General features: G+C 44.4%; 9 protein-coding genes across 13 annotated transcripts; 2 read left to right on the top strand and 7 right to left on the bottom strand.

The window, feature by feature from the left end:
• Nucleotides 1-5,773: 5,773 nt before the first annotated feature.
• On the bottom strand, nt 5,774-15,213 carry CLRN1 (clarin 1). Of its 2 annotated transcripts, none has more exons than XM_050902837.1 (3): nt 14,961-15,213; nt 7,130-7,309; nt 5,774-6,066 (listed from the first exon to the last, which is right to left on the bottom strand). In XM_050902837.1, the coding sequence occupies exons 1-3, from the start codon at nt 15,211-15,213 to the stop codon at nt 5,774-5,776; spliced, it is 726 nt and encodes a 241-aa protein (XP_050758794.1). The 2 variants fall into 2 exon arrangements, with proteins under 2 accessions (XP_050758794.1, XP_050758795.1); XM_050902838.1 differs by having other exon boundaries at nt 5,774-6,039.
• Nucleotides 15,214-22,553: 7,340 nt separating this feature from the next.
• On the top strand, nt 22,554-176,531 carry MED12L (mediator complex subunit 12L). Of its 2 annotated transcripts, XM_050902186.1 has the most exons (44): nt 22,554-22,652; nt 29,372-29,476; nt 31,270-31,461; nt 33,383-33,542; nt 36,806-36,975; nt 37,641-37,751; nt 38,172-38,441; nt 40,696-40,845; nt 41,375-41,474; nt 41,652-41,788; nt 53,909-54,040; nt 55,456-55,582; nt 57,660-57,874; nt 59,029-59,133; nt 60,134-60,310; nt 130,320-130,467; nt 131,061-131,179; nt 132,351-132,494; nt 133,046-133,209; nt 133,681-133,812; nt 136,711-136,938; nt 139,501-139,642; nt 140,500-140,620; nt 141,339-141,440; nt 142,944-143,057; nt 144,029-144,228; nt 144,783-144,971; nt 145,960-146,034; nt 146,156-146,346; nt 146,673-146,834; nt 149,501-149,612; nt 150,816-150,905; nt 153,238-153,347; nt 153,853-153,988; nt 154,496-154,657; nt 156,147-156,509; nt 157,542-157,698; nt 158,869-159,086; nt 166,113-166,202; nt 166,858-167,078; nt 170,036-170,201; nt 171,071-171,148; nt 175,216-175,297; nt 175,757-176,531. In XM_050902186.1, exons 1-44 carry the CDS (start codon nt 22,554-22,556, stop codon nt 175,807-175,809), a joined length of 6,519 nt encoding a protein of 2,172 aa, XP_050758143.1. In that variant the 3' UTR covers nt 175,810-176,531. The 2 variants fall into 2 exon arrangements, with proteins under 2 accessions (XP_050758143.1, XP_050758144.1); XM_050902187.1 differs by lacking the exon at nt 59,029-59,133.
• On the bottom strand, nt 62,102-63,079 carry GPR171 (G protein-coupled receptor 171). Its single transcript, XM_050902191.1, has one exon. The coding sequence runs from the start codon at nt 63,077-63,079 to the stop codon at nt 62,102-62,104; it is 978 nt and encodes a 325-aa protein (XP_050758148.1).
• Nucleotides 72,696-81,802, bottom strand: P2RY14 (purinergic receptor P2Y14). Its single transcript, XM_050902190.1, has 3 exons — nt 81,680-81,802; nt 75,783-75,873; nt 72,696-73,943 (listed from the first exon to the last, which is right to left on the bottom strand). Exon 3 carries the CDS (start codon nt 73,923-73,925, stop codon nt 72,912-72,914), a length of 1,014 nt encoding a protein of 337 aa, XP_050758147.1. The 5' UTR covers nt 73,926-73,943; nt 75,783-75,873; nt 81,680-81,802; the 3' UTR covers nt 72,696-72,911.
• Nucleotides 97,198-99,694, bottom strand: GPR87 (G protein-coupled receptor 87). Its single transcript, XM_050902189.1, has 2 exons — nt 99,661-99,694; nt 97,198-98,234 (listed from the first exon to the last, which is right to left on the bottom strand). The coding sequence occupies exons 1-2, from the start codon at nt 99,692-99,694 to the stop codon at nt 97,198-97,200; spliced, it is 1,071 nt and encodes a 356-aa protein (XP_050758146.1).
• On the bottom strand, nt 121,810-122,841 carry P2RY13 (purinergic receptor P2Y13). The gene has a single exon (XM_050902610.1). The coding sequence runs from the start codon at nt 122,839-122,841 to the stop codon at nt 121,810-121,812; it is 1,032 nt and encodes a 343-aa protein (XP_050758567.1).
• P2RY12 (purinergic receptor P2Y12) lies at nt 126,216-129,308 on the bottom strand. Its single transcript, XM_050902206.1, is given in 3 exon segments — nt 126,216-127,260; nt 128,700-128,846; nt 129,181-129,308. Coding segments are annotated over 3 exon segments (1,320 nt in total).
• Nucleotides 176,532-178,401: 1,870 nt separating the features above from the next.
• Nucleotides 178,402-193,021, bottom strand: IGSF10 (immunoglobulin superfamily member 10). Its single transcript, XM_050902587.1, has 8 exons — nt 192,828-193,021; nt 190,754-190,883; nt 188,437-188,827; nt 184,977-187,703; nt 184,287-184,469; nt 183,312-184,229; nt 181,741-182,641; nt 178,402-180,777 (listed from the first exon to the last, which is right to left on the bottom strand). The coding sequence occupies exons 1-8, from the start codon at nt 193,019-193,021 to the stop codon at nt 178,869-178,871; spliced, it is 7,353 nt and encodes a 2,450-aa protein (XP_050758544.1). The 3' UTR covers nt 178,402-178,868.
• Nucleotides 193,022-207,640: 14,619 nt separating this feature from the next.
• On the top strand, nt 207,641-256,288 carry AADAC (arylacetamide deacetylase). 3 transcript variants are annotated; one of them, XM_050902511.1, is made up of 6 exons: nt 207,641-207,827; nt 230,671-230,802; nt 252,154-252,376; nt 252,622-252,691; nt 253,034-253,205; nt 254,371-256,288. In XM_050902511.1, exons 3-6 carry the CDS (start codon nt 252,181-252,183, stop codon nt 254,977-254,979), a joined length of 1,047 nt encoding a protein of 348 aa, XP_050758468.1. In that variant the 5' UTR covers nt 207,641-207,827; nt 230,671-230,802; nt 252,154-252,180; the 3' UTR covers nt 254,980-256,288. The 3 variants fall into 3 exon arrangements, with proteins under 3 accessions (XP_050758468.1, XP_050758467.1, XP_050758466.1); XM_050902510.1 differs by lacking the exon at nt 230,671-230,802; XM_050902509.1 differs by lacking the exons at nt 207,641-207,827; nt 230,671-230,802 and adding an exon at nt 244,655-244,792.
• Nucleotides 256,289-256,553: the final 265 nt, after the last annotated feature.

The raw sequence follows: 256,553 nt of genomic DNA, 5'->3' as shown, positions 1-256,553 counted from the left end.
GGCTGCAGCTCCCTCTGCGCGGGCTGACAGCAAGTGGGACGGAGTCTGGGCTGCGAGGGCTGAGTGGGATGCATGTAGCTCAAGTTAAAAAAACTGCAGACTTAGCAGAAATCTGTAAAGTCGAGTAAGTTCACGGGGGAGGCGAGCCGGAGAAAGGCAGAATCCGTGCAGTGACGTTCCCTTGACTTCTGCCGCTTGCTGCAGCGAGGCTGGCGTTCAGGGGCACGGGTCAGGCGCTGCATAGGTGAGCGGGGGGAAACCCACTGGTTTCGTGCTGCTGGGGCCATGGAAATCTCACGTTTTCTTTTCTTCTCTTTCGGTCTGTGAGAACGCACCGACCGGGGGTATCTGTCTGAGTTTCGGTGGAAAAAATGTGAGGTCGAGCTGATGTTAATGAGCTGAGCCTGGCTTCCCGGCGCAGAGCGGGGAGCTGCTCTGGGTTTCCCCAGGTGTGTCTAAGCTGGGTCTGGCCGGGGCAGCCGTGCGGTCCTGCTCTGGCGGCTTCGCCTTCTCTGCAGGGTCGTTTGGAGCAGCTTGGCTCAAAGCGTGGTTTATGAAAACGGAAACTATGCGGGCCAGCCTGCACGCAAGACATCAAATGCCCATTTTTTTTCTTCCAGCCGAAGGAGCCGTGGCTTTACTTGGTAAAAAACGCTGCTCTCCTTTTTGGTGCTACCCCAGCTCCAGTCTTTCAACTTCCTAAAAACTGATGTAAAATCCCCCGTCCCCTTTGCCTCTGTTGGCGTAGCACTTCCTTATAGAAAGGGTAGAGTATCCGCTAGGTTCCCAACAAATTGAGTGTAAAACACATACTTCTGCTTGGGAGAAGGCTGGGGAAGAGCCGGGCAGGAGTGTTGTGCCGCGGGTGCCGGGGTGAGCACCACCGTGCGCTCGCAGGGCAAGAGCTCTCGCACAGAAGCTCCCCCGTGCGCAGGGGTGGCTTTGTGGCAGCAGCTCCACGCCACTGTGCAGCCCTAAGAACTGAATTTGGCTCAAAAGAAAGGTGCCCCTTAGGAGCTGGGCTGTGACGGCAAAGCGTACTCTACCGAGAGCATCCCTGCCTAATTTAATTGCCTCCCCAGGGTGCATGCGGGCACAAAAGGAGTTTGACCTGGAAAATCAGGCAGTCAGCCCTTCCCTCTCTGATAAACACTAGCTTATCTCATGAGTTGATTCGTTATTAGCTCTTGTCATTTCTTCAAATTTTTGACACAAGGAGAATAGATTTACCTATGGATCTGTAAACAGAATAAAATAGATCAACTCTACTCCACATTTGTAAGTAAACTGGGATGGAGCAGGCTGATGCAAACCCATCTCTTTCCAGGGGTTAGAAATCAGGGTGTGGGACAAGCTGCCTTTCCAGATTTGGAGAGTTCACCAAATTTGGGTATTTTATGGCAGAGGAGAATGAACCTGGCTCTGCAGAACTGGCCATCGCTGGGACCAGGCACCAGCTCCTGAGGAATGAATGGGTGGAAGTGTCATTACCCGGCTCTCCCGCGCCGTGCAGGCCGCTTCCCAGTGAGCCGTGCCCTTTTGGAGACGTCAGGTGAAACGTCAGAGCTGTTGCTGTGGTGGGGAACAGTGTCCTGCACCCCGCTCTTGGGTTTTCCATCAGGAATGGCATCATCCTGTCAATAACGTGCTTGACATTGTGTCTTCCCGCAGAATGCCGGACTGAAGTGTGGTTTTGCCCATCAAGTCCACGTAACTTTCAGTGCCGGTGGTGGTGACAAATTCAGGCACCAGGACAGTCTGGAAAACCGGAGGGAGGACATGGCACAGGACACCCCATCCCTTGGCCGCGTGCAGCGTCCACACCACCCCGTCCCGTCCCCCCCAAGGGGCTGGTTCCCCTCGCCCCCTTTCCCACCTCCATCCAGGCTGGGCCGTTGGCGTGCCTGCCCCGTGCCCCCCGGGGAGGATGAAGTCCAACCTCGGGGCGATGGCAGCGGAGCGGCACCCCCGTGCGTGTGCCACCGCCGGGCCGGAGGGGACACAGACCCGCACCTCTCCGACGGGAACGGCGGCTGGTGGTGAAAACAAGGCAGTTAAGAAGTTAGTGAAACTTTGCATTTCCACGGCAGCTTCTGTCTCTGGATGTCAAAGCCCTTTCCCTAGAGACACAAGTGAATATTGGCCCAAGGGGAGAAACCCCCACTCGCGTCAACAGGGCTTTGGCACAGACCTCTCCCGACTTCTCCATGAGGTAGGTAAACGCTCTAAGATGTCGGAGGGGAAGCTGTGAAGCTTAATTAACTTTTTCCCTAGCACAATCTCAGCTCTGCAATAACTCAGAGAGGAAAGGCTCCTCGCTGGGGCAGCGGCGCTGGCATTTCCGCAGCCGTGGCCGGCGCTGAGCATCCCTTCTGTGTCGGGCAGCGGGGGGGCATCCCTCGGCCCACCGCTCCCCGGGCCCAGGCTGTAGGGCGTCCGGCCACTGGTGTCGTTGCTAGCACTGCTCCCGCCGCACTAATGCCTGAACTGCTGCATGCGGCGGGGTCTGGCTGAGGTGGGTCAGTTCTTGGCTGCGCTTTATGGAAGTACGCCCGCAGATTTCAGTGTGGGCGTATCGCTCGTGCCGTTGCAGGGAAGTCGACTAAGTCTGTTGTTCACGCTGTTTCCAAGTAATAAATGATCTCTGCTTGGGGTAGTAACTTTGACAAGAAAACCCGTTAAGGTGGATATCCCAAGTAACAAGTGATAGGATAAGAGGAAACGGCCTCAAGTTGTGCCAGGGGCGGTTTAGATTGGATATTAGGGAAAATTCCTTCCCCGAAAGGGTTGTCAAGCACTGAACAGGCTGCCCAGGGAAGGGGCTGAGTCACCATCCCCGGAGGGATTTAAAAGACGTGTAGATGTGGCTCTTAGGGACATGGTGTAGCGGTGGACTTGGCAGTGTGAGGTTTACCTTTGGACTCGATGATCTTAAAGCTCTTTTCCAACCTAAATGATTCTGTGATTCTATGATTCTATGCTTTAGAAGGGTCTGCTATGGGAGCCAGCAGCATGACCTCCAGGATCCCCTGCTCAGTCACAGCAGTGGGGTGCAATACGGGTCCAGAGAGCATGGTGAGCTCCACATCTGCAACATGATGCTCCTCTGTTCACCCCTTCATCAGCATCATGGGCCAGTGGTCTAAGCCTGGTACGCACCCTTGTATATATATATTTGTATTTATATGTATGCATACTGCATGCACACGCACATACAGACACTCATGCATACTAACTTTTTATTGGGATACGAAAAAATCTGATTTTTCAAGAACCTTCAAAATATATTTATATATTTCTCCTCACTATACAATTTTTGTTGTTTTTTAAATCATGAAATATGCTAGTCTAGAAATGAAACAGGGCAAAACTTCTTGAGCTAATGCTCATGGATTACAAGTGAGCCACAGGGTACGTGCTGGTGCCCATCCAGGAGTGCAAGCTGAGCAGGTCACGCTTGCTCCAACTGATACTTTCAGCTGGTCGAACGCACAAATGTTGTCTCAATTTTATTTTGCTAGTAAGAAGTTGTTATGTTTGCCTGAGGAACTGGATATGAATGCAAATAACAGCTGGCCTCATGCTCGTGAGTGGGGTGGGATGCCAGGCTCTTTGTGAGGTGATCCCCCCCGTGAAAACGCCTGGACCCCGAGTCAGGGGCTGCCCTCTCCTGCACAGCAAAGGGGACGAGAATGGGTTTATCTTCTGTGCTGAGGCAGGTCTGGGCAACTCTGTATTATTTTACACATACGGGCCAGCTCCTTCTTCAGGGCTGGCAAGGATCGCTCAGAAAGACACATGCATGTGAGCAGTCTGTACGTCCGATCCTGTGCGCTGCCGATTGCCAAAGCTGCTACAGAGCTGCAAAGCTGAGCAGCTTCACGAAACACCAGGAACAAGAAGGATGAAACATTACTCGTCGTTATTTGCTGTATAGCAAACAATACCTTGAGCTGTAATACAAATCATGTGTTAAGAAGATACATTAACATTAAGAAGAATATGCATATTAATTGAGAAGAAAATAATAGAAGAAAGTTGGGGGTTGTGGCAACTTGCAGTAGCCCTTACACGTTGTTAAAATCTAGGGAGATACGGTGCAGTGTGGGGAGGCAGAGCTGCTTTGTGAAAGGCTTTGCGGAGTAGGGGTATAGTTGACAAACCTTTTACAAAAAAACCCAGCAATGTTTTGCCATTCATAGTAAAAGTATAAAAAAAAGGCATAGAAGTCAGTGAGGTCGTCTCGCAGGTTGCTAGAGCTTGAAGCACCCGGTTTCCAGAGGCGAGTGCTAGCAGGGACCGGGGCTGATGTGCACCGCAGGTGACTGGAGGGGTGCTGGGTGGGATCGCTCCTCGCCGGCAGCGGTGCGGAGCCAGGCTGCAGCCCGGCAGGTAAAGGGGCGGCTGGGGCAGTGGCTGTCCCCCCGTGCTCCTCCTCTTGTGTTTGCTCTGGATGTTGTTTCTGTGTCCCGCAAGGAGCGCCTCAGCTCCGAGGCACCCACGTAATCCCACGGAGGCAGCGTTTGGGGGCATAATGCTCTTCTGATCTGTCTGTCCATAACTGGGCTGGCTTGGCTGTGCCGGGGGTGAGCGGTCTGGCTGCTTTACCTGACTTGCAGAAGTTTAAGGGTGCAAGGGCTGATGTGTTTGTCCGTTCTGGCTTCCTGCACGCCTTGAGGCAGAGAACCTCAAGTATTTCTTCATCAGTTTCTGCTGAGCTGCAGCATGCCTTGTAAGCCTGTCTGTTGTGTTATTCCATTGTTGCCCTTTGCCAAAGGTTTTGACTTTGTTTATTTGTATTGTTTGATAAGAGAGAGTTTGCAGGGCTGTTTTCTGGTGACCGTGAGGCTTTGGGAGGCTGCAGTGCAATGGGAGGGGTGTCTGGTCTCATTCCTGTCACTTTGCTCTGGGAAATGCTCTTTGCCTTGGTGTGTTGCAGCGGGGTTGTTCAGCAGCACGAAGCCAGGCTGCCTCCCTCAGGCAACCACCCCAGGCTGCATCTCCTCTATGTCCTGCTCTGCTTTGTGCAGCTTTTTAACCAAGATCACGAAGCCCCCAGCTACGGTGATCGCATGGGGAAACAAGGGCTTTTGGGACGTCAGGGTCAAAGAGTTACAGTTCGGTTAGTTAAAACTAAAAAACCCAAAAGAGAGCTTTACGGACAGAAATGACGACGTTGCCGTGCATGTGATGCTAGGTTAAAGCGTTAGTGGTGAGTTCAGGTGTTTGGGTTTTGTCCTGCAAGCGCTTGCTATAGCATTGTGTCCCTTCTGAGCGTTGTGCTTTTGAGACGGAGCCTGATGTGTGTTACGAGCAAAGCCCGTACCTTCTCTTTTCTCTTGTTCGATGTCTGTAGATTTGCTGGGCATCCTTGCTGCGTCCTCTGCTTCACAAGGGCTAAAGGGCAAAACTGCTGCTGGTGACAGAGTGTGCCTCTATTGCAACCCATTTATTTTACTTTCCAGATCCAGTTCAATGCTACTGATATTCCTAGTTTTCTCCGCACCAGCTACTTTTCAAATAACTTACTGGAAAAAAAAGGCAAATGTCTTCATAAGGTCTTACCCCAGGAAAGAGAGGGTATTTTGGTCTAGACGTTACCAAATAGCACGTCTTCTTTTGTTTACTGCATGTGCTGTATTGACGTTTACTTGAAACCTTCACTCTTTTAAACTTCTTTAGAGCTAACCATTTACAAGTTAGTACATCTGGTGGGTGTTGAACGTAGTAGTGATGAACCTCTTTGCTTAAAATGTTCTTGAATTATGTAATTCTAATACATCAGGTCAACCGCTCCAGTGATTGTCCCTGAATCTTTTGATTTTGAAAAGGGAAATTCAAATCCAGCAAATCGTATTAGCAAGGCGTTCAGGAAGTGCACCAGGGAGCAAACCAGGATGATCCAGAATGAATTTGCAAACTGCTCACTGTGAGTCTTGAATGTAAAACTTCCCTCTTTGAAATTCACAATTTTCTCTGAAAGGTGGTGGATTTTCACTTCTGAAGAGAAGAGAATCATGATGAGGCAACCACAGGAACCTGAAATGGAGGGGAGATGCTCGTCATCTCGGCAATCCCTGCAGCAAGGCCACGTGATGTACATCACAACCAAATGCCATGTTGATAGTGTTATTAGGGCTGCTGTAATTTAGCTTTAACAGGAATTATTTTTAGAATCCAAGCCAATGGCTATTGAAAGTGGTAAGCTTTTTTTAATTGTATTTGGCTTAGGACCAGCAATATTTAGCATGGCTGCTTTAGTGCCCTGATCCAGCAAAGTATCTGTGCTCTTTCTCAGCTTTAAGCTGCTCATTGTCCCATTGAACATAACTGAACTGTCTGCATGTTTAAAGATAAATATGTACTTAAGTCCTTTATTAAATTATGATTGTAATGTGTAATACCTCGTAAAGTAATGGTAAATCTTCTTGTCAGCCAAGCCAGCAACACAGAGAATGGGTTTTACCTTCTCTAAGTGGCAGAGGGACAGGGATGGTCCGTTATCCCTCTTGACAGTGTTTTTTCAGAGACCACTTTTACAGCGAGCTGCTGTCAGTCTCTCCCTCTCTGCTTCTCAGTTCCTTCCTTCCGTGAGAAATTTTTGCTGGTGTAAGTGGTGATCTTGCTTACGTGGCTGGAAACCTCCCATCGTGGTGCATATGCGAGCAGTTGCATCACTGACTTTTTTTCATTGTTTTTTCTTCCCCCTCCTTCCCCCCTCTGGTGTGATTCCCGGTTCTGACCGTGTGCTGTGCGCCCGTGATGTGGCCCCAGCACCGGGTCCCTGGGGCTCGTGGGCACCGTCCCCTTTTTCTGCCAGCTTACGCCGAAGGGCCGGAGGTGCCGGGGCTGCCCGCCACGGCTTCCTGCGGCCGCTCACCCGTACCCATCCCACCGCCCGCCCGCCCTCGCGGAGGATTTCGGCATTTTATCTCTTAACTCCAATTTGGAAAAAACACGTTTTGATCCAGCGAAATCATCCGCTTTTCTGCCTAGCTTTACTTTGCCAGTTTAGAGTCAATGCAGCCACGGTCCTTAATACGGTCTCCTACGCTGGTAAATCCGTCATCGCAAGTAGCAAACGCGGGCAGGCGTTAGCCTGGTCGGGCAAGGGTGGGGTGGCACTTACACGCGATGAAGCTCCAGAGGTACAACCCGACGGGGCCGTGCAGAGTTTCGTAAGGGCTGCCAAAAGCATTGAACATGAAGAAACCTGCTCCCACCAGAGCAAAGACGATCAGTACTGTACAGAAGAGAATGACACTAACATGGATACTGGCAGGGATAATTTTGAGCAAATCTGGAAAGACTGAAAACAAAACAAACAAAACATTATTATACACATCAGGCAAAGTTGTTTCAGAAGTCAGGCCAGGGATTTCGTGCTGGTTTGTGATAATTGTTTTAAATCTTGCTCTTCCAAATGCAGCCAAAGATGAAAATGAAGTTATTAACTAGAAACAGGTTTTCATGGATATTTGGAGGCAGAAGCATTCTGTGACACTCGGAAGTGTAGACTGGCCAGGAGAGAAAGACCAGCTCCAGGGAAAGCCTCTCCTCCCCTTCCCGAGGGTATTTCCCTACGTGCGTTATTCCCCCTGCCCCGGCCATACCCCGTGCGGGATGCGGAACGGCACCTCCGCTGTCCCGGCACCCTGCCCACGGCCGTCCCCGCCTGGCTCTCCAGGGTGCGACTCCCAGCACCTCCAGCTCTTTAAACACTGGGGACCTGATCCGGAGCAGCATCCTCAGCGGCCGCTCCCTCACCTGGGTGTGTTGGCAGGCAGAACAAACTCCTCTCCACCTGTAGGCACTACTCCGGGCAGTGCGAGGTTTCTGGGGTTATTTGTTCCTCAGAAACCAGATCGTGCAGATGCAAGGTGGAGGGTAACGTGCCTACCATCTGCCAAGGTGGTATTTGGTCCTTGAGGTGAACAGCATATTCTTAGGAAAAAAATCGGAAGCTGTATTTGAGGAAGCAGGTCCGCCTTGCACCAGTCTGCAGGATGGCGTGAAGGGCTGCTCACAGCACCCGTGTTACAGGTCTGATCTCACATCCCTCAGCTGGAGGCTTGGCCATCTACTCCTCTTTTGGAGGCAGGGACAGTACATCCAGAAACAGACTGTCTGCACTTGTGCTCGTGAGGTCCCACTGAGGGACATGAGATTGGAAATGAAATTGTACCTGCTTGGCTGATTCACTGAACGGAGGGCAATTGATATTTATTTGCTTGCCTGGATCTTTATCAGCTTGTGGGCTTGGATACAATTAACGTGTGTGTCACTCTTGCACCTGACCCTGCCTGGAGTGCTCAGCAATTCATACCAAACACATTTCTCGGACCGCATTGTTCTGGTCAGTAGAGTCTTGTACTTATCTTATTTTCCAAAATACAGGTGCAGGGAGGGTCAGGAGAGGATGAGAAGTTCCCGACCCTGTGTCAGTATCCATACCATGTATGTTGTGTGTCTTGTGGTACCCAGGACAGGGTGGGGTAGCTCCCCTTCCCAAGGGATGCTTCTTCTGGCTCCCCCTCCCGGGGTGGGTGCGTGGGCAGGGAGGAGGCCGGGCAGCCCCTCTGGGCGTGGGGGTCCCTCGGGGGTCCCTCTCTTCACACCGGCCTCTTGGTCCAGAGCACATCACGGGCAGTGCGTGACGGACAAAGTCCTTGGGAGTATTCAAGTCCTGGCTGTACGGCCAAGCGAGGAGGTCACTGGGCAGGTGACACGGAAGGCGCGCTCAGCGCCGGTGGGTGCTCGTTCGGTTTGCAGGGGCGTGTGCGACCGTTTATTTAGGTCTGATATGTCTAAAGTGCACAAACGTTAGGGTTTGGCCGCTTCCTCTGCTAGGGGAGCCAGAACCCTGCTGCTGGCTGGGATGCTGATTTGCATTCTATTTCAGAGCAGTGATTCCACCACTTTGATTAATACAAGTATACAGTGCTGTTTGGGTAAGTTTATACCCAAAGGATTTTGGCTAAAAATATGTGGGGTTTTTTTCTGAAAACCTTAAGCAATAAATCTATAAGCTAAAAGGTCCACATTTTATTATGAAGAAGCAGGAAATCATTAGTGAAGCCGCGGTGCTGACGTGCTGGCAGGTTAAACGCGTGGTGCACTGCGCGTTGCTGGGAGACATTCAAGGCTCTGGGAACGTATGATATCTGGGGAAGAGAACGTGTGAAGTTGTTTATAGTACAGAGACTCCCTGTGAAAATCCACCAACGGTTATTGCCAAAGAGACGTGTAGACACCTAAAAGGATCGGAGGTTTCTTACCTCCTATCCTTTGGCATTTTTCTATTTTTAGGAAATAGAAAAAATTGGTGTTTTGATAAAAATCCTTAAAAATAGGAGAGATATATTTCTGTACATACATTGATCTCTTAAATTATTTTTAAAATGAAATATGATACTAAAGAGGGAGAAATTCATAAAGGTTACATCAGAGTTATTTGCAACAAACTCTCCAAATGAAATTTTGAAAGAATAAGCAAATTTTATATGATCAAAATTTTCTCCCCTGTATTTCCCCAAGTAAAACACTTGTGGAACGTTTTGTGTCTGGAAGCCCAAGGCCAAAAAGGGAAGACGGTAAATCAAAGAGAGGAAATGGAGAAATCTTACAATAAAGAAGTGGGGTACCAAGCTAAAATAAGACAGAACAAATAAAATGAGCGTGCAGCTGCGAAGGCTGGCGCTCGCTGTGCCCTGCCAGCTCTCCTCCTGCCGGCGGGTGAAATGCCGGTGGTCTGCAGCGGAGCGTTGCTCCGTGGAGTTGAGAGTAAAAGAAGGGTGTTGCTTGGTGGGTGCGAGTACTGCGTGTGTTACTGTTGCGGTTAATGCAACGCTTTCACCACATGCTATATAATTTTAAGTTTCCAAAAGCTGGAAACTTTTGCATCAGCTGCCTCTGCCACTATATTGCTCACCCCAGTCGCTGCCCCACGAGAGCCCACGGAGCAGGTCGGGACTGCAGGAGCGGGCAGCGGCAGCCAAACGGCGAGTGCGGTTTTGCACTTAGAGTGAACGCCTGCTGCCTGGCGCAGCTCTGCCGGACGGCCCGCGGGCTGTGCTCGCTTCCAGCCGTGTCACCGCCCCTGTGGCTACGCACGCAAAAGTTCAGGCATGCTTTATTTTAAATATTTTTATGCAGCTTTTTAGCTACTATTTCGAATTGTGATCCTGCTTAGCTAGGGCACAAGGGGATAGTCAATCAGACTCGGTAGAGAGAATAATTTTTAATCATTCATGTTTGTTTGGCAACAACGGGTATTTTAGAAGGAATCATCAAATACACTTAACAGCTCCTGATCCACAGGGGCACGATTAAAGCGGGGGTAATAACGCCTCTGCGCTGCCTCACTGCAGCTGTAACGTGCAGAGAGTAAAAAAGCCTCACATAAATTACTCTACCTTATAAAATGTTTACCAGCAAACAGTTCTGCAGCTTGCCATGCAGTAAACACAGAGAAGCAGGTAATGTGTTGTCAAGTCAATTTATCCCCCTGACTAAATGAAAGGGAAATTAATGAAGCAAATGTTTGCAAACTATTCTTGAAGCTGTGTTAAATGAATACCACCCTTTTGCATTGTTGATGGCTGGCTGGGAGCAGAGAGGGGCACCCGGGGACCACGGGGGACCACGGCCCGGGGACCCTCGCCAGGCACAGGGGCGCGAGGGGGCACGCGGAGCCCTGCGCCCACCGTCGGCGATGCCGCACGAGCGCTCACACCTTCCTTGGGGAACGCAGGAGCTGCCTGCTCCTGGGGACGGCACCGGCCCAGGGCTCTGCTCTGCCGGACCCCCTTCCCTGGGGCATCCCCACCGGCCCGGCTCCTGCGCGCAGGGAGCTCGTGGCTGCCAGGTCCAGGCCAGGAACACAACTGCTCACTGTCTTTGCACGCGCAAGTGCCGCACACAGCAAAACTACCTGTTTGCTAAATTTACCTATTTACCTAAAGGCAGAATTTGCCTGCATAAAAGGTTACTTCTGCCGATGGCTACTTATCGTCCAGTTTGTCCACTGGTGCTTAAATTCCTTGTATCATCCTAGTAAAACACAAAGCATGTTTTAGAAACTAGACCTTGTGTTTATTGGACTTGATATTGCATATTTCATGTACTTACAAGCATAAGAAGCGGTTGTACTGTTAGTGTGGTATAAGGTACAATTTTACTGTTGTACCATTCAGGCCAGCCCACGAGAAGGCTGAAGAGTCCCTCCCTGTGCAGAATTTCTACAGGGAATAGCATTAGTTCTTGCAACGCTACCTGATGTTTTGGGAGAACATCCAAAACTGGGTGTTTAATAATACCATTTTGTATTGTTTATTTTAAGAAAACACGTTACTGCATTGTATTGAATCTTTCCCTTGGCACCTGCATTTATAGTTGTTTATGTCATTAAAATTTTATATGTGACATATCAGGAAAAATTAATTCCAGCAGCTATGTTGTCTTGAAAGAAAAACATTCCTTCATTGTAATGAATGAAATTGTGTGTTAGGTATGCATGCCAGTGACCTTTAGAAAATGAACTGCTGACCCAGAAACTGATGAGAATCAGCAAGAGCAAATGAAGCAGAAGGCTTTCCCCAGCGGAACTGGGTTTGCTGGCAGAGCAAATTCATTTTACAATTAAGAGAGATATAGTGGTCAGAGGGGAGCATTTAACGGGAACAAACATAGAACTAAATCATTTAGCCTATTTTCTGTGCCTTTTCTTCTCAGACATGCTAAAGTGCACTTCAGCGCATTAAACTATGGATGCGTATATTGTATAAGGTTATCCTGCTTTCCGGGACGCTCCCAGTGAGTTTCCGAGAGCACTGACTCGGATGGGATGGGTCTGCTGCAGCCCCAGAGAACGTGAACCAGCCTCCTTCATTAAGTGGTCTCTGAAGTGAACGCTTCTAGTGGAGGCATGTTTTGCTAAGCCACCCCATCATTGTTTCTAAATATAAATCCTATTAAAGTAAGTGTTGCGTTTGCTTTTTAATCTAAATAAAAGATGACCTGAGAACAATTTGGGAGGAGGACAGCAATGCTTCCACCCTTAGCTGTCAGTGAAAGCTCACAGAGGCAAAGCCTACCCTGCGGAGTGCCATGATCGGTACAACTGGGCTTGTGAAATTATTTAGGCTGTAACTGGGCTATATTTCAGGGACACACAGTGCCAGAGATCACCTCGTAGCATTACCTTTCCAGAGTGCTATATAAAGGATGCCAGTGCAGGCACATAAGACTGACAAGACGGGCTTGTAATATTGTGAGTAAGACCTAGTGAAATATTTCACTATTAATGCTTGGCTTGTACAGAAGGAGAATAAAAGGTAAAAGAACGCTCTAATAAGCAAGCGTGGGTTCAGTTTTAGGTTGCTCAAGGCTCTCGAGTTGTGTTTCTGACCCCAGTGCTTCAGCCCTGCTAGCTCTGCTGCTGCAGGTGATGATCTGCTGGGACTGGTGCCCGATGGGCTGGGACACTGGGATACTGGAAACAAGGCTGCCCTCCCTAGGGAAGGATGCTGCTCCGTCACGGGCATGTCAGCAGCTTCACTTCTGACTTGAGGAGTCTCGGGCATAAGATTAAATCCAGCCTTGTTTTCAGATCCTGGGAACAGGCATTAAAGCTCATGCTTCAAACCTCATTTCCTCTGTCTGAAAATGAGAACAGTGATATTTACTGATGTTGAGTGAATTACTTTTTCAATCTTTTCTTCTTTATGCAATTCCTGAAAGCCTTGGGGTTCTTTGAATATGTACATTAGGCACTCATATTAAAGAAATTAATTTTAATATTGTCCTGTGCAGTAGGATTCTGCAGCTCCGTATGAACACTCAGGTTTTGTGGGTTTTTCTACCATTCCAAAGTGGGTTGCTTAGCTGTGACTAATTAAAAACTTCACATTGTATTGTTTCTGTTCTTTGGTTACATTTGTGTTTATGTGCTCCGTTGAAATTATACGTATGAATGCAAGTTTGGTAAACATTTGGATAGGAAAGCTTGGTTACATGAGATTTCTGTGAGCGTGGATAGAAAGTGTATGGCCATAGTGAGAGCAAACTCTGTAACCCTGGAGTACTTTTGGTTGAAAATGCTCTGCAGTACTTGCACAGATCTGGAGCCTACCTGTATGTAGCATTGTGAGATATTTAAAAATACGTGATGGTTGATATTATTAAATCATCACAAGCAAGCTGCGCGTTTGTATTCTCTCTTGTACCTGTAATATTAATTCACACCGCCCACAAAACTAAAATTCTTTTGAAGCTATTGCTACAATCACACTAGCAGTATATTTTAATATTTCAGCCATAACACGACAAAATGGGAGCCTGAATGCAAGGCACATCAATGAGATGGTTTAAAAGTATCTAAGTAACAAATAAGTGGAAAGAAAATGATTAGAAAGAGAGGGCAATGGGCTGTCTCGACTGCAGCTTCTCTGGCATGGGGGCGGCCTGTCGTCGCGGGGTTTAGTCCTGCCTCGTGCACTGAGCCGACAGGGACTAGAGAGGGATGCCCCGCTTCTTGGCACACACCAAGGTTGCTCTGGGCGACCTTTCCATAACTTCACTTGCACCAAATTGGCCACTGATTCATTCCGCTGCTGCTCCCTGCCTGGGGAGCTCCCGCCGGGGCCGGTGCGAGCCCCGGGGCTGCTCAGCGGGGCTCCGTCCCGCGGCCGGGAGCTGCGGGAATTGGGGTGCGCACCCGGCCGGAGCCCGCGCCAGGCTGCCGGCGGGGAACGGCTCCGGCCTCGGGCTGCAGCTGCGTCTTGTCCTCCTTTTACAGCAGTTCAGCTGTGCCTCACAGCTCTGTCGCTGTAATGAACCCGGACAAATGTCCGTCACGGGGCTGCCGATCGCTGGCGGCTCTGTCGGCTGTGGTTCGTATCCACTTCACCTACAGCAGACTAATTCCTTGGGATTTGGTAGACCCCTCTGAAAATTCACCCCAGCCTATAACCGGCAGGGTGGAATATCTGCACGCTGTGATGGCAGACAAAGCGATCGGGAGGAGAACTTCGGCTGTATAAATAGACCAGTGATGGAATTTAATTAGAGATGGCAAATCTTAATATTATATTAAATTAATTTGGTCTACTGCTTTGGAAAAATATGATATAGTAAATAATTTCTGACACCTAATCTGGTAACCTTACCTTGCCTTAAATGACTCATGTAAGCAATTTACCAGTGCCGTTTTAGCAGAATGCTTCTAAACTGTGCTTTGTAATAACTTCAGGTGGCGTATTGTACATATAACAAATGGCTGTTTGTTATTATCTGTTTAATGTGCCGCTATATACAAACTGTGTGTTCACTTGATCATTTTATTGATCTTCTTATCCTTGAAGATAAATAGGTTATGAATATTACATGTAAAGCAAAACCATTGCTAACAGTCTTTGATAAAATTCTGGATGTCAGCTACCGAGTTCGACTCGCAGATCAACCGACCGAACGTCAGCTAGCATCAACCAGCCGTTCTTCCAATTAATGCAGCAGGTTGCTAACTTTTTGGCTGCTTTGTTTCTCAACAGCAGCCAAACGTATCTACGCCCCTGCTCTTTCATGAGATTTCTGCTAGTTTAGTTCATTCTTTCATGATGGCACAGACGTAACGTTGACACACACACAGAGGAAGATGACAGAGATTAATTGAAAAACAAAAATATTCTTTTTTTAAAGTAATAGTATAAGTCTTTTGAAATGTAGATATCTGTGTAACTGAAATACAGATTGTTTAAAATGTTAGTGTGGCTTTACTAGTATCAGAAAATGAGTTATTTGAACCTGAAGATCAGAACACCGTAATGGCAGCATTTGCTTTAGAATATTTCATGCTTGTTAGGCTCTGTGTATGAGCAAGGGGACACTGGGGCAGCTATCTCCCGGCTCCCCTCGCCGTCAGCAGCGTGGCGTTAAATAATTCAAATGCCATTGTTACTCACATGAAAACTGGACAGGTCTCCCCCCGAGCCCACACTGTCTCACGCGCTCGCCATAGAAAAGCCCATACTGGATTTCGCCGATAAACTTCTCCAGCTCCTGGCCGGTGGCGTTGACGAGCAGGGCTCCCGTCTTGCAGAGTGTCGTCCCCTTAACCCACAGCTGCGTGCCGATGGCTGCCGCGGCCCCCAGCGCACACGCGAAGCTCAGCACCCCGGCTATGCAAAAGATAATCTTCTTCTGCTGGGCTGGCATGGTGGCGTGCGAAGTCCTCGGAGGGACGCAGCTCTCAGCAAGGCAGCGACAAGGTCGTCATCAGCACGGCAAATAGCCGAGCTCCCAGACAGAGCCCCGGGCGCCCAGCCAGCCCCGCTCGCGCCGGGAGCCCTCTCCTTAGAGAGCTTCAGCGGCAAACCTCCATGAGGCACACGTTTCCTGAAAGATGCTGTAAAGGTTTTTCTTCCCCGTCCCCTTCTGCATAGCTCCCGCTCGCACTCTAAGCTGGAAAACAGAGCTGTTTGTAGAGTGTTCCAGTGCCTCCTCTGTGTCACTTGATAACAAGGGTTTAAGGTGACAGAAGGAGCCTCTCTGTAACGTGATGAGTGCTCTGCTCTTCCCAGCCCCCTGTCTGACTGGGCGAGCGGGGGATTTCAGAGACAGGCTTGGCTGCCGCATCTGATTATCTGGTCTCCAAAAAGGAAGTTTTCAGAGGGTTTTATTTTTCCAGGTTTTCCTCTAAAGCTAGCGATGCTGAGCTGCTCTGTTATTTTTTTTTTTTTTGGGGGGGGGGCGTGCGTTTTTTCTTGCTGTTGTTCCTAATGCAATGGCACAGGTAACGCGCAGTACCCCTGCTAAGCCAGGAGGCCCCCCCTGCAGCATTTGGTTGCATTTGGGCACTTGTTTTTCCTTGTCAAGGCATTCCCTGCGAAGGGCAGCGTGCCTGTTAGATATTGTATTGTTTTGGCTGCAGTGTGTAGGATGCTCAGACAAACATTTCAGTTCAGGTTTCAAATATACACAAATACATTTTCTCTTCTTTACAGGAGACCCAGTCTGCCCCAAGGCTCGGCGGCATGCCGGCTCCCTGTGGCTGGTGCAGGAGAGGCACCGCTCGGCTCCCGCTGCTGCCAGGGACCTGCCTTGCTCTTCACGCCAGCCAAAGTCACGGGCACGAAATAACCCATCCCCTGGAGCGTGGCTAACTCGGGGCCTCAGCTAGGACCAGAAGCACGGCCGTCTGCATCGAGCTACTGACTGCCAGGGACTTCAGCAAACGCAGGGTTTGGGTTTTTTTTCCTAACCAGATCAACTTAGAAAGTGGTTTGTTAACTGGATGCATATCCATTGCAGGCGTACTCTTCAGGTGGTTTAAGAGTATCGTATCAGTTAGGCTTAAAGACTGAGTCTGGTTTAACGACATAGGTTTTAAGACAACCCTGGAATTAAAATGAAGCAAGGCTGTGTACAGACAAATGATTTTTATTTTTTTGAAGCTAAAACGCTTAAGTAAAGCTGTGGTTCGTGCTGTGATCATCATATGTAACCAAAAGATGGCACACTGCTGTATCACTGGGGTCCGTTACCACTGAGCTTGCATTGCACACAGTGCTGAACACATACAGGTGGGGGAAAATGCTTATTTTCAGAGATGGTTTTGAATACTTTACTTGAGCAGAATGCATTTATTGTTCCCTGAGGAGGGACTGTAATATCTTAGTATGATTATCGCCAGCACAATAGCAGCCAAAGGAACAGACTTGAACATATGCATATAAAAGTGACTATGTCCTAGGAAGAATTTGATGGGGAAAAAAAATCTAATTGCATTTATCTGTTTTGGTGACTACTTTTTTCAAGAGTCAGCTTTCTGATAGTCTTTTCGTATGGAGCAATAGTTTATGCCATGGAAAATTACGTAGTTTTCTGAATGAGCCAAGATGTTTCAGAATGCCTCAGGAAAGCGGAGGTGGTGATACAGGAGCAGCCAGCACCGAGGGGGCTTTGCCCCGGTTCGGCTGTATCTTGCAGTAGGCTAGGCAGTGGCCGGTGGCGTGAAGATAGCGGAGATGGGATTGGGCTGGAGATAACGCTGTGCATGGACAAGCTAGAAATTAAAGAAGTGTCCTGGAGTTTGCCCTGGAGTAACTTCTTCTTGGAACATTCATTGTCAGCTATGGATCCTGACTGCATTTGTTTGAAAACAATTCAGTTAATAAGTGCCTTGGCAGACAGTGCAAGTCCCTTCCATAACTCCGGCTGTGAATTCTGCAGCGAACACTAAGGAGGCATCTGACAGGGTCTCTTTGTTTGTGTTTGCACAGTAACACAATGTTGCTTTCTGGGTGGTTAAAATAGTATTTCCTGGTATCTGGGGTACCGTGCTTATCAAACAAGTATAGGAAAAAACCTCACGCTCTCTGATGTTAAAGACTGGCAGTTTTAGAAAAGGTGGTCTCCTTCAATGAACTTTTGACAGGTTTTTGTAACATCTTCCCTCTTCTAAAGCGTGTGAAGGGTTATTTACTGAATGTATAATTATTGGGTTATTTACTAATGGATAATTAACTGAAAAAGTGAAGCTGAGGTATCTGATGATCACAGAAAATATTTTATTGCAAATGCTGTGTGCTCCACCACAACAAATACTGCTTTGAATGTATGACAAGAGCAAAGAAGATGCACCAAATCACAAGATAAAAAGGGGAAACAGAAACGTGTTTCTTCCCTCAGAAGCATTAGATTCCCCACTTTCTGATAATATCACACTAGAAGCAAGAGTTAGGTGAGTCGCTGTTCAAGGACAAGCTTAAAAACCGAACAGAAGTAGCCAAGGAATATTGTAAAGTCGCTGCTGTGACTGGGATGATAGTTAATTCCTGGCCCGAGCGTTGGGACGCTCCTTTCGTGAGCAGTGCATCACGCAGCATCGTGAGCCGTTTCACAGTCTGCGTCGCAGTCTCAGGTCTTGCCTGGTAGTCCCATCCCATTCACTGCAAAAGAGCCGCCTTCTTCAGCTTACTCGTCTTGCTCAAGTCCTTTCTCCCATCCCATATGTCCAAGATGTCACTCAATCTGTTACTGTTTTTCCCTGCAATATTGGAAATGACTGCCCTTCTCCCCACTGGCTCAGACAGGCTCTGGAGGCCCCGGTCGTCCCCGTCGCTGCCGTAGCCCCTCTCCCGCACGCCGGCTGCTTTGGGGCTTTGCCCCTGGTGAGGAGGCACGCTGCTCCTCCCTGCCCTCCGCCCTGCATCACGTTTCAGCTCCTTTGTCCCGTGTCCCTGCGGAGCAACGCTGCACCCTGGGACCTCTCCCCGAGTCCTGGCCGGTTGCTGCTCCCTCTTTGTCCTGCTCTTTGCTCCCAGCTTTTCTGCGAGCGGCTTGCTGATGGAACGTTTTCGTTCCTGTCCCCCTAAATGCCCATTTCTCCCTTCAGGCCTGCATACAATAAAAAAGATAAAGGAAAGACTGTTGTCATTGTTTAGCTTATTAAAAAAAAAATTAGGGCGAGGCTATATTATCAGACAATCTTGACTGTTTGGCTACTGAGCTATACAGGGGTCTTGTCTCTTACGCCGTACTTGTACAGTGGCACGATGACAGTCTCAGGAGGCTTTTCTACCCGTGCCATTACCTTGTAGAGGGCTCGGTACTCTTCCTCCCTGTTTAACATGGTGTCATCTGCTCCTGTGTAGCTGTTCCTGAAAAGGGCTGATTTTAAATTGCCATTGATGCGCTTTCTCCTCAGTTTTTCTCTCAACCACTAAGTTTTTTAAAAACCCCTAAATTTAAAGAAATAGACTATAAGACTTCTCAACCCAAGTCACAGGAGTGTTGTATAATGATTAACTAATTAATTTCACTTTTCATTGTAAGTATAACACGACGTGGTGTGAGTACTAGTGGTGATGTATAAAATGCTGCCATCCATGCAACTTCGGTCGCAACTGCGGATGCTTGGCTCCTCCTTCAGTCGGTCCCCAGCCTGAGCAGCACTACGTACCATTCCAGTTCACTGACTCTGCATTTAGCAACCCATGCAGGTCAACAGTGCATGAGGTGAACAAACACTGTGAAAAATGCACTGAACTAGATATTTTTGATGAGAGCAAATGCCCATTAAGTGAGGAGTGGAAAAGAACCACCTCCTTTTTTCTCCCACAGATGCCTAAACCCCAGTTTACAATACTTAAAGGTCAATATGCAATGTGAGGTATAGATAGATGAAGAACAGTGGCTTGCATACATGAATATGGAAAGCAGTAATAGCATACCATTTCTTATGGAGACTGAAATGTCCTGCACTAACTTGATCTTTGGCAATCATTGCAGTCAAACGGACACTTTATTTTTAATTTTATCAATTAAATTTATCCTATGGTAAGGACAGAGTAGAAAAAAATTTTAGGACCTCCAAAACTGCCACCAAGTTTTGTGAGAGATTTGGATTTTGTAACTTTTATGGATGAAAACTTCTGTATATCCATAGTCATGTAACGACTCGTGATATATGTAGAACTGATGCTGATTAAGTTCTGCTCTTTTCCACCATGTCACAACTGCTGTAGAGTTGATATCAATTTACCAGAAAGGCTTCGTTGGCTGTAGACATGTTCAGGATGAAAACACCGGGAGTGATAAGGACCTATAGCAACATGCATTTTAGCGGAAACACCCGTGGGAAGTTTGCATGTTGGCTGGAGTCAGCCGCAGTCCAGGCAAGGGGTGCCATTTGTCCCTCACTACCATGAGAACTGAATAGACCTGCAAATGTTAAAAATGAGAGATGTCCTTGAAGAAAGCATATAACCAACAATTAACGCAATATTTTCAGAAGTTACCCTCTATTTTAACCAGTATCAGCAAAGTCACAGCAAATGACAAGAATTTAGTCATGATGGTAGAAAAAACATACTGTGAACTGGTATTTGCCATTCTTCCTTATTCAGAGCTTATTCCTCAAATTCCTGTACTAAAGTGGTGGCTTCAGGCACTACTCACTTGACTAAAGGTGGCATGAAATACTTATTACTCTCTGAACAGAGACAGCTCAACCAAACCTGGCTCCCCTGGCAGTGTTTCTGGAGAAAAACAAACTAAAACTCCAGATCAGAATGTCTGCAGACTTGAGGTTCAAAAAAACTGGACTTGAACCCAGACTTCCCAACCATCAGTGACTGAACCGAGGACTGGAGCAGTGGACAGTGCAAGTCTATAGCCAGATCTGTAACCCTGATCTATGAACTTCATGGGGCCACTCTCAGCTGGGGCACTTGCACTACAGAGGTGCTGTAAAATGCAAGCAAATCAACACAGAACAGCGAGCGCCATTATGAGATTGACAGACCATGCTGCATGACAAGAAACACCGAAAGACTGGGATCTGTGTGTTTAAATACATCAAGATGTGTTTGACAAAGTCTCGGGAATAAAATGTAATGATACTATCTTAAAATATGCATGATATTAATCTTCCCAAAGCCAGGGATCACAACACTGACCTAGCGTGCCAGTGTAACTTATGAAAAGCTCTGAAGCATTTTTATCCACTGGTGGAGTGAAGGAACAGAGCTGACAAACACTGCTGGTCTTTGGAGCATGCCCTTGGATGACATATGAAGCCTGATAAACCTGTCAAGGAGGGCATCTCGGAGCTAGATTTTAAAGTTTGAAGATCTCAGACTTGTTGATCCTTGCCTTTGATGAACACCACAGCTGGATGCATGAAAAGTAATTCAGTAACCAGAAGTGACAAAGATTTAAACAGAAGATGTATTAACAAATATGACACAGTGTAGGGCATTACTGTCCGACTTTATTGCTATTGCCTAGTTCAGCCTCAGCTTTTAAATTATCTGCGGTTTGATTAGAGACTTGCTTAGAGACAAAAGAAATGTGGTTTGCCTGTATTTCCTGTTCTTGTCCATACTAAATTCGAACATAAGCTCATTTGTAGAGTGCTGTCGTTAATTTTATTTAGACTTATTTGCAAGCGACTGTCTAATCTTGTATTTCCAAAGTACCTCGTGTTTGTACTGTCCCGGAGATGTAGCACACAGAGAGGATCTGGCACAAATAATGGGTAGAAAGGGGAAAAAAAAAGTTTTCATGCTTGCTTACTGTAATGCTAATACAGGAACGCACCTACCAGTCCAACGCCTAAGGAGATGGCACCTATACTGAGAGAGGGGAATGTGTTCTGCATAGCAGGATGCTAACTGCGGGCTGTGATTGGGACTGCGGCCCTCTTTCAGGAAGGCAGGCAAGGACAGGACATCCACCTGCACGCTGGAAAAGGGAGGAGCCCTAAAGCTTCAATGTTGTATGACTTTTGACGATTCATTAATCGGAAACCGTACCTCTGTTGACATCACGTTTCCTGTCCCGCCTGGCTGATCCACTGGGATCAGCGGATCCGCTTGGGTGGTACAGACTGGAGCATCCTTCGGGAATGGCGGAGCAGCATGCCCCCGTTGCCCTGTGCCGGGAGCGGCAGCTGAAAGGAGATGGACGGAGCGACTCGCCCAAGGGCCACCCAAGGCTGCAGCCCCAGAGGGGACACGGTCATTGCTGACGGAGCAGCACAGTGCCTCTCCATAGTCATTTGGCACCTGTGGGAGCGGGATCAGGATCCCTCACGGACCCCAGGCAGCAGAGCAAGAGGGAATGGGTGCCCTTCGCTCCTCTGCTTGGTCTCACGCCGCTGGAGCCGCCAGACGGCTGGAGCAGAGTGAGGGGCTGCGCCTCGGGAGAGGGGTGGGTGGAAAATGGGGGGAGGCTTTGCTGCACCCTCCTCCTCAGCTGCTGGCTACGCAGGGCAGCTAGTGCCCGGGGACTGAAAACTCCTCCTGGGAAGGCGAGGGGCGGCTTGTGCCCGCGGAGCGGCTGGAGCCGGAGGGGAGGGCCCGCCTGCAGCGGGGCTGTGCTGGCGCGCTGCCGGCAGCGGCTCCGCGGGCTGACGGACTCCTCCGCGCCAGAGGACGGGCGGGCGGGCGGGCGGGGGGACCGGCCTTCGCCCGCAGCGGGCGGTTATTTTCCCGAGTGAACTATTTATCCGCTAAAATGAACGATCCCAACAATGGGAGCAGACGATAGGGTGAACGCGCGGGTTCTGCGTCCCTGCGGCTGGAAGGGGCCCGGAAGGAGCACCGCCGACCGCTCCGCTCCCCACCCCCGCAGGGCTGCCCCACCGCCTCTCCCCCGCCAGGCCGGGCCGGGCGGGCAGCGCTGCCTTCCCCGCGCCCCAGCCTCTCCTCGCCGTCCCCCGGGGGCAGCTCGGGGGTCCCCAGCGCCCGTGCACCGGCGCGGCGTTCGGGGCCCCGCCACCGCCCCGCCGCGGTGGGCAGCGCAGGGGGTCCGCCGGCCGTGCCCGCGGCGGGGTAGGGCTCGGGGCGGCCCCGGCCGGCACCTGCCGCGGGAAGGAGCGGGGCGGGGTGGGCCGGGCCGCGCCGCCCCCGCGCCCGTCCGCCGCCGCGACGCGCAGCCCGCCCCCGGCGCGGCGGGGGTGAGGCGGGGGGCGAGCCGCCGAGTGCTGCTCCCTGGCGCTCGGAGCCCGCTCCAGCGCCCGCCCGCCGCGCCGGCGAACATGAGCGATCATGGCCGCCTTCGGGCTCCTCAGCTATGAGCACAGACCGCTCAAGCGGCCGCGCCTGGGGCCGCCCGACGTCTACCCGCAGGACCCGCGCCAGAAGGAGGTGAGACCGGCCGCGCCGCGCCCGCGCCGCCGGGGCCGGGGCCCGGCCGCCAGCCCCGCGCCCGCCCCCCCGCCCGCGGCGGGCCGCCGCCCTCGCCTCCCGGCCCGGCGCCTCCCCCGAAACTTTTGAGCGGCGCCGGGCGGGCCGCGGAGCCGCCCGCTGACTTGCATTTTCTGCGGCGAGGCGGGGGCGGCGGTCCCGCTCACCGCCACCTCGGCCTCGGCGCCTTCTCCGCGGCCCGGCCGGCACCCGGGCTGGCCCTGCGGGGCGGCGGTGAGGGCAGAGGGGCCGGGCCACCTGCCGTGAGGGGCACCCCCGGCCCCTGAGGGGAATGGGCCCGTGAGGGGTACAGCCACCTGCCGTGAGGGGCACCCCCGGCTTGTGAGGGGCGGCACGGGCTGCCCGGAGGGGGAGAGGTGCCACCGGCTGAGGTGAGCGTGGGCCTGCTGAGCTGCCCACCCGTGTTTCTGACCTGAGAGTAGGGACCCGTGGTTGGAGGAATAAAAAAAGGGCTGGAGGGTTTTGGAGGGTGGGAAATGTATCTGAAAATGCAGGGTGGAGGTGAGCGGGGCTGCAGCTTGTACTCTTGCGTCAGGCTGTGGCTGTCCTACTACTGGGTACCACAACCAAACCCACGGAGACCCATTGTCAGTCGGTGCGGGGGGTGAGTGTGTAGTTCGGGTGGGCACTGTGACATGGCTGGCACGTCCAGCAAAGCCGCGGGGTCGGTTGTAGGCTCTTCCCAGTCTCGCTTCTGGGCTGCCGGCCCTCCAGAGGTGGGTGGGAGAAGCCTCTGGTTGGGTTTTGTGACTGGGATGTCTCCCAGCAAAGTCAACGGGTCTCTCCAAGATTTGCCTCGTGTGCTGGGTTGTGACTCGTACACGAAGCCGTGTGCGCCAGAGACACCTGCCTCTCGCATGGTTGGTCTGGGATGTCTTCTTCTGGTGCTCCTGCCCGTCTTCCATCCCAGTGAATTCGGCACCCGTAGAAGTCGTCAGTCTGATGTGTCTAGACGATGAACTCCAGTTACCTTGAGCGACTACAGCAGGGCAGCCATGCAGTGTTCTTTGTGCTTTGCTCTCTTCCTGGTCTGTTATCTTCTTGTGAGGCTTCCAGAAAGGAGACTAATTAAGGGTAATTTGTTAGCTGTGTATGAGCATTATCATGTGGTTCATGTAGGCTGGCAAGCACTTGTCAGAGAGTGACTATTGGTCAGTGCTGGTTGAGAGGGGCTTGGACAACATGCAATGAAAGATGCGTATTCAAGTCCGTTACTAATCCTTTGAGACGTATCTCAATTTTTTGACCTCTAGCATCGTTCTGTCTTTTTGCCCTTATGCCGTTGCTCATCATACTTACAAACCTGAGGATTACGGCAACTAGAAATATTTCTCTAATGTGTATTTTTTATGTGTGATCATGACCAGGCTTGCAGAACTGCATCTGAACTCAGCTATGACAGTGTATGGAGATGAATTTTTAGCTCTGGACTGTTGCATATTTTTAGTCAGGTGGTGGATTGATTCTTGCAGACACATTTATAAATAGGCGGCCAGTTACAATAAGAATGGAAGTGGCAAGTGCCCAGATGGTTAATATTTAAAATGTTACATGGCTGCATTAGTAAGTAGAAAATAACTGCAACAGGCTCATTGTTATTTGCCATAATGTAATTGAAATGTGGCTTGGGGAAAGTCTTCATTCCATGTGCGTACGGGCGGTCTTAGCGTCTTGTTGCACGGGGCATTTACAGGACGCAGTCCTGTGTCATTCCAGCCTTTGGGTTGGTGAAGTCTGTCTGTCATTTGAAAAAGGAGACAAATGCGGAGTTTACAGGTCCTAGTAGAGGTGGGAATGGGCTGCTGGTGACGTTGGTGTTGCCGACTGTCGCCCTGTGCCGTTCTGAATTCCCTCTCTGCTAGGAGCTAGCACCTCCAGGGACCCTGGGCTCTCATGCTCCAGAGCCCGTTCGCCTGAGCGCCAGGTGGAAATCCGCATCCTTAGGGAGGTCCCCTCGTGAAAAACTTGGGGTAAGGCTCAGCCCCTGAGCATTGGCCTGTGCCCTGTGTGCAGAATGCTCCCTGCAGAAATCAGGGGGTGGCGGAAGGGAAGTCTTCAAATTGCGTAGGGCATAGCTTCTGCTTGAAGGCAGTCACCTGCTGGGGCTGCTCTTCACACCTGATACTGCTCTAGAAGAGAAAGATTAGGAGGAATTAGCTTTCCTTGTCTTTCTGTCATGTGTTCTCTTTGAACATTGGGCAGGGCTTTGCACATGTTTTCTCTGTAAAATCGGCAATCACTGCTGCTGATTGTGGAGCAAAAGATAGGTTTGAAAATCCTGCCCTGGCAGGAGCAGCTGAAGGCAGGTGTTAGAATCAACTTTTTTCTGAACACTTGCTGTGCTCTAAATTGTTGCAGTCTCCCTAAGATGGATAAAATGTAATGCAAATTGTGTTTATTACAAGCCAAAGATATAACCACTGAATGTACAATATCATCAGGGCCAGATCCCGGTGATGTTACTCATGAGTAATGCTTTTAACTTCAGTTGAATTCAGTTTCAAAGCACAAAAAAGCACAATCGGCATCATTTTATGCTGAGAAATAGCCTTCAGACAGAAGGAATTTCATTGCCTTCTCCACACATAGTGCACAGGGTTTGACCCTTCCAAGGCTCAGTTCTCCAACGTCTACAATCACCAGTAGCCCAGACCACCTTCTCACTGGTAGGATGGGTAAAGCAGTTGAAATTTCTGTCAGCAAGGCCCCTCCAGTATTGTCCCCTTTATGCCAGTTGGGAGTCTTTCTGGGCCCTCTCGGTATCTGTTTATAACGGTATGTTGTCTTCCTAGTCGCCGGCGAAACTTGCTTTTGCCTGTGGTTGACTGTTGGGTATGGCTAATCCTTGCTTGTGACTTCTGAGCCGTTGGAGTGGATAATGCTCCTCTAAATACTGTTATTCCTCTCTTCATCATGAAATATAGCTTGTTTAGTAATCTGTAACTGGCACAGTATTTTATACTGTCTCTTTTAGGGAGCTTTTTTTTGATCTCGTTGTTCAAACCAAGCCCAACATTTGGTAGCATAAGCTGAGAGTGAGTGGAAGGTTTATGCTGCAGCAGCTACACCACAGGTTGAAATCCTGGACCTTCCTGCAGAGGGTTTGGGTCTCCAAGCTAACGCTGTGGTTGCTCCAAGCTGCTGAAAGTAGGTGCCTTGTAATAAAGAGACACGAAGCAAAAGATGGAGCACATGAGAGGATCTAAAAGTAATGACTAGTTAAAAAGATCTGTTTTGTTGCTTTCGTGAGTTTAAAATGGACTTCTTTTAAAATTCTCTTCTGAGGGAAATTTTTGAGGTCAGGGAGAAAAAGCAAGTCTTTCACAAATTCCTTGTTTTTGACTGTCAAATAGTGCCAGTATAGCTCTATACATTGTCTGTTTGCTCAGCTCAGATGTCAGAATAAGCTGGCCAGTTCCTAGTTTTTCAAAGCCTTTATAGATCATTAGCTTTCTGCTTTTCTCTTACTGGCTTGGTGCTGCAGTAAGCCAGTGTTACTGCAGTAATAAGGAAGCAGGAGAATGCTTAAGTTGAAAGAGCTCATTCCTATTAATTAAAAGCAAATTAATATGGAATTATGCAGTCCAGAACACCCAACAGTAACCCCTCAATGCGTGATCCTAACAGTTGGTTCATTCATTCTTGGTCTAGTTTGAGTGCCCTGACTGCACCCGGCTGGGTAAGTGCTACAGGTGGCCTGCTCTGAACAGGCTTTGCAGGAGTCTCAGCTGCAATGGGGTGAAGTAACGCACGCAGGCTGAAGTTGGGGTCTGACTTCTCGCAGAGCTGACGCCGCTCAGCTCCTGTGAACATTGGCCTGGACTTGTTGGGCTTTCTTTCTGTAAAGATAGCCATCTGTAGCCGTTGTGTTCACAAATGGAGTGCTGGAGATGCATCGGTGGGTCTTGAATATCCCACACAAAACAATTAAAATTCTCTCTGAAACAAATTAATGCAATTTGGGCCTGAATGTTCATTTGGCTATTTAAAATTGCAAAAGGGTTTTACGCCTTGATTGGGCTCGCTTGGGGCCCTGCTTGACATTTTGAAAGGAAGCTTGACATCCCTGCAGGAGCCCAGAGGATCCCGCGTGTTGTGGCGCAGAGCGCGTCACTTAGTGACAGCAGCGTGCGGTGCTCCTGTGCCTCTCGTTAGGAGAGGGCTTGCAAATCAAGCCAAGTGAAAGCAGGCTTAACCCTGGTACATTCAGTGTTGTAGAATTTAGCCGTGCTGGTGTTCCTGCCTGTTTGTCCAGGAAACTTTCCCCTCTGCTAGGGGACAGCTGTGTTCTTAGAAAATGACCCTGAGCTGTTAATGGAGCTGGCGTAAGTGAGATGTAATGAGAGCTCCTGTGAACATCCATTTTACTGGTAATTTGTTTGTAAAGGTAGCTCTGTGCATTGTGTTCACAGATGACATGTGTCTCATGGTTTAACCCTAGCCAGCAGCTAAGCACCACACAGCCGCTCGCTCACTGCCCCTGGCTGGGGTGAGGGAGAGAGCCGAAGAGTAAAAGTGAGAAAACTCGTGGGCTGAGATAAAGACAGTTTAATAGGGAAAGCAAAAGCCGCACACACAAGCAAAGCAAAACACGGAATTCATTCGCCGCTTCCCATCAGCAGGCAGGTGTTCAGCCATCTCCAGGAAAGCAGGGCTCCATCACACGTAACCCTGACTTGGGAAGACAAACGCCATGACTCATTTCTAGTTGGTGTTTGGTTATGCAACTGTGCTATGTTCTGTGTTTAAAATTTCTGAGCTACTGCTGAAGGCAGGGAGAAATCTGAGCTAATAATCTGAGCCAGACAAAACGAAAACACTGATGTGTTTGTGTTGTCAGTCCATCCGCAGCTTGTTCCTACAGTAGTGGTAGATATAGCAGTACAACATACGGTTCTTAGTTATTTTCAGCATAATGGTATCTAGACAGCTTTTTTTCAAAGGAGGAGAAGTTTAAAGATAACAGAACTGGGGTCATCTGTGGAAATGGCACTAATAGTAACATAGATCTCCATCTGTTTGCCATTTACCTTTTATTTATTTGCTTATAATCTCTTTGATCACTTTCATCTCTGCCTTTATTTGTGTTTTCAAGGCTGTCTTGGGGATAATGTGGGTGGAGGAGTGTTCCAGCACTTCTTGTTGATTTCATTTAAAATTCAGATGAGGCTTGTTAACTTCATAAACCCTAGAGAGTTTAGATTTCTTCTAAATACATTACTGTCTTCTGTATTACTCCCAAACTTTGCGAAAATACTGGAAAGCAAAATGCGTTGCAAAGCATAAGAGAATAAACCGAATGGAAGCTTCTGGGTCACTGTTTCTGGGGAGACACGTTGCCCAAAACTAGTAATAAAATATTCCAGTAAAATTATGACATTCTTAGCTTTATTTTCTCCTATTTTATTTGCTTGGTTGCATGGCGGTCGTTCTTTATTTTCATAGGTTATTTCACAGTCATCTTGGGGATTGTTCCAATATCTCACCCACTACCAGTGGGCCGTGGACCACTTGAGCTTGTGTAGAGTACCTTTGGTGGCAAGTCACTGATTCATTGGGGGAGATCTGTGCCTCCTCTTCAGAGGGAGATTAAGAAAAACAAACAAGCCAATTTCCCATTCGTCTGGTGTAGGTAAACCTCAGTCTGACAGGCATGTGATCCTGAATAAGTGAATAAACTGCACAGCCTCCGTGGAAGAATATTAACTTTAGTGAAGATACGGAGTGAAGACAGGGAAGGATGGGGCTCACTTAGGAAGCTATATTCTGCATTTGTGAAGACTCGGGTGTGTGTTTACACCTAATGCTACTGACCCCGCTTCTGTCTGTTCTGTGTTCTTGCTGCGAATATGATCCAGCTAAGCCTGCTTAAATACCGATAAGCAGCAAAATGAAGGTGTGTTGATAGTGTAGTAGGAGACTAGTAATACTTCCACTGCGAAAGTAACTCCAGAAGAAGTGGGTTTAGTTGCAACAGGGACAGATGTTCGCTTGAAAGTGTTTCTGCAAGAGGTGGTCTGTTTCTTATTTCAGTAGATATTCTCAAACGGTGGTTATGGGGCCACAAACTGAAATAGTAGCATTTTAAACTTCAACAAAACAACGATGCAAAAATGTTTTCATGCTGGGGGAAGGGACGCGTGGGGGTCCGGGGGTCACGAGGGGTGTGCAGCAGCGTTCTGTTGTGGAGCGATGCAGGTGGCTCCAGCGATCCCAGTGTATCTGGAGGAGAGGAGGATGCGCTGCTCTCCCTCCGCTGGCCAGGATGGCTGGTGACTGGCACTGCTTTCATGAGGAAGATTTAGGGCTGGGTGCTGGGGAGCGCTCCGGGTTTTACGAAGGCTGCCAAGGCCTTGTTTCCTGCTACCCTTCTCATGGGAAGCGATCCTCTTTCAGCAAAACAAGTGGCATCCTTATCAAGTTATGGGCTTGAAGCCTGTAGTAAGGCGAACACTTAATGGGGACTGGAGGCTAGGAGTGGCATCGTGTCCCCTTCACTGAAATCCCATGAATGTGCAAAGTGCTTTGAGGGTTCAGGTGAATGCAGAGTGTGACATACTAGCAAATACATAAATTTTCTTTATAAAAACATGCTTCTCAGAATGATGTGACTTCTTAAATTGTTGTTTCATTTTTTGCCCTTAAAACACTCTTTGCAGGATGAACTTACTGCAGTGAATGTAAAGCAAGGCTTCAGTAATCAACCTGCCTTCTCTGGAGATGAGCATGGATCTGCTAGAAATATTGTCATTAATGCCTCAAAGGTAAGATGGAGCTTGCTTTGCTTTCTCGTAGGAAGTCTTCGTATTGAAGTTAATTACAGAACTAATATAAGAACACTGAGCTGTGTTTCTGCTACCTACTGTTGTCAGTCTTCAGAGCAAAACATGGATGCCAAGAACAAAATGTAACTAACACACTTCATTGTAGAAGAGACATTAATTTTTGCTCCTGTCCTTTTATTTGCTTCACTTACAAAGACAGTAGTGACTCCTTCCCTGGAAGTCCCTAGTGTTTACACATCTTTAGCTTGCTTTGGTCTTGTATCTGTTTCAGCAGGCTGTTTTCTGCCAGGAGAAACTGGTCACTGTGGTCCAGGTCTCTTGGAAATATATTCTTGGATTGTTTAGTAAAATTTAGCTTGGCTCTCGTGTGTTTTTTTTTTGAGAGTCAAAGAAGTGTGAGAAGCAAAAGAGCAATAAAAATCACTAAAATATTAGTTACTATCCTCCAAATTGAAAATGATAGCTGTTTAGAAAAAAAAAAAAATTCCCATATTTCTTTGAGGGATCTGTCCAGATTCATGTACTCTCTTTTTTTTTTTTTTTTCCCTCTGTTGGGAAAGCAGGAAGAAATGGTTTTGGAGGAGGATGTTATCAAGAAGCTTATAAAAATGTTTTCAGACAAAGTAATTTTCTGCTGTTTGACTTTTAAAATACATAACTTTTTACAGCTTATTGGAAAGTGTGAATTTACTTATACAGTGATGCTCTTATTTTAGCAGCAGAAGAGATACAAGTAAATGACAGGGTTGCTACTGTTGAAATGTTAAAGGTTTTCCTGTTACATTCTTCTGACTTTGTTTTCTAGAATTGTTACCTGCAGGCACTTTCTGTCTTATATTTTAATTATTTGTGTTTTGACTAATGAACATAACTGTTTGAAAAGTAAAACAGAAGTTCACAAGGAAGTGCTTATAGTTATTTGGAAGATTTAAATGCAGAATTACCAAAATAAGTTCAGTATCTCCTAAAAGCTTTTCATATATTTTAAAATTACGCAGCTATGAATATATTTATTAGAAAATGTTATATCTATTAGAAAAACATTTTATTCTGACAGGCCTAAAAATTAATTTCTATTACAGTAATTTTGAAAATTAAATAAGGTTACATTGGAAGTAAAACCTCTATTGGGTTTTTTTCTGCTGTTTTGGGATTGAAAGTACTGGGGAAACAAATCTTGTGAAGCTTTTCATTCTGGAGGTATCGAGTGGAAGCGGAGGTGTTTTGAATAGAAGTCAGAACACTTTCTTGCTTACCTGAATCTTTGAAGTTTTGCCTGCTGTAACTGATGACGGAAGGACAATGAATGCGGTTCTTGTGACAGTGTAGTTTGTTCTAAATAGAAGTGAAAAGCATGTATTTCCACACTTTATGCTATGGTAAAGTGTAGAAGGGGAGGAATGTTCTGAGACGCTCTTAGAATACACTGAATCGGGACCTAAATCTGAGACACTCATCTGCTGGAGGGACGTGGCTCTGGGCATTCACAGTGACCTGTCGCATCTCTGGTATCTCTGAGGCCTGGTCGCCTTTGGCTTGGTTTTGCTGACCTGCAGCTTCTACAATGATAATGCAGAAGTGTTGCACAGGTGCTTAATGTCATGAATCCCCATCTCCTAGCTGCAGGGAATTGAAGAGTAATCTTATTAGATTGATAGCCTGGACTAGAGTGATGACTACATCTATTCAGATGGAAATCCTTCGTGCATTAATGTACGATAGATGCTTACTTACTGGGTTGTCATACATGTTTTGCTTTTTTTCCCCACCAGATTGGCGCTTACTTTAGCAGCATACTAGCAGAAAAGCTAAAACTTAACACTTTCCAGGACACAGGAAAGAAGAAACCACAAGTAAATGCCAAAGACAACTACTGGCTGGTTACTGCTCGCTCTCAGAGTGCAATTCACAACTGGTTCACAGATCTAGCGGGAAGTAAACCACTGACTCTCTTAGCAAAAAAGGTATCAAAATAATCCTTCCTCTATTTCTTGGATATTGGATTGTACTGAATTGGGCTGTAGGAATAGGGCAGTATTTCTGAACGTGCTGGAGGTGGAGCGGTGCTGGAGGCAGAGCGGTGCTGGAGGCAGCTGCTGCTGTGCAGTGTGTTGCCTCTCTGCAAGGAGGGTACCTGGGCAAAGGGGAACTTCTGATCTATCAGGTAAAAAGTTCCTTTGAGTGACTACATTTCAGCTCAGGCATGTTTATCTTCTCGACAGCCAGATTCTTTGCCTGTACGCTTCACTTCAAGGGTCTCTTTCTCAAGCAAAGGAACAGTTTACAGAAATTGTCGTGTCTGGTGAGGAGATAATCTGCTAGGAAGCTGATGCATTCTTGAAAGAACCTGCCTGCTAACTTCAACCCCTTTGCATGCACTTCACATTTAAATTTGTATTAACGATCTTTGTTAAATGGTCTTTATTAGTTGCATTCTTGTTTAACTTTCCAGTTAAGGAGAAGAATTCTTGCTGCTTTGTAGCAGTCTTTGTATAACTGGAAAAGGCAATTCTGAGCTATCTTTTTGGATACTGCATGCTGTTAAGAACAGCAGTACAAGATAAATTTGAAGTGGTCATTAAAACTCATCCAAGGTGGCATCTAGAACACAGTAACAAAGGTGCTGTTATTCATGCCTTTCTTTCCTGAAGCTCTGTGTACAAGCAGCTAGTCTTACAGTATCTGGGACTTACTCTGAGTATAAATTAAACTGAAATAGGGAACTCTTATTCCGAGACTATTGAGCATAAATGGATCAAAATAACAGAAGGTACAAGTTTCACCAGTTTTCGGTCTGTTGCTATGCAGTTGGTGAAGAATGTGTGCTGCTTTGCCACCGATAGAGCCACCAGAAAAACAAGAGCTTTGCTGTGGCAAGCATGCCATCGCCTTAAGTTTCCCCCTAACTTTGTGAGAGGTTAACTTTGTGACTAGAAGCGCTAGAGAGATTTCTTTCATTATTTAAGAGGTTTTTTTAATAACCAGATTTATAAACCTGCTGATAACAGTAAATAAGCATGTTAAGAACACTGCAGCCGATTCTGTAGAGTCCCTAGACTGACCACTGAAGAGCATTACAGGAAAGAGTCAGTCCTTTGTTTGCTGCTTTCTTCAGCGTTGATGCACCTCTGCTCTCCAGGCACTCTGTTAGAAAGGTTGAGTATGCCTGAAGGAGTAATGAGGATATTTTGGGAGGGGATAGTAAGTGTAGCATTTGTGCCTCCACTCCCTTCTGTCTCCACTGGGTATAAAATGTCTTGTTCTCATATATGTTGCTTTAAAAATGCATTTTAAAATTATTCTGCCTTTATGCAGAAAGGTGTAAGGATTGCTGTGACCGACTAGGGTGACTCTTTACCTGGAAGTCTTGTGGGACCAGCCCTGTTGTGTGCGTGGCCAGTGCAGGCAGTATTAGCTGGCCAGGCTGTGTTTCCCTGGTGTGCTCTGGTTATTACGGACTCCTCTGAACCAAGGGCACCCATGAAACTGGCAGTGTCTGTGTAATTGAACCCTTACCCAAAACCTTGATATATCTCCATTTTCCAGAGGTTCTGAGGATCAGCTTGCAGGACTGTTTCTGCGCTTTGGATGCCTTTGGCTGTGTTGAGAGGTTTGCTAGTGACCCTGTAGGCATCTCTGAGCGGGGGAAGGATGCTCCTGATGAAACCTGTGGGAAGTGTGGGGCAGTATCTCTTTTTAGTCAAGTCTCTTAGTTTCTATGTGTCTAGACCATAGGTGTTGTCAGCGTAGGGGGTTCCTAGGTTGGTGAAGAGGTCTGCCGCTCTCCAGGTACTGCGGGGTTGAGCAGAGGAGGCCTGGGCTAACCCGCAGGTGCCAGCTGCTGTTTGGACTGTGTGCTATAACGTGCTGCCTGTTTCATTTCAGGTTCCTATTCTCAGTAAAAAAGAAGATGTTTTTGCTTACTTAGCAAAATACTCTGTGCCACTGCTGCGAGCGGCATGGCTGATCAAGATGACATGTGCCTACTACGCTGCTATTTCTGAAGCTAAAATCAAGAAACGCCAGGCCACTGACCCAAATATTGGTAAATAAACATCTATAATGTCTAAATGCATAATAATAGCTGAAGGGGCCTGCTCTTGTTCATGGCTTTGGTGTTACTAGGCATCCAGAGAGGAATCTTTGTAGTGGGAAGGGGAATAAAAATTCTTTTAAATCAGTTTCGCTTAGAAATGTGTGTCAAAGAGTACAAAGAGCCATGCGGCGTAAATACTGCCCTGTTGGCTTCTCCTCCTCCCAGCTGATTCCTCCCTAAATCTCCAGGCGCAGCATCTGAGGAGATGACTGTGCTGCGTCTTCACCACCGACACCGGTCTCTGTGGGATTGGCAGGAGTGGCAAAGGCTGTGCTAAGATAAATGTTACTGGGGAATGAACAGAACTGCTAATTTAGAAAGCCTGGAATGAAATGTGAATTTCAAAGGTTATTTGTTAGAACATAGGTGGCAATGTATTTATTTTAAGTACTAACCTTAAATGACACTGTCTGGCAGCAAGCCAGTGGGCCAAGCAGTGAACACCTTTAAGGTGTTCAAAGGTACTTTAACTATTACCAAAGTTGTAGTTTTACTCTCACAATTTACATACGCTACCTACAGATCTTCTACTGTCTGGAATGAACACTTTCCTCCTTTGTCCTCAAAATAACTATGCTCAGAACAGACAATTTCACTGCTGTTTAGCAGCATCTCTGGACTGCTGTGAGAAATGTCTACTTCCTGCCAACTCGTTCTGTTGTTTCTTTCAAACTTGCTTTGTCTTTTTTTTTTTTTTAATTTGTAGACTCGTAACACGCATTTTCACTCTGAGTTCCTAGTTAGAGCCCCAAAAGTATATTTTCTATTTTCTAGCAGACATCCTGTGTTTGTTCTTTGGTGATAGCTTTAAAAATATTTTTAAAAACCAGTGTGATTTTTAGAGACAGAGAGCAAGGGGGAGGCAACGCGTGTGGCTGGCAAGAAGGAAAAGAGACACCTGCCCAGATATCAAGTCAGGTTGGTGCCTCCATTGGTGTATGAACTCTGGGAGGCTGTCGTGCTGTAGTTAGCTTTGCTGCAGTGAGGTCAGTGCTGTTTGGGTGGGAGATTAGCACGGCTCCCCACTCCTCCTTCCGACACGGGATGGATTCGGGCTCCTTTGAGCTGTTTTGGCACTACCGAGTGGGGCTGGGTGACTCGCTCTTTCCTCCTCTCAGCTTCCTCTTCTGTCCTTCACACCAAGGGATGCTGAAACAGCCCCTCTCTCCAACCTCTCAGGTTGTCTTCCCTTTTCTCTTGAATGATGTAAGCGTTTTTGGGGGTAGACCCTAGCAGGAGGCTCGGAGCAGGCAGCAAGAGCAGGCTGATTGCTTCCCTAATCTGTCCTGAGTAGCTCTACTAGTGATAAGGGAGCATCTGTGGCTCTCCTGGGGGACTGAAATGGTGATGCTGTGCACCAGGACTGGGGCTGTTCCTTTGCTTGGGACGCATACGTGTTAGGGTGTAGTTAAAACAAACACCCTCTTTCTTGGTTGTCTGGGAGTGGGGGAGAAAGGGGAGTAAGGAGGAAGCGGGGAAAGCCTAAGGCTGTCCACTCTGTTGCGATAAATTGATCTAGACCTAGTTTGCTCTGGCTGGGAGTAGTAGCTCTTTAAAATAAAAGGAGTCTATGCTTACTGGGAAGGTGCAAGGTGGTGGTGTGCGTTGGGGGGTAGGCAGGTACTCCTGCTCTGGCTCCTGCTTCAGGCTGGCGCCGTGGTGGCACCCGCTTCACCACGAGGGTGAATGAAGCCAGTAAGAGTGTCTGTGGGCTGAGGTGCCTGTGACTTTTGTCAGGGAGTATTCTGAGGTAAGTTACTGAAGATTACGTCCTCTGTCCAAATTCCCTGTTTTGCAAAGGTTGTTGAGAGCTTTTTGGGAAGTAGGTTGCTGCGTGTTACTGAGCAGCCTTTGACAGTTCCCAACATGTTTGATATCTGTGCCTCAGGTAACAGAAAGGTGGTTGCATTGTTTCTAACTCAGTGGCACAGAGATATTGGTAATTGCTTTGGGAAAATTATTCTTTCATACTGTCACATGAAATAAGTTTGAGGTAGTGGATTTGGAATTGTTTTTCCAAAAGTGAGCGAATGTTTGAAGTAAATGTAGTTAAATTGCTCTATGAAAACACTAAAACCCACTAGCTTCATGCAGAAATTTCAGTGGGTTTGGATAGAAAAGCATTCAACATATAGTCTGTATATGTTGACACAACTGCCAACTACAAATGCAAAGGGGAAAAAAAAGAATGAACGCGCTAGCTGAAGTCTGAGGTGGGTAGTAAACAGCGAAAATGGTTGTGTTTGAGAGTGGTAGTTCCTGTCACTCTGACAGTAAACAGGCTTAGGTTGTCAAAGCAACTGCATTATGTATTCATAAAAGAGTGTGCTCTTCTAAAATATGTTGCATGCTGATTAGATACAGCTCTGTCAGATGTTTGTCTCTGAGATATTAACAAATATCCTTGGTTGTTCCAGTTACTGTTAAGAGAATGCCTTCCTTACTATTCCTTTTTTCCCAAAGCTTTACGTATATGACCACGCAAGTTTACTTTTGTTCACTAATTTCTCCAAGTTATACTAAATACAGAATCACTGCTGAAGCAGAGAGAAAAGCTGATAATTTTTAGTCGGTTTGTGCATTTGCTAAACAGCACCTACTGACTTATCTAGGACAAAGGAATGATAATCAGTCTTACTTGCAGACCTCTGCACTGTGCTGGTCACTCTGACCTAAGAAACTGCTCCTCAGCTTTTGCATTCTCATCAGAGTAAAAATGTGGAGGAGTTGTCTGTTTCAGAGTGGTTATAGAAAGAACAGTTTTATATCCCGTTGCTTATGCAAAGTCCTGTTGAGTTTTATGTTGGCCATATTTGGAGGGGGAAGGAAGAGGAGAATAAAGGTCCAGGTGGAAGGAAGTAATGAAGTATATTTATTTTATCTATTTCAAGGCTGTTTTGTGGCTGAATGCTGAAATCTGATGAAAGAGACAGGTGATTCCCTAAAGGCATACCTTGTGTCAGTGCTTTTTACCTCACGCTAAGCTAGCAGGCTACTTGCACACTTGACAGTATCTGTGCTTTGAGACCACTGCACAGGAGAGGCACGTAAGAAGCCCATTAATTCACGATAGGTGCTGCGTTATGCAACTGTGGGTTAATGTTTTGGAGGAATATTTTTGATGACAAAGGCAGTATAAGTTTGTTTCAATTCTCACTGTGAAAGAAACCTTTTATCATCTGAAGTGTTCCAATTGTAAACTTATTTTGTAGAATGGACTCAAATTATAACCAGATACCTTCGAGAGCAGCTGGCAAAGGTTGCGGAGTTTTATCATGTGACTTCCAGCCAAGGCAACAGCTCTGTAGTGATGCCTCAGGAGATGGAACAGGCCCTGAAGCAGTGGGAATATAATGAAAAATTGTCTTTTTATATGTTTCAGGTAACACGTTAAGAAGTGCATGGATATTTTTTTTTTTTTTGAAGTTACTGTTCTTGGAAAGTTCAATTTTAGAACTTAGTGGTAGCTTTTGTCATGAGATTTGCATAAATTGTAAATGCTAATTCATTTTAAAGATTTGCTAGCTGAAAAAGCTTTGATTTGCTTAGTGTGCTTCATTGCGATTGCAGCAGTGTACTCAATTATTCTCTTTTCTATATTATCCCATCTTTTAAGGGTGTTTTTAATGAATGTGGATCAGGCTGAGGCCACTGTGGCACATGAAGCCTTGGGTGTTGGAGTGGTGGCCTGGCTGTTCAGTTCTGCACGGTTCTAGCCCAGAATAACTCTCTGGTTGTTTCTGCCCAAGGAAATAAATAGCAGAAGGGTTGCCGGGAGGGAGTCTGTCTGTCAGCAGTAGGTCAGGCAGCCTGCTGAATTGGAACTGCAGAGCTCATGGGTGCTGTACGCAATTGCTTCCCCATCCACAGGGCTGCCATGATGGTGGCTGGTTCCTGCATGTGTAGTGGTGGTTGGGGGTCTTGGTAGCTCTGTGCTGACATGGGTAATGAGAGCTAAACCAGAAATGAAATAAAACTTGTAAATATGCACCTGCTTGTTTAGTGCTCCCAGTTAATATGCGATGTGTTTATTTTAAATCCTTTAAGGAAGGAATGCTCGAGAGACACGAGTATTTGACATGGATACTGGACGTTTTGGAAAAAATCAGACCCACTGATGATGATCTTCTTAAGCTGTTGTTGCCGCTAATGTTGCAGGTACATGCATGTTTTAAAGCCAAAAATCAATATGAGCGTGAGTCATACATGGTAGATGATTTTAATATTTGTGGTGGTGAAATCTATATAAACATTTTTGCATAGGACATTTAGGGAAATATATTGCATGGTGCATGTTTGGAATTTATAAACACCTTTAAAATGTTCATGCTTTATAATCCTTAACTTGAATTGGTAGAAGGATTCTGTTACTGTAACTGGTCCTGGAGGGCAGATGAAATTTTTAAGAGACAGAAGTATAGATTTGCATTTGAGCTGCTCTTTTCTCTTTTAACTTCTGGACTCTTAAATATTAGAGGTAATCCCTTCTAGTTTATGCATGTTCAATGTTAGATTGTTAAAGAAAATGAATACATGGGGTAGACTCTGTAGTAAACTATGCATTTTTTTAAATTTCAGTATTCGGAAGAGTTTGTTCAGTCAGCTTACCTATCCCGTCGCCTTGCTTATTTTTGTGCCAGACGCCTATCTTTATTGCTAAGCGATGGTCCTAACCTTGTAGCTGCACACTCTCCTCATATGATCATTGGACCAAGTAACCCTCCTCTGGCAGCCCCAAGTCCGACTGCCCCTGGTCCCGTGGTGAGCCCAGTACAGCTGGCCTGCTCAGATTTCCTCTCCTGCCCTCAACACCGTCCACTGGTGTATGGACTTAGTTGTATGCTGCAGGTAGGCCAATGTTCTGTTCTCTTTGTTTTCAAGGCTATAACCATCCAGTTTATTGGAAAACAGAGTGTTTTTTGGGTGTGACAAGGTGTGCTGGTTGAAATGCACCTGCATCCGTTAAAGGGTGAGGACTGAGTGGATTGGGGGGGAGCGGGAGGGTGGATTCTCCACACCAGCTGAGGCGCGATGGTGGAACCACCTGGAGAAGCTTGTGCTGTCTGTGTGTCTGTCTGTACCTCTGCTGCGGGAAGGAGCGCCTCTGCTGCCAGGGATGGCCAAGCCTTTCCTCTGTGATGGAGTGTTTCTGGTTGCAGTAATGTTCTGCGCATCTCATCGCATTCTCATCACCAGTGAACCTGCGAGGTTCTGCCAGACCCCGTCTGTCTGCTGAGTGCAGCTGGACAGAAGGCAGCACCATACTGACTCTTGCAAGCTCTAACCTTTGAGGATTTCCTTGCTTCTTCCAGCTTGTTACCGATGCTTGGTGCCACTGCAGGCCGCTTCATTTTGGTTTTGTCAGAATTACGAGCGGTTTATATTGCCTTATCGACTTCCATGGTTTTTAAAACTGTGGAACAGAAGAGACTGTTCACTTGCGCTTGTTGCTCGGCAATAGCAGAATTGTCAAGAGAGTAATTATTTTCTAAAAAAGGACTTGTATGATGAGCTGCAGTTGTTTGCCTTCCTGAGTGCTGACCTGATGAGACTTCCTCAAGCCCTCCTGCTGTTGTCTGTTCAATTGTCTGTCTCTGGGGGTTGCACAGGGATGTCCTGGTGGTGGTACCAGGAGTATGCTGATGCTCGCGGGATCACAAAATCACAGAACGGGTGAGGCTAGCAGGGACCTCTTCAGATGATGTCGTCCACCCCCCTACCCCACTCAGGCAGGGTCAGCTAGAGCAGGTTCCCCAGGACCATGTCCAGCTGGATTTTTAACACCTCCACCACCTCTCTGGGCAACCTGTTTCAGTGCTGGACCACCCCTGCAGTAAAAGAGCACTTTCTTGTGGTATGCAGCTCCCTCTCCGAGGGCTGCTGCTTTCTCATAGTCATCGCAGTGCAGGAAGTCCAGAGCCTGGAGGCAGGCCGGGTTGTACGCAGGGAAGGCTCAGTCAGTGCTATCTGAGGAAAGAAAGTGGGAGAGTATCCACATCCCTCTCTCTGCTGAGGGTGTGTGAATTGGGAAGTTAGATCCTGTCTTGCTCTTAGTGTGCTGTGACTTTTTTCCTCTTGAACATGGATCTGTCCTGGGAGTGTCAGTGTTTGTCTCCATCCTGGGCTGCTAGGGTATGCTTGTGTACTGTGACAGGTTTACAGCTTTTCTCTGTGTGCTGGTTTTAGCAACACAGCTGGTCATCTTTCTGCTCTTCCTGTACTGTTTGGGTTTGAGTATGTGTGTGTGTTTTCTCTGCTCTTTTTTCTACCCCTTTTTCTTGTGCTGCCAAGCGGGTCCAGAGGACAGCCTGGATTCAGACAAGCTCTTGGTCTTTTCTGAGGAGCATTTATCTAGGCAATGTTTTTGCTAAGGTGCTGCTTTGTAATCTGGATCTGGACTGGGGGAGCTTCCCAAGAAGTAATTCTGCAGTCTCAAAAATAAACATCTATAAGATGAATCAACTTCCATCGTTTTAGATGATATTTAAGGTCTGACCCCAGAACACCAAAGCATTCTGCTTTTGCTCTGTACAATACCAAATGCTACAGGGTAATAGGTACCTGCTCCAAGCCGTTGTAAAATGACTGTTTTGAAGCCTGTCAATGCAAAATCTTTCTTTTGAAGTAAATCTTGAGTTCATGGTGCATTTCAGTGACTCTTTTGTGCTTTAAAATCTTGACAGAAGAGTTGATTTTAATTAATTTTTTAAATTTTAATTTTTCACATGTAGCTTCTTTTCTGTAAGCTGAACACCAAAATGACTTTTTTTTCCTAAAGCCCATTCACGTTTCACAGAAAGAATCTGACTGAAATTAACCCATGGTGATGTTCTTTGACGGCGTTATGAAAGCAATACAAATGGGAATTGAACATGTATATATTTAAATAATTGTTTTAATAATGAAGAAGGAAAATAATATAGTAGTTGAATTTCCTCAAATGGATGTTTTAAAGTAATTGTGCCTAGGCCTGTCTTTTTGTTTCTTTCACTGTAGTAGTTAGACCAAAAGTGATTCTAGTCTCATGGACTCTCTTATTGTTGTTGTCTATCACATGTGTTTAGAAAAAGAAATTACTTCTGTTTTGTACTATTGCTTGCAGACTGTAACTCTTTGTTGTCCAAGTGCCTTGGTGTGGAATTATTCCACAAATGAAAATAAGAACGTTAATCCAGGCTCACCTCTGGATTTACTTCAAGTTGCTCCATCTAGTTTACCTATGCCAGGTGGAAATTCAGCATTTAATCAGCAGGTAAGCTTTTTTCATTGTCAGATTATTAAGGTCTGTTTTATATCCCAAATAATGATTTGTGATCATTAGGACTACAGCTGAAATTAGATATTTCTGTAGGTCTAGTTTCAAGACTAGTCTTGTGCTAGTTTTTGATGACCTTACTTTGTACTTCATTCAGGTACTGATTTTATGAAAGTATCAGGAATTTTATTTATATTCAGATGTTTTCTGTTATTAAACTGAAAGTACTTTAAGATGTAAAATGGCAAATAAGAGGAAGCTTGGTATATTGTATTGTATATTTCAGACACACTGAAAGTTAACTTTTGCTGGGTTGGATGTAAGGAAAAGATATTTTATTGCACAAGATGATTCGTAACAGACAAAAACATTTGAATGGAACGTGCTTCAGTTTGTTGTTCCCAAATGTAGGGAGTGTTGCGGAACACCATTGGGTGCCTTGCTCCTGCTGAGAAAGCTGTCACAAGCTTGAAGTGAAAATTGAGACTTCCCACCACTAGCTAATTAGCAACTATCTTTTTTACAGGTTCGGGCAAAGATTTATGAAGTAGAACAGCAGATAAAACAAAGAGGTCATGCTGTGGAGGTGCGGTGGTCTTTTGACAAGTGCCAAGAATCAACTGCAGGTAAGACAACTCAAAATGAAACGAACGTTGGGAGCGTTAGGGTTTATGTCTGTTCTTCTTTGAGTATAATCTTGCACTGTGATTAATTCTAGTAATGGATTTGACAGATGGATGTAATGCAATGTCTTCCTTTGTAAACCTTTTTTTTCCCCCCTCCTTTCTAACTCTCATCTCTAGGGGTGACCATCAGCCGAGTTTTGCACACCTTAGAAGTGTTGGATCGGCATTGTTTTGACAGATCAGATTCCAGCAATTCAATGGAGACACTTTATCATAAGATTTTCTGGGCAAATCAGAATAAAGATAACCAGGAGGTAATGGCTATATTCTCTTCTCACTTCATAATCTGTAGACAACAGATTTTATTTTTACTTACGAGAATTGTGTGTATGTGTCCTGGTTTCGGCTGGGACAGAGTTAACTCTCTTCTTAGTAGCTGGTACAGTGCTGTGTTTTGGATTTACTGTGAGAATGATGTTGATAACATGCTGATGTTTTAGTTGTTGCTAAGTAGCACTTATCTTAAGCCAAGGACTTTTCAGTTTCCCATGCTCGGCCAGCAAGCAGGTGTGCAAGGAGCTGGGAGGGAGCATGGCCAGGAGAGCTGACCCGAACTAGCCAAAGGGGTATTCCATACCACGGAACGTCATGCCCAGTATATAAACTGGGGGGAGTTGGCCGGGAGGCGCGGATCGCGGCTCGGGAACTAACTGGGCATTGGTCAGCGGGTGGTGAGCAATTGCATTGTGCATCACTGTTTTTTTTCTCCCCCCCCTTTCCTTTTTTTGTTATATTCCTTTTCATTATTATTATATTTCATTATTACTATTGTTAGTATTATATTTTACTTTAGTTATTAAACTGTTCTTATCTCAACCCACGAGTTTTACTTTTTTTTCCCCTTTCCTCCTCCTCACCCCACTGGGAGCGGGGAGGGGTAAGCGGCTGCGTGGTGCTGAGTTGCTGGCTGGGGTTAAACCACGACAGTATGTTATGTATTTGATACGAAAGCTTTGTGTTTTCTTGGTGTATTTTTTCTTTACTACTTGACATTTGGTTTATTAGGAGAAAACAGCTCTTTGCTGTTGTAGTTGAATTCTTCAGTTCTACGTACTGTAAACCTCATTCAGAAGAAATTATCTATCAAGGTTTTGTGGTTTGTTTTTTGGGTGCTGCCAAGTAAAATTGCAGATTATTGTTTGCTAACAACTTTTACATCTATCGTAGAAAGTAGTAAATTAATAGGTTATTAAGTATAGTAAAATATTGTAAAACTACATACTCCTATGTTTTGATATTTTTACCTGTGCTCCTAGAACCATTTTCAGAGATTGTGAAAAACTTATCAGAAATCTTTAACATTTTATTCTTCCCCCCCTTTTTGTGCAGTGCAGATGATAATGTCACTGAGCCAATGTATAATGTCAAACTCTTGAGTTTCCTTGGAAAGTGTTTGGGGAAAATAAGAAATAGCCAGCTTTAATAATACACTGTTGAAGTAAAATTTTAAAGTGGAAAATATTAGTGAATCTGTCATAGCTGCCCATGTTAATGTTTTAAAAACTTCTGTGCGAAATGGCTTGGTTTTTGAATACACCTGTTCTCTTTTCATGACTATGTGTTCTCAGCGATCACAACATAGTGTTGGGGGGATAACATCTCTGGAAGTATTTCCAGAGAGGTATACCTGCCAACAAACTCTGTATGTGAAGCTCAGAACCGGTAGGTAGGAGTGAAATGCTTGCCAGAGTTGTCTTTGTATTTCAAATACACTATTCTGGTAATGAGAGAGAAATAGAGGAAGGAGAGCTGTTATAGCAGGCAGATGAAGTTGTTGAAAGTTCTTAACCCTAGTGTTTGGATGAAATCAGGAGTTCAACACACAAGTATTTTTGTATTTTTAAAATGGGTAGGGTGTGATACGCTTTGTCGTTTGAGTGCTGGCCTTTTGCTTTCACCTGCTTTTGGGGTCAGATGATGTGGTTCTGTGCTGTTGCCCTTCTGCATTTGTATTTGTATCTTTTTTTTTTTCCTTCTCCCTCTCTGTATTCCAAAAGGTTTTTCTGACTTCCAGCTACAATTGTACTAACAAACCGTTTCTTTGTGTTTCAAAAGGCAGTGTTGGTAGGGAGACTTCTGAAAGTAAGGTAATTACTCTGTTCTTATTGTAGGTTGTCTGCTATTATTGCCTTTGTTTTATGGTACTTTATGACTTGAGGTTGGGTTGTCTTGAAAACATGCCTGTTTTGCCCCCTAAATAGCTCTCTTAAAGATGTGCTCCCCAGTTCTGGGTACCAAACATTTTTATGAAGGTCTGTCTAGTTAATTTGCAGGGCTACCTGTCTTCTAATGGCATAGCATTTTACTCTGAGATGAAGAATGCTGAGTAGGAATAAAGCATTATCATAGGTAAGTGATGATGTGCCTGTGTTTGCACAGCGGTCACAGGAGACCGTAGGGAGAGCAGAAGCAAAGCAGATGCTGACTTCTTTCTGAGAGAAGAAAACTTAACTTTGAAAGTTTCAGTCTTACCTTGCTGGGTCTGGAGCTGATACGAAATTAAACTTTTAAATTATCTGCAGCTTCTTAACCACCTCTGGAGTTTTCAAGACTGTTAGTTGTTGCTTGGCTTGAGCTTAACTTTTAGCAGCTAGACAAGAGCTTGCCTTGCGGTGCTGAATGCCCGATGGATGGTACTTGTGCGTTTTGACGTTTGAACTTCCAAAGTTGCATTCGAGTTCCCAGTGTAGCGTTCAGCTGATGAGATCCTGGGCAGGCTGGTGGCGAGTGCCGGTGGCAGGCGAAGCCCTGCCCCGCGCGCCGGAGAAGGGCTGCGGAGCCGCTAGACAGCCGCTGGATGTCGGCGCCTGCCTGCACCGACCGCGCATCGGCTCCGGCGCTGCAAGGTTAAGCGCACAAGGATGTTGCCACATGTAACGCTGTTTGTCTTTTTTTGGTCTCTGTTTCCTTCCCCCTTGATAAACTTAGGCTGGTTTTTGGTGGCAGAAAAGGCCATAAGTTACAAGGTCGTGTACGCTCTGTTTTCGGCTGGCAACTCACCTAAGCCTGTAAGGACTTTTATTTTGTAAAGATGTCCATCACTAGGATGTCTGCCTACTGACATAGTTACTTAAAGCAAAATGGGCTTTGAAGGACAGCTATCTACTACCCCTGTTTTGACGTGAGCCCAACTGGAACATGTTTGGAACCTATTTCCTGTCCATTTTTCCTGCTGGATTGCAAAACGTTGTCGTGAAGACTGCAAATGAAGCCAGTGCAAGTATATATGAGAGTGGTGCTCCGCAGCCCTGGGCATGTGCTGGAATGGAAGGAGGGTGGCTCCTGCTACAAAGTACTTGGGTTCTGAGAGAGACTGAAAACAGACAAATGTGCTTGGGATGCTGCTTTTATACACACTATTGATTTCTTCAGAATTGTTGTAATATATGTCATGTGTCACAGCAAAAGTAAGACTTGGGGGAAGGGGCTGGAATGAGGGAGGGTAGGCGGGTGTAGACAGATTACCTGAAAGGCCAAGTGTCCTGGGCCCTGCAGGGGGAAGAGTCGCTTTTCATCCCACAGGGAGATGCAGAGGAATGGTGCTGAAGGCTGGGGTCTGGTGACATTGGTGACAGAACATGAGAGAGCAAAATGGAGAAAAATGTGGAGTGAGGGGCTGAGCTGCAGCCGTGTGTTGAGTTTGAGTAGGACAAATAGGGCAGATGGACGGCAGGCATTGAACGGAGCTCAGATTTTGAGTGTCGTGTTGCATATGACAGAGGTGGCACACTGAAGCTGTGTGAGAAAATGTGATGTTAATCCACATTTTGACCAGACCCAGAACAAACCCTCCATCCTTGACCGCGAGAGAGGCCACAGAAGTGGGAGGAGAATCCAGCGCTTCTCCAGTGACTTGGAGAAGACTTAGCATGGAGGACCACTGATTGCATTATTATATGTTGCATTATTCAGCGGACTTTAAATAGGAGATAAGAATTGCGTTGCAGTTTTTCACTGACTGTCCCTGTGTCTTAAGAGTGATGGTCCCTGTGTAATCCCGTAGGAATAGCTTCATCTGAGCCTTAATCACGGATCACAGCCTGGATGCCCTTGTGTGGTAGGTTTCCTTACGGGCACGGGGCTTCCATCAGGCTCTGTGTGCAACCCAAAAAGTAGGACTTATTACATCTGTCAGACGCTCAGCTTTTTATCCATGAAGTTCCAAATGATAATAACAGTTGAGTTCTTTTGGTGTGAAGGTCTGACAGCCAATAAAAATGTAATATCACAATTAATATGGTAAGAATGATGCTACCTTGTGAGTGTGACCATGTACACAGTGAGTAATACAAAGGACCTTTCATTCCTAATTCTGCTTCACTGACTTGTATAGAGTTTCTCAGTAGATTTGGCTGAGTAGGAAGAGTTGAAATCTAGAAATCTATGACGTGGTATAAAGCAGTAAATTCCCTTTCATTTGAGATGGTATTGCTGATAAAACTACTGGTCTTATTTATAGCTGCAGGTATTTTCCATCTGACGCTTCCTTCACTCAAAACATCTCTTGTGCACAGCTCCAGAATGATTACCACTGTGGTGGTTATTGTGGAGGTATCTTTAAAAAAATAAATCCAGTAAACAGTTTGTATTGCTACCATACAGTTTTAAATTAGAGTAAAATTGTGTTGCACTCATCCAGATTTGGGACACCTTTGATTCCTCTCCACCCCCTTTTAAAGATCATTCCCTCTGAAGGCTTGAGTCAATTTGTGCAAAAATAGAGTCCTCAGAAGAGTGAGCTAGAGAATGCGATAGCGACTTTTTCATAATGTCTGTGAAAACTCCTCTTTGAGTTCACCTCGCATCTTCCTGTGGCTTAAACCCACTCAACTCTCGCCTAACTTTTGGTCTACGTGTATTTTATTATCTGTCATAGTCTTTCACAGGTACAGCTAAGGAAGGGAATTGAGAAAGGATTCCCCCCCCCCCCCCCCCCCCCCCCCCTTAATTTATTTTGTTTTAGAATGGTTAGCTAGACTTTTTAACTTGTCAGTCTCATGTGTAGAAAAACACAATTTGGTTAAGTATAGCTTGAAATACACCTAAGCAGTGGGAGGGATACCTAGTAAATGAAACGATATACCAGTATTTTCTAGCTAGTATGCAGTAGTAAATGGATGAAAGGAGAGAGTGCTTGCTTTTTAAGGACTGATACTGAATTTCTTGAAATCATTATGTAGAATCCTGAAACTTCATCGATATTTGTGCACTCAGATTGCTTTTAAAATTTAGGTCTCTGAACTTGTATTTAGGTCTTGCTTCTCATGTTGTCTTTGAAGTCCAACAGAATTCTTATGATGCCAAGAGATGTTTTTCATTTTAGAGTGAAAAAGTCCTGTTTTGAACTTGGTTCTCACGAATAGGGCTTGTTACAAATGCAGAGAGTTAATATTTGTCTTTCTGAGATCACTTCGCTGGAAATGAAACAAACAAAAAAAAAAAAAACCCCAACCCGGCTGTGTCTGTGGGAAAGGAGGTCTAAGGATGCCTTTTTAGTTAGTAAGCTACAATTTAACAGTTTGTTACTATGTAAGGGACCTGAATCTGAGTATGTTGGGATGCATGAGGAGTAAGGGAGACAAGATGAGCAAAATAAAATGGATTGAAATACCTGCAGAATCAGAGTCCATTTCCACAAGCACTGAGAAAACAGAGCATGTTCTGAGCATTCTTGTAATATTTTTAATAATGCAGTTAGCGTTAGTTCAGTTGCTCGAATTGCTTAGTTATCTGAAGCTTGTTGTGTGGGTATTTTCACCCTTTATTATTTCAGTAAATCCAACATCAGATTCCTGCTCACCTAAGTGTCTAAGGGAGTTAAAGTACAAAATCTCTCTGGAAGGGAAAAATGTATTCTGTGACTTAAATAACTGATGGGGCCCTTAAAAGAACACACAACTTGTTTTTTCTTTTTATGTTAGACAACTTCAAAGCAGTGGTTAATATTTTGTTGAACATGGTCTCATAATTTAAAGCAAATATGCAAATTGTACTCCAATAAAAAGGTTTGTCTTTGAGCTGTTGTTAGTGCTGCGGTGTGTATGTAGAGCTTGCCTACCATCCTGTAATGACTTTGTCCCTCTTGGGCTGCAGTCAGAGGCATTTCTTCGTATTCCATATTTTAGTCTGCACTGCTAGTGTCAGTGCATTTAGTTGATTTAAAAAAATCCAAACTTTTGAGGACAATGCCTCCATAGAGAGTAGTACACCTTGAGAGCTCCTTTGTTACAGATATGCAGATGTGTTTTCAAACGGAATGAGCTGTCCTGACTGTTTCTGTGAGTGGGGCTAATTTGCTTGAATTTGGGATTTTGAGCCAGGCCTTTGTGCGTGGCACAGGCCCATTTTTTTTCCTACAAAAATCTGATAGTGCTCTTGTTCCCGGCTCGTCTTCTTTCATCACCTGTTCTCTTTAGAAAGGTGGGTTGTACTAATAAACGTTGCTGTATTGTACCCCTTCTTTGTCTCTCTTAATAAAAAATATGGCTTCTGAAAACCCTTTCTTGTCTTCTTAGAAAGCAGGTTTGGAGTTTAATGTTAAAATGTTAATTTTATTTCACCGAGGAGCTAATTTGAAAATGCTAACTGGAATTGTGATTACAAATTTATTTAGATAGTCTACCTTTAAAAAAAAAAAAAGCTTAGTATTTAAAGGGAACATTCTTAAATGATAAAATTCTATATTAGAAATAAAGCAGCTCTGTGTTTTGAGACTGAACTCTGTCGTACTGGGAAGCAATCGGATTTTTCGTTGTTTTTTTGTCAACCTTCATGATTTAAAGACAGACTGGCTTCCTGTGACACAGACTTGACTTGCAGTAAGCGCCTGCTCAGATGTGTTGAATGATTTGATTGAACACATTTTCAATACCTTCCTGTTTTGAAAGGAACAGGAATAGCCATATGAATATGTATATACATATAAATACACACACACATATCTGTGTATATCCTCCGCAGGCATCTATGACTGGCGAAAGAGCACACCTGCTACAAACTTTTTTTTTTTTCTTTCCCTCCCTTTTGACCCAAGAAGCAGCAGTGTGTCTTGGGGTAGGAGGAAAGGTTTTTCAGGTGCCGTTCATCATCTCTCTCTCCCTTGATACGCGTCGAGGCCTGCAGGCGCGGTGGCCTGAGAGGCGGCGTGCCCGGCCGCCCGCAGCGAGTTCCCGTAAGCGGCTCCGAGCGCAGGGAGGATGCTCCGCTGGGCTGGGCGGCAGCTCCCCGGTGTGCATGGCAGCCCGGGGAGCAGTGGTGACGAACGGCACGGGCATTCCCCGGCGGCGCTGGGTGGTCACACGCCTGGCTGCTTTCTAGAGAGGTGAGGTGAGAGGAGGTTGGGGTTTCCTTTTGCTTAGTGATTTCAGCTCCTGGGCATTACGCCCTGCTCTTCCTGCCTCCGCCACGAAAAGATGACTTCTGCAGTCCAGGTGCCTCAACGGTGGCCTTAGCTAGCACAAAGTCAAACTAGTTCCTTAGTAGCAAATTTTAATTAAATAATAAAAGCAAGGACTAGTGGGAAAAGGGCTCAGAGTTACTGAAAGCAGAGATTTAATAGTACTTTTGGCTTCCCGTCTGCAAACCTATCAGGATCAGTAATGTTTAATACTTTCCTGTGTTACTAATTGTGGTGCTTTTCTTAAGTAAAAACAAACCAGCTCTTTTCTTTTCTTCACCCACCTTCTGCTCCAGTTATAAATTGGTGGAAATGAGGCCTTTGGTTTTCTCTGAAAGGGTCTGACTGGTGGCTTTCAGAAGGTTACAGCTATTTTGGGTCATGGCTAAATGACAAATGTTGTGAGTTGTCTAAACTTGAAATCTTGCTTCAAAGGTGTGTGCTCGCTGGTGTAGATAATCTCTCCCATTTGATGCCACCTTGAAGAGTCTGTCTTTCATTAGGACTTGTGGAAGGTTTGGGAATCTCGAGGAAGGGTCTTGTCTGTGGGAGAGCTTCCCCCGGCCCCAGGGAGTTGCAGTTCCTGCCTACCCATGCCTGTTCTCTGCTCCAGCACCTTATGTCTTTTCTTCCCTACAAAACGTAGTCATTAAGTAACATGTGAAGTGATCTTTTTGTGTTCCTGCCCCTCAAATTTTAAGGGTACAAATGTGATCTTACAGCTACTTTTCAAGGCAGTAGTTTGAGCCCCTCCGAAGTCTGGTCTGTGCTTTTCCAGGCCAGACCATCTGCAGATACGAGATCCCCAATCAGACCAATCCAGAACCTGATTATTCTGAGAGGTGTTACTTAATGGCATTCTTAGCATGTTTAAGTAAACACGGTGTCGGAAGGGAGGAAACCATGAGGTACAGCTATCGTGAGACAGCATCGGGAGGAAGGAAGTCCTGCAGCGTGCAGCAGGCCGCCGCGGCTGCGCAGCGGGGCAGGGAGCCGCAGCTCTCCCGTGTGCCTTACCAGCGTCACGGGCTGCTGCCGCCCCGGCTCCCAGGAGCAGCACACCCCGTCCGCGCTCAGCAAAACAGCGAGCACTCGGCGCTGGAGTTTCCAGGGTTGGACTAACTCGTTTTCCAGTTTGTGGCTCTACAGATGAGCGGTGGGTTGGTTAGCATAGTCTTCCACTGCCCACGTACTGCTGTAGAGGCGTACTCACTGTAGGGGTTTTGGGTAATTATTTATGTTGCAGGGACTTGATACAGCTTTCAGTTGTATTTGTTATTTTCAGTCAAAAGCAAAATAAGGTATTTGATGGTTAGACACTTCAACTTTACTTTTCTCAGCTGCTGCAGGGCCCCGTGTTCCAAGAGCCTAATGTATGGGAATGGCTCTGGTGATGCCAACTTGCCCAACAAAAGTCTGCATCAGAGGGTTCAAATAATTACCTGCACTCAGATAACTTTTTTTAGTTGCTGCACACGTCAGTTCCTGAGAACCAAACTCACTGTTTTTAGGCTCTTAAATGTGGTGGTGTTGAAATTCTTAGTTGGATAAACACCTTGATGTTTCAAGTATTTATGGTGGGCTTTTTTCCCTTCGTAATAATTTCTAAGTGTTTGATTTGTGGTGATGTTGGATTCTACATCTCTGAAAATGTAGTTCTGCTTTTTATAGGCATAGAATTGGGGAGTTATTTTTATATTTTTGTGCTAATAAATATCACAGTGTTAGCAGATGACTCGTTTAGAAACAGAAGTAACTGTCTGCATTTTCTTAACTGTAGAGCTGTCTCTTTCTAGTTGTTTAATTTTAAGTTTAACACCACCTTCACCACCCCCACCCAAAAAAACCAGATTGTCCCTTGAAAATAAGCTGCTTGAAGCAGATCAGTTGTTCTGTGAAATCTCCTGAAGTTCAGGTAGAACAGACAAGGAATTAATCTGTAGTTAATTTATGTAGACCTCAGTGCGGTCCTGACCAGGATAATTTCATGTTACTTTCTTGTGAGTTGCACAAACGGCTGTCCTTTATTTATCCCTTTTGTTAAGAGAATTTTAATACAGAGCTACACATGGAAGTAATGTTCAAAAGTAAGAATTCACAGCATTTCTTGAAATAACTGAAATAACATCCAGCTTTGACAGAAAAAGATCAGCTTGCCCTGGATTTTCTCTTTTCTTTGGGCTATCAAATAAGTAATTTATGCAATCTTTAGTTTAAAAAAAAAAAAAAAAGACGACAGTGACTGTTGCTGGCTTAATACCTAAAACTCTAAATGTGCAATTTGCTGTTGATCACAATGTTATTTAGTTTCAACTGCTCTCATTGTCAATGAGCTTCATGAAAGATTGTAAAACAAACAACCAAACATGAAGGAAATGTGCTTGGGTAAATAAGCCTTAGCCCTTGATTGTAGACAGTTGGGTGTGCAATTCAAATGAGCTATCCTGTTAATTACAACCTGTAAGTACAGACAGCGTGTCTGATAACAAATGCTTGTGGCCTTCTGGCACCTGGCTTTGTAACCTGGGGGTGCACAGGCTCTGGCGGACGTGGGAGCCCACCCTGAGGTAGGTTGGTCTCCTATGACCTGCCTCCCCGATGCACCGGTTCCGTGGACTTGCTTGCTGGGGCACAGTGCTCCCATTTCACTAAAGAGAGCGATGGCTGTCGGGGACTGGAGGGCTCAGCAGCGGAGGCAAGCCGAGCCCTGCTGAGTCTTGTGTTCGTAGTGGTCAGAGGTAAGCGGCACAGGCACGAAGTTGCAAGTAATACTCACTAGGACTCCAAAAACACAGGCACGTGAAATTTGGTTTGAGTTTTGTTTGTGTGTGTTTGTGTATATGGTGACCGGAGTTTTACTTTGGGCTGTTTTCACATTTGTCATAAGGCTTAAATGTCTGTTCCGTTGAGCAGTGGGAGCAGCAGCAGTGGAAGTGGTTAGCTCACCGACTGCAGGCTTCGGTGGCTTTGCTTTGCAGTGCTGAGTATAGTTGAGCGTAGCTCTGAGGACAGTTGAGTAACAGGCTGATTTTGGCTTAGTATCTCAGGCAGCGTCTGAAGGAAATACTTGTACGTGTGCACATGCATACGTATACGTCAGTGTCTGTCTGCGTGCTGGCACTGTTTGTACAGTGTGCGTATTCCCTGGAGGAAAAGCACCCTCGTTTCTCTCAAGTGGAAAATAATTGAAAGCCAAAAAAATGGCTTTCTTCTACGATTTGACATTTCCCAAAACAACCTAAGCCCTTTTCTTTAGGCCAGAACAAAAGCATAGAGTGTAGAAACACTTTTGTAACCATTTTTTCCTTCCGAAGTACCCCATGTAAGTCTTCCTTTAAACATCTCTTTCCAGGATTTCCCTCTCTGTGTTTGCCCCAGCACAGTGAGCTCTGACCTTCGGCGTTAGTGCCCCACGGCCTCACCTCTTCAAGGCTTTCCTTTACTTTTCTGAAGGGGTTCAGCTGTAGGAGCATCGCCTGCCCTGTGCTTGAGAAGATAAGCTGCTCGGCCATTCTGCGCGAGGTGCCGTTCCCTGTAAGAAAGAGGGCGAGGGAGGTCCTGTGCTGCTGTCCCTGGGATGCTGCAGGATGCGATGCAGCATGGGCGCAGCTTCAGGGAACGGGTGACCTGACGCGCTTCACCTGAGGTCCGAGTTGGTGTCTCCTGCTTGAGATACAGAAGCACTTGGTTTTTTTGTTGGCATGGTTTCTCTTGTTAGCAGAAAGGGAAGGAAGTCCATGTGAAGATCGGACTTTTTCAGGTGTTCTGCATTGCCTTCAAAAGTATATAGTATCCATACTTCTCTTGTTAGCTGACTGCATCTAACCACAACAGTGGTGACGTTACCGTGTCACTCAATTCGGGTAAGAGAAAAGCATTTCCCCTCTTCCCTCCACTCCTCCCACCCCTAGTCATTTAGTCTGTCTTGCTCGCCCGTTGAAGCGTATTTACAGGAAACGTCTCTGTGTGATGTGTGTGCATGTACACACCAGCCTTGTTTAGCATGCTGTTGGTTTTTTGTATTTTTTGAGGAGGACGATTGGGATAGCTTTGAAGCAGTAACTTTTGTGCTTGTGGGTCTGTAATTCCTAATCACTCTGAAAAAAAGTATTTGCTTTCTGAGGGTGCCGTGCTTGACTCTAGCCCTTCTAATGTTTACTTGTAAGCGTAGTTTCCACTAATCTTGGGGAAAGAAGAAGAATCATATCTGCTTAATTTGCAGGTCGGTCTGATGTTTAATTGTTCAGAGATGGTAGCCAGCTTGGGCAGGAGCGAGGATGTTCAGCGGATCCAGTTCAGTAGCACACAAGAAAAAAATACTTCCAAAATGTGGGTGGTTAGTGGAAACAGAGATTGGATGAACACTCAATAGATATAAGCATACTATATCCCATTGCTATTCTGTAAATATGGATTTTCTAAAGACATGTACTGTTTCTTAAAAACATCTGTGTTAGATCAGAAATAAATTGAGCTTTTTGGGAGCTTTTTGACCTTGGTTATCTGATAGATACACCTTTAGAGGTTAGGGTTTTTTTGTTTTGTTTTTTTAATGCGTCAGTGGGATGCAAGTAATGGTCTGGAAACAGACGAAGGAGGTTTGGAAGAATTAATGTAAGAAAAGCGTAAATTTCTGTGTGGTTAATTGGGTTGAGAGGCTCTGTGTGGTATGCTTTTCCTGTTTCTCGTACTCATAAAGCAGATCACCCTTCTCTGTTTTTGTGAAGCAACATTATGATAAAGGAAAATTTTGATTTGAGTATCAGCAGTGTGAGAACTGAGATTTCCCTGTTTGGCTTCCAAACATTGAAAACACTACGAATAAAGCAAATGTGTGCATCTGTCAGTACTAAAGAACAAAAACCAGCTTTTGTCTTCATCCCCCAGAACGTTGGTTGCTGCAAGCTGTTTGCTCAGAAATAAGCCTGTTGGCTGTGCGGGTGAAATGTTTTTCTGTCTTTGTTCTTGCACTGAACAGGTAGCCCCAAACGACGAAGCTGTGGTAACGCTGCTTTGTGAATGGGCTGTGAGCTGTAAAAGGTCTGGTAAGCACAGGGCCATGGCTGTAGCCAAACTCCTGGAGAAGAGGCAAGCAGAAATTGAAGCAGAAGTAAGTTATTTCTACTTCTAGAATAGTATGAACAGTGTGCTTAAAAAGTGAGATATTTCTAAGGAAACATCACTTTAATCTCTACTCATTACAAAACAACTAAGTTTGATGGCATTTGGAGTGCTGGGGATTTTTGTCATCAGTTTACAGTTTTTTAAATTCTAGATAAATTTAAAATTAAAAAGCCTTCTCTTTAAAATAAGAAGAAATTGCAACCTAACTCAGAATGGTCTATATTAGCTGATTTATGTATTTTTGTTTGAAGTGTTTTACTTCTGTGAACTCCTTGTCCTGATAAAGGGGTGCCACAGTAACTGGAGTCCCTTAAAAAGAGGGGTGTGGGTCTGGCTGGTGGGGCAGGGCTGTTCAGCTGGTGGGGGACTCTTGGAAGGTTCCCAAACTAAGATCCGTTTTGAGGCAAAATTCGAGTGTAACTTTAAATCTTGCGTTCTGTAGAACTCCGTTGTTTTCAGGGGGAATGAAACGTTTCACTGGAGAAGCAGGACGCTGTAGGGACATCCTGGATGTAAACTCCTGTCTGCTGTGGCAAATGATCCCACTCCAGCTGGCATAAGCTGACACTTCTCCTTGAAACTTCAGTAATACTAAATCTGCTCTGTAGTGGGGATTAAACAGAGGCAGTTGTGTTCGCTGCAGCCCTGCTGCAGCTTTCTGGACCAGTGGTACTCCTCGTAGCCCGTAGCACCGCTGCCTTGGCCTCGCCTGCATCCGTGCAGTGCCGGCAGGCAGTTTTTACTGGATGGGTGTTCTGTTTAGTGTGGGTTTTTCTTTTTTTCTTCTCCCTAGAAAAAAGGGTCCCCAGGAAAGTGATGTATGATGTCTGTTCAGCCTGGGTGTGGGGACAGACAGGTGAGAGCACTCTCAGAAGTGCTCCTGTGCAGACAGACGTACAGACAGCGTGAGGTGCAAAAAGACTTTCACTTTCCAAAGCCTCTCTGCTTTGTCCGCTCCTCACCACAAACCATTAATTAGGGGGAAGGGAGCTTACTGTATTGTTTCTGCCTCACTCGCACCGAAATCCACTCAAAGCAGAGATGTTTGCCCTGGTTATTATTATGTTTAATTTACACAAACAAGAGGAGTTACCTTTTGTATTCACATTGGTCCTGGAAGTTCTGTATCTTAAATTTTTGCTTTTATATGAAACAGTGTCATTGCAGATGATGGTACATCTCAGGCATTCCTTTTCAATAAGTAATCCAAAGTGATTAAATAAAACACCTTAGAAATAACCAAACTAGGTAATGGGAAAAACCTGTCGTTCTAGAGCAAGTCTGGATTTTATGAAGAGGTAGGAAACAATCACATGTATAGTTGCCTCAGATGCAAATTGTGGGAATATTATATGCATTTCTGTGTAGATACATGCTTTTTTTATTTATTTAACTGTGCAGAGATGTGGTGAATCTGAAGTCATAGATGAGAAGGAATCTCTGTCTTCAGCCTCCTTGACAGGTTCCAGTCTTCCTGTTTTTCAGAATGTCCTGCTAAGGTTTCTAGATACACAAGCTCCCTCATTATGTGAGTATTAACTCATTTATATTCCAAAGTAGGTCAGAAGCAACTGGTCTGCTGTCTGGCTGTTGAAGTTACTGTTTTGCTGTAGCACGTGTTTCACAGTTTCTGTGATTACCTGCCCTGTTTTCATATGCACATTTTTTTGTAAATCTCCTGCCTTGTTACAGGATCTTTCTGTGATTTTTATTTCTTTCTTTTCACAGAAGGAAAATCAGCAGAAACTATGTTTATTTCTGTTTAAGCTCTAAGAGATTTGGGGAAATTACTTGCACTCTATGCATATTTAACATCAAACACTTGGCTCTTTTTGACACATCCACATTCGAAGTGACTGACTTGGAAATTACACACAAGTGTTAAAGTCGAAAGCTGTTAGCTGACAAATAGGTGGATTGAAAAAAGGATCTTTTTTTCATCATAGGTTGCTCTAGGAAATGTCTTGATCTAATAAAACTGCCTGATATTGTAGCTCGTGCTTCTGGTATCTTAAGTACTGCTAGTTAGTGCCCCCCCCCCCCCCTTTCTGATGCCCTTAAAGTAAAGGGGATTTTAAGTGGTTTGAAACATCATACTGAAAACTCTCAACATCTGAAAAAGGAGAAACTTCTTAAAAATTTGTTACAGACTCTGAGGTATTGGCAGTGCTGTGTTTTCGTGCCAGTGGTGACCCTGGTTTTAATAAACCATCCAAACTATTTGTGTTATTTGGACTTGTGTTTCTGATGTGCTTGTTTCAAATGCGGTATCGTTGTTCTTCACCCGGGTAGCTCTGTGAGGCAGGGTAGGGAGAGCAGCTGGGGAATGTTTTCCTTGCTTGAAATATTCTTTGGTATTTTCGAGCCTTGGACAAATTCTGTGGTATTGTATTGTTTTTACGGTGGTTGAGCTTCTGTGTGTCCAAAAATGAAAAGCATGTGACCGCTATATTTTGAAGGAGGGCGGATCGCCTGGTCTGCAGGCATGTGTTTTACGATGCTCCTCCACACAGCATCCAGTCCGCACGCCTTGCTTTTGAGGGGTGGGTCACGGCAGGCAGCTCCGCGTGAGCGGGACCTGGGGGCTGCAGAGAGGAGTTCTGACCCTGAACTGGTGTGCTCTTGGGCTTAACTGTTACAGCTTCTGTGCTGCAGTGCAATGAGAATTTCTAAATAGAAATAGTGTTATATATTGAACTAATTTGAACTTGTAAAGCATAATTTGCTTTTGAATAAATGTTGATGATTTGGATTTGGTAGTTCTGTAGCTGGAGGTTTTGTTGCCCAATAGAGTTGGCATGGTATAAAGCTATTTTCCATTAACTGCAATGTTGCAAACCTTTCTGTGGTACAGAACAAGTCAAATTAAATATAGCTGTGACAAACGAAAACTTAATAACAAAATTTTACATGTTATATTTCTCTAGGCTTTGCTTTGGCACTGGCAAAATAAAATGCATTTATTTTAATAAACTTTTTCCTGATGTGCAGGAGCACGTTTAATTGATAAAATATACTACACTATCAAGCTTTAATAAAATATTGCTTTTCCATCTTGGAGGCCTGCCACGCAGAGATCTTGGGTTCTTTGAAAATATTTTAAAAGGTTCTCTGTTATGAATACAAAAGTACTATAGACAGTAACATTTACTGTAGTAATATAATTTGGGAGGAAAGGACAACTGTTGGGTGGTCTGTTATAGCCCAAAGCTTCAGCTTTAATTTTTCTTCACACAAGGAATGTCCTTGCCCTCTTCCCCCCTTTTTTTCAATTTTTAGCAGTATTTGAACATTGTACTTAACTGCTGACACACACATACCCAACTGGGGCAGGTGTGTATGGGGTAGGATGCTCTGGAAGCCGCTGCTGTCTGAAGTCTGTCCCGTGTCTGGAGCTGACAGCAAAGTGAAAACATGCAAATTAGATGGGAAATGGTTTGTTCTGTAGAGACACAGAAACCTGTGCAGGATGCCTGAGACAGTTTTAGTAGGCCTTTAAAATTAATTTTCTGGGGTTTGCAAATTGCATAGTTGAAACCCAAATATTTGTAAGTTGAAACTACAGTCTAACTATTTTTTTTTTTTTTTTTTCTTTTTTGGGGTAGCTGACCCAAATAGTGACCATGAGAAGACAGAGTTTGTGAATTTGGTGCTGCTTTTTTCTGAATTCACTCGGCATGATGTTTTCTCCCATGATGCGTACATGTGCACTTTAATATCACGCGGAGACTTGTCAATCAGTGCAACTACTAGACCACGTTCACCTAATGGGGAAACTGTGGATGAACACTATTCTAAGGATCATGATGTGAAACTGGAGGTAACACTGCATGCTATTTCTCCCATGTTTGGTACTGTTTCATTAAACGTAGATTTTCATCAAAGCATTAGCATTTCAGATATGAGATACTAAGTTTTTTAATCTGTGTCTCCTTGTCTCTTTCTCTCTTTTTGAGAAGACCGAAAGTGATCCATTAGCTTCATTCTTGTATACAGGTGTAAATATTGCCATTTTGGTGCAAATATACTGAACTGACAGTTGTCTGGTGATCTGAATATCTTGGGACAAACAAAAAGGCACAATATAGGCTTCTAAATGTACCAGTGGAAAAATTTTTTTGCAGATGTACTTCAATGAAGAGAAGGGAGAGCTTTAAGCAGGAGGAGTTAGTGGGGAGCCTGGAGTAAGCCCCACGTCCTCTGTGTAGCGTGGGGCATGCTGGCACAGTGTAGGCGTGAGCGATGCACAGCCTGGTAACCTGCTCGCAGACGATGAGGAGCTTACTGTGTGCTACACAGCCACTGATTGAAGACTGTGAAGCCAAACCTCATGACTCGTACATGCACAGTCCGGGTGCAATCCCGAGTCTTCCATCAGATGAGCAGTTCATAACCTTTTCTAAAACTAGTGCAAGAGGAAGGCAATTTTAAACTCAAGACTGCGGACCATGTTTGTACTCGGGTGATCAGATGTAGCCTGTTGTTCTGCTGCACAGTCCATGTGGAGCCTGTGGGCAGCTAAAGCATCCTCTTATATTTCTTTTTAGTTTCTTTTGTATATCTCTTATGTTGGTCTCATGGCCAAATTTGCCCTGAAATATAAGGGGTTTCTACAAGTTGCCTTTTGTGGTACAACGAAGTAGGAAATAAATCTTGGGAAGGTACAACAGTCAGCTTCCTGTTCTGTAGGTGTCCCTGGAGCAGAATTGCTCACGGGGATATACTGTGAAGTTTTGTTTCCCCCTTTGACTCCTGCCCTTTTCTATGCTTTTGTGGCTTTAAGCTTGAGAAATACTTCTGTGAATTAAGGCTTATTATAAAGATTTAAAAGTCAGTATCTGAAAACTTCTTACCATCAATACTTTTTTTTCATAATTCTTAAATAAGTGGAGTGCTTGGGTTTACCTGTGATCAGTTAAATGGGTCTTCAGTAACATGTGACTGATATTTGTTTTTCTCTCTGGCAATTATTAGGATCATAGTATTATGGAACATATGGGCATTGACTCAGGAACCGCTAGTATTTTTGATGATGTAGACAAGAGTGACTTTAAGGCCGATTTTGGCTCGGAATTTCCAGTAGGTTTAACTTTCGATTTTCTGCATGCCTTTGATGCCTGTGTCTGCTGCTTGCTGTTGGCACTGAATGTCTCTCCACGCCCATAGCACCACCTCGCTTCTTCCGTCGACAGCCGATGTCCTTTGGCATCCAGTCCCTGTCGTCTTCTGTGTCAGTGCATCGCCTCCTTTCTCTGCATCTCTGCTGTATGACAACTTACTGCTCTCCTGTGCTTCCCCTAGTTGTCCACCTGCACACATGCACGCACCCTTCCTCCCCCTTGCCCCCAGCATATTCAGAGTGCTGTGTATTACAGTTAAGCATGAATAAATATGCAGAGCTACCCACTTCTTCGACATCGAGGAACCCCGTTGATACCATTTGCTTTTCAAGTGACTGTTCTATGGTTCGGCTCTGTCTTCCAAATCTGTTTCCCCCTCTCTTTTTCCTTGCTGTTAGCCTGATTCTGAATTACTCTTGAATCTCCTAGTTTCGTCCTTTGGACTGGTCCTCGTTCTGCACCCACATGGACTCCCGGGCCCAGACCTATCCGTGCAGATCCACTTGCAGGATATTGGGACCCCAGTTTCTGCCTGACATCTGTCATATTGGTGGTTTCAAGCATATCCATGCCTGCCTACAATGTCTCTTGTCACCTCCCACTTCACCCTTTTCGTTATTTTCCCTCAATCACTGGAATATCTCATCGTGGTTTCTGTGTTACAGCAGCATAAGAAGTGTGGAGATTGCTCTGAATCGTAATGCTTTTTTTCCTGACTGAATACCGCTAGTTTAAAACTTGTTTAATAACAATGGAGATATGCATAGAGATATAATGTGTATATGTATCTTAAATTTCAGGCTTGATTACGATTGCCCTTGCTTTGTCTATCTTTGAAAAACCTCAGATGTTTAAAAAGTAACTGTAAGCAAGAATGAAATTGTATCTCTGAATGCAATTGCTGAATTTTGAAAGCTAGAGGTTACACTTACCTTAAACTTTTGTTTTACATGACTTAGATTTTTTCTCCGATGCCTGGGGAGTCTTGTGAGAATGTGAACTCTTCTTTAGACAGAAGAATTTCAGTTACCAGTGAGAAGTCAGTCAAGAGGGAAAGACTGAGAGAACTGATTTTTCCATCCAATTATGACCTCCTTCGCCATTTGCAATACGCAACGCATTTCCCTATACCTCTGGTGAGTGACCTCTGTACTTGTGTGCGTAACGGTACTGCCTGATGTGACAGTAAAGCGTTTAGAAGAAGAAAAGTTCACTGTCTGAAGAGAGCTGGGCTGTGTGACCTCTGCCCGAGGGCTCCTGGCTGGTTTGCGTGATGCTGTTGCTGCTAGCGTGCACACGCTGTGCGCTGCGGGGTGGCTTGAGTGCAGCACACGGGCATCTCTGTTTTATTGAAAGGGGGTTAGCTGGAAGAATGCATAAGAGGTATAACAATGTGTGATGACTTACTCAGGTTAAGGAGACAGGCACCACAATAAAACCACCACGTTCCAGGGTCTAATCAAAGTTTGCTAAATAGAAGATTTGATATTGTAGTTGGTCAGATGGATGAATACCAAAATATCTGAAAGAAATAGTTCTGAAATGTAAGGGACAGAATGGTGTTATTTCCTCCCACCCACTCCTCGCTGTTTCTAGTGTGGATTTTTGGCTGCTGCTGCTGTTGTGTTTGTAGGCTCATGGGAACTGAAGAAAGCCCCGTGAATAACATTCCAGACCCCAAACCCTCGTTCAGATGACTTCTCATGTTTTCTACTGTGCTGGAAAAAGGGCCCAAATACTGAACAAGCCTTGAACTGGAATGTGGCTACTCGAGAATTATTATTATTATTATTATTTTTTAAAACAACAGTGATAACTTTTTAACGATATTAAATCCTGTCAGTACAGGAAGTGTCATGTGAGAGTATGACATGATAACCACAGTTTTCTTTGCTTTAAATTTCTTACTCTACAAAGTTTGGGTTCTGATTTATTGCAAGTGAATTGTTATGAGAATACTGAAAGAGCTATTTCTGTTCAGGACAGTTTTGAATGCTTGCTTGAAGTTTGGTTCGTGTTTTGCCCATTTTAAGGATTAGTTAAAATTTAACTTGATTTGGTTTTGTTTCTGAAATTTTTTTGATTTACAGGTGGAGCTAATCCAGGTAGCCAGATGTTGCCTATGCAAACTGATTTTTAAAATTTTGATTATTGATTATTCTACATATGCATTATTTTTTGGAAGTAATTGTAAATTAGTAATAAACTTAGTTGCTGTTTTATAAATTTTTATTAAAAAAACAAGCAAAGAGAACACACTAGCTGTTTATACTTATTCTTTATCTTAATTTTAAAATTTCCTTCAATTTTCTGTAATAACATGTTGTTAGCTTTTTTCATATTCATTGAAGCAGCAGCAAGGAAAGGCAATGGAACTTGGCAAGAACAAGAAATTTATTTATAAAAACTGCAGGTGTGATGTAAGCAGATACAATAACTTTTAGTCAGTGCAGCTTAAAATCACTTTCTGGAGTAAATAATGCCTTCTAAAATGCTTTTGGGTTAATTGTATATGTGAAAACTTTGCAGCTGAAGAACTGCTATTAAATAATCTCGTCACTTGATTGCACCAAGTTATTTAATATAGTAAGTATACAATATTTAACTTAGAAAAGGTGAGTTCAGGTGTTTACCATAAATAATTACAATGTACGTTTGAGTCTGTCTGAACATGTATTCTTAAGTGTTGCTGATCCCTGGTAGGTCATCACTGGTACGTTGAACTGTTTCTGGAAGGCTTTGTCGGACATTCTGCTAGTTCAGACCTACTATGTGAACGTATAACAAAACAATCGGTATTGTTCAAGTTTTTTCCTTCTGCTTGGGCTTATTCAGCAGGAATGTTGTTGACTGTGGTAGCCATGCTTGCAATTGCACAACAGCTGTTTATACTGCGGATTTGCATCCTCTTCTGATGTATTTTAGAATCAGTACTTTTGCATCTGCTGTTCACTTCTGTGTTGTACCTCTTTGTCTGTGAAAACCTTTGCCTCTTTGGGTGCTGCAAAAGTCTCAGTAAATTTCAATCTGAATGATTTGGAAAGATGGTAATACAGAATAGGGTCAAAACAGAGGTTGGATACTGCAAACAGCAACGTAGATTCTTTAGCTTTAAAGAGAGCTTGTTTCAGAGAGCAGCTGGTTATGGTATCGCTTTGGCTCAAAGTGTAGGGGATACGAACAATGTGGTATGGAACAAAACACAGCAGGTAGCCTGTAGTTACGAGCAGTATGTTGATGAGGGCTTTCTTCACATTTGCGTAACTCTCGCTGTATTTGTTTCGGTAGAGTTGTCTAACAACAAGGAAATTGGAAATCAGTATCACAGCTGAAAAATTCAGGAATATTGCTGTGCATATGAAATTAGTAAACACGTGCCAGTCTCTTCCAAATTTTGTTTTGAAATCGATGCATCCTGCACCAGGTCTTTCTTCAATGGTTTTTATTGGAATAGCCATGTTAGGCACTGTTATAAGGAGAACCATTGTCCATACGACTGCAGACAACATCTTGGCAAATCCAGGCTCTTGAATGCGGTAGATCTTAGAACTGTGCATTAGCTGAAGGCAACGATCCATGCTTACAAATCCCAAGAATATAATTGATAAATACATGTTCAGGTAGATGAAACAGGCTGTAACTTGACAGTGGAATATTCTCAGTTTCCAGGACGCAACTCCTAGGTCAACAATAATCTTTACTGGCAAGGCCAAAGTCAACAAAAAGTCCGCTGTTAAGAGGTTAAGTAAGTAGATGCTCATACACTTCTGTTTCTGATCTTTTTGTGTGAATGCCCATAGTGCAAAACAACTTCCAATAAATCCCATAAGAAAAATCAAGTAGTAAAAATAGGTAAAAGGTTCCATTTCTTTACCGACGTGGCATTGTGAAACATTGTTTGACATTGTAAACGTCTTGTGCAAGTTGGTTTTGCTGCTAGGAGATATCAAGAACCTACAAAAAGAACCAAGACGACATCAATGACATCAGCTTTTCCTGAGCAACAGTAGTTATTCTCTGAGAATTTTGTTTGATTAATTTCATGGAAAAAATGCAATTGGGAAGAAATATTTTTCTCCATGCTGCTTCACAGATATTCAAGAGGGCTTTGTTCTCGTGTCGGAAAAGTTTGGAAATGTATTGGGATTTGTTCTTGAAAGCATATAGACGTCTGAGAAACTTTTCTGCTAGACCAGTCTTTCTGAGCGTTTGGTTCAGCCCCTGCTCCCCCCCAACCAACAAAAACACCAAAGGAGCAGGTTTGAATCTGTTTAAGATTAAGCATCTGGTTAATAATGGTCATGCTAAAACTTCATAACTTTTGAGCAACTGAAACTATGCCTAAAAAAAGGGTAATATTTGTAGCAGTCTTGTTCTATAAAAATGTGTTAGGAGTTTTGAAGTTAATGAACTGTCAAACCAATACGCAGATAGGTCAGATAGATGAGCAAATAGTTCCAATCAGTCCTGAGTTTTTGCAAACTGCTCTTTCTTCCTACTTGAACAGACAATAAATTAATTGCATATTTTTATGAAGCCTTTAGAAAAAACACGTTTTGAAAGAAGCAGCTATTAAATAATTTTGCTCGCTTCCTTTTTAGGCTTCACTAGAAGTTATAGGGAAGAAAAGTAGAAAATTTTGGTCTTATTTTAACTAAATGTACTGCTCCATGACCGAGGGGCTGTTTTGTTTGTTTGTTTGCTACACTGTCAGAATGCCGCATAGAATGTCTGTGGGAAAGGAGGCACGTTCATTAGAATTTCTTGGAATGAAAAACAATACATTTATGTCTTGAATAGCATCAGACTGCAACACTTTTTTATTTCATTATGTTGTTCCTAATTTTAGTATACAATATAAGAGAACTACTGCATATTTGCACATTTATTTTCTGCTGTAAAATATGGATCCAGATGTGCATAATTTGTAAACCAAAATGATTGCAGATACTCCAGTGATTTAAAATGGGGGGGAGAGCAGTTTGTTTCTTGCAGTTGGCTTTCTGCGGGTGGTCTCTCTTGTCCTGAAAACATGTAACTGAGTTGAATTAAGTTTGGGTACGTGCAGTGTCGGTGAGGAGCAAGCAGCGCTGTCGGAGCTGCTGGGCTTGCTGCCGCGGTGCCGAGGCAGTGGGAGTTGCCCGCGCTGCGGCACGGTGCAGCCCCGCTTGTCCTCTGCGGGGCGAAGAGGCAGCCCGGCAAACTGAACCCTGAAATACTGCTGGAACTGGAGCCTCCAAGGATACAGCGTGACTGCAGCCAAGTAACACTGCCCACAGGCAAAGCAAAGGCTGTTTTGCTAAATACTTGAGCCTGACTTTCTATGCGTTTGACACAGGTAATACTTCAGGCTGTATATTTACGTAGATCTAGATAGGCTGGAACAGACAAAGGCTAAAAGCACGTACCTGTCTTAGTGGTCTCTGGGGTCTTCTGAGCATTAGTCTGCGAAGGTCCGATGTCTCTCAGCGACTGCTCGCAGTCCGATAGTGTGTTAATCTTTTCCTCTGGCTGTGTCTGCTGGTTTTTTTAAAACGTGTCTGTGGTTTTTAAATGTGCTGATTGACGCAGTTAAAACCAGCATTCAAATAACTAAACCACGTGGAAGTTACCAAAAGAGAGGTGACAGAAAAATGTAAGTGTTCACGGAACAGCCCAGAGAGACCTCTTTTTCCTGCCTGTCATGCAGGAGGTGGTGGCTGGGCGGGAGGCCCGCCGAGGGCAGTGTCCTTCTGCACGCTCTGCCCCGTGCAGTGCTGCGGTGAGCTGCTGCTCAGACACTCGGCGCGGTGCAGGACGAAATAGAGAGCGATGGGGAGAAAAATGGCTGCGAGAGCGCCGAGTTAGGCGTGTTGATGTGGCCGGTAGCATGGATTATTACAGTTATTGCAATGCAGAATACATTTTTGTGGAGGAAAGATGGTCAGAGTTGCTTGACCTGTCCACTTCAGAGAGCCGGCAGGGGTGGTGAATAGTGCTGTAAACTGGCTGATACCTAGTGGACCTGAAGGCAGTGCAATTCTCACTCTCTCCTCCTAACTTCAAGCCTGAAGATTTAAGTTTAAATGTTTATCATGTGTTCACATATGTAAGGGTGATGAGACATGTATGGTTTGGTCAGCCCCAGCATGTGGACTTTTTCATGTAGTTCCTAAAACTTTATCAGGTCAGTCCCAGATTCTTGTCCTGGGGCTGTAGATGTGTGATGTCAATGGCCTTTTCTTTGCTTTTGTTTTTAAAAATCTGAAACTCTCTTCCCCACCCCCGCCATATGTCTTACATCTAAAATCTATCTGGAGTCAGGGTTTTGCAATGTAGTTGGCCCTCATTCATTATAATATTCCTGCATGAAATTCCAGTTTTTTTTCTAGAGTTGCAACCTAATTTGCAGATTTAAAGGCACACAGGGATTCTGCTGATAGCAATTACAATTCAAAACGTTTGGACCTTTGCTTTTTTTTTTTTTTTTTTTTTTTTTTTTTTTTAAACCAGGAGAGAATGTCTAACACCAGGCTAGGAGGCTGAGGTACTGACAATGATACTGAAACCCCAAAATGTTAGCACTTTGTTGCAGTTGAGAATTCACAGGAATTTACAAATCATGTACCAGAGCTTTGTGAAGAAACAAATTAATGTCTGGTTTTAAGTTCAGTCATAAGCTTAAAGTTCAGACCATATTTGTCGAAATGTTTGCAAAGCTTCATAATCTGGAATGATCCTATGTTTGATTTTGAGCAAACATGGACTAGTTTTATGGTGTTACGCTCATCGTGCAAAACTGATCTTGCCATACTTGTATTTTTCTTTTGTTTTTGTAAACTTGAAATGTAGCATTCAGTCAGTTTTTTCTGTGTGTGTGTGTTTCTGTCTCCCCTTTTCTGTAGAGTCAGTTTACAGCTCAGAAAACTTTCCCAGGTCTAAAAAGACAAGGTGATGGTTAGGTAAACCTTTATTGAAAAATGGTCTACACTTCCTACAGAAGTGTTTCGGGAGGAGAAGAAACATGAGAACGTGAGTCTACTAAGTCGTGATTCTGTTTTTATTGTGGTTCAGTGTCATCCTCTTCCCTCTATATGTCTAATTTAAAAGGCCATTTTAGTTCCTAAATTACAGATGCAGATGGTAGATTTTGCTGTAATTAAAGTTGCTGAGCACTTCTCATCATAATATGCCATTTTTGGTGGTTTAAACTTTGCTGAATATTTGACTCTTGATTTGAAATTTTCCATGATGCATGCTTGCTTAGGCTGACTCCTGGGATTGGGGAGTGGTGCAAGGAAGGGAAGGGGTGCTGGTGTGGGTGGGAATTCAGCCAAAATGATTAAGTCATTTCTGAGAACAAAGCTAGGAAAGGTAACATCTAAATCTTAAAAAATACCCTAAATCTGATGACCTTTAAAAGAGCATCAGGATGTTTTTAAAAGAGCCTTGTGTTTTGAATGGCACACACCAAAGATTTATGTGGGTGGTCCTTGTGTCAGGATCACTTCTGATACCTCTCCACACTTTGCACATTCATTTGGAGAAAGGTTTCACGTCCAGAAAGTTTCCGGAGGCTTTCTGGAGCTCTCCTGTTAGTAGGCTTTAACCTTTTTTTTTTTTTTTTTTTTTTTTTTTTTTGTTCCGGGCACCTTCCACTGCAGGTGTGGTCGAGCCGAGCACCCGCCGCTGGCTCCGAGCAGGGAGCGGACCCCCTGGGAAGGGGGAGCCCAGGGCTCTGGCATCGCAGAGGAGAGAGAGCTAGGACTCGCTCCTGAAGGCTGCAGCCTGGGTTACCTGCAGGGCATGCAGAGGAGCTGGGAGAAGGGGAAGGGTGTGAGAGGAGTGTGGATGGGGAGTGAGTTTGGATGTACCTCGGAGTCCTTGTGGGTTCTTCTCGCCTGGGGTTTGAGTCTTTGAAGCTGTGAAATGTTACCTCGCGGCATCATGCGTGGGGAGCGTTGGGGCTGCGCTGCCCGGGGTGCGGGAGAGCGGACGTCTGCCCGGCCAGGCTCTGCTCGTTGGGGATGAATGCTCTGTGTCATGATCGCGTGACATCCCCGGCACGTGCTCGGGGTGTGCTGGTGCTCAGGTTGGCTGACGATTCCCCCAGGAGATGCCACCTTGTACTTTCTCCTCCCCCTTCAGCAGGTTGCCTCGGGGGTTATTTACTTAAGGCTCATCAGATATGGGACTTATTCAGGATTAAAGTTAATTAAAGATGCACTGTAAGGGGTGAAATTAAGTTTAAAAGGACAACTTGCTTTAATTTTGTATTGGAGGAGCACAGGCAGGATTGCATGCAAGTGCATTTACAGTATGTTTGTCCTTATTTCTGCGGCTGCCAGGCGGGTGCAGCTTATGGTAAGGGGATGTCTCTGAGCCCCTCGTTTTCGTTGTGTGTTCCTTGTCTTCAGTGCTGGAGAACATTAAATGTTAACAAGCACTGGCCAGGCACAGATGTTCAAGGCTCTCTGTGATCTTCTCTCTTTAAATGAGGAAAATATATAACAACCTGTTAATCCATCTGTTAGGAAGCTAATGTTCGAATCTATATCATTCATACCCCTGTATCTTTTAAATCAGGAAGGTTGTCAAGCATAGAGTTACATGATTCCTTTATATAAGGTTTTTGAGCTTACTTTCTATGCAGTTACAAAAGTAAGGCTTATTCGCACATTGTGCCCACATGGACTCTCTCTGTCAGATTTCCCAGCGTCGGGTGCAGTGGGAGAAAACTGGGAGAAATTTTGCCCACGCTTAGGTGGGGGACGGTAACTGTAACTTCCTGCGGCGTGGGACGGTGCTGGGGGAGCAGGAGACCTTCCCTCTCCCAGGAGAAGCATCCTTGCTGCCGTGTCCTTCCCCCGCTGGCACAAAGCAGCCTGAGAGCAGGATCCGGCTGCCTGTGGGAGGGGGTTGAGCCCTGCAGCCCCCGGCGGGAGCGGTGTGAGCACGGGCAGAGCCCTCGGCCGTTTCTCCTCCCGGTCCGGGCAGCGACACTGTCTCCCGTGGGCAGATCTCCAGAGGCATATTCAGGAGCCGGCTGCGACGGCTGCGTTGGAGAATGATTTGGGCTGGATTACTTGTAGGAGGGATGTGGCTCTCCCAGGCTTCACTCTGTATAAATGTGCTGTGTCCTGGGATACATTTTGGCTGGGATAGAGTTAACCACGACATGCTGTTAAAGGCACTGAAAGCTTGAGATTTAATTTTGAGTTTGAGTTTTTATTTCTTCAGTGTGTGTTTATGTGCCGGACGGATGTGCATGGGTTGAAATTCTGCATTTGACGTATGATAGAGAACTGATGGGAAACCCTGGTTTTATCATGATTGTGTCATTTACGTGATGGTAGACAGGAAAAAAAACAAAACCCACTTGCAAACAGTTGATTTTCTTTCAGCTTATCCTCAATTGTGAGAGAAGCATTTAAAATCAACGTCAGAGGCACAGTAATGAGCAGATGGTACAAATTAGTCCTGAGAGTTTTCCTCTCTTTCTGTGCGCGGCTGTCACAGTCATTGTTTCGGTATTGAGGTATGTCTTTGAGGAGCAACCGTTGAGTGGTGTCTTTGTCATCCTTTAATCATGTAGCCAGGAAGTTTTTTTCGTGTACGAACTAGCAAGTTTAGTATTTTCTCTTACAGCTTCTCATGACTTTCATTGACAGATTAAAATTTTTTATCCCATTGTAACGTCTGCATTGTAAATGAAAAATAGGAGTGATCTTGGCACAGGGTAGTTATGAATTCTGAGCAGAAATAGCTATTTTTGATGAAGAAAAAACTGATTCATATATTTATTTCAGAGCATAAGGAGGTAAGATGTGTTCAGTGTAGCCTGTGTCACTGAGCCTGTCGGAGAGGGGGGGGAATCTGCTCTGCCTGGCACACAGCACTGTGTGAACTCCAGGTACTACGGGAAGGTAACCACGTCCTGGGGATCAGCGTCATCGGCAGCCAGCAGAGCACACCCGCCTACTGTCGAGTAGCGAGGAGCTCCTTAGCCTGCCCTGTCGCCTTCCGTCAATTATCAATATTTAGTTTTAATTGTTTGAACAGTGTTTTACAGATACGCAGTGCCCTGAAGTGATGATTATTAGATGTGCTGATGAAGATTTCTCATAAAAATTATAGAGGACATATATTGGGGTGAGATGGGAGAATGTGTGTGAGGGTGTTGGCAGAGGGAAACTAGCCCTTTCCTCCTGTCCCTTCTGTGTTAAAGTCAGCAAATACAAGGGCTGCTCCCTCGTTACATCTGCTGGTTGTGACTGTGTGGCCTTGTTAGGTAGATTAAAGTGGCATCCACTTCCTCTTTGGTGAGTTGTTTTTGTTGGTTTTTTACAACAGAGATAATTTTTTGAGATGACATCCTGCAAAATTAAACTCCTTGAGAGTCTTATTGCTGATTTCTGCACAACTAGTTTTTTTTATATGTTGAGGCAGTTGTGGAGTGAGCTTTCTGTCCTGAAATAGTGTTTGGAGGAAGGATTTCCATTTACTAGGTTTAGCTCTTTTCCTGAAAAATTACTATGCTCTGTCAGCGGCAGAGAAAATGGTCCGTTTTGAAGCCTCACACCACGATATTAGCGTAAATAACCCATTGCACAGTAACTGCAGCGTTATCATTTGTCCAGTGTAATGTTCAGTTGGCATCTGGGTAGATAGCTGCGTGGTATCGCTAAAGGCTAGGGCAGGGTTATGAGGTGGTGCGTACTTCAAAATGTGAGATGTTTATGGGCTTTTTGAAGCAGATTTATGCCACCCTACCTGGGTGCTGTCTCAAGGTTTTGAACAGCAGAACAATGTCTCCTTGCAAAGGGATGACCGGGAACTCCACCAGGCTTGGGGGAGAGAGGCTGAAATGTGTGAGCACAACAACTTTTCTGTGCACATGTGTGTGTGTGATGTCTCTCGGCAGCCTGCGATGCAGGCTTGTTCTTCCCAGGGGCACCACGCCTTTGGAAGAGATTCCAGGTCCAGCTGAATAACTTAGCTCTCCAAAGAATAAACAGACCAAACCCAGCTGCTTCTTCCTGCAGTGCAATGGAGGGAGTCACGAGTAAGTCAGGAGGATGAGCTGCAGCTGGGGACTGGGTCGCCGTTGAAAGGGAACCTTGTTTAGCTCTGGGTTACCCATAACTTTCACTGCAAGAATTTTAGGGACGTTCCTCCAGGTGGTAGGTTGACAAGGCATGAGCTGGTATTTAGTGCGACCACAAGGCTTCTGGGTGTCTGAGGAGCTGCCTAGGTTTATCTGAGGCTTGATGTGCTGGGAAAGGTGTGAAAGAGTTAACTTACCCAGTGCAGAAAAAAATTGGCCCTATACCTTTCCATCCCAGTTCATACAGCAAAGTAAAGAGCAAGGTTGGGGAAATGGTAGCAGAAGCTTGGTTTAATAATGGTGTTACTTGGGACTTGTCACACACAGGGTGGCAGATTGCAGTAGGATGGGGGGGTCACAGAAGCATTTTCTGACTAGTGAAGCTATTGGAGGAAGATTTTTTTCAAAGCGAACCAAAAGCTAGAAATTTAGCGCCACTTTTTCAAAACTGTGTTGGTCAGCATCCTTCCCCCTGGGTGTGTAGATTTTTGCCATTCCCCTGGGTATGCAGATTTTTGTCATTCTAATACCAGTAATCTGGTGGGGTGAGGAAACAATTTTACAATATAAATAATTTTTTCAAAGCTTGCAAAGTAATTAAAAAGTTATACAAATATATCTTGTGGAAGTGTTTTTATCTCTGTATGCCAGTGTGCTTTCACAGCCGCAATTATTTAGATTTACGTAGGCAAATACCAAGCCATGCCATGTAAGGAACTAAGTGTTTTTTCCATAAATGACAAAAAATCTCCCACAAAGCAACAGATTCCCTTCCCCAACAGGCTATTTCCCTTGCTTGGAGGGAAGAGCCTGCAAAGTCTCAGTTTGACAAGAGTCAGGGAGCTCTGAAAGAACCACATAAATAATCTTTTATGTATTTGCTTTAAAAAACACAACCAAAACGCAGCCTTCTCCTGTAGTCCTGAAGGGCTGGTTCGGGCTGAGGATCCCCCCAGCCCCTGCTGTCAGGTGAACATCCAGGCTCCCCTGGGTGTCGGGTGCTGGCTGCTCTGTGGGTTTGGGGTGGGACTGTTCTTCAGGCAAGTGGGAAATAAATGGAAGTAAATACGCCCCACAAAGGTGTGTTTAAACTCAGCAGAGTTGTCCGGTCCTTTAGTTGAAAAATAATCCTGTGCGATGGTAGAATACTGTTACTGTACGTGGGTGGTCTCAGACCAACAGAAGTTACCCACTGCCTTGGAGAAGGTTCAAAGACCGTATGTTTAAAAATCTTTCACCCTGAGAGATTATCTGTGAGGACTAAAATAAAACACAGTGGCAGAAAGGTGAAGCACATGTTATTTCTGTTTTCTGTTCCTGTATCTTCTTTGTTAAGTAAAAGGAAAGCATTCAGCTTCCAGAGCCACTGCCTGAAAGCTTTTGTGGGTACTTTATGCACTGGTGTCTTTTCCCTGTACAATGATAAAATCAATTAAAAAAAAAAAAGCTACACTGAAAAATACAGTTAAAAAAGATTATATTTATATATAGAAGGTTGGTGGCTTTCAGCTATTACCTTTGTACAGAGAGAAATGCTTTATCGTTGTGCCAAAAGCATGGGAAAACCAACAAATCATTCTTTCTGGATTTAAATATACCCCAGAGTTTCTAGATGGCTGTACGTGTGTGTTTCCAAACGGCTCCTTGAGTGTTCTTACCTCCTCCTGCAACAACAGCAAGGGAGTTACTGAAATCTTAGTCAGTTTGGTATGAACATTTTTGGTGTACACCATGTTATTTCAGAAAAGTCCAGAGGAATATGGTACAGTGTAACTGTGCTATTTAGTTCATCGAAGGATCCTCTTTAAACACTTGCTTATATTGAGCATCACATTTTATAGAAATATTCTGACATTTGGTGCCCAAGGGTGACACAGAGTCATGTTTAATTCTTAATTTTATAGAATGTTTCCCTTAACCTATATATATCTATATCTATTTTAATTTTACCAAGGGTTTTTCAGGCTCTGTGCAGATCTTTGAGGATTTGATGTATATTTTTTTCCTTTTTTTCCTTTTTTTTTCCCTTATCTGTTCCCCCCCCAGTTGTTGGAATAGAGTCTGTCCTTAAGCTGCACATTGCCTTCAAAGCTTTGCTTTGTGACCTGGTAGATACACGAGAGAGCTTCCCCTCAGGGTCTCAGTCCTCTTTTATGGGCTGGTGGAGGCCAAGGCAGAGAGACTTGTGCTGAACTTCCTTGTGTTGCTTCTGAGGGGTCTGCTCCAGCCGAGGTGGAGCGATCAGTTGTCCCAGGCCCTTCAGGCTGCTTTGTTGATCGTCATGTGTGTCGTGCCTGGCTTCGCGAGAAACAGCAGCAGATCAGTTTGATTATTGGGTCTGTTGGATAATCCTTTCAGAGAACCATGGCCGGGAGCTCCAGAATGTGTTGTTCCAGTTATTCCTCTCTCTTTTTTTTGAGATCCAGATAGGTCGTATTACACCATAATGCAATCATAGCATCAGCTGAAACAGCACATAGTAAATATATTGGCAACATGCAATAATGTTTTTATACAGAGAAATGCCATTTGGTATTTTATGCTGAAACCTTTTTTCTGTTTTAGTGCTGGTTCTCATCTGTTGGGTTTCTTTGAGACATTTGCATTCTTGAATAACTTTCTGAAATGTGCGTTATTTTACAGACCTGAACCTACACTATGTTTATACTTTCCCGAAGTGTATTTGATCTTCTGGATTTGGAACTTTCAACCTCACTTGAAGTTTTGAGCTTGAGATGCAGTTTTTGATACAGCTTTTCTTTAAAGGGTAGGCAGAGATAAAAATAAATAATGGGGTCTAGGCACACATTAGCAGCAGACAGTACAAGAGTAAACTCCTTTGCATAGAACAGAGTTTTTTTTGACTGGCAGTTGAATTGTGAGCTAGTTTGACTTAGAGTGTATGGTATTCTGCAGAGGTGATAGGGTACAAAGCAAATGACAAATACAAGCATGATACTGAATATATTACGGCTGGTTTTTCTCTTGGTCACATCTGAATTCCTTCTGAATTTTTTATAAGAGCTATATATTTTTTTTGATATAGAAGTGTAAAAAACGATTAGCAGAAGAAAAACAACCCAAAAAATCCCTGTGCAAATGTAACTTGACGCCTTGTGCCACTGTCTGCCAAGCTCACTTTTAAGACCTATACATTTTCTGGAATAATTTTCTTTAGTGATTTCATTAGTTAAAATCATATTTGGAAATGATATAATCATTAACAATAACCATATGATTATAGAGATCACCTTACTGTAGTTAACCGTGTGAACAAAGGAGGTGAATAAAGGCTTTACAATTTTGTAGTATCTGTCAAAACCTATGAGGCCAAAAAATGTTATCCCGATATACATGTTTGTATAAAAAACAACAGCAGAGTATCTGCACACAAACGTGTTGAGCTGTGGAGGTGCAATTTCTGAATCGGCAAGAATTTTGAAAGGAAATGTCAAGCTCATTAGGAGATCGGCAACAACGATGTTTTTGAGATAGACAATAAAACTCTTTTTGCTAGAAACATAGAGAAAGATCCATGCTGCCACACCATTCAGCAAGAGTCCTACTATGAAAATTAAACAGTAGACCAGGGGAATGACTGTCTTAGTTATTACTGTGCTGTGACTGCAGTTGTTTCCTGAGGAGTTTGTGCTGGAGTTGGACATCTTACAATATCTTTGTTCCTAGAAGCAGAGAAAGATTATCTCAGTAAGACAAAATGGTGCTATGCTTTCCATTAATTAGTATAAGATTTCTACTCTTACTTCAAAATGAACTTGGCATACTTCTCAGAAATGACCACATTTCCACACCATATCATTTCCAGCAGGGATGCATAGTTAGTATTTTCCAAGTGGTGCCATCTCGCTTTTTGATGATGTTCAAGGGCATACTGCTGTTTCGAACAGAGAATCCATTTGCTTCTCCGCTTGGCTTTAATCCATTGTGCCCTGTGCTGCCCATTTTCTGCGGGTATAAGCCTGTGCGCTGCGAACTAGGAGGGGGACTGAGCCACAGTGATTTTGTGACTCTAAATACGTGGCATTAACCCTTAAGGACTGGTATGTATTTTTAGCACTGTTTTACCAGGAAGCATGTGAGGGATATGAATATTCTTTGTACAAGTGTTCTGTTTTGTATACAGGCATAAAACCACTCTTCTGTTAGTCAAGCATGGAAATACCTAGTGTATGGCAATATTTTCTAATGTTCACTTGAAAGAAACCCGAATGCGCAGCTAGCACAGTTTGCTTTAAACTTTTACTTTTAGTAGCACGACACACAGGAGTGTGTCTGTGTGTTAGCATAATGTAGAAGCTAGAGCTGTCCTCTGAAGTCATTCAGATTTAAATTTTAGAGGATCTCCAAGGAGAAATCACATCTGCTGCCTGCTTTTCTTTGACAGAATGTTTACGGGGGTGAATTGTCCTCTGTAGGGAGGGCAGAACAGATATAGATATAATGCTGCTGTATTTGGCAAATGAAAACCTAGGCAACTGGAAAACACATGCCATGGAGCTGGGAAAAAAACCCACCCCGTCTTTTAGAAAAGAAACAATTTCCTTATTGCCACAATTCAGAGTCAGTGGCTGATGCCTCCGTGTAGCAGACTGGAACCTGAATGCAGCCTTGCAATAACTAGAAATGGAAATTTTCTTTCAAATAGGTAAAATTGTTTCCTTTGGTGTATTGTTTTGTGTATCTCTTGCAGACACTGTAAAGGCTGACGAGCTTAGGTGCTGTTCTGGAACTTGCATGGTGAAGTGGAGCAGGTGCTACCCGTGTTCACACCCAAAGCCTGCAGTTAATCTCTTCCTGGTAGTTCTCCAATACGAGGACCTGCCATCCTATCTTTATGTTTACGCTCTAGTCATCAAGGCATTTGTTTTTGTTTGGTTGGGTTTTTAAAGGAAAAAGATGGTGTGGAGAGCAGGTGTTGTAATAGAACTACCATGTGAATAGGTGCGTTAGGATTAGGAGGTAATAATGGGTAAGGTTGGGGGTGATATTGCCAAAACTAGAAGGATCTCCTGGAAAAGCACCAATAGCGAATGGCATCTTTATTTAAGATGGTAACACACTGTATTTAAAAACTGTTCTCTTCCCATTGCTGTCTGCGGTGTACATGTTCTCTTCCTCCTGTCAGGCTGTCTAAGCAGGACCCTCTCTCTGCATGTGATGTGTTCAGAACTTGTTCCTGCTCTGTAGGGTTTCCTAAAGCAAAGTACCTGGAGGTGGGTCTTTCTGCACTTGGACTTAGCAGCAGATACTAAATGGCTTAGGAAGTTCATGAAGTATTTCTTGTACCGAGGCATCTTACAACAAAGGATTATTTCAGAAGTGTGTGATTAGAGATGTGGACATTAACACTTTGTACAGTATATTGTGTCTGTGCAGCGTGGAAGACACCCTAGACAAATTTTACATTTGATACCAGCAGATTTATCAACTGTCTGTGGTTAAGGAGGCCAAAGTCCAAGCTAGGCTCTGTAAATCTTTCAGTATCAATGGCATGTCCTTACCTTTCTTGATTTGACGGCTGTGGTGCTCTTTGTTAAGGGTCTGGAGCACCTTCCATTCTCAGGCACAGAGCCTCTTCTCTTGCTGGGAGACCTATGTGAGAGACAGGAAAATGCAGTTGTTAGAGTTGTGTATCAGAACACAGGACAGTGTAATTCTGCGGTGCTGAGGGGTTCCCGCAGTGCAAGGCCTGTTTAGACCGTCTAATGATCAGTACTGCAGGCAAGTCTTCAGATCTTTCAGGAGGACTTCGAAAGTGGTTAGGGACAGAGTCATAGAGCAGTCATGTTCAACCTAAAGCCCATCGCTGCATGGGTAAGGCTAGAGGCTTTTGTGTACCCCCGTGCCGTGCATCACGTCATTAGTGTTCATGATGAATTTTATCTGCTCTTTTTGTCACCTAGTCACACACTCAGCTCTTTCTGGAAGGCCTTGTCCCTACTGCTCTGAATAATTCAGCATTGATAGCGAACGCTGTCACCTCGCTAGCCTGTTCCCTCCATCAGTCGCGGGCCCCAGTGTGGATCCTGTAGGAGCTATGGCGATGTAGTACCACGAGGTCTAACTCCTGCGCTCTGGTAAAGAATCAGTCTAGCAGAGTGGCCTTCATGCAGCTGCTTGGTGCTTCTGGGTCCTCATAACTGCGGCTGCCATGGTGGCTGCACTCCTCTGCTGATTTGTGGATCGCAGAGGTGGGTTGCACGTAGCTGGCAGAAGGCATGCTTCCGCTTCATAGAGGAGCTGCCCTTTCGTGCTTCTTCTGGTTGCTTTCTTGTTCAAGCTGCCCTTAAACCTTCATAATGAGAACATCCTCTTCTCTCTTGAGAATGTGAGAACTTGCGGTGGCTCCACCAAGTGACATGCAGCTTGAAATGAGCATAGGTATTCGCCCCTCATTCCACACTGGGGTTCACCTGGAAACTGTGAATACTCCTCATTTGATGTTAATTGGTGGGTCAATGTAGGACCTTTTTGTCCAAATGCTACTTGAGGTGATGACTAAGCTTAAGGGCTTAAGGATTCTTTATTTTTCCCCTTTTCCCCAATTCTTAAAACATTGCTGGTTTTTTGCTGCTGCGTAACTGCTGCTGTTTGCTGGCGTGTGTTCGAGGGTATGTATGAGCACCCAGCAATTTGTGATTTGTATGAGAGAAGAGCCTTTCATACTTGAGCAGCATTTCATGTTCAAATGCTTGGTTCAGCATAAAGCATATTTATTCTATGTAAATAATATCAACTAGTTGTGCAAAACCAGCAAACTTGATTCACCAAATTAACAAGATTTTTTTTTTTTAATATATGGAAGTTTTGAACTTTCTCAGTTTGCTAATCGTGTTGTCTTGGCAAAATACACAAAAGGAAAGTCGCATAAACCATTAAAAATGCTTAGTTCTTTCTGTATTCAAACTCTTATGCTGTCATTTGTAACCTTTCCACTATCATAAGGGCACTTTTTCTTGACTTCTGTAACTTGGCTGTCAGACTTCAAAGTTCATGGCTGCTTTGCTGAACATAAGAGTAATATTTACAAGTTTTTTGGTTTTGCGTTTTTTTTTTAACACAATATAATGAAGGTTCTGTAGAACTGACTGCACATTTTAGCTATTTATGGAAATTAATGCAGCTGCTTGATAAGTAAATATGCAACGCGATTACTGGGTCAGGAATTGTTGACAGTGGTCACTGTCCCCAGAAAACTTTTTTGAACTGCAAAATGGACTTTATCAGGGGAGAAGATCATGCCAAATGTTATCTCTGATGTTATGAGAAATCTAGAGAAAGAGGAAGTGCAATACACAAAACACAGTGATTGCAAATTGTGCTGAGTTGTGCCAGAAGAAGAATCTTTTTTTAAGATTTTTCTTTCTAGTGTGGTAGGAATATCGGTAGTGGTCTGAACTTGCAGTCCCAGCCACTCTGATGTAATCGAGTCAGAAAGCAGCCCCTGGTTTGGACATGCATCCCCGGCCACTGCGGTGCGAGCTGCCTGCCCCGCTCTCTGGAGCTGCCACTCTGAGCAGAGCGTGTGGGCAGCCGCTGGCTGGAAACCATCAGGGCAGGCTGCTGTGGGTCTCCGTGGGGGGGCTTAAAAGGGTGGATGTGCTCATGTGTTCGTTAGGAGCCGGACCAGGGGAGGGAAATAAAAGCAGGGCCTGCTGGCTGAGATTTGCAGGCGGTGGGATCCTGTCTCTCCGTTCTCCAGGTTGCTCTCTGAAGGCGCTCAGCTGGGTGTTCTGGGGGGACAGAGCGGGCAGGGGCGGGCAGGGGCTGGCCAGGGGAAAGCCCCCTCCTCCGGTTGCCTGGGCATTTCTCAGCCGGTGCGTGCTCAGGGCTGGTCTGCTCCCTTTCCGCATCTCCACAAAGGAGCCCGACCTGGCAGCCGGTGGGGTAGGTGCCAGGGTAGAGACATTCAGGGTCCATGGTTGTAATTGCTGGTCTCCTTTGGAAGGCATTTTTTTGCAGTGACTGTGGAGATATGTTGGTACGTTTGACTTCTTGCAAGTTTGCCAAGAGACTAAGATTTCGTTATTTTTCTGTTCTTATTATAACATTTGTCATAAGGCAATGTCTGGATTTTAATACTTAAGAGAATAAAAGTATGCAAAATACACTATGTACTATTTCAGCCCTTTAAAATGGCGTCTTGGGTGGTAGTTGTTCTTGTTTGTCATAGATGCATAGAATGTAGTGGAGGAAAATGCGATGGATAGTCAAATTAGGATGACAGAAAAAATAAAATAGCATTCCTGTCGCAGGAAGTAATAAGCGAGTAACTGTCAGATAGCATCGTACGTGGTGGTGCTCAGTGCACACTTCCTCTGGCATGGCTCAGAGAAAAGGGGGGTCGATAAGTGTGGCAGTAACTTCTAGAGGGTGTCGGTTCCTTGCTGCCGTGCCTTCCAGCTCTCGCTTTCAAGACCACTCCTGCCTGGCGTGAGAAGACAGAGGACTGCGTGAGCCATATTTCTGCTCGGGCTGCTCCTCGGGGTGCCGGTGAGAGTAGCATCCCCTGTGAAAGTGGCTGAGAGGCTGTGTGTCCCGTGAAGGTGTCCCACTGCTGAAGCAGTGTCCCACTGCTGCTGCATCCCCATGAGTAGCAGTGGTATTTTTTCATGCTATGATATTTTATTTACAAACTCCTGACTTCCCAAATTTGGGATGAATCGAACAAAAAGCTGGACTCGGACCTGTTCCGATTCGGAATGCCGTCCTTTGGGGCTTTCTTAAGATCGTGTGCCAGTCCCTATAGTGCTGTCAGGCCTTGTGAACTGTCTGCCTTGTATACTGTCTTTTTCCTCCTGTGTGCATCTCATCCCCAAGCCCTACACGGTCACCCCTTCTGCCAGTGTCCCCACTTTGCATCACTAATGCCTGTGCAGGGACTGCAGCCCTTCGAATGACCTGGTAGGCAGGGACCCCATGTCACCTAGTGGGGTGGCAGCACCCTGACCACCATTGCATCTGTCTGCAGCCCTTTGCTTTGCACTGGGCAGCAGCAGGTCCTAGCCTGGATTGTCTTTTCTTCCTCATCTCTTAACCGAAGGGAGCAGTTGACTTGCTCAGTTTGGAAGAAATTGGCTATATCATCTAACCTTTCAAATGTTATTTTAACAAAAAACATGGAATAAAGCCGTGACATCTTTTGTGACATCTCTTTGTTGGGACTGTGTTTGCCCCTGGCTGCCTGTATTCTTTTGGTTGGTTGTATAATTTTTCTTTTTTTTTTTTTTGGGGGGGGGGGGGCGGGCGGTGTGAGGATTTGAACTTCTTTGTATAACACAGCCAATATTCATGAATCCTTATGAATTAATAATTGTATCTGTATTTCTTATTCCTTGTATCTGCAAAAACAATTCCCAAGCTTGTAAGTTCAGTGCATTACAATCATTTCCTGCCAGTGATTGGGCTGAGAAGAGTCCTATCAACACCTTTCAGAAGTACGCAGTATTGCAGTAGAAAGTCTTGACTTTTTTTACAGTTGTGAATGAATTCTCATTTCCACTGGATCCAAAACATCTGTTTCTAAAACTGAAGCAGATCTGAGTACTGAGCTTTTGTTCTGCTTGCTCCCCTCCTTCCTCCCTCTCCTCCCCATCTGCTCACCCTTTAAAAAAAAAAAAAAGTTGCAAGCTGATGTCTTCAGGTAACCCAGCAATGGGGAAAATAAACGTTTCTGTCCCCAGGTTAGATCAAAGCAAGGTAGTGTGCCGGGGTGCGGGGGAGCGAGGGGCCGTGGGGAGGTGCGGAGCCCCGTCAGCCCCACGCCTTCCAGCGGGGCTTGCCGGAGCGGGGTCCGGCTGCGTCAACAGCCACGCACTTAGCGTGTCACCCTCCCGCACGTCCCTTCTGCCGAGTTCACGAACAAAGCTTGAGTGAAAGACAGACTGCTGTTAACTTGGCCAGGGCACTGGTCAGTGCAGACAGCGTTTAGCATTGACAGCACTTCGTAACAGATTTTCCTGACCAAAGTTATTAATCAGTTAGATGATACGTGATGTTTTCTTGGCACGTACGATTAATTTCTGGTGTTCTGAGGGACAAAGTGAGCGAGGAGAGCCAACAGGTATAAAGAGCAGCTGTAGATAAGATTGTTTATTTCTTGTTAAAATAGCAGGCTCTTTGAAGGGCAGCGCAAGCTCGTTTGGTTGCAGCGTGAGGACGCCTCAAGGGTAGAATTTTATTTCTGTCTTGCAAAACCCACCAGTAATTGTTTAATTTCTTCTTATTGCCCAGGAGTCCCTATGCTACTTTTGAAATCTGAAATTTAACAGCCTAATTTTCCTGATAAGTTAAATTTTTCATTCTGTTTTTGTTTCTGATTTTTAGACAAGGGTCTAAATTATTCTAAACCCACAACCTTTTAGCATTAAAAGATTAGAGCCTATGAAGTATCTGTGCAAACCTTGATATTCACACTGAAACTTGGGCAATGCTTTGAGCTGTCTGCATGTAGGATCATTTTCAGATCTAACCCAAATATTCTGTTTTTTTAATTAAGCCTCAAAAAACCTCCCACCGAGATTCTTCCTATCTCCCATTAGTTATAGTATCTGAATTAGGGAGCGGTGGATGTAAGAGGAAAAGTTAGGACCAGGGTATTAGGAATGGTCAGTTTATGATTTCATATTAGAGGACTAAACAGACCAGCTTTTAGAAGCAATTGTCCTATCAAATTTGGAATTATTCTAGTATGAGTATGTCAATAAAACATTTTAATGATTAGTAGTTTTATTGTCCTAAACTGGGTATTTAAAAGAAGTAAAATGTGGCTCAAGTAAAGAAATTGTTCCCTTTAATACTCTATTTTAATAGTAACATTTGTCATTTAAATATTTGTTTTTTAATTCAATTTTCTGATGTTTTAAACTATGAGTCTTATATAGTTATGTTTCCTCAGTCATAAATTAAAACAAAAGTAGTTGCTTAAGAAAAATATCTTCTGTGAAGATACACTATACAGAGCAATCCTTACCTGTGGATCAGCAGTCTTTGGTGGCGAAGCTTGACATGTTCGATGTCAGCCTGATAGGTGTAGGAGTTTGTCTGCCTTGGTTTTTTGTATTTATTTACAGTTATGACTGCTCATTTGCGTTCTAAGTAATTTGTTTGTGGTTTGCATAACGCATGGATGATTTCCTGTTCACCTTATTTGTCAATTTAAAAAAAAAAAATTATAGTGGTAGTTATTTAAAAATTAAAAGAGAATGTTTGAGAGCATTGGTAATGTACAGAAACATGTAATGAAAAGGCAGAGTCTGTCACCTGGAAAGAAGTATAAAATTGCATGCATGGTCCCTCTTCAGCTATGAAACAGATTTACAGAATAAGTCCGTTACAACTGCCTTCAACGTAAAACACCGTGAAAAGTGTGTAAACTGCAGCAGATTCTGATACTTACTGGCTGGAGCGCAGTCTTCTGTCTGCTCTGCTTTACCCATTGGCTGCTCCTTTGCAGCTGGAGAGGCTTTAGTTCTTTAAGCAAATGCTTTGCAATATTATCTTCATCATCTGCTTCGGTAGTGACAGTGGTTCGGAGTGTGCTGTATCTTTGAAAGCAGAAAGTTGAAGAGCTGGTGAGTTGTGCCTTGCTGCTTGGCCAAATGTGGTCGAGATCTCAAGTGCTGCAGATGGCCAGTGCTATTTTCGTGTACTTACTCATACTTCCATGAAGATCAGCGTTGAACTGGTTTCAAGAAAGACACATTTGTGCAGCTGGCAAAGCAGCAAGCAATCTTAAGTTAAGGGCTGGTGTTTTCTTTTCTTAAACTGTTCCCAGGCCTGGCTGCGACCTTTTCCGTAAAGCTTCCTAGCCTGATAGTTTCTGCTTTTGTTAATGGGAGTGTTCTGGACTGGAGCACACGGGCTTACGTTGTAATTGCTCAGGGCGTGCTCAAAGGCTGAGAGGTGTATTCTTGGGATAAGTGATGAATCTTTGGTGTATGGCTTTTTTCTTTTTCTTCTTCTTTTTCTTTTTCTTTTAACCTTAATCGCCTGTCTGTCTTCCTCCCTTCCTGTTCTTCCCATGTGTTTACTGGGAGGCTTTGAAATCAAGTACAAAATTAGTGGAAGTGTATGGTAATGGAAAAGCTAATATCTTTTCTATGAATGTGGGAAAGTAGTATATTCTGAGAGAGATCTGAGGTTCGGGGAGAGAAATTGAGGTTTATATGTTTATTTTTAAAAAGTGAAATACGCAAGTTGCGTACGTTAGTGTTAAACATTTAGTACATTACTCGAGCTCTGCTTGACAGTGCATAACCCAAACCCTCCATTAAACACACAATTTCCTCATGGACTTTCCTTCTATGAGTGTTTATCACCTTACAAGAAGGGGCCCGAAGGCACGGACAAATGAATGTACCTTCTGCTAATGCATTGCTGCCATGTACACGTCCTTTACGCAGAGCCAGTGTGTGTTAACCTGAAGTCCCTTCCTTCCCCCAAATGTCATTGAATCTTTCTCAGTGAAATAAGGGGGTATCTTCACAGACAAAATTGTCTTTACATTATTGTGAGTACTCTTGCCTCTCTTTTATTTCTGAGACGCCCAGATCAAAGCCATAATGGTCAATTATTCATTGCTTTTGGGTGATGAGTTTGGGTGTTCCTTTCATTGACAGTTTTTATAGCTGCCTTGTATTCCGTTTCCGTGGCAGTGTCAGCATTCAGCCTTTCTGGGATCTGGATTTGAGCTCTTCGGGTCTGGTAGGCAGGTGCTCTGACGTAAAAAGTTTGGTTTCAGTTACTTTCTTGGGTGTCAGAGGCAGGGGCATGCTCTGGTCCCCTCTCAGCTGCCTGGCACTGGGCTCCTTCCTCTTCGGGCAGTCTCCTCGAGCTGCGGCAGCTCCTGTGGGGATCCTGATAAGAGCCTGCTTCGATAACAGCCTGCTTCCCTGGCACTGCTTCTGCGGGCCCCGTTGCACTACACCTTCCCTGTGATCTGGTGGGCTGTAGCTTTAGGATTCACGTCCCATGGGCTTTGTGTGTCACACCTCGTACCGTCAGGCCTCAGTTTCAAGCAAATAGAAGGAAATCCATCTGCCCTAAAGAGTCATAGCTCTTCATGTGCCTCAGGAGAAGAGAGGGTTAAACTTGTAACTTAGGAAGAAGTGGTGAGTGCCAGAGGCTGCAGGTTTTAACCCTCCTTGTGATGGATGAGCACCCAGTGTCCTGGGAAGGCTTAGAGGAGCGCTTGCATGTCCCTTTACTCTTTTCCCCCTGCCCTCACGAGCGTAACCTTTTCAGCACACCCGCACAGTGTGACCTGCCCCGCTTCATTCCCGGTGCCAGCTGCTCCCCTGCGTGTGTGTACGTCCAGCATCCTCGTGTCCCTACAAGCCACTTGGGCCCTTTCCCCTCTCTCCTGGGGGAGGCTTGATGGAGACCATCCTCCTGCTTTGCGCCGGTGCCCAGCACCGCAGGCATGGGCTGGGAGCAGCCGGGAGGAGCCGTGTTGCTTTGAGCACTTTGCCAGACTGGGACGGTTTTGCCGGGGATGGTGGGGAGCTGTTGAACTGGTGTTGCTGGGACGTGCTCCCTTACTGAGGCTCAACGCATCAGTGAGGGTTTCAGGCAGGGCAGGAGGCCCCGGAGAAGCCTGTTCCTTCTCCTGTTCATCGTGGGGTATTATTTTAACTGAAGCACGTTTTGGAAAAATACAGATTCTGTTTCCGTTCTCATTCTCATTCCAAATGTGGAAATCAGCTAGAGAGGAATCACACCTGTGAGCTGGGAGCCCGGTTTCACACTGAGACACATGAGTTGGTGGCAGCACAAGCTCTCTTCTTTACAGCTGAGCTGCAGTCCCGTGGTGGTGGACCTGCGCTTTGTGCAGGCTTGGAGGTAGCCCAGGCTCTCGGCTCCGCAGGGGGAAGCGCTGCCGTTCCCAGCCTGTGCTCAGGCGGGCGTCCAGCTCCGCTCCCGCTGGGGCACGGCTGCTGCCGTCTCCTCGAGAGAGTCTGCTGCCAGAAGCTGGTGTTGGGAGCTGCCTGTGTCAGCTCATCTCCTGGCTGCTCCGAGCCACGAAGCCTGTTCCCTGGGAAGCCCTGCTGGAGCCGGCTGCTCTGGGCTGCGCTGCAGAGCGAGGAGGCTTGTGCAAGGGCAAGCCTGCCCTGTTTGCCTCTCCTCTGGCTGACCTTCTGCAGCCGGAGGAGGATCAGGGAGGACGATGCACAAGGCTTTTCAGGTGCTCCCCAGAAGGCACTCAGTCAGCCAAACTTTTCATCTCTTTCCATCCACCGTATTGTCATTTTTTTGAAGCAAGAACGAGAAGAATGGGTCAGATAAGGCTTTGGCTGATCACAAGTGCTTTAAAAACCTCTGGCCCTCTGAGGTGGAGTTTGTAATTAATTCTAAAAAAAACCCCCGTGCTTTGGGGTTTTTTTTTGTTTTTGTTTTTCCTCTCCCCAGAAGCAGCAGCAGAAGCCTCAATATCCCTTTTGGGACCAAGGTCAGCTTTCAGAGTATGACCCACAACAAACTTTTTCCAATAGCTTCCTCATCTAAGCCTAAAATTAAAATAAGCAATGTTCCGTTTGTGTCCAGATGAAATCCTTGCAGAAGAGGAAGAAAAGTGCAGTCTGCCAAGACAAGTGAGTTTGAAAGAGAAACATAAAGTAAAGGATAAGAGAACTTGTTGGCAAAGCAAGGTTGTCCACCAACCTCAGTTAAATCTCTCTCTTCCAAGGGCAGTTCTCACTTTATGTGCAGGACCCCAAACTTTCTGTTGAAGGAGGCCATCGTTCAAGGACCTAACAAAAGGGAAAATTTGAGCAGTGAGACAATAGCTTAAACATTCAAAAGTTATTCCCATTGTTTTAAGCGATTAAGTATTTAGCAAAGAGCTGGATAACCTTTTTTGCTGATTCATCAGAAAATCAGGACTTGAGCCTGCAGCCAACAATTTGGATCGGACTGCCAACCTTTGTGTGACAGAAATAATCTTTCCTGTGGGCTAATATGGCAAACTTGTCACTGAAGGACTGGGCTCTGGTAGAGTAAAATGCCACAAAACTAAGATTCTTGTTTGAAGACTGAGCGCCTCAAAGCAGACTGGCAGTGAAGTCCAGAGCACAGCCCAGGCTGGTAGCCAGCTTCTTCAGGTTTCTTTCAGCTTTAATTACCGATGCAGAATGTGTAGCTTTTTTCTACTTTCTTCTCCACACCCTCCTGCCCGGCTATTTTCCAAAGGCACCAGCACACAGGCTGCCTTCCCCAGTCTCCTGTGAACTGCACTGACAGAAGCAGGGCTTTTACCCTCTCTTTCTGCTTGAAAAGAAGCTGAGGAGGTGGTTACAAAGCAGATCTAAGACGACATCAGGATTTCCAAGGGAGACTGCGAGTCTGTTACTGCAACCCACTTGTTGCAAAGGGGTCGAAGGTGTTACACTGCAGCATTCCCTGCTGCTGCAGTTACGCCGCAGGGGCCTTTTGTTTCGTAGGCAAAGCGGGGAGGAAGCACTGTTGTTTAGTACGTTATTTCTACCCCCACATTTTTTATTTTCCAGTTTCCCCAAAGTGGCCCAAAACCATGTATGTGCTTTCCATCGGCAGCAGAGGTGACTGTGCACTGTGTTGGACCTGAAGGTAGTGATGTGGTGTGGCAGTGGGACTCCTGCCAGAAGAATTGCTTGGTTTTCTGGAGATGGCTCTTACACTTCAGCACGTCCAGGGCTCATTAATGTTGCTTGTATATGTGTGAGAACAGAAGTCTCTTCTGCCACATCTGCATTACCAGTGTTGGAGCGTCCCAGGCTTACTGCAGGTGTGCTCAGTTCATGCCAGGAGGTGTAGATACGCAGAGCCGTGCCCTGCTCCTGGGTACAGAAAGCTTGAGCTAGACCTAGCTCCTCTCTACAGTGCAGAGCGATTTCTCTTTTATGTTTTTCTGAAGCATAATGTTCCTTCTTGGGCTGGTTAGCTGATTTACAGTCCAATCATAGGCCTCCATCCCTGAATGACTCAGTAATTTGATATTTTTAGATCTATAAAGTAGACCTCTCCTAGCTAACTAAGGTGGATGTGAGCACAGGCAAGTGATCTGGTGTGCTTACGGTGACCTTGCAGTACTCCTGCCTTGGGGAAGGCAGGGCTCAGACCCGACCGTCCCGTCCTGCCGCAGATGAGCTCCCTGGTTCTGCAGAGCAGGAACTGCCCTTTTCCTCTGCAGGGTCCCGTCCAGGACTGGTTTTCTGCAGTCTCAGTGCTCTGGTTAGAGGGAGAAATGCGTCATGCTTACATCTTCATCTGAGTATGAAAGAGAGAAGATCTCCGTTTTCTCTGGGATGCCATCAGTGAATAAGCACTCCTCAAGGTAATAACCAAGTGGCCATTAGGAAACAGACACATTTGAGTTCTGTACATAGTTGTGTATTGTCTTTCCTTTTCGATGGAAACAGCTATGGAAACTTTCAGTCATGGGATTCGGTTGTCCTTTTATTATAAATAAGAACAGTAAACTTCCTCCATGCTTTGCCTGCAAATTTCCTTTTTTGGAGTCATAAAATCCACAGACCCAGACTCTGTGCTCTGCAGCGTCTTAATTGGGAAGTCCACGTGTCCTGGTTTCAGCTGGGACAGTTAACTCTCTTCTTAGTAGCTGGTACAGTGCTTTGTCTGTTGGCACTCAGAGCTGTTGTGCATTAAATTTCTTGCGCCATCAGGGAATTTGCCTGTTACGGTTATACTTCAATTTTCTTTACTAACCAGAGGTTTCCTGGAAGTGGCACATCTGGCAATCATCTCAGCAGTGCAGCGTCATTTTCCGCGCCATCTGCCCTAACATGTTGATTAACAGATCCTGTAAGCCTGTGAGTCTGCACAGAATTGAAATGACCAGTGCTGTGGGGGTGTGTCTTCCTCTTCCGAGAAAGATGTTTCTTCATGGAGAAGCCTTGTGATTTTTATGGGTGGTAGACTGTTAGTCTCTGGCTTTGCGGCGGGTAGGAGCATAGGCACATGTGAAGTCCCTGCAGTCATATCAAGACCAGGCTCTGGGACTGCAAGGCTGTAAAAGGGAACTGCTTAAAAGATTTGCCAGTTCTGCTTGTGCTAAAGCAGTAAGTCTTATGCAGTTGTCATCTCCGGTTGTGAATGTTGTCATCAGTCATGAGGTGTCCATTTGTCAGTGGGACAGAACTTGTGTTTTAGATAATTTTGGCTCTTAATGAAAGCACGTGGACAGAGTGTGACCATGGTACACACCGATGCCAGGGCAGGCAGAGCTGAAGCAGAGAGCTGGAGTTGATCTCAAGTATGAGGCAAATTGTAGGACAGTTTTGATTGCATGCTTGTTGCATGTTTGGGGTTTGATTGCATGTTTATTATTCCCTATTTGAAAGGCTCAATTTGAATTGAGAGTCTGACTTGAAAAATTCTAGCTTGCTTAAAAGGGGTTCGCAGTGCTTTCTAACACTCGGTTCCTTTCCTGGGGTCTCGTATCAGATCATGAGTTGCTCTCATGCAGCCTAGAAATGGGGCTTTGATGTTGTACAGCAGATATATCACTTAGTTTGGATCGTAGTTATTTGGATATCCTTTGCCATCCCTCCCCCTGCTGCTGTGCCCCCCCCCTCCCCCAAGAAAAACCAGAGAATGCTTTGAAACAGAAGATGAAGCATCTTGTTCTTGTCAACCCTGATAACGTTAAAAGAAAGCTGTCTGGTGTAATGTGCATATGGCAGGGCTGGCTGTTACTTCTCAGCTGTGTGTAAAGATACATTGAACAACACGTGCGTTGCAAATTACTGCTGCCTGTCCTTATTTTTCAACTTTGCGTAATGGAGTCCTGGAAGTCAGCACTTGTGGGTTTGATGTTGAGTGAGTGGATGTTTAACAAACCGTAGTTTTGTACTGACTTCATTTCTCTTAAGAAAACAATACTAGCACCATATTTATGACTACTGTAGAATATTATGTAAATAATTTATACTAACTCAGAATAACAATGTAAGCAGATTGATGCCACAGTTGATTTCCACCGGTTGCATTAGTGGGGGTCCAGGTTTGCTTTAGGAAGGCTGATTGGCTTTTCAGTGACATAGTGACAAGCAGAGCTCGATTCTCCAAGGAACATCGCACGCCTCTTCTGTGCACGGACAGGCTTCATGTTACTCCCTAGTCGCTGTTCCTAGTCCCATGACTTTTCAGAGCAATACCCACTGAAACTTCATGAGATGTTTTTAGAACAATTTTTGTTTGGCTCTATGTATGTAATGTGATTGCATCCCCAGAATGAGAGTACGGAAAAGTTGTTAAACACAGCCTGCCTTTGCACGGAATCCTAAATTCACTCTTTCTAGACGGGAGATTTCTTTAGGTTGAAGTCAAAAGTTGCCATTTAGTTCTTGCAAAGTCAAGGGTTATTTTCTGTGCTTTGCAAAATATTTCTGGGGAGTTGAACCCGAAGTATTTTAAAATAAATTGAGTGGGATCTTTGGATGGGCAGTGTGACCCTGCTGCTCAGGCTTGAAGTTTAATGCTGTAACTCACTAACTTTATTGTCCAGAAGGAAATAAAGATAATTGTGTTTGCCTTTAATAGTGAGTGAAGAACACAATTTTGTATGTGTGTTTAATGTATTGAGGTAAAGGAGGAAAAGCTTAAAAACAACCCTCAAAATGCACCTTTTCACGTTAAACGTTCAGAGCTGTTCCAGTGGCTTTAAATAGCCATCCTGTGTTCAGTCTGGTCAGTGACGTCTTCTTTCTCCCTCTCACTTCACTTTTATCTGTTGTATTATTTTTCCATTTTGTTTATTGTTGGGGGCTTCTGATGACTGTCATTGTACTTGAAACACAATACAGACTAAACAAAACACTTCACATTTTATGAGGTTTGTTACTGAATTTGAACAGTGTTTCCACTGTATAGTTCTAGCAGACTATTGGCAGTGGGGTTTATCAAAAGGCTATGTGTGTGAGTAGTTTTATGTACACGTAGTGGTAAAACAGACATATATGTTTAATACGCTCACATGCTCTTTTTGTCCAAAATCTAGTCTCTTGATTATTTAAAACTTGATCATATTCTGATAGAAACATAAAATTGCTGAACTAACTCAAAGCAATATACTAATTAACTCAGAAATCGGTTTTTATGGTGCTCAGGAGTCATTGCTTAGGAAGAAAATAATAAAAAGGAAGGCAGGTAGAGTGGTGCCCACTCTGGTGGTGCTCTCACTGTGAAGCACTCACTGGTTTATAGACATCCAGAGCTCTAGGCTGCGCATGGAACCAGGATGTTTTATTGCTCTGATATATCCAGGATCTTGTTTACATATATATTTTTTGCAGAGCTTGTTACCTTCTTCAACAGGAAAGGGGAAGACACAAAATGAAACATGTAAGCCCCTGTGAACAAGCCAGCGCTAATATGTATACCTTAAAAATGGCTTGTAATGGAAATAGTTACCAAGACTTCAGTTGGGGGTAGAATTTTAATTTAAAGCAATACACGATGCAGATATAAGCCCAAGTTAAGAGGATGCTCTTTCCCGTTTAGCTGACCCTAGGGAAGGACATACCTGGTGTGCTCGGAGCAGCTGCTTCTCTCTCGCGGAGCGGGCTGGAGGGCTGTGCCGGCAGTGCTCCTCGGTGCTGCTCCCGTGCAGAGAAGCTGCAGCGAGCTCTGGCCGACGCAGAGTTTTTGAGCAATAGAAGCAGAACACCCCTTGCCGGGGGAGCAGAAGTGAAGTGTCACTGGTCGTCTTCTCTGAAGATCACGAGTAGCCAGTGTACATTGGAAAAGGAAGTCAATTCTAAGCAGGCAAAGTCATCTTGAGCACCAGTTGAAGTGCTAAAATGCGTGGGTGCTGTGTGATTTCTCTCTGAAAAGTTGTGCAGGTCTCATGATGCAGTGGACAGTTCAAGCTTCATAGCCATCGGTATGAAATTATTTTAAAAATGGTAATATGCTGAAAGGTAACAGAATCCAAGTGTGAGCAACTTTGGGGATGACTTTTTCATACTTTATATTTTGCAATTATGTCATTGTAGGATTGCCAAATGGCATGGCTGTACTTTTTGGTTTGAAATGTCATTCTTGGTTCAAACTTGTTTAGAATTGTTAAACTAGAACTAAGTACGTCAGTCACAATGCTGCCTCCAGTAAAAGATTGAAGTGTGCAGCTCTCCGTGAGTATGTGAAGTCCCAAAAGAAGGAAGAAATGCAATGTTTTCAAGTGTAAGCTGCTGTTCTGTGATGGATTAAACATTGCAGCACAGATAACTTTTTGCATGCTTCAGAGAGAAGCAAGCAGTTTTCCGGGGCAGAGGATTAAGAGCTTAAAGGGCGGGTAGGACATCTCAGCTCTGTGTACAGTTTCACCCCATTGGAATGACTCTAGACAGCAGGGCGAACTGAAGGATCGCTTTGTTAGGCAAACATGGATATTTTTCCAAAATGCCAGCCAAATTTAATATTTAAGGATCTAAAGATATGGCTGCTATTTCCAAAGGGTTAGAAAGCAAGCAGTGAGCATGATTGCTAGAAGACCCCTGCTGTATATCATATGCTTTTGGTGGCTTAAGAACAAACTGATAATGTGTTTTACCTTTAGCCATGCAAGTCTTTTTTCTTCCCCCAAAATCCAAAATTCACTTCTGCTGGTCTAGCTGTCGTTTTATTAAGAAAATAATTTGAACTTTTTGTCTGAGCTCAGTGCCTATGAAAGGAAACCTTTTTTGTGGTCCTGCTGATGGACTTCTGTATCAGAACTGGAGAATACAAGTTCATAGACAGAGATGGGAGAAAACTGACGACATATCAGAGCCTCTCTGGTGACTGAAAGGGCGGGTGGTGGTGGTGGGGACTTGGTTCTTCATGTGTCTGATGACAGAAGTGCACGTTGGGGTGGCAGCTCTGAAGCCTTTGCTAACAGGAATGGGGCTGATGGGTTCAGACTTGTTTTTTTCTAAATGAAGGATCTTATGCAACCAAACCATTGCCATAGATCAGTAGTCGGAGATATTGCTTATCTTCTTACAGATCTGTGCCCTGTTATCAAAACCTTCTAACAAAGTAGTCAGTGCTTCCAACCCTACTAAATGTGAAAACACAGAGATTGTATTATATCTGTGGCCAAGCTCTATGAATTGGTAAAAGCAGGATGAACAAGATAAATATTTTTATAGAATAATCCTACTGGAAGGCATGCTAATTACAAAAGTATTGCAGGACTTCGGGGTTTTGTTCTTTACCCTATCAAAGCTGCTGGCAAATACTTTCTGCCTAGTTTTGTTTTGCTGATGGGTAGATGTCTGTGCATCATTGTTGAATAGCCTTCTGAGGCCTTACAAGGATCTGTCTGAAACTTAGACATCAGGTCTTTGGCTGCATTCAAATGGCACCGCTGTCCCTCACAATGCCAATGTTTTGCCTTACAGGGTGGCACGGGGCCCCGTGGGGAGAGCTGAGGAATGGGGCTGACACACATTTGAGTAAGCCCGGTCATGGTTGCACTGGTTAAGCAATTACGATTGCTTAATTCATGAGAGTCTGGTGTGTGTCAATACAAAGATACATTTTTAGAACTTTTGGGGTTTTAGTTTCCTTTTTTAAGATGCCTAGGAAGCTGCACTGGTGGCAAGCCACTGTAAAGGTTATTGCTAGAGAAACCTCGAAAGTAAAGGGCATAATATACTTAGTGACAAAAATCTTGCACAGGCAGCAGTCTGGAGCTGTCTCTAAGTACTTGTTCAAATAACATTTCTTCCACAATAACCCCATGGCATGGAGAGTTCTGGCTGGGCTACTCGTTTACAATGTAATGCAGAGCTTCCTAAATGAAAAAAAATCACAAATATTCACGAATTGTGTGCTCCTTGCATTCTTGGGTCTGATCTGCTGTTGTGCCTCCACCTGGAAAACCATGTTTCACATGTAGCGTCCTATAAAAAATGGGAGTCTCAGACTGTACAACCAAAATCTACATATGCTTCTGTCCTGATGTGGTTCTCTGAAATGACAGCAATAGATCAGGGCCTGAGACTTTTCTTACAAACTTTCTTGTACCTTTTTCTTTCAAGAAGAACTTTTAAGGACCAAAATTCCATGTCAAATCCAGACAAATTAAATATAGTTATCTGGTATTTGGGGACTAGGATATCGTTTCATAATTCATTTTTAGCCCTGGGAAAATATTTCACAAACAGCTTCTTCAAAGAACTGTTGTATATGCAAGTGCGTGTATAAACCAGTGATAAAGGATTATCACTGATACATCCTGTCAAGATAAAGTAAACTTATTTTGAGGGTGATTTTACAGTGAAGTGTTGTATGCATCCAAGTCATCAGGCTTCAGAGCAGAGACTTGTCCTGGCTGGCCTGTGTGCTGGGAGTGCGTGGCTGCATCTTCCCTTCCCAGTGCGGGATTTCATATGGATGCCCCACTGCTCCCTTGTGGGGCCATGCTTTCCAGAAACTACTGGTTGCTTTATCTCTTTGGTCCCCTGGAAAGGGTATCTTTAGGCCGTTCTTTGAAGGGCATCACCCCGGGTGCGATTGCTTTGGGTAATAGATTTTTTTCATATAAAATTCTTACTAGGGAACAGTAGTACTGTTTCTCCTAGGAGGAAATCCTATGTAAATGCAGCCTTTAGTTAAAAAATAAGTGGGTAGTGAGAAGGTGTAGTGTGTGTGCATGTGCATCCTGTAAGGAGAGTATGAAGCATGCTGGAAGAGGTGTGGGTGGCCATCTGGTCATGTTTTCAGCCATCACTGAGCTTCACCGTGTGGTGTGCAGGTCCACCGTTGTGCGAGGGGAGAATCCCAAATCCTGTACGGCTGGTCTGCAGTCTCCTCACCTGTCCTTTGTGTGCCTGGTTAGGGACAAACAGGGATGTTTCCACTGAGGTAGCTCTTTGGGCTTTGCTGGAGTTGGGTAGGAAGTCCGCCATCCACCTGGAAAAAGGTTACGATTCTAAGTGGCGTTCAGGCTTTCTTGCTCTGCATATATATGATGAATCCTATAGAGTGTGTGTATGTGTAGATACATTATGTGTAGAAATACTCTGCTATACTATATATTTCAAATATTGTCTAGTAGTCAGGATATTTGAATTTAATCTTAGCAGGTGTGTGCTTGTTCTGTGATCTGCTTCTGATAGGAGTTAGCTCAGCGAAGCATGCGGGGCAGAGAGTCAGCTGTCCGTTGTTCACGGTAAGGAGGAGCTGGAGCACTGCTGAGAATGGAAGAACCTGGATGAAACCAGGCATCAGGGAGACCGGTGGAAACGCATAGCCTGGCTGTGGTTGAGCAGCCTTAAGTCTAGCATGCTCCTGAGCTTTGGTTCCAAACAGTGCAAGTGGTGACGGTTTCTGAGCAGCAGTGGGCAACAAAGACGGGAAGAGCCATCTTCATCTGTAGCACAGTTATTCTGCAAATAGCCTATCCACTAGTAATGGGCTTGACTGTAGTTCCATCTGGTAAGGGATGTAATCGTTCACAGTTTGGCTGCAGAGTCTAGCATCTCTCTCCAAGCAGATGTAAAACCTGTTGTAATGGGTCTGCATGCCTTCTTGCAAGACAAAAGACGTTTTTGCGTAAATCAAGACAGGCTTTATAGTACACAGAAAAATTCAGCTCGAAAGATTAATACTGGAAAAGGCTATAAGAAAGTAAAAATATGATGATACCCATCTATCTTGCATGCTGAGCCCATGGAACACAGCAGGGAACGTGCAGTAGTATGAGCCACCTGCCTTAGCCTTGCCGTGGGGTAACGTGCACGTGGAGGGAAGGGCACAAAGTGGGGTGGGGAAAAAGTTGCAGCCTCATAAATAAATCATCTTGATATTGGAAGATTTTGGGTAGCAATCTCCCTCAGTGGAAAAGACAAGCTGTGTGTACCTGCCTGTCCCTGTGGGTGTTGCAAAGGTGTTAAAAGGGGAATAGCTGCAAAGCAGAGATTGTGTGTGTGTATGAATTTAACACAGTAATTATCGAGCACAATTTCACAAGCCATAAACCCGTCTGTGATTTACTATTACTTGCATCATAAAAGGGAGACCAGAAGCACTCGGTCTTGGTTTTCTTTAACCATATAAGACCTAATAAGAGAGTCTTTGGTTATTAGTGTCTGTGTGTACATAACTGATCTTCCAGTCCTAAATATTACCATTTCAGAAAACCAACCCAGTATGCTGTTCCATTTAATTTGGTGCTTATGAGAATTTAAACTATGCAGCCCAGTCCCCAAAATGGTCCTCTTAATATGGTTTTGTACGTGCGTAGACCCCTAAGAGTACAAAATAGCAAATTTGATCCCAGAACTAGTCTTTGAGGTTGTGTGTGAACAGTTTTCTACAGAGCTGACTGGAAAACAGGGTTTATTCTGTGGTATTTTAGCCATTTAAAATATTTTTATCAAAAGTAGGATAAATATCCAAAATATCCTGTCTTCCTTTCCAGAAATGATCTCCCCTAAACAATATAAGTAGTTTCATAATACTTGCATTAATCCAAATATATAATCCAAATATTAGAATACTTACACTTCAACTTTTTCATTATGCGTAAAACAGAATCTAAAACTAAACTAACAGTGTTAAAAAAGAAAAAAGAAACCCTTGTTTCAGTAGGAAACTTCATCCAAGGTGTTCTCATGCAGTATTTTATCTTGTTATGTGAATGCTGTGTTTTCAGGATTTTCTTCTCAAACCATTTTTTTTCTATATTAAAAGGAAGGTCCTTATAGGAATAAGGCACTTGATGATGGACTATTGCCATCTTCTGTTTGTTCAATTGCACTACATTGCATAAGATGCATATAAAAATTGATTGCTCAAAACACGCGTCAGCTCCTTACAATCTGCATTTTTTAAGTTGGCTGTTTATTTTTTGTATGAGCAGCTTTTACTCTAAACAAATCTGATTTAATCCCCAGTGAAGTACAGGACAAAACGATTCGCATAAACATTGTTCCATTTACAGGTTTAAATACAAACACGTCCTTGTAGCCTTGAGTGGCCAAATATATCCTCCCTGCTGATTTCTCCGGTGATGCTGAGGATGTCTGGGGAGGTTGCAGAGCGAGGGTTGGAGGTGTCGGGGCTGTGCCTGGAGTGCCGCGTGTGTGCCTGGAGCTGCCCGTGCTCTGCTCGGGGGGTGAACCGCGTGCCCAGGCTTTTCTTGAAATGCTGTGAATTCAGGGGGATCTCTGCTGGCTAAAGGCAACTGAATTCACGCTCCTCAGGGACAGTTCCCTGACCCTCTGCAAATCCTTCTCCCAGCCCCTGGGGAGCTCCTCCCTGGGGAGCCTGCGCTCGCCCTGTCCCTGCCTTCTCGCCTGGAGCCCCTGGCCGAGCCGCTCTGAGCTCCCCGGGGAGCGCGGGAGGCACCCGGGTCACGCGCCTGTGCCATATGGTGGGAGATGGCCTCCTTTGTAGAGTGCAGCCGTCAAAGGAGGAGGAACTTGTCTTTCTGCCTCTGCCTTACCCTGAGTCCCCACACCGCATCCTGGGGTGGAGGAGCTGCTGGAGCAGCCTTGGACCCTGTTGTGGCTCTCGCCGCCCCATTGGCGTGGGTGCCCCGGCCAGCTTGGCTGCCTGCCCCGCACCGCCACAACAGGCTGGTGCAAAACCAGCTTGGGAGTGTTTGCGCAAGTGGTTGACAAGCAGTTTTGGTTTCTTCTGCCCTTGTTATAAACAAATCTGGAGTGCTGTCAACTGCTCGCGTGGTGCAAAGCCTGCCAGAATCTCACTGAAACAACTTGAGGTGTCCCAGTCAATATTAGCTCTGGTGGGTACTCTCCAGGACTTGGTTTCTTTCAAATAATGTAGTTGTTAGTCAACAATTTCTCATGCAGCAGCTGCTGTGTTGGTCTTTTATTATTCCTTTCTTCTTGCCTTGATTTTGGATGCTCTCCTTTAATATTTCCTCTGCTCTGGTTGCCTGTACTACAGTGTAAAATAATACCCTGAAGGTGTTGCCTGAACTGCTCTCCAAAAATGAATTTCACCCGCTTATGCACACAATTATTGTTTCCAAGAGTTGAAAGCAGCCAAAGTTATAAATAATTTTGAACAAAAAATTCCTAGTGCTTTAAGTCTTATTCCTGTTGTATTAAGCAGGCATAGAAAGTGCTGAGAAACTGAATTTTCAGCTTGATGTTGATTGCTCAGTCTTGTCACATGCAAGTCTGTCAAGGGGCATTTTTTCTTGTGTCCTCACTTGGAATGAGATCAATGGGAATTAAAAGCCGTTTTAACAGTTTTGTGGGTTTTTTTTTTTTTTTCCCTTCCTTTGAGAAGAGACTTAAACTAGGGTTGTGTTTGAATTTTTTATGTTTGATATGTTGAAAGGGGTGAGGAGCGCTGTGGTAGGTTTGATCTGTGGACGAGACGGTGCTGCCAGCACCACAAATGCCCGAGAGGAAAAGCTGAGAAGCTGTCGGCCGGCGGCAAAGCGCCGTTTCCACAGACTGAGCCCTGCGGCTTCCCTGTGCCGGCAGCCGCCCTGCCCACGGGCACACCGAGGGGTCTCCGCAGGAGTGTGTGCCACCTCCTCCGCTCTCCTTCCCCGGCCGCAAGCCCCTCAGCAGCCGTCCGCCGGACCCTGGGGATGTTGACTCGTCTCGTTGGATCCCGCTCTGAGGCCAGAGCTTGTCCATCTCTGCTGGAGCCTCCTGGAGCTCCGGGTTGCTTTCTGAGCTGAGGCATCCTTAGCTTCTGCTGGCCTTTAAAAAAAACAACCAACCAACCAACACGACCCCCAAAACCCCTCTGAAGCGAACCTGATCTCTGTGTGGATTTAAGCTTTTGAATTTTGAGATGCGTGTTAGTAAGCTGAAATGGAAAAGCCGTACATGTCTGCACATTCCTTAATGAACTTCCATGGTGAGATACTCAAAGATACGTTTTATTTACATGATATACAAATATTCTCACAAATTAGCAAAAGTCTCTGTGTGGGTGACTTCAGACATCAGTGTATTCATGGTATATGCGCACTTCTGATCTTCTTACGCTCTGAAGTGATCTAATACTCTCACTCCTGGTTCGCATATTTGATTTTCTGAACAGCCTTCGTGAGAATGATCTACACATGAAAAAGTAAATTATTGGATCCAGACAGACATTACATGCAGATAGGAACAGTGTCATTTCCTTACAATAATATAAGATTTTATGTGCAGAGTCATCTAAAATTTTATCTAGATGGCTAAAAGTAAAGGGTATTCTGCACAAATGATATGGCAGAAAGCAAGTGAAAAATACAGCCACAACAACCCTTATACTTTGATTATGCTTTCGCTTTCTGCTTGATGAGCTAATAAACTGTTTGCTCGACTTATAAATGTACCTGGATATCGCAATATAACATCCTATCAGTACTATCAGCACCACTACGAACATGCAGGTGTTGATGTAAATGACAGCTGTGTGCCACTTGACTCCCAAGGGAGACTTCAGCTTTATGCAGTCATCTATGTTTTTCTTTGTCGGGTAGCCATTTGTAAGAATCAGGTTTGGTAAAGCTAGGAAAGCCATTACAACCCAAACGCAGGCAGATAAGATCTTGGTGAAGGTGATGCTGTACATCCTGGAGTCTCCAAAAGGCTTCACTACTTTCAGGTAGCGGTCGATGCTGATGAGTCCGAGGAACACAATCGTGGTGTACATGTTTGCGTAAAACAGAACCGTGGTGTATCGGCACAGGAAAGAGTTGAAGTGCCACGGTCCCAGCTGCGAGTCCTGGATTATCTTGAATGGGAACGTCAGTGTCATGAGAAGGTCTGCAACCACGATGTTTTTGAGGTAAAATATAAAACTCGTTTTATTTCTGATGTGGAAAAAAATCCACACTGCTAGGCCATTCAGCAAGATGCTTGCCAGGAAGATGATGAGGTAAAGCACGGGCAAGACGATGGTGGTGAATTCGTTGTGTGTGGCGTTCCCCAGTAAGCCTGCTGTGGAGTTGGGTGAGGTACTGTTGTCTTGGCTCAGACGGTCATCTGTGGGAATGAAGGAAAACAACAAGGTTAAAGTATGTTACTAGTGTTTAACAAATGGGGCCGTCTTAGAAATGTCCTCTAGAAAATATCCTATCTCTGGGCAATTCCGGAGGCTGCTCGGATTAACCAGCCTGGAAAACCCGAGTTCAAAACAGTGCTCCTAAGTATTGCACGTGTCAAAATAAATGTGCTTGTGGCTTGCTAGCCTCTGAGCACAATGTCTGTGCTTCCTGCTGAAATATAAAGGTGCTTCTGCAAATAGTTTGACAGGAAAAAAACACAGGATGTGAGTGCGTGTGTATTGCCGAGGTTCCCGTGCTACTGACGGGCTCCCTGCCTGCCCTTGCTGCCGCCCGGCAGGTGAGGAGACCGGAAAGCCCAGCTTGGGGTGAATGCGGCGTGGCGATGGGCAGCAGCGCAGCCCTTGCGTCACTGCAGACGCTTTGGGTTTGGGCTGTTGGAAGGACTTGTTAGGTGGGGCCGGGGTCAGGCGCTGTGCGGCGTGTGCGGGGCCGGTCCCTGCCGCCCGGTCTCGCGGCCGCGCCGGTGGCGTCCTCCCTCTCTGTGGCATGGGGCAGGGCCTGCCAGGACCCGCTCCGCAGACGTGGCGGTTACGCCTGTTTTCGGGGGGCTCTGGTTGGCGCTGGCTGCCGGAGCAGTGGTGAGGCAGGGCAAGGCGGGAGTGGGCTGGAGCAGTGCTGGGGCCGCGGGGCAGCAGGGCCTGGCCAGCCTTGCGGCAGGGTGGGTTTGTGCGAGGAAATGTTTTTGCAGTATTTGAAGAAGATAAATAGCCTGGAAATTCTCTGTAGAGAGAACCAGTGAATCCGGTTAGTGAAATGCGGGAAGGATTTGAGTTCCCTTAGTCCGCCCGCCATCCAAGTGGAGCTGGGCGGTCCCCATGTTGCGGGCCGAGGTCTGCACTGCCTGTCGCTGGTCTTGTGTCGGGGTGTGGGCAAATGCAGCTGCATGCCAGCATGTCGGGAACAAGCTATTAATCAAAATTACAGGGTGTCAGCTCTTGGCTGCCTTGACAGAACGCAACCTGTGAGCTGAGATGATCTATTTATCAAGAGATGGGACTCTGGAGAGACTCTTTGGGCATATTAAAACACAAATTTAAAATTTAGCTTACTTAAATGTATTTAAAAATCACAGTCTCTGGGGATTTTAAGATTTCATGTGTAAATGTTTGTGAAAAAACTTCAGACTTATAAATTGTCTCTAAAGCTATAGCACATTTTATTTCATATTGTTTATACTCTGAACTTGGCTGGTGTGGTAAACCAGGACTGACACCACGGGGGCAGCACTTGGCAGTATTTAGACAGCCTTTTCTGAAACGACTTATTTCTTTAAAATGTTGGTAGGAACTAACAGTAATACAATAAACGCTTCTCAGTCACTTAAATTTCCAACATTGTTTTACCTGGCAGTTTTCCATAAGACAAATTGTACCCCATCATTTGCGTTGCTGTAGGTTTTCAGCTGAAATGCCTTTCAGGAGTCCCACTGGCAGCCGTAGATCCAGGATGCGGCATGGGCTGTGCCAGCATTACGTTCTGGGGAAAATAAATTGGAATTAAAATCAAAGCAGAACGGAAGACCCCACCTTCCTCTCCCCAGCATGGAGAGGAGCTTTGTGAAATGAGCATCCTCCAGAATTCCCAATGAAAGGGCTGAGGCGTGCTGATGGCTGATCTCTGGGTACTGCACAGCTGTCCTGCTATCGAGGTCTTCATTGCCACATCTTTGCTTACAGCTGGGCATCCGCTGCGTTGTTGCAGGCAATCCTGTCATGTTAGTTTTTGTAAGCCTATCAATTTCACAGTTAAAACTATTTCCCTTTCTCCACCTCCCTAACAAAGCTGTGCTGGAGCCTGATTGCTATAATATTTAGCAATGTTACTCTGTTTCCAGCCTGAATGTCTCTGTGGCCACTTTCTGTCTCGTATATTCTTGTACCAATGCCTTTCATTTAAAGGACCCGTCTCCATCACTGATACTTAGCCCTCTGTGCATGTTTCTTACTCTGCTGAGACTTCACCTGCTGTGATGAAGCAAGCCCAAACCCTTCTCATACTTCTGTAAGACGTGAAGATGCCAGCCCTTCTCTGTGTCTGCTCCAGTTAAGATAATCTTCCTTGAATCCCATTGGCAAACATTGTGTGCTGTTTTACAAATGAGGTTTAAGAAAAGCTTGTTTCGTGGTGGTTGGGTTCCTTGTCACCACTGAAACACCTCATCTAACGTTTTCTGGAATCTCACTTCCTCAGTTCCTCCTTACATCTGCACCAGGTAGGTGGCACACGGCTGTGCCTGGATCAGCTCTGACACGCTTTCTGTCCCCTTGGTGCTTCACGGGGATCGGTGCCAGTGTGTAGCTGGCTTTTTTATTGTCCTTAGCTGCATGATCTTGCGTTTTTTTGTCCCAGGAAACTTCAGTTCAAGTTTGTTAACTTCTGTAAAAATATGTTGGATTTCAACTTTTTAAAACTCGTCTTCCTTGTTTTGATTTCTTTCAAAAAATTTGGACTAAACCTTTGCAAAAACCTGGACTGTGACTAGTGAGCCTCTAACAGCCTGGCCGAGAATGTTCGTTTCTTAAGTTGGTACTGGATTTGATAGTCTCCAGGCGGGTATTTCTACACCACTCTTCTCGGCTTTAAAAATAGGTTAGTGTACAAGTATTTGCAAACATACCATCCCAGTTACTGCAGCAGGTGAAGTTTGTCTCCTAACTGCCAGAACATGCTGGTTTAATGGCTTCATGCCTTTGTTACTATCTGCTGCTAGAGCTGGTTTCTTACTCCTTGGTAAAGGCCCTTGACCTTATTCCCAACATGTCTTACTTGGATGTCGTCTTTGTTTATTTTCGATCTTGGATATTACAGTGACGGATGCCTGAGAGTGGAATTTTTTTAAGAGTTTATCATCTCTCACTTCTTGAAGTAAAGTTTCATATGTAATTATGAGACATGTGTGTATAACTTTATAATGTATCCAGCAAATTGGGGTGGAAATTCTAAGTTCCTGTTCCTTTCTCATGGTTTTGAATGAAGTGCTTCAGAAGGCAGCCTACAGGGAATACTGAAAAACTGCAGAATCTAATTTATGCCATGATGGCATTATAATGTTTTGACATCGTTCAAAGAAATTTTGACAATACCGATTCATAAGACTACATTCCAGATTATTGCTTTACTCTTGCAGCATGCAAATGCACTAATTTTTCCATGCTTCACTTCCTATTTACAAGTTTTGATAGGAAAACTAGCAAAATAGTTCAGATCTCATCAATTACACTAGACCTGACTGCCTCTCATATGGGAATGAATAGATGATAAAATCACTGAAGCCCTTTTGCAGATCTAAACTTGTTTTGTGCGATTATCACTGTGTTATGAACCGCGTTGAATTGTCGCTAGATGGCAGTAAAGCAAATCGTTACATTTTAAAGCATCAGTAAAAATTTCAATTCTGATATTTTAAGCTTTTTATCGGTTTGGCTTCTTGTCTGGCATTGTTTGCTCTGATAATAACTGGGGTCCATAATGAGATTGTCAGGGGTATTTTAGATATTTTGTTTTCTCTTGGTCTGAGAAGCAGTAACCTATTGCTTTTTTGCTGTTGTTTATAATTTGCAGCTATCCTTTTTTGCCCAGGAGGCACTGAGATCAAAAGAATATGTGATTTTATGAAAAGATGCATATCTATCTTCTTAAGCAAATAAGATGCTTATTTCCCTGCTTTTCAGAGTCCCTTTTAAGTCTGCGTAATTCCTGGTCCTGGTCCCTGGAAAGCTCCCTGCTCTCAGGCTCTTCAGGCAAGTGCTCTCCCAGATCCTCACTCCAGAGAAGTTAGTGAAGCATCGGTTGTGTTGCTTGAGATTGGAGGCAGTGCGACTGCTGACTCCCGTGTTCCCATGCTGTAACCCTGGGAGACGCTGCAGGGTTTGATGGAGCTGGGGATCAGATCTGTGCTAAATGGACTTCTCCTGTACTGTCAGTTACTCTAGGTCCCAAAGCGATTTAACTCTAAATCCTGTCAAAAAAGGCTCCTTCCTTTTTCCACCTCTGAATTCGTCCTTTTAGGTGGATGTTGTCACTAAGAGACCGTAAAAATCTAACACCAGGTAGTGTCTGTGAATGCCTCTTCATGTACAAACAGCCCCTGCACTCTCCAAAGGTTCTGTCTCTTGTTTTACATCAGAAAACTGATGGATGTTTTCCGACACTGGTGAGAAAGCTCCCTTGCTGCAGGGGATCTCTGCCTAGCTGTCCTCTGGCCTCTCCCTCTACCTTGCACTGTTCGTGTTCCCGTCTGCATCCTGCGCTTTACTGTCAGCAGAGACGGGCCATCCACAACATCCACAACTTAAGACTCTCAGTGTGGATCAAAATCCAGTTTCCTTCCTCCTTGTGGGTGGTGTTTTGTTTCTTGGGTACTGTTACTTGAATCCACTGGGCTGTTAGTCTGAGTCTTGGGATTTAGCCTGTTGTTTTATAGCTGAAAACTACTGCAGAGGATGGGCTGCAATCACTTGGACCAGAAATGGCTTAATCACTGTCACAGAAGGCTCTGTCTGGACAGGCAGGTTTCTTGCGACCCCAGGAATGTGTTAGAGTCCCCAGCCTGTGGTGGGCTCACCTGTGCCTCTTGGGGTTTGATGGTATCCGCACTGCTCCCCTGCTTGCCCTGCAACTCCTCTGCTCAGGTGCGGGCTGCTTATCTCCCCAGTCTATGCAAAACCTGGGCTTGCTGAAGCAGCCCTGCTGCTCGGTTGTTGGGCACTGTTGTCCCTTCCAGATGCAGGGCGGGAAGGTGCTGCATGGGTGACAGGAGCAGCAGCATCCTGTCTCTTATGCTTTTCAAGTCAGCGCTGCTTACTTTTAGCGAATCCCACACGGGCTTGCTGATTCCTGCTCGGAGTACTGACCATGGGGGATCCCTGCCACATGCATCTTCCTGGCCAGTGAAGATGTGACCACACTCTAATTGCCCAGGGAAATCCAGGTCACCTGGAAGCCATACTGGGAGCTTTCTCGTTGTTCCTGCAGAGCAATTAGGGTCAGGCCTCTGAATGGATATCTCCATGTCATCTTGTTCCTGATGGTTTTAATGTTAAAACATGTTCCAGAAATATCCCAACAAAGTATAGGTTGGAAAAAGAAAGCAGCAAACTCTTCACAAATGTAAACCGTGACAGCTAAACTACATTACCGGTATGCTGTATCCTGCCTTGCTGGCACAGCTGAGCTCAGCAGAGAGGCTTTGGTGCATGCATGGGGTGGAGGTTAGAGACAACACCTACTGACGGCTGCCCTAATTATGTGCTAAAGACTTTCCCTTATGCTGCTGTAGTTTGAAGTTTTAAAGTCTTAAACAGGTTTGTGCAGAGCAGCAGAGAAGTGCAGGCACGATGGCCCTGCTGCACAGAGCTGGTCGTGTGACAGAATTTTGGGATACACAGAGATGATCCTGCTTAGACTCACCAGTCCAAAGGCGTTCCCATAGTTTCCTACCTAAGTCTATCAGGCTAAGGGGTACTGTGGTAGACAGAGCACTTGGAGTAGTGTGGCTTCCTTTTTTACATGCTAGGGCGGGTGAGCAAGGCTCACTTGAGTCAAATCTGGTGTATCCCTGTACTCCAGAAGCTTCATTTTTTCTGGTAAAGATGACTATATTGCAGACTCCAGGAACAGGAAGAAAGTTACCACATATGGATAATTCACCCTTTTCTGTGTGTTCTCTTGGAATGGGAGATGAAGACTGCCTTCTCTTTAAAGAGTATTTTAACATATTTTGTAATTGTTCACTGACTATGCACTCTGATAGTGGCTTTTTTACTTACTTGAATAGGGTATTTGTGTGCTGGGCAAGGTTGGTTTCCCACTCCTTGTCCAGTTCTCCGGACACTTTTCTTCTGACCCGTTTCATCCTAACCAGCTGTCTCATTCTTCCATGTAAATGTATTCTGCTTGGATGGTTTTGACGATGCACTAGAAGCTGCTCCTTTATTCAGGTGGCTTTTTAAACCAGGATACTTTTTATTTCTTGTAGTTTATTATGCACTTGGTTGGTGGTTGTTTTGTTTTTTTTTTTTCCTATCATTCCCCTAAAGGCTGTCAACTGCATTAAATATAAGTTAAGTACATACTGTTTCACAGATGAGGTAATCTTTTACTGCTGATGTTGATAGACTGGTTTATATGCATGACTGATACAACCTCAGATGAGAGATTAAATAATAGGCTGCATGGCAGACTTCAGTGTCATATGGGTAGGGAATGACTGTATAGTTTTTCTAGTGACTAAGGCTTTAAGTTGCCTCACTGTTTAAAGAAATTCTATATCCTCAAATCTAATTGCTCTTTTTTCATCTAATTTACAACTTTTTTAAAATTAGAAAGTTCTCTTTGTGAACTAGACTAGATATTCTAGGTCATAGGGCTGCAGAGTTTTAAGTGATATTTTTTTATTTAAGCACATAACTTTTTGATATGTGGCTTCTTGCTGGTCAGTCTGCATTCATCACCATAAAGTTTGGTAAATGACACAGTCAATGTAAACAATAGAAATGAGGCAGGTTATTAAATTTGCTATTGGCTGGCTGCAGTTATGTTCTTTTCTGTTGACCATCAGAACCAAATCACTGAGTTAATTGTGAAGGTTTAGGGGAAAAAAGCGTTGGTGAAGGCTGCAGGGTAAGTGTATGTGCTCATAAAGCTTCTGCAAGCAGACAAGTGGAGCCTGCGTCCCTGCTCTCTTCTTTATTTCAGTCCACTCCTGTACTGCATCACCTGAGCAAGCCTTGGTGTTCCGTTTTTCCCTGCTTGCATCTATCTATCTTCCTTAGTGCTTTTCCTTGTTCACTAAGAGAGAGCCCAATCCCAATAACTAGGACACTACCACCTTTTCCTTCCTCGGAGGCCTCTGTTAAAAATTGTCCATCTCCCTTTTGGTAAAAGTGTATGTTAATGCATAGTGGAATAACTTGATATTCCTGTTGGAATTTGTACCTACAGCGAGTGAGTATGCACCTCTTACTCTCTTGTGCTTTGCACACTTTCTTATCTTTTGCGTTTTTCTAGCTGTCACATCCCTGTCCTTGGAACTGTGCTTCTGTGCCAGTTGTGCCAAGAGATGCGATGCTGTTGGCAGCAGCGCAAGCGGTGACAAGAACTAGCGTAACGCCAGGGTTTGTGTTGGTCAGAGACTCCTGTGCACTGCAGGACCACAGCCACTTGGGCTCAGATGTAGTCATATACCAAGTATAGCGTCTTTCATCTGCAGAGGGGCTGGGAGAGCTGAGGTGGTTCAGCCTGGGCCAGAGAGGGCTCAGGGGGCTCCTACAGTCTGCACGGCTGCCTGGCGGGAGGGAGCCTGGCTCTTTCCACTCAGTGGCACCCACTGACTGGACAGGAGGCACTGGGCACAAACTGAGACTCAGGAAACTACATCTGAGCACAAGAAAATGCCTTTTTTTTTTTTTTTTTTTTTTTTTACTGTGTGGGTGGTCAAACACAGGTGCAGGTTGCTCATGGAGGCTGTGGATCTCCATCCTGGGAGAGACCTCCCAACTGGGCACGGTCCCACAGCCTAGTGTCACTGGCCCTGCCTGGGGTTGGGAGCTCCTGGGGTGCCCCCAGCTCAGCCACGCTCTGCTTCAGTGGTAGAGTCCCCGAGTGCCCACTCCTGCATGCGTGCCAAAGGCTGGCTGAGCTAAATGGTGGTGTCCACCACCCGCACGTCTGACTCAGCCAGCTGGCACGTGTTGGCTGCTTCAAACTGGGAACTGCTTCAATGTGGGGTGGCTGGGGAGAGGGCAAAAATAGCCCTCCGTGGGACTTTGTGCCCTCGGCTCCCGGTGCCCGCCTTCCTAGGAGTGTGGTGGCGGAAGGATGTGCAGACACTATGTGCTAGTTCACTGTAACACAGTAATGCTTCCACACTTAACCAACTGAATTGCGGAGAGGCTGAAAAATAAGAACTGGGGTATAACTGTCTTCAGCTGTGGCTTACAGTGCTTGTCTGCTTAGTCATATCCAGAAACAGGAACCACTGCCTCTGCTCAGAGGGCTTCTCGTCTGCTTCAGTATCTAGTACAAAACCCCCTTCTTGGTTTTCGGGTTCCTCCTTGAACTTCCCCCTCAATTCCAGCCTAACTTTTCTCTCACGCATCTCTGAACAGCACAGCATCCTGGCCCCGGGCAAGCTGCGGTGCAACTTGCTTCCATCTGCCTTCAGCTGGTGGAGCAGCTTCTTTTGTCTCCAGGATCCTATCCTGTCCCTGCCCTATCCCATCCATTTGTCTTCAACAGAAGACACGTGACGCCAGTGGTTAGGGAGCATACCTCCCCGTGGAAGCCTCTGCCGAACACTGAGCTGACATCTGTCGGTACGCACGTGGGAGAAGCAGTCCTTCCACATCCGCATTGAGACACGCTGCTAACGGAGACTTCCTTCCTCACGGTCATTTTGCCCAAGAGGTGTCTCCGAGAAAAATTATCTGTATGCCATTCCTGTAACGTGTAGAGCTTCCCGCATGCAGTTGCTTACTGAAATTTGGGGTTTAGGCTTTCTTAGTCCTTTGTATATGACAGCTAAAAGTACCATGCATATTTCCAGTGCCTGTGCTAGATTTACCTTGCATCTGAGTAACCAGCTAAATGTGCTCATTTACGCTTTGTACATCAGTCTCTACCCATGCTTTACTGTAGGTATTGCCTGAAATCTCACATTCAGTTTGCAGCTGTAACTCAGTTCTTTTACAGTTGCAGGAGAGCGTGAACTGAGTGTAGCAGAATGCTGCAGTAAGCATTAAATAATAGTTTAATATGCAAAATTCTCAATTTTGGGGGAATATGCCCCCAGGATAACATGATATCCTCACTTAAAAAAACCCCCCAAATTATTTGGACATATCTAATTTTCTCAAAGTCACTTTTGGAATATTTTGTCCAAATGTAACCATTAATTTTTTTCTTGTTTCAAGTGAATGATTATGAACCCTTATGTTACCCTGTGTGGGATAGCTCTGACATGAGACCTTTTTGGGATGCTGCCTGAACTATCAAGTTCTTTTTTTTTTTTTCTGTCTTTTGAACTGTTCCTTGTTAAAAGTTCATGGATTAATATTACTTTGAATCACATTTTCTATGCAGATGTTACAAAATCTAGGATATGTTGTTAATCATTACTGTAAGACTGTTTATTTTTTAAACTTATTTGGAGAACCTAAAGATGCATGAATTCTCTTTCCTCTTGAATATGCATCATAGTTCCTAAGCGATGTTGAAGAAATGCTTTCCAGTCCTTTGTTGCATTAATGACAAGCACCTGCATTTTTCATGATGAAAAAGCAGAAACTACTGTCGCGTTTATTGTGGGTCCTGGTCTTGTGTATTGTGCTTTGCTGTTTGCAGGCTGACTGCAGCAATTGGCTGTATGCAGGCTGGTCTTTGCTGTAGAAGAGGCCAGCGCTTTGACTGCCATTTCTAAAGCAGTGTAGTATGAAGCGTAGTGCTAAAGTACATCTCCTTTAGGCTGCAGTTGCTTTTACGTGAAGAGTTACGAGAGAACTGCCGACAGAAATGGTATCCCGTTGGGCAGCAGGTAAATGGCCGTTGTTGGTGGAAGAGGAGCTGTGTGTTGCAATTGCTTGCCTTTTTTTTTTTTTTTTTTCTTTAGAGGAAAAAAAAACAACAGAGCAGTAGTTGGCAGAGTTGGGATAATTAATGTTTTCTCAGTATGACAGCCTCTAATTAGACAGGAGGAAAGGATTAACTGTGGAATGCTTCCTTTGCTTCTTTCTAGAAGATGCTGCTGATGGTTGTTTCTGGTTGCACAAAACCTCCTGATAGTGGAAGCTGTACTGTAACCCTATAGAGGTGCTTTCTTTGAACCCCCATTAAGAATATGCCATGCAAGATGCAGCTTCCATGCATGGTGCTCTCAGCAGGGCTAGGTGTAGGTCGCAGTCCTGACATTCTGAGCAGTGCGGTCCTGGCCTCTCCCCCGGCACCACCGCCTGCTCACTGCTGTCCAGTTGGCCTCCACCTGCAGTCGTTTCAGCTCCTTCCTGACATTGTCTTTGGCAGTTGCTCATCAGCTCCAGCTCCCTGCTCAGAGCAGCATCAGCTGCAGCTGGCTGACCAGGACCATGTCTGGTCAGGTGATGAGTATCTCCAAGTATGGAGACTCTACAACCTCTCTGGGAAACCTGTTCCAGGGCTTGACCACCCTCACAGTAATTAAAAAAAAACAAAACCAACAACCAACCAACCAAAACACCACCACCACCAAAAAAAACCTATGTTCGGATGGAGCCTCCTGTGTGTGTCAGTTTGTGCCCACTGCCTCCTGTCCTGGCACTGGGCAGCACTGGCAGGAGCCTGGCTCCGTCCTCTTTCCACCTTCCCTTCAGGTTTTTTTACACTTTGGTAAGATCCTCCTGAGCCACCTCTTTTCCAGGCTGAACAGTCCCAGATCTCTCAGCCCCCCAGTACATCAGATGCTCCAGTACGTTAGTCGTCTTTGTGGCCCTGTGCTGGGCTCCAGCGTGTCCACGTCTCTCTTGTGCTGGGTCCAGCTCTGGGCTCCCCAGTACTGCAGGTGTGGCCTTGCAGTGCTGAGCTGGGAGGAAGGATCACCTCCCTCGACCTGCTGGCCATGTTTTGCCTGATGCAGCCTGGGAGGCTCTTGGCCTGCTTTGCTGCAAGGGCAGGCTGCTGGCTCGCGTTCAACTTGTCCACCAGATCTTTCCCTGCGGAGCTGCTTTCCAGCTGGCGTCCCGGCATGTCCTGGTGCAGGGGGCTGTTCCTCCCCAGGGGCAGGACTTTGCATGTCTCCTTGCTGAAGTGCGTGAGGTTCCTGTCGAGGTTCCGTTTCTCCAGCCTGTTCAGGTCCCTCTGGACGGCAGCACGACCCCCTGGGGTATCAGCTGCTCCTCCCGGTTTGGTGTCGTTTGCAAACTTTGTCTCCTGTCCATCCCACTGGATTACAGTTCTTTTGCTGCTTGGAACACACAGTTTTAGTCTCTCACCAGGTCATATTTCTAGTCTTCCCTTCCAAGGGGGAGGCCAGAAGCAGGTTCACATTTACATGTATTTCTCCAGAATAAATTCAACTTTTCCCTCTTAATCTCTTCTCTCCCAGCCTTTGCATTCCGGTTCTGCTTGTGTTTTTGTGGGCTCTGTTCGTGGCACAACGGGCAGCAAATAATCACTTTCAGTTCTATAGGCTGTTCCTTACTTACTCAGTGTGCTTTATTATCCTGAAGTCATAGTCTTTTAAATTTAAAATTTTATAAACACAATAGTTTGGGCAAAAACTGGTTGTTAAGTTTCAGCATGTGGTGCCTGGGTGGTCTTGAGCTCTTTCCAGAGGAGCTGGCTTCTGTACAGGCGAGCAGGCAGCCGGCTGCTCCGCTCAGTGCTGCCGCAGAGCGCGGTGCCACGCAGCCGCTCCCCGGTTTGCTCTGCGGCACAGAGACCTCCTGAGAGGCCTCCGCTCTGCAGCGCGCCTGCAGGGCAAAGACTCCCTTGGGTGTCAGGCTAGATTCGTTGGAGCTTTTTGCTGAAAATATTAGCTTTTAGGTTTGATTGTTGGTGTTATGCAATGAAAAACGTTAAATTGAAAAGCTCATAATGAAACTTTAAAAAGCAGTCAAGATGTTGCCTGGTCACAAAGAAAAAAAAAATGAAGGTATGTGACTGATCGCATTACACCTTCATCTATTGTAGTTCTGGCTGTTGTGTGTCTGTCACATCTCTCAGATGCTACAGGGGATACTGTGAAAAAATGTCTCGTGGGGAAAAAAATTATTATTGGTACATGCATGTAGACAGTGCCATTTAAACTTCTAAGTAATTCCAGTCTCGCTTTCAGGTGTTTTACTTTGAAGCAATTTCTATTGACTTTTTTATATGCAATTCTAATTCACATTGCAAAAGGACAAAAAAATCCTCATTGCTGTTGTCAGCTGGGTTTTTCTGTGCTTCGGTATATACTGCTGTGGCACAATTGACCATGTTAGCTACTTGTGGCATCACCACTATTTCAAAGAGGAAGGAGAAGGACACGGGGATTTTGGGGTGTGATTGGGAGAAGTTCAGCCTGGTGCAACCCTGATTTTTCATGGGCAGCCTGGAGAGTTCCCACGCTGTCTGCTGTTCTCAGAAATGGACAGACTGCAAATCCTGCGCAGGGTTTCGGGGTGCCGGCTGCGGAGAGCTGCTGCTCTTCCTCTGACCCAACTGCTTTGCCAGGTCTTGGCTCTTCCTTGTATAGTGGCAGAAGCTGCTGATGCAGTGAAGGTGATATAAGCCAGATTTATACTGCTCTTCATCAGTTGTCACTTTGATATGTCACTGACATTTTCCCGAGGAGAAACAAGAAGTAGTGGTTATTGTAGTGTCTCATGTGAGGTTCAGTGTTGGTCAGATGTGGAAACATACTTCTGATAATTGAGGGTGCGATTTATTTATTTATTTGTTTGTTTGTTTTAAGACGGTATGGTAATTTTTTATGTTGGGAAGGGTTAAGACCACTGAAATGTAGGAATTAATATCGCTGACTTCCTCTAGTGCTTTCTTGGCGGCACTTGGGTTAGTGTCTCTTGCATCCTGGTTTCGCACGGAGCCCTGATAGCTGACAGCAGCGTGGTGGATCTGTAGCTCTTGGTTTATGTCAGGTGCATTTTCACTTAGTTCCAAACTTTTAATAAATATTGCACACTTCAAGTTTAATGCTACAGTCTTACTGCAGATGTTTTGGCTGGCTTTTCCTAGCGCTCACTTGGTCAAAGAGGAGGTCTTTCTGAACTTTGCTGTGCGAAGGTGAGCAAGGGACTTGTCATAAAAAGAGGAGAAGGAGCTTCCCCCTTCAGTTGTTCCTGGATGTATCTCATCTAGGGCTACGTGCAGCGAGTGGAGTAGGCTTCCCGGGTGAGAAGGAGCATCTAGCCTCCGAAGGGCTGCTTCAGTGTCAGACAAACTCCGGACTGTGACTTGCTGCCTCCCTCCCAGTGCTTGTGCCTTGTCTGGCCGCCCTGCCCGGGTGTCTTCCCGGCTCAGCCGTGCTCCCAGGATCTGCGTGGCCAGGTGGCTCCCGACGCCCCAGCGCCCCGGGAGCTCTGGTGCTCCAGCACCCGGCACGGGTGCGTGCTAGCGCACGACGGGCTGTGGGGTGCAGGTGCTGGGTGAGCTGGTCTCCCCGCTCCCTCCCTGCCCCGGGGGGGGCCTGGCAGGTAGGGAGGGAGCTGAGGGTGAGACAGCAGGGCTGAGCTGGGAAAGGCAACCCTCTGCGGGGAGGGAGGGAGGGAGGAGGAACCGCCGGTTGGTGCTGCTGAAAATTTGCTTCTTTTTTCTCACACACCCCTAATGCAAGCAGATGCTTTCTGTTTCTGAGGTCCCTGCACAGCCTTCGGCCTCGCTCCCCTCCTCTGCTCCCCTGCTCTCCTCTCCCTCCTGCAAGAGCTGACCCACGTCCTCCACGCCAGAGGGTGGTCCCCAGGCGCTGCCAGCTTCCCCTCCCTGTAGAGTGGGGAGGGAGGAGAAGGTCTGGCTGGTGCCCGAGAGCTGGCTGCCTACCCAAAGAGTAAGGTGCCCGCCAGAGTGGGCTCATAACCGTAGAAATGCTGGCGGCTTTCATGTGATCCGGGGCCTGTACTTCTGGGAGTGAATCAGTGACATCAGCTGAATGCTTGCCTCAGTTTCCTGGTTTCCCTTTTTAAAAGAAGATTGCAGAATCTTCTTTAAAAAGATGGAAAAAAGTGTGAAACTCCACCAGAGTTTCCAGACCAAGCATACATAATGAGAAGGCAGATGTCTACAGTCCCTATAATGCACAAATGGCAAGTCATTTTTCAACATACAAAAACTTTAATCGCACTGCTACTTTCAGTTCTTCGTAACTAAGAATAACCTTTTCAATCTAAAATACTCCTTAAATGACACGGGTTTTTGAACGCGCCTTATATATTTCCCAAACTTTGAGACTAATCAGACATATAGTTTGTAAGTTGCTTGTTCAGAGTTATGTGGTTTTTCCAGTGAACCTGACAAGTTTTAACATGATCTGAGTGAAGTATGAAGGAAGAGAACCTTTATTCTGTATAATATAATTAAGAGAATTCAAGCATGCTTTCCTTTACCGAAGGAGGTGAAAAGGAATACAGTACAAACCTTTTATACAAAATTCAGACATTATAGTTACTGAACCTTACTTGGTATGAATTAAGCTCTGTCAGGAAGTAAGTTATTGAAACCATGAACCCTCCTCCACTTCGATTCATATCTTAGAAGGAACGACTAGTAGAAAACTATTTTTTTGCCATTGGGAAAAAATAATGAGTAACATTTAATGAATGAATAAAAGGTTAGTAAAGTCGTGCTATTTTGAGAACTTTTCACACTTTTAATTGATCTGATATTCAGTTTATGGTTCCAAGTCTGGTTTTCAGCAACTGTATCTTAATTCCTGTTTTCTTTTTGCTTGAGGGTGATTAAGAGCAAGAAGATTCACAGAACAACTTATCAAACGCCTTTCAGATGGTCAAAGATCACTTACCTGTCACCATTGTCGCCTTCTGCTTGTCTCTGAGCTGCATCTCGAAAGTGCCTTAGACTCCTCCAGAATGCATCTTGAAACTACAGTAGGCATGAGCGTATTTCTTGCGATAAGGTAGTTAAATAAACCATATCTGGAAGTAAGCTTTTTTGCTTCCGATGGCTTTTTTTTTGCGATACCTGATCGGAGAGTCAGAATTCCCCTGGCCAGGAGCAACTGGAGCAACTGGCTTTCTCATTCCTGGGAATGACTCACATGCCAGGGTAGGTGAGCGGCGTGCTCCCGCTCACTTCCTGGCTCCGGAGCAGCTCGGGCGCCCAGGACGCAGACAGTGATTCACCTGAGAGGTGGGTTAGTGCCTGTGAAAGGCAGCAGCCTTCGTGCAGGGAGACGCTGCAGTCTGAAGTCGTGTTTTACAGCAACCGGTGCAACTGTGCCTGTGCCTTTTGGTTAATACAGTTTTGTCTGCAGGGTGAATGCGAATTTAGTGTGATACTGAAAAATCTTGTGCTGGATAGATGCAAATATCTGCTAATCAAGATTATCATGTCAATTATTAATTTGACTATATTTAGACATCTTTAATGTTGTGCTTTGAACAGACCCTCTCTTCTAAATAGCGTGTAGGATGAAAGCAAAATGTTAGGTCTGTAACTAAATATTTCAGCTAAAATGACTAGACTGTCTGTTTACTACATACTTTTTGCTGTCGTGGTGTTCTTTAAGACCCTGACTGTGAGCCCACCAACTCTTGCAGTCCTGCTGTCAGTGGTCCTGGGTGTACACACAGTTAGAGTAAGATAATTTAGGGCCTTAAGAGCATTGAAATAATCATGGCAGTACTAATATTGGGAATAAATTTTGCTTCATGTCAGTAGAGGATGAAGTGGTTAATTTCCCATTTCTGCCGCCTTCTTAAAAAGAAAGCAAATATATTATCTCCCTCATTAAATCTTCAGGAGAAAAGAAAAAATAATGCTACGAGAGCAATAGCTGCCAAGTCACTTTTCTCGGACTGCTCTGTCTGTTCTGCCTGGACTTCTCCATACACATTTTTTTCTTTTTTCCTCAAAGATCTGAGGGACTCAATCCCCAGCCCCCCTCTTCTGAGACTGGATAGCCTTCTGCATAGGTGCCCTTGACAGCTGCGTGGAGCCCTGTGAGGAGCTGGAGCAGGACCTACGAGCTGCCTGCCCGTGGTGGTGAACAGCTTCCTCTGGCCGCGTCTCCAGGGGGCCCTGTGCTAATTTCCCCATTTGTGCTAGTGGGCAGACTGTAAAATTCCCACTTGCCTCAGGACCTCTGCCTTGAATCAGGTACAGTCCCTGATCGTAGGAGACTTCTGACACGGCTCATCTTTGAAGGCCAGCTTTTGCAAGGCAAAACAGATAATGCAAATGAAGCCAGCAGGAACACGTGTTATGCTTCTGTCATGTTTTCAGCTTTATTACTACAAGCTGCCAAACTGATCTCAGGAGCTGGATATCCTGACATTAAGTGATGGTCCCTGTTGCATGCACATGCTGGAGTGCACACATCGCATCACGCGAGGATGGAGAAGGCTTTTTCTGCAGTTAGGGAGAGGAGACTTGACGAAGTCTCTGCCTCTCTCAGACCTTGCACATGGCTACATAGGGCAGCATGTGCCAGCCGCCATTTCACCTTCTTTCAGCTGTCCCTTGTGCTCCAGTGTTGAGCAACTGCTTGTGTTTTGTTCCCCTCCCAACTGCTTGTCCTGTTTCTAGACTGATGGTGCCTTCTGTTTTTCCTTCCAATCTTTGCTTCACCTCCTCAGTAGCTTTCAGTCATTTTCTACCCTAACGTTACTTGTGGTGATCCAGTTCTCTGTTCTGAGTGGAGCCTGTGTAAGACAGGAGTATGTGCCTGACTGATGGTCTTGTAGGCTGCTCCTTCGAGCTGAGAAGTTATCCCGTGGAGAGGGCAGTGAGAGCCACCCTGGGATACGGTGGTAAGTGCTGTCATCAGTTAGCGCAGCTCAGGTACGGTACAGCTCACTGCATAGCCACACAACAGCTTGATTTCTCAGCATTAAATCTCTTTTAAGGTGTTTCTCTCCTATCGCTGTAAATCACAGTCTTTGCTCTCCGTTAAGTGGAGACCTCATTCTTGCTCCGGGGAGCGTACAAGGCTGTTTGTCTTGCCCTTTCTCCTGTGGCTGTGCGGTAGCTGGGAGGCTCCAGAGCCATGAGAATGTCTGCGCTCTGGATGGGCCTTGTACTGTTAGCTCTTTGGTTGACTTTCAGCATGATCTGGTTTACCTGAGGACAGGGTGCTGTGCAAATTCTGTGCTGATTTTGGGGTTGGCCTCATCTCCTTCCTTTTGAGAATTTGGGGGATTTCATTTAAATCTCTTTGTTTCTTTGCCCTTTTGGGGATTCCTCAGATCTCTTCCCCAATACCAGATCTTTGATGCTGGAGTCAGACCTGTTTATACTCAGCTTTGCCTCTTAGCACCGCTTTTTCACTACTGTAGTCTCTTCTCCAGTTATCACTGGTAAAACAACCATTGTCCAAAGGGTCTGTTCTTTGGCTTTGTTGCAACTTAGACCTGTCAGTACTTGTGTTAGAGCTCTGTGACTTTAAGCTCTGACAAGGTGACTGCTTCTTGGTCTTTCCCGCGGTGGTTTTCTGTCTGTATCTTGTGGAGCCTGATTGTGCAGAGGACTCCTGTACTAGGTGTAGATGAGTAGCGTCGTGGTCTGTGACTGCTGTTCTGCGCATGGATTATCTTCACCGCATGGATTATCTTCACCACATGTCTCAGGCCAATTTCCCATTTGATGCCCGTCGGTTCACCTCTCAGATACTGCATCCTTTCAAAGAGCCGCTTGGAGATCAGGCTAGCTTGTAAGTGACTTGCTGCCAGCAGGCACGTGGGCCCTGGAGATGAGTGATGTGAGCAGGGCTCGCAGTCCTGGTGCTGTCAAGCTGTGTCCTGTCTCTGGATGTCTCTTCACGGGGGAGAGTTGTGTGAAGACAGGTTCTCGTGCTGGCTTCTTGAAAATTGGCTGGGATTAGACTCTTCAAAATTCCATCTTTCAGAAACCTGGCTCTCAAGAGCGATGTCTGAACACTCATCCAGATGTGACGGTGGACACCCACTTGTTGGAGGCCACATAGGTGGTCCTTCAGGTTTCCTGAAGAGAAGCCCTCTGTTTCACATTTCTGGGTAAACATTGCAGAAGTTGCAGGAGAAGTCAACCTCTCTCTTCCATTGAGATATCTTGTAATAGATGGTCCTTCTCTGGGATGTTTGGACAGCCCAAAATTCCAGTGTCAGAGGTCCTTAGAGGAGCAGAGACTTCACAGCTTGGGCACTGAACAAAGCAATCATGCTGTGTTCGTCTTGCTTCCAGTGTTTCTGTGCACAGGCTGCCTGACAGCATGCCCCTCAGCTGGGAACAGCAGACCCCTGGGACCAGCGACTTGGGAACCTGGAAGTCTGAGTGCCGTGGCTGAGGGCTGGAAGCAGATTTGCAGATAGGTCATAAAAAGCAGTTTTAGTGCTTAAATCTGAAAGTTACGTGCTTGACTTGTGTTTTGCACAAGACCATGCGCTCCCAAGCTGGGTGCTGTACTGTGTCCCTGGTGCAGGGCACGGTTCCGACCCTGGGGTGGTGCTGGCAGATGTGTCCGCTCCTCTGGTCTCAGTCCTGCGGGCTTCAGTCAAGACATGGCACGATGGTGCGTTATGGTTTGATGTGCGCTGTTGTTCTTCAGGCACTTCTAATGCTGCTGTTGTCTGAGGCTGAGGTCTAAGAAATGGTGCTGCAGGACATGTCGTGGGGAAGAAGGGAAGAAATTAGAAAACTGAAATGTTTAAAAAATACAATTTAATTTCTTACAGCGACCCAAGTGTTTAATAGTTGGTACTCTGTGAATGGAGTACACACACCAAAGTTTGTGTGTTAACAGTGGTCAGATAATAAATAGATTCATAAAATCTACATGAGAATGGGGTTGGTTTGTTTGTTTTTTGAATGTGGTGCAATGGCATGAGAACTTTTCTTTAAAATCTCTGTATTTTGGTGTATTGGTAAAACTTAATGGGTTAGAAACCACTGTCATAGCATCCCCTAGCAGGCTTTCAACTCAGACATGTTGTTTGGCTGTTCTCAGGCTGGAGCAAGTCAGGACTAGCCGGCACATGAATAGGAAATGCTGTGGAGCTTGTCGTAAAAACAGCGCAAAAGAAATGTGAAGCTCTAATGTAAAGAAAAGCTGAAAGCTAACCTATAACTTTACTATTGTTCACATTATTTAAAGGTTGGATGTCCCTTTTTGTATTCTGGTGATTAGAGAGCAATTCTCAGATTTCATAAGAGCCTGAACAACGTTATTACAACAATTATTGCGTTGCTTCATTCTAAAACTCCTTTACTATCATATTTAGCAATATGAACTACAGGGTTATTTTTAAAGCAGATTAGCCACCTGGCTAATATGAGACTGGCTTTTTCTTTTTAAACATAGAAAAGTGGTAGCAAGATCAGAGCTTGCAACACTGGGAGGATTCCTCCAGCATTATACCTTCAGATGTGCAAGATGGAGGTGCTTTTGTCAGTGGAAGTGTCTTGGAAGAGTTTGACGCTTCCCCTTTCCTTAGGTGGTTTACTTCAATCACTGTTTTGATGGCTGTCACTAAATGGGAAAGAGGGAGGCAAGGAGCTAGTTAAGAACTGACTTTTAGAAAGCTCATTTCTTTTTTTCCTCTATCCTCGAGTTCCTCGCGTTATGTTGATAAGTAACCTGAAGTTACACACCTTGGCTGGCTGATCCTGTCTATAGACTCAGGTTTTTTCTAGTGTCTTTAGTTTTCACATGCGACCTGCTGGCTCTGTGCGTGTTTGTGTCGTTGTATGGGTAATATCTTGGTTGCTTGACTTGGCTTCCCAGCTCTTGTTCATGATGCAAATTGTTGTTTTGCATTTCTAATTAATTGAAGTACTGCTGTATGTTATGAGAGTTTTCTCAGTACTCAGAGTTGTAGGAGCCTTGATGGAAGGAGGTGTATCGCTGTGCTGGAGAGTTGAGACATGTATGAAGTGCAGAATTTGTCTTTGGGCATTCAGCAATTAACTTGCTGTCCCTCTGAGGAGACGCAGTCCGATACAAAATCTGGAAGGCTAGATGGTGCATGTATTAGGCAAAGGTATAATATATTTCCTTCTTCTGAAATGCAAGTAAAATAAAAAATAAAAAGAAATGTATGTAAGCCTTTTTGTACCAAAACAAGATTGATTTCATACAAAACTCGACTGCCTAGTGCCCTGTAGTTCCCCTTTTGGGAACCCAACAACCTGTGAAACTGTTCAGAATAAGTGTCAACAGTTTTTGTGTGAATCCTGGACCATAGGAGCCTGGAATAAGGTTCATTTGTCTGAACAAGTCTAAGGCCTGGTGCCAGTTTTCCAGTTTCTAGGTTGTCTGTTGCTTCTAGTCTGGAGTGTAGACAAGCCAAGAAAATGAACATTTGGATGCAGAAAGGAAAAGCCCTGCTGCTGCCTCATGGTGGTGATGGACTGGAGTAAGCACACGTAAGGTGGAAATGTCACATGCGTTTGCTCTGTCTTGTACAAAAGCAAAGGTTTCTCTCAGCAGCTCCTGAGTGTCAGTACCAGCCTTTTCAAGTTAAGCTGGGAGAAAAATCAGACTTGGAAAAATGGTGACTGTTGTATTGAATACGCTGGTAAACTTTACTGAATTACATAATTCCTTGGCTGCACTAAAGAAATCCGGAGAGCCTGGAAGAGCAGCTTTCTATGGCATGCTGCAGGTACTCTCTACCTGTGGTCTAGGCTGATGGCTTCCTCGTCTGTGAGGGAAGTCTGTTCTCGAAACACATCTCCATTTTGGTCAAGTGTAAAATATAAAATGTTGCTCTGGTGGTTTTTTTGAGCCGTAAAAAGCATAGACCTAAACTTTGAGGCATTTTAACTGTTACGATTCTTACTTCCATCTGGAGGCAGGGATCTAAAAACTTGCAGAAAAAAGTGCAAAATCCCAAATGTTAGAATTTAGGGGACTTTTTTCTGTAAGTGGATCAACCAGATGTCCTATCCTTGCAGGCACCTTGCATTTCTCTGCTGCAGAGTTTGGTAACTCTGGCTCCCTTTTACCTACCTAAGAAGCAGCAGCTGAAAAACAGATGATTAAGACTCCTCTGAAACCTTTGGCACACCCCTTATTTAAGGAGCAACTCGGCCCATTTTGTGGTTACACCCACCCTTACATGCAGGCTCTTACTACTTAACTGTGTGTACTGCCAGTATGTGTTTGTGCTCAGCATTAAATGAGCCTTGTATCACAAGGAGTAGAAATGAGAAAATAAAAAAACCTTCCACAGCGGAATGAGTTTTCTGTTCTTCAGCATTTTCGTAGTTTATCGCTGCCATGTTGCTCATTCTATGTTACTGTCTTTCTCTGTAATAGCCACAAAAATGGGCTAGAGTTCCACTTTTAAATCCAGAGCAAGTCTGCGCTGAGAGTCCTGGGGACTTCCGTATTAGCTGTGCTGGTGTGATTGGTTTGGAAGAGGGAGGACCGAGCTGCAAAGTTTCATGCTGAATCCTTCCCTAATATACCCAAAGTTCAGGAACACAGATTTCCATGGGCACCTGCCTGGTGGAAGATTGTAGCTGATTTACAAACCGTCTTCTCCCGATGTTTAGCTCTGGTCACTACGTTAATTGCTGTGCTATGTCAGCTGGCTTAGAGAAACACTTTCAGACTCCTTGTAGGTTTCTTTAAACAGTTGCTAAAGTGGTGACTATTTTAGCAGCTAAGAATTTAATATATTTACTTTTACTAAAGTAGCTGAGTTAATCCTGTTAAACACTGTATGTGTGTGGGGAGAGAGGAATTAATTCCTGAACAGCATTTAATCCTGAGAGGAAGACACTGTTTGAAATAACGTTGATTTATAGGGAAGTTAGTTCAGAACCGACTGGAAGCTGATTGGGGATTAGTTCAGTTTCCAGTTGTAAAAGCGTGTTACAGTTATGGAAAGTATGTAACATGCCTAGTGAAGAAGATAGAGTGAGTAGAAATTCCTAAATGAGACATACATCTACCTGTGTGGCAGAGGCTGGGGAATCCCAAAGGCAGATGTAATTAATGCCCAGTAATCTAAAAACAGCTTTAAAAACATCAGGCTGTATGGAGCAACGTGCGTGACTGTATTAGGCTGCTGTAAATATTTAATTTTTAAAAATAGCAGTCAAGTGGTGATCAAAGCATCTGGCACGTGTGAGAAGGCATAAAGCTAGCAGGAGAGCTTGAGAAGAAGTGAAGTTTGTTAATAAGGGAGGTGACTGTTTTCTCAGCAAGGTGCTGGGGACTCTCACACTTCAGCTCCACAGTGTCACAAAGCAGCAGGAGATGAGGGTCCGGGTATGGGGCGAGGGCAGGAGGGGTGATGGGTGTTACAACAAGCAATAGGGCTGACGGAAGAGAGCAAGGTGTGATGCTTTCCCTGAGGCCCCTTCTGCAATGCCGTGTCACCTGAGCAGCGTGTGATGCAGAGGTAGTCCCCTGGGGTGGCGGGTACGTCGGGGGACAAGTAGCAATAGGAGTGTGTTGTTTGAGAAGCAAGGAAGCATTGCTGAGGGCTAAGGTAAGTTTAACAGTTTTTTAATATACTTTGTAGAGCTGGAGTCAGTAAATGGTTGGTATCTCTTTCATGTCTTAAAATAGTGAAATAAATTCCAGGATTTTGGATGAGAAAGCAGTTTCTCTTTAGGCACAGTCCATTTGGACTTCCCCTGTGGGATAGCTAAGGGAGAGCTCTGCCAGTGGCGCGGTGACCAGGTGGAGAGGGATTTTCTGGACAGGGAGGGTTAGGCAGTGTTGCTTGCTGCCTTCTCTTTGCCCGTTGTTGGGACTGGGAAGGGTGAACGTGCCACCAAGGGGGACGTTTCTGGGTGTTCCCCTCTGGCGAGTGGTAGGGTAGGGCTGAATGCTGCGCGGCTCTGGGGTGCCCTTTGCAGGGGAAGCAGTCGTGGGTCCTCTCCTGGCCCGGACGAGGAGTGTGCTCTGGGGGAACTCGGGGGTATTGCCGACTGCGTGCTCCACCAAAGTCCCTCCTGGGAGCGGAGAGGAAGGATGGTGAAACAGTGTAGGCGGTAGGAAAGTAATTACATGTGTGAGAGAGGTGGGGAGGGACAGGGAGGGACCGTGTCCTCCTTCCCTCTGTCAAGTATGGTTCCTCCTCTTCCCTGCCCTGCGACGTGCCAGCCAAGCTGACACCCAGTGTAAGAATTACTGACATACAAAGTGAACAGCTCTGGGTTTTAATCCCAAATAAAGCTAAATTGTCCTTAGAAGCAGCCATAGCCAGTAAGCTGCTTAAGTGTTAACAAGCAAGTTTTTTTTGTTTGAAGTGGATAGAATTATTCTGTAGACTGTCTTAAGTTACATGAAGGTATTTTAATTCATAGGCTACGGTTTGTCTGTATTCTGTGAGGTGGACAGGATTTAGTGACCAAATCAGAAAAACCTCTGTTCTCATTCGCTTTGCAGAGCTAGCAGAGCAGCGCAAGACTACAAACTGATCATTGTTAGTTTTATGCATCTTCGATGCTATTTTTCTATTCAGACGGGTGTGGTTATGGCTCTGAGGTCGCATGAGTGACTCCGAGGTAATCCAGATCTCTGTGGTGCGAGTGCAGCAGCACTGTGGCGGGGCAGGCACAGCCAAGGCGCGGCTGGGCTTCCACAGCCTTGATTAATAGTGGTGGTGTCAATGAGAGAACGCAGCTCGGGGGGAAGAGCGGTGTTAGATCAGGGCCGGCAGTTTGAGTGACAGCTTTTTGCCTATTAAAGCTAAGCACCAAACATAAATAGGGAAATCCATTGTGCCATTTTTATTAAGTATTAATATTACAGTACAACCACCCTTTCATTTTCTACAGCAGAAGTAAAACAAATTCTTTTTTAACTTCTCTATGAATATGCGGAGACTGTAGAGCATGAAACTGCAGAATCAAGATTCGGTAGCAGACATTGGTGTGTCCAGTTCGGTTTTTGGGTTTGTATGAACCGTTTTCCGAAGTGTCTTTACTCTCCTGCATAACACCTTTTCTACAAATGGTTTGCACAAGAACATGTATATCAGGGGGTCCATGCAGACGTTTGTGGCAGCCAGCCAGAGTGTGCTTTCTTTCGCAACGAAGAGCTGGTTCTGCAGACGGCAGTCCATTCGGGTGGTTGTTTGACTCAGAGTATAGGGAACCCTGCTAAAGTGAAAGGGGGCAAAGCATAAGAAAAACACAGTAAAAATGATGAATACTTTCCCCTTGATCCTTTGTTCGCTTTTGTTGTCCTTCTTCTGTGTTTTTATGTAAGATTCATACACCTTTTTGGCAATAATTATATAAAATAGAAGCATGAGGATGAGAACAGTCCAGAAGACGAACTGACAGATATAATTGACAGCTTCGTGCCATTTGAGTCCAAAGTAATTCTTCAATGAGGCACACTTCTTCACGGATTGGGGCGTTGCTTTCTTGTTCGATAAGATCATGTTAGGCAGAGAGAGGACAAAGAAGAAGAGCCAGACCAGACCCGCAAGGATCTTCGCTGAGGTCAGGTTTTGCACCCAGAACTTCCCAAAAGGTCTCACAATCTTGAGAAATCTGTCAAAAGCGATGAGACCGAGTAGCACTATGCTAATATACATGGTGTCATAAAATACTACGGCTGAGAAGCGACAGACAAAGGCTTTGAGTTGCCATGGTCCCAGGCCAGAGTCTGTCAGGATTTTCAGAGGAAGCATCAGAGTCATTATAAAATCAGAAACTAAGATATTTTTCAGGTAGATGATGAAAGTTGATGTACTTGGAATATGGAAGAAAGCCCAAAAAGCCAGGCTGTTCAGTACAAGTCCCAGAAGGAAGACGAGTGTATACAGTACTGGGAAGACCACGTGGGTGACTGTGGTGTCTCGGTGGCACGGTGCGGAGGAGGGTGCTCCACTGGAGTTACTGCCAATACTCGCGTTTGCAAAGTCTCCCATTGTTCGAAATAGACTTGGGTGAAGAGGAGAGAGAAAACATATAACAGTCTGTATTTAAAATTACATGTTCCTTACAGTGACTGGCGGGTTTACACAAACAAACACGAAACCTGAACGTGCCTTAAATAGACCGACCGATTTCTCTTCTAGTTCATAGAAAATCTAAATCTTTGCCTAAGTTTAAGTTGTTCACAAACTAATGTCTAATGAAAAGTTAAAATGGTATCTATTCATTATGGAGGCCTAAGATAATACAATAGCAAGGTATAACAGCAGATTGCCTAGAGCACCATTTGTCTTTACATGGAAATGTATTTTAACATTGAATAGAAATTTTACAGTTGTGGCCCAAAAGCAGGGTGCTTCTGGGGAAGCAACTTCTGGTGTTTCTTACCAAGGGCACACCAGTTTTCCTTTCTCAGCACAGATTTAAATAACATTTTCAAGATAAGATGCACACTGCTGGTTATCAGCCTCTTACACCTGAAAGCCAGATGACCGACTGCCCCATCACACCACGTGAACGCTCCGATCGTGCAAGTACCTGAGCAAACCTGGCAGCAACTGTTTCAGAGAGGGGTCTTTGGCTATCTCCAGTTCATCTGCTGTTCCTCTGCTGACAGAAGCCTTGAGCAAAGTACTAAGAATGGGGAAATGTGTAGAAAGATGAGACTTTTTCTGTTGGTGTGGTGTGTTGTTTCCTTCCTCATTTTCATGTATCACCCGAGTTAGTTAATCATGTTTGCAGTTGCTTTTCTCTTTTCCTTTTGTTCTCTGTCGGAAAGTATACTACCTTCTCCTATACTAATAAAGAGAAAAATGACCATATCCATCAAGACAGGCACATTTTCTGGCTTTTTGTTTGTGTGGGGCAGACCTGATGGCACCTACACTGTGCCATTACGATTTGGCTCCTTTAGAGACGTGGGATGAACGAGCGCAGAGTGTTTCCTGACAGTTTTTCAGGATGATCCTCAAATGTAGCTTAGAGTTCTTGTTTGTGTGTGTGAATTCCCCTGTTCTGCACAGCACTAGTTGTCGTCAAATGCGTGACCAGAAAGTCTACTCAGAGCCACCCTTACAATGGGTTACTCGGCTACAAAATCATGTGCACCGGCATATTCAGAAACTGTACCCTCCCTCTGTAGCCTGTTAATATGGACACATGAACCTGAGCTTGACTTTTGGTCTCCAGAATGGGATTTCTGGTTTATTTTGGCGTCAGTGTAGCCAGGTGATACAGCGTGCTGGTTACAGGCACTTTCTGGTTCTGGCAGAAGCTGCTGCTGCTGCATGGTATGCTTGGTGTTTATTATGTGTTTAGTATGTATAATATTGGAATCTAGTGCGTTTTTCTGTAAACAGAACTTTTTGTATGAGTTTAACTGAGTCATGTGATTTGTCTTGTATTTTCCTGTCAACTGATGCGACTTGGGGTTCTGGCTCCTTGCTTGCTGCCGTGTGGGAAGTGGCTCACGTTCAAGCCATGCCTTTGTGGGCAGACATGGATTGCTTTTTGAGGTTCTCAGGCTGCAGCTGTATTGACAGTAAGTTTGTGCATTAGTATCTACATTTTGGCTAATGTAGGTGTGCATGCTGATGTCGGTGTTAAGTGGCTGGCAGAGAGCAAAGAGCCTTGAGGATGACTGGGATGAAGGTCACCCTCGCCATTGTCATCAGCGTGACGTGTCCCTAGCTGCCTGACCCGACTTCTGTCCATTCATCAAGGACTATATAAAGCTGAGACGGTCCATTGCAATACCCCAGGACTGATGTCTGAGGCAGCATCTTCCACGTTTTCTTCCAAACTGACCTCTTGACGCTGTTCCCAACTGTAAGAGGCAGGTACTAAGTGCCTCCGCGTATCCTGTCAGTGACTGCCGTATGGTACGCAGATAGCTGCAGTATCTGTTGTCTGAACAGCTCATCTGATCAGGACAGCAGCTGCCAGATAGTTGCCACTCTCTCTCCATGTGCAGGTACAAAAAACGTGGGGAATGAGTGTTGGGTGGAAGTGGGGCATCTCGGGCTTCCCTTCTGGGCATCAGCTGGAGCTGATCAGTCCTGGGCCCCGTGGGGCCGGTTGTGGAGAGCGTGCTCTGGAGTGACCGGCAGCGCTGGTGCCGGGGAAATAATGGTGCCCTGTTTTCTGCAGTGTAACCCACTTACTGATTATAGTCAGCGTTGGTGCATATACCAGCATAAGCAGTGCACGAAACACTTTGGAAAATATTTAATTCATCCAGGCAGGTTATGAGAGATGCATAAACTCTAAGGCTGAGTGCTAAAGTAAGTGAACTGTCTTTTAACTTTTTAGGAAATGGGATATCAGTCGTAAAAACACCCGGTGCCCTGCCAGGCACAGATAAGTACCAGAGAAGGGTAGACAGGCAATGGCTTTTGGCAGGACTGAGCTCTTGCATGATGGTGAAACCTATTTCTGAATTGGAGCTGTTTTGCAGTGATGATAAATGAACCATAATTTATTACAATACCCTAGGATCTTTTTCATGTCTAGTTGTTATGTACCTGAAAATACTTCCCTGTTTTTTTCAACTTTTCCAAATGGAAAAGGGGAAGTGGTTAAATTTTTTGTATGGTGCAAAAAAGCTGCCCTTAATAATCAGTAAAGATTTTACCATGAGTCTTTCTTTCCCTACGATCTAAGTATTCTGTAAATTCAGTCTGTGTATATTTTCTAATACAATATATTGGTCTCTATAAAAGTGTACATTTTTGTTTATTCATATCATAAGGTAAAATATTTGAAAATTTAACTCACATCAAGATAAGCCTGATTATGAAATAATTTCCTCTGAGATTAATTATTGGTCAATGGATTAAGAATTGCAAGCATGTAATGAGATTAGCAAAATGTTATTCTATTACCAAAGATCTGCACAGATAAATAGCTTATCCACATATGTCCTATATTTCTGTTTGTCTGCCAGTTGCGTGTAAGGTGACAACTCCCCGTATTTAAAAATCACATTTGCTGTGGATTTTATTTGCATTTCCCAGATCTTGTGTCATCATGGACTTTTATTCTGGCCCAAGTTAAGCTATTTCTGCAAAATCTTTGCAGTTCATAATCTCATCTGTAGCATTTCATGACTCTCTTTTAATTTTTCCCTTACAGCTGCAACCAAACTTCTTCCTAGCAGTTCTGACAAGCATGGAGGTTGTGATCAGGCGGTGCTCTTGTTTTATTCAAGCTTTCTAGTTTCACCATTTTTGCAACTAGTGATGTTGGTTCCAGGGTGCTTGTGCTTCATCTGTAGGACAATTTCTAAAGCAGTTGGTGAAGGATTTGTGCTGCTTCCTCCCACCAATAAACGTATGTGGCCAAGAAGGGGTATGGGTAGTTCTTAGCACTAGAGCGGTGTCTCATCTGTGTCATCTCCTTCGTTCTGCTCCTTCATCCGTGCTCGGAGTTCTGATGATGCTATGTGCGTGCACAGCATGTCTAGCAAGGACTTTCTAAACGATTTGCAAAGGAAAAAGTATATGAATGGATCTAGGCAAGCATTTAGCGATGTCAGCCACAGCGTGCTCTCTTTCAAGTAGAACAAGGTGTTCTGAGCAGAGCATTCAAAAACGTCTCTTGTTTGGCTCAATGTGTAGGGGATTCTAGTAAAGTGGAATGGCACAAAACAAATAAAGAACACTGCGATGATGATGAAAACCTTCAGATTTACAGTCTTTTTGGATGCCTTTCCTGTGCATCTTGTCCTTTTATAGGATTTGTACAGTTCTTTACTTATGAGTATGTAGCATACAACTATGACTGCTAAATTAACCCAGAAGATAAGTTGACAAATATAGTTTACGATTTCATGCCAGACTAAGCCAAACTCAGATTTCAAGAGAGCGCACTTTTTTACATTCTTAGGCGTTTTCTTCTTGTTCGTTAGAATCATGTTGGGTAATGAAAGAGCAAACATGGATATCCAAATTGCTGTGGACAGGATCTTGGTACCTAAAAGGCTCCTTGGTGTTGATGTTCTGAATGGCGAAGTGGCTTTCTGATAGCGATCGATAGTTATTAGACCGAGAAACAAAATGCTGATGTACATGGTGAAGTAAAATACAACCTGGGTCACCTGGCACACAAATCCTCTCAGTACCCATGATACCAACTTTGCATCGCTAAGGATTTTAAATGGAAAAGTCAAGATCATGAGCAAGTCAGAAATGACGGTGTTCTTGAGGAAGATGATGAAATTGGATTTACTGGATATTTTAAAAAAGACCCACATTGCTAGGCCATTCATGGTGATACCCACCAGGAACAGAACTGTATAAAGCAAAGGAAAAATGACTTGACTGATTTTGTTATCGCTGGTGCAGTTGCTGTAATTTCTAGAGTAGCTGAAGTTGGTTGTGGCTTTCATTTGTGCTTCGTCTTTTCCCCCCTCCCTGTAAAAACAGAAAAGAAAAAATAAAATTGTGAGTTATATCTGTCACAAGACTTCAACCTTTTTAGTCTACTTTTAATTTTTGTGTTGGGAACGTTTCTTTGGGGATTTTGACTGCTGTAAGTTGTGTTTCATTTTACTGAGGATGTCGGGTTTCTACAGGAGAAGAGCACTAGATGCAGCCATGTTTGTAAGGTGGCCTGGTTTGATCTTCCGTTACTGAAGTGCTGATGTGAGCTTCCATCCTCACCTCCTGAGCTTCCATCCTCACCTCACCTCCTGAGCTTCCCACACAGCTTCCCCGAGACCCACGCTGCAGGGGTGGTGGGCAAGGGGCCGGCGTGGCGGTGGGCTGCGAGGGCGGCGCGGCCGGCGTCCTGCCTCCAGTTCCCCGGCATGAGTGCGTAGGTGACAGCACAGCTCTCACTGGGTGCAGCGCGGGGCTGGGGGCCCTGACGTGGATCTCCCAGCCCCTGCAGTCCTGCTGCTGGTGTTACGGCCGGGGAGGCCTGAGCTGGGCTGCTGGCCCTGGCCTGGCCGGGCTCGACCCGGCTGCGCCGCCTCGGGCGATGGCCTGGCAGCAGAGAGGAGCTGGTGAGGGCCGCGGCGCGTGGGTCTGCGTGGGGCAGACGGGCTGTGGCAGCATGCTCTGCCGGCGGCGAGGCCGTCATGCCGCATGTGGGCTGGCCGGGCTGCGATTTCACTCGTCTGACACACGTCTGCCCAAACTGCCTCTCTCGTCCCAGGGAGGGGGGAGAAACGTCCCTTTCTGCATCTTCCTTAGTGCGGAAAGGGATAGCATTTAAACTTGTTTTGACTGCAGGTTTAACAGTGCCAGGCTGAAGTAGAAGGAATCAAATGCCCCTTGTTATGGTATGTCTGCTTGGCTGGCCCTCTGCCTCTCCCAGGGGCGTTATTTCAGCCTCGCTTTTGGTTGTCCTTGAAGCTGATCTCTGCCTTCCCCTCCCTGCCCCTGCTCAGACTCCGAGCCAGCTGCTCGCAGGCTGCCGCCATTTCACCCGGGTACTCAAAGGGTGGATGTGGCACCCCACAAAGTCACTGTTTGTTGCTTCCAAGGGGAAGAAAGTGAGAGAGGAGTACCTGCTCTTCAACCCTACATATTAGCACTTGGACAGCTAACGGTGTCTGTTACTTCAGTGGTTACACGTTTGCCGGCAAAGTCTGAAGTTATTTGTAGCTTTATCTATGTAGGTATTCATGTATACCTGTACTTCTAGTTTGATAGTTTATCCTGTCATTTTCCTAAATCACTTGCTTTACCGGTGCTGTGTTGCAAATCAGTTTAAAACTTCACTGACTTGAGCCAACACGCAGGAGTTGCGCAGGAGTTGCAGCCTCCCGTGCTCTGCAGTGGGCGCCTGTGTGAAGTCGCTGCTGAGACCCCTGCGTAGCGCTGCGCCCCGCCGAGCCTGCTCTTACCACGAAACCAAGAGCGCGTCGGCCGACCGGTCATCCACAAACACTGAGCGGCTGGCATCCACGTAACTGGTAACAGGAGCTGGGCTGAAAACCATTGCTCTCAGTCCGAAAACTTTGATCAGATCAGGTCTGATCCGAACTGGTTGCCTGGGAAAGCCAGGCAGGGATGTTGAATCAGTCAGTGTTGCGTTTCAAAAGCAGTAACTTTCAGGTGTGTACTGATGCAACTGTAGAAATTGTTATATTTCTGTATGATCTCTGCCTTTGTAAAATAAGGCACTCAGGGGAGTTGATGCTTTGTCAGCCAATGCCCACACATCCCTGACACCTTCCTTACAGAGCTGCAAAGTTTTATTTCTGTCTGTAAGATAGAAATAAATTGGCTTTTGCTTTGAAGCACGTAACAGATTCAGCTGCGAAGTCTAATCCTAATGAAATAAATATTCCCTAAGCATGCAAAATCAGACACCTTCCCCCCCACCCCAAAATCAAGGAGAAGGTTACCGTAGGGTGCTGTTGAGAAGGGATGAAACGCTTGGGTATTTCCTGTGATGGGAAGCTAGTGTTGCTGACGGAGGGTGGTTCACGGTTCCTCTAGCTCTTCAGCATGTGAGCAGGCAGGAGCGTTCATGTGTAAATCCCGCGGAGGGAGGAGAGGCTGGAGGAGCAGCTGTGCATCCCAGTTCTGAGAGTTAGACCTTCCTCTGGCTTTGAACTGGTTTCTTAGCCAGAGACTGCTGCAAATTCCAGGTGACGCTCTCAGTGCTTCTGCTTTTGTTTCCTCTAGAAGAGAGAGAGAAACAGAATTTTAAAAAATAATTAGAGGTTTACTTCCTGCTTTTGACCTACTAACAGAGTCACTATTTTTAAAAGAGAGCATGTATTTTGTAAGACTGTGCAACTTTTCTGAGTGTAGAGTTGCACTCCCGTCTACTACCTTTTTGCCTTGTGATTCTTTAGTATTATTTTTGTACACAGCCTTGTTTTTTTAAAAACTTTTTAAGTAGTTGAAAGAAGCAGTGATTAGTTAGTTTGGAGAAGGTAAGTATATTACTGAGCAAAATATTTATACCTTATATGACTTGCAGAGCAGTGCTCCAAGTTTTTAAGTTATAAACAGTGCATCAACATTATATGATACATTTTATTAAAAGACTAAATATAACCAGTTACAATTTAAATAAACTATACATATTTCAGTTTCTTTGGCATGTGCAAAATAGAATTGTAGGAGTTGGGCTGCATCTTTTTTTCAATGGACTTGTACATAAGAAGAGAAATGTCACACAGTTTCTAGACATCTGTCTTCTATTTACTAATCTGCTACTGATTATCCATCCAGGGGACAGTTAGGAGGAGCATCCGTATGCATCTGCTGACTCTGTCCTTACAGATACATACAGAATTCATAATATCAGATTACATTTTTTCCCTCTGTATTTTTACCCTACTCTTCAGTGATTTCATTTGGCACTGTTTCCTCCACACTGACAACCACAGGAGATGCTTTTTGTGACAAAGAGTTAGTTATTGTTTATTGCAGTCTGGGCTACTCGGGTCGGGTTTCAGCAGGTGATGACAGAAAAAAGAAAAGGCTTCACTCATATCTGGTCTTTTCAGGATGAATCTTCAAGTCATGAGTGTAACCAGCGCATGATTCTCCTTTACGGCGTCGGTAAGGAGCGTGATGAAGCAAGGCATCAGCTGAAGAAGATTACCAAAGACATCCTCAAAATTCTGAATAAGAAGAGTACTACTGAAATGGGTGGTAAATGCTTTAACGCTGCTGTATGGTAGCCTGTAGCGAAGATCACGGGAGCTGTGAGGTGCTCAGCAAGTTGTCTGGAGCCATGCATGTTGATCACGTAATTTGGCTTTCATCCCCTTCACAGTCACTGGGTGAGGTACTGACCGGCGTCCAGCAGCACAGAGTGCAATCTGCTGGCCTGCCTTACGGCTGCGCCAGGACGGCGAAGGGCCGCTGTGGTTAGAAATCCCTATTTTCCATTATAACAGCTTGGCTGTAAACACCTGCGTTAGGCTCAAGCCTGGAATATGAGATACTGGCCAGCGAGCGATACATATTCCTTACCCTTCTAGTGAAACTGTATGACTGTTTTGCAGTTTTTCTTGGGTGTCACCTTTTTGCATTGGAATAACCTCGAAGTAGCTTTGATATTGTTACATGCTGTGGCATGTATTTGTCCTGAGTATAATGGAAAACTGAGGCAAGTAGGGTTTTATGTAGTCATGAGTAAAGCTTGTTAAGATTTTTATTGTCTTTTGAATCAGTAATAATGCAAAACTACTAGGGCTCCATTAAATATAAAATGACCAAAATAATTTTTTTTATCTGTTAAGTTGGGGATGAAGGGCAAAAAGCCAGGAAGACCAAACAAGAAGCATTTCCAACCCTAGAGACTGTGTTCACAAAACTACAGCAACTGTCCTATTTTGATCAACATCAGGTGACGTCTCAGGTACTTCCCTTGTATAAAATCGTAGCCTTTTACGTTCTGCTGTAGAGATATCAAATAGGAAGCAAATCTAGGTTTTTAGAAGTGTCTTGTATATACCAAGAATTTTCAGTGCACTGCTTCTTCAAAGGCAAGAGAAAAAATGCTACCTTGGTATTCTAAAATACCTGCTTCAGTAGATATTTGGGTGGTTGGTTTGGTTTGTTTGTTTGGGGGTTTTTGTTTGTTTGTTTTGCAAGAAGCTTTCTGGATTATCGTGATTTTTTCATGAAAAATTTGAAATAAATTTTACCTAAATTTCCATTAACGGCATTGTTTAGGGCTCATTGGTTAATTAGTTACTTATTAACAAATCTCTTGCATATGTATAAGATATGTTACTGTGTCTGTGTTGATGAAGGACAGCAAACTCTTCTGTGGTTTTGTGCAGCAAACTGAGTATGTCTCTTTGAGAAGCTGGTGGATAACACAGTTTGTTCTTTTCTGGATATTAGAATTTATAGTCAACCTTTACTGTTAAAAAGCTATATCAGTGGCTGACTGGAGAACAGAAATAATTTGTTTTAAATGATAAGCCTAGTTTTCCTGGTTTATATTAGGACTTGTAACTGCAAATGTATCAGCATAGGATTTCATCACTTTGTCAGGTGTTACTGTTTTTAAGTATTTTTTAATAACCAGAGGCTAACGTAAGAAACAAAGTAAAAGAGGTACACATTTGATACTTAATTTATAAGACATCTTTGGATCTGGTCTTTTGAATGAATTTATTACATGTTTTGTTTGCACGATAACATGTTATTAATTATCTGAAAACCATCAATTAAAAAAATCACAATGCAGTCAGATTAAAAGAAAAATGATTTGCCTCTTCTTTAAAGCAAAATACCCCACAGAATAAAATCAGTATTGTAGATGTTAAGAACAGTTTGACTCTCAGCTGTAAAGCAGCAGAACACCATTTTCTGTGTTGTCAATTTTGAAAATAAAACGGCATTACGACTGACTTGCAGGATAGTAGAGTAATAGATATACTCATGCATGATTTGTTAGTGCTTTTATCTGCAAAATGCTGTCACTTGCTATTACCACTTATAAAATAGGATTTTTGGAGCACTAGTGTATCTGAGAAGCCCTCAGTCACCATATGACTTTTCAACATTTATTTTCGCAGATCTCCAGTAATGTTCTCGAACAGATAACTAGTTTTGCCTCAGGAACATCATATCATCTTCCCTTGGCTCACCATATACAGCTCATCTTTGATCTCATGGAGCCAGCACTGAATATCAATGGACTTATCGACTTTGCAATACAGGTAAACAGAGTTCATTTGGGGGGCGGATTATGTCAGGATAAAGCTGTGATACATTTTTTGTGAAACCAGAAAAAACCCCAAGAACTGGACTGCAGATTCTCCTGATTTGCTGCAATGCGCTTTTACCTGTTTCAGTTTCCTGACATCTGAAACAGTGCTGGATACTTCCCCTTCTGTTTTACTTTGACAATTATGGAAAATCAATAGATGTATTTTATTTTTAAATCTTTCAGAATTAATGAAATTCTGAATTACTTTAGCACAAATTATTTTAGGATGGGCTTCACTGTTTCAGACTGAACCATCATATTACACAGCAAAGTATCTGGGTGCCAGAAATGCCATGTATTTCTGAAGAGCAATTCTGAGGGACTTTTTTATACTTTAACAGTTTATTTTGCTCCCTCTTTCCCTTGTTCTGTAGTGAGTAAGGAATTTCATTTTTGTTTGCCATATAGTTTTTCCTTAATGGTTTTTTTTTTTTTCACCTATTTTACATGTTTAACTTGGAAGTTATTTTCAGTTCATTATTTTTGCATATGCATTTTCAGCTGTTGAACGAGCTGAGCGTAGTGGAGGCAGAGCTGCTGCTGAAGTCGTCCAGCCTGGCTGGAAGCTACACAACGGGGCTGTGCGTCTGCATCGTCGCCGTTCTGCGGCGTTACCATGCCTGCCTCATCCTCAACTCGGAGCAAACCGCACAAGTCTTTGAAGGGTGTGTGGCAGCTACGCTTTTCCAAAAAGTATTTTTGGTGTTCTCTCTTAAGCAAAAAATGCGTTTAGGTTCAGGTAGCAAGACCAACTATCGCACTGCAGTTGGAAGGCTGTAAGTGAGCTCGGGTGCGTGGAGCAGATGGCTCACCTCTGCAGCCTGCTCCCCACTGCTGGGGGCTGGTGGGACCTGCCCGTTTTGTAACCTAGGAAAGGAGGGGAGCTGTGTATCTTGATTTCCTCCCCATTCGCCCATTCCACCCTGGGCTTCCCGAGTGCCTCTGTGTCCTGTCCTCCCTGGGGCCCAGGCAAGCACACAGGTGACACCAAACTTCACGTGGGCCCGGCCAGCCTGTAGACACAAGGTCTATTGTCATGTTGCCCAGCTAATGGCGGGGTTTATATGATATGTGACAATATGAGACACGTTTCTAGGGTGCATTGGAACGAACTCAGAATGGTTTTATTTTTGCAGGTTGTGCGGGGTGGTAAAGCACGTCGTTAATCCCTCAGAGTGTTCCTCCCCAGAAAGGTGTATTTTAGCTTACCTCTATGATCTGTACGTGTCCTGTAGTCACCTGAGAAGCAAGTTTGGAGACCTCTTCAGGTGGGTGGTAATGGGATTTTTCTCACCACTGCCTAGCCTGTAGACTGATGCAGGCTGCTGTGGTTTCAGTTTGGTTTGCTTCCCGTGGAAAATATGCCGTTGCCTTTGCTGCTTTACCTTTACTGATGCAACTTTCTTGCCCGTGCCAGCGTGGCAGCACAGCGTGTGGTCCTGAGCCTGTGAAGTCCTCGCGCTGCGTGGGTACCCGCTGTGGAGGAGCGGAGGCTGAGCCCTCCTTGCAGCGCCGTGGTTAGCTGAGGGGGTTGCTTCAGCAAGCAGCGCTCACGCGCAGCGAGCAGGCGTGCAGGCGTGGAGCGAGGGAAGCGGGGACCGTCAGCGTCAGGTCGGCTGCCGAGGCGGCTGCGCCGCGCAGCATTGGACCCCTCCCCGCACACCTTTGCTTTTGCAGATTGTGAAGTGACTGATTTGGTTCCTATAATGCATCAGCAAATTGGCTGCAATACATACAAAGTTGGGTGGAAAAATAACAAAATCTTAGCTGACACAGCTGTAATGTTCTATTAAATATTTCCTTTGATGTGGGGAGAGGAACAAACATGTTTGAGTTTGTGAAGTTTTATGCTCGAATGTTCATTCCTTGATTTTTAAATTAAAAAATATTTTAGGTACCCATATGCTGGGTAAAGGGGGAGTGGAAACCTTTCATATGCAAATACGCATCTTGTGAGGGTTACAAACCACTTCAGTTACTGTTTCCCCTCCTAGTTTATATACCTGGTTTTGGTTTGCGTATTTCAGATTTGTGGTTTTCATTTCATAGGGAGCAGGAAAAGAGTTCTCAGTAATAATATTTTAATAGGTTTACAAAGACATGGGAACAAGAGCATTTAGTGGGAGAAACACTAGGAAAAAAGAATATGAAATATAGAACAACTACAGAAGTGTCTTAGCTGTATGTTCATTTTTCTACATAAAACACAAAGTTCAGTAACACGATAAAAAATAACATTTTTATTAATTTTAACCTACAACAGCAAATCAAAACATCATCCAGTAATACAGAGATATTTAAGGTATTAAATTATATATTAAGCATGTGATATACAGCACTTGATTTCAAGCCCCTTTTTTCAGACAAGTGGAGTTAGAAATTCTCTGGAAACTGGTAATAAAATTTATGTATACTTTTTTTAAACAGTGTGTATAAGGTAATACTACATTAATTTTCTTTTTGGTTTCCTTGCTACAATTGAAACAAAACCAAAACCAGTTGTCTGTACGTGGCAACTTTTTTAGCTTCTTTTTAGCACGCTGTAAGTCCAGCTATTTCTCTCTCTAAGTCAATTTGAAGCAACAATAAAGTACAGTTCATAAATGTTCAAATTTAGAGACTTACCTTCCGTATATTGCAGTGCTTCGAAAATGGCTTCTCGTGTCATCTGCAGTATTTCTCATGACTGGGTTTTACTAAGCGAGCCGCATGTTTTGGTTTAGTATGCTTGGTATATTTAGTTGTATTCACTAAACTTCCTTTTTTTAAATCATTCCTTCACTTTTTTTTTAAATCTTATCTTCTGACCACTCCCCCAGCATTACTTCTTGTGCAAGTACAGTTTCAGAGGCTGCTTTGCTCACATACTCATTATTGTATCGTTTGGGTTTTGGACCTTTCTTTCTGTGACCCACGGGGTAAGTGTAGGTAAATGCTGTGATGACAGAGTGTCGGGGACGTATGTGTGCCCAGGATGCTGGTGCATGAGAGCCCATTTAAATAGTGCCTGATGTTTGAGGTATGGGGTATTTGTTTTCCACTGGTTGGTTTTCTTCTTTGCTGTTATGCCGGCTGTTAGAGCAAAGGGTTAACGTCAGGCATTAACATTCTTGTAGATTAATTATCCTGCTAATGGCCCCTTCCTCCTGCATCGGAGCATCCGGATGAGGAGCAGCGGTGTGCAGGGGCTGCGCAGTGACGGGCTGTCCCCAGGGCTGCCCTCCAAGCCCCGCGTCCGGGCACTGCTGTGCACATCGCGCTCCTTCCTCGGGTCACAGATGCCTTCCAGGCGACACAGTGCTTCCTCTGTCTTTTCATCCTGGGGCCAGTGGCGTTCTAAAAAATTCCAAAGGTTTCATGTATTTTAGGTTGATTTCAATTAATAAATTTTTTTCAGTAATGAGGAAGTTTTCCCAGTTGGGATAATTAGTGAAGTTTGTCCATGTGGATGATATTTCCAGCTGTGGTATAGAACCCAGTGCTTGAGACAAATGCTCCTTAGAACATTTCGTGTGTGAAATTTGCATTCTTCACTAACACTCCCCCCCCCCCCCCCCCCCCCCCCCCCCCCGAAGAAAGCCAATTAACATACAGGTATTCCTAGCCTGGAACATTTCATGACCTTTTATCATAATTATTGATGTCAAAATATGACCTTTAAGTATCTCTTCTCTGTTTACTGATTTCATCTTTCAAAAAGTTGTCTGTTGTGTCACATTATTACCAAATATAGAGTTTTTAACTTAGATAAATGTTCTCATTTTTCCTTAATTCTTCTTACCACCACTGCAGTTCACTGTGTCATAACACACAAAGAGGGGGAGCAGCGTTACGAAGCACTGTTACAGTTCGCTGTAGAGGCATCTGATGCTCCAGGAAATTATTGCTAGTGAGGAATGAATGTGTGGTCTTATCCAGCTGCTCACAATTTCAGTCATAGAAATGTCATAGAAGCAGTTTGGAAACTTGAGACTTTATCTGCAGGAAAACTTGAGTGAAATTGATATATCAGCCTTATTTTCTGGTAGATGCTCCTTATCAAAAATGAGTTTGAAAATGTGTACAGAATGGTAACCAAACTAGGATTTTCTAATCCCACATGGTGTGTTCAACAGCATTCCTGCAAAGTACGTTTTTTGGCAACACTCTCTTTTTTTGGTCCTCAGTAGTGCCTGTTCTAAGGTGAAGCAAACGATATACAGCAATGTTCAGCCTTCAAATTCCAATTTACTGTGGGACCCAGAGTTCATGCTAGATTTTATCGAGAATCCTTCTGCTCACAGCATTAACTACTCAATGCTGGGCAAGATCCTGAGCGATAACGCAGCCAACCGCTACAGCTTTGTCTGCAATGCGCTAATGAATGTGTGCATGGGGCACCAAGATGCAGGAAGGTAAGGCAAACTGTGGTGGAATTGGAACTGGATGGATTTTTACATGGTATAGATGAGGTTTCCTGTCACCTTTTTGGTTTGTGTCTTTTTTGGAATTGTTTTCATTCATTACTCTCTCTGGTTGCTGAAAATTTATTGAGTAAGTTTCCTCTGAGTTATCTCATTAAATTAATCGCCATAATTTAACAGAAGGGAGTAACAGGTAGAAAGTACTCACTGCAAGACAGTCAGTAAGCTTTTTGTATCAGCAGTTGTGCCATTTCAGACAGAACAGCTCAGCACAATCTTTGCTCATTAGAAGCCGCTAAACGAGGGAACGTTCTGCATTAGGTCATTTCCTTCTTCTGATGCAATCAATGTTTAATTTATTAAATGTGTAATTTTATTTATTATGGATTTAATCTTCACAGGTAATATGTATATTTTCCAAAAATATATATTTTTAAAGTATTAAGAGTTTTATTGGATAGAAGCTACTAGAGTTAAAACAGCTGTCAGTTATATTTTAAGAGTAGCTTGGACCTCCTGGTGCACGGTTCAAGTTGATCTCACATGATTAGAGTTTAGGACGAGATCTGCACTTCGGCAGGTTGTCCAGCACTGTCTTACTGTGGTTATCTTCTGACACCAGCATGTGCTGGCTCCTGCCACTGTCAGGTAGAGCTTTGGTCTGATCCAGCGTGACACTTCCTGGGTCTTAAGTCTGTTAGATCTTTTTAGATGATCTCAAGGTACTGACAAGTATAGTGAAAGCTTGCAGAAAAACAACATCAGTGTCAGGGTTTTACACTGACAGTATGTTTTCTCTCATAATTCAGATGTTCTTCTCTCAGTTGCTTCCTCCTTCCAGTGTGTAAACACACAAACTCAGCCTTCTTGTGGAAATGTAGCACTGCAGTGTTGAAACTGTTTTACCCTGGTTTTCCATTCTGCCAAGTCTGTGATGCAGGGTGAAATGGACACCGATTTTGGATCTGGCCTGCACCCCTGCGCCCAGCACCTCTGTTGCTCTTACACAATCAAAACCACCAGAACTTGGTGCTCTGTTCTGATTCTGTTCCAATTTTTGTTAAGAAATTCTTGGTCTTGATAGTTAGGCCTAAGTGCAGCAGTAGCTGACAGTATTTTTTTAAGGTTGCTGACAGATCACAAAACTCAAGGAAATTGTGGATTTTTTTTTTTTTTCTTTTCTTTTCTGATTGTCTCCTGCCTAAAGTGTGTGCAGTTCTGTATCCTTCTCCCTGTCCCCACTATGAAGCCATCTCTGGAATGTCCAGAGCGGGTCCAGAGGAGGCCACAAAACTGGTCAGAGGGCTGGAGCACCTCTCCTGTGAAGAAAGGCTGAGAGAGTTGGGGTTGTTCAGCCTAGAGAAGAGAAGGCTCCGGGGAGACCTTATAGCAGCCTTTCCATATATAAAGGGGGCTCATAAGAAAGGCACAGAGAGACTTTTTACCAGGGCCTGTAGTGACAGGACAAGGAGCAACAGTCTAAAACGGAAAGAGGGTAAATTTAGACTGGACATAAGGAAGACATTTTTTTACGATGAGGGTGGTGAGGCACTGGCACAGGTTGCCCAGAGAGGTTGTGGATGCCCCATCCTGGAAGTGTTCAAGGCTGGGCTGGATGGGGCTTTGAGCAACCTGGTCTGGTAGAAGGTGTCCCTGCCCGTGGAAGGGGGGTTGGAACTGGATGATCTTTAAGGTCCCTTCCAACCCAAACCATTCTGTGATTGTATGAAACGTGGGGCATCCTTGGCAGAGCAGAGCAGCTGAGAGGAAGCAGTTTTGTAAGAGGAACAAAGGGGAACATCTAAATGTGGCCAAACAAGTTTCACTGTGGAACAGAGAAAAAATAACTTGCACTGGGATGAGTCAACTCTGCTCTGTTTTTTAAAATGTTACATAACTCTGAATCACACACCGAATCACATGTTACACCGTATGCGATCAATGAAGTAAAATTCATTAATGCCAATTGATTCTGTGACTCTCCTCCCCCCTAAACAGTAGTGCTGGCCTGGCACAGGGAGGGAGGGCTCCTGCGGTGAGGTGTCACTGGTGACCTGGGGGCTGCGGAGTCGTGCGCCACACGCTCCACTTCCCCGTGACATTTTTGCATGACAGAGGACGGAGCTGCTGTTTGTGCGCTGAGGAAAGGCCAGAATGTGGCCCTGTAGAGAGGGGCAGGTCATCTGTGACGGTGGGCTGCAGGCAGCGGGGGTTTGGGTGCTCCATCCCTCTTCCTGGGCAGCTCAGCACAGGTAGGGAAGCTGGCAGGAGCACAGGGTTTACACAAAATAAAGGCCCTATGCTACTGCAGGCTGGATGGATGCAAGTTACGGGGTGCAAGTCAGACTGGCGTTTTTTTTCCGAACGCTCCAGTTGTGCACAACTGAATACCACTAGGTTATATGTACAGTAGCATAATCCCATTTGGACATAAACCCCCACCTTAAGTAAGGAAACACCAGTTCTTCTGCCAAGCACTGATCTGCTTTGACCTAAATATTTATTGTTTACAAAGTATCTTCCTTCTGTATTCATTTTTCTCTTCTTTCCTAGGATTAATGACATAGCAAACCTTTGCGCAGAGCTGACGGCATGCTGCACGGTGCTTAGCTCAGAGTGGTTAGGGGTCGTAAAAGCTCTTTGCTGCTCTTCAAATCATGTCTGGGGTTTCAATGATCTGCTCTGCAGCGTGGATGTAAGTTCAATATCTTCTGAAGTACCTGTTAAACCTGTTTACCTAGGGTGCACTTAGAGGTATAGTAAGGTTTCAATTCAATACAAAATGCTGAGCACAAATTTAGTCCTGTATCCATTCAGGTTTCCAAGGCTCTTAATGAGATTCCTGATTGATTTTTATTCTTTCCTACATCTTCAGGGTTAATGTAGAATTTGGGCAGTGCTTAGTTTTCTCTTTGTAAAATTTTTTTTTTATTACAGAATGATACAGAATATCAGAGGTACTCTTTGAAAGGAGCAGCCATGTCTGTATACTTCTTCTAAAATGCTGATGGATGTGCAAATAACTATTTTAAAGACCCTGTTTTGGTGTTGGCTCTTAGATTGTAGAAGGGGTGGTACATTTTGCTGTTCCTTACTCACCTGGTGTATGTTACTGTAGTCCTGTTAAAGTCAGCAGGATTATGGTGACTAATGTTATCCAATGTCTGATTCAATATATTTATCTATAGTTTGATTACATATGCCTTTAGGAACAGATTTAAGCTGTGTCCCCTTTGGGGACATATTCTTGTCCTGAAGCTAAGAAATGAATATTGATGTTATCAGTTTTTATAGAATGATAAAATTTTCTCAAGTTTTTATGACACTTATGTTTTTTATTTCAGAATTTGCGGTATTTGAAATAGGTGTTTGTTAAAATGAAGTTAAGAGCTATCAGTATTTGCCATAAAATGTTTGGGAAATGCATTAAAATGTAGGGACAAATGCTTATGTGTAAACATTTTACTGGTTATTCTTATAGTTAATTCCCTAATCATCATGGCAGTGGTGTGTGCACTGTTATGTGAAGCCTTGCAATGTTTTTCCTTCAAGGTGAGTGACCTGTCATTCCACGATTCCCTGGCCACTTTCATTGCCATATTGATCGCCCGGCAGTGCTTTTCTCTGGAAGATGTAGTTCAGCACGTTGCACTACCTTCTCTTCTTGCAGCTGGTAAGAAAATACCAAGAGAAAAACTTAAAATGAAAAACTTAAGGCTTGTTAAGAAGTCTCCATTGATTGAATGAGTAGTGTGTTCTGAACTGCGCTCGTGTGGAATGCCACCTATTGTGCGTTGCAGCATGTGTCCCTGCAGTTCCCAAAAGGAGTGACGCCAAGTTAGATCAGGGAACCCACACTCGACAAGTGGCATCAGAGTTGCTGACAGCGCACTGTCCCCTTATGTTACGCAGCCTCACCTTCTGCTCACAACTCTTTTTCTGCTCTACACGATATGCTCAAATGTCTGCCAGATCTACTCAGGTTGTGCATTTCCTTCTGGCATCAGTCTGCCTGACGTTGGCTGCTTCTCTCTGACCTCGTTGTCTGTGCCTCCAGCCCTGGAGTACCGTAGCTGTGGTCCTCTTTGGCTACTTCTCACGTTTCTTTTCACTTTCTGCTTGGATTTGTGTTTTTTATTTCTGCTTTGACTGTCAAAAGCCATTTTAACCATGTATTCTTTTCTGCCATTAATTAGGTCTCTTGCTTACCAAAAATCATACTATTCTTTCCTGTTTTTTAATGACTCAGGGCCATAAATGCTGATTCCTGTTGATGAAGTTATTGTATTCCCATTTAAAAAGGGGCTGTGAGGTAGAGCATTTCCAGGCCTGCCGCTGGGACTTGTGAGGTCCTGGGCAGATGCCTTATGTCCACGTCCCATCTTCCGTAGCCTGTGGAGATCCGGACGCCGAGCCTGGAGCGAGGATGACCTGTCGGCTACTCCTGCACCTCTTCAGGACACCCCAGGTCTGCCTCTTTCCCCAGGGAACAGGTAAGTTGCCTGCTGCGTGGTCCTTTCATTTCAGAAAGTGAACCCAGATGGTTTTTGATGGCTTCAGATTTATGTGTGAAAATATCCACAGTGCAAGTAGAAATGATAGCCTGTTTAAAATTACAGATGTTTCACTAGTGAAAAGTTGATACGTACTATTCTTACTTGTTTGGGAAATGTTTTATATGCATGTTAAAACTATTAATACTGGTTTTGTGCCAGTGCTGCTGTTGGCAGTGGTAGTACTTATCACAGTCCTCACCATCCTCCGTACTAAGTACTGTCAGGGCAGTGACAGCTCCTGTAGTGGGTCATCTCGCAGTGATATAGAAAGTAACAGGGATACACATCATGCAGTTTGGTAGCCTTGCATGTAAATTGAAATTAAATGTAATTTTAAATAGGATTTAATAAAGCATCTAGTCCAACAGAAGAAACATGAGGAAATTAGTTCTCCGGGTATATTAATGTAGTTCTCTTTCCTTTTAAATTTGAATATTCTGTGGTCTGACCTGTGTGTGTTTGCCACAGACCAAAAGAGGAAGGAAAAGGGCAAGGAACAAGCACCTAACAATTAAAAGGAAACAAACCTGGAACTAACCTGTGTTTTGACTTATAAGTATTTCAGCAAATTTGATGACAAGACTATTTCTATGGGAAAATGAAATGGAAAGGAAAAAAAAAATTTCAGCTCTTAAGTGGTGTCAAATTCTTCCATCTAAAAGTAATATTAATTTCTTTTTTGACCAGCAATGAATGAGCTTTTGTTGCACATTTGAGCAAAACAAGTGAGAGCCGTGAAGAATACTGTCTGAGTAACAGAAATATGTTACATGATCCCAGGCTTTCCTAGAAATGAAAGTGGATTTGAATGGATAGGAAAAATCATGTCTGAACTCTAGGAAGTAGTACAAATCAAACAAAATGTGACCACGTTACAGACTTTTCTTACATATGGCTCAGTTAACCACCTCAGAAAGGTGGTAGATTCATCCTTCCTTTCTCCCTCCCTCCCTGTCTTTCAGTCTGTTTGTCGTCTTCAAGTTAGGAAAAGCACTCACTGATGACTTTTGCAGTCTGCTTCTGAGCTGCAGAACTAGGCTTAATTGTGCAACAGGCATTTATATTAATTAATTTTGCCTCATTTGTTACGAAGACTAGGTGAGGGAAGTAATTTCCTAAATCTGTGAAGTCAAAACCAAAATACACTTCAGTGCCTCACCGTGGTTAAAATCACTGTTTACATGGACACAGTGAAATGACAGGCTCCTTTTTCTGTTTAAATGATCATAGCTTATTTTGATATTAACATATCATAAGCATGTATCCCAGTTGATTTTAATGACCTACCTGTTGGTCTTCAGTTTCAATTTCAGAAAATTCAGTTCTTCATTCAGTTATTGTACTCCTGTAGCTATTCTAGATGAGAAGGGTTTTGTACAAAGGAAATTTTAGTTGGTAAATAACAACCATTTTCTGCAAGATTTACTCTTCTTCCCATAGGCAAATTATTTCCTGGAATTCGTTCTTCTTGCGACCGTCACCTCTTGGCTGCTGCTCACAACAGTATAGAAGTGGGAGCTGTGTTTGCAGTCTTAAAAGCAATTTTGATGCTTGGTAAGATTATGCAGAGTGATGTGTAATGTTTTTGTTCTAGTGTTCAGGTAGAAAACAGATCGTACTAGTTCACTTCCCTGGGAATGCTCCTGGGAAAGGAAAATGCTGATGACAAGAGAAAAATGTGGATGCTGTCCGTGCTTCTGCAGCATGTGAGTAACGTTTCCCCCACAGGTCAAGACACAGCATTTTTCTCTGGTGAGTCAGCCCCAGCTGAGGAGGCTTTAAGCAGATGTGACTCACGTTTTGACCCCTACCCCCACCACCAAGTCCCAGTACATTTCAAACTCGGGCGAGTCCCTCTCAAATATAGAGAGGAAATATGTTCTCAGATCATTTTTCCCACCTTTTTCTGCGTTTTACCACAAATTACATGTACCTGTCGTGGTGGAAGTTATAAAAGAATCACTGCTAAGCAACTCTCCACGAAAGACGAGTGTGTTATTTTTCCAAACAAATAGCTTATCACCCTTTTCCATTCCAAGGAAGATCGGTCTCTCTTGTCAAGAAGTTCACAGTAGGGTGGGCTAAGGGGCCGCTGGTCAAAACTTGTCTCTTGATCTATGGAGTGTTAATAAATCAAAGTAAGAGAGAAGACTTGGAAAAGGGACATCTGAGACTAGCAAGTAACCCAGCTCTTCCTTATCTGCCAAAGCAATTCCGTACACTCACAGACCTTTTTCTGTCGAGCACGTAGTGGCTTGATTTGTGTTTGATTTGTATAAACCTCTTCCTACTTCTGAAACATCCATTAAAAAGATGCTATGCAAAATGAGGGAAGTGGACAATACTTTGAACATGGTGATTTTCAGAGTCAGTTAGTGCTGCCCTTTTGAACGCGACTGCCTCACTCCTGCTTTGCTCCTCAGCTGGCCTGTGCCTCCGAAGATGTCCCTCGGTGGGTAAGCGGTCTGGGGGCACGGGGGCTTGGGTAGAAGTTCACCCTGTGCTTCTGTGCTTCTGCTGTACAGGCGACGCCGAAATTGGCAGCAACAATGTCAACTCCTTGAAGAGTGAAGACTTCCATATGAGAGGCTTATTAGACGAACTCAATGAGGATGAAATCTGGGGTTCCTCTCACGCTTTGAAATCATGCGGAAAAGCTGTTTCCATAGAAACTGCTAGTTTAAGCGAGTATGCTAGATATGTGCTAAGAACAATTTGCCAGCAGGTAATCTCTAAAACTACTCTTCTGTCTTCATTTGGAGAAACAAAGTTATTTTATTTGAAAACTGTAACATATATTTTGGTTCAAAATGGATGTTGAAGTACTTCAATATTTGAATTCTGTTTGGCTTTCCTGATTTGGACAATTTATACATGGAGTAGTATGTTATTGGGGGGAAAAAACTGCTTTGGTTAGTTATTAGCATCTCCCTGCGCCCTATCGGAATTGAGGTATTTTTCCTACCTGAATCTCGAGCACTTTGAGAAGACAGTAGGGCCACTCCATAAGCTGTCTGCTCAAAGTGCTTTTGCAGTGGCATTTGTTTTGTTGTAAAGTTGCTTTCAAAGTATAGAAGAACTGAATTTTGGAAAACCTCTTAACAGTCTTATACTTTCAGGCAGTACTGAATGACAGAAGACCTTTCTAATCTCACATGTTGCATGAACCATAGTTCACTTCAAGTTTTGCATGTAGAAAAATTACTTTTCTGTTTAGCTTACCAAAAGTTAATATTGCCTTGAAACTATCTTGTGAATCTGTTATCTGATTACTTACAGGAATGGGTTGGAGAGCACTGTTTAAAAGAACCTGAGAGGCTGTGCACAGACAAAGATCTTATTCTGGATCCCGTTCTTTCAAACAAACAAGCACAGACACTCCTTCAACTTATCTGTTATCCTCATGGTATTAAAGAATGCACCGAGGGTGACAACCCTCAGAGGCAGCACATCAAACGCATACTTCAGGTAATGCAGTGGGGAAAAGGTGGAAAAACTACCTGGGATGCACTGACTCTTAACCTGTCATTCAGCAGCACCACCAAGTGACATTCATTTGCAGTTCCTGGTGCAATCAAGCATTAGATTCTTCTTTAAAGGTTATATGGGCTCAGGTTTTCCCTGGTCTCTGTGGTAAACATTTTATAGTGTAGCTTCTGGTGTCTCGTTACTTCTGATTCCACAGTTACGGAGGAAACAAGCGTGCAGCACGCTCATCGTTGCTGTTCATCATTGTCAGTCATTGGGAAGCAACTGAAAAGGGAGCTGCTTTTAGGGCTGCTTAGGTGGAGATGCCTACCGCCTCAGTAGGGCTCTGTGACAGTACTGTGGTGAAAGGCACTCCTACTCCATGGAAAAGGCTCAGATGTCTTCGCGGACAGTCCTAAACTGATCATTTCTTCAAACTTAGCTGCATTAGGGACACTTCATTTCTTAAACTACAAAATGGATTTTCTTTGAATAGACCTGTGAAGAATCAAGTCAGCAATATCTGGACCAGGACAAATAGTGATCACTGTCCTGCAAAATAATCACGTCAGCTGCTGCCTTTATTTTAATCGTGTCTAGATGGCCTTGTGCTAAATACAAACATGTCCACTTGGATGGCAATGCCGTGGATTAATGTAATTACTAACGAAAGAGCAAATTACGCTTTCTGTATTCATATTTAACTGAAGTCAGATTTTGCAGAGAGCGAGATTTTTATTCAGAAAAGTTGTGTGGTTAAAAGTGTTGAGTAACGATACTAGCTGCAAAGACATGGAAGTTAACGTACATTCTTTAATAGGTCTGATATTTTGACATGTTATTAGACTATTAAAAAGAGTAGTGATTGTAATGAGCTGCTTATAAGATGAGGCTTTTGCATGTGACGTATTCAATTATGAGATTTATTTTTTCTCTTCAGACCTGTAAAGTGTTGACACTTGTATTTGTAATGTTAATTCTAACCTAGAACTTAGATCAGTGGACTCTCCGGCAGTCTTGGTTGGAGCTGCAATTAATGATCAAACAGTGCATGAAGGAGCCTGTGAGTATTTGTTTTCAAACTTTCTTATCTAAATATTAATGCAAAAAAGTATGTTAAATTTTAACGTAGTCCACGAGCAAACATACCATGAATGTGCTAGTTTACTTATGTTTTACTGTAGGGTTCTGGGTCTGTGGCTGAAATGAACAGCTTGTTGGATAATATTGCAAAGGCGACAATAGAGGTGTTTCAGCAATCCGCTGATCTAAACAATAACTCTTCTAACTCTGGTATAGGCCTCTTCAATCCAAACTCTGTTGGAAATGCTGACACAAGTAATACAAGACAGAATGGTAAAAAGACATTCCTAAGGTATTTTTTGTAGCACCTTTTTAATTATTTTAGCCAACATGATGCTTAATTATGTGTAGATTGCCTAGACTTTTTTGCACTTGAAACAGGAATGTGCAGAAATGAGTTACCTGAAGGTTACTTCTATTTACTTTTGTTTAACAATAAATATAGTTGCTATTCTTGAATTTTCTGGAAACCAGAAATTGTGACTGCTCAGTCCACACTAGTTACTCCAGATGCATTGTGTCAACTGTTTTATTAAAGCAGTTCAGTCTTATAACAGCTAATACTGGTTGCAAAACTACATGGATATTTTGGCTGAAATAAGTTTGTTCTACTTCTAGTTCCTCTGAGCGGCGAGGAGTGTGGCTGGTGGCTCCCTTGATTGCAAAACTGCCTACCTCAGTTCAAGGTAGGGTCTTGAAAGCTGCGGGAGAGGAGCTGGAGAAAGGTCAGCATTTGGGGTCATCTTCTAAGAAGGAAAGAGATAGACAGAAACAAAAAAGGTACGACCTTGGGAAATCCCTGTACGCAGAGCTGAAAGGTGTTTTTGAAGGAGGAGTTTACTGAGGGCTGGATTTTGGCTTCACAAAACCTCATTGGTTCACTTCTGTGGAGCAAAAAGTTATCAACCCCAAACAGGGTTCAGGTGTCATTTAGTTTGAAGAAATATCATTGGTTTCAGAGGAAGAAATGTGAAAGCTTTGTAACACGTCTTCCAGTGGCTATTCTGCAGCTTGGTGAGAGATTTAAAAGAATAGTTAGAGTGCTTGTTGTCTCTTCCCTTCTCTGGCAGTGGGCCACTTTTCTTGCCATTAAGATCCCATAATTGTCATAAGATGTCACTTAATTCCTGTTCGGAATTAAGCTTAAGCTCAGCTTTAACTTTCCAAGCGCATGAGAATTTTCATGACTTAATGGTTATTGATTTTCCTTTAGTAAAATATTCTTCCACAGTGCCTATAATATTTTTTGTACTTTCTTAGAGTTATGATAGAAATTACATTGAGTACTATACCCAACAAGGTCTCTTAGCTTCAAATACCAACCATCTTTCTTTTTGTGAAGCTCTTCCGAAGTACAGTTGTTCAAGAAAACAAATCACTTCTTAAAGGCTTGTGGTATTTGATTGTTGTATGTGGTCCCACTGTAAGTTTCTTGTTCTTCTGTGTTACTGGTGTGCGTTGTCTTTTTGATCACCTTCGATGTTGTTCATGCAGTATACTTTCCCTGAGCGTGGGACTGATAATTGGGCTTTGCCGCTTTATAGTACTCTTGTAAACCTGTGTCGCATGTATTGATTTTGACTTATGGTTGTCATTAAATTCTGTGGAGCCTTTTAAATCTACTGCTATTTTCCAGCCTCTTCCACCTAGCTTATTTTCTCTTTAAGGTTAGAAGATTTAATTTTTTTTTTTTCCGTCATAATTGCAGTATGCTCATAACTCTGTGTTGTGCTGGACCCTCCTAGTTCATCTGGGCTGTTTCTTTGATAAGCTTCTTATGTGATGTATCGACCTACAGAAGTTCTGTTTGCCATGGTCAGTTTTTGAGTTAAGTACGCTTTGTATTAGCTTTATGAAGCCATCTCTTCCTTGTCCTTCTAATCCATTTGTAACACCTGCTTGATCTGTTGTTAGGTAAAAAAGACATCTTGCTTTCTGGATCTCTTTGTTAGGTGTTTCTGAGCATTTCAGCACTTTTCCATTATTCACTGGCTCTCTTGCTACTTGCATCAGTAGAAGGGAATACGGAACCTCTCTCTGTCTTCTGTTTCTTTTCCTATGGGAGAGCTCTAGTGTAGAAAATCTAAACCAAGCCTCTTTCAAAGCCAAAATAAAATGCCTGTAGAAACTGTCAAGCCCTTCCTCCACGGTGGTTCCTATGCACAGAAGTAAAAGCATTTACAAAGTTGTTCTAGTTGTAACAATAAATTACTTCCTTGTGTGCTTTTTGAAGCTTTTCAATCTCTTCTTGATCAAAACCGAACTTTACTACTCTGTGAGTGACAAAACCAATGATACTATGGGAAAGCATGAAATCTTATATAACACATATAAGATCTCTTTTTCTTTTTCCAAACTCTGCTTTGTGTAGCAGGGATAGCAATTGCAATAATAACTGTCTTGCAAACTGTAAATTTTTCTTATGGAAATCTATGAGAAAATGAAGAGGTGTTCCTACCATGTTGTTCCTAAAATCTGAAAAATCACTGTTTAACATGACTTTTGAAAATGCAGACTTTCTATTTTGCTCCTTTTATGGGACCTTGGGATTTTGCCATTCCTTCAAACTCATTGTCACCTAAATTGTTGAAGTCAAGTTAAATGCCAAATGAAAATAAATGTTGAAATGAATACTTGTAATAAATACACATGTGTATGTGTGGCTATGTATTTATATTGTGTTTGTGGATGCATGTAATTTTCAAGGAGCTTGTATACCTAAAACTGCAAAAATCATTGCATGAGCTGTTACTCAAATCACTTTGCTGACATTTTTAACTTCTCTTCTACTTCACATGTACTTCTAAATTCGTCTTCATGTATTTCTTTCAGTTTGTCTTAATTTTGTGTTTATAATGGATACACATTCATCTAAAAAAAAAAAAATTTAAAAAATCTGAAAGCCCTTGCATTGGTATGGCATGTCTCCTCCAACCAGCTAAAGCTGCATCTCAGTTTACTTACACTAAGCCCGTGTTAGAATTCTGGTGCAATTTAGGCAGCTGTCATTCTAATCAGTGCTCGTAGGGGAAACTTACTTGGGATTCACTTCAGACCACTAACATGGATTAGAAACTTTAGCTGCCTAATCTCCACTAAAATTATATCCCTGGTTAATCAAAGTAGTCTTAAAATAACATGATCCGTTTCTGAGTCAGGCCTTCAAGTGTCCATGCAATTCTTGGTCATTCAGTGCCCTGAGCTAGGTGGGTTCTCAGTAATGACATGCGCAATACGTGCATTTACACTGGCTGGTGCTCTGCCTTCTTACCTGCATGTTCTTTTAATTCGTCTGGCAAGGCTTTAATTTACTAAAACAGAAACAGACATAGATGCAGGCAATGCCACTTCCAGGGGAAAAAAGTAGACAAAACAAGGAAGGGAGTGAGGATGGGAAGTATCAAAATAACTTTACTAATTGACTTCTGTGTTTGCCTCTCTTAAAGCATGTCTCTCTTGAGTCAGCAACCTTTCCTTTCATTGGTACTTACTTGCCTTAAGGGACAGGATGAGCAACGGGAAGGGCTTTTAACATCACTGCAGAATCAAGTTAATCAGGTAAAACAAGCACATAACCATGAGCACCCTTTGTTAGATGTTTTACGTGTCATCAGTTTTATGTGTATACAGTGGTGTAAAACCAGGAAAATTACAGTGCAATGGTATGCCAAAAGGAACAGTCCAAGGAAGGAAGAATGGGGACATGTTTGTTCCTTTTTGAGAGTAAATACATCTTCTTTTTCTAAAATTGTTACAGAGGAATATAATGAACTTGAGTCTGATTTCAGTTCTTTCCAGGAAAACCAATAAAAGATGTTTGTCCTGAGAGGAACAGTCTTCTCGGTCTCTAGCTTGATCATAAAAAGTTTTTATAAGTTTGAAACTTTCCTTCTTTAGGAAGACCCTTCATCTTCTCCAGCTGGTACAGATTAAGAGTTTTTCATATTTTAAAAAACAATATTGCTAGTCCCAAACTGGCCCGTTGCCTCTTCCTTTGGATCACTTGTGCTTACTCACAACCTCTGCTGATTCTGCTCTAGACTTCCTGCTCCCGTCTGGTTCATGCTCTAGCCTACAATAGCTCCTTAAGACTGTCTTTAAAATGAATATATACAGTGCCCAGTGTAGTGGATGCATGTTTCCTTTTTTCTGTCTTTAGTTTCTATGAATTACTGTGACAGTGAAAATTGATACCTGTGGGGCCGTTGTTTTCTCATATTGCCTCGCAGCTCAGGCCCAGGCTATGATGTAGGTCCACATCCTAGTTAAATTCATTCCTTTGATGTTTTTTATCCCTGGTGTTACTGCCACTTGGGCTTTCCTTTTGCTGTATGGGTTCTCCCCTGAAATGCAGCTGGTCCAGGTTCCCTAAGGTTCTGGTCATTTCTCATCTAGAGATCCCACCAGATCCTGTTGGGAAGCTGCATCCAGTGCAAGAGATCTATTTACTTACCTGTGGTGAACAGTTAAATAGGGTGTTTGAAACAATATTCTTAATAAATGCATAACGAAGCTGCTTATTTTCTTTTTGCTACAACAGGAAGATATAGTCACACAATTGATAGCAGATTATCAGCTCTTTACAAATTAATTTTTTCCCCTGCTAGTTTAATATGCTCTAAGCCTTAAACAGGCACAAGGATAGAAAGGTTAATAATCTTTTATGATTCCTTATAGATAAGGGCCACAAATACTTAAACTTCAAAGGGAGAACATTCCTTTACAGGAAGAAAACAACCTTAATCAAATGCTTTTTCTTAGATCCTTAGTAACTGGAGGGAAGAACGGTACCAGGACGATGTTAAAGCTAGGCAAATGATGCATGAAGCCCTACAACTTCGTCTTAACTTGGTAAGAAAAATTTGTGTGGTTATCCTGATGTTATAAAAAGATGTAGCAGCTACTCTGGAGTAGGTGTAAAGAGCAAGGAGCACCACGTCAGGGCACCACGGGGGCCGGGGCTGCCTGAGAGCTGGCAGCTGCGGGGGTCCCTCAGCCCCCAGCCCCGGGCATCAGGCACCCCCGCTGGGATGGGGGCGGGCTGAGGCCACGCCAGGACGTCAGCCCACAGTGGGGGGCTCAGGATCAGGCCCGGCGAGGGGAGCCAGGGTCAGACGCAGCCCTGGTACGGCCAGGCAGGGCCACGGGGACAGGCTGAGGCTCCTGACTTGGGGCTCCTGGGCCGGGGACGGGATGGGGGGCAGCCCCAGGTGGGACTGGCCAGGGACAGCAAGGGCTGTTAGTGCCCCCTCTGCCCTGACAGAAGGGGGTCTCTGCTCCATTGGTGTTCGTCTCTGCTCTTCCCATCTCTCTTCTTTCAGCTGATGCCTCCTGGCTGTAACGTTTAGACAGTGTTCATATAAAATCAGTGGGAAGGACAGCCTATACCTTATTCATGCCTTCTTTTTGTGCTGCTTTCTTCCTTTCAGTGTCCCTGGAACCTCAGAAATGTATCATCTTTTTGTGGACATTCCAGGCCATTGTCCACGGCTGGTTTGTCCCAATGTAACAAGCAAGGATTTTATGGAATTAGGCAGTCAATATAGTTGAAACTTTCAGAGCTCTCGGGGAACGTAACATTTGGCTATTTAACTTACGTGTGCAATTTCAGTTGCTGCTACGTGGATACACGTATTAATCAACTTAAAAAGTTTCCATCAAGTTCTCCAATGTCCCACATCTCTTGAAACCTCTGCACCAGACGTCAGGGCCACCGTGGCTCGTTTAGCACAGTGCAGTAGGTGTGCGGAGATTACGTGTAAGGCCAAATGAGGGAGCACCAAGGTAGGAGTAACACTGCAGCGTTGTTCTTTTCCCGTCTCTTTGCAAGCTGCTTAGATGCGGCTGTGCAACTAGAGGGGTAGCCACAGCCTTACGCTGCCACTGGTTCAGGTCAAGGGGACTTGAGCCAGCTGTGACCAGCTTTGGGATGGCTGTGGCTGCACTTGAAGTAAAGCAGCTATCACCTGCCGCTGAGTACCATGGAGACATGCACTTCGTCATGGGTTGGGAGAACTCTTGATATGGGCAATATTTGGTTTATTATTAAAGCAGCAAGATTTTGTAAACCATAAGCCACTTATGTAGTTCAAGGAATAATCTTCTTAGATACAAACTCAGCAAGGTGTAGGAGCTAAAAGCACGTACTGAGAATTGAGACAGTCTCTGTCTTTATTGAGCAAGACACAACCCTGAAATAAGCTTTAAGTATGGGGAAGAAAGCACATACAGTGAAGGGATATAGAGTGATTTATAAACATGACAAAATAAAAAGATTGATTTTTGGAAAGTTGTGAAGTGGGAAACATCAACAAAGATGATTTGATGCAGATACTGAGTGCAGGGATAATGTGCAAAACAGCGAAGCTGACAGTAGAGTAGGAAGACTCTGGGCTGCAGTGCACCGGTAAGGAAAGGGCAGTGTCGTTTTGCCGTAAGCTCTCTGAGGCATCCTGTTGTGTGACAGGGAGGTGTTTGCTCTTTTGCAGGGCTGTCACTGTCTGAAGGCTTGAGCTGTGCTTTCATTAGCTAAAAGTGTTGTACCTTTGAAATTTGAGGGTTGGACTCTATTCTGACCGTTTGGTAATCAGGCTTGCAACCTGAGCAGGTATCTTGTGTTACTGCAGTTTGGTCCTTTGAAGGATGAGTTTTGGCAAAATGGCTCCTTCTCAAAGGCAAGGCATATTTTACAGTATCATACTATACTGGTAGAAATAGTGAAAAGTTTTTCCTAGTGTAAAATATATCTTTTCGCAGTTTTCATTTTCAATCAATGCTGTATTCTTCAGATTTTTTTTCTCTTTGCATTGGACATTATTGTCTAATTTTTGGGTGTGGGAGGAAAGTGATAACTATAAAGTTTTAATTTGAACCTTTTCAGTTCTGAGAATTTTTTCACTGACTTCAATTTCTTGCATCAAACATGAAAGTGAAGATATGAAACTGAAGGAGCAGTGTAGTAATATTTTGCTTTTCTATAGTTCATTCTTAGGAGGAGCTTTTTGCTGGGAGCATGGGGTGGGGAGGAAAAGTTATTTAAAGTCAGCACTTGAAGATGGCATTCCGCACACAAGAACTCGTGGGACTGGATAGCAGTTTTATTCATAAATAATCCATATGATAAGGGAAGCGTGCCTCTGTGAGATATATGCAGAGCCTTGCTATCTGCTGTATTATTTTGCAGGTAGGTGGCATGTTTGATACTGTGCAGAGGAGTACCCAGTGGACCACAGACTGGGCACTTCTGCTCCTCCAGATAATCACTTCAGGAACTGTTGATATGCAGACCAACAAGTATGTCTGCGCTATTTAAACAAGCTAATTCATGTCCTTAGTGCTTTTGAGTTTAGATTGCATGTATGTTATTGTTACAGTTTTCTTACTATTATCCTATTACTGCTTGAGTGCAATTTACATGCTCAGTGCTGGTCTTGGTTGGGGAGCATCTCTGTTTTGGAAAGCACTGGAGCCGCTATTTACACTCTTCCTTAACAAGCATGTACCTGAGCGCTTTCCTAAGTCGGAGCCTGTAATTCCTAATGACTATCTGTTAGCAGTTTGTGCTGTCTGTAGCTCTGAGCTGGGGTTTATAATAAGATTTGTCTGTACGTCTTGATAGTCCACCTGCATGTGTACACTGGGGCTTACGCATGCAAGCTGAGATGTGTGTGTACGTAGAAAGCCCTGAAAAACCCAGCTTGTCTGAAGAGCTGCGTTTGTGGCTTTTGCCGTGAATATCTGTCCCCAGATCTCTTGGCAATTGGGAGTTCCTCAGGGTAATATTTGTCTTTGCTCTCAGCGAGTTGTTCACAACCGTGCTCGATATGCTGGGCGTCCTCATCAACGGGACACTTGCCTCGGACTTGTCAAACGCTTCCCAAGGAGGGCCTGAGGAAAACAAAAGGGCTTACATGAATTTAGTGAAAAAATTAAAAGTAAGTGTTATGTCTTGTCATTTTCAGCATTTCTTTTGAATTGCATTCTGTGCTCATCTTTTAATCCTGTCATTTCTAGTGTCTGGGAAAGCCTCTTGGAAAAAGAGGAGAGACTGAAACAGCACTACTGATAACAAGGAGAGAAAGAAGAAAATAAAAATACAGGAATGTGGGGCTGGGAAGACAGACTTCTAGTATTTTCTTCATATTAAATTAAAATTAGGGACCCTGCAAGACAGTTACTTTTATTCATGTTTGAGACACTAAATTTGTATTACATATTTTCTACGTTCTGTTTAAACAGGAGATGAAAAGATAACTTACATTCTTAAAAAAAAGAAAACAAAAAACCTTGCAAAGCCACTTGTTTAAATTTAGTAAAAGTACAAGGAAATGATTCATCCAGAAACTGGACATCTTCTAATAGTGAAAGCAGTGTAATGTTTCTCTTCTCCCCCCGTCCCCCCCCCCCCTTCTGTTTGATTGATTGATGTATTTATTCTCTAGAAAGAGCTGGGAGACAAGCGGTCAGAAAGCATTGACAAGGTTCGCCAGCTGCTGCCTTTGCCAAAGCAGACGTGTGATATTATTACTTGTGAGCCAATGGGATCCTTGATCGATACCAAGGGGAACAAAATTGCAGGATTTGACTCCATTGATAAGAAACAGGCAAGAGTAAATGTTTGTTTTCATCTCAGTTTTTCCATGATTTTTGAAGCGTAGGAAATTCACGCAAACAGGTACAGCTTGTACAGTACATGCGTTTATACGCAGTATCATAAAAGCGTGCTTCTGCTGTAATACAGCTTTCTAATGCACTCTTAGTCATTACTAAAGCTTCAGCCACAGCAATGCAGCCTCTTTTAAACGGGTAGGCTCTCTATGAGCAATGATGCAAGAAGTGAGGAATGCTGGGCTTGTTGAATAATACCTTTAAAAGCAGCTGCAAATGACAGACCGTTTTTTGGTATCAAATGTATTTCTCTTCCAAATATTCTTGCACAGTTCTTGTTTGCGTGATCCATGTGAAAATTCTCAGGCAGAGTGTGAAACCGGGAGTGGGTTTAAAGGGGCATGCAGGGAGTTGTTAAACCCCAGCCGAAGGGGTTCGAGCAGCCTGGTGTGACTTGGACCATGCCCCAGCATCACCACCCCTGCAGCAGCACCGACAGTCACTCCATCCTCCTCTCCCTGACGATTCACTGATACTTGGCAGATAGTCTCAGAGCTGTAGCCGTATATGCATCTTTAATGGAAACAGCTTTATGCCATTCGTACAAATTCAGGAGTTTGGGTAACCTTTCACTTTCTGATTTGTGTAAAATTCAGTCACCATATTTGCTGCATGCCCTTCCTTGTTAAATCCGCAGAGTACATGGTCAATTTGTAACTGCTAATGTGATGAGTGTTGACATAAGCGTGCTCAATTTCGCAATACAGGGTCTTGACTGCTATCAGCCAACTCCACGAAAGTTGCCAAAAAGGCAGTTACATTTGACTTGGAGTTGAACAGCAGAAGCTCTTACAAAAGTATTTGCTTTTCAAGCAGAACGCTACATTTGAGAGCTCATTTGAGCTGGGAACCTTTTGACCTGTTACTTGCTGGGAGGAAGATGGAGGGTGATCCTGCTTACAAAAGACAGAGGAAAAAAAAAGGGCGGGGGTGGGAAGTGTATTAGTTGGTTTGGATTTTTTGGGAATATGAAGGGATGCATAATTTTTTTAAAGTGAATTTATTTAAAAGAGAAGGGTAGAGCTTAGGATAGAGCTTTTTATTCTGCAGACTGGGTAGACATTTTTTTGCAATATAGTGCTTAGGCTTTCTCCCCTTATTTGAATATGTAAACTTTTAGCAAGGGTATTCTCAGATTAGCAATTTTTGATAGATATTTGACTTTTCCTCCAAAATATGATAGATGGAAATTGAGTTTTTTAGCATAGCTATAAGCAAATGGTACTATAAAAATATAATTGCTTTTATCTAGTGGCAGCCTTGGACAGAGGTTAAAATCCCACCAGTATGCGTTTGGTACATTTTGTGGAGGGGAAAAAATCCTTACTGGATTTTTCTGACTCAAATAATGATGTACATAAGCAAGTCGTCTGCTCTAGCATTCAACTTTCTTAAAATACTAACTTCACTTTTATACTGAAACAGGGTCTTCAGGTTTCAACAAAACAAAAGGTGTCCCCTTGGGATTTATTTGAAGGTCACAAAAATCCTGCTCCTCTCTCCTGGGCATGGTTTGGTACAGTTCGTGTCGACAGGAAAGTGATAAAATATGAGGAGCAGCAGCATCTCCTCCTGTACCACACGCACACCAAACCCAAGCCACGGAGTTACTACCTCGAGCCCTTGCCCCTTCCTCCAGAGGAGGAGGAGGAAGAGCCCACCACACCTGTGTCTCAGGAACCAGAAAGAAAGTCAGGAGAGCTCTCAGATCAGGGAAAACATGCCACGGATGACGAGAAGAAGACAAAGGGCAGGAAGCGAAAGTCAAAGTCAAGCTCAAGGGCTGATGTAAGTAGTTGGTGCCCCATACAGAACTTGAAATATCTCGCCGAAGCATCTGATATCGCCTGGTGCTGTCTTAGCTACCTTCAGAAATTGTTCTGTACCTGGAGGAGTGGGTCCTAATACAGGGAGTGAGTGGAGATGGTCAGAAGGAGGGTGGATTTCTGTCAAATAGAGCTCAGTGTAGAGGAATGTACTGGGTGTAGGACCTTACGTGCTATGTAAAGTACACTAGACTGGATCTTACTAAATATTATTCAGGTTCCATATATGCTTTCTCTTGTTTGGTGTAAAGTACAGCTGTTACTGTTTGTATCAATTTCTAAAATTCCTCCTGGTCAAATTATGTTGAGAGCAAACATGTTGGTTTAAACCCAGGTCCCATTCAAATGGAAACCAATTTGAAAGAGGCTCTTTCACATAGATAAACTGTTTTACTGTGCAGTTTGTTCTGGTTTCTGAGATGCTTTCCATTTTGGTTTTTATTGGGTTTTGAGATGTGGGTTCCTAAGCTGAAGAATCACTTAGAGCAACGGTTTGAATAACATGCCTGGCACCACCCGAATAATAATGTACATTTGCAGTAGCAGCATTCTGTGCGATTACAGCCTGTCTGCACTGCTGCCAGTGTAGTCATACATGTTGTAGATGTGATAATATTCTGTCAGCATCCAGCTGGTTTGTCAATGTGTTGCGTTTTAAGTAGCTGTAATTTTAAGATAATTTTCTCACCTTTGTGATGTTTCAGTTAAGTTCTTCCTGTTATTTATACACTGATACAGTAAGCTGTCCTTGTGCTATACCTAATTACAGCCTGCAGAAAATACTTGCTAATAAGGTAAAAATGGATGGTGTGTGTATGAAGTTGTTAGTGTTAATTACCTGTGGGCAGCCTGAGACTTAATCTGTTTTTTACATCATTGCAAACGACAATGGGAACTGTCTCTGTCTTTAATAATTTAGTTGGAAAATTGGCATTATTTATCAGTTAGTAAGGTATGAATGTCAGTAACATTCACTTTTACTGTGTATTTTAAGGAATATCCACAGAACAACTTATACAGAGTGCCTCCCACTTACTCACCCATTTCCTCTCAAATGATGCACCATCCCCAGTCTGCCTTGTGGGGTTACAACATCTTGGGGCAGCCGCAGCAGCCCGGCTTCTTTGTGCAGAACCAGCCCCTGCCACCAGGTACGCCTACCCTGTGAATTCACAGACGTGGGGCTTTATTCTTTGATGTGTGACAAAAGTTGACTTCTTGTGGCCATGTTTTGTTTCTAACTTTCTCCGAAGCAGGTTGTGTCTGCCGATGCCATTTATTTTATTCCTTTAGTTAGCCGTTTTTTTGAAGGGTTTTCTATTATCGGTTGTAGGTCTGTCTCTATTTAGCTATTAAACTTTTTTGGTAGATAAGCAAAAATGACCTACTCTGGGATTTGTGGTGATAGTATAAGACAGCTGGTAGAAGCTCAGTGAAGAGTTAAATAAGAGAGGGATGATTAAACGGAACAAATGACCTTTGGGTTATTTCTTCTTTGATTCATACCAAGAACCATGGTGGCTAATTTAGCATCTGCTAGATGGAATAAATAAATCCATGGGCTCGCATTTTTTCAGCATTTGTGTTCTGTGCTTAATTTTTTGTAGGATTGTTTTGTTTCTTCCCGTTGATGTGTATACAGTTTAACACAGGTATTTTACTTGCTCTAGGGGGCAGCAGTTTATGATGTTTTGAGAAATACTGTCGTGTCCTCTGATATTATACGGGAGACGTTTAGAAGTTTGGTTCCAGTTATAAATGTTAAATATTTTTTCTGAAGCTCCAAATACAACTAGATCTGTATTTTAAGTGTGTAAAAGTCTTCAGAATATACCAGACAGTAGCTAAAAAGTTTAAGGAAATGCTGATTTTAAAAACAAACGTGTAAGATTACCTTCATAAGTCTGACATATAGATACATGATTTTTATCAAATAGCATAGAGTGCATAAATTACTACCATCTCATTATAAAATTGGCTTCACATAATAAGCTGTTCATATCATGCTTTTGATGTGACATGAAACTTTTGTTCATCAGTAGTAGTCAAACATTTTATGTGACATAGAATGTGCAACAGCCCATAGCCTTTTTACTTTTTGTTCTCATTTACAAGTGGTAGTCTTCAAAGTTATTTTGCCTGTTTAATTTTTCAGGCCAGTAATCTGGTTTAATCCAGTTCACTGTCTGCCTTTACAGAGATAAGTTTATCGTCATTATTGTAGAGCTAACCAAATAGGAGCTGATGAATTAGCAGTGATCTGTACCATCAACGCTCTTGCGGAAGGCAGAGAACGCATTTGTGTTTTGGGTGGTTTTTAGGTGGTTCCAGGCTGGATCCGACAGGTTCCTTTGTTCCAACTAATACGAAGCAAGCCCTGTCGAACATGCTGCAGCGGCGCTCTGGCACCATGATGCAGCCCGCCTCTATCCATGCAATCACGCCTCAGCAGCAGTTGCTCCAGATGAAACTCCTGCAGCAAGAGCAGCAGCAGCAGCGGCTCCTCAGGCAGCAAGCACAGTCACGGTCTCTCCAACAGGTTTGTCCAAACCCCCAAGTCTGAAGAGCAACACAGAGGTTTTGCCTTCTGTTGGGGCTGCTTGCCCTGCGTAGGCTTATGGAGTGGAGAGCCAGCAGATTATTTACAATTGCAATAGTTCCCCAAATACTGCTTAACCAGGGCCATCTGCTTTTAAACTTCATTTGCCCTTTGGTCTCTTAGTCCTTTCTATTTTTCCTGTGTTTCATAAAATCAGGTTTTGCTTCTGCTACTTGATGATATTCTTGTTCTCTGTTGTGTCACAGAGGCTTTCATAGTGGAGCTGCATGGTGCTATGTACCACCAAGCTACAAGTAAGCAGCAGAGGCACAGCAATGCTCTTCACAATTAAAAATCGAGAAAGTCCAGCAGGAGCCATTTCCATACACGTGTGCACACAGACGCCCATGTTCTCTAGAAACAGCTGGTATTTCTTCTCCTAACGTTTTTGCAGAGTAGAGCTGCTGTGTGCCAAACCACACATGGCTATTGTGCAACACTCTTCAGAGCCTGAGCTAATGTCAGAATATGGCTACAGACAGGCTGCTTTTGAATTGATGGCGTAAGAACAGAAAATTGATTTTTGGATCCCAGATAACCAGCAATATGTGTACAGTAGTTGGTGGTAAAACCAGTAACTTCTCACCTTTATTTTAAAGTCCTTCTGTACCTGTTCTTACCCTCGCTGCAGGATATATTACATTGCCCTTATGCTATCTTGCCTTCAAATTCTATGATGTGCCCTCTTTGCTCAAAATAGTCAAAATTTTCAGCAAGTATCCTCATAATTTGTCCCACGCTGTCCCTGTTTTGTTAGAACTCCCTCATTGTCCCTCTTACAGTCTCTCTGCTATGATGCATGCAAACCCTTCTGTAGTGCTTAAATGGCTGATGGGCTGCAATAGTTTTATATGGGGGTGTTCATAATTGTGAAACTAGGGTTTCCCTGTATGTGTGCTGTCTTCGACCTAAAAAAAAAAAAAGCAGCCCTCAAAAGCTCTGGATGTGTGTTTTATAATATCAGTTGTACAGTGGATATTTGATCCCTCATTGGTGTCCTGTAGGCACCACAAGGTACTTAAGGATTAGGTACCCTAAAGGAAATATTAGGGTACTGGGCTCTACAGGTAACCCTGTAGTATTTCTTATATTAAGCAATATCTCACTACCTTAGTGTTAGGTCCAACTGGCTTTCAATTACTATGATAGAATACAGGCTTAAATAAGAGCCTTGAGTAAACAAATGATGATCACTGCTTATGGCTAGGTGGATCAAAAAGCAATAATGGAAGGCCTAAAATAATACCTAATTCTCACATTTAAGAAATGCTGTTGTTCAACACTGTCGCGTTTAGAGGACAAAAGATGTTGCATTTCCCTTTTGGTTTCAAACAGGGACGGTATCTGAGGTGTTAAGAATAATGGTTAACTTCTGCTCTGAAGTGCTGCATAGACAGGTTGTCAGTAAGGAGAATAAACTTATCATGAAAGCATGAATCCATGCCTAAATCAGATTAAAAAGGTGTCTGTGATGAACTTGTTCATAAAATTTGGATCAAACTTTTACAATGTAAAAGTTGCACTAAAATTCAGCAGGGTACATTCAGGTGTGTATTTCAGCTAACATACGACATGCTGGATGTTCATCAGTCAGCGGTTCCCTGTCAGCCATGTTTTTATTTCAGCAGTAAGTCAGTATAAGTAAAACTGATGTACACCAAGTCAAACCAGAGCCATCCAAACCCAGCCTTTGTTTCCCAGTTACTTCCCCACAGTGGCGTGCACAGCCAGGTCCTTTTGTGGTGTGCTGGGGAGTACCACAGATGGAGGCATTGTTTTCTGTCTGGTTCTAAGATTTTGCCGTATTGGATGTTTGGGAAGATTAATTCAGCCTGATACTTGAAAACTTTCACTGTAGTGAAATGAATGAACAATTCACCAGGCCGTCCTGTTCGCTTTCCTTGTTGCCTAAGCGTGTGCTGGCACTGCTGACACCAGAGAAACCCCTCCGAGGTCCCAGTGGCACTGGGGCTTCCCGTGCTCCCTGGCACCGTGGGCTGCCCCAGTGGGACGCCTGCCTGCCTGCCTGCCTGCCTGCGTGGTGCTCCAGCTCAGAAACACGTCCCTGGGGAACTGGTGGTAGTTCTTCCTGCGGTCCTGCATGTAGAGTAGGAAATACTATGGCAGTGTACAAGCCTGAAGGTAGTATTTGAAGATTTAGGAACAAGATGATTTGTAAGCGTTGCTACTCTGTCGTGTGTGTTGTTAGGTAGAGCTTAAATAGGGAAGGTTTCTTCTTTGGTTTTTATGTTTCTGCAGCTGCAGAATGAAATTACTCACTCAGTTTGAAACCACTGGCACTGGTACAGACAGTTCTGTAAAATCAGTCCAGAAGGACCCTGCTCTTTAGTGCTGTGCCATACGTGCTGTGCTGTTGAAAACGAATAGCTATGGTGCAAGGTCCTTAAGAACTATGACTTGTTGAAAAAATTGTGAGTATTATGTATGGAATTAATAGGCTCCTGTGGATGGTAAGGAGTCCCTTCTATGTTTAGTTTCTGTTCATAAATTCTATGAAAGTATTGAGGTTCATTAGCATAAAAACCACCTAAAAGGACCTTGTTAGCGTCCCTAAACACCAGCATTCTTTGAGTACATACAGGTGAGCTCTGTAAAGGTGCTGTACTGCTCCACTAACAATCTGACCCTAATTGTGTATGTTCTTTGTATTGTTTGCTATTTTCTCGCCTGTCCTTTTCCTTTAGGATGTCTGTAGCACTGCCGTATCCCTTCAGGATGGCTTTGACAACATAATGGTAACCACTCTGAGACTGTGAACTTTTCTTCTCTTTATTTTTCCTTTCGCACAAACATGCATTTCTTTCAACACACAGGCTGCACACCTTGCTTTGGATGAGAATGATACGCTTTGGCACTCCTCTCACCTAGGTAGCGTAGTGGCTGCATGTGGGAAGGCTGTGAATAGACTTGCACACACAGAATATTTTTTTCTTACAAATATCTCCAATAACTGCATCATTGATTAATTTTTTTTTCCTCTTCTGTTGTGTTTCTCGCTGTGAAAGATTAGAGTAGCTGCAGGATATGTCCGATGCCATGTCCATCTAAGCATGGCTGGCGTGTTCCCGTTCTGCCCTCGTCTCCCCACCGGCGGCTGGGTCCGCTGCCATCCAGCGTGGCAGCTTCTGCCACGACGTAAGGTGGGGTAGCGGTGACTGCGGCGTCAGATGAGCGGTAAGGGACGGACCACGCGTCGTTTTTGGCCAGCGCGTGCCACCGGCGCTTCCCAGGCAGCACTTGGAGCCGTTCCTGGCGTGGGCCTGTTCCCGCTGCGGTGGGACGCAGTTGTGCCCTCAGCTCGGGCAGTGAGGGTCAGCTCCCCTGGCCCGCGTGAGCTGTAGTTTCCAAAATGCTTCTTGTGCCACGTGAGCATGACGGTATGCTGCCTGATGGTCTGTTCCTGAGCGATGGCAGGATATGCAGTTATTAGAATAACCATCTTTTGTTACTTCCAAAACAGGTAACAGCTAACACTTACCTGTTAAATTATTAAGTTTCATAGAATTTAGTTTTCTGGGGAAGAACAATGATGGCACGAAGTTTCATCCCAGATATCTGTGTTGGAAAGCTTTCCAGATACTATTAATTAGAAAAGCTGTTTCAGAGTTAGCTTGCAGGACTTTCTTCCTGTCTTAGGGAAACTGCAATGTTGTTAAAAGCACTAATCGGAAAGACAAAGCAAAATGTGTTTTTAAAAAGGCTTTGCTGCTTACCGTGTTGTCCGTATTGTATATATGTGCAATCATTCCTGTTATTACTGGTAGCGTGTCAGAACAGGGTATAGATCACCATATTTGCAATTAATTAGGCACACCTAGATATGCAGCAAGTATGCAACGAGGTCTGTCAAATCTATCATCGTCTTCTTATCTACATAAGTGTTAGTGTTTCACTACCTACTTTTGAAGTCAGATTTGGTCAGGTTTTGGTCAAATCAGCCTACAGTGCCGTGGCTGCTACAATGGCCTTTGCCAGTCCCAGCACCACCTAGAAAAGAAAATTCCTTCCAAATATGCTATGGTCACATACCCTAACAGGAAAAAGCAGTAAGTTTTGCTTCAATTTAAGGTGCGAGTAGAACAAAGAGAACAGTGGTTATTACTGTAACACTGCATCAGCATTGAATAAAAGTGTTTGGGGTTTTTCTCTCTTTTTTTTGTTTTGTTTTGTTTTTGTTTTTGTTTGACATGCATGAACGGTTCTGGCTTGCAGCAGTTGGCTTGGATGTTTAGTTAATTCTTTACTAAAATTATGCCTGGAAGGAGAAGTCCCTTTGAATTTAGCAACATCTGCTGCTGCCGCTCAGGAATGCAGAGCGCACTCTCACAACACGGGAGCTTGCTCGGTGGCCGTGTGCTGCCGTGGAATAAATTGCTCTGTCCCTGCCTAACGAACAGCTTTTTGCTTACGTTTCACATGTGGGTTTGTGCGTGGTGCTTGCCTGGCCTGGGCAGCGGTGCCTTCAGTACGGGTGTGCTGCTCTTGAGTCTCACACCCTGCCAGCTCCGCTGCTTCGTGTGCGCTTCAGATGGCGGGGAAGAGATCAGCGGACAAAACTCGCTTGTGGCTCTCTGCCCACCGCGTATTGCTGGGATCACGCAGCTGCTTTTTTAGTATTTTCTTACAGAATTAGGGCCTAATCCAATTTCCATTGATATAACTTCCACTGACTTTGGAGGGACGCTGTTTACGCCGCATGGGCCTGAGCAGACAACTTTTGTTCTTGGGCACACCAGGTTAGCTGTCACTGAGAGAAACAAAAGGATAGCACACGGAGCACCGCTCTACAGACCAGCTTCCACAGAACCCACAAGGTGGTTTGTATTTCTGCGGGGAATAGCTTAAGGCACCAGTTTTTCTAGAAATCAGTCATGGTTTTACCAGATTTCACCTTTGGGTGAATTCAAGTTACTGTCTTGTGGTTGGCACCTTATGATAAGTTTCAAAAGCAATTTGCTCGGAGAAATTATTATTCTTTTTTTGTTTTTCTTCTTTTGCCTCTGTTTAAAAAAGGGAAAATCTTAAGTACTTGAGTACCTTCCCCCTGTACTTGGCTGACATCTGGTTTATGTGCATCCCCTCTGCAAGATGTACGTTCTGCTCAGCGTTTCAGTTTCTCACCTATGAGGTGGTTGTTTTGAGAGCTCCCCGTCTGATTTTGCAGATGTTTTTCCAGATTAATTTAATTTTATCTGAACTTTTGTCAGGACTGATAGATGTTACTCTGTTCACACCTCCTGTACTCCCTAATTTGTTGTACAGAATTTTCCATGAGATATTGGCTTGTTTTTAAAACAAATCCTTAGTGTAGCTTCTGCCTCCTTAGTGTAGCTTATCGTATCAGAGCTCCCTGCTGTCTTGTCTGTGCCTTAGTGACTCCTGTAGTGGTGGTCCCGGAGGCTGGCGCAGAGCCTAGCTAGGTCAGTCTTTCTGTTTGTTTGTTTGTTTTTAAAAGAAAGGAAGGTATGAAAAATGAATGTGTGACAACCCTGTGGCACCCTGTGGTAGCTTTGCCCCTGGTTTGGCATCTTGCCCTTGACCTCTTCTGTCTGTACTCTACCCAAAGCACAGGGCGGTTAATCCAGCCCCGGTCGCAGCGGTTCCTGTCTCTTGGGGCTGGATCGTTTGAGGCTGGAATGCTTTCCCTCTATCGTACTGCTTCCCTGAGCGGTTCCCGTTCACAGTAGGTAGTTCTGCTGGTTTCCCAGGTCTGTCGATGAGGATGCACATATTTTTAAACCCAATCCAAAATAATAGCTGAACTGCAGGACTGTTGGTTGTGCTTACAGACTTGTTAACGTTTGGCACAGATACCACTAAAGGGATGGGAGCAGATAAAGAAGGAGACTTCCAATGGTGCTTCAGTATTTTATCCTAGGTGAGATCTTCTTTTCCACCAGGTAGCCCTGATTGCAGTGTTGCTGCTTGCAGTGTGTTATCAAAGTCACTTTTAGCCTTCAATTATAATACATCTCTGTAAGGATACCCTGATTAAAATGGCAAAGGCTTTGTTGGAGGACTTGGATTGTTTTGTTTGTTTTTGTGGTGAACTGGGCAGCTACAGGGAAGGAGCATCGCTGCTTCCAGCTCCTGTCTGCCACTGAGCTTTTTTGAGTAGAATGGTTTTCAAAATGATCAAGTGTAGCTGCGCAGCATCACAGTCGCACAGAAGACACACACAGACTTGATTGTATCCTTGGCAAATTCTCATTCACCAGTTTTTTACAGTCTTGGTCCTGAAATTAAGTCTAACGTTTTATTTTTTTCCCTCTTTTCTGGTGCTTCAAAACATACTAATGCAGTTATAGTTGAAATCTTTACATGATTTGCCATTAATTGGGCATAAATATTGAGGCAATTTGAAATGAACAAACTAGGCTGTCTGCTGATCACAAATACAGAGGGTGTTTCCAAGCTGTACTGGTTGGGAGCTGGAGGTGCTTGCATTACCCATTTATCATACTGGTATGTTGTATGTCATCATAAGATTTGCTAACCAGCATTTTGCCTGCTCCATCTGGGGGAAAGCTAGTACTCAGGTAGCCTGAGAAAGATATCAACTGTGTATTTATACTAGAGATTATCATTCACTCTAAGCTTCCTGTATAATTTGATGTACTGTCTTCAAGACAGCTAGAATATTTTTTTCTAATCCTTTGCACAGCCCCATTTTAAAGGGTGTCTGCAAGTCCTCTGTTCAGTAAATGGCTGTTTCTTCACTGCTGTAGTGTTACAGTAGTGTCAGAAATCAAAAAAAAGTCAATTCTTCCATCTCCCTGTGAGTAAATACAGTTCAGCAGTTTGGCACTGAGCAGCGGTGCTGTCTTGAAGGAAATGGTCAAGTCTCTCCATGACTCTTTAGGACACAACTTGGTGGGGTTTGTGTCCAGAGCTGGACTTGGTCGGGGTGTGGAGGCCGTGTCTGATGGGTGATGTGTCTTTCAGGGTCAGCCGATGGACCAAGCTGCTATTTTCACTCCGCAAGTTCGACCCCCGTCTCAGCTTCCGCAGTACCCAGGGTTACAGCAAGCACAGGTACTGCGCTACTCCCATGGAGCATCTGCATGAAAATGCTTTTAAACAGAGCTCCTTTACCTCCCAGCCTGCTTTTCTGCGCTTGGGACGTGCCTTGTGTGTGTGGCCTAGGGTAACGGTGAGGCCTCCTTCTAGGATGCTTGTGGTCTCCGCATGCTGTAGCTTGTAAACGTTTTTAACGTGGTCACTTCCCAGTTTTTCCTAATGTTGTTGCTGATAAAGGCAAGCGTACTTCAATGTCAAGCCTGAAATACGGCCAGTTTTTGGCGAGATAGTGATACCAGTAACTCTTTCTTACGTCATGGTCATTCTGGTACTTGGGATTTTGAGGTGGGGGGGAACAAAGAAAAGAGAGAGGTGGAGCTGTGGAGCAGAGCCCCGCTCTTGCTCAGTGCCTCTCAGGGAAGGGTGGCACGGTGCAAGTTCCATCCTGCTGTGTGTGACCACGTCGCAGCTGCCTGAACCCGCAAACAGAAGTGGGGTACAACCAGTGTGGGGGGACGCACAGGCCGGGGTGTGGGTACAGCACTGCGTCTCACTGACTTGCCTCCAGTTGTCCAGGCTTTGGCTCTTTGATAAAGGCCATCTCTTTTATAGTTAAGCTAATTTAAATATGGGCACAGTGAAGTCACTCTTCTGTCTGTTTTCCCTGCAGAGCATGCCTCACGGATACACGATGTACAGCACTCAGCTGCCTTTGCAGCAGCAGCAGCCTGGTGGCGTGGTGCTTTCCCCCAGCTACAACCCCCGAGCGTACGCAGCAGCGCATTCCAGCCCCACGCTGATGGAGAGGCTGCGGCAGATGCAACAGCAGCCCAGCGGATATATTCAACAGCAGGCTGCTGCGTACATCCAGCCTTTGACAGGCACTCAGCGGTGAGCCTCTGCAGTTCTCGTGGCTGGATTTTAATGGCAACGTTGTTTAGGGGTCTAAAGCTTTATTTAAAAAAAAGTGTATTAATCTTTTTAACACCTTTTTAATCTGTTTTAATCCATTTTAATTTTAATCTAATTAATCTGTTTAACATCTTTGTTGGCGACATGGACAGTGGGATTGAGTGCACCCTCAGCAAGTTTGCCAATGACACCAAGCTGTGTGGTGCGGTCGACATGCTGGAGGGAAGGGATGCCATCCAGAGGGACCTTGACAGGCTTGAGAGGTGGGCCCGGGCGAACCTCATGAAGTTCAGCAAGGGCAAGTGCAAGGTCCTGCACATGGGTTGGGGCAATCCCAAGCACAAATACAGGCTGGGCAAGGAGTGGATTGAGAGCAGCCCTGAGGAGAAGGACTTGGGGGTGTTGGTTGATGAAAAACTGAATATGAGCCAGCAAGATGCATTTGCAGCCCACAAAGTCGATCACACCCTGAGCTGCATCAAAAGAAGTGTGGCCAGCAGGTCGAGGGAGGTGATTCTCCCCCTCTAATCCGCTCTCGTGAGACCCCACCTGGAGTCGTGCGTTCAGCTCTGGGGCCCCCAACATAAGAAGGACAGGGACCTGTTGAAGCGAGTCCAGAGGAGGGCCACGAAGATGATCAGAGGGATGGAGAACCTCTCCTATGAGGACAGGCTGAGAGAGTTGGGGTTGTTCAGCCTGGAGAAGAGAAGGCTCCGGGGAGACCTTATAGCAGCCTTCCAGCACCTAAAGGGGGCCTACAAGAGAGCTGGAGAGGGACTTTTTACAAGGGCATGTAGTGATAGGACAAGGGGTAACAGCTTTAAACTGCAAGAGGGTAGATTTAGATGAGATGTAAGGAAGAAGTTCTTCACTGTGAGGGTGGTGAGGCACTGGCACAGGCTGCCCAGAGAGGCTGTGGATGTCCCCTCCCTGGAAGTGTTCAAGGCCAGGCTGGATGGGGCTTTGAGCAACCTGGTCTGGTGGAAGGTGTCCCTGCCCATGGCAGGGGGGTTGGAACTGGATGATCTTTAAGGTCCCTTCCAACCCAAACCATTCTGTGATTCTAATCAAAGTGAGGTTAATGCTGGGTCTAATTAGGAGTAAATACGCTTTTTTTCTCCAATTTCCCCCTTTTTTTCCCCTCATTTAATTTTTATTTTAAGTTGGTCTTGGCACACATTGTAGCCCAGTTGTCCTATGTGTTTGTGGAACATAAAAATTCATTTAAAGATGGCTGTTGGATCCTATTTCACTACACACACAGATATGGTATCCATATTATGCAAACATGTGTGTGGCATTAGACAATAAATATTCCAGGTTTACCAAAGAGTCTGTAGTCAAGAAAATGACCAACTTGGTAGTTTAACTAGCAACAGACAAATTAAGTTCTTTTAAGCCTGAATAGACTAAATTGACTTCAGTTTGGAAGTACAGCTGAGTTGCAGTGCCTATGCGAAACAGGAAGAATTCATTGGTAAAGAAATGCAATGAAATAGAAGGCAAATGAAGCAGGAAAGAAATCTGTAAAAGGGAGAGTTACAGAGTAAGCAGAGTGGAAAACTGGAGTTTGCAATGACAGTCTTGAATCAGATTTTTTTTCTAACAGTCTAGCATAGTCCAACTAACAGTCCAACTCTGCTCTTAACTGAATCAGAAATGTTGCCACTTTTAATTTCCACTTCCAATAGACACGTTCAGTAGAGTGACTCCCAAAAAACACAGGCTTAAATTAAAGGCGGGGGGGGAACAGTCAAAATTTGCAAGGTCTGCCTCTGTATGCTCTGTCCAGCCTTAGCTGTGATGGAGTATCTGCTCAGCGCCGTGCTCTCCCTGTGTGCGGGTCGCAGATTCATTGAAACAGCAGAGCAGTGCGTAGATGTCAGTCGTCACAAGGTGGTCTGGCCCGTCAGCAGAGCTTCAGTCCTGTCTCGCTGATCCCATGTAATTTATCTTGCAGTAGCCCTGATGAGCTCTGTTACCAAGTAGAGATTTTCTTCTTCCTCTGCTTCAGCTCTAGTTTGATCCCAAAACTAAAATCTCCTTTAGATGCTAAGTTCAGGCGTACTTAAATGACTTGCTCATCAGTTGCTTGTTGTAAGCAGAATATGGAGGTGTCATGTATGTAGCTATGCAATTCTCTCTCAACCCTTGTTATTTTTAATGAAAACAGTGTTTCTGCAATTGTGAACGTTACCATAAATTCTGCAATAATCGCTGGTTTCTTAACTTCTTTTAAATTCTTGCAAGCCTGGATATCTTAAGAGTATGCTTAATTTTGGGTGTGTTTGCACCTCTTCAAAAAGGCTGGCCTTGACTTGGTTGACAGCCTTGTACAAAAACCTACAGCGTGCCTTGCGTTAGGAGTGAAGCTGCTAACCTGAATCGCCTTCTCTTTACTGAGTTTTAAACAGCTAAGCTCAATTATGAGCTAGCTAGCGTCTTCCCCATGTATATCTTTCTGCTTTGTCAATGTTAATTACTCCCATAACATCCTAAGAAAGTATTTCTTGCTTAGTGTGTTTCTTCAGTATTTTAGAAAGTAAAAAATCTTTATAATCAGTTTTAAATTCATGGTGACCTAACTATGAGATGTTTTGGTCTGGAGAACGTTTTAGTGCTTATGTGGAATTCTTGCTTGAAATGTAGAAACTCATCACTCTTCCTGATAAAGCAAGAGTTGAATGCTTGGATCTGCTCTTGTTTAGAGGAACATGTTATTACCTACATCCGTTACTGGGCAATAGTATGGTACAGTTTCTATTACGGAATATTTTTCAAAGCATTCATATTTGGAAATACATTCTTCCTCTAAAATGTAATGTCTTTTAAATCTATGGAAGTCTAACGTTGCAGCTTATAGTTGAGTACTCCTAGACTAACTTGTGCTCTGTCTATAAATGAAGTGTAATCGCTTACTTTTTTTCCCCAATCAGATTGAGCCATCAGCCTTTGCAGCCAAATTCGCTGGTTGGAGGGGGACTGGACGGTGCCTCGACCGCAGGTCCTCATCCGAGCCTGAACGCGGTGCAGCTGCCTCCGGAGCCAGTCAGACAGAGACAGCAGCAGATGCGACAGCAGAGACTCTTCCAGGTGAGGGACGCGGCTGCGCGGGAGGCCAGGGATATTTCAGTGTGGGAAGGGAGGGTCAGCATCACTGTGTCGGGTGATGGCGTTGTGCACTCGCTTGCATGTGTATTCGAGCCTAAAGCAGCAGAGCCTGGTGCTTTAACTCACCAGTAAAACCCGAACTGCTTTTACTCGAGTGCAGTAATTCATTGTTTACATTTGGGATTTCCAATGGACATAGACATAAAATTCAGTACTTCTCATTTTTCAAGATTGTAGAATGCCTCTGGAGAAGGTAAATTTGAGAACGGCCTAGCTGAATGTGCTGAGACAAAAGCAGTGGTTGTGCTCTCCCCTGTCTGGCCTTACAATGTATACCGGAACTAAATCAAAGGGCTTGCTTCCTGGCTGGCCTATTTCCTATACTCTGATTTGATGACATATTTTTAATTTGGAGGTAAGTATCAGTTTGTCAGCTAAATATGTAGGGCTTGGCACAGGGGAAGTAAATTACATTAAAAATCCTTTCCATGGCCCTTTGATGGTTGGAATTATTTTCATGTTGTCATTTTAATGCAATAGCTATCTGTGCCAGTTCTTGTCGAACGATAATGTATTTTATCTAAATATTTTGATGTTGTCATAAACTAAATATACCAGCTTTTGAGTATTTTTTTTGTCTATTAACAATGCTCCTTGTCAGCCTTGGTGTGGCTGATGATGAAAGTGGAGAGCTGTGAGGCTTATCTCCCGAATGGGGCCTTCAGTAACCAGTGCTGTAAGCGAGCCCAGATCCTGTGCTGGAAATCAGTCATGAAAAGCCATACTGCTTGGCTCGGAGTCGTTCCCTGAGGCAGTGTGTGTGTCCTGTCGCTGTTGTTTCAATGCCCATCTTCTTTCAGTTGCAGCAGCAGCAGGGGCAGCAGCCGGGGCAGCAGCAGGCGCTTGGTCTCCAGCCTGTGCAACCGCAGCAGCCTTTGGTAAGCTGAGGTGACTGCTGGATATTTTGGGGAGGTGCGAGGGTAGTGACAGGGTGGGTTTTGTCACTTACGGAGACGGGCAGCGTGGCAGTCTGGGGTGAGGGTTTGTGTAAGCTTTCCTGCATCGCCGTCTGCTTGCCGGTGCTGACTCCGTGGTGCCTGCAGTGCCGTACCTCCACCGCTCTGAATGCCGTACAAGTGTGTGCCCGGTGCCGGTGGCGACAGGCTCGTTTTGCGCGTGTCCTGAGCTGGCTGCAAGCTGTAGCTGATAAGAGTGTATTAGCTGGGGCTCAACCGCTGGCTGGTGCGTCCAGGTAGCTCCTGGCTGGCTCCGACCGTGGGCAGAGGCAAATTGCATCCGTCCGCAGAAGACCGCGTTAACTGTGTCCGTCTTGCCAAAACGTGGCAAGAGTTGGGTGACGCATGCGCTGAGGTGTCGCGGGAGGTGACCTCGCCTGCTGACCTCGGATGGGGAGGCAAGCGCAGCTTCGAACGCAGGCCTTGGCAAGGAGGGCTCGTGCACTGCCCCGCTCGACCCCCGGCGCCTCTGCAGCAGCGCCTTTGAGTTCGCCGTGCAAAGATGCTCCTTCTCGGACTGGAGCGCACGCTGCCTCCTGCGCCGTCGTGGTTCATTCACCAATTCAGTCAAAACTGACACCAACGTTGGGCCAACAACGACACGTCGTTTTGGCTGAAAAAAGATTTGTGCGTGTGGGTAGGAAAAGTTCAAATGCTTCATTTCAACGTATCTTTTTGAAGTTACGCTTAGCAGCATTGATTTAAAACTAATGGTTAATATGCCAAACAATACAAATAACCACCTATAGTAGTTCTTTTGAGAATTACTTGGGGATATAGTTAAAAAATGGGTACTGGTGCTTTTCTAATTCTGTACATCTCTTTTCTATCACCAGTAAAATAAGACTGCCCAGACTAACTACCTTAAATCTCTTCGTGTGAATTCAGAGGGGGAAAACAATGCGATGCTTTAAAGTCACCCTCAGTCTTACTCCTAGTGCAGCATAAATAAATGACTGTTTTGAAAATCTGATACAGAACCAAGTGCTGTAAGCTCCACTGAAAAGTCAGGGATCTCTTTCTGGGGGTCTGAAGACACCTTTTAGTAGTCCCAAAGCAGCAGGCTGAGGTAAATTAACACCTTCCTGCTGCAGGAATTAATTTTTCCTCTTTATGCTTGCTGTGCTATGCGTTTTTATGAGTGTTATCCTAATTAATGTATCATACTAATAATGAATAGCCCTTGCTAACTTTAAAAACTTAAACTTGATGAGAAATCTGTAGTTGCTGCTGATGCATGTAAATTGGTGGATTTTTCTCTCTCTGTAATATTTTGAAGTGAAAGCAGGGTACCGTATACAATTGAGGCTACTTGTGAAACTGGTTTTTGCTGTAACACTAAGAAAAGCCTTCACTGGGAAACGCGAGGTGCTGATGGCTGGCATTTCTCCCCGTGGCCGGCTCGTGCTGTGTTGGTGCCAGCACCCGCGCTCCCTCCGCTCCCTCTGCCGTCGGCTGCGGACGCTGGCAGCTCCACCGCTACCAAACTCCAGTCCCTGCCTTCAGTCACGTCACGGGTGACTGTTGGTGACTTTGGGTCTTTGATTTTTAGGCTGTACTGCTAACAGGCTGGAGAAAAAATGGGTTTTATTGTTCAAAGATCCTTTTAAATTAAATCGTCAGTCATAAAACGGAGCTGCGTGAAGACAACTGTACAAACAAAATTGCTTCTGAGACATTCCTTTGTGCTGAATTGGAGCCTTTCGTAGTTTAGTGAATGATTTAACCAAATCACTACCACTACCAAGTAATTTTTATGGACACATCCACTGAACTTACAATATCATTATGCTTGTTTCCTGTATTTGGGCAGTTTTTCCAGACATACTTAAGGTAGATGAGGGTAACTAGAAAAAGCTTGCTACAGAAAAATGGAGAGAATATGGTAACGCTGAAATTGCTAGCTTCCAAGTTTAAAAGTATTAATCAACATGATCTGATAGAGAAACTCGGAGGTGGCTTGTAAGTGCAAGAGTAAGGATAAATGAAAGATGTTTATCTGATAGCTATTGAAAGATAATTTTCATCCATTTTTGAATTTTTCTTAATAGTGTTTATATCTTGAACAAACTGCGTGTGAGCGACTGTCACAGAGACAGAGCACCTGCCTGGCTGCAGGCTCCTCTTCCAGCAGTTAGCACAGCAGAAAGCTTTCTGTGTGTTCGTTTCGTGTCCCCAAGAAACCCTGGTGTGGTTAATGCTTTTGACTAACCTCAGCATTTGCTAAGGACTGTTAGCCAGAAGATTACACAATGTATTTCAAGTAAAGGATTTGGTTTCAGAAAGGGAAGAGATGCTGAAGTCTTGTAAAACACTGAAACTCCCTTCAGTAAGCAAAAGGTTTCACTGAAACAAAGCATGGGCGTTTTCTGCAGCACATATGATGTTATTAGAGTATTGAATAACTCCATTTTTATTCAGCACATCAGGTTTTCAAACTGGTCAGGTGTATTGTGTATCCTTGTGCAGAAGCACAGAAGCTCACTTAATTAGAAGCACATGCATTTTCACCAGATCTAACGAGAGGGAAAATTCCGGGACTTAGGAAACAGACCGAGAGAGCTTAGAGGCCCTGAGGGTAAGAGAGACAGTAAATGGTGAAGGCTTGGTTTGGTTTGTGCTTGCTAGCAGAGCAGTACCTCATTCGTCGCCATTTCCCTCCCAGGAGTAGGTAAGTCTGAGGGAGTCGTGCCGTCGGCTCCCTGTCCTCGGCGGTCTGAGATAGCTGGTGCACAGACGCTTTTCTTTCACACGGGTGACGCATTTTCCAAGGGAAGAAATGCTGCTTGTATACGCAGGCCTTTGGCAGCAGCGGTGTCCATCCCAGCGGGGCGCACACAGACCGTCTGTGTCAGGTCTGTCATAACCCAGTAGCGTGGTGTGCGATGTATTCTGACATACAGGTAGATGATCCGTAAAAGTTGTTAGTAGAGAATGATTTTTTTTCTGAATGACAGCCAGAAGCGTGGAAAGCACGCAAACAAGTGGTGCTTGTTCTCCTACCCATCCTTACTTGAAAAACAGACTTCATGGGTCAGCTAGCTAGGGAATAATGCATGCTGTCAGGTGGACCAGTTAAAGACTAAATTCTGCTTTGATGCAAGCATAAATAGGGTGGAAATTTGTGAAAGTCAATGCATTTACACCAAGAGTACTTTCAAAGTGATTGAAGTAATGATTTAATTCATTAACAGCAGATTTCTTTGGAAGCTTTTTGTGTCTAATCCCATTGTGCTTAGTGCCATGGACAGGAAGGGCCTTGTCTCGATCCCTGTGGGCTTCGGGTAAGGATCAGAACGACGGTTATTTTGCTCAGCGGAGGAGCTGGCCCGGTTGGCTGGGCACTGATGTGTCTCCTGTTCCGCTGGAGCCAAGAATTGAGTGTGCAGCTACAACCCTGCAGCAGGCGTGCAGCACAGCGAACAACCTGTGCTTTGTGCTTGCCCTTCTTTTTGACATGCCATAGTCCTGGGAAAAATATTTTTCTAGAAGCTTCTTTTGACTATTAGGCTTCAACTACATGTAAGCATTTAAAAATGCTAAAAAGGCTGTTGATTTTGATTTGCAGTTTTGATTTGCCTTGTCTTTGAACAATGCAGACAGTAAAGCTGCTTAGAGTGCCTTGCAAGATGAATACTGGCCTCTCCAGAGGTGGAAGAGACAGAGACTGACTCTGTCCCTTGTGTCTGGCTGGACACATGCGATACCTGTAAGGCAACTGGAAATGTGTAAGATTTCAGGGAATGAAGAGAACAAATGTTCTGTAAGTTCTAAGTGTGCTCCATGTGTCCTTACCGTGCTGTTAAAATCCAGTCAGGACCTGCTGTGGAGGCACGCCTGCCTGCCTGCCTGCCTGCCTGCCTTCTGCTGTCCTCCTCTGCCTGCTCTGCCAGAGCTGCCGGGGCAGCACAAGCTGAACACTTCTGCAGTTACCGGCCGTGGCACTCGCGCTGCGCGTATTTCTTTCACCTTTCATGTTTCTTTTGCAGTTTCCAAGGCAAGGCTTGCAACAGACACAGCAGCAACAACAGACGGCGGCGCTGGTCAGGCAGCTCCAGAAGCAGCTCTCCAGTAAGTGTGTGTGTGCATAGCTGTACGTTAATATGTATGTATATTTGAATACGGAATTCTCTTTCTGGAGATGTTCTGCCTATTTAAATGCTGCCACGTATACATGTAAGTAATTTACCTACTGACAGCTGGTTACCCATCCCAGTAGTGACGTAATACCAAAATTGCGGTGCTGGTGCGTCCCACAGATTTCTGTTGGTCTCCAGAGAAGCCCGAGGCACCCACAGGACTGGGGCTGGTGGCCGGTCACAGTTTGCTGCGTGTTTTCTCCCCTCGCTTCTATAGTCCTACCGCAGGCAAAGTCCCTGAGGAAATTAGCCCCTCCGCGTGCGTTAGGTATAGAAGGGAATGTATGGACTCTCGTTTGCTACCGCTGCATGGAATACAGGTATCTTTCTGTATTCCTGTAACAGAGTACAGTCATGAGGCACAACCACTTCCCTTTGCTTTATCAACCAGGTAACCAGCCACAACAAGGCGTGAGCCAGTACGGGCATCCTTCACACTTCTAAATCAGAGACGGAAGGGAGACGTCACGTTACGTTTGCACTGAAGAACAGAACATTCAAAATTCAATGCACTAGTTATTGCTAGAAAGCAGACTTTCATTTTCTTCTCTTATTATTTCAATAATTATTTTTTGTGCTGCAGTTGATGTGAATATGTAACAAGGTGGGTTTTTTGGGTTTGGGGATTTTTTTTGCGTTTAACTAGATTTAAATGTATGGGCTTGTGGGCCTATTTGAAGAATGTTATTGCAGATTTTATGAATTTGGTGCTTTTTAGGTCCTGTTACTTTTAAAGAGGACAAAGAATGCTGGATTTATTTATTTGTGGGAAACACTTTTTTGGTTTTTTTATTCTTTTTGGTTTTTTGTTGTTTTTTTTTGTTTGGGTTGTTTTTTGGTTTTTGTTTGGGATTTTTTGTTTTTGTTTTTGTTTTTTTTTTGAAGAACTGCGCACTGGACCAAACTACTGAACTGAAAGGCACTTCCGATTTTGGCATAAAAGTTAATTTGTTCATTAAAATGTTCACCTCTTTCTTTGTTGGTAGAACAAGCATCAATTTAAATTGTGTTTATTTGACTGTAATTTTCATATGCACTTTATAAAGTTCTTCATTTAAAGTACCAATTTTCTCTTGCTCTTATTGTGGTAAGAAGGTGCTGAAGTGGGTTTATTGCTTGTATTAGAACTTCTTAAAGTTTATATTAAAAGCCACAATGTAACGTTAATAAACCTACTAGAAGTAGCAGTCTTTCAGATTTGGTCTCTTTAATATAAAGTTCACTGGTGATCAGTTCTGAAGGAGCACACGACAGTAACAAGGATTGAGCCGGCAGAGCGGGTTTTGCTCCACTCGCGTGGGGAAATCTCCACGTCCTGCTAAAGCCTCACAGGAGGCGAATCTCCGTGTCTCAGTCGACGCCTTCGCTGACAAATCTCGTACCGGCTTTCACAAAGTGAGGGTGGAAAAGCCACCCAAGTCCTTCCTGCGGTTTCGGCGGTTCTGTAGCCGGCAGCTCTTTATGCTGAGGCTGCCCCAAATGAGTTTTTCCTGTTACCTGTGTCTGCCACCAGTGTTGCACGGTAAGTATTTCAAATTCTGGGTTTGAGTCTTGATTGCTGGGTGAGTTTCAGTGGTGTAAGGCAGTATGTATTAGCAGTGGAGTGCAAAACCACAAGTAAATTATAAATCAGAATTACCACAGACATCGTTATTATTCAAACCTGTACAAATATATCATAATTTTGCTCACATTAGAGTTGAAAAAACAGAATAAATTTATTACTCTTTTATGTAATTTAGGAGTTAGTCTATATGATTTTTTTTTTTAAATGCATTCATTTTGACAGTGGAACCTGCAGGGCATTTAAAATATACACAGGAATATTTTCCCCCTGTTTTGTATTAACTCAATTTGCTTAATTCACCATACAGAGAGTTTATAGCTGGTATCATAGTGAGGTGTTCTGTGGGGAGGGGGGGAAGACTGCACTGCGCAAGCTTCAGAGGACTTGGGAGGCAGGACAGCCAGCTAATGAAATAATACTCACTACATGGAAATCTGTAGAAAAGTGGATTTTCCAGTAAAATTCCCCAGGTTGATTGTGATGTGGTTAAATGAGGTAGAATCTGCGTTTAGCTCTTGGCAGTGGAATACTTTCTCACCGACGAGCATCTTGTGTGCTCGTCAGCTGCTGCCGAGAGATGTTACTGCAGGCGGTTCGGGTGCTGCTGTCACGTTAGCACTGAGGAGTTTCATTGCGGAGCCTTCCTGTGAGCGGTATCTTACAGGCCCAAAAGAGACGTGTTACCGTTCTCGGACTTTTTTGTTTTATTTTAAATGATGTAAAGAGCTGGGATTGTTCCTGAGGCAGGCGCTGGCGACCCCGAGCCCTTCACACATCCATCAGACTTCCTGTCGTGGATGAAGAGACCGCTCTCTCCCAACAGCCCTGGCTCCAGCCGTGCCGTCTCTGGTCCGCTGCCGTGGGCTCAGGCAGCGCCGGGCGCCGCCGGCCGCAGGAGCAGCGGGGGCTGTCGGGACAGCGCAGTTCCTTCCGTGAGGCGCGTAGGTCCCGAATTCGCACCTTTAAGGGGAAAGGCTGCACTGCACGTATTTTGACCCCTCTGTCCTGACATTAATCTCTCAGGAAGAAAGAAACTCTGAGCTTCAGTTACTGGCTTAATCTTTTAAAGATTTATTTGACCAGTCCAATCTGTGGTTCATTAGTGTGCAATGTGTAGGTAACCATTTCCTACCATTGTGAAGGTGTTTTTCCCTCCTGCGCAGAAGGTTGCTTCTTAGACCTGTGTACTGAATTGAGAAATCAGAAGTCTAAATTTATATGCAAATTGATGCAATTGTTTTCTAGTGAGAAATCTTTAAAAAATGCTTTTGTGACAACAGGAAAGTCACACCAGGCTGGAGTGTTTCTACACGCAGTCTGTATACTTTTTCTAAAGAGCGCGAAACAGAGCTTACTCTCTCGTTTAAAAACGAGAACAAAGTTGTTCTGGATGTATCATCCCAAAGTTCTGCAAAAAAGACTGTGTGAAACAGAGCTGTATTATTAAAAATACTTCACTACTTGTTTCACCATTGAATGTTTATTAAAAAACCATACTAAATATCCAAACATATTAAGAAGGTAATCTGCATCACAATAAAATCTGCTCTTTGGTTCTCAGGTGCTCTTGCTTTATGTGATCCATGCTCATGACAGTCATACAAGGTGGACAATATTAAACAAACATGAAAAAGTCTGTCCTTTACTGAAGATCTCTAGGTACATTTCTAGAAGGTAATTTTACTTGATATTCAGTGTTTGCTGGCAGTGATTCAATCTGTTTAATCACTGAAGGAACCAATGCTAGGTAATAATGCTAGATCTAATCTTCCCCAAGTCCTTCCTCTCTTTTTTTGCACAGTCATTGCAGACTGAATACTGTAAATGTATTTAGGCACTTGCATGCCTATGGCTGCCCTTGATTAGACTTACTCCAAGAATGGACTCAGTCCAGCTGTAGACTTTGTTAACACTCGCTCATGCTATATTTCTTACTTCAAACGACGTGAACGTATGTTACTGTGAAATCACTGCCAAGATGGTTCTTTGCTGTGCACTTGTACGCGCCAGAATCTGAGGGCCGGGGATTCTGGATGACCAGGGTCCCCGGGGGGTGCAGCAGTTCGCTCCCAGATGCTCGGCCGTGGTGACCTGCGGAGAGTACTGAGCGGTCAGGTAATTCCCAGGTAATTTCTGGTTTTGGTATTCCCAGGGCGATGCAGTGGAGCTGAACTGCTGCCCCAGGCATCGTGTGTATGGCCTGCGGCGGTCTGCCTGTAATCCTGGGGGCATAGGCTACGATAACGACGGGAATGCTCACAGAGGACTCGCCGGCGTCATTGTGGGCCTTACACACGTAATTGCCTCGGTCGTGAATGGTGGCTTCTCGTATAACCAAAGTACCGTTTTCCAGCAGTATGTGTTTCCTGTTGATCTGCGGTCGATCCAGCACGTGGCCGCCTGGCAGAGTCCACGCTGTGTTTGGTTTGGGACTCCCATCAGACAGGCAGTGAAGCGATAACGAGTCCCCGCTAATGCCCTTCACCGGCCCCGTTGGGTGAGTGAGAATATTGGGCTTCTGGCCAACCTCCAAGATGATCAGCTTTTCAATATAGCCGACTTGATTCCTGGCAGCACAGCGGTACCTTCCTGCTTTGTCTCTGCCGGGACTATAGATGGTAAGGGTACCGTTGCTTCCTGTGAGAAACTGGGAGGTCTTGATGCCGCTGGAAAACCATGTGCCATTGGGCAACATCCAGCTTATGTCAGGTGGAGGGTTTCCATCCACAGCACAATTCAGTGTGGTAGTTTTCCCAGGTTTTGCTATTATTTTTTCATTGAATGGATTTTTAAACATCGGTCGCCTTAGCATTTCTGATACCTCCAGCTGCACCACCAACATACTCTCTCCCCCATCGTTACGTGCCACACAGATAAAATCTGCTGTGTCAGAAGGCCTTATGTTCCGAATCTCAAGTGTCCCGTTCTTGTGTACTACAATCCTGCTCCCGTAATACGGAGCTGTTAGGAAAATATTATCGGGCATGATCCACATAACCTGAGGGGGAGGTGTCCCTTCTGCCCTGCAGTCAATTTGTTTCTTGGAATGCCTCACTGCCGTCACTTTCATGATTGTTTTGTTCACGTATAAACCATTTATGATAGGTGGTTTAGCGACAACATCCAGTTTATACAATTTTGTGTCATCCCCTCCAGGATTACGAGCAACACACATGTACTCCCCAGCATCTAACAGTTTGACTTGACTGACCGACAGAGAACCATTGGCGTGCAGGAAGTGTCTGGCTGTTGACGAGGAGATCATGTCACTGGAAGGTAGCAACCAGAATATTTTTGGCTTGGGTTCTCCAACAGCTTCACAGTCCAGTAATGCCGTATCTCCAGCCTTCACTTTAACGTATGCCTTGTAATTGTGCTTTATCTGAGGGGCTGCCATGATGACGGTGATGCGTATCTTCATTTCATCTCTTCCCAGTGTGTTTTGAGCGTAGCAGGTATAATCTCCTCCTTCTGTTACTCCAACTTTGTTGAGATACAGAGTTCCATTGTCAAAGAGGACGTATCTGCGAGACCTGCGTCCGCTGTCATCTGCCAGCATCGCGTTATTGATCACCGTCCCATCTGGCAAACTCCAGGATATTTCCGGTGCGGGTGACCCAGAGGCCTTGCAGTCCACTCTAAAATCTCTCCCGTATGGCACCAGTTTCTTGAAATACTGTTTCTGGTCAATCTTGGCTGGTTTCATTGTGATGCTGACCTTCATCAGTATCAGATCGTCTCCAATTTTGTTTCTTGCGACACACAAATAGTCGCCTGCATCCTTTTCAGTAACGGCCTCAATAACCAAGGATCCATTGGGGTAGACGTGGATTCGACTTCCCATTCTGTTGTGGGGGGAGAAAGAGGAAAAGAATTATGGAACAAAACACTGGAGGTGAATACCGAGCATTGAAAGTGACTGACGGTATTAACAGCACGGTACGATACAGAAGTGCTCTCCAAAGGCGCTGTGTCCACGTCACCCGCCTACCCAGCGGGTTATAACCTGATGTAGTTGCCGCTTTTGTTGTTATGTGGACGTGCACGCGCTCGCTGACTCTACGTAGGTGCGCAAAGCTGCACGATGCCGCCTCTGCCTTGCTGAAAACTGTTCTGTGAACAAATGAGCCCGTTGAACCTCACGTCCCTCATCCCGCCAGCCTCTGCCCCTCTCCCTCGTGCTTCTCCTCGCAGGTAACCCCCGGCCCCCGGCCAGGGGCGGCTGGCAGTGCTGCTGCGTGTTGTCCAGAACGACACTGGGCACCGAGCGATTACTCTCTGGCTGCCTTTCCTGCAGCGGGGCACGGACCTGGATCTCCCTCCTCAGCCCAGCTGCGAGTTCTCCTGAGCCTGCTAGGAACATCCTGATCTGGGACTGTCTCTCCCAGAGCGAAGGTGAAGTGTTACTGTGGGAGGGGGCGTGGGGGGGAGACCCTCAAAGGTAGCCTTGGCAGAGACTACAGAAGCCTCTTCCTCCTGACTCCTACTTTACAAAGCTCTTATTCATAACTTTTCCTCCTGTAAGATGACAGAATTCAGCCAACGTATGATTAACATCAGTTTCCTTAATTCAAATACAACCTGTATCCATTCTGGCAAGACCTCACCCACTTACAACAATTGACGTGATCTGTTATTAGTCGTATAATAACAAGCCATCATCACAGATGTTTCACCACTGTTAAACGGTTCAAAGTGAATTTAGTTCACAATGTATTGTTTCAGTGATGTAACACTCTCTTATACGAGCACCAGAGAGGACAGCATTCGAAGTTTCGAAGAGGTGGGGAAAAAAAAAAAGCTCCTACCTGTGCCACTGGTCGACAACTGCCTTGGAGGGTAACCTCCAGATGATCCTGGGCTTTGGCTCCCCAGTTGCTGTGCAGTTCAGAAGCAACTTATCCCCAAAATTCAACTGAGTCATTTCTTGAGAGGCGGTAGCTATTTTTGGCAGCGTGTCTCTGTGTTCCACCACGAGGCTCACCACCCTCCTTTCCGAGCCGGTCGAGCTTGTGGCTATGCACTCGTAATTCCCGCTGTCAGAAGGGGCGATGTTGCTGAGGTGGAGGGTACCGTTGGAGAACAGGAACAGCTTTGTGTTTACAAACTGCAGAGGCTTCACCACCGTGCCATCAAAGAGGACCCAGTGGACAGTGGGCTGAGGATTCCCTTTCACGGTGCAAGGGAGTTTCAGATTTTCCCCCATCATTCCTTCCACACGTTGTCTCTTCTCTTCCAGAATAGCGGGAGGTGCCGCAATGACCTGCAGTTTTACAACCAGCGTGTCAGTGCCCGCTGGGTTTTTAGCCATGCACGTGTAGAGGCCCCTGTCATAAACAGTGACTTCCTTGATAATTAAAGTGCCGTCTGGTTCCACGTGAACTTTGTTATTTCCTGCGGAAGAGTCGGAGATGTGCGTTTTATTTGCTAGAACCCACGAGACGGTGGGAGGAGGCCTGCCCTCAGCTTTGCACTTCACTGCCACAGGCTTGCCGGAGTGAGCGGTGAGGAGCTGCCACCTTCCACCGGTGATGCGGGGCGGGTAGGCCACTACCGACAAGGTGACCAGGAGCCGTGCCGCGCCGTGCGGGTTGGCCGCGGTGCATAGGTACTGCCCGCGGTCCGCCAGGCCCGCCCGGGCGATGGAGAGCGTGCCGTTGGCAAACACCATCCATCTGCCATCACCTCGGCCTTCCAGAGCATCGGTCCCTACGGAAGCAAGGGGACAACAGCGCAGCACGTCAGAACCTCTCTCTTCTGCTCCTTTTTACTCAGTCCCTGAAAATGCTTTCCCTGTCCTGGTCTACTTTGCCCAAATAACCAAGACACTAGCGATAGGAGAAAGAGAAACAATAGTATTTTGCATGTACAGTGACAAAGCTTTAAAGTAAACCCAAAACTTAGTCCTCAGTAGAGACAAAGTTTGGATAAAGCAGATGGGGCTTTGCATATCCAACAATACTTTGGCATAGCTGTGACTAAGCTTTGCCTATTCAAAAATATTTTGGCATAGCTTTAACTTGATTTGATGGTTTGTTACCACAGACAGATTCTTCTTTTCATTTGTCTCACTGTTCTGAAATAGCAGGTAACATACAATAAATATTGAAATCTTCTCACAATAAGCACAGAATTATAGTTAAATACAGATTATATATTTCTTTTTTATTTCCCTAAAGAACTGCTTCATAATTAGTAGTAAGACAGTCCAGCAAGTGTGCTGGGATATCTTTCTTTTTCACTGTTTCCAAGTTCATCATTTCACTGATATTTCACAGTACTCCTAAATGAAGCAATACTTGAGTTTGGCACACAAAACATCTGCCAAAGCACAAGACTATAATGGAAGGTAAATTCTAGAGAGGTTTATCAAGCTTACCTGGCGATATCTTGGTCCACTGTATTGTTGGACGGGGGTTACCGGTAGCTTCACAAGGAATAAAAGCATCTGAATTAGCTAGCACAGTAAAAGCAGCTAATCTTCCTCCAATTATTCTGGGCTTTGCAAAATGATTTCTGCTTAAAGAGTCCAAGGCTATAGGATTGGTGGCAGTACTTTCTTCATCTTGCCTCTTTTCAGACCAGCCTTTGGCAGAACTGTCCTTGTCCCTTCCCCACAGAGGAGCGTACGGAGTCGGGATCTGCGACGACTTCAGTACGGTCGGTGTATTGACAGTCAACGTGCTGCCTCGGTCTGTGACTTTAGCAGAGGGCCTCTGCCAGAATTTGATTTCCCCCCACGGAGGCGAGCTAGTTCTCGCAGGACGTGCAGGTGGCACAGCCGCTGTTGGGGCTGGCAGAGGGGGGGGATGCCGAGCGCTGGGAGGAGTGATGTCCGTGGCTGCAGCAGGAGCGCTTGGCTCGGTTCTTGCTGGGAACGTGGGCTGTGCTACGTGGTTTTCTTGAATAACTCTCTCCTCCATTTTCGGGTGTGATTTTTCACCTGCCGTTGCGGTGGCTTTGATTTGCTGAGCAGGTTCTGACCCAGACGTCGCACAGACTGTGGCAGGTCGTGCGCTTGTGGCGTTGAAAGGCTTTGCAAGCCGTGGTGTGGTTTGGATTGGCGTGGTGGGGCTCCGAGCAGTACGGCTGTCGGGTGGTACCATGGCTGACTGGCTGTTCCTCCATGTGACGGGGGTCGCCGATGCCTGCGTGGCTGCTGTAGGCACACGTCGAGGTGCCTCTGGCGTGTTAAGGATCCACAGTGCTGGCAGTTCTGTCGCTGAGACTGCGCCTGCACTCTCAGAGAGAGGTTTTGCAGGCGTAGTAAGACTTGTAGGCATAGTTAATGATTTCACTGTGGTCACGACAGGCGTGGCTGTGTCCCCGGAGGGAATCGCTGCAGTGCTGTGGCCTGCAGTCACACTTTGTGAAGTAGATGTTTTAGGGGGCCTCTTCCTCCTCTGGCCTCTCTTTCTTCCCACTCTGAACATTTTACTTCTGGTGATTTTGGTGTCAGTTTGAGGAGTAATAATAGGTATAACTGTTGGCTTCAAACTTGTTACAGCCATTTCTTTGGTTGCAGTAGTTGCACGATTAGAGTAAGAATGTGGTTTTGCAGTGGGAAGGTGTTCTTCTGACTTACCATTGCCATAATGAATGGGTTTGTTTAAAGACAAGAAACCACGGCTGTGATTCCCACCTGTTGAAACAGGTGTAAACTGCAAAGGAGACATTTTGGACATGGATAATGCTGCCGTAGTTTTAGGAAGCACGGTTGATACCTCTGTTGATGGCAACATATCTGTCTGTTGTTTTGGTAGCGTCTTCAGAACCTCTTTTTGTGCAGCATTTCCAAAGAGACTTTCCCAAGTCATTTTTCCTCTTTGGGAATTTTTTGGTGAGGTTCTAGGCTTAATGCTGGGTGAGACTGATTCAAGGGTAGCAGGTATCTCAGTGCTTACAGTACGTGTAATTTCTGTAGCAATACGAGCTGTGTGGATTGCCGTTGTTGGTAGTCTGATGCTAAAAGGTTGGACTCCATCAGTATTTGTCCGAAATGGAGCACTGCTCTCTGATCTCCATCGAGGAGTATCTTGGGTGCCCTTTGTAATGAAAGGCGAGACAGTCGCAGTAGCTTTTTGCCTTGCACTAGGTTCAGTTTCCTCTTCCCCGAGGAATGCTGTGTTTTGATGAGTACCCGCTGGGTGCTCCAATGGCATGTTCATGGTAGAGGGGGAGGGCAGAGGTGCTTCCGGGCTAAATGGTTTGATGGAGCTGCTTAAATTATTTAAGGTTGGCAAATTTGATACATATTTCATATTCGTTTGGACATCTGCAGCCACAGCTGTACTTCCTCTGACAGAGCCTGGCCTCCCAAAATTGTATCCGTGCTCTTTCATACTTGGAATACGTCCTGGTCTAACAATTCGTCTCCTACCAGAAATTTTCCTTCGTCTTCCATATTGCTGCTGGGCCTGGGGTGTAAGAGTTGTAACGTCCTGAATAATCTGAATTTGCTGATGAGTAATGGTAGTTGAGGCCAATGGTGGCTGAGGAGTTACTCGTTTCTGAGTACTATGAAAATAAATGTGACCAAATTCAGGACTTGGTTCACCGCCTGCCACTACAGATAACCGGTGATCTGTTTTGGTGGAAATCTTATCAATGGACTCAGTAAAAACATGTAGCTTGTCCACTGCATTTTGGGAAGTTACAGACTTGCTGGTGTCTGTAACATCTGTCATGGATGTTGTAGATACAGATTTTAAATGCTGGTTATTACTTTCCCCAGTATATACCAACCTTGCTCCATTTGATACAGTTGATTGTTTTATACCATTTGCTGGTATTTGACTTAAATCAGATCTTTCCCATGAGTCTGTAATTGTAGGTTTTAGATATGTTTGTGGCCTTCTGCTGTCAGATGACAGAGACTGTGAAAAAGGAGAGGGTAGGGGAGTTCCTGCCTCTGCAACCAGGAGAGAGGTTTTCCTAGCAGGAGTGTTGCTCGCGGTCATCTCAGGCCCTGCAGTTATCACACTTGCCATTGCTCTCCCCAGAGTAGATACAGTGGCTGTCTCTGTTAGTGGTATCATGAATTCTTCTTCTGGAGATATGAGATCACCAGATGTTTCCTCCTCATCCCCAGGTACTTCTGAGAACTTATGGACTTGAAGAGGTGGTTTCGTTGCAACGTCTCCTTGTTTTTCTATCAATGTCAAGTTCCTCTTTGTTTTTTCCAAAAAGGCTGCCCAGCGCTGTGGATCGACTCTCCTGGCTGAGGAAACAAACTGTCTTCTGTGTCCTCTAAACCGCCTGCTCATTTTGTCCGTGTAGTGCCTGTAAGTCATTTTCCCGTAGCTGTTCCTTTTATGTGCACTCTGTGCGACCCGATTTCTGGATGCTGCGGCAGCAGATTCCTGATTAGCTGTCAAGGTAGCTAGAGTAGCTAAAGGATGTTTCTGTGTTGTAGCAGAGGCCATTGCATTGCCAGAGCCATCGCCCTCTTCCCATTCTCCCACAGCTACATGCTTTTTCTTTAGAGTGGTTTTGTCCTTTCTAACTAGCACTTGGAAAACCAAAAGATCAACACCGTACTGGTTGGCTGCAACACATCTGAAGTAGCCACTGTCTCGCTCTGTTACCCCTTGTATTCTTAAAGTACCATTGTCAAAAATATGTTTGTTTCTTACAGAATGATGAAGAATCACGTGCTCAGGTAACACCCAACTAATGGCAGCATCTGGAACAGCGGTGGATGTACAGGGAAGGTAGAGTGTGCTGCCAACAAATGCAGAAAGTTGGGCTCCATTTACACTGTTGTGTTCCACGTAAGGATCGACCACAGTAATTCTAAATGTGAGAGCATCTGCATCGTTGTAGTTGGTGCCTATGCAGTGATAAAGCCCAGTGTCAAAAGTATCAGCTGTCCGTAACGTGAATGTTCCCGTTTTAACTACTATGATTCTTCCGTCCTCACTGACATACGGAGCTCTAACTTTGCTCCCATCAGCCAAGATCCACTCTATTGCAGGAGCTGGTTCTCCAATTGCTTGGCACTCTAGTTCTACGGTCCCCCCGACTAAAACAGTGTGCTCCGTTTGTGTTTTGTTGTCCCTGGAGATGATGGTCCAGTTATTTCTCACCTGTTTTTTGTCAGCACTGGGCAAAATAATCTGAGCATCCGTAAAGTACTGGATGTGCAATGTGTTAAGTGTGGTTGCTGTCCTGTCTAGCTGCAATGCCACTTTGCTTTGCATTAACCAAGATGGTTCGGCTCTCAGCTCAGTCTCTATATTGGTAAAAAGTTCATCTCTTTCAGAGTAGATTTGTTTGTATTTGTAGCTAATAAAAGGCATGTTAGTTGCTAGGACATTCCTTTCCAGTTTTAAGGGAGAATTACTATACAGTGCCAGTATGCTCCATAGCTGCTGAATATGTTCGTAATCAATGCCACACACAAGAAATGCTGAGAATGATGTTTTGAGCACTGTACTATTGCCATCTTTGTCAAATGAGATGGAAGACATTTCTTTAGGTTTTTGGATGTTGCAAACCAAGTTACCTCGACTTCCTGCTTGGTCAGTCATGTTCAAAACCATGGATCCTATAGGAGCTATGAAGTCCTTGGGAGATACGGAACTGAAATCTCCATCATCTGGCACTGTGAGGTTTTTAAATTTCAGGGAGTCATGGATGGCTGGCTTAGTGCAGGTTAAAGATGCAGAAGGAATATCCACTAAGCTTTTCCCTTTACGATTTTTGGGACTAGCACAAACTGGGCATTGCTGAGCACCGGAACTTCTGTCTTTCTTGCACTTTATAACATCTGAAGGGAAGAAAAATGCAGTAAGCTTTTCTGATACCATTTTTAGTACTAAAAAAGACACGTAGCTACCAGCAAGTTGTTCTCTTGAACAAAATATTAACAAACTTTATCTTAAAGTAACCTACGAGAACCTAAAGTAACCTAAGAAAACCTATGCATTTTCTCGGATGGAACTGCGTAAGGACGGTTGCTATTGCAGCTCAGCATGGCACCCTTCTGTCCCAGTGGCTTTACACCGTGCAAGGAGGGCTCTGCTGTGGTACGCGGCCATAGCTTTGTTCTGAGAGACACAGGCTCCAGCAGTTTGGGGTAACACTACTCTATCGTGTGCAACCTCTACTCAGGGCAGCAACAGAGAAAGTCCTTGAGTCCCGTTCCTTATTTCTTTCTCGAAGAATCGAGTACAATGTGGCCTTCGCTCTTGCCAGTTACATAAAAATTAGCTTCCTTACTCCCTGTGGATTCTTCTGGTGCACAGAAGCTTTGGACTGGCCAAGGAAAACGTTGCATTAAGGAAAGCTGCACTTGGGAATGGGTTAAGACCACTAGATTCATTTAATCTGGGAAACGGAATGGTATGAATCTGTTTATCCTGATTACATGCACCTACAAAAATCCTGTCTTCTAGTCTTTTCTGGGGTAATAAATAAATAAATAAAAGACAATTACCTTTACCAGAAAGAATAAGATGCTATAACATGATTAAAAAGCATAAACAAAGCCTTCAGCTCACCTGGTTTCTCTTTTGCCCATTCTGCAAACCACTGTAGATTGCAATCACAGGACCATGGGTTTCCATGCAGGTAAATGCTCTCTAGCTCAGACATGTAGGAAAACATTTCTTGTGGTAGTGAAGTCAACACATTGTCAGACAAATATATGTGCTTCATGAAGGATATTTTAAATATTTGGCTATAGCACAAGGTGACAAAAGTATCTGGATGAAGCTGCTTAAGTAAATTTCCTTCCAAGTGGACCAACCTCAGTGATGTGAGTCCGTAGAAAACGTTGGGATTTACAAATTCAATTTTATTGTGGTCCATATGCAACCGTACCAAGCTTTTTAGACCATAAAAGACATCCTGCTGAAGTACTCTGACCTTGTTATAACTCATTTTTAAGACCTGTTGATGGAAAAAGTAACAAGTGTATAATATTAACCCATGTTAGATTGTTACAAGACTCCTAACAAATTTTGATTGATGGTTACTCTGTGAAGTGAAAGTACTTCACCAGACCAGTAATGCGAGTGATTGGGAAAAAAATTAGCAGGAGGAATTATTTTTAAATGCAATGTTAGTTGCAGGACGACAAGGATGCTTTCTTGTTCCAACAGTCCATCAGGGTGACACTTCTGCAGTCACATTTACAAAACGCAGTGATTAAAAAATAAAATAAAGCAATGCTTATTTCTCATTCAAAAAATCCCAATTAAACTGCACTTATGAAAAGGGTAAGCAGCATTTGACCATAAACTGTGGTAGTGATTTTTGTTCCAGCCAGTGTTACGACTATAAAAACGCATGCAACAGTCTATTTCGTTTGATGTTTAACCAACAGAACTGCTAAGAGTGTTCCCAGTTTCAGGATTTGTGTCACGCGAGATGTGTACTTGCCAAACCGCAACTCTCAGGTGCCCTTTTGTTGCTGACAGGTTAAAAGTCAAATTCGTAACTATGAGATGAACAAATCTGGCATATTGCTGAAGCATTAAATATGGTACCCAAGACACCCTTTTTGTTGTTACTTTTCCTGTTAGAATTATACGGCTACAGTCACAAAATCTGTAGTTTGAAAATTAATGAGGAAAACAAGTACAAAATCACAATAACGTGCCAGTTTATTTGCCAAATATAATTCCATTAGAACTATCTATAATTGTGTTGCCATCTTGCTTGTTGGTAAGGGAGGAAAAACTTATAGGACTCCATAAAGCTTATTTTATTAAGTCAGTCAGTCAGTTGCAAGGAGTTAACAAGCCAGCTTTCCGGCGCAGAGCTACCCTTTCTGAGGGTTAATGAAACCTGAAGATCTGCATGCTCCAAAGCTTGTCTGGTTTCTGCCCTGCCCTCCCATCCCTGCCCCCTAACCCCCTAAAACCAGCCCTTGAGCCAATACTGGGTCTTCTCTCTCAACAGTTCAGGTCTGTCATGTTCTCAGTTCATCACAGCTACAACATTATTACTTCTCTATAGCAGTTAATAACAGCTCTAGATGAAAATTTAACTGGAGAATAAGTGTTACCTGTACATCGAATTAGTTGGGAATGGTTGTTCCTAAATAATCATGTAAGTACTTCTTTATATATGAACATCTACATGGCACAGTGAGGTACTGAGATAGCTCCAGAATGCCTGTATGACACCGTACAGTTACTTAATTTTTACAATATATGTAAATATAGGTAATATTTTATAAATAGGTAATGTTTCAGTTAAAGAACAAAACAGGCATCAAATACTACATTTTAAAAGTCCGTAAATATATATTAAATTATAAAACCAAGGAACTGTAGTTTTTTTAAAGCATTAAAATGTTTATATGTAATATGTTCAGTTTCTGTTCGGTAGGAGCCTTTTTGTAACGAAGGACAGAAAGGGACAGGACTATACTGTACTGGAGGGAAAGGGAAATCTGGATGGAAAACAATCCTCAAAAAAAAATACAAAAATTGACTAACAAATTAACTAAAGACAAGTTTCCTACCACAGATGCAGTACTTGGAGCTCTGCAATCTTTCTCTCTTGTGTGAGAGTTTCAACTGCAGTTGCCCATTAAGATTTTGCTGACAGGTATCTACTACTATGTTTGTCACACTCTTTAACCTGTACCTGAATGCCCACCCGGCGAAGGAAAGACATTTCCCATTAGGATACTGGATCTTGAAGGCCCTTGTCTTTCACGTGGCTACAGTAAGAAACAGGAAACCAAAATGCTACAGACTGCTGATCGGCTTCCATTTATCAGTATTACTGCAGACTGTTTAAAAGTCGTAACAAAAATTAAGATTAGGTCATCTCCTAATTAAGATTAGGTCATTTAGTTCTTACCTGTAATGAATATAAATCACTGAACACCTTATCAGGGATTGTATTTATCTCATTGCTGTGCAGCATCAGTAACTCCAGTTTCTCCAGGCCAGAAAAATCTGTTTCCGTCAGTTTAAGCAAGCTGTTGTAACTGCAACAAACATTTCATCCCAGACCTGGGTTTAGTCAGACAGCTAAACTTCCCAAGTTTTAAAACAAACAAACAAACCCGAAACAAAAGAACAACTCTTTGGAAATGCATAAAGGTAGATAGCACTTCTGGTTGCCAAGATGAAATTTTAAGTCATTCCTTCATGTTAGCACAAAATTTGGTAACTTTTCCAGGGCAGCTTTCTGAAGACTGTATTCACAGTGGATAGGGAAAATCACTGCAAAAATGTGCAGACAAGAATGCCAGCTTTTGGGCTTCAATGTAGAAGCGCAAGGAGCTCCCGTAATGGTAGAGGCTGGTGATACATTGATGCCTCTTTCAATCGAGGGCTTTCCCAACACTGCAGCATCACAGAGAGGTCCATGAACAAAAGCGAGCCTCCTCGGCTGTCTGCTGAGAACTAGGTAAAACCAAGGGTGCTGGGGTGTGACCTTCCTCCTGGGACCTGAATGACGACGGCTGTGCCTAGGCTATGGTGCAGGTGGGTTCTGCGGAGTGTCTTGCAGTCCCTCCCTGGTCCTTGGCTGGACTGTGCTGTCCGCCCTTTTCAGTTGGACATCTTGAGATTTATTTCCACTCCACAGGCATTCAATGGTGCACACTACTTGTTAATGCAGACATAGCCTCAGCCTCCCCTGAATTCCATGAGCATACATACAGTATGCACAGTCTAGGCTGGATTTAAACAGGGAACCAAAAATGAAACAGAGCCCTTTAATTGGGAGCTGCACTGCTATAGGAGGTTTGACCATCGGTTGTATCTAAAAGTCTAGCCAGCGTGAGTATTAACAGTGGTGATGCTACGCTATCCCAGAATTAGTAGGTGTTGTGTAAGCCTCACAAATGCTGACTACCTACTCTGCGATGCATTTGACTTTGTGACCACTATCACACTTGCACGACCTGATTAGCTAATGCAGGGACTCTTCTCATGCTGCAGTCTCACCTCTTATGCCCCGTGGTGACAAATAAGCTGGATTAATTCACCAGTCAGATAGATGGCCTTTCCGTAGGAGTAATTAATGTATTTCAAACATGTCCCACACCTCAGGTAACCCACAGTCCTCTAAAAGTACTGGTACTTAATTGTAAGACTTCATATACAGCACTTCTGGACAACATTGACAAAATCAATGGAAGGAAAGGGCAGACAGGTGTCAGGAGCTGGGATCTGGATGTGTTGCCCGGAAGCAGAAGGCAGATGAGGGGCAAGACTTCAATGCAAACTTCCTTTCATATTTTCTGCATACACGTATGGACGATTCCAAGGTTATGCGTATCAAAAGTGATACAAGGATCAGTCAAATATTGCTGATTGGTCTCGTCATGTGATTGTATGACAGAGGACACTCGCTGGAAACTGTGTTAATGGGCCAGCCGAGCCTGGGTATAATCTATTCCCTGTTCCTTTTAACCACTCACAGAACAGAAGCATTTTGGAGGCTGAAATATTCAGACAAGCGTTATTCCCCATAAACTCGATAGATGAAAGCATAGATACTAGCATTGTGTGACATTCTAAAGTCACAGATTTTAATACACATACTAATTTTCCAGTCCACTGTTTGAGCTCTGAACTATCTTTTCGCAGAAAGAATTCTCTCTATTTCAGACTCCTCCTGAGTTCCATGTTACAGATGCAAAATGTTCGGGTAATATAAAAGAATTCATTTAAGTTCAAAACTTTTTGAAGTTCTTACATGCCCTGTGATACATCCCCAAAATGTCCACTTAGTGTTGGTGGTCTTAGGCTTTGCTAACTGTGACTGCAACCACTTCTGAATACTGCAGAACATCAAGCTCTTAAGATTTATTTATTGCTTTGGTTAATTTTTAGCCCTAAATCTGGAAACTTAATTATTGCTTTGTAAAGGGTTGAAAGGTAACCGGTCAGAATATTTAAAATCTTGACGTTAAACATACCCCAGATTGATGCGCTCCACGTTTGGAGGGATGTGCGGTGGGACGGCTGTGAAGTACCGGAACGTGCAGTGCACCTCGGTGGGGACGTAGCAGGCGCAGAGCCTGGGACAGGCGATACCGCCGGGGAGGGCAGCCAGGCAGGCAGCGAGGAGGGTCCCCAGCCAGCAGGGTCTGCCCCTCCGTGTTGCTTTCATCCTGCAGGAAAATACTATGCTACCATCCTTCTCAGCGAAAGCAAACGGATTCCTACAAGGAAAACAAAACACAAGCGTTTATAGTGACATCCGCGCTGAGTTGCTCCATTTTAAGCTGTAAGAACCAGAAGAATTCTGTAACTTGAAAGGAAAACCAACCCACAAAACAGACCCACAACTCGTGGGTTTCCCCTCAGTATTTAGATCTGTGTAATCATCTAAAATGCTTGCCATTTTAAAGAAACAGCCTCACAATTTCTTCGTCTTAGTGCGATGTGCCCCGTGACTTGTTGCTCACAGGTGAAGTTTCAATTTTTGAAGGAAGCAAACGTGGAAACGGTAGTATTTGGCCGTCGTTGCATCACGGCTCCGGTTATGCAGAGTGCGCATAAATCTGCTAGCAATTTATCCTCGGGAAGGAACACGTCAGCTCCTTTCTTGCCAGTAATTATTCCAAGCAAAATTAACTAATTTCAAAGCCGGCGCGCAGAGCCGCCCCGCGGCGGCAGCGGCCGCTGCGCCCCCGCCGCCCGCCGCCCCGCTTCTCCCGGGCCCTCGGCCGAGGACCGGCCGCCCCGGCCCCACCTGCGCCCGGGAGCGGAGCCCGCGGCCCCGCCGGCACCTGGCCGGAGGGCCGCCCGGCGGCAGCGGACTCGCCCCGCCCGCCCCTACCTGCGCGACCTCCGCGGCGGCGGCTGCCGCCGGGCCGCGCTGCCGGCCGCAGTCCCCGGCGGGGCCGCTACCTCGGGGCAGAGCGGGGCCGGGCCCGCAGAGTCCCGCCGGCGGCGGCTCCTCCTCCCGGGAGGTGGAGGGGGGGGGCCCCGACGAGCTGCCAGCCCGCCCGATGCCCCCCCGCAGCCGCCGAGGGACGGCGGGGCTGGGCTCGGGGCTCGGCTCGGCGGGGAGAGGCGCCCGCCGCCGCCGCGTCCCGGGGCAGAGCCAGCCGCGGCTCGGGGGTGCCGAGGTCCCGGCGGCGCCGCCCCCGCCCTGCCCCGGGCACCGCCGCCGCCGCCGCCCCCGCCGGGGTCTCCGGTGCGGCGGCGAGAGCACGTTGCAATATGGCCAAGGCCTCGCAAACCCGGGGCGGAAGAGCTAACGTTTGCCATCGTGGGGGAACTCGTGCGTGGTCCCTCCAAACACCGGGCTGATGACGCTTTAGAACTACTGCTGGGTCCGCTTTTGGGGGGACGGTTGAGCCTCCTGTTTAGATCGAGTCCGTCCGTACTGCAGCTCCTTCTGGTTTGCTAAATGGTGTTTATAACAGCGATAAACTTGACTGATGGCATGTTTCTACTGAAAGTATGTGTTAGAAAGGGGTACTAGGTACTTCAACACATGATTACCCAGCTCTCTAATCGCTCTTGAACTGCTGAACTTTACAATTGCATTTCAATAGATGCTTTAATTAATGCGAAATGATTATATCCTTATGCAGTCAGGATTAGAAGCTAAACATGAACCCTCTAAGCCACAGGGAATTTCTAGTACATCACTGCTTGCACAAAGTTAAAATTTAGGAACTTTGAGGAAAACCCTTGAAACATTCGAGGTCAGGCTGGACGGGGCTCTGAGCGACCTGATCCAGTTGAAGATGTCCCTGCTCATTGCAGGGGGGGTTGGACGGGATGACCTTTAAAGGTCCCTTCCAGCGCAAACCATTCTGTGATTCTAAATGCATCTTCCGCATGGCACTGGAAGAAGCCCCATAGCTTCTTGCTCCCCTCTCTGCCTCTTATTCAATAGTAGTATCTACCAACACCACCACATGTACTAGCATTGCCGATTTTTGTCCAGCACCTGAATTTTTCCCACTAAGGCCCAATGCACTTGGCACTCCTTGTCTCCGATCCTTTTCAGTTTTATATTCCTCAGAGATCAGTTGGTTGAACATACAGCACATGAGTAATTGCATTAATATGGCTGTTTACGGTCCAGCCACAAAATTCTTTCTATCCGTGCATGGCAAACAGCAGCTGAGTGTAGATACTCTGGGTGAGACACACGGATTATCCAACTGTCACTCAGATTGATGACAGTTCCGGCTATGTTACACATTTGTGACTCCATCTCTATGTTCCAAATTGGCAAAGAATCAGTATTGTTTCGGGAAACAAGCTCTTTAACAATGTCACATAAACCCCACATTCTTTCGCAGAAATACTCGTGTTTATCTGAAATATGACGCCTCATGAATCATTGGTGATTGTATTTGATGTAGTTCCTAAACATCTTCCACCAAAAAAAGTCTATAAAGAATAGCTATGCCAAATACAGAACAATGTTGCTACTGCATGACACTCTGGATAGGTTTGGAAGGACTAATAACCCATTGCTGCTTTCTGGCAGATAAATGTTCAGGCTGTTGTGTCAGTCATAAATAAATCTGCCCAAGCAATTTCTAATAATTTCTTGCTACTGGTTTGCATATTGTCTGCTGTCGATTTAAAAGATAAGACAACTGGCTTCAAGGTACAGCGTGAAATGAGAGGAAACCAGTGTAATCCACATAACATGAATGCTGCTGGATTGTGCTCTCAGTGTGTAAGGAAGTCCCCAAGGGAGTGGACACTGCCTGGCAACCGACTTCACGTGAACCTTCATACAAGATTGCCATTTATGCCTGGAACTGAGTAGGAATTTTCAGCCAAAATGTTTTTTTTTTCCCTGAGATTTTGCACTTTCCACAGACTTGATATTTTTCTTGGAGAAATGTTGATTTTGCCAAATGTTTCAGTTTTCTGTGAGGAAAGCCAAAGCATCTGAAGTCAGCATGAATCTGCTTACATCTGCCTCTGTGCATGATGCCAAACAGAAGCTGTAGTATGTGTACCCAAGCATTTATCTTTTCTTGTCAGCCTCGTTCTAGGACAAACCAAATCTGTTAGACTGTTTTGGTAAAAATATGTGAAGATCCCTCTTCTTGCAGGATCAAGAAAACTAATTAAGTGCTTCACACTTGTTTCTACACACATATCAATGATAATTCTCTGAGAATGATGTATTGAAAACAACATTTTCACTTACTCAGATGGCTTGCCTCTTATTTCCATGGGTGGAGTGTACTATGCTGTTTTGATGCTACTGCCACGTTTTGGTACGTAAACCTCTCCTATCGTGATGACTGTAAGAAGAAACCGAAACTACAGCTAGTCAAACACTTCTGAAAAAGCACCACCAATCTGAACATCAGGTAAAATGTGCATATTTATGGCATTTCACTAGGTGCGCTATGCCTGACCTGGACTAAGTGTCTCACCATTGCCTGCTTATCACAGTAGGCTGACAGTCTTGGTATGATGCTTTCTGAGGTTATTCTCAGAAAGAGTGGATTATTTGCTAAATCACAATGTTCTCCCAGGGGAAATAAACAAGAAAAGGCTTTTGGAGTATATATGAGAGTCCCTTCTTGGCAGAGTTTATCTAAAGCCAGGAAGAGGGATTAAGTATATCCAGTGGGATTAATTTGTTGGAATGGCAAAATAACCCATATTAAGACTACATGGAAAACTGAAGACAATTAATCCACAGCATGACAGTATGTTTCAGGGTTGACTAAACTGCCAAATACTTGGGAAAAGGTAACTGTAAGATCCAGGTATTACAGATTTGAGTGGACACTGAGTGTGTTATTATTTGAGTCTGGTTAGGGTCACTATCAATTTTTCTTAAGATTAAACATGAAAGACATAATGAGAAGCAAAACATGAACAATTTAGTGAATTCTTGTATATGAACTCAAAATTACTTTCTCTTTTTTTTTGCAGACATGGATATATTACTGCAGTGGCTGACTGACAAATAATTCTGTATATTATTTCTTGGACTAATTTGATGACTAAACATCCTATTAGGAGCTAATGCTGTGTTTTCTTTGCAAATAGCAAATGTATAACTGGAGCAGTAATGGTAAGATGAAACTTTAAACGATAAGATAAAGCCTCAAAAATATCTTTTAAAGGTTCTAAAATTGTTCAGACAAATTCAAAATCAAACAAGTGAGGAAGTGATCTAAATCCATAAAGTGACTGGGTGTGCTTAGTAGTGAAGAACATCATGATGATCTGTACTTAAAAAATGAACATACTCTGAAATTGTGAAATGTGACACAAACTGTGGGAAGTTCGGGAAGTTGGTAGTAACGTGACTTTATGTGTATGCCAGCTAGAACTTTACTTGAGGTATCTACTGGATGACGTTCATTACCATCTCAGTGGTTGTCTTTGTGAAACACGTAGGTGGTCTTAGTTTGATTCAGCATGGGAGCTTATGTCAAGAAACACTAACCTGCTTGTGCTACCTGGCACTTTTGGTCGCAGAAAAAATAACGAAGCCTCAGTTGAGCACTGGCACTAAATTATGTGCTGACATTTTTAGGTGCTACCCTGAGAACAAGGAAGAACTTGGGAGATCACACTGTCCCTGGTCCTACTGAATTCTGTTCCCCTGAGCGATAAAGAGAGGATTGCAGGGCTACCATTAGGCATATTTTCTAAGTCTTAATTACAGTCTGAAGGGCAAAGGATGAATTGCTTTCAGGACTAATTTTTTTTTCTACTAGATTACTGAGGTCAAGGCTTCTGGAGTGACACATTCCAATGTTGGTTTTTTGTGGGTGTAAACATGAGGTAAAAGACATTTTTTAATGATTTGTACCAGTCCTCATAATTTGTGGTAGAAAAGGGACTGAAGTTTCTTCTGAGAACATTTTCCAAAAACACGTACTTGAGAATCTGCATTAAAATAAAAAAATATTTTAACTGTACAATGTACCTTGTCAAAGTTTTAAGAAAAGAGTATTCATGCAGGGATACACTATGTGTATTGTAATTAAAACCCAGCTATACTTCTGAGAAACAGAGTATTACATTACAAAAAATACAAAGTTCTCCCTCCAGAAGGTTGCTGAAGAACATGTGGAATATTTTACATTATAATGTGGTTGTGATTTAATGGGGCTGCCTTACGGAAAATACAATGGTTATACAAACCCATGCTGATCTCTGTTTTGCTGGCAAATTCTGGCACATGTGTGATATTAAAAGACATTGCTTTAGATGGAATTCTTTATTGGGGAGAATCAAGGGAGCTTTTTGTTAAGTGAAACTATATTTTGGCAAGAAAGTGTTGTTGAGTGTAAACTCAGTAGTGCTAAGAAGAGGAAAGCTGAATGAAGAAAGTACTTCCGAACTGGGTCTTCACAGCAAATTATACATACCGAAAATGGAACACAATTTCAGTTTGGTTTTTAGCAGTTCAGTTCCTAATGTACATTTATATGACATAACCTAACTTTGTAGAAGCGAGGAGGAAAGGCAGCATTGCTCTACAACTCGTTTACACAGTTTGCCTGCTTTTTGAAGCGTATGTAAGTCACAGTAGGCAGGTCACATTCATTAACATCATTACGTTTGTTTCACTTTTGCTGGCACCCTGCTTTTAGCCATGAGAGCAGCTGACTGGCATGCCTGAGGAAGGCCTGTATTCCAGGGGCCGCTGGGCTGGCTGGCTGGCTGGGCAGCGAGGTCCTGGGGGGCACGCCTGAAACCAGAGGGGCTCAGGGGAGAGGGGGACGCGTTTGCTGGATGATCGGTAGGTGACTTGCGCAGGAGCCCGTAAATATCTGTGGTAGCGCAAGGAACCAAACCAGCTCTCCTGAACCCTAGTTCGGTGTGTTAGTGTGAAACTCATGGTTCCAAACTTCAATACTGAGATCTTTATTCAGGCAAAAATACCATTCAAATCAAGGAGAGGTCTAGGCCCTGGAACTGAACACTGCTTAGTTTACTACATATTTCAACATTACTTACAACTCTGTATCCTTGAAGAAAGCCAGGCCTACAAAGTCAAATATGCACAGACTTCTCAAGTGCACACACTAATCCACCCTGTATTAGAGTTCATAATTTGGTGCTCTTGTTTTGCTTTTCAATTTTTTTGTTTACTTTTTTAGCGAGCATTTTATTTTTCTTCTTCCTCGGCATGAACAAGTCAGTGCAAAATGACTCAAACTTTAGGGGATGAAGTCACAGAGAGCAAATGATGTATGGAAGGAATGATTCCTCATTTTTTTTCTTGGAAAATGGGAATAGTCTTACTTTTCAAGCAGTGAGTCTGCATCTCTAGTGGCCTACCCTGTTCATAAGGCAGAACGCTAATATTCCTGGTGGGGCAGCAGCAGAAACCAGTGCAGGGGAGCTGCATGTGTTTTGTGCACATCAGGAGCTGCTGCATAAGGCTTCTGTATCTTTAGGTGTATTGTCAGCTTCCTTCAAGCCGATTGTGATGGGGCTGAATCACAAAGCTGCAATCTCGAAGGAAATAGTGGATGATCCCTTTATTTATAGGAGTCGAAAGAAATTACGTTAACAGGGCAGGACAGTTTTAAAGAACACCATACTGATGTGTTTTATGCATCAGAGTCAGCAAAAGATTTTTTTTTTTGCGCAATTCTAATCTGAATTATGTACCTGAATTATGTACCTGTTTGTTGTTTGATGATGTTGGCTTTTTAATTTGTTCTTCCATTGCAGATACTGGCCGTTCGCTCCCACATGTGCACTGTTTCCTTGTGAGACTGATCTGGCTGTTTCCCAGGCCAGTACTCCAGGTGTCTCGGTTCCTGTCACACAACATTCCCACTCTGCCTTATTTTATTCCTCCTTATGCTATCCCTTCTCTCCATATTATGCCAGTTCTCCTTAAAGGCCCTTTGCAAAATGTTTTCATCTTGTTCTTTTTCTTCACAGCTTCTTGCTGGCCAAATTCTTTTAAAGTCTTCTGTGACAATTCACTGTATGGCACCAGATCGTGTGTCTGATTGTGTCAGAATCGGATTGTCTCACTGTTTTCTTAAATCGGGAAGTAATAACAAACAAAATAAAATACTAAAATTTGTGATAAAGCAGCATGTCAGCATCTCTTATATGTGTAGGAATATGTTATTTTGAATTTGTCTTGGAAAAAGAAAGCTAACAGAAATGTATGAGATCCAAATCTATCCAAGAATTTAATTCAGTGTGAAGGACTTGCTTCACAGGGCACACGGCTGCCCACTGTCTCATTTTTCTTTAATAGTCAGGCAGAAGGAGTGGGAATCTGTCAAAACTGACCAGATGACACATGCCCAGTGGTGGATTGAGCAGTCACGAAGCTCCTAGAGCCCTGTGCTTTTGTCAAAAACTATTTTCCCTTGAAAAAGGTATGGCTTCTGCCATAATTTACGCACGGAAAAACCTGAAGACGTGACTTGGTGCAGTTGCATCTGCCAGAGTTTTTGAAGCCTGAAAGAACAACTCTGAGATAAGAGAACAACCCAGTTCACATCTTCGGCAGTAAGTACTGCTACATCGGGAAAGGAGTCCCTGTTGTTACCTGGTTCTCTGGAGCAGATGCTGTGTATTCCCATACCTTCTCCATGCACAACGAAATGAGCGCTGAGTCAGGGTCCTGGGATAAGGCTGTAAGCACAAAATTATGCAGCACTTTCAGTAAAACATTTCTAGTTTCTCAGCTTGTCTTAACCTAACCTTGTATGCTCCGAATTAAATCTTAAATATCTGGATCTTTTATGCAGAATTGAGCTTTCGGGCAGTGCCTAACACTCAGAGCCAGAACCAGACAGGTATTTTACATTTCAGTGTGGTATTTCCAATGTACTCTTCAGAGCTATAGATCTCAGCTTCTGAGGCTGAGTGCTTAAGAAATTAAGTAAACTGTGCTTGAGTGAGCATGCAGAAAATTCTGCTGTAATATGCAATATATTCGAGGTCTTAGACATTAGGGCAAAGTTTATGTTGACTTACAGTGTCTTAACTTACACAGTAAGTCAAAGTAGCACATCTTCAGGTAGTCTTAACTGGCTTTCCAAAGCAGATATGGCAGTTTTTAGGTGTGATCACAGTACCTTCAGTGCAATAAAGAACTCTGGCATCTGATTGAAGCTTGTGATATAAATCAGTTTCTTCAAATAAACTTTAAAGCGAGTGATCTCCTTTGCCAGACTGTGAAATACAGGTTAATAACAGGGTAACTAACATAAGTATGATAAGGTTTTGTTAAGGGCTGTCTCAGTGGGTTGTTGGAAAGCCTTTAAAAGGATTACGTGACTCTCTGAGTGCCTCATTGGGAATTTTCAAAATAACATGCTTAGGTACAATTCTTCTGTGGCTCAAGGCCGTAGTCAGGCACTTAAGTTCCATTGTAATGAATTGAACAAGCTCCCAGCAAAGCATCAATTGATTCTGAAAACACAATCAGTGTTTTTGAGCTGCTAGGGTATTTATGCAAATATGAATATGGGGACTATAAGTCACATCTGCTTTATGCAATGCAGTGCTGTATACCACTCTCCAAGAAACAAGCAGTACGTCAGAGGAATATATGTAAAGAGGACTGAGATTCTCTCATACGTATAGGCAAACACATTCAGGCATACAGCCTGAACCTTGGTGTTTTAGTATGGAACTCTGATAAAGCTTAAATAAATTTTTCTACTTATGTAGAAAGAACAAGGCAGCTGGTCATGGGAAAAGAGATTCCACTCCCGTTTCCCAGGGGCGAAATCTCATGGCAGTAATCCCATCAGAGTTCAGTTTTACTCCTGTGGAAATGAATGGCCTTGTTAACTTTCAGAAGTGCATGACTGACTTCACAGTGCACCTTGGATTTACTCGTCCTGTGCCTGCTCTTGCTTCTCAGTTACTGCTGAAGAGAAGTTTAGCTGATTTCAGTGAAACTACAGCAATGTAAAAATCTTATCAGGAGACAATAAGGCTGTCTCATATGCTGTGGAGTATGTATAGCAATAGAGAATAGGATCCAGCGTAAAACAAGCTGTTTCACAGTTGTTGACAACTACAGTAAAAAGCTGGTCCTCTTAAATATCTTCTGCATTGTGACAGGTATTGCCAGTTAGCATCTTACCACAGAAAACAAATTAAATTGATGCAGATTTTGCCTGGGGTGATCGCTAGAACCAGTTGAGGTAAAAAGCTCTCTTTTTGATGTGGAAGTTGTCACCTGCTGGCATCCATATTGATTCTTCTCAGCTCTTTAAGATGCTTTGGAAAATGTCACACAGTAACAGTTGTGGGTGCTGCCCATCGCGGGGAGTGCTGGCTTTGTGCCGAGTGCTAGTCGCAGACAGAAAAACCGAGCTTCTTAGGTGGGAATGAGCTACGGCATTCCCCGAATGCATCTCCCAGCTGCCGTGTACAGACGCTCGCCGGCTCCTCGCAGGGCTGCGGGGCCTGGAGGGAGAAACGTGGGCAGGGAGCGCGGCCGCCCGCCTCTGAAGACAGATGCATGCTGTCCTCTGGTTCCGACAGAGCCTCTCTTCTGAGTGCGTGAGAAGTGCTTTGTGTCCTGAGAAAGGGTCTGAGGAAGGGTATGGGATTATGGTTTTAATATAGTAATGAAATTAAAATTGTGTAGGTGATGCTACCAGACCCAGGTGTTTTAATTCACAGTTCTGTTCCAAAAGTCACGGCCATAAAATTAACGTCAAGCTAAAATGAAATTAATGTAAAATTTTGCATTTACGTTTGCTTTCTCCACACGATCCTCAGCAGAAAGGCCATCCCCTGTCAGCGATGCTGCCCGGGCCCCGCAGGCGCTGACAGGCCTCACCGGGGCCTGCCCCGCTCTGCCCAGCCCGCCGCCTCCATTTCAGTGGCCCGCTGCCAGGGCTGCGCCTCATCGTCCCCATCCCCGTCCTCATCCTCGTCCTTGCCTGCTGGTCACTGGCCCGGCCTGGCCTGCTGCACTGCCCGTCCATGGAGCACGGGGCTGCGGCTGCCCTCCCCTCCCGTCCCGTCCCGTCCCGTCCCATCCCATCCTGAGCAGTGGCCCCGTGGCTGCAGAGCTCTGTGCTCCGGCTTTCTTTTGTTCTTGTTGTGTACCCTTCTGACCGGTGAGCATCTCAGATGTGCGGTCGGGAGGTAATTCATTTTTTCTGGTTGGGATGGGCTGTTACTGATGTCTGCACTGGGTCTGAGCAGCCAGGGACTCCCACTGGCCGCCGCTTTTGAACTCTATCCAGCTCAGATGACATGGGGCGCGATAAATCATCCGCAGTATTGGCAGCCACATCAAAAGCTCCTGCTTGGTGCTTTTAATACAGGCACGCAGATAATAACCTATTTAGTTGAGAAAGGTCTATCTTTTCTTGCCTTGTGGAAAACTGTAACGTCTTTCTCTTTCACCTGGATAGTTATTAGAGGTGAGCATGAAGAGAGGGATCATCTGTCACTCGAGTTCAGAGGAAAACTTGTTTAAAACTCTGTGTGCCCGGGGAAAATCTGCTATCCTCATTACTGGAGCATACCCTCAAGCAGGGCAATTACATGTTTGATCTACAATGACACGTACAATCAGTAGTTCCTGTGCTTTCAGTGAGATCTTTAATCTCCTTTCAGACCACCTTGCAAGCAGAGATGTTAACCTGCAAATCTACTCAAGCCGCAGATGAACTGAAAATCCTGTTAAAGTAGTATTGCAGGTGTAGACTAGATATTTTCAATGCTCATCTCAAACATTGGCTAGAGTGTTTTTTAATGGTTTTAATTTCAAAAGCAGTATTGAAATCAGATTTTGAAGGTTTCTGTGTTGCGTTCTGTAGGTATATTGTGAGGATACTTAATCTGGCATGTCATTGTTTCTTGAGGGCCACTATACATTATGAATTTACATGCATAGGATAAGGCAGCAAGTTTTCTGGTTATTTGTGTTATTAAAGGCATGAGGATGATAGAATTGTTTTAATTTAATTTAAATTTGAAGAAGCAGCTGTAATGTCTTGTTTGCTTGCTCTGGAAAGGAATATTTTAGCAGTGTACAGTGTAAACAAGTGTCGTGGTTTAACCCCAGCCGCCAACTAAGCACCACCCAGCCACTCGCTCGCTCCCCCCATGGGATGGGGGAGAGAATCAGGAGGGTAAAAGTGAGAAAACTTGTGGGTTGAGATAAAGACAGTTTAATAGGTGAAGCAAAAGCTGCGTGCACAAGCAAAACAAAACAAGGAATTCATTCACTGCTTCCCATGGCAGGCAGGTGTTCAGCCATCTCCAGGAAAGCAGGGCTCCATCACGCGTAACGGTGACTTGGGAAGACAAACCCCATCACTCCCAACGTCCCCCCCTTCCTTCTTCTTCCCCCAGCTTTATATGCTGAGCATGACGTCCTATGGTATGGAATGTCCCTTTGGGCAGTTGGGGTCAGCTGTCCCGGCTGTGTCCCCTCCCGACTCCTTGTGCACCCCCAGCCTGCTCACTGGTGGGGTGGGGTGAGAAGCAGAAAAGGCCCTGACTCTGTGTAAGCCCTGCTCAGCAATAACGAAAACATCTCTGTATTATCAACACTGTTTTCAGCACAAATCCAAAACACAGCCCCATAGTAGCTACTATGAAGAAAATTAACTCTATCCCAGCCAAAACCAGCACAACAAGCTACCAGGATGAACGCAAGGTTAGATCTAGCATCTTGGGAAACTTGAGAGGCCTTGGTCGTAAGAGAGGGGAAGATAGCTATGCTGATACAAAAAGGTTAGTCAAATTCAGTGAATGTAGATCACACAAAACGATGCCTTAGTACATAGAAAGAGTGTTCTTGCAGTTCTCGTCCCAGTTCCCAGTGTGGTGGTCCATTGCTGTAGATCATTTAGTGCCCTTGCCTTTGAACAGCAACTATGGCCAGGCTGCTGTCAAACACGCTCCTGGGGGTTCAGCATTGCCAGTGCAAGTCATCGTCAGGACAATGTAAGGGACAGCCATAATAAAATGCTCATATGAACAGTGGGCTATTCTTTATTTTGAAAAATTAAACTAAGCTGGAATCTGTAACAATCACAACATGCCTGCATACCAGTTTTTGTGCTAATTCATAGGTTGAATATCCTGCACTCTTGCTAGTTGGATATTGTGCTCCTTTTATGTAAGCTTATAGCCATTCTTTCCTTCTCCTGTTATCTGATACTGATGGAGTCGCATAAATCTGTGGATTTTTTTTCCTTCATGCTGTGAATTGCAGAGACAATGCTTTACTGAAATCGGTAAGGGTTCTGGTGCTGAATGCTTGTGGGCTGGATCCTGGAGGGTAGGAAGATTTGGTGCATATGTTATACAACAGTTTTGGTTCCTCAGGCTGGTGTCAGTGCTCATTTTTTAGACTGACGGAGAGTGGAGGATGGTCATTGTACTGGAGCTCTGCAGGGGGGAGTAATCCACTGCTGCCCTTCCTTTCCTCTGTATCGGTTCCACAGAAAGGCTCTCATGGTCAGCCAGTGAAACTAACTGCTGTCCAGCAATGCTGAACCGTGACTGCCATAATAAAAAATAAAACATGAGAAGAACCAAAAAGTTGAACGAACATAGCTTTATAAAATGTCAACAAAATTAGCTACAGAAACAGTAGTAGTTAAATATTGCAGCACAGATTCTTTTCCATTTTGTAAGTCTCTAGGCCTTGTAAATATTCTGGGCTTCCCACCCCCAGCTTTAAAAACTGACCTTGAAATTGGAGAATTTACGTTTAGAGTACTTTCTTTTGTAGATGGTTTCTGCTAAGTTGTCAGGATCTGAGTGAATCTATTCAATCCCAAATGCCAGTCTTACTACTCTACTTATAAAATAACCACACAGGTCAGAAATTCTTACAACCAGCTTTGATTGATCTAAGTAAGTGACTTGTGATTTCTCCCATGATATTGTTTGATCTGAAGCGAAGAAATATATTAGAAGACTCCTGCATGTACAGTTAAAAAAAAAAAGTTATGTTAAGAGTATGCAGAAACTGTTCTGTTTATGCATCTCCACAAAATTAGAATCAGGTGCCTTTAAATAAGGGATTTAACTCCCCTTGTTGTTTTGATATGAGCAGTTCATGTATTAAAAAACAACAACAAACAACAAACCAACCCTAATTGTATCTTCTCATACCCTACCAGTAACTCTGCCATGAAGCAATAGCTTTGATTAATGCGTGAGGTGCAAAAAGTTCGCAGAAAGCATGATTGAGGTTTGAATTTTAATTTGGAAAGCTTCACCTGTTTCCCCCTGAATATACCAACTCACCAGCAGCTTTGTTTTGCATTAATTAGTTTCTTGCTGAATGTGACCTATGCGGTTGAAAATACAGGTATTTGCAAATAGTTTGCCAACTGAGAAATCTTGTGAGGTTAAAGGATTCGTCTCCATGCTTCTGGAGCCACTACAGATTTTTTTTGGACAGAGTGACTTTTTTGTTGTTAAAACTCTGTTCTCTCCTAGCGCACACATCTCCTGAGTCTCTTGGCTCACAGAGGCCAATGCACTTGGGAGGATTTCATGTGTCTTGATGGGAACTGAGCATACTGGGCATGACGTGAATTCAAACCTGTGAGTTTTCCGAGATAAGCCTTTCCCTCAAGTTCTTTGCCTGATTAGATTCCTACTCTCAACTTCTGCCAAAATCAGCTGGGGTATTTCTATCGTCCTCTGCATACTTCGGGGTACGCTTGTATATGGTGGGTTGGAACTGAAAGTCCTAAACTTAGACTACCAAGTATGATAGTTTACAAATTACTACCTATAAGTGTGGTCATTGTGAATTGAGAGGACTTCACCACCAGGAGGCATGCCGGACCTGCTGGGCAGGAGGTAACAGCTCCTGGGGATAGCAAGTAGTTAAAATCCGTTTTAAAAAAGCACGACTCTTTATTTCTTTTATTTATCATAATGCCCTGGGTAAAGCTGCACTTCATCACACTGTAAGATTAACTAATAAAATGATGTGATCACAGTTCCTCTGATGCAAAAATGGCATGAATATATATATATGACTATAAATAGATTAATGATGTCATGTATCAGTGGGAATTGGAGTAGCATAATTGTTTAATAGCTGATACCATCTTTAACCACTCAACAATTACTAATTATAATTATCCAGTGTCTTAGGTAAAAATAAGTGAGTCCAAAGGGCGGTATGTTGTTACTTACAAATCTATAAGCCTACATAACCTATAGGTATAGTGCAGTGGTTAAAGGAAGATGTTCAGGGAGTTCATTAACAAGAATCTTAAAACTTACCTACCAGCCAACTGAAAACAAACAAAAAGCTGATGCATGCCATGGATAATTTTTCTTGTGATGAAGTAAGAATTTGTCATCTCATGAAGATGGCCCTGCACACTGGCCTTTAATTCATCTTTTAAGTAGTTGAAAAAACAAAGAGAACCCCCCCCACCAAAACAAACCAACCAACCCCCCTACCCTCCACCCAAACAAGCAGATACCTCTGGGTAAAAAGAAACAAGGCATGGTTGTTTGTTTCCAAGTTACAGATGAGAGTGTGTTTCTGAATTATATTATGTTTTATTTCCCAGTTATAATTAAATAAAAATTTTTAAAGTGGAATGCTTTAAAGTCATGTATGCTAGCTTTTCAGGTCTCAGCTGCAGCCTTTCTTCTGCCCAGCTGATAGGTTTTGCTCTCAATTTGTCAGCATTTGTAATTAGCCAGAGAACTTCATTACTTTCAGATGTTAGAAGGGTGAGTCACACTGTGCCTAATGTTATGCACACAAACCTACAGGGACTATTTAAAGGTAAGCATAGGTTTAGACCTTTTGTTTGGTGAGGCCTAATGTTGTTCTGTTCAATTAAATAGTTTTGAGGCTTATGATTGAAGACCAGCAGTAGCAGGATATGAGAGGTCTTACAAATGTAGGAATTCTTATATGGGTCTTTCTAAGTCAAGGTCAATACTAGAAAATCAGAGGTTTTCTGGGTTGAAATAGGAGGAGGAGAGAAGAGAAGATGCCTCTTCTACAGGTAAGAAAGCCTGAACACTATACTAGGATGTGCTTGTTCACAATATAGGAAGGAAGAACATTTTTAGCTAATGCATGTTATTTTACTTGCTGAACTTGCCATGGTGGGTTGCACAAAACAAAAAATACACTTTCCTGTGTAAGTTTAACTTATATTAGAAGGCTTTTCTACTATAGCAAACAGTTAGTAAACATATGGATTCTGGGACTGAGTATGCTAAATGAAGGAATGTTGGTGTTGGTTTTGTGGAGAACTTGCATCAATAAGTTGATTAAGAAGGCAGGGGAGAATGCTCACTTGATGTGCCTTTTTAAAACCTTCAGCTTTAAGTAATTGGATAATTTCTATCTTGAATGGCATCTGAAAAGTCATTTGGGAGGAGAAGACAGTGTGAAAGTATGATACAGATTAAAAAAGTGAAAAGTAGAGAGTTTAAACTTGTTGTTTTCTCTTTTTTCTCCATTTGTATGTTCAGCAGAGTGCGTCTCAATCATTTTCAAGTATGAAATGCCTAATTAAAAATAGTTAAAATTTAATTCTTGTACTGAGGTCATGAGGTTATAGCTAGATAATGATCTCTGCGTGTCTCTTCTGCTACTTCTGTCATAATAGTATTGTCCTGCTGCTTCTTTAACAGCAGGCAGTGACTGTTGTGTAGCTGTTGTCTTTCTGAGGCTCTTGTAATAGCTGTCTCCTGTGACAAAATTAAAAGAGAAATGATTGGCCTGCTTTGAACTCTGCTTTGAATGTGTTGTAGTTCAACATTTAAACAACGGTAAAGCTATGTTCTTTATTAGATTTTACATGTTTGTTTTGTGTTCTGGTTTAAAATGGATCACCACAGGGAAAATCAAGGTCTCTTCCAAATACAACTTTACAAACATCTCAAGATGAGATTTCTGAAGTCTGTGTTGTTCACTTATGTTCTAGCATTGAATAATATTGTGCAGTTTCTTTTTCTGTGTCCTACAAAATAGTTGTCCAGATTGTGTTTAACCTAGTACTTGTACAGAAAAGTATACACACTGTTATACAAACCAAACATAGCTCTGCAATTAAAAAAATGGATGTTTTTGTTTTTAACTGTAATGATAGAAATGTCTAAAGTCTGATAAATTGTATAAATAAGTTCAGTGTAACGCTGGGCCACAATTCAAATATCTTGTGTCTTGGAGAGGTGACCTTGATAATATGTGAAGTGGGATGTACGGGAGCGTACATTACTGAACTCTCATTAACACTGATGCGATCATCTGTATAATTCCCAATAAACTCAGTAGAGGCGGTGGTTAAAAGCCTGTGCTTCTTGTATCATGCTATTGACTTGCTGATTACAAGGAAAGGTGGGAATTTTGAATTAATTATATGACTAAAGGTATTTCTAGAACATTTTGAGCTTTGTTTCAGTGGGGTGGCTCTGAGCTATGGATGTATTGGCAAGTGCATAGATCTAGGTTCCTTGGGCCCAGAAGTTCCGAAGAACTTGTTTTTATCACTAGAGTGAATTCCACTCCAATTCCATGAATCCAGAGTCCAATCTGATATGTCCATAGAAGTTTATAGACTTATATTTGTAATAGCATTTATTAATTATAATACTTTTTTGGTGGTTGCCATTACTTTGTCTAAACCAGGTGTGAAATGGGGTTTTGCCCCATCGGTGGCTTTAACTTCCCCTGTGTGAGTGGGCTCCGTCAGCGCTGACTTCCATGGATGTTTATCGGGGTGAGGGGGAAACGGAGGAGGAAACGCCATCATTATGCCAGCTCTTCTGGAAGAGCTTGCTGATCCTGGGCTTAATGAATGAGATCGGGCACCCTTCAGCAGTGCTAGATGGAACACAAGATTTTTGTATTGGCATATAAGTAAGGCAAGAACGGACTGGTGGAGGACAGAGCGTTTCCTTACTGGTTTCCTAAGTGACTGCTATTATGTTTCATTTGTTTTGGAAACGTGCTGTATATTTCAGACTTAACTGTATGTTTCTGTTGGTTTGTGTCAGAACCATAAGTCAGTTCAAATGACCTTTTCATTACTGAATGTAATATACTCTCCAAGGATGAATGTTGCAAACTCTTCCAAAACACAGTTTTCCTCCATAAAAACCTCTTATAGAATATCAGACTGCTGTGCTAGAAGTCAAGAAATCCGATGCTTTCATACAGATCAAAATGCAATAAACCTACATTTATTTACCCTACACCTTACTCCCATTTCGTGTCTCCCTGCTGCTGTCGGCATAACCCTTAATGCAAATTCCCGTCCTTTTGGGGAGCAGCAGGGAAGGTGCGGTGTGCCGGGACAGGCGCTGCATGGCTGCCGGGAGCGCTGCAGCAGCTCCTTGGTGCTGGCACCGGCACCGTGGGGCAGAGGGCAGGGGGATAGCATGGCTCTCCTCGCCTGCAGCCCTTGCCCAGCTGCTGGGAACGTTGCTGCGGGTGAGGCTTCTGGGGCTGGGTGGCATTTCCATGGGCAGGAGGTGCTGCAGGGTCCACTGGGATGCCTGGGGCAAGCAGGGATCCTCTGGTGAGGAGTCAGGCTCTGGGATTTGGGATCCCTTGCATTTGGCCCAGGATAACCTGGCTTTATTTATTAGTTTTCTATTAGGGATGTGGAATAGAGAGAGCATTTGGAAGGAACTGGACAGCCACTAAAATAAATATTCTTTTCTGTTTGTTCCTTGGCTTGCATTTAGAAATTAAATGGTGATGCATTAAGAATCTAAAACTTTGACTGTCTTACTAAGTCTTTAATTGAATACAGTTAAAAAAACAAAAGCATTACTTCCTTTTTTTTTGTTGCACTAGGAAAAAATAATGAATTTAAAGAGGCTGGCTATATTTAACACTGTATATGAATCGGAACAGTCTAAATATGTGGTTTTACTTTTTTTACTAAAAAAAAAATTAAGTCTGTCATTCAATCAGTAGCTAAATTATATTTACTAACCTGACACAGACAAATTTCAGATGATCAATATGGCATTTTTTTAAAGGCATGTCTTCACTCACAATGCAGCCTATAAACCGTAAGCCTGCTGGGCAGATATTCAATATTTTGTTTTTCCATTTCATGTTGTGTCAGTTTTATATTTCACAAGAGTAACCACTGCTAAGGAACCCTTCATCCTGGGAGCCTGGATCGCTGGTGGAATGAGGAAAGGCAGGACCTGGGTGCGAAGGCAGGGCGTCTGGTTGGGGGCGGATGGGCAGTGGGGAAGGGTCTGGAATGGGAACTTACAGGAGAGAGTAAGGGGGTTCCTCCACCCTGTGCACATCTTTCAGTGGCGGGTAGATGCTTTTTTTTGACACAGGGAGGAAGGGATTGAGTTGTGTGTTTAAAAAGCTGTGAAGATGATGGAGGGTGAAGGAAGAACTAGGCAAAACTGTGCCTTCAAGAGCGGGAGATGGGAGCAGAACAATTAACAAGCGAGAAGTGCAATAGCAGCAGAATACCATACTTGCTCAGTCGCTGTTTTAACTTTCCCAGAAATGTTGAAATGGATGTTCCTGGGCTTGGCTCCCTCTCATCTGTGCTCAGGGCTGCTCAGTCCCGAGGTCTGGCATGTTCAAAGGCCCGCCTGCCTCCTGCAGGGAAGCAGCGCTCATGGCCAAACCACCGCTTCCAGGCTGGAGGGGATCCGGGAGCTCTGCAGCTCGCCTCGCCGCTGAGGGGCCAGCGAACAGGCGAGGGCAGGGCCGTGGCGTCTTCTCCGGGTTTCAGTACTGCCACCGGCAAACTTGCCATATTGTGCTTTTGTGATACAGGTTAACTACTGAATATATGTCCACACTACAAATTGCAGGTGCTTGTGAAGGCTTTTAAATGGTGTCTTCAAGAATCCAAATTTAAAAATCCTATTCACTTTCTAAAAGCTTTGTTCCTTTTTGCCACGTGTAATGGTGCGTATTTCTCAGCCCTGAGAAACAAAGGCTGTAAGATTAGTTAACGTGAACGGAGGGATAAGTCATACGTGCAAGGGTCTGCTTCAAAAGCACTCACGGGTTCCCTGTGTGTGACAGTTCAGCGTGGTTCTTCAGATGCACGTGGCGTGCAGAGGGGATGAGGAAGACACCCACACATCTGAGCTTTGCCAAGAGCCTGGCCAAAACAGCACAGCTGCTGTCCCAGTGTCAGCAGGCAACAGGAGGAGTTAGTAAATGCCTGGTAACTCTTTGCTTTGCACTGCTTTAGTTATAGGCACAACAGAGACTTTAAGCTCTGTGTAGGAAAAGAAATACAAATTGCACTTCGTCCTGTTCCAGTGACAGTCAACAGTAAACTCAGTATGAGTAGAAATGCACTTATTATTTTACTTCCAAATGAATAGCACTTTGCTTTACTATTGGCCTTTTTTCCCCTCCCTAGTAAATCTTTCATAAATGGTGAACGTAGTTTTTCATTACTGGTTTCTTTTGGTTTTTAGCATTCTGTGGCTAAACCCATTTTTTAAAAGGAAAAAAATTGGATGATGAAGGTTATAGACTCCATCTAGATTATGGAATCTTACAATTCTTTAAAATTATTTTAGCGCCTTATCTTAAATCTGGTTAGTAGCTTGCGTTTCTGAAACAAGCTATACTATGCTTTGCCACATGTCCCGCTCAAGGTAGTTCAGTGCTGATGCCAGCCACTGAGAGGTTTTATTGTGCTTGAGTAGGAAAGGTTACTTACTGGTGCTGTCACGAGGAGGCCTTTGTACGAGGGGGATGTGTGGGCTTCTTGTTTCCGTAAGAACTTCCCTGCTTATCTGAGGCTTTCTGATGATGAAGCAGTGCCCATTTAGTGACGACTCGGTGGCGGCTGCCAGGTCCCAGGGGCAGCATCCCCGGCACTGCCGCCGGCAGGAGCTGTCTGCTGCAGCCCAGACCCCACCGCGGGCACGGGGCCCCTGCGTTTGCCACCCAGTGCTTGGCAGCGAGCGCTGCTGGCCGGCAGACCTGCGCTGCCCTTTGCTTTCAGTGAAGGCTTGACTTACCTCCCAGTGGGCTGTTCTGCTGCTATGAGAGGCTCTTGAAAGAGCCAGCTTGGCTCAAAAATCCACGTCAGCGCAGTTTTGTATGAGAGAAACTCCGAAAAGCTTTTCAGTCAGCATGGTTGACTCTTGTGTGACAAGTTTGTCGTTTACTGCTGGTCTCCTTTGGATCCGGCAGCAGCACTCTCGGCTGTTAGCTGGCTCCTGCCCCTTTGCTTCCGTGCTCCTGGCAGTGGAGGAAGGACCACGCCAACGGCTGCTCTTGCTCTCTGGGGTCTGTGCTTCCCAGCACTGGTGTGCAGCCTCGGCTCAGAACTGCAGCCCGAGTGGGCTATGGGAGTCTAACCTCTCAGGTTTGCTTTTGTGCTGGAACAGCGAGCGGTGCGTGCTGCCGACTCGGGCAGTGTCCCGGCACGCGGTGCTCCCGGGGCCTCTGCCAGAGGCACGGAGCCGTGGCTTCACCGGGGGTGGCGGGTAGATGGCTGCATGGGGCATCTTCAGACAGCGGCAGGTGACTGACGTGGAGTCAAGTACCCAGCGCAGGAGAAGCGGGCGCTGGCAGCGTGGCTGGTCCTGGTGCCTGGACGCAGGCAGTTGTGTCTCTTGTGGTGGTGTTTGTTGCTTCCCAACAAAGGAAGGGTATCAAAGGGCTGTTTTGGCTGGCCATAAGGAGGTATCTGTAGGTAAAACATATCACTGCTATACAAATAACCTTTTACTTGGATCAGGACATTGGCATTAGCTCTGTTTTTGAATGACTGAAACAAGTAACTGTTAAATAGTTAGACCAATAAAGATTTTAATGCCTGTCTTGGGTAAAACTACAGCAGATTGTGAACACTAGCTGAAAGTTTTTTCTATTAAAAGCTAGTAACTCTCTATTAAAAGCTAGTAAATGTTTGCTTTCCACAACAGTAAGCTTAATACTGTAATTTTTATATGAAGAAAATTGTTGAATCAAGCTGAAAGGAATGTGCCCTTAATTCTTTCAGCAGTTCTTAAGCCACATGCTCAACAGCTCTGTTCAGAAACCTGAGCAATGTTTTTCTTATTTCTGCAACAACATTCGCCTCTCATTTTCATGCTTTCCAGCGTTTTTCTTGGTATGAAGAGAAAATGCCTTTTTTTCCTCAATGCTGTCTTAGGGCTGATGGTACTTGGATAATACACATGAACAAATTATTTCCCAAGCAAGCTTAGCTCTCTGTAACATGATATAACATGGGCTTGTATTGTAGTTATAAGCTGGAAACCTGTTGCCATAAACTGGTCTTCATCAAAAGGCCCAAATGATACTACTTTGTCATGCTAAGCTATTTCTCTGTCAGCCCAAAGCCAGTATTAATTTCTGAAATTAAACAGTCATCTCTGGCTGAAGTTTAAACACTTTCTGGCATATTTATAAAGTCTTGTTTATGTTCAAAGCACTTGAAAAAACAAATCTGTAAATACCAGATTTACTTCAAATAAATATTACATTTAGTCACAGAAGATTTTTGTCTTAATTTGCGAACATTTTGCACATTTCTTCCTTTGTTTCATAACGGAGAATAAAGGCACTAGTTACACATTGTGAATGGCGAGTATGAAGTTTTACAGCAGCTTCACTTTACTATTCCTTTTTTCTCTGTGCTTTGACTTCCATTTGCACACAGGGTGGTATACAGTGCTGCGCTTGTAGCAGCCTGTAAGTAATACTTACCTTTTTTTCTCCTTCAGACAGAGGCCATGTCCCTTAGAGCAGCCGAGGAAGGCAAGTTACCCACTCAATGTTGAAAGCAGAGGATAGATGGAATAACCCAAGACTGTACCTGGCCAAAATCATCAGTTTTCCGGCATTTGAACTAAAGCAGTCTTTCCTTTTCTTGAAAATACTTTCAAGATTCTTTTCTCACTGAAAGGAAAGAATGAAAAAGAGGACAACTTGGCTTTTTTCTTTTTTAAAAGACTCAGTTCACTTCTGAATCCTTCCAAAAAAAACCCATCCTGGAAAAACATTTTCTGACATTGAGATTAGCCAAGACCAGAGAGTCATTGTCTGGAAGTACTTAGCTGTAAATTCATATGCTCTTGGCTTCTGGCTTGTTTTATCTACTGCGTGTTTAGCAGATAACCTTTGGCTTTGTTCTGTTTTTGTTTACAATGTGAAGTCCAAAGTGACTTCACTAGAAGGATATTAGACAGTTCTGAGAGCAAAATCATGCATGTCGGGCAAAACTGGAGGCTTCTGTGCCCCATTCATCCTGTGATAGCATGAAGCATAATTAAAAAATAACATTTTATTCTAATTCGGTTCTTGTGTCAATCCCAGAGTAGTATCAAGCATCTGTGAGTCTCTTTCACTGGGAGCTGCGGTGTTGGGGGTTTCACTTTGGGAGCATGCTGTGGGCTGTCTGCAGCGTGCCACTGCTCAGACAGCAAGGATGTCGGGGACGAGGTGGTGAAGCCCATGAGACCTTGTGACAGTTCATCCCGCAGTCTCAAACTGCCCTGAGAAAGCTGCTGCTCTCACAGCTGGGCTTTGACCTTGGCGTGCCAGCCCCGAGGGGACGGCGGGTCCCTTCAGCCGAAACCTTCAGCTGCTTTCCCGGGGCTGTGCTCACTCGTGGTGGCTTGACATTTGGACACCCAACCGGTGTCTTACCAGGAAAATCACTGAGCTGCTGGTGCTGCTTTTTAAGCAATGGAAAAATGCCTGCTCTCGGGGAGCAATGCCTACAGCAGCTCAGAGAGGAGCCTTGTTCTACAGTCTCAGTTTGAGGACAATTTTTTTTTGGGGGGGTGGGAAAGTCTGAGCCCAGAAGGGCAGCAGCAGTTTTTCTTTTTGAACGAAAACTGAAGAGAATGTTCAGAAAACTGAAAGCAAGTTAAATGTATGGAGATGTGAGCTGGGACAGGAGGTTAAATGGTTGTGAAACAGGAAGGGGAAAGCCTGCAGTCTCCACAACTGCATGTATGTGCACGTAAACACTTTCTGGCTTTCACAACTTTGAGCTCCGCTTACTTTGATGTTCTTGAAGCCCACAAGATTATCTCACCTGGTGGTAGTAAAACTACATTGACTTACAAAGGGTTTCATTGCTGCATTGAGGAGTGGCACTACCGACACTTTGTTCACAAGCGAAATTTTGATAATGGTCTTCCAGATGCGTAAACCCAAAGTTAATAAACCCTTCTGAAGGGGACTAAGCCTTTTACAGCTTGTTTCACAGCGCTGCAGAAAACTGATAGAAGGCTGAGGCCAGCGTGTTCACAAAACACTGCTGAGAGCACACACTGGTGTAAATTCACCTGCGTTTCCTCGTAGCTGCTCTGCCTGGATCTCTCTGGTCTGGACACTTGTAGGTAAACATGTCTTGCTGCTCGGAGGAGAAGAGGTAGCAGTGTGCCTGAGCGAGTAACAAGCTGCCCTTCACACATGTCACTGCGTATGGTACAGCCACTGGCAGGAAGACCGAGTCTGCTTTTTCTGTACCTACGTTTTGATAACACCTCAAATGGAGATTTGATTTCACAGCAGATAAGGTTCTCGCCTGCCTTTTGCCAGGCGGACTCTACTGCCAACACGTCAGCATGGCACAGTTTTTTATCAAAACTCTTCTTTTGTGGATTATTTGGATTTTGTGACAGAAACTGTTCTCGAATTCATGTAATCTTTTAATGACTTCTTCACTGAAAAATGGTTAAAAATTTGCTTGGTTTAAAACAAAGCAGTTGAACACAATTGTTTGCTCAACCCAAACCAAAACTTTTTTACTCTCACATATTGAAAATTGTGGAGCACTGCAGTAATCCATGATTGACTAGCGTTTGTGCCAAGCTCTGTGAAGCTCAGGTTGCCTCCAGGGGAGGCAAGAGGGAATACAGTCATTCCTAAGCAGGCTGCTCTGACGTAAGAGATGCACTCCTCTTGTTCTCACCCATCTCTACTATAAAAAGAATAAGAAACATCTGGCAGAGAGGCCAAACAGATCAAATCTTTTAAATGCAGATGCTTTGGAAAGTGGTGTAAAAATATGGAGCTTATATTTTCTTTGTCGTTGAAACATATTACACTTTCCCTTATGCTGAGCCTCTGCTCCACGAGACATTCTTTTATGGATGGTCTTTTGTTGGCTTTTCCCTTTCCCCTCATAATTTTGGTTCAGGTCTTCTAAAACAAAGTAAGTGTGCCATACTGCTTCTTCTGCTCTTTCTGGAGACTTTTCCCTTGTGAATACGTATAGAAAATACCTGGTTGGTTGTGTATGAGCTGGATTTAATTTCTAGGTCATAATAAGTTAAGGATGAGGGACCAAATTCTGATCCAGTGATGACATAGGTAAACTCCCACTGGTTTCCAAGGATTCAGAATTGGCTGTAGAGGACTTAGTTTTGCAAATCCAAGTGCCTCTGACAAACACATTTGGCTCACTTTCTGCCAGCACTCCATTTTTTTTTTTCCCCAGTTCAGATGTTTGAGTGCTCTCTGTCTTGAGAGACTGAAAGTGTCTGGATACATTTGAGGGTATAAATGAAATTAAATATATCTAGCAAACACCATCAACTCCAGTCAGCTGGAGGTGCCTTATAAAGAGCTCATACCCTTATCTCAGCCAGCTCTGCTCCTCTGTTCTCTCCTGACTGTGGGAGGTTGCAGGCTTATTGTGCAAGCTCCCCATAGCTGCCACCTTTATAGCATGGCTTTCCCTAACTTTCACAGCCCTGTGCAAGGGCTTACCACCGCTTAACTTGGTGCTTGGGGTGCCACAGGTGATGCTGAAATGGCATCTAGATTTTTTTTTTGTGGCACTTAAATTTATGGTGGGTAGAAATGCTTGGAGATGAAACCCTGTGTTATTTCATACAGATAAATGACTTTTGAAGCAAGAGAAGTACTCTAATTTTAGTGGCACGTGTCTGTAATGAGCAGTGTAAAAAATAGTTGGAGCCAGTACCTGCCCTGAAGGTCTTGCAGTGCAAGTATTGAACTAGTGTATTTGTTGATATTGAGATAAGCAGTGTGTGTGCAACAATTTTTACAATTTTATTCCATGTATTTAAAAGACAGTACAATATATCCTCATGGTTCTAAGAGGAACAGTAACCTCAGGAAAACTTGCTTTCAGCAGCTGGAGTATAGGAGTGATACAAGGTGGAAAAACATGAAAACATCTACAAGACGGTTTTGCTTATTAGGTTCTGAGAAGCCTATCATGTTTGATTCTAGGGAAGTATTGTGTCGCAAAGTGTCTGTCACTCACCGTGCTCGATATAAATTTTGGGCTTGCAAAATCATCGCGTTGATTTTGCAGGGTATATCACAAAACTGATGTCAATTTAGTGGTCCTAGAAATTAAACAAAGGAAAATGTGAGCAAGACAATGACTCCTTCAAGTGTTTGCTTCAGAAACTTCAGACTAATCAAAGAAGATAAAGATCTTAATGAAAAAAGTATATAAAGTGACTTCACTATTTTTCTAATAAATCACTGTAGGCAAGAGACAGTTCTGTAACAGGGAGGCTGAAGCGGCATGATTTATTGGCTCAGCTAAACAAGTACGCATGGACTAAGACCCCAGGTCTGTGGCTGGAAACTTCAAAGCAAACTGTGTTGTGGGGAAGGAACTCGGCAGGCGAGGTTCCCTGCGGACCTGTTACCGAATGAGTAATGCAGCTGTAAATTACCGACAGGTTGTCATGCAGGCCTTACAGTGAGAGTCCGAGTGAGAAATTTTTATTGAAGCATAAACGGGATTTTTAAACAACTTTCAGGATCACTAGTATTTAAAATCATATCACCGTTATTAGCAATAAGGTTATAAAAAGGTAGAAATAAGTTTTAACAGAGTGTAGAAATTTAGCATTTAAAAAGGATCTGGCTTCAAGTGAGACTTGAGGTTTCTTTGAGAGTGGCACTCGTTTTTCTGCTTAAAAATCCCTGCTCTGCAGGATGGATCCAAGTGTGCCATGCAAATGCCATTGGCTTTGTTCCAGTTAAGCTCAGCCTTCCTACAGTTTGATTTCTTTGCTTTCTGTGCAGTGCATAGAGGTGGGTGACACGTTTAACCAGCTCAGCAGAACTGCTGGATTCAGGACACATTACTCAAAAATTTAGTTCATTGGGTAGAATCAGATTCAGCTTTCTTTCAAAACCTTACTGTTTTACACCTTGTTTTGCTCATGTAGGAAAACATGTTTGATATACAGAGTTGATGAGTTTGAGAATAGTTGGTCAGGAACTGTTTGAATGTGCAAATGTCTGATTTCATGTGCAATACCAGAATAGTATCCTAAATCAGATATGCAAGCGCAAAGATTTTTGCACTGAAAGTTTCACAAATCTGTTCCTTCAAATAATGTGTGTTCAGTAGCTCTGAACAGGACTGTGGGATGCCTCTATGGAGGGAATGTTTTAGCTTCATTTCCTTTCTGAACTGGCTTGACAAGTGAATGTGGAAATTTCCACTGTCTTTCTGGATGTACACACTGTTCTTCTTCATTATTTTTCTATTCACCAATATTACACGCTGTAGTTTTGTGTTAAAACTGAAACACTGCACAGAAGCAACAGTCAGCAGGGAATTCAGGAATGCTGAACATAACATACTTGTTAAGCCATTGCACTGAGAAGTTTGACTCCTCTCATTTAGGCCTCCTCCCATCTACTTTCCTAGGCATCTCACACTGTTCTGTGCTGTTTTTTCTGTAGTTTCCTGTTTTTTCACCGTAGTTTCTGTGGTAACTGCCATGTACGTGGCAGGCAGCACTTAAATTTCATATGCAAGATCCATTGCCTAAATCACATCAGCTTGTGATAACAATTTTGAAACTTAAACTGACTGTAAACAGTTAGAGATCAAAATATCTATTTTATATACGTGTATGTTGAGTTCAAAACACCTTAATTCGTTGATCTCAAAGTAGCTCAGGTGATTTTAGTAATGCTTTGAAGATGGAAACAATACTCAGTGATTGGCATGTATCAGAATTACTGCAGGTACTACAAATCAATGTCTTTCACTATTCATCTGCTCTAATCAAACTTCAGATGGCAGCTATGGCACGTTGGATAAGACATACAGAAATGATATCTAGGAAAAACATAGTTGTTTTCTCTGTGAAACATGTCAAGGTTTCATTTCCCTGCCAGTTTGGTGATAATGGGGATTTTTGTTTGTGTATGAACCATACTCTTTAATGCTTTAACATTTTCACTGTATTGGTGAATGTTTATTGTGTGCACCAGCATCAATCCATCTCCATCGTGCTTTCGCAATGATTGCCAGTTGATTGCTAGTGTCTTGTATAAAACAACTATCTAGATAAATACAGGGAAAAGTATATTTAAAGTGCATTCAGAACTAAAGAGGCTTTTAACAAACCATGAAAACTGCATGTCAGCTTGAGGAAAGCTGTGCTTTGTGCCAAACTGACGGGCAGGAGAGCGAAGTGGAGGGAGTAAATAGCCGCCTTCCCTTTCTTTCTGATCTCGTACAGTTTGGATCAGTATGTCTCTTTTCCTTGGTGCTTTAATGGATTTGGTCATGTGGATAAACTCTGATAACTTGCTCCTTTCGGTGTGTGCTTAGGCCCCCAGTCAGCATGACGCTAGGGGACAATCCAAGCACAATTTGTGGTATCTACATCAAATTTCCCTGGAATTGAACATAGAGTATGTAGCTGTAGCCTGGAGATAAAGCTCTTCCACAATTTCTTACGTTCACACGTGGTTTATAGTTGATACTTACGTGTTAAGTCTGAGATAAGATGAAGTTAAGCCAGGTTAAGGATGTGTCTGCACAAGGCAGCAGTGCAATCTGCCGGACTTGCGGTCGCGTGTATCTGCTCCCTGACGCCGTCCTGCTGAGCAAGGGGGGTGAGCTCCGACCTGCCTGCCTTGCCGTGCCGGGACGCTGCAGAACAGGGCTCCGGGCAGTGACCCGGCGGGATGGATTACAAATAGGTGCAAATGGGGAAACTTTTAAGTGTGGCTGAAAGAAATACAGTGTCATCAGTTGCAGACTAGAAACAAGGACTGTGGTAGGAATGTTTTTGGATCAAGTTGTTTAAGTGTTCCTGGAAATTGTTAGTTTGGCTAAAAGGTCATTTATTAAGTTCAAAAATGAGAGGTGTAGAGAAACATAGTGTATGCCTTAAACATGATTATATCATATTTTTCTTTTTGAAAAAAATGCTATTAAGTAGACTATGTAAGTGACTTTTTTTCTGAGAAGCTAACACTTGGCACTCCGCTGCCTTCTACCCTGTAAAAGTGCTAGAACTCAGTTTGTGTTGATGTCAGTGGTAATATACTGTTGTATCCTGTACCATTTCCTGAAGATAAATTGGTAATAAAATATGGCTGTAACCCTCCTTGCCTGCACTGAAATGAGTGATGTTTCAAGGGACAGCTAAAGCCGTGCTCACGCGCTGCCGTGCGTGCTGGGTGCCTGCAGTAGTGACTGTGCACGATCAGCGTTTTAAGGAATGGATGACTTGAACATTGACGGTAGAGGCTTGTGTTTTTTCTGCTGAGTATGAATCTCTCAAGACTTGGACTGTTTCATCCAAAACCATGTCAATGAAATTCTTTTCTATCCATTACTAAAATTCTTCCCAACATTCTCACTTAAAGGTATTTAATTATCTTATGAGAAACAACTGCTGAATTGCCACAAAAATGCATGCAACCATTAAAACCAGTGTGTGAGCTTGTTAGTGATGGGATCCCGTTTTATGTGCACTGTGAAGTGAGGCATTGCTCTAGCTTATCCTGGTATACTAGCAATGCTTTTTTTGAGTACTTGATTACTGACTGCCTCCAAACTACACTTCATTCCAACCACAGTTAGTGCTGCAAAGGCAAGATGCCATCTGTAGCAATGTTTGGGCAATTGGACTCAACTGAAGGAAGGATTTCCACCCCTGACCCCCCTTCTTTTCACACATCTCAGTAGCTCATTCTTCTAGGCATTGCAGTAAAGGAGCATGTGATTTGCATAAATTGAAAACACTACTCTGCTTTATGAAGGTACTGGTCTCGCCAGTAGTTTCAAACCTGTCAAACTGAGGTTCTACAGAAATATAAAAATGATACAATATTGTAGGGGTTGATGGACATCTTCTACGGTTATCTATAGGAAAGGTGGTAATTCTTCATTTTCCTGCTGAAGTCCTTATTTTCCTGTTAGATCTTTAGGAGCACTCCGTGTGAAGTCATTCTTGCCGCAATTATTCTAAGTGTACAAATGGGAAGTGCTACAGCTTCAGCTGAAATTGTGGCCACACAGCCTGTTCGTTACGTCAGTATTGCACTTCTAGTTATGCCAGTACAGTTTCCTCATGCAGGTAGCTCCTCAACCAGCTTGAAGAGTCATGTATTATCACTTTACAAGACACTTGAAGACTTCATCTTGATGACTTTACTGCTTTAGTTTGCAAGAAAAATGTGCTTTTTCTCCTTTCCACTGCTCCCTCTTCTCTTCCCCCCAAGGCTTTTGGGAATTAGCTGTTGGGAATACAAAACTATTATATGAATGTCATTCTCTCTACTGAAGGGAGTTATTAACCTAGAATTGCAATATACCAACAAAATGTTCTCAGATATTGGATGATTGTTCTCATAGCTAGGAATAAGGTAACAGGACTCTTGCCCATCTTGGCTTGAATACTGATGTCTGGCTGAGCTCTCTGTGAGGAGGCATTAAACATTTTTATGAAATCTGACAGCTCTCACATTCCTTCACTTAGGTGTATGCTGCTGTAGTAACTCTAGAAGCTGCTGTGCACACTTCTTATTTCTGGTGGACTTGGCTATTACTACTGTGCTTATATTTAATAACACTTTGTACCATGAAATATTCTGTGATCTGTCTAGATAACTATCAACTCTATTTCTTATGACACGTCTTGCTAATATGCCTAGGCTCAAGGAAACCTTTGCCTATTTGGTTGATACTCAATTGGTAATGTCTTTCGTCGTTCTGTGTTTCTGTTGCTCAAGGTACGTTGCTCAAGCTTACTAGCAGCAATGCAGCACTCAGGCTTTTGAGTCGTAGCACTGCTAACAAATACTTGTTTTCATTGGAAAATTTTTTAATGTGACCTTGTTTAACGTGACAAATCTTTTAATATATGCTTGAAAAGCCATTTCTCTCTAAATTTGCCTGGTGGTATTGACACAAGGTGAGGTAGAAGGGAGTGGAGAAGAGCAGGTCAAGGAGTGGGCTGAAGGAGCTGGAGGACTTGTGCTGGTTCCCCAGACCTTCTCCACATCCGTGGTCTGGTCTGTGTCCACATCTGCCCAGGCTTCACTTTTTTTTCCACAGCTAGCACAAACCTTCATAGGGTTTGAAAGCCTTTTCGGGTGTTCGTAATGGCTGTTTTAAAATGCTTTGCCCAAAAATTGTTAATAAAAAGTGTGGAATGATGAGCAAGGGGCTAAGAAGCAGAAGTCATCACTGGTAAGTGTAAATTATATTGAAAGGGATATTATTATTATTATTATTATTATTTCCTATTTCTACCTTGCGTTTTCCTGCCAAGTCTGAGGTGAGGTGTGAGTACAGCTATGACTGCCTTCTCCTCTTGCTGTGCTGTCACTAGACTTTATTCAACAGCTCAGTTGATATTTCAGATTTTTCACAGCATGTCTACCATTGTTCACAGAGAATTGCATTTCTTTGATATTTAAGGATAGGGACTGATACTTGAAGACAGTGAGAAACCTGAGCTTTCATGGGAATTGACTCCACTGAGTGGAGTCCAAAGTTCCTGGCACTTTGGCTCAATTTTATCAGGTAGGATTTTTTTTTTCTTCTCCAGAAGATGATGTGTCTTTTCTTGAAATATATTGGTGTAAGGCTGTGTGCCGCAGCACAAAGTTTGGTGACCTGGGAGGGTCCTTTCCTTTCTGTTTGTCTGCGACCACTTATCTCTAGTCTGTACTTCTGCTTGCTTCTGTGGGTTTTTGTTTGGTTTGGATTTTTTTTTTTTAAATCAAGGGGAGGGATAGAAGTAATCCTTTTAACTTGCAAGTGTCATGGAGCTCTGTCAAAATTTAAGTTAATTTAGAGCATGGTTTATGTAGTATCTGTCTGGCCTCCTGTTTTTCAGCATTGTATGTTTTTTCATGTATCAGCCTGTAGGATAATAAACATAACAGTTAAGAAAAATGTTTGCTTTGGCTGTAAATGTGGCTGGCATTTTCTCTTAAAGTTGTTGATCAAGGGGGGAAAAAAAGCATTGGTGTTTTGCCAGGTCTCTGGCTTAGTGTTCTTAGTACAGAGCTCTTGAAGGAACTGCAAAGAATCCATAAAGGACAAAAAGTTTATAAGGGCTAAGAAGCAAGACCAAACATCTGCAGCAACTGCTGTCCTCAAAGGGGACAGCCCTGGGAGAGAAGCTCCAGCTGCCAGCCGAAGGCAGCCCAGGCAGAATAGCTGAAGGCAGGAGGTCAGGGAGTTTTCAGAGGGGGGAATCTACCAGAAATACCAGGTCTGCCTAAACCTCAGAGGCCAGGAACAAGGGTTACAGCAATTAGGTCCCAGTAACGGAAAATTACAACAAATACTTGAAGTCACTGACACATAAGCCAGGGAGCAATTTCATGTGAAGTGCAAATAATAAAAGAAAGTATCAATGGTCCTTTAATACACATCAGCTTCCCAGTAGCTAAAAGTAGAGATTAAAACTTCGAAAATTATTTCCTTACAATAGCACCATATTAAAATCTGTCTGTATTATTTTAAGCCCTTAGATACAAACTCACATAAGCATGACAACGTTTGTGTTTTTCACAGTGCCTTCTGAGATGCTTTTGTTTGCCCCATGTATACGTGGGGTATTGTGGCTCTGGTTACAGGATGAGCTTTTTAGAAAACCAGACAGAAAGCAAGAATGAGAGCAAAATCAACAGACCCTCCTCCTGAGTCACAGGCTGCACTTGGAAATCTGGTGCCGCTGAAATACTTCTGTTGGTTGTGCTTGAAGCCAATAGGCAGGTCAGAATTTCCTGATGTAAATCTCGCTGTTTTGGTGAAGTCAACTGGCTGATCCAAGGAGTTCTGTAGACCTGTTGGTGTCCTGTGGGTTTGTTGGGTGTTTTTTTAGTTCCTTAATATGGCAGTTTAATTAATCTTAACTGAGCAAATGTTTGCTAGTGATGGTGCTCTTCCTGCTAATGGCTCTCATTTAAGTCACGCTTTACACTCCTCCAGTGCACTTCCTTTAACATGGATGTTTTTAAATCCATAGCATACCCTGTTTTCTTGTTCATGCCTCTTGACTGCTACTCAAAACCCGTGGTTTTGCTTTGCTTTCCAGCAAAAAGTTCTTCTGGCTAAATCTGTCTATCCAGAAATGTTGCCTGACTTTTTTTCCTGTGTCAGACTATCCATTTTGTTTTGTCCGTTCTCATGCTCGAACCGTTCGCTGGCTCTCTGGAGGGAGCTGATCGGCTCCTGCAAGCCGCTGGCTGCAGGCTCCTGCAGGGCTGCTTGCCGTGGCCTTTCCCACCAGGTCTCAGGATGCCTCTGCGGGGCAACGGCACACCGCACACGGAGAGTGGTTTTGTTCAATGGAGAAAAACGTAGTGAACATATGTTTTTGGGGTTTTTTTCTGTCACTGCTTATAGTCTGGCATACCCGTTATTTCGTATTAGTAGTAAGGGATTGCTATTGAAAAAATTTAGGACCTACGTCTTAATGGAAATAACAGGAGGGGTTATTCTGGGGAGTTTTTTGACAGATAGGAGTTACTGCATGTTTTCCTGTGATAGCTCATTTATATTGTATGTGACAGGAAAAACATCTGTCTTTTTAAATAATTACATGCTTAATTTCAAAAGAACTGTGTCAACTAATGCCATAAAATGACACGTCTGCTTTTAAAGAGCAGGTTAGGCAAGGCAAAAGGCCGAGGGAAACTTCTTTTTTTTTTTTTTTTTTTATTTATTTATCTTAATGCACAGTAACTGCAATGAAACAGCCCCCTGAGCAGCCCCCAAGAGCAGGTAGGTGTAGAGCTGGGAACAGTGGCTGGGGGAGAACCCTGGAGTCCTTTTTGGCTTCAAATAAAAGCCCTGGGGTCGGGAGCTCTCTGTGGAGCGGGCGGAGGCATGGGAAGGCACCTCTGTGTGTTTAAATGTACATTCTGAAACGGCTTTACAATTTTTGAGTAATTTTTGAAGTTAGAGGCGCAATGCGGAGGTGAAATGTGAAACATATTTTCACTGATTATCGTTATTTTCCACATGAAGGTTTTCCTCCTGAGCCTGTGGAAATGTGCTAAAAGGAGCGAGCCTTTTCCACTCACACAAACAGGCTGTGTTTAAATTGTTTGTAGGCGCCTGGCATAATGCGGAGTCATTAGGAAGCCGCGTTACATTTCCAGATGTAGTTTTTTTGAATAACTTTTATTTCAAGACCAAGACAAGCCAGGGAGCCTGAATGACATGTCTAACACATTAGCTCATTCCCAGAGATAGTAGTTTTCTTGGCTTTGATGGTTGACTGGGATCTAGTTCTCATTTCTGATTTCTTCTGAGACTCTGACAAAAGAAAGCGCGGATCTTGCCGAACCATTTGGTCGCGCAGGCCCTTCGCAGCGGGCAGGTATCTGGGCAGGACTGCCGGGAGGCAGGCTGGAGGCTAGCGCAGCCTGGGAGAAAACACTGGGTCAAATCCACTCCTGGTGTAAATCCGCTGACTCTTAACGACTTTCAGGCCTTCCCCGCTTTTCGTTGAAGTAGCGGAGGAACTAAATGCAGAAAGTGTCTAATGTACAGGAGCTAGCGCAGAAAAATACCAGAGACAGGTCCCCTCCAGGGAGAGGAGCCCCGGGGCTGGATGTGCGAGGCTCCAGCGAGGCAGCGTCTGCTGCTTGTGGCTACGCTTCGTGAGAGGGTACCGAGAGCGGCATTTCAGGCGCCGATAAGAAAAGGGTCAGGCACTGAGGGCCTGGGTCTGCTGGCCTGTTGAAGTAGCTGAGAATAATGTTTTCTCCTCCCTGCTCCCCTGCGGCCGTGCCGGGGGTCCCTGCCTGGCAGGAGGTGACGTTCCTCTCTCCCAGCAGCAACCAGAATGTACGATGGGGAGAGCCCGTGCCCCTGGGGTCAGGTCAGTCCCCAGCCGGGTGGCTTTCCCCTCCTGGATACGGGGAGGCCACCGCAGGTGGGAAGCTGGAGCCGTGTTGTGTCATAAGGCTGCTGTCATTAATGGCCAGTTTGCTTCTGGAAGTGGCTGCCAGCAAAGCACTCCGCGGGGCTCTCCACTTTAACATCGGTTTTGTGATCGCCTCTAGGATAAACTTGCTTAGGGAGCTAAAGCCAGAATTGATGTTTCTAGCCAGAAAGAATTCAGTCGATGGAAAAACAGTAAAAGTTTCTGGTTGTGGCAGGATTACAGCAGGGATGACAGTAAAAGTTCCTGCTTATAGCAGGATTGCAGAAGGGATGAAGGTTTTTTAGGAACTCAGAGTTTCCACTTAAATACAGACTGTGATAATTTTATATTTGCCTCTTTGTGGATTGAAGTAAGACTCTTCTAAAGTTGATTTTTCTGTTTTGTTTTGGAGAAGCTAAATCTGTAATGCATTTTACAATTTTAAAAATACCCTATTTCTTGTAGAATTGCATTTTATTAGAGTTAACAAAACTGCAGACAAAGATATTTTTATTTCAAAATCAGGTGTATTGTCTGTGTCACTCAGAATTACTCTATATTTAGATTCAATCCCACTGGGCTTAAAACCTGGCAGTTGTGTATTGCTTACTAAGGGTGAAAAACCCTCTTGCTGCATGTGAACTGCATTGCAGGTACGTGGTTCACCCTGGGAACACTTTCCGTTGACTCCTGTGAAAGCTGGATGAAGCCCCAAACTAACATACTTAACGCAGGCTTCCAAGGAACCCTTTTTTTCCCAGGATCTGGCGAAATCCTTTCCTGTGCCCCGCTGCCTGTGTGGCCTCCCCAGCAGCCGCTCTGGAAGGCAGCGCTTACTGCGCACCCACAGCTCCTGTTCCCTGCTGCATCCCCGAGAGCATAAGGGATGCAGAATTGGGTGGTAATTGCACGTTATGTCTCAGGTGAAGATGTTACAAGAAGCTTGCTGAAGCACACGAGCCTGTGAGCTGAGACAAGAAAAGCTGGTTGCTAATCACTGGTATTATTTAAAAATAAGGGTTATGGATCTTTAATCTTGGATACCATTCACATTCTGAGACTTATATCGATGAAGTCTTCGGTCAGTCCTTTTTGGCCAGTCCTTGGTCGAATCCTAGCAGTATTTTCAGTCTTGTTAATATTCTGAGTATTTTACTCGGCTGTGTTAGTTATTGGCAATGGTTGCGGATTCTCTTGCAGCTTGTTTGATGTTTTTACACATGAGAAAACTATGGGATGCACTTTCCAAAATGCTTTTGTAACTGATTGGGCCACAAAGCAGTCTGAGCTGTGAGAGTGAAAACTGCCTGGAAGTCAGCAGGTACTGACATTCAGGTTTGCCTTTTTTACTTGGCCTGTGCAAAGAAGCAAGTCACTTCACGTTCCTGTCTTCATTTTCCCCTAGGCAAAATGCAGTCTTGCAGCCTACTTAACATTTAGAGAAGTGGTTTGAGAGTTATTTGCTTAGCTTGCGCTATTATTATTAGAGTCAGAAATTATTTTTAAAGGTTTTAGCGAATTATAGTTGTAGATAGTTTTCACTTCATAACATCCAGTGAGAAGGGGGACTGGCTCTGCTGGAACTGAGAAACCTGGGCCACAGAGATGATGAGCCTCATGGACTCAATTGCATCATTGCAATTGCAAATACATTGAAGTCACTTCAGCTTTGCCTTGAGAATCTTGAGTCTTTTGCTGGAGACTGTGCAGAAATTCTGCAGCAGCGCTGGAACCAGCTGGGCACTGTAGGTGTTCTAACAAATGACTCTGTAATGAACCTGCAGTTAATAAACACTAACAATCAGTTATTGCAAATCCATGCCCTTAATGCTTATTAAAATTATTTGCTACTGCAGCATTTCTCAGAATTATTCTGAGGCTAAACCCCGTGTGTATTCATTCTAAGCACTAACGTACTGAGAATGAGTAACACGCTTCCCATTGAAAATAGATGTGTTACTCTGGCCTTTTTTTCTGGCCAGGGGATAGACTGTGAATGTACTGTAGAGAGAGAATCCTGGTCATCCCTTGGAAAAGGCAGGTTGGCTGCAAAAGGGACATCAAATGACAGCATAATGTGACTCTCCAAATTCCTTATGTTCAGTCAGCAGTAAAATGGAATAAAGATAAAGTAAGAACAAAAATCCCATTTATAAGCATTTACAGAAGGAATATCTAAATACTGCTTTATTTTTTCAAACTTTACGGAAGATTTAATATTCCTGGAAGACTTAATATTCCTGTTAAGTGTATTGTTTTTGTAGTGAAGATTCTTGTCGCTACATTCGGTTTCAATACTTGCAGCTCTGAAAGTAATAAAATGTGAAGGAAGAGCTCTAAGAAATCCTGATGTTTAGTCTGTGGGAAATTGCTGTAGGTCAGAAGTTGCCATTAAAATAACAACAATGACAAAACAACCACTACATGAAAACTCACCATGCTCCTATTCCTACTGGTGGCCCTGCGATTGCCCAGACTGCATTTCAGGGCAAATTTTAGCTCACAAATCCCTAAAGCACTCCATGGTTATGATTAGGCTGTTAAAGTAAGACAGTATCCAAAGCTGGAAGTTATTGTACCATTGCCTTACGTTTGCATTTGGAGATGCAGTTTGATGCCGTTGGGTTGACACTTGAGCTGAATTTTACACACGAAATATACTGCAGTAAAAACTGATCTGTTCTATCTTTTTGGCATCTCACATATGGAGCTCTAATGCTAAAATGAATGTTCAAAGACGTGTAGGTAGGGTTTGCTAGTGTGAGTATGGCTCAGTAATGGCCGTCTCAGACTTGTCAGAAATATACTTTTTTTTTTTTTAAAGAAGTGAAAAATGCATTGCAGGACAGGAAAATCAATGTATTACCTTCTTCCTTTCTGTAAAAGAAAAAGAACAAGAAGGGGGATTTTTGGTTTCTTGTACTCCAACCCCAGCTGGCACCCCAGTGAGTTTAACAAGATTCACTTTTTCCAGAAAAAAAAAAGGTTGGAAGCAGAAGCTGCTTAAGGAGGGCAGTAGGAGATGTTGCTGGTTCTGCCGTGGGGCACGCTGCCCTCTGGGCAGAGGGGCCGTGGTACCCACCGCACGCAGGGGTGCACAGGGGTACAGCACTGCTGCTCCCGGAGTGGGGCGTCTGGTAGCACAACCTGCGTCCTCTGTACCTGGTACACAGAAACGGGCTCCAGAAGAGCCTCCGCTGTGATCTGCGTTATTTAGCTGGGCTCGGCTGGCTGCGTGAGTGTCCGTGGCTGGTAGTGCTGCCTGGCCGCAGGGACCGTGCGGGCACGGCGCTTCCAGTAATGCAGAGATCGAGGGAGCGGAGCTGGGAGGAGTGCGAGCCAGAGTCGGGTGCCAGGAGTGGCGTGCCGATGAGCTCGCTGTTACTGAGGGCAGGTGGGAGATGAAGGATGGGAGGGAGGTCTCGGAATTCTCAAACTATGGGGTTTTTTATAACATTTGATGACTTATTTTCCCTCCTTATTTAATTCATTTTTATTCATCGTAGTTATCATTTTGTATTTCTTCTTTAGGCCTGAGGTAGTGCAAGATAAAAATGAAGCAATAAGATAAATGTCAATACTTTATTGACATGATTACACTTACAGAAAACGTTTTTTCCCCTAGTAGTGTGTTTACTGAGGTAATGTATTTTCTGCTTTGGTTTTCAATGGCTTGACTTTTAACATCAACCAAACGCTTTCTGCACTATTATTTTCTTCTAGTTTTCATACGGCTTTGGTGGATTGAATGATGAAGCAAACAAACCTTGCTTGAATCTTGCTCTTCTGGCCCTTGCACTGGTGAGATAGAAATCCCGCCTGGAACAATCAGCTCAGCTCTGTGAAGAGGCAGAGGTAACCCATGATCCTAAATGCTTTGCAGGGTATTTTGAGAGAATGCACTGCTAGTATCTAGTATGGCTATTGGCATTCAGCTCCGCTATGTTTGAAGAGGAAAGCGTTGTTCAGAACAATTCCGCTTCCCCCAATGTGTTAGCATTTACTGCATGTTTCATCGTGATGAGTGAGCATCAGCTGGTTTGTTCTGAATAATGGGCCAACGTTTTGTGATGATTTCAGTTTATTCAAACCTCTGTGGCCTGGACTTCCCTGAGATTTCCAGTGCTCCTCAGCTCCAGCCTGGCCACAGATGCTGGGAGAACATTTATTCAGTATGTCTGGGTCTGGCTGAGAGCAGGCGGTATGCAGACATGTGAAAAAACAGATGGAAGGGGAGAAGAAAATATGTACCCAAACAAGAGTATTTTGTGTTCTAGTTTTAAATAAGTTTTGTGTTTCATTTTAACTGAATTGAGTGATTTTGTAATAAATGGAGAGAATGAAAACTAGAATGTTAGTGTGAGATTGGCTTTAAAAATGCATTTATTGGGGAAAATAGCATTTCACAATGATAATCTTTGTGGAAACATGAAGAAATCTTTAGGTTTGCCAGTTCTGTGAATGCATTGTACATGTGATACCTGTGGGACATGCAGTTATGCTCAATTTCTCATGCTTCTGAATTTAATTCTGACTGAAAGTTAGCAGCAACCTGCAGTTCAGCCTTCATAACATGAAGTTGCTGCTAAAAACGGTTCTTACAGGCAGGGGAATTACCCAGGCTCTTTCAGAGCCCTTCCATAATTTAGTTATGGTAATACTGTTTTCAAATGCTATTGTTGGATGGACCTTCTGTTGGCACAAATTGAATGTGACCCACATTTCTTCAGAGCATTAAGATGTACCAAAGATCAATAAGATCATTTTACAACCTTTCAGAGAGTTGTGTCATTCATCTCGGTTGAGCCTACGTTTTTCCACTGGGCATAGAAAGAGTTTGAATACATACTGCACTGGCAGACAACTGATGTAGGTATGACTTCAGGTGATGAATAATTGGTAGCCCAACATTTTTAGCTTCCTTTAAGCTTTCTCTTACAAATATAAAAGCCAAATATTTGTGGTACTTTGGCTAAACCTTCTCTTGCATAAAGAAATACCTCCAGAGTCTTTTGAGTTGGTGTTTTCAGCAGCTGTTGAGAATTACTCCTGGTTGTTTTCCTTTCCCTCTCCTATTCGCAAGAGGAACAAATTAAGAAAGTCAAGATTTGCTGCTTCAAAAACAAAGGAGAAAACTTTGCTAGAAATGAGGTCTGCACAGAAATTCGGTCTTTGCTCTGTAAAGCAGGACTTGTTTACGTAAGGTGGAGCGCCCTTTTGCAGATCACTGCTGAAGGGCGTGCATGTGGCACCTCTCCTGCAGGTGCTGGAGAAATAGCTTCGGGGAAGAAATATGAATAAGAAATATCTTTGGGGGAAAAAAACATGAAATACACCTTATGGTGAGGGGCGAAGGGTGTCTACAATCATATGAATCAGACAGCAAAACTGTTTCTGCTAGTTATTTTTCCTTCAACATTTGGAGTGCCAAACTGTAGCACAGGCTTTTGCCTGCTTTATTCCCGGATGTTTATAGGAATATTGCTGTGGCCACATGTTTGTCTATTATTAAATGCTGTAAAGATTCAGCTAGAGAATAGTTGCACTGATCATGGGATATATTGAAACCTCTGAGGCAATCGGGGAAAGCATTCACAACCTTCAGAAAGAATTCCTGGTTAAGGTTTTTTTTCCCCACGGTGACCAGAGGTTTGGTAGATTCTCCTTTGAGAATATTTTTTGATATATATTTCTTTAGCAATAGGTTCACTAAAATATTAAACTAATGTTAAGCTCATTAAACTAATGTAATGACTTTGCAGGTAGCCTGTTGTGCAGGCTCATTGATCAGTAGCTCAGAATTCTGAAGTATTCTGGCTAATGAATAGCTTGGTAGTCAGTACAGGTCAGATACACAGGCATTAGGGAGCTAAAATCCAAAGCAAATGTACCGAGTAAGCTGCTTAACACAATGTAAACAACTAGGTGTATTAATTCCCCCAAAAGTCAACACTTTCCCTAAGGCACTGTACTCATTCAGCACAAGTAATGGAATGAATTTTAGACTGAGAAATACTATCTAGTAAAGCATTATCTTCAAAAGATACGTTAAAAACAATTCCTTCCCTGTTATCTTCAATTTAACACTTCATGGGCTTTTCATACTTCTTCAAAATACAGTTAGGTACGGTCAGGGTAGGCAACATGCTGATAGAGCTGACAAATACTGGGGTCAGATTTATGGTGTCACAAAATATGCTGTCTGCCAACATTCCTGTGAGACTAAAATGGGAAATAAAAAAGACCATTAATATGGGAAAAATGACATCCAGAACCAAGGCTCAAGGACTGATGCTTTCAGTATGTTTTGTTTCACGTTCCATTTAATTTATTGTCTTTATGAATCAAGTTGTAATTTGAACAATGGACCATATGCTTTCTTTTAGTTCATGTGTAATACAAAATAATTTTAGAATATTAGACAAGCAAGTATAGTTATCTGCACTCTTTAGTATTCCCCTTACTTTGACTGGGCAGCTCACGCTCTGAAGTCACTTATTTTTGGAGCTATACAGTTTTAAATTTCTGATTGGAGTCAATCAGTTCAAAGCGGATGCAAATGAAGATATTGAGGGGAGGCTGAAGTGCAAGCTGGAGATCTCTCTCAGGGTATTTGCGTATTACCTCTGCCTCAGCTCCCAAGCAGATTTGATACTGAGTTCCTGGTAGCCGCTGCGTGGGTCAGTAGGCAGGTAGTCAGGAGGGCTCCAGGAATGCCTTTAGCCTGTCCTTGGCTTCTTAAACTGCAGCGCCCTTCATTTCAAAGCAGATTTAGGGGGAACGGTGATTAAACTAATTTTTGTTCTAATTTATGTTCTGAAATCTTTGAGTGTGCCTCCTGTTTTATGCTGTTTGTGTAGCTTAGCAAGCTGTATTAATGCAGACGAGCTAGTGTACGTGACCAAGTCTCTGATAGGAGACATCTGTATCTGTTCTTGGACTCTGCCTAGCACACTGTAGACATTAGTGGAATACAAATTTAAATAGTAATTAATGTATGTACAGTTGACTTTATACCTATCGAAAATTGTTTGTGTAAAGTATAAATCTCAGGAGCGAAGAGCTCAGGGGGGTGAGAGGAAGAGTGCATATATCCTTTTTCAGCTGCTAACAGTAATTGTGTGAGTGTACATAACCTTTTTTCTAAGTGCTGCCAAGTAGAGAAACTGGGCTGGCTGCTGCCTCTCCCAAGTGAAAGTTTTCACAATCAGGAACTCTTTCAATCGAACCAAAGGGCGTCGAACTCCATGCAGCTCTGTTACAGCATGCACAGGCTGCTGGAAGGAAGGTGTTCAGTCTGAGCTTAGACTTCATAAACCAAACACTGCAAATTATAGAAATGCTGAATTGTTACCTTAGACAATTTGTGCTGTATTTTCAAGTATCTACCTTCCTGTAGATACTTCATGTGATGCAGAGAAGTAAGTCAAGGAGTTGAAGGTTTTTTCCCTTGGCACCATGGCTATATACTGTCTTTATTTTTACAAACTCCAGGAAGGTAGTAATGCCTTGATCAATTTAATCTGTGGTGACAGTCTTGGCTCCATCACAGCAAGGCTGTTTTGTTGGGGAAGTACTCGTGTTCAGCTCCCTTTCTCTTTTTTGCCAAGAGCGGCTCACTGCCTTTGAGTAATCTTAAATTTTCAAATTTAAGCATTTGCACTGAACAGGCTCGCACGGAGCGGTGTCCTGGCATCAGATAGTTACACGGGCTGTATTTTCATGGGCAGTGGGAAAAGTACCTGGGGTCACAAGGGTAATGATTTGCTCAGGTAGTGATGTCCTGCGCAGTGCTCTTACGATGATGAACAGCACTGGTATGTCCACATGGCCAGGCCAGGCTCAGGCTCACGGCTTTCGGGAACAGAGCGCACTAGAATGAAGCAGGTTTGTGTTTCAGCTGCTCGCGTATAGATTTTCAGAGCGGGTCATAAACAGCCGTGCTGACTTCAGACAGCATTACACTAACAGGAAAGTTGGCACAGAAATCGGTCCGTGTCCATCACGCTTGTCTGCAAGAGGCATCCAGCGGAGCACCTATGATGGGGAGTGCCCTGCGGCCGTGGTGCTCTGCATGCTGCCCAGAGCCGCGGCGTGTCTGCGGGGCTGTGAGCGGGAGCTGTGGAGCCGTCACCCCTTTGGCAGGCACCTTTCTTCCTCACTTGATGTGCAGAGTCAAAAGCACGCGGATTTGCCTGGGCGTTTGTTAACGCGTTCTAGCGGTTACTTTATTTCAGGCCATTCATTTCTTACTGCTGAAGAGTCTGACTTGTAAAGACTGGCCAAAGTCTAGGAGGTGCCAGTATGAAGAAAATCTGCTGGAGAAACAAGTGGGAACTGTTTCTGCTGAGTGCTTCCCTGCTGGCCAAAGATTGCCCAGTCCGTATCAGTACAAGCAAACTAGGAACGGTTTCACACCATTTCTTATTTCCTTGTCAATGAAAATCCTGATACTACTGCATATTTGTTTTAATAAATGTCAGATCTAATAGAAATGGTTACTTTCTGATGGTCCTGTTCACTGTGGCTTTAGCTGCTTAACAGCATCAGAGAGTCTCTCCAGCACGTTGAAATCTCCTTCCTTGTTTTCCTAACTCCTTTTTCCTAATTTTGGAGAAAGGGAGTGGGGGCAGTGAGAGCAATGTGTCCTCGAGCCGTACAGCACTGGCTGCCTTCCACAGCGGGTTTGGAGAGGAGCTGGGATGTTCCCAGCAGAGCTGGAGGGATGCCTTGGCAGGACAGACACTGTCTCTGCATCCAGTCGGGCTACGGCATTCCGCAATCCGAGTGACTGGTCTTATCAGACTTGACAGCTCTTCTGAACCCTGGGATCTGTGTGAGTCAGGATCACCATGAAACTTCCCTCTCTGAATTTGTAGGAAAGAACCTGCAATCATTTATCTGACCTCATGCACAGCAGAGGATAATAGGGCTGCCCCGAATCGGTGGTCGTCTTGGGCATCTGGAGCAGTGGGGAAGAATCAGTCCCCTGCACCCCAGAGCAAATGGGAACTCTGTATAATCTTGCATATACTTTTCAAAAACAACTCAAAGTGTTCATTTTGAAAGATAAACAGCAAAAGTAACTGAGTTCTGGTTTCCATCATGCTTTTTTCTCATCTGCTGTTGAAGTTACATTTCAGAGCTGCTCTGTTGCTTTAACAGCACTTTAATCCCCCCAAATGCCATTGCAACTCAATTGGAAAAACGTATAGATCTCTGGTTCGAATAACGTCTCTTCCATTCATCATCCTCGGCATGCCCATTGACTCTGCAATCCCGAAGCGGTACTAATTTCAGGATTCAGCCTTAAATATATGTTTCTGTATGCATACATGTGTATGTATGTACATTCATAAATTCAAATGTATGTTTGAGTAAACAAATCTAAACGCTCATTTGCTGAAAACATTTACCAAATGGTTTCTTTCCTTGTTTGCGGTCTGTCAGGCAGTCATTCCGCTTTCCTAAATGACTGCTTTGGACTTTAAAGCAGTACTGATAAAATTTATTTTATGTAAGATTCCTGCTGATTGTCCCACAGGTCTCTTCTCTACTGGTCTCTGTTCCCCTGGGATGGCAAATCTAAGTTTTCAGCAATCTGCTTCTGGATCCCGAATTCAAGAATTGTGCTTATGGTTGTAAAAATGAGAAACTATGTGAAAACTAGAACTGTGTGAACATTGAGAAGCTGGAAATTAGAGGTGGGAGCAAAATGGACCTTTTGTTATAAGTTTGGGTTTCTTATGTTGTTTTGAACTTTGAAACTTAAGGTAGAAATCAGTGAAGGTGGTTTAAAGTATGTGTAGATTTCTAGTTTGATGTGAGTTGGGTAAGGGAGTTTACTGTCTTGATCTACCTCCAAAGCAGTCACTGCTTTGGTTCGGAACAAGGTGGCTCTTGTGAAATAGCGCAGCCACGTAACAGCTCTGCAGCTTTTCTCGGCTGAGTGTATTTCTTCACTTGGGAGAGGAATGCATATGGATGAGAGGAATGCAAAAATTAATTCCTCTTGCTGCAGGCTTCTATTTGACTCGTTTCTTCAGGGGAACGAGCTAAATGGCCATCACAGTCCTCCTTCGCCATGTCACCTCCGAGGCAGAGGGACTGCCCCTTACAGGATTCCAGGGGCGAGGTCGCACGGAGCAGGAGGAGTGCGGGGTACGGGGGGTGAGGAGGCCGAAGGCTTCTGGCTGTTGCCAGCCCCCATGGGTGGTGTGCGTGAGTCGCTATGGGCTGCTCTTCTCAGCTGGTCCTCTTGCAACCCGTGCATGAGGAAATGAAGGCGATACAAAGCATATTTCTCTTTGGGTCTTTTTCTCTCTGTGTGTGGTGGGGTGACAGTGGTCAAAGCTTTAGAGGACTTCTCGTTGCACTTGCAAAGCTGCTCTTGGTCAGGATGTTTTGTTGCCGCTGCACAGCAGGCATGCCGCAGTCTTCGAGCTTGGTGCTTAACCACCGGCACAAAAGTCTGTCGGAGAACTACGGCAAGCGTCATCACAGTCAGTTGGGTGTTGCTTCATTCTCTTAGGTATTTGATGAAAAGCAGGTATGTTGTGCAGTAATCTCTTACCTTTCACTGTGTCTTTATATCAGTTATGGGCTAGTAACTTCACCTTTGTAATCTCTTAACATTATTATATAGACATAAATCTTAAATGGATTTATTTTTGTTCATGGAAAAAGCCATCAGAATTCAGGTAATTAAGGAGGAGGTAAAGAAGGAATTCAGGTAAATAACTTGATTATTTAATGTCCCTCCATTCAGTGTTCATGACGACTGCATGCTCTTACGAGAACTGAAAAAATAATTGCTTTTTCAAGTCAGTGGCAAAAATGAAAACAAAGTTGGAAATCAGTATTTTCAGAACAGGAAAAAGACAAAAATATTGCTACCTTTCTTCAAAACAGTAAAAAGTGATATGTTTGAAAACAATATTTCATTTTTAAAACATCAAACCAAAATATTGACTTATTTGAAATCTTCTGTTATCTTATTCTGATGATAATACACTTTTTAGACTGAGTTGGAAAATGTTTTATTGGATACTTTAATGCTTTTATGAACCTAGCACATTTCTGGAATTGCTGCTTTGTCATGTATTCAGAAATACCGCATGTGTTATATTTCAGCTTATTTAAGTTTCAGTGAACTGTTTTTTTCAGTTCAGAGTATGAATATATTCTCATATAAGACATTTGTTTCCATTTATACAACTTACAACTCAGTAATAAACAACAGATGGAAAAACAATCCAGATTCTCTTGTATAAAATGTCTTGTGAATGCTATCTCTTCATTTTATAAAAACAGGCCAATTTCCAGTCCTATAAGCATCATTTAAAAGTATGGATAATAACAATGAAGAAATAAAAGTAAAATAACTGACTGAAGCTTAGTTAAGCGATATGAAATATAGTACTAGCTTCTGAATATTAAACCAAAAGCTGTTTAATTCCCAGTGAATCCCAGCACATGCATTCAGCACTAAACTGGAATTTTCAAATCTATTTTGTAGAGAATGGGTGAAGGTATGCAAGAGTCTCTTTGGGCAGAAAAGGGATATAAAAAACAAGTAAGCCAATTTCTCTCCCTCTCTCTCAATCGGGTTCACTGGTTGCTCATCTCTGTCAAACCCCTCCTTCCAGCTGTCTGCTGGGCAGGGATGGTTCTGGTCTGGAAACCTAAACCCGAAGCAGTGATAAGGGTAACAGCGCCGGGGCTTCTCCTCCCCTCCCTCCCCGGGGCCAGTGCCCCCCTCCCTCCCTTCGGAGCCCTCCGCAGCATGTTGGGTTTTTCCCCTGTGCATTGAACGCTCACCGCTGCTTTGCTGGTTCAGAGCTGCCCCAGGTACAGGCGAGTCGAGCAGCTCTTCAAGGCAGTGGCTAGGAAGGCAAAGATCCACGTCCTCGCTGCCCGAGGCACCCGTGCCCTGGCCGTGGGCAACCTTTGGCTTATGGCGTGTCCCCAAAAGGTGGGGTTGGTCGGGTGGGGGCAGATGGGCGCGAGTGTGTCTGCTCCCAGGGGAACTGGGGGACAGCAGAGGGAAGGCTGCTGCAGCCGGGCAGCAGGCTTGGTGCATGCTCCCTCCAGGCAGCGGGCAGCAGCAGCATGCCCGGCTTTCCGCGGCGCAGTCCCCTTGCTGGGAGCAGGTCTCCTGCCCTCCCCGGCTGAGTGCTCAACGTCCTTCTGGACCCTGCCTGTCTGGTGACGCTTTCATCTCCAGCTGGTGCCCCTTCTTGAGGCCTTGGTTCTCTCCCCTTGCAGACGTGCTGAAGTTTGGCACGTGAAGGATTTGTCCTCACCTTTGGGCAATGAAATCCTGTTTTGTCTCTGGTGCTAAGAAGTCCCGATCCCCTACGGTGAAGGGCAGGAACCGCAGCCTCTTTAGTTTACTGAGGAAAGACTGGAAGGCAATTTGATTGCAGGGGGACAAGCAATATGGTACCATGAAGCTCTTGAACTTGTTGGTATGAAATGCAGCCACTGGAGCAATGGAAAATGCAACACCAGAGACTCAGGACAACTTGCTATTGGAACGCTTCAGTTTGCAGAACAAAAGGCAGCAATTTAGCACTGAGGGTCGGATGGCTTGATAAGTCACAAAATATCCATTGCTTAAATTCTTAATGTTAATAACTATATATCTAGGTTTGGTGTGGATTTTCTTTTGTTTGCTTTAATGTTTTACATGTTAAGCTGGTTCCCAAATAGCTGTTATTTACTGCGTGTTGTTGTGTTGGATGAGGACCTGGTTACCGCAGGTGTGGTGTTGCTGCCTTCAAAGGGTATTTTCAGCCCCACGCTGTTCTAACTCTACTGATCATTTAGTCGATGTCCATCAGAGGTGTTAAAGAACAGCAGAAGAAATTTTTGCTTTTTACTACGAGGTTGCGACTTGTTTCACCGAAGGCAAACATGGACAATGTTTACTAGCTCCAGTGTTGCTTTGTGTCCTTTCCCCTTCTCCTCCGAGTCTCTGGGGGACAGTCACAGCTGATCCTTGCCCTGCTGAGAGAGGAGGGCTTCCAGAACCAGGATTTCTCACTGGGTTTTGAATGCCCTCCAGCACCGTGGTTTGGTGGAAAGGAAAACTTCCGCGGTGCTGTACTGCCTCCCGGTGACTTGTCAGTTATTCTCTTCATTCCAGTATTTTAGGGGATCGCTTTGGGGTATAGCATAACTAACTTGAGTATTTCTGCTTTTCCTTTCGTCCTGGTACGATGGCTACATCCACGAGCACCAGCAGCGGCTGGCAGAGGTGCCCGGGACATCTGGCCTCCCCCCGCTGAAGCCAGAGACAAGTTTCTGCCCTGCCAAGCTGGCTGTCCCTGGGGCTGTGGCTATTTTTTTTTCCCCTCGTCCCCTTTCAATGCCTGTGTCTCCATCCTTTAACCCCTGGAGCCCCGCCGGGGTGGATCGGGTGCCGGCAGCTGGCTGTCCCCAGCCCGGCGTGTCTGTTCCCGGCAGGCGCGGGGCGGTGGCCTGCCCTGACCCCCTGCCACCCAGGTGGGTAACCGGAGAGTGGCGAACCTGCTCAGGCACGGAGCCTGCGTGCCTCTTCCAGCCCTTGGCTGCTATTTTGGTAAGCTGTTATTCCATACCCTAGTGAAGACGTGACCCTTCGCAGCATGGATGTATAAAAACACTGCGGTCATCACAGGATCAAATTCTCTCTATCAGCGGGGGCAGCCCGGCGGGTGCTGTCACTGCCAGGACCACCCCTCGGTCCAGCCAGCGCCGCACCGGTGACGTGCCCAGCATGCGAGGTAGTGCAGGACCCCCAGGACCCAGCCTGGGCATGAACTGTGCTCAGGGCTGTGTCCGTGGGACTGGTGGGCAGGGGCAGGGGGGTCCCGGGGGGGGCTGCTCGGGGTCACCAATGCCCATCGGTGTCCCCCGGGCCAGGACAGTCACAGGTGACCGTCCTGTGTGACCCTGGAGTCGCCATCCATCATCTGCCAAACATACCCAGAGCCCGCCTGGGATATCACAGCCATTTTGACAATCAGTCTTAGGGAGTGGCATGTAGTTCATGCAAATGATATGCAAATTACCATCCCACAAACCAGCTGAAGGAAAAATTCATGGCAGGGATGGGATGAGCGAGGTGGGAAGTGTCCCTGCTGGTACGTATGGGTGACCTGCAGGAGTGGCACTACAGCTGGTAGAAGGAAGCGGCCCATGTTTTAAAACTGCAAGGATGATTGTTGTTCCAGAAGCAGAGAATTAAAATCATAGATGTGAAAGAAATGTAACGATTGATATGTAAATGTAATGAGCTTCCAGAGCTCTTGCATTTCACTGACAAAGACTCCCGCATGAGCCCATGGTTATCTTTCCAGAGTGTGACATAAGGCACTTCTGTGCTCCTGCTTTAGGGCTGTACCCTAACCCTGAGCTCGAGGATCCCAGCACAGCTGCTGAACCTACACTAACAGACAAGGAAAAAGAATTATTTGGCAATAAGTCAGATACTAATAATTTTACCCAAATTGCTCTTTTTTTTCTCTAGAAATGGATCCTATTGACACCAGCAGCCTTAAATGTGGATAAGGGGATTGTACTACAGTCTCTGATCAATTGTTTGCTTAGGTCTTACATTTTGGACTGTATTATTATTAAGGGCTGAGTTATACCAAGTTATACTCAATTATTTCCCATTTAGGCTAGACAGTACTTTTTTTGCTGGACAGCCTTGCAAATGCTTTCTGCTTTGAAGAGGTTTATTTCCTGGTGTGTTTTCCTAAAACAAGCAGTTTCCTAGGGGCCCGTCTGAGCAGAACTTGGTTGACCTGGATGATTCTTTCACAGTAATGCTGTGAGAGTGCAGTAAGTGGAAATGCAATAGGAGTGGAGGAGAGGTGAAGAGGTATTGCTGTTACAAACAGATGTAAGTTATAAGCCCACATATTTCTCCCTTCCAAACCACAGCTTGAAGATTCAATCTGATGTCGCAATACTTATTTTTAGCAGGGCTGATTTATTGAGGTAGCAGGCCAGTGTCTGAGCTAGTTCAGGCAAGTCTTTCCACGGCTGTGCGATACGCAGTGACCGGCAATCCCCACCGCGATCGCCCGTGTCACGGAGCACACGGCTGCGGCTGCAGGGCATGCACACGGCTGCAGGGGATGCTGGCTCTGCGCAGGGCTGTGCTTCCACTGCTGCTCTTCCCATTGCAGTTTTAGCCCTGGCCTTTAGTCCACTTAAGTTTACATTAAGTTTTTTCTTTCCTTATTTTCTGAAACACCAGTAGCTTGGAATACATGAAAATGCAGAAGATAGGAAGGAGGGCATGCTGCATGACTCTCTTGGTGGTACACTATATGCAGGAAGAGCAGCAAAACAAGGTTTGTTTGCTTTAGAAAGCAGAGAGTAGTGGGAGAGTACGTGATGCAACAGCAAACTGGCAGTGGTGGGTGCTGGTGCAGGGCTCTGAAAAGCGGCAGCAGTGCAGAGGCTAGACGTTGGGGTGTAACACGAGGGTAATTGCTGCATGGAATTGATCTGGATTTTAATGTTCACGTGTTTCATTTGGCACCCCGTCCCCCCGTTTGAGGGGTCTTGTGCTGTCTCAGCGGGTCCCTTCTACTGAAAGGGCTCTAATAAAATTGGCATGATACAGGCACTTCCATACTGAAGTTGATGCTTTAGGATTGCCTTGGGTAAATAGTGAATCCAATTTATTATTCTCTTTATCCAGTATCACTGTGATTTAGGGTAGGTTGCTGTGGCGGTTCACTGGAGGGCAGGAAGGCTGGCTCTGCCAGGAGATGAGGAGATGTTGGTGTCTGAAGGCTTAGCACTGTGACCCCTTGCCTAAGCCAAAGGTGAACTTGGGGCAAGGACAGTGCGTAGTATGTGCTGTAACTGCACAGCCGTCCTTCAGCTGGAGATTGGCATGGAAGAAGAGGGTGAAATGTTCCTTAAGTGCAACAAAATAAAAGACCAGTTTTGTAGTAGTTGCAGGTCTGGCCATGCCTTCGTCCATGCTATTTGCCAGTACCAAAACAGCGAGCGGTGGTCACACAGAGCAAGCTGTCCTGAGAGCTTGTGTCCCTCCTGGGGAGGGCCAGAGGGAGGACAGGGCTTCATCCTCCATTCCTCTTCACCGGGCTGTGCCTTCTCTTCCCCTGTTGCCTGAAATCCGGCTCCTTTATCTGCGTTTTGCCTCTCAGCCTCCAAAGCCAGCCCCTGAGAAATGGGCGATCTGAGCTGTAGAAAAGAGAAGATGGGGTTTGCTGGTCTGCGCGTCCAGCCCTGTGTGTACACACACGTTACTGCGTGTGTGCCCGCTGGGAACGCAGGCTCAGCCGTGCCGTTGCTTGGGCACGGGGCCACGGCAACCTCCCCTCCGTCGGGCTGGATTCACCCGCACCTCTCCCCGGCACCTGGCCCTGGCCTCCAGGACAGGCGAAGTGACGGCAGAGGTGTCTCTTCTCTTGGTTTTGTTGGAGTGGTGGCAAGAAGGTTGGGCTCTGACTCTTCTGTTGTGCTGCAGAAGGACCGACAAGGGAGAACAGGGTGTCCCGTCCCGGGCTGAGGAGGGATAGCACAGCTGGATTTTTAAAACACTTGAATATTTTGGAGGTGCCCAGAACTTAAATAAAGAAAAAGTTTGACTAAGGCCTACGCCTGCTCCTTCTCTGCATTCGGGCTGGTGACACACAGTTCAGCTTTCAGTCTTCTGTGATGCTTCGTGCTCTCTGGTCCTCCAAAGGATGCTCCATCCCCAAGGGCTGCTCAGCGTGAGAGAACGAGTGGCAGTGCTTCTTTGCAGTTGGTAAAACTTCAGCAAAAGAAATAACTCAAATTTTAATTGAGCTTTTTAGCTTTTCAGTTTATCTCTAAGGCAGGGTTCTTGGTGCTGCAGCCGTTCTTTTTACCCCTCCTTCTGTGTGTGTGCCTGTGCTTGTGGTGTTTCCTTAGTGGAATTATTATTACCCGTTCATGAGTCCACCCTGTGCAGAAGTCGTTGCCTCTGGGAGATGCATAGAAATCTCCTTAATCCTGAGAATAGTGGCAATTAAATCTGATCTTTCAAATATTAACCAGAAGCCCTGTAAAAGATTATTATTTTTTCTGCCAAACCTATTATTGCACAATGGCTTTGGTGTATTAGTACAAGACGAAGGGTGCGCTTTGCCAAAGCAGGAGGTGCTTGTTATTGCCTGAGAAACGACAGTGGGTTCCGTGCTGCCGTAGTCCGATCCCGTTGGGGATCTCTGTGAGCTGGGCTGTGTTTGAATGGCTGCAGTATGAAGCAGCAGCTAATAGCCCCTGAATATTCAGCACATCTTTTTGCATTTGAGTGTCACCTTGCGGCAGCCCTGGGTTCACAGGCCATGCTCTGTTCCTTATTTTTCAACCACCTCTTTCCTCCTGAGCCCTCCCGCTGGCTGTTGTTGCCAAATGCAGGAAAGGGGGTGATGGGGGTGTAGGAGCCTCGACGTTTAATCTGGGGTTGAAGTGCTGGCTCAGTCGGCTCCGAGTGGCTGAACGCCTTGCTGAAGAAACGTGTTTTCTTGGGAGCTGCACGGCAGAGTAACCTCTGCTCCGGGTGATCCGATGAGAAATCACCTCCTGGCCGGGACCCAAACAAAACACGGGATTAACTTTGCCCTGTGCGCGTGTGCTGGCTTGTAGCTGTTAAGAGTCAGTGAAGGCGCTTAATCCAGTCAGTCTGGGAGGAGGTGTGCCTGTAGACATGGGAGCCAAGCTGCTGTGCCTCTTCCTCGCCTCTGTCCTTGTTGCTTACTACATCTACACCCCCATCCCGGAGGACTTCGAGGAGCGCTGGAAAGTGATGCTCATCACGGCTAGCTTCAGGGCCGTCGGGCATCTGGTGAGCTTGGTGCTGGGCTTGGTGCGGGGCTGGCCTGGGGGAGAGCTATGGAGCAGAGGGCGTTCTCGGTGCCTCCATGGCTAATAGAGATATGGCAATTATATGTGTCATACATATATAATACATGTATGATAATATACTAAGTGAAGGACAGTAGGATCTGAAATTAAGCATTAAACTTACTGTAACTATGACTATAAAGACACGTAGCAAAGATTTAATTGTGCAATCTTGAAAAAAAGGACATTCAGAGATATGCAATGTGAATATGGATAGACAAATGCAAACAAGTTTATTTTGCTTTATGATCCTTTGCAGCTGAAGCACTGCTCCTTGAATTTTTCTTGTTTCAGAACCTGTATATCGAGCTTCCTTGGAAGTATTGTATTGGGTGTCAGAGAAGGGAAAACTAGAGCACTTCTTAAATACTATTGATTTTTGTGGTTTCATAGAAATCTACCGACAGAATGATCCTAAAAACTACACAAAGCTAGTTATAGGGGTGATAATGCTAGAGCATGTAGAAATTAAGCACGTGCTCTCTCTCTCTCTAACTTTCTTTAAATACCACTGTAATCTTGCCTACCAAAAAATGGTATCTAGCTAAGCAGCACAGAACCATATGTCGCAGTCTGGAAAGGCAGTGGTATTATACCCTGTCTGTAGTTATATGGCAATATTTACTGGTAACCTAGTCCTTATGTCTTTCCTTGCTATTTTTATAGATACACTATATCTCTGGCTTCTGCTTCATTTCAGTCATGTTATAGAGTAATTTCAAACATATGTAAATAATCTGTGAGGCTGCACACCATGCATAAATAACGGTGCTGTAGTTCTCACTAAACTGGGAGGTGTTTTGAATCCAGCCTGTACTTAATATACAACAGTGGCTGCAGCAGTGTAACCGAAATCTAAAAACAAGGTCAAAGATGAAGGTTTGCAAGGAGGAGGGGGCTGAGTGTTGCAGACATCTTTCTGGGTGGCTACAAACACTTTTAGACTGCTTTTTTTTTCTCCACCATAAAATATATTGAAAGGAGGGTCTAAGGAGCCAGGAGAGAGGTTTCTAGTTTTGCCTGAGGGATGCTGTTGAAAGGCTTCTCTGCTGCAGGCACAAACACCTGGGCTGTTTCCTCCAAAGTGCATGAGTTTAGGGTTTTGCCTTTTCTGTTGTCTCAGTTAAAATGCGGTGGGTGTGTGATTTTCAGAAGTCCGTGGGAGCCACCTCTTTTATGATTTTTCTGGTGGAGGCAAGGGTGCATGTTTTCTTGGGATGTCTCCTAAACACCACACTTCTGGACAGTATCTAAAAGCCACTGTCAATCTCCAGAGCCATCCCTGTGTCAGACAGCCTTTCTTTGCAGTGGAGACCTCTTGTTAGGGCTGTCCAGCCAGCAGAAGGAGGGGGGGGGTGATTTTTGTGTGTGTGCGTTTACTCAAGGACTCTTTGCTGCTTCCTTGTTTGTTTTGATCTTCTGGTTTGAGGGGTGGGAGACGAAAAAGTGGTGAGAAAGAAACTGTAGTCTGCACTTCTGGTGCGCTGCCTTGCTTCTTCCCCTCTTAAATCTCCTTTTGGAGGTAGCCTGCAAGGACGGTATGTGCACAGATAACTCACTTCCCCAGGAACACCTTGTGTCTGCTCACTCGGTCAGACCTGTAGCCTTCAGCACCGCAGTGCTCAGCAAGCAGAAGCGTTTTCTTTCAGTGTTGGAGGATTGTGTGTTTTCTCTTTAACGTGGAGTTGGTGCCTTTCGCGGCTGTTGCATTGGCTGCCTCTTAAGCCCAAGCCCGTTAGCAGCAGCAGCAGTGGTGTGCAGCAAGCGTGTTTTGTAACTGTGCTCCAATGTCATGCAGAACTCATGCATCCCAAGGGACTCTGATGAAGATAGCCTCCCTGGAGCTGCACTGGTGCAAATTAGATTTGAGATGGCTCTGAAGTGTCCTAAATACGTTCTGAGTGGTCATCCGATTGTAGGGCAACAATTTATAATCACTTAAGAGTAGGTCTAAATTTGTGGAGGGGACCCTATTTTAGTCTTTCTGACTCCCTGATGTTGGTTTGAAAAAAAAAAAAAAAAAAAAAAGGGAAATAATACTGCCACCCTCAAACACTCCTGAGCAAGAGGGTCCTCTCCAAGCTCCCAAAAGGATGTGCCAAGAAAACCATGAAATGGCGAATCTCTATTCTCCTTCATCTTTGCTTTAATATGTCTTGGGGAGCTCTCCAGCTTCGGAGCCAAATCGTGCAAGATTTTCTCCGATTTCAGGTTTCCCGGCCCGGATGAGTAACTGGTTTGAATAAAACCTGTGCCAGTCCCAGGCTGTTTTCCAAGTCTCTGCCGGGCAGGGCAGTGAGCCCTGAGGGGCTGCAGAGGCCGGCCGGAGGCTCGCGGTTAGGCCTTGCCCTGGGTTAGTCTCCGGGGGATTGCAGCCGTGCTTGGTTTCGCTGGCGTGCCCAGCCCGCGGCATGCCAAAGAGTCCGTTCGCACCCGTGTCGTTGCAGAAGGGAGGCTGGGAATGTCTCTGTTCGCGTGTTTATGTTATAATGTCTCACGTCTACATGCTGTCTAGCTGGGGAATAGCCTCTAAGAAAAAAGTGGCCAGTTTCTGTGGTGCTTAAGCACGATAATTCCTCATGTGTTTTCAGGAAGTACCATGTGCACACAGTCTAAGATAAAACGCATGAAGAAAGTATAAAGCGCACGACAACATCTTGCTTCCTAGCTGGACGTTTCCCTGGCAGCAGTTCTGTGAAAGCCTCCCGACGGTTCCTCGCTCCTTGGCCTGGCTCCTCGGAAGCAGCGAAATCCCGATTCGAGCCCTTTACGGCCCCGCTCGCAAACTGCCTGTGTCCGTGTTCGGCTGAGGGAAGGCTTCCCCTGGAGGGGTGCCTCCGTCTGAACTACCGCCCCTTCAGAGAAACAAGCTGCTAAAAGCAGTGCCAGGCGCTCTGCCTGCCGAGGCACACCCGGGGCTCCCTTCCTCATAAATAAGTTTTTGGGGTTTGGGGTTTTTGTTTGTTTTTCTTTGGTCCTTGCTGCCACGCTCCCCTTATGGAAGACGGAGAAAGAGACTGTGGAAAATGCTTTCCAAAGCACAAGGAATGCAAAACCCCAAAGCAGCTGGTTTTCCTCTTACCCCGTAACGTGCAGTAATCTCAGATCGGGGACAATGAGACTTTTCAGATGAGGGTATGATTTTCCTCTCATTTTTATATGATAGTGGCCTTGAAACCACAGGCAGTAGACCAGTGGTTTTCCGCAATGTAAAATGTCCGCTTGTGGAAAAACCAGGTCTGAGAGTATTGAAAAGCCTCAGTCCTGAAGCTGAGGGAATTCCTCCCAACGCGGGGGAGTTTCACAAGCTCGGTGGAATTACAGCAGGACTCACTTTGACCTATATATTTATTTTTTCAAGATGCTAATCCTCAGGGAAAATACAACAGCTGAGAAGTATTTATGTAAACTGTGTAATCACTGTGGATAAAAATACGCCGTTTTGGCACGCGTACGTATTTGCCTTCATTGAGCTTATGACAAGGACCTGCGTTTTCCTTCTGCGCAGCGTGCTGGTTACTGCCCGTTTGCCTTCATCTCAATTCCAAACCACAGAGGCTGGCAGAGCTCCAGGCATCGCTTGGTCCAAAGCCTTCAGAGAGGCGACTCTTAAATATGGTGGCAATCACTATCAAGTATTGTCAGTATGGTCTTAGCTGTATTCTCTTTTCTTCTGGCTTCTGAAAAAGTAGGTTATATGTAGAAGATGATTAAATAGTTGATTTAAATATAATTTAAAGAAAAAATCCTACAAAAAGCAAACAAGCAGGGTTAGATTGTATGATTTACAACATCAAACCCTGCATGCCAGATGTTATACGTTTCAAGAGGTGATTGATTAAAGTGTGGGGGTGTTTGTGTGTTTGTTTTACATTCTTCCTGGGAAGAATAAAGCATCTCTTGGAAAGCTAAACTTCTGACAGGTTCTGCACCAGGCTGGGCTATTTTATTTCTTATTAAACTCAAACCTGCTTTGAGTTTAATCTGTTTTTCACCTTCAGATAACGTGCAAGAACTTGGTTTTATTACTTAATCGTTTCTCTTGCGATGTGGTGAGGCAGTTAGGAGACTTGCGTGGGAAGTTGGGTCATGTCCCCTGTTGCGCGGGGGCAGTTGTGAAGGAGCTGAGGTGCCGGCAGCAGGCACGGGAGCCATCGGTAGCTCTCTGCAGCGCAGTGCCTGCAGCGTCCCGGCGGCTGCGCTGGTGCAGGCGGGGCGCTGACCTGGAGCCCAGGCTGCGGAAGAGACCTACACGAAATGCTGAGCATGTACGTGCAGTGCGTGCACAAACCGGCAACCCTAATGTCGATGGGCACTTCGCAACGCACTTCCCTTTCTGAACAATTGATAACACAGTGCTAGTAACTGTCATGGGAGGGTTTGCTTTACTAAGAAGTTCCAATCAGGTTAATAAACTTAGTCCTGTTGTTAATTCAGTTATCCTCCAAACCAACCATTCTGATCAAAGTTAATCAGTGCAATTACAGGGTTGTTTATGCCTGTTCAAAGAACTGTGCAGTGCCCTGAAATTTAGAAAAGTGCTTTTATTATCACAGAGTGTCGGCTCTTAATTTTTTTGGTGTTTAACTAGACTATGCACAAGAGTGGTGCACATTGAACTGAAAAGTAATACGCAAATTTGTTTGCAATTTCTTCCAATTTTGCTTGAAATGAACTGGAAATCTAAGCTCTTAGTTCACTTTCAGCAAGTCAGATAGCAAATGGCTTTCAAGCAAATTTGAAGTTGTATTTTTCATACCTTTCTATCATCTAAAAAATAAACAAAATAAAACACGCACACCCCCCAGCTATTCCTTAATATATCATTAGGAATTAGGTAATGTAATGCTCCCAAATCATGAAGCAGTCCATGCTATTTTTACCTTCTAGCTGCAAGTAGCTCCAGCAGCCCATTGCCATAGCACGCTGTGCTTAAGGAGGCTACACGCAATAGGGGTTCCTCGTACTGCCAGCATTCCACATGACTGAGATCTCACTCTACCCACAGTCGATCTCTAATGTGGCTAAATTTTTGTTTAAACAGGTATTTACACTATCTTTCACAGTATAGAAAATGAAGGCTTTATTTTCCTTCCAGTCATTGTGACATCAGTCTTTTATGTGATTTTGTTGTCCGTTACAGATTTTTAATGTGTTTTTTAGAATACATTTCTAGTATCTTAAAAGCAATGTGAGAAGTAAGTTTCTTTAAACACAGTTTAATCCAATGTAAGAAAGAAAAAAGGGGAAAAAAGCCAATGAGATTTATGTATAAGCAAACACTGTTCACATCTTTACTTGTCGCAGTTCCCCCGAGGCAGCTGTGAGGAAATGCGACCCCTCCTTTGGGGAGCGGCTGGTTTTGGAAGGAGTTGTCAGGATCTGCCTTTCTAGCACAGTCCTTAGCAAATGTCTTTAGAAATGTTTTCGCTTGGGTTCCCTCTTGTGTACCAAAGACTCAGTGTTAGCTTTCATTACACAATTTTTAAAAAATTTTATGTTCAAGGTTTAAAACAGCCTGTGAGTGAAAGGGATTCTGAAATGCTTTAATCTGCCTAAGTTGTCACAATGTCAGAGAGCCAAAGCTGCCAAATATTAATCTTTGGAGATTAATCACCTGTAGGCTTACTTGCTAGGGTTTGTTTTTTGTTTTCTTTTTATTTAGCATCTTAGAATAACTGTAATCTAATTTAGAACCATAGAATTTCATAATAAATGTTTAAAACATGAATTTCAAAGGAAACTGCTTTAGCAGTATTAAAAGTTGGCGATGCCTTGGTTCTGAACTCCCTGAACCACATCACTTTTCTTCTGTCAGGGGATTTCTTTGGAGCCCATTGGGAAAGTTTTCCCTGCCCTTTGCGTAGCTCTGCCAGGGGCACCGATGATGCCCAGGGGCACCGATGGCCTCCCCTGCTGCCTCCCCTCGGAGGGCTGCACAGGGCTGGGGCTCCAGCACTGCTGTACAGCTGGGGTGGATTCAAGATTTCTGGGAAAAAGAACCTTTTAGAAAAGTAAACCCTATGGGAGTTTTTTTTAAGACCCCCAGACTAATGCACTTACCAGGCAGAGAGAGATTAGCATCATCCTTATTTCCCCTCCTGGAGGATGCTGCTCTGGTCCCGTGAAGTCTCTCTCCAGGTCAGGGAGTCACTGGGATCGTCCTCGGTCGGCGTCAGGCTGGAGCCAGCGCTGGGCGACCGCGGTGATGCCACACCAGAGCTGTACTTCTGTCGGTTCATTCATCAGGGAACTGCCTCGCTGGCAGAGGGCTGGTGGAAATCAGAACGTCAGTGGCAGGGTTATTTTTAGCTTTTTATTGTGAAACATCAAACCAATGTAAGGAAAGGATTTGCGTGGCTCGGACAGAGCTGGATCCTCCTCGAGGATGACGGTGCAGGAATTAGCTTCAGAAGGTATAGCGGCACATGTAGTGTGATGAAATTTTGTCTTGTCTGCTGACCACGTGGAATGGACAACAAATACACGACTCAACTCTTGTTCTGCTATTCAGTAGGAGCACTTCTTCATTATATAGAGAAACATAGAGGTATGTAACTAATGGAATTGTTACATATAAACTGAAGAAATTAAACAGAGCTGGACTGTGGTAAGGTGGCAAAAATATACTTCTGCCTTTTTAACCTTTTTAACATCTCAAAGTAAAGAAAATATTTTCTTTTAGTAATGTAAGGTAATAATCTCTAAACACTGCTCTTTGGCTACTGGGGTGGAACTGATCATTAAAAATTATTGTGCAGCTTGAAGTCAATATTGCTATATCCATGTATTTGTGCCACCAGTGTCCTTGGCATCCTGAAAGTACTGGCTGCTTTTGCTTCTGGAGTTCATCGCAAGAGCAGTTATTCCTTGGTTTTGTGGTCGCTGTCTGGAAAGATGAGGAGGTCTGACTCGTTGAGCAGACCCTCATGCTGGGTATCAGGAGGTTTCAGCTGATTCTGCTTTCTTCCACATCCTCTGTTGTGTCCTTGTTCTCGTCTATGCCTGTGCTTCCAGTCGTTGGCTTAGCAACGAGAAGCGGTGGTGTCCCCGGGCTGCCTTCCAGCCACCGCCACTGAGCTTCACGTGGAAGTGATGGGCGACAAGGGAGTTGAACAGCTCAGGCTGGACAGGGTGACCGTGCGAGACAGCGACTCGGCTGACTCGGCAGCATTGGCTTAGTGACGTCTACAGCAGCTTCACAGACTCGTGCACAGTATCAAATGACTTTACGGAAACTTACTCTCTGAGAGTAACTAAGGCGGCGTTTAAAATACTGTTTTCCCTTGTCTTGGGCTTCAGGCCGAGGTTGCTGATCAGCTGGGTCTGATGCACTATATGGAGGCTCTGATGCTGATCACAGCTGCCGAGTACGTCGCACCCACGTCCGACGAAAACGTCACTGTGACGGACACCGAGTTCAGCAACGTTGCCGTCCGTCTGTACCTGCCCAGAAGGGCGTCCGATGGGCTGAGAAGGGCGGTGGTCTACTTCCACGGCGGAGGATGGTGCGTGGGACAGGCAGGTAAGCTCTTCTCTGTCAGCGCCAGGGGTCCGTATGGAAGATCTCAACGGCCCGTGTTAAGTGCTGCCTTTTGTTTTACGGGAGTTGCCACAGAGAGGGTCAGGGAACTGGTATGTCACCGGTTGAAACCGGGTGGAGGTTTTGGAAAGTCACCTGAATGCTTCTGCGAAGAGGAACGTGCTGTTGTAAATGTGTCTGTTTGCAAATGTACTGGAGTATATTCTAAGTGACTCACTTCATTTCAGGCATGAAATCCTATGATCGTCTGACAAGGTGGACTTCAAACAGGTTAAATGCTGTCGTGGTATCAGTCAAGTAAGAGATTCTCCTTCTAGATGGGATGAGGGTTTGGAATAAATTAATCTGTTTCAGTTAATCTAATTTTGCAATATCTTTTTTTTTTTTGATCGTGTGCTTTCCTGCTAGCTTTAAGTATTTGTAAACAAAAGCTGTCAAGGTTGCAGTGGTGAATTGTGGTTGGATTTTGCTATATGAAGTTGGGGGGTTAATAAAATATTTGATCCTCCAGGATAGACAGATAGTTCGCATTTCTCTGGGCACAGAAAATAATAAACATTCACCACCCAGGGCAGATGTTAGCAAGCCTTTCTCTTTATTAATAGCAGGAAGTAACACACTTCTGCTTGCCTCTAACAGTTACAGGTTGGCACCTAAATACCGTTTTCCTGTCCAGTTTGAAGATGTGTATTCGGTAACGAAGTTCTTCCTCCAGAGCAGCGTCCTCTCCCAGTACGGGGTGGACCCGGATCGGGTCTGTGTTGCAGGAGACAGCGCAGGTGGCAACTTGGCTGCAGCTGTGGCACAGCAGGTAAAAAAACCAAAAAAAGCTGGTTTGCTAGCTCAAAATTATTTTTTTTGGTCATTTCATAAACTCTTACAAAAGACTAACAAAAACCTCTGCTCAAAGCGAGCGCACCTCCCAGCTGTCTCTCGTAGTCCGTGTACGCAGGACATCCCGCAGCCTGCAGGACTGTCAGTGAGGGCTCTCAGTTTCCAGGCAAGCGAATTTACTTGAGCCATTTAATGCAGCGTTGATGCTATGATGTCCTCCAGACCTTTATACCCTAAAAAAAAAGCTCTCTGCCCTATGATTAGGGCATATATCACTCTATCCTCAAGCACATCTTGACTGGTTTAGGTATGTTGTTTGAAAAGGGAATTTTAGCAATTTGACTCTTATAGATGTAAATAGCAGCAAAAAAAAAAAGACAGCTAAATGTTCCTGTGTCACTTGATCACACACAGTTCAGTGCTTTTTGCACTTCTTGCTCAGATTTATTAAATAAAGTCAGTGCAATGTTGTTGCTCGCTTGAAGTTATTTGGATTGTAATGACTCTCACTTGGAAAGGTGAATTTGCCATGGACACTGAAGGCAGAAGATGAGGGAGAAGGTGGAAATTTATTAGTAAAGAGGGAAAAAGGATGACATATAAGAAATGTCAGTGTTCAATTCATCACATTTTATTTTTCACAGGTCTACAATGCACAGAATCGTAGTTGTTTGAGTTCTAATACCTCTGGGTTAAAAACCCCAGCAGATGGATAAGCTCTAAATTGTGTGTGAAACAATTAAAGGAGCCTCAGAAACCTGCAATTTCTAAGCTATAGGGATAGAAATTTTCTATAGTTATAGAAAAAGCATTTGCTACTACTTAGGAAAGCATAAATGCTTCAGAAAGTCTCAATGATTCAAAAAGAATATTTCCCAAGTACTGTTATCCTTCAACATAAGCAATAAAATGAAATTATATTTGATGTTTCAAGATTTTTAATACAACAAGCTGTTTTAGGTGACCTGCCTATGAATTTAGAATTTCTTTAAATTAATCTATCCTGGTTTTATTGATAATCTTATTTTGTTTATGTTGTAACACGTGTGTGTTAATTCCTTACTTTTAAGATCTTCTGTCAGTGTGGGAGAACCAACCCTTTTTAACTGACTTTTTGTAATTATTTCTACTTTCTTCTACAGCTGTTAAAGGACCCTGAAGTCGAAACTAAACTCAAAGCCCAAGCTTTGCTTTACCCTGCTCTCCAAACCCTTGACCTGAATTTGCCATCTTACCAAGAAAATGAAAACAAGCCCATTTTACCCAAGTCGCTTATGATCAAGTTCTGGAGTGAATATTTCACTTCTGATTCCTCTCTCAGGGAAGCGATGGCTTCCAACAGGCACGTCCCGGTTGAAGCGAGCCACTTGTTTCAGTTTGTAAACTGGAGCAATTGGCTGCCTGAAGAGCTGAAGAAAGATCACGTTTACTCCAGTCCTGCCTACGGAAACTCCAAGCTTGCGCAGAAGTACCCGGGGTTTCTGGATCCGAGGGCGGCCCCGCTGCTGGCGAGCGATGCCCAGCTACGCGGGCTGCCCCTCACCTACGTCCTCACCTGCAAGCATGATGTCTTACGGGATGACGGAGTCATGTACGTCGGGCGCCTCCGGGCAGCGGGCATTCCCGTCACGCATGATCACGCCAAGGACGCCTTTCATGGGACGATGATGTTTGTCTCGGGTCCAGCCGAGTTAGCCGTAGGGCACCGGCTCTTGAACAGATACATCGAGTGGTTAAATGAGAATCTGTGAGTTGAGAATGTTGCTCTAGTATGCCTGGCTCGCATTCACTGGGTGCGATCGAGGAGCGTAGGAGAACAGGAGCTATGTGAGTTTTTGGGCATGATTGCCATCTTCGTTGGGTTGCCCTGCAGTGTCTGGATTGCAGCGTTTCTCATCTTCTCTGGCAGGAAAATCAGTCTGATTCTAATCTAAGTGTTCTTCCAGTGCTGTCGTCTGAGCTCAGAACCCCATGAACCGCCGGGACTGCCCTGGGATTTCTCTCCTGGCCAAGACCAGAAGGGTTGGTGAGCCCGACCCTGCCTGCACGCTGCCTGGGCTCGCCCAAGCCCCTGGCTGGCGCAGCATGTGGGACTTGATGTCTTGCGTCGGGCTGCTTCTTCTTTCTTCCTGTCACAATGTCTTCGTATCGCAGGCTTGTGCAAACGGGCAAGGTCACTGTTTGCACGCGGGAGGTGCTCGGTGGCCACTTGCTCCCTGTCCCCTTCGGCGTGCCCCCTTGTCCCGTGGGATGCGCCGGCGAGTCCCCGCAGCTGCCGCTGTTGGGCGATGGGGTGAGCGGAGGCGCAGGGACCCGACTTCGTGAAGCACAAGGCAGCTCGTGAAACCCTGCCCGTCGCACGTGGCGGCTGGGTTTGTGCCATTGTCTTTCTCCGGCACAGCTCAAGGGAAGCACTTGAAAGCTGAGTGGGATGGCTGTAACAGTGCACATGTTTGGTTTCTTGGTTTTTGTTTGTTTTTCTTAAAAAGCATCCGTCTTGCTGGGTAATCGCTTTCTTTAATCCCTGAACTAGAAAGAAATAATGTAACAAAAGAGCACTGGATATTCATCAGATAAAGGCAGACTGTGAAGGTCCTAGCCTTACGATAGCACTGCTGTATATTTTATGCTGTACTTATTTGATAAGTTATGTATTATGTGTTCTAATTATCCTTAAAATTGTTTAGCAGTTTTTACATACGAACTTTTAAAAATAAAATTAGCTTAGTAGCTTTTTAGGCTTGAAAAAGAAACACAATTCAGCTGTCAGTCTTACACAAAACATTTATATGGAGGATATTTGTTCATTAAATATAAAGCCTAAAAATTTTGAATGATGAATGCACACATTGGTTGGCTATTGGTTTTAAACTGATCACAACATGCCACAAATGTACTTCTAGGATCCTGCTTTTTTCTTTTGCGTGAAAGATACTGAATCTTCAATAATTCTGTTGTTTTCCTGAGTGTGTGTGCAGCCTGTTTAGATGGGATGTATGTGGAATGATTGCTCTTTTTCATCTTTATTATGTTGAATATAAAAATTAAACTTGTCTTTGGTTCCAATGCAATGTACTGTTTGTCACTCGGTATCCCATTTATCGGAAAGGAATGACGAGTTGGCTTTAGTACGCACAGTAGCTATTGCAAGCAACCAGGACCAAACCCAGGGAGGTGTTGTTTTACTTCTGCTGTTACCGTTCATGTGAATACTTAGTAATGCTTGACTGTGGTTGTTGAGGAGAGAAACAGAAGTGGTTGAGTTAGGTGTATTTTATCAACAAAAGGATGCTGAAGCTTGCGATTGGGATGGAGACCAGCGGGG

Source organism: Gymnogyps californianus, chromosome 10 (assembly GCF_018139145.2).
Source record: "Gymnogyps californianus isolate 813 chromosome 10, ASM1813914v2, whole genome shotgun sequence".
NCBI lineage: Eukaryota > Metazoa > Chordata > Aves > Accipitriformes > Cathartidae > Gymnogyps > Gymnogyps californianus.
The sequence above is the reverse complement of the archived record's forward strand: the minus strand, read 5'-3'. Positions and strand labels throughout refer to the sequence as shown.

Bases quoted from the DNA above. Each gene is read 5' to 3' on its own strand.
- P2RY13 (XM_050902610.1), bottom strand. From the start codon at position 122,841: ATGGGAGACTTTGCAAACGCGAGTATTGGCAGTAACTCCAGTGGAGCA.
- AADAC (XM_050902509.1), top strand. From the start codon at position 244,655: ATGGGAGCCAAGCTGCTGTGCCTCTTCCTCGCCTCTGTCCTTGTTGCT. The intron at 244,793-252,153 runs GTGAGCTTGGTG...CTTGGGCTTCAG, and splicing joins TCAGGGCCGTCGGGCATCTG to GCCGAGGTTGCTGATCAGCT. The intron at 252,377-252,621 runs GTAAGCTCTTCT...ACTTCATTTCAG, and splicing joins ATGGTGCGTGGGACAGGCAG to GCATGAAATCCTATGATCGT.
- IGSF10 (XM_050902587.1), bottom strand. From the start codon at position 193,021: ATGAAAGCAACACGGAGGGGCAGACCCTGCTGGCTGGGGACCCTCCTC. The intron at 190,884-192,827 runs GTATGTTTAACG...TGTTTGTTGCAG, and splicing joins GTGGAGCGCATCAATCTGGG to TTACAACAGCTTGCTTAAAC. The intron at 182,642-183,311 runs GTAAGCTTGATA...TTGCTTCCGTAG, and splicing joins GTGGACCAAGATATCGCCAG to GGACCGATGCTCTGGAAGGC.
- CLRN1 (XM_050902837.1), bottom strand. From the start codon at position 15,213: ATGCCAGCCCAGCAGAAGAAGATTATCTTTTGCATAGCCGGGGTGCTG. The intron at 7,310-14,960 runs GTGAGTAACAAT...TTTTGTTTTCAG, and splicing joins GAGACCTGTCCAGTTTTCAT to TCTTTCCAGATTTGCTCAAA. The intron at 6,067-7,129 runs GTAAGTGCCACC...GGGATTGCCGAG, and splicing joins CCTCTGGAGCTTCATCGCGT to ATGACGAGCATCTCCCCTCC.
- P2RY14 (XM_050902190.1), bottom strand. From the start codon at position 73,925: ATGTCCAACTCCAGCACAAACTCCTCAGGAAACAACTGCAGTCACAGC.
- GPR87 (XM_050902189.1), bottom strand. From the start codon at position 99,694: ATGGGGTACAATTTGTCTTATGGAAAACTGCCAG. The intron at 98,235-99,660 runs GTAAAACAATGT...TCATTCCCACAG, and splicing joins GTCTTATGGAAAACTGCCAG to ATGACCGTCTGAGCCAAGAC.
- GPR171 (XM_050902191.1), bottom strand. From the start codon at position 63,079: ATGTCAAACAATGTTTCACAATGCCACGTCGGTAAAGAAATGGAACCT.
- MED12L (XM_050902186.1), top strand. From the start codon at position 22,554: ATGGCCGCCTTCGGGCTCCTCAGCTATGAGCACAGACCGCTCAAGCGG. The intron at 33,543-36,805 runs GTAAATAAACAT...CTTATTTTGTAG, and splicing joins GGCCACTGACCCAAATATTG to AATGGACTCAAATTATAACC. The intron at 130,468-131,060 runs GTAAATGCTTTA...TTATCTGTTAAG, and splicing joins GAGTACTACTGAAATGGGTG to TTGGGGATGAAGGGCAAAAA.